The sequence below is a fragment of the Balaenoptera musculus genome, chromosome X (genome assembly GCF_009873245.2).
Source record: "Balaenoptera musculus isolate JJ_BM4_2016_0621 chromosome X, mBalMus1.pri.v3, whole genome shotgun sequence".
Taxonomy (NCBI): Eukaryota; Metazoa; Chordata; class Mammalia; order Artiodactyla; family Balaenopteridae; genus Balaenoptera; species Balaenoptera musculus.
The window spans coordinates 103,500,889-103,789,246 of record NC_045806.1 but is presented as its reverse complement, the minus strand read 5'-3'; the positions used below and the strand labels follow the sequence as shown (position 1 = coordinate 103,789,246).

Here is a 288,358-nt window from a genome sequence, read left to right as displayed (position 1 = left end):
CAGATTGGAAAGGGTTAGACAGTCTGAGAGGTGATGGGACTTGGACTAAATAAGCAGTGGCAGTGAAGATGTAGTCAGGATTTAGATAGGGTATATGTGCTTTTTAGCTTGAAATAAGATGATAATTACAGTGAACATCTTTGTTTTGTCTTTATTTGATAATCCATTCGATTTTCCTCTTTTTTCTTTTCTTTCTTTCTTTTCTCTTTTTTCTTTTCTTTTCTTTTCCTTTTCGCATACAGAGACACAGCCTTCACTGAATGGCCAGATCTCCATGGAAGCAAAATCGAAACCTGGTATGACTATCTGGAAATTTCAAGGAAAAAACTACTTTCTGCTTAAATCATTTGAGAAACGGTAGCCAAAATAACTCACTCCTATCAGCAGCTAATACTTTCATCACTTAATGCTGCCACTGATCCTAGCTATTTGTATTAAGTAGTGAAACATATCATAGGATTTGTTTACGTAGACAAATGACATTTGCCTTATTTTTTGAGCGCCAACATTTAATAAACAACAACAAAAAAGACATCATGGCACAGGCAGACCTATCAACTCAAACTTATGGATTACTTTAAGGGTCCTATTGTGATGCAGGATTTTTCAATATGTTCAAGAGACATTTATCATTTCAAATCCATATGCATTTAATGGTTACATTATTTTTCATTTTGTTTGTTGCCGTTGTGGAACTGTTGCTGGGTATTCACTTTTATAGAAATAGCAATTTTTGGAAGCAGTAGCATTGTTGTTAGCAGAACAACACACCAACACACCCACCCCAAATAAACATTTTTAGCTATTTCCCTATATTGCGGAAAGTGATTTGGTTAAATTTAGCATTGCCCAGGGACTTCCCTGGTGGTCCAGTGGCTAAGACCCCGTGCTCCCAATGCAGGGGGCCCGAGGTTGATCCCTGGTCAGGGAACTAGATCCCACATGCCGCAACTAAAGATCCCTAAAGATCCCACGAGCCACAACTAAGACCCAGCACAGCCAAATAAATAAATAAATATTTAAAATAAATAAATAAATGAATAAATTTAGCATTGCCCAGAACCTCCAATAAGACTCTCTTTTATTGGCATGCATGCAAATTTATAAAGCCAAGGTCATATTAGTAGCTAAGAGGGACACTAACTTTAATAGCAACAAAGGCGACTCCTTGAATTTAAGTGCAGTATTTCTTACTAGTAACTACCAATATTAAGTAAAATTCAAATTCTAGAACCACTGTCAACATTTGATGTCTATCATTGGTAGCAAGTTTACTGTTATATGCTGATAGCACTTCTAATGTTAGACTCTAGAAATTAATGCTAGAATTGCTTGTGGAAAGATTAAGAGGTGTGAAGAAAGGATGAAGGGAAATTTGCAAAGTGGAAGAGAGCTAGAGATAGAAACTTGGGAGAAAATACATTTTATCCCCAAAATATAGACAATACTGGATTAGATTCTGGACCAAACCTTTTTTTTTTTCTTTTTAAGCTATAAAGGGCATTATCGGGGCAATTGGCAACATTGAATACAGTCTAGTAGAGTATATAATAATTCTGTATCAGTGTTAATTTCCTAATTTTGATAATTGTATTGTAGTTACTTAAGTGGATGTCTTTATTCTTAAGAGATACATACACACTGGAGTACTTAAGGATAAAAGGGGCATTACGTCTGCAACTTATACTCAAATGGTTCAGAAAGAAAGGTAAATACATTCTTTATATACACGTTATATATTATGGTAGCATGCTAGAACCTGCCAGCACCAGCTCCCTAGAGCTGATTGTATACATGTCTTCCCAGCTCCATTTAGTGACCTCACAGTGAGAGCTTGAAATCAGCCATGGTGAGAGCATTTACACCATGAAAATCAGCAAATGCTATAGATCAGGGCTGTTTTTTCCCCTGGAGAGCCAATTGTTAAAACATATTTGCCATGGATCAAAATCAAAGATAACGTCTAGATTCGTGAAATTTTTCTGTTATTATAATTTGCTTTTAACCTGAGTTGATACATTCAAAAAGATCTAGTGCTGCTAAATACTCAATAATAATAATAATAATAATAATATTTCTAATATGTCATCCTCTAATCACCTGAAAATATCTTTCAAACTTATCTTCCAAAAAAAGTAGGTAAATATATACATTATCTTAGTTTTGTAGTTATTTATTGTATACTGTAAACTAAAAACGATCACATATCTAACAGTAGAAATCAATTTAGTTATGCCCAAACACTGCTTGCCTCCCAAGCATCTGAATTCTTCCTGGCACTTTGTGAAGCCTCATGTCTTCCATAAGGTCTCTCTTGAATACCACATTCCACATTGGTCCCTTCCTTACAGTTCATAGAACTGTGTGGAAGGTACATAGAAGAGCATCCAGACTACCCCTCTCGTTTTTCAGAGGAGAAACTGAAGACCAAGAGACTCACATCCCCAGTATAACACAATGTCCGGTGACAGAGTGAGGAGCACACCGTCCTCCTCTCTTCCCCAAACCCTGAGCTATTTCTCTCCGCCACTAGAGCACACACTTGCCAGACCAGACTTAAATATTAGATCATAGTCTTCTGCTTCCTGGCCAAACTTAGTATGCTTACTCCCTCCGAGAGTAGGAACATCTATCTAGCACAGTAGATGCTCAATGAATAAAATTTGGCGCTCAATAAGCACTTGATATATCCATTAGTTTGGAATGCCTTTCGCGTACTCTTTTTTTTTTTCAAAGATGCCTTTTGATTTATTTACGAAGCTATAAAACCTGACATGTATTTTCTTAGAGCTGTAAATGAAGAGCTGGCTACCAACAATGAAAGTAGATGACTTGTTTCCCAGAGGGTGGGACATCCAAATGTCTAGGTGCCGAATTATAAAATGAGATCAGCCTTGGAATCTTTATTGAGATTTTATTATTTGAGATTTAAATATGGTTTATAGAACACTTTGAGAATCAATTTAAAGTCACTTTACAGGGCAAAACATTATAGCCATTTAGGTATTCTTAAAGGAGAAGTGTATTAATTAGTAGCACAAGAAAATGCAAAAACTAATGGCTATCAGAAGTTGTCTGTCCCTATTTATAAAACATAACACTTTCTTACAATCTTCAGAAATAGAGAATGATAAAATTTGAATACATTTTCAAAAGGACTACCAGATGAAACTTAATGAGGTTAGTAGTCTAAGATCCCAATCATCGGAGACTTTTAACTGGGGTATTTATTCCTTTATGAGTTGTTGAAACATTCTTAAGGTTTACAGCCTACCATTCAGTAAGTTAAGACCAATAAAACAGCCACTTGACCAATTCAGTCGTTTCCCAGGAAGAAATAACAAAACAGAGTTTGAAAAGACATTCATTAGTTACAACTGTTGTGACATAGACCTCAAAACCTTTGAAGTACAGTGATCAGATTTTTTATACATAGTAGAAAAATTGTGTGCTGTTTGATTTGAGGTCAGGTTCTATCCTTCAATTTGCAGATAACAGTATGTTAAAAATAAAAGGCAATCAAAAATTAATTAATGAGGGACTTCCCTGGTGGTCCAGTGGTAAAGAATCCGCCCTCCAATGCAGGGGACGTGGGTTCAATCCCTGGTTGGGGAACTTAAGATCCCACATGCCGCGGGGCAACTAGGCCCACGTACCTCGACAAGAGGGCCTGCGTGCCGCAAGCTACGGAGCCCACGCGCCCTGGAGCCCTCATGCCACAACTAGAGAAGACAAAACCCGCACACCACAACTAGACAGAAGCCTGCACCACAACAAAGAGCCTGTGCCACAACGAAAGATCCCACATGCTGCAACTAAGACCCAACGCACCCAAAAAAATAAAGAAAATTTTAAAAATTAATTAATGAGACCAGTATTTGCTGTCGTGCCATCATTATTTCAACCAAATTGTGATTTTGATGCTCAAGAGGATAGCTGCAAATGTTTAGAAAGTCACAAGCACTGTTGATTTTGAAGACACTGGAATGGATAAAACACATACGTAGTTCCTTTGCCTGTGAAAAAGAAATCAGAGCCATATTTCCTAAAAATGTATCTTTCTAGAAATAGTTAATTAAAAATTGAGAAATCTAGAGAAATTCTCTCATATATGTACACAAGAAGACACGTACAGGCTTCCCTGGTGGTGCAGTGGTTAAGAATCCGCCTGCCAATGCAGGGGACATGGGTTCGTGCCCTGGTCCGGAGGATCCCCTGTGCCACGGAGCAACTAAGCCCGTGCGCCACAACTACTGAGCCTGCGCTCTAGAGCCCGTGAGCCAAAACTACTGAGCCCGTGTGCCACAACTACTGAAGCCCGCGTGCCTAGAGCCCGTGCTCCACAACAAGAGAGGCCACCGTGCTGAGAAGCCCGTGCACCGCAACGAAGAGTGGCCCCCATTTGCTGCAACTAGAGAAGGCCCGCGTGCAGCAACAAAGACCCGACACAGCCAAAAATATAAATAAATAAATAAATAATTTTTAAAAAAAAAAAAAGACACGTACAAGGATGTTCATTGCCGCACTTTTTATAATGGAAACAACCTAAATGTCCATCACAAAAGAGTAGATGTATTGCAGTATATTCATATGATAGAATACTATGCAGTGGTGAAAATGAACTAATGCTACATGTATCAACATGGATAAATCTCAAAAATGTTATGTTAAAAAAAGCAAGGTGCAGAATAATACTAACACATCATGCTTAGTTTATTATGTTCTAAGTGCTTTGTATGGTATCAACTCATTTAGTCTTTAAAACAACCTTACATTGTAGGTATTATTATGAATTTCCATTTTATAGATGAGAAAAATGAGGCACAGAGAGATTAAGTAATTTGTCCAAGGTCGCACAGCTGGTAACATGTACAGCAGATATTCTAGACCACCTTTGGCTCCAATGTTTGTGCTCTTATTCACTGCACTATACTACCTCTACTACTGATTGTATGATACCATTTAATAAAGCTTAAAATATGCAAAACGATGTTCTATACAGTTTATGGATAGACACATATGTGGTAAAAATATGAAAATATGCATGGAAATGAAAGGCATCAAATCCACAAATGTGGCTCCTTCTGAGAAAGGGAGACGGTAAATGAATGGAGGCAGGAAACTTCAGCTATATCCATAAAGTCTTATTTCTTTAAAAAAAAAGATCTTCAGTAAATATGGGAAACATTTAAGATTTGGCAATGCTGGGTAGTGAGTACAATGAAGCTTATATTATTCTCTATGAAGCTTATTATATTATTCTGTCTTTATATCTTTATTTGTAAAACATTTCATAATTTTTAAAACAGAAGTTTTAAGCAGAAGAAATGAAAAGGTATATTATAAAGCCAGAGTATGTGTCTTGGATCTCCAATGTACTAAACAATTCTGATTGTAGTTTTAAATATTTATACAAATAATGCAAAATAAAGATTCTGTGAAATTCAGAAACCCTTTTTCATTTCAGTTGAAATGCACTTGGATATTTAATAAAAGCTCAGTGATACAATCTAAAAAAATTAGTTTCTACAGATAAAAGTAATGTAACTTCACAATAAAATATTATTAGCATACATTCATAAGCACAACATATACAGTATCTTGAGAGACCATGTCCAAATTCAAACCAGAAGTCCACATAACCATTTTGGAATACAATACTGTTGTTTATACATTTAAATTACATTGTTTAAAGAAAGTTGTACTTAATCAAGGAAAAGGAAGGATTCTGAAAACAGCTTTCAGAAGTATCCTGATAAAAGATCAGGTTTGAAAAGATGCATAATTCTGTTTGAATAATAGGACATTTTATTTGTGTAACAACTAATCCCACGTTTTAATTTAAAGGTCAAGTCATTGATTTGGAGCGAGGCAGAGGAGAAGAGAGACTGTTCTATCTCCCTGTTTATAGACATTCAGGTAGTTACAGGAGACCTCCTAAAATCTAAGATGAGGTAACTTTCTCTTAATTTGGTGGAAAGGGGGTTTCTGGTTTTGTTGACAACAGAAAGAAACACTTTTATTCTTATTTTCCCCTCTTTAGTAAAACAGAAAATCCCACAGATTTCATGTCAATATCTCTTCCCCTAGAAACACAGACAACAAAGTCAAGAGAGCGGATATTTTATAAATATTCGTGTAGTTTTTTCCCCCTTTTAATTTTTTTTCTGCCTTCCTCTTACTTACACATTTCAAAGCACATTTTTCCTGTCCAGAAGAATTATCCCCATCCTTTAACCTGGGAGTGAGAGGAATTTTCCACTGCAAATGTTGTTGTCTAGCTACTGTGCCCATGAATTATGTTTCTGAAGCATTGATTGTCAATGATTTCCAAAGCAGTATTCACTCCACACTCTGGGGGTCAGACAACTTTTAGCACATCCTCAAAACTTGAAAGGAACATGGGGTTAATTACCATGTTTATGAGACATTTGTTGCCTCCTCTTTCTTCCTGTATGTGTGTGAGCTCACCCCTTTGGTGTGGAAGATCTGAGAAAAGAAGGTGAGAAGGAAAAATCAAGAAATGATAATACCTTTCATTTCTAACAAGGAGCTCCAAATACTGTTATTTTATAATGTTGCATTTGTCCTTGCAAGTGCGAACTGTGATGGGGGAGCTAAGGGGAAGGACTGTGCCCATCATTTAACCTTTCAGTTTCATTATCTGTTAACTGGGAATAATAATACAGGCTTGACATACTTTGGTTCTTTGAAGATACATTTAATAATAAATGTAATAAATGAATATTCTCCTTTTTAAAAATCAGGACATTAAAAAGATAAAGGTGGGAATTCCCTGGTGGTGCAGTGGATAAGACTCTGCGCTCCCAATGCAGGGAGCCAGGGTTTGATCCCTGGTCAGGGAACTAGATCCCACATGCATGCCACAACTAAGGAGCCTGCCTGCCACAACTAAGGAGCCCGCCTGCTGCAACTAAGACCCCACACAACCAAATAAATAAATAAATAAATATTTAAAAAGAAAAAAGATAAAGGTACAATCCTTGCATTAATAAGTATTCTCCAGAGAAACAGAACCTACAGGATCCATATCTGTATCCATAGCTATATCTATAATCTATATCTATATCTATATCTATATCTGTGTGTGTGGAGAGAGAGAGAGAGAGATTGATTATAAGGAATTGGCTCAACACAATTATGGAGGCTGAGAAATCCCAAGATCTGCTGTTGGAAAGCTAGAAACTCAGGAGAGCCAACAGTCTAGTTCCAATTCGAGAGCGAACAGGCTTGGAGACCCAAGAAGAGCTGATGTTTCAGTTTGAGCAGCTCAAACAATCAGGCAGCAGGGAGGGTCAGCCTTTTTATTCTATTCAGGCCTTCAACTGATTGGATGAGGACCGCCCATGTTAGAGAGGGCAATCTGCTTGACTCAGTCTACCAATTCAAATGTTAATCTCACCCCAAAACATCCTCACAGACACACCCAGAATAACCTTAGATCAAATAACTAGCAACCCCATGGCCTGCTCAAGTTGACACGTAAAACTGATTATCACAGTCCCCTTGGCCACCTCCCCAACTTGCTCCCCTCCCTTCTTCCCATAGATAACTATTTTTGAGTTTGATGCTCATTCTTCCAGATAAATCTTTTAAATACTTCTACCTAAATAGGTAGAGAAAAATACATAGTATTGTATTGTAGTATTTGACATAAATGGTATCAGATCATACATATCCTTTTGTGGCTTGTGGTTGTCATTCACGTATGTTTTTTGTTTTTGTTTTTTTTTTAATTTATTTTTGGCTGCGTTGGGTCTTCGTTGCTGCGCACGGGCTTTCTCTAGTTGCGGCGAGCGGGGGCTACTTTTTGTTGCAGTGCATGGCTTCCCATTGCAGTGGCTTCTCTTGTTGCAGAGCACAGGCTCTAAGTGCGCAGGCTTCAGTAGTTGTGGCACACAGGCTCAGTAGTTGTGGCACACTGGCTTAGTTGCTCCATGGCATGTGGGATCTTCCCGGACCAGGGCTTGAACCCGTGTCCCCTGCATTGGCAGGCGGATTCTTAACCACTGAGCCACCAGGGAAGTCCAGTAATTCTTTTGATGGGAGAGAACTAAACTAGCTTAATGAAAACTGATTGTAAAGTTTTAAGCTAGTCTTTTTGGTTTGTGTGTAATCTTATGAATTGATGCTTTTTGATAAAGATTCTTGAGGTAGAGATGGTATGGCAAGAGGCCAGCTCTCCACCCAAACAGGGCTTTTCAGAGTGGCTGTACTTTAGAAAGAATCAACTTAATTCTGGATCCAGAACTCATTTCTGCATATCCAGGACCTAATTTTTTCAGTGAACCCATCGTGATACCGTGTTTCCAATATCCAAGTACTGTTGAAGCCACCTCAGGTATAAGTAGGTAGATTCTTCTTATTTTACATTTTCCAGAGTACTTCATGTTCTTTTTACAAAAATTTCTTCTCAAAGTCTTTGGGATCACACCAGATTATTTGAGCCTTTTGATGGCTGTGACTCCTAAATTAGGTTGTCGTTCATAAATATGAGCTTTGTTTTTTCAGAGCTCACAAACCAAAATACTAATTTTTAAATTGGTTTTTAGACCTGGGTATAAGTGAACAAACCCCCTCATTCTATAAGTAGGTACTATTATCCCTGTTTTACAGATATGGAAACTGAGGCTCAGAGAGGTTAAGGGAATTTCCCCCGGGTCACAAAGCTCTGAAATGGTCGAGCCAGGATTCAGCCCCAGGTCTGGTTGACTTCAAGTCCAGTGCTTTTTCCACAGTATACTGCAGGTTTTCATGACATATTTTCTTTCTCTATCCCCAACTCACTTTGCAACAATATGTATGTATATATTTGAGGCATATAAAAGGTCAAGTAGATAACAAGTAAAACTACCATTTATTGTCCACCCATTCTATGTCAAGCACTGGGCTAGGCATGGTACCTTATCTGTAAAACCTCATAACATCCTTCTAAGGTAGATATTATGATCTCCATATTACAGTTGAGAAAACTGAGGTTCAGAGTTTAAATGACTTTCACAGAGAGTGCCACGGCAGGATTCAAACTCATATCTATTAGGGTGCAAAATGTATGTACTTTCTACTACAACCAAGACCTTTCAGTATATTATTGTATTATATTTCTATGTATTATTAATATCTTTATTCTGGTCAAGCTTATATCTTTCTTAGGCAGCCTTTGTGTCCCTCTCTAGCTTCCCTTAATAGTAGGTTTCATTTCATGTCTTACCTTAATGGGGAGGAGTTGAAGGAAGAATTAAACTCTTACTGTTATCTAGTGCCTTTTTTATTAGACTTGCATATTTTTTCTTAATAAAATTATTTTGATTGCATTTTTTAAACTGCTGACAGAACATCAGTAAACAGAAAATTTATCACCTGTGAACAATTCTCTGTTCTTTTCCTTAATATAATTTGGGTCTTTATCAAAGTATGTTTCTAGTTCTATAAGCATTTTTTTATCTTTAAAAAATGGCTAAAACAACAGAGCAAGAAGAATCACTCATAAATTTCAGGAGTCATTCATTCGTTCATTTGTCCACCCATCCATTCAACTCATATTTTTAGAGTGCCTATTATGTGGCAGGCACTATGTTAGTTTCTGAGGATAAAAAGATAAATGTGACATTATTTCTCTTCTCGAGAAACTCACAATCAGTGGGGGAGACCTATAGGTAAATTGACAGTTACAGTACAGAGTGATGAGTGCTGTGCCTGAGCGAGAAAATAGTATAGTGCTTTCAATAGTAGGTCCTTGGGCCACCTGGGTTCATATCCTGGCTCCCTCATTTACTAGCTGTCACTATAAGAATCTACTTCATACAGCTGATACAAGAATTGAGTTATTCACGTGAGTGATCAATAAATAGTATTATTCTGATAGCCATAAGCACTGGGTGATATTGCAACACAGAAAAGGGGCACCTAACCCAGATTGAGAGGGGGGTCTGGGCAGCAGTCCTAGAGATTGAGTCTTGAAAGAAAACTGGGAGTTACCCAAGCAGAGAAGGGGACAATGGTTTTTGACACAGAGTCTAGCATGGGCAAAGGCACCAAGACATAAGGGGATACGGCATGAGTCGAGGAACGACAAGAAGTATAGTATTGCTGAAATATAAAGGACAAGGGCAGGGGGGCAGTAGAGTGAGATTAGACAGGGACCAAATTGTGGAGGGACCTTGTAATCAGTGCCAAAGAGTTTGAACTTAATCTTCAGAGTGATAGAAATCCATGAAGGCTTATAATGAGGGGGCTAACATCAGCAGATGATTCTGGTGGAATCATGGACGATGGACAAGGGGGCAAGACTAGTATCAGGGAAACTTGTTAATAGGCTGTGACAATAGGTCAAAGGAGAAATGATGAGGGAGGCCCTGGACTAAAGCTATGGCAGTGTAGATGGGAGCATGGGACAGAGTCAAGAGATATTTAGGAATTGTAAGAAGTAGCAGCACTTAGAGGCCATTTGGATAAGGTAGGTAGAATATGTGAATCCTTATTTCTACCATTCACCCAGATAGGAAATATAGGAGAAACAGTTTGGGGAGAGATTTTCTTTTTCTTTTATTTTTTTTAAATAAATTTATTTATTTATTTATTTATTTATTTTTGGCTGTGTTGGGTCTTCATTGCTGCACGTGGGCTTGTTGCGGTGCACAGGCTTCTCATTGTGGTGGCTTCTCTTGTTGTGGAGCATGGGCTCTAGGCGCACGGGCTTCAGTAGTTGTGGCACACGGGCTCAGTAGCTGTGGCTTGCGGACTCTAGAGCAAAGACTCGGTAGTTGTGGCACACGGGCGTAGGTGCTCCGCGGCATGTGGGATCTTCCCCGACCAGGGCTCAAACCCATGTCCCCTGCATTGGCAGGCGGATTCTTAACCACTGCGCCACCAGGGAAGTCCGGGAGAGATTTTCTTGACTTCAGTTCTGAATGCTTGCAAAATAAAATCTAAATTTCTTAGTACGGCATTCAAGGTCCCCCACGATCTGGCCCCAAATTATATTTTCAACTGTATCTCATGAGTATAGCTTTCCCCAGTCAGATTACAGAAAGTGGTCCTTTCAGGCTGTTTTCCTAAACCCCTGCCTACTTCAAACAGACATAGACACAGGTAATGAGATAATGTCAATAAGATAATGTGATTTCTCTCTCTCTCTCTCTCTCTCTCTCTCTATCTTTCTATCTATCTATCTATCTATATATATAACACAAATGATGAATAAAGAGGTGACATTTCAGCTGTATGATTGTTAAAAATGACATCCAGCGAATTATACCTCCCTGTGCTCATGTCCCTTCACAATGTGATGCTACGACTCCTCCTATCAAGAGGTGAAGTCTATTTCCTCTCCCCCTTGAATCTGGGCTGACCGTGTAACTTGCGTTGACCAGTAAAATGCAGCAAAAGTGACATTCTGGGATTTCTGAGCCTAGGCAGGCCTTAAGAGAACTAGCAGTTTCTGCTTTTGCTCTTGGAACCCAGTTGCCATGGAAAAAAAGCCCAGGCTACTCTGCTGGAAAGAGGCTATGTGGAGAGAGGCCATGGGGGAAGAGAGACCACGTGGAGAGAGAGGACCAGGTGTGAGAGTGTCCCAGCTGAGCCCAGCCCCCAGATGACCCACCTGCTGACTGCAGCCACACAAGTGAGCCCGAGAGGACCAACAGAACTGCCCAGCCAACCCGAAGAATCTTGGGAAATAATAAATCAGGTTGCTTTAAGCCACTCAGTTTAGGGGGAGTTTGTTATGCAGCAATAGGTAAGTGAGACAAACTGGCAATGGAAAGGTGAATAAGGAATCCTCCAGGAAGATAATGGAAGCAAGAGCTTTCCAGGCAAAGTGAATATAATGAACCAAGGCACAGAGGAGTCAAAGTGCACGACCTATCTCAGGAAGGGCAAGTGGTATTGTGTGGTTAAAGGAAAACAGGAGGTACACTGCAGGGAGGAGCTGATGAAAGGGGAAGCTGGATGTAAGTCTGGAAGGGAAAAGTCTTGTTACCAGTTGCAGTTTAATGTTATCGTATCTTAGAACATCACACAGGAATTGTGCTTCTCTTGTATTGTTCCTTTCCTTTGTGAACTCTTTTCTCCCAAACCTCCTCAAAGAAATTGTTCGGTCGTTATCTAGTTTCTTCAATGTCATCATGTAGAGATTACTAAGAAACACTTTCAGAATTTAGCTGCCTGCCCAGTGGGTAAGTTAACATTGCCTTTCATTTTTGCTAAATTTTCTTTGCTGTTCATTTATTAAAGAAGCAAACATTTATTGATTTCCTAGCATATGCCAGGCACTTGGGATTCAGAAAAAGTAAGCCACCGTTCTTACCTTCTAGAAGTCTATAGTCTATTGGGTGAAATTGACAGGCAGTAGATTACAATACAGCATACTTAGCCCCAGAAAAGAAGGAGAGGTTTTCATATAATTATTATTATCTAAGACAATACTGTATTTACAGAAAGAATTGCCATCAAGATCCTTCATATGTTTCTGAAATAATAGACTCTAGGTTTTTAAGTGGCCATGAAACTGTGATTGGCTTAATGCCACCAGATTTGGTAAGAGACCACCTGGAATACTTGAATGTCAAAGTAAACTTTGCGCCAAAAAAGCCAAATTACATATGGCCAGACTCCCTTTTCAGTTACTATGTAATACTTTTCTGAAATCCTCATTTTTAAGTTCTTATTATTTTTCTTTCACTTTCTTCTTACAGCCTAGGACCGGTTCATTCATGTATAATTTCCCAGGCATTTGGAGGTCTTGGAATCAGTTCTGTGCTAATATTCACAGCCTCTGGATCTGGAGCTCTTCATTGCTTCTTTCCCCCTTTTTGCTTTCAAGAATACTGTTTTTCAATTCCCTCCACCCAGTTTCTTTTCTGGCTCATTAGAAATCACTGTATAGCCCTTTAATTCTTTTATAGTGTACCTAGCTGACAGTTCCATTTTGCCGTGTCTTTGCAAACCTCTAGGAGAGCAGCCCTTCCCTTTCTCCCATGTTTTCCCCAATGTGGTAATCTTGATCTTGTGTCTGCTAAGTTATGAGCTCTCTCCTATTCCACGCTGGTGCTGAGATCCCTAACTCAGCCTCCAGGAAATTATTTTCCTTTTTGCTTGGATGATATCCTTCGTCTTTGTGGGGATGGAAAATATCATCCTGTTGAGCCTTCAGGATGTTGTTTGAAAGAATGCTGTTATTTGCCAGGAATATCCGTACAGTAGTTGGACTTCCAGCATATACATTATTCATTATTGTTCAGCCACACCTAGTCTTGCATATTATACCAATAGGATACTAGGCAGAGATTTGACTTTGACCCGGAATTCTTTTCAGTTCTATATCAAGGTGTTTATTAGTTTGATTCTATCTGAATTACCTCATTATTGACTCACACAGGATAATTTAATTGGAGAATCTTTTAATACTTAAACAGATGGGCTAAGCTGGTTTTTCCCCTTTTATTCCCTCAGGATAATAATTATCTAACTGAGAATATCAGTGGCTACAACTAGAGTCTTTTGCATCTCACTTTGGTCTTATCTACTGCTACCTTTTTGGTTCAAATATATATTCAAAACCTAGACTTAATATTTTTCTTCATTTCCAAAAAAAAATCTGTATCTACATTTGCTGACACTTGATACTCTTAGTGTGAAGATTTAACCTTTATAAGATTTATTCATTTCTCCAAACAAATCTGAAGCAGTCATTTCACAGTGATGGCACCTGGGTTAAGACAAATTTCTGCCCAGACAGCAGCATGATTTCCTCACCCTTATTCATAAAAATAGAATTCTATAATAAAATAATTAAATAGGCATTAGGAGGTACAGTTATTTGTTTTTTTTACTTGAAGTATAGTTGATTTACAGTGTTTCAGGTGTATAGCAAAGTGATTCAGTTATACATATATATATAAAATATGTTCTTTTTCAGATTCTTTTCCGTTATGGGTTATTACAAGATATTGAATATAGTCCCCTGTGCTATACAGTAAGTCCTTGTCTACAGTTGTTGTTTCTTTTAACATCTTTATTGGAGTATAATTGCTTTACATTGTTGTGTTAGTTTCTGCTGTATAACAAAGTGAATCAGCTATATGTATACATATATCCCCATATCCCCTCCCTCTTGAGCCTCCCTCCCACCCTCCCTATCACATCCCTCTAGGTGGTCACAAAGCACCAAGCTGATCTCCCTCACAGTTGTATTTTTTTTTAATTTATATTTTTTATTGAAGTATAATGGACAAATTATATTAGTATCAGGTGTACAACATAGCGATTCATTATTTTTATAGATTATACTCCATTTATAGTTATTATAAAATTTTGGCTATATTCCCTGTGCTGTACATTACATCTTTTTATCTTACTTATTTTTTTTTAAACATCTTTATTGGAGGATAGTTGCTTTACAATGGTGTGTTACTTTCTGCTTTATAACAAAGTGAATCAGCTATACATATACATATATATATATCCCCATTGCAGTTGTATTTTAGAGTTCATATCTTAGACCAACTTTGTCTTTTTCTTCTTTAATAAATTTTACCATTTCTTTTTTTTAATTTTTAAAAAAATTTATTTATTTAATTTATTTATTTTTGGGTGTGTTGGGTCTGTGTTGCTGCGTGCAGGCTTTCTCCATTTGTGGCGAGCGGGGGCTACTCTTCGTTGCGGTGCACAGGCTTCTCATTGCAGTGGCTTCTCTTTGTTGCGGAGCACAGGCTGTAGGCGCGCAGCCTTCAGTAGTTGTGGCACATGGGTTCAGTAGTTGTGGCTCGCAGGCTCTAGAGCACAGGCTCAGTAGTTGTGGCATACGGGCTTAGTTGCTCCGCGGCATGTGGGATCTTCCCGGACCAGGGCTCGAACCCGTGTCCCCAGCATTGGCAGGTGGATTCTTAACCACTGTGCCACCAGGGAAGCCCTAGACCAACTTTAAAGAGAAATAAATATTGTACAATTCAGCATCTTTTTTACTAATTTGTAAACTAAATCCTTTACATGGAATGTTAAGTTGTAACCAAAAACCTTTTTTTCTTCTTTTCTGATTTATCAAACTCTGGTTCTGGGTCAGTCAGTCTTCAGGGTCCAGCTTTCTTCTCTTTATCTCAGCCATGGGTAGTTTGTCTCTTTGCCTATGCTATTTGAGTGGGGCCTAGAAAAGACCTGGTTAACTATTTTAAAATTGAAAATTTTATTGCGATAATTGTAGACTTGCCTACAATTATAAGAAATAATACAGAGAGATCCCTTGTACACTTTGCCCAGGTCTTCCCAGTGTTAACATCTTGTAAAACTGTAGTATTATATCCCAACGGAATATTGACATTGATGCAATCCACTGGTCTTATTCTGATTTCCCCAGTTTTAATTGTACTAATTTGTGTACGTGTGTTTGTGTGTGCATGCATGCATGTTTGTATTAATTTATATACAATTTTATCACCCGTGTAGATTCATGTATCTACCACCACAGTCAAGATACAGAACAGTTCCACACCACAAGGATTCCTCAAGTTGCCTTTTTATAACCACACCCACCTCCCTCTGATCTCTCCTTCTCATTATATAAAAAAAGTCTGTATTTTGTATCTTTTCAAAACGTACAATGGCAGAGCTACTAATAAAATCTATTTCTTTTGATTTTTAGTTCAGTGACCTTTACATCTTGTTTCTTACATGTCCCTTTTTTGGAAAAGCACTGGCTAGGCGGTCAGATTAGTGGCAACCACTAATCCGTCCTCCATTTCTTACATTTCGTCATTTCCAAAATGTTATATAAATAGATAACTTTTCAAAAGTTTTCTGCACTTAGAGTGAGAAGCATATGCAGTGCTACAGTATTTCAAGAACGGTAAAAGCCCTCTTTGTGTTTTTTACTCCGTTTGAAGGAAAATATTTCCTACCAGCAAAGTAAAAGAGTAAAATTGACCCAGTCTCTGGATATTTTACTCTGGTAAAGTTCTAATTTAGTGACGGCAACTGAAGCCCTTCAGCATGGGCACTGCTTCAGGCAGTGGTTTCTATTAAAGGAAACTCTGCCCCCTGCCCCCACCAGGCAGTGCAGACAGAACATTGGGGTTGGGGGGAATGAAGAAGGAAAGCTTTTGCCCGAGATTCAGATGTTGAAATTGTAACACATATTGATAAATGACAGAATTCAAAAGGCGCTTAAGAAAAGTTTGATTTATACTCATAGTCTCAGATTCCATTTCATATTCCATCTTGGAACCAAACGTTCAGAAGAAGTGTGCTTTCCTTTGAACATAAAGATGTCACTGTGAATCCAAGGGCATTACGAAATCTACGCTTGACGTTGTTTTTCCTGTGATGCGGAGCAATACCACGTTCTCTTGCTTCCTTCTCTCAAATGGCAAAATGGCAAAAGGAGTTTGTGGGAAGGCTGCCCAGGTTAGGGGTCAATGGTTCTTTTCTCATGTGTTCTCAGTTGGTTTTGTTGTTCTAGGTTTCCCCTTACTACCCAGATAGACTTGGATGTTGTCACAACATCTTGCTCCCATCTCCCCTCTTGTTTTCTGCTTGGCCAATCCTAGCCTCTTTCCTCCCCCCACCCAACAACTCAACATTTGGATTTCAGCATCTCTTTTCCTCTCCTGCTGTGGAGTCATCTAAAGAATTTCACCTGCTGGGTGTTTCCAACAGGCCAATTAAAATGGGGGAGAGGGGAGGAGGGAAAGAAGAGGAATAAGAACAGCAAAGATGAAATTATCAAGTATTAAGCAAAGCGAAGAGGGACCTCCTGTTTGGTTTCAGTGAAGCCACTGAGCTGATCTTTTACAATCTGTTGGGACTGGCGTCAGAGAGGAGATAAGTGAGCCAACTGAAGTGGAAAGATTGAGAATGAAGGTAGAGAGTGATCTGGAAAACTAAACTCCCCCAAAGAAAAGACTTTAAAAATCCTAAAGCCAAAGGATTAGTGGTCTTTACTACTACTGTGGGTTGTATTCTAAACATTTTAGAGGCGACTGGTATCAGTGGCTAAAAAATGTAGTAGCAACTTGAGAACAAGGAAAACCTACCTGAACTGGGTCATTTTAAATACCTGTGAAAGACTGAGTAGAGGAAACCAGCCTGAGAGACTCACTGTGGTGTGTAATTATGCACTTTGAAAGCGCAGTTCATCCATGGATCTCAAAGCACATTACCAACTTTAACTATTTTTCATAACACCTCTGTGAGACCATTATTTCCTACAGACAGATGAAGAAACTGTCATAGAAAGGGTACCAGGCCCTTTCAATCACACCATGAATCACCTGCTGAGTTGCTCCCGTTCCTGATGTGTTATTTGAATTAATTGACCATTTCCCAATGAGGAGGGAATGCTTGAGCAGGACTTTGAGGGAATTTTGGCTTCTAATTTTTCCTTAGAAGCAATGGAGGCTGAATTCCTTTTAAGATAAAATGCTGTTCAAAGAGTCATTATTTAATGGAATGTGTATGGAAATATATTAAAATATTATTCAAGACACATGCCAGAACACACACAGAAGCCTATAGCATAACAGCCCAAGTGGGTACTTTTGTCCTCCATTAACCTTGCATAGAAAACAAAACAAAACAACACAACAACAACAACAAATATATCACATACAATCATAAAATTTTAGTATCTGAACAGCCTTCAACAATCTCAGGTCCTGTAGCTTTGGTCGCACCACTCTGATGAAACCTGCTCCAATTATTGGGCCACACCCTCATTTGTCCTTCTTTGTTCCTGTAATAATGTTAGTCTATACCACACAATCTAGCTCTGTATCACACTATATTTACACTCTTTTGTTCCTTTGATTTGTTTTGAGTTAAACAACACCGTGGTTACCAATGGTCGCTGCATTATGTTTGGAATGGGGGAATACCTTGTGAATGATGAATGTAAATCTCTTTCTGCTACCAAGACTATAAACTGCAGGAGGACCCAGCCTGGGTGTTACTTTCTTCTATCACTTATCTCCCAGAACTTCTGTGTACACCCGCAAGCAATTAATACACACTGTTGGTATGATTGAATAGGATTAAGAGACACTGGTGGAGGTCAACGATGAAGTGAAACAAGGTTTCATTAAACGTATTAAACAAGGTGGCTTAATTTGAATATATATTTCAAATAAAAAGAAACTTGTGTGAGCCTTGTATATACCGTCCAGCCTCAGCAAAGGCTTAGAAAAGGTGATGGTTGCCTGGTGAGTGAATATCCTTTCCTTTATACCCCAACATACCTCACAAAACCTGCTTTAGAAAAAACTTACCGGCTTCGTGCTCAGAAATTCAAAACCCATCATACCATCTTGAACTTCTCTAATCTGTAGGGGGAAAGAAAACCAAACTGATCCAAAATTTATACCCAAGGAGACCTAGCACACACAAAATGGCCTTGAGGATTCCCAGCAAATGCCTTTAGACCTCTCATTCAAAACCTCCATTTTTAGTCTTCAGATATGTCAGACTTTCTTGATTCTGAGCTCTGCACATTCTTCTCTCCTAGGCAGAAATCCCTTCCGCCACCTCCTTGACTACTGCAAGGGCCCCGTACTCCAGAATACTGCCCCCCAACACCCTCCCCAAAGTTTGAATTAGATACAGTTCCTATTGCCCTTCAGTGATAGGATGGACTCCCTAGCATCTAGCACAGAGCCTGGTACGTAGTAGGTGTTTAATGTTGGTGCATTAAAAAAACAAAAATGAAATTTGTAGAAAGTCAGTATTGATTCCAAATTGTATTATATTTGTCAATGCACAACTTTTAGATGAGGCTTTCCCACTCCGTTCATTTACTAATTTGTTCTTTCATTCCTTCAGTCATACATCTATGTATTGAAAAAATTAACTCTGCTTATTAATGGACTAGACAGCATGCTAGTCATTGGGAACATAGTGATTAGGAAGACATGGTTCCTGACCTCCAAGGTTTGCCTTGGCAACATAGTGAAACATTCTCGTCCTCATTTCCAAATTCTTAAGATCAGAAACATAGTTAATCAATTTTGTTTTTTAGAATTACTTTAATTTTTCAATTCTAGTTGAGTAGACATGCTAAGGACCACATATACCTATTTATTACTTCTATTTGGCTTTGTGGTTTGGTATCATATGGCCAGCCAGGTCTTGCTGTACAAAAAAAACCCTGGATTTGGACGTATACACTCAAAGTTCAGACAGTGAGGCTGCCAATTTAGCTAATTCATGCCAAAAATTAGCCAGAAACATATTCACTGCCTATAAGAACAGCTCGACTCGTGATTCACCATATGATTTAGGTGAGTCAGGTAACCTCTATGTCTGGGGTTCTTCAGCTGTAAATTATAGAGGTGCTGTGACTATAATGAATGAGAGACACAACGGCATAGTGCAAGAGTACCAGACCAATTATTTTATCCTCCCTGAATTTATCTGTTTTATATAGTCTTATTTTCATATGTTAGAAAACAGAGCTGGCCTGACTGACCAAGTAAATCTATTTAAGGGCCACTTGAATGGCAGAGTTTATGAACACAATTTCCACAATTGTACAGCAACAATTTCTCCAATTATCTCTGTGCCATTACCCATACACTTCTGATTTAAACACAGGAGTAACCATGTAGAGAGTGGAAGGCAAAGAGATAATGTATGTAAAGGATTTTGAGAGCCACGGAAATGGTCAAGAAACTGTATAAGTGAATTTCATCACTATACATCCTTGATTAATCAGATACTGGTCCACAACTGTTTCATTTTGTATGAAACTAACCCATAATTAGTAAACTCTAATTAGAGGAATGATTCCTTGGGCTTATATAGTTTATACTTTTTGAAGCTCTTTCATGTACATTTACTCATATGATCCTTGCAACAATCCTCTGAGGTAGGTGGAGCAGGGATACTTATCCCCATGTATTAATATTTTTGTTACATTTCGTTACATATAAATGACCATATATTGATTTATAACTCATACTAAGTATAGGTCTTTTTACTTAATTCTTTTTTTAAAATTTATTTATTTTATTAAAAAAAATTTTTTTTTGGCTGCATTGGGTCTTCGTTGCTGTGTGCGGGCTTTCTCTAGTTGCGGCAAGTGGGGGCTACTCTTCGTTGCGGTGCACAGGCTTCTCATTGAGGTGGCTTCTCTTGTTGCGGAGCACGGGCTCTAGGCACGCGGGCTTCAGTAGTTGTGGCACGCAGGCTCAGTAGTTATGGCTCGTGGGCTCTAGAGCGCAGGCTCAGTAGTTGTGGTGCACGGGCTTAGTTGCTCCGCAGCATGTGGGATCTTCCCAGGCCAGGGATCAAACCCGTGTCCCCTGCATTGGCAGGCAGATTCTTAACCACTATGCCACCAAGGAAGTCCTTTACTTCTTATATGAGCTATAAGAACATAATGTATCTGAAATATTTACAGTAGAAAACCAAGAAAGGCATAAGTACAGTACATTCTTTTTAGTAGTCAAATAACAAACAAAAATCTAGGTGAAAGAAAAACAAGTTTTTCCAGGTGAGTCAGGTCATTCTCTTAATGATTAACACAGGCCTTTGTTAAATTTCTGCTAGGAAATCCCTGCATAATGTTTATTTAATGAAAAATAAAATAATTTTTAGCAAGTTTTTCTCCACTTCAGATTAATTTTACGGGGGAAATTTGGGGTCTTTGTTTTCAACTTAAGTTCCTCTGAAACATCAGTAATTGTTCATGAACATACTCGTGTGTTCTTTTTTCCTTCCTCAATCCAATTGTCAGTAATCTGGCAGAAGGAGAGCCTAATCACTGCCAAACAAAATTCCAATATTTAATGAGAAAATACATTTTTGATGCTTTAGCCAAAAATGCAAAGTCCCTTATTTAAGCTAATGGAATTCAAAAGGAATCCCTAGTACCTAGTAACGAAATAAAGTTAAAACACAACACAGACTTAAAAAAAAAGCTCAAAAGTTTTTGTAACAAATGGACATTTATAATTTTGCATGTAAAAAATTTTTGAAACATAAAATTCTCTGAAACATTAGATTTTGAAGCAAGATCATTTTTTAAGTACTATTACCTCAATTAATTATACCCTAGTCTTTTTTTGAATATTTAAATTCTTCTGGGAAAATAAAAGGGGGAAATAAAGTTTGGTTTCTCTTGGGTTCTTATTCCTTATTTGTTTTGAACCAGTATTCTTCTACTATTTACTCATAAGCCTAAAGTTAACAAGCATAGGCCCGTGCAAAAGATTTCTTATGCTGTAGTCACTAGTTATGGTGCATATAGGGTCTTGGAAATATCAAATTAAACAGAATAAGGTTGGGAAAAAAAACTCTAAACAGACCAAATCTATACAAAGCCAAATGGCTAGGTTATGGAAGTGTTTGTTATAAGCAAATTAGTAGTTTGCAGGAAAAGAAAAGAAAACTAAGTCTGACTTTCATCTAGCCTTTATCTACCTTAAGATTTTTATTTTGGATACAGTTAGAGACCAATATTGACCTTAGTGTGGATTTATGCAACTCTGAAGACCTTTAGAGACCTAAAACCACCACAAGAATTTTCTTTTGTGCCACACTTTAAAAATTTCAGACCTAAAAAAAGAATTCAGAACTGCTACTTATTATGAATTAGAGAGGCTGACCACTTCCAACTCTATCATTTGTAGATTAACTGCTCACATTTCACTGAAGCTTTGGCTCTTTCTAGAAGTGCAGGTCTGTTCTGTACAATTTCAACTAATTGCTGTCACACTAGTGCTTATAAGTGAGACTTCAAATACTTAACCCTTTCACTGCTTGATTGGAGGACAGTTTAATGGCAATGAGCGATGTGAGGCTATTCTGAACTTGGCAGTGTAGGGGCTGAAGAATGATTTTCATTATCAAATTCAAAGAGTACTGTATGCAAGAAAATTTTGTTGAAAAGTGGAATCATAAGTGATTTTCAGGATGTTGCATTTTAAGTCTTCGCATTTTGGTAGCAGGAGAAAATACAGGACTGGATCAACAATGAGTTACAAGGAGAAGAAAGGTTAAGGATGACAGTCATCTGCAGAGAGCTACATCAATTTAACTTACAGGTTTCAGCCATTTAGTTATCTCTGGATTCGGACCCCATACCATATGCCAGTGGTTTTCAAACTTTAGCCTGTATCAGAACCACCTAGAGGGTTTGTTAAAACACCGACTGCTGTGTTATATACCCCAGAGTTTCTGATTCACTAGGTTTAGGTTGGGGCCCAACAATTTGTATTTCTAACAAGTTCCCAGGTGATGCAGGTGCTGCTGGTCCCCAGACCACACTTTGAGAACCACTAGGTATCCATACACCATGCAGTTAGCCTACCTTTATTTTTTTTAATTTTAAAAATTTTAAATAGAAGTTTAGTGGATTTACAATATTTTATTAGTTTCAGGTGTACAACACCATGATTCAATATTTTTAGATTATACTCCATTTAAAGTTATTACAAAATAATGGCTATATTTCCCTGTGCTGTATGATATATCCTTGTTGCTTATTTTAAACATAGTAGTTTGTTTCTCTTAATCCCATACCCCTATCTTGTCCCTTACCTGCTCCCTCACCCCTAGTTTGTTCTCTGTATTTGTGAATCTGTTTGTTATATATTAGTTTTATTTTTTGGATTCCACAAATAAGTGATATCATACAGTATTTGTCTGACTTATTTCACTAAGTATAATACTCTCTAGGTCCATCCATGTTGTTGCAAGTTAGCCTATCAACTTTTAATAGGCACCACATTTACTCTACAATCTATAAGCAAACTACAAATGAAATAGTGAGACGATCATTTAAATTTTTTTTTTTCTTTTTGGCTGCGCCACGTGGCTTGTGGGATCTTTAGCTCCCCGACCAGGGACTGAACCCGGGCCACGGCAGTGAAAGCGGAGTCTTAACCACTGGATGCCCAGGGAACTCCCTAGAAGTATTTTTTAAATGATAATATCAGTTTTGCGGGGGTTTATTTACCTTAATCTTCAAATAGGGTGAAAGGGGGAATAAAGTTGCCTTTAATTCTTATTTAGATGTCCATTAAAATTTAGCAGTAATAGCGGTGCTAAAAATTCACAATTTAAAAAATGTTCTAATCTGGTATAGGTATGTAACAAGGTAATTACAGGAGAAATAATATAATGTCTAGGATTTATTCTAGAATGTATCAGCAATAAATAAATAAATTAAATCTAAAAATAAATAAAGGGAGGGAGAGTCCTAGATGAAAGAAGGCTGGCAAAATGTTATTTGTTGAAGCTGAATGATGATTACCATGGGGCTCATTATATTTCCCTTTCTACTTTTATGTAAGTTTGAAAATTTCTGTAACAGAAAGCTTTGAAAATTCACATCTTCATCAATATTCATTGAAAGCGTAGTTGACATGTACAAAATGTGGACTGCATTTAAAACAAAGTCTTAATGGTATATCTCAGGTAAGAGTGATAACATAGTCAAGGATTCAATAATCAGTCACTATACAGACTAGGCCTGAAATACAAATCTCAATTTAGGAACTTCCATTGTGGGCAGGCAGGGGTAGGGGAAATAGCCCTCTTCTAAATTTCTCTCTCCCTTTAAAGATCCTTTATTCCCTCACTTTTTATTCCACCAGATTTGCTTGTAGCTTCTGAAACTCTCTGGGCAGCTGCCTCTACAGACTCACAAAAATCCTTCTCTGCTGCCTGCCTCAAAGGGGCAGTGGCTTCTTAGGTCTCTTGATTGTTCAAGCCTTGTTATGGTGACTATACTATATCTTGAGTCAACCAGGCCAATCTTTGTGGGGAGGGGGGGTTGATATTTTTACACATGTTAAAAATTAACTTTTCATGCACTTATAGAATTCTATAAATTAATGTGAAAGCAGATGTCTTTTTTTTTTTAAAATATGATCTGACTTGATGTGTACCTTATTGCCTGGCCCAATGGCATAGGATATATTTAGGAGGTTACATTTTAGTATTTTTAAGTATTTTATTTTCTTCTGAGAAAATGAAACTAAGTAATAAGATATCATTTTAAAGAATACGGCTTTATTGAATAAGTTTTATTCACAGAAAAATAAGCTTTAATCTATGATGACTGCCAGATTTTACAGTAGAAAGCAATTTTCTTAGTTTTCCATACTGATGGAAAGGTTTCTACTAAATGAAAACAGCCATAAAATTATATTCACAAATATAGTACTCTCTCACACACATTTCACATGATTATTCACAACACTAATACAATGACATAAGAATCAGTCATGTTGTCAGGTTAGATAAAGTATAACAGTAATGAAAAAAATGCAAACTCTTCTAACAAAAATTACATTAAAGCCTTTGTTACATCAAATAAAAAATGCAAATTTGTTGCTAAGTATAGACAGAATGACAAAATATATAGTAATTTTAAATGTTGCATCAATGATACACAAGAATGTAATAAATGCCAAAAAATCTATATGCATTTCTGCAAACTTTAGACTTCAAAATAGAATCTTACCGCCCAAACATTAATGCAGTATTGTACAATTTGAAGCTATATGTATTTAAGATTGTCCTATTGTATTAGTTATAAAGTATCATTTAATATGCAGTGAAGGTTATGGTATACAAGAAAAAATAAACATTTGAGACCTCCCTGGAGAGGTAGCTTGAAGTTTTTCACCTTCAAACTATGTCCCAGTCTGGGCTATCACTAATTAGCTATATAGCTTTGAACAAATCATTTCACCTTTCAGCCTCAGTTGCCTTATCTGTAAAACAAGAGGGATGAATTTAGATACTCTCTAAGGTCTCTTCTAGCTCTGACACCCTATGATTCTATTATGCTGCAAATGAAATTCACGTTGTGCTAAGTGTACAAGAGTCAAACTGAAACTGATTATCAAAGTGGGAATAAGCCAACTGTTTCTATTAGGAAAGCTCAACTAAATTTGGTAAGAATATTTTTTTCAAGTTATTAAAACAGGAATTTAAAGATTTTTAAGGACTTGACCTACTTGTTCATTGTAATTTGCATCTTGACTATGACAAACAACAGAAAAGATGAGTAACAGTCACTGAAAGAGTTATCACCTAAGTTTTAGCCCATATTTCCAGAGTCAAGGCATATCCACGGAAGGTAAAAGAGTGTTAGGTAGGGAATTAACATTTATAACAGGTATTTTACACATATGGCCTCCTTGAACTCATAACTTTGTAAGACATGTACTATTCTCATTTCACAGATGAAGAAATGGTTACCTCTTTGTTTCTTTTTTAAAGCAGATTTGGCTAAAAATAACCATGTTTGTCAAATTTTCCCTCCTGTTTTCTTATTTTTCTAATGGAAATGATACACAACCTATCCTACTTCTCCCACCCCTCCACCCCTTTTCCCCATATTCAACAACTGGGTGAGCAGGAAATAAAACAATGATTTTGGTCTAAAGGGTACGATATGTGGAACTAATGCTGTGGTGGTAGTCTCCATTCAGAGTTCAAAATACCAATTTTATCCACTAAAATGAAAACAGGAAAAAAACTACCAACATTTAAATAATATAACAACAAAAGATCATAATACACAGGGCCAAATCACATCGTATACATTCACTACACCCATCCTACCCCATCTTAGCCCCAAACCAAAGGGAAAAAAAAATAAAAACAAACAAAAAATCTAGTAGGAAAGGCAATACAAAGCTACTAATTAATAAACTGGAATTTATTTTATAAACACTAAACCCATTTCTCAAAAATTAAGACAAGGCTTTTGATCAGCACACCAGATTATTACGAATAAAGATAATTATTTATTACAAAACAACTTGACTCTTCGCATGACTAAAATGTAGTAAAATAGGTGGTGCCTTTTGAAATCTTAGAGTGAACTTTATACAGAAAAGGAATGTCTACATGTAGATACTGAGAACTATTTTGGGAAGGGGAGGCAGAGATTTGGATCTGGCTATATTTTTGACCTTGCAAGTGATCATTCTTTGCACAATTAGATGGGAAGGATCCAGGGCTTTTCATAGTGCAAACACAGACAAACACTGGTAAGTCTTTAAAAATTTGATTAGAAGTTGGAGTGCTGAGTGATTTAAGAACCTGAAGCAACAGCATTTCTAAACAATTCTTAAAATAAACTTGTTAGCCACATCAGCTTCATGCATTAAATTTCACAACTCATGGGGAGAAAAAAGGTCTTGCTTAACTCTAAACATACAAGTTTTAAAAGAGTTTTAATGAACTGAGGCTTCCAGAACTGGAAAAGCCTTATGTTAAAACAATTCAGTCCTTGGCCAACAACTAGATTGAACTAACTACCTGACTTGGAGCTGACATGTCCTGGAAAACACATTTTTAAAACTTTAACACTTTTCTCCCCTTGTAATTTAAGTTTAAATTTAAAGCTTAGACTATACATGTAAAATTTAACTTAATGAATATATAACTAAACCTAAGTAGAAGAAAGTGCAAAGGTAAAGAACTGAGGATTTACATAGTAAAACAAAAACAGGGCAGTCATTATTTGATTTTAAAAATTCTCATTTAAATTTGCAGTGCTTTAAATGAATATCAAAGTAGTAATCAACAGAGGTTAAGAGACCATAATACTCTTTCTCTTAGAAAATACAACAAAAATATAACTTTTAACAGTTCCACTCTCAAACTTTTCTCTACAGTAAAATGCCTCACTCACCTCTACAACAGGTTGTTGTGAGAATCTCTGCCTGGGTGTTCTATGAAGCATTTTTAAACTTTCATTTTCTTTTTTAATATATACTGGTTCTTATTCAAGTTTTATTTTCTCTTTAATATTCAAACAACTATTCTTCTTTTCATGTCAATATTTTATAATTTCCAAGAGGTTTTTAAGTATCTTGAGAGAACATTTATTTCAGAAGTATCTACTACTATTACTAGACAAGAAAACAAAAAACTTAGGTAAAGACTTGACATTTTGTCCTATATACATCTTAATCATCCTAAAGGTAAAAACGCACATGAAACTTTAAGATACAAGATGATATGAGAATCTCAACATGGAAAGCTGTCACTATAACTACGAGCAGTGTACAAACATGCTTCTACTTTTACCTACATAAGCTGACAGATGTTTAAAATACTGGGTTAACGAAGATCTTTTAGTAAAGTGACTTAGGCAGGCTTAAACTAGCAAGGATTAAGGATGAATCCTTACTAATTAATTGGAAGATCTGAGACATATTTTATATTTCATTTTACAAAATCAGGAATATTTATTTTGAAACAAGAGAAGAAGACATGGTCTACCTGTCAGAAAACTACCACTCAGAAATATTTTTCATCCACAAAGCAGGAAAAACATATAAACATTTAAATTTCACATTGGCACCAAAAAGGTTAACTGCCCTGCCTTCTTGGATTAGAAAAACTGATGCTGAGCAGTAAGTAGTTTTGCAGGCGTTTGAACATGCCTAAGCCTTTAAATCAGTAAAATACTTTCTAAAAATTCTGATTACAAAAGTAATACAGACTTATAAAAAATTCAAACAGAACAAAATAAAAAAAGTGAAAGGTCCCTCCCTGTAAAGCCCCTCTGGGACCCATCCCCCCCCCAAAGAAACCACATTTAACAGTTTGGTGCCTGTCTTTCCAAATCTTCTGTTCTATACGTATATAAAACACACACACCTCACTTGGCTCATTCTATACAGTGTTTTGCCACTTGATTTTACACTTAATATACCTTTGACATCTTTCCATGTCAGTACATGTAGGCTAGATGGTATTCAATCATTAAATACCCTTTTAACAATGGCAAAACCATTTTTAAAAATCATCCACCCAAGTACATGTGTATAATTTTAAAAGAAAATGGACAAAATCCTAAAACACAAACATCTAAAAATAATCTCTATCTTTCTACCAGTGTAGAATAGTTCATTCCTTTTTCACACAAAACAAATTATGTGATTGGGGAGATTAACTCTAATCTGTACGTTTACAAAGAAGGCTCCATTTGTTAAGCCTATCTAAAAAGGATGAAAAAGTCAGTTGATTAATTCACTTACATTTAGAAATCTAAGTCAGTATACTACAAATACACATTGTGATCAGTTATAATAATATGATGCTTCTTAGTCTAGGGTTTCAATTAAATAACAGTGAAAAAATAGGACAGATAATACAGCTAAAATCCTGAAAAATCCAGAAATTCAAATTTTAGATTGCTAACTATAACATCACAGTTTACATTTTTTTCCTACTTGGTAGCAAATGCTAATGGAAGTCAATGTTGATTTCTTAAAGTTGGTTCACATCACACATTCAATCAGGGTAATAAGAATATAACACGCCTACTGTAGTTAGATTAAGACATAAAAATTTTTTGCTTGAAAGTAATGACTGTGTAGCACATGGGACATTTGTCCACTGCTTCAGCACACTGTTTACAAGTGACCAGATGTCCACAAGGAATAAAAACTACAGCAATATTTCTATCCATACAGATTTTGCAAAGCTTCTCCTCTTGCAGGAGCCTTAGCTGCTCTTCAGTACTAATCTCTGTACAAAGAGAAAAAAAAAGTGTTAATTTTAGACTTTCTTAGTTGTTTAAATTCACTGAAATAATGTGAACCCCTACTATGTGCCAGACACTAATCAAGTGTTGGGAGATAGGATGACTCACATATGGCATCTGCTCTTAAGTAGTTCGCATGCTAGTGGGAGAGAAAGACGTGAGCTGAGGCTACGGAGGTAAGCACAAAGTGATAAGTGCTATAATAAAGTTACATACAAAGTGCTCTGGGACAAGACCACAGAACAAGTTCTTCTGTTCAGACTAGCTGGGGAAGGCTTCACGGGTTGGCGGCTGTTGGATGGGGGAGGGGGAAGTGGAAGAGTGACATTTAAAAATAGCAATTCGCTAAGCAGAGAAACAAGGCTTAGGTAAAAGGAGTAGCATATAGAAAAGGCATGGCTTATTCCAGAAATGGAGGGATGGATTCGAGGGCCACTTCTGAAGTGGGACAAGTAGGATTTGGTGACTGGATGCGAGGGATGAGGAAGAAAGGAAATAAAGTCGATTTCAAGATTTCTAGCATGGCTGACAAGGGGATGGTGATGCCAATAGGAAATATAAAAGGAGGTACAGGTTTGGGATTTTCAAGATTTTTTGAGGTGTTTGCACAGCATCCATATAAAAATGTTCAACAGGCAATCGGAGAGTCAAGTCTTGAGATCAGAAGAAGTCAGGGCTAAAGATAGAGATTTGGGTGTCATCAATACACAGGTGGCACTGAAGTTCTTGCTTAATTCAGCCTTTGTCAAACTAAGTTTTGTGAAATGTTAACTAATATGCCATAGAAATGTGTTTCACTGTCATATATAACTATAATGACAACAACATCAACAACAGCAGCAATTAACAGTAATATAGCACTTCTACTATGTGCTAGGCACTATTCCAAATGCATTACATATTATAACAACCTTTGTAATCACTGTATACCAGTGTATACCAAATTTAGCCTCACATGAGAATCACTTGGGGCATTTTTTTAACAATAGATTCCTTGGCCCCATTCACTGAATCTAAAATTTATGGGGTTGAGCACGCTGGCATTTGGGAACCATGACTATCAAGTTCAGGGCAGTGTAACAAAGCATATATGCCCTCTTAGAAATTCAAAATGCATTTCCCTATTTAACTACAGAGTTAATTTTTCATGGCATCTCTTTTAACATTCTGGGAACACTATTCTGAAAACAAGTTTGGGAAACAGTGGTCTAATTTTATTCAACAAATACTTACTGAACACTTAGCTAGGTTCTAGGCATTAGAGATAGAACAATTAACAAATATATAGACCCTGGGCTCCCAATCATTCATAGACAAGTAAGGAACACAAGCAGACAGGAAATTATAATACAGTGTGATGATAAAAAGTAATTATAATGTGTTATGAAGAACACAGGAAGGGTGTCCGTGCACACACACATAAAGGGGAGGCCTCCCAGAAAAAATTATACCTAAACTGGGTCCTAAAGGATGAGTAGGAGTAAAGTAGGAGAGGGAGATGGCCTTGGGGGACAGGAGCAATGGGAGAAGAGGGTTCTGGGCAGAGGAAATGACATAAGCAGGCGCCAAGGAGAGAGACAGAACCAGGCCTGCAAGTGCACAGGTAAGGCTTGGGAAGAGAATCTGAGGGGGAAATAGCATGACATGAGGCTACAGAAGGTTAGCAGGAGCCTGATCATGAAGGATTTGGCAACCCATGTAAAGGAGTTTGGACTTGACACCGAGGACCCCAGGAGCCAGTGAAGAGTTTTAACCTGGAAAAAGATATCAGAATTGCTTCAGAAAGGTTTTCTTGATTAGCGGTGGAGAAAAGGATTATATAATATCTTTTTTCTTAAAAGGCAACTTCCTGGGCATAATCAAAACTCAAACATGGAACGCAGAGATAAGAAGATAAACTGCCTGCCCCCAAGAAGCTTGTCTAATGGGCAGGAGAGAAAAGAAAACAGTTCCAAAATGATGTTACAATTGCTTTAACAGCAGAGAGAGTAGAGGGAGCTGCAAACTCTGCTATGGGTATTGGAGAAAACTTCAAAGAAGTGACCTTTGAGCTGAGCCTTGAAGGATGAGTTCAAGAAATGGATTTAAGGAACTGGGGGTGGAGTGGGGCATCAGATGAGGTATACAAACAGGAAAAAGGCATTCGGGGCATAGGAAACAACAGAAGTAAAGGGATGGCATTATAAACTGATTTATATTATATGGAAGCATCTGACCAAAAAAGTCGGAATAAAGTATATATTCATGCCATCACCAAGACTGTGGTAACCAGTGCAAGCTAGCCTGCCAGAGGAATATGGAAAAGCAGAGTGACTTGGTTAAGGGAAAGCACTTGAGATAACAGGCTTTCTGCTGCCGTCCATAAGCAGAGGGACTCGGCGATCATGCAGCAGAAGCAGAAAAAGGCAAATGAGAATGAAGAACCCAAGTAACTTCATGTCCAATCCTCTTGCACTTCTCCTGTATGCCTGGAGCCAGTCCCACCATGCTAGAGTTTCCTCCTGTAGTGCTCACAGGTCCCAGCACAGCATTCCCTTTGCCCTGAGTCTACAGCAGGTCTCTTTTGTGCTTCCTTCCCTTCAGGTAGTCTCTCTATACCTGGGCCAGTCCTGGGGGTAAGGGGACTACCCCTTCCCAGTGTTTTTTAAAAGTAGCTTTGTAATTCCAAGAAAAATCAAAAAAAGGAAGACAATTAAGTAATTTACACATTACTTTTGGATGTAATGCCACAATGAATAAAAAAGAACACTGGATCAGATACCTCTAGTAGTCGAATTTACAGAGACAGAAAGCAGAATGGTGGTTGCCAGGGGAGGGGGAAATGGGAGTTGTTGTTTAATAGGTAAAGAGTTTCAGTTTTGTAGATAAAAAGAGTTCTGGAGATTGATTGCACTACAGTGTGAATGTACTTAAAACTACTGAACTGTACACTTAAAAATGGTTCAGAAGGTAAATTTTATGTGTATTTACCACAATTGTTTTGTTTTTGGCTGCGCTGCGTGGCTTGCTGGATCTTAGTTCCCTGACCAGGGCTGGAACCCAGGCCCTCAGCAGTGAAAGCACCAAGTCCTAACCACTGGACCACCAGGGAATTCCCCACAATTTTTTAAAAAGTAAAAAAAAAAAAAAACAAGAAAAAACAGGAACACTGGACCAGAAGTCAGGAAACCTGAATTTTACTCCCAACTATCTGAGTGACCTTGAGTAACAGCATATCTGCACTTCAGTTTTCTCTGAAGTAATGAAAATTTTATATGATCTTTAAGGTTCCTTTCATTCCGATTGTTTGTGATTCCATGTTTGCAGACCACAATGGATGAAATGTCATGCCTACCAAACACAGATATCATCAACTCCACTTTTCCTACCTTATTTCAGGCTTGCATACAGACACTTACTTGAGATGGTGATGGTCTGGGCATTCTTTCCAGACTAATAGTTTACCTTTGGCAATTACTTCCCTCTAGCCTTTAGAGTAACTATTGGGTTCTTTCCTTTCCTGAGGTACCTTTCCCCTTCTACTTCCTACACGGCCCCCTTCTAGGTCGGGAGGTTCTGGCACATAGCAATAAAGGCAACAGCTAGATAATCTTTGATGCTATTTGCTAATATTTTTACTACATTATTTTAAACCACTTCTAGAATAAACTGATGTTATTAATGTTCCTATCAGAGCAGATTCATGTGGAAAGACAGACTGATAAGAAATGTGTATGGGTTATTTGATTTTTACATTATGTTCTGTAATATACACATAAGGATTAAAGCAAGTGCCTTAGCACACACATGAAGTAAAGGGCTTTATATCATACTATGTTGTTTTTAAAAAGAAAGAAAAAAAGATACTAATTTGGTACTATCTTTAGAAGACGGGGGTATTCTCTGTCACAGAGCCAATGGGATAAAAACTAGTATTGAATCTAGGATTTCTCAATGAGTAACAATAACATTGTACTTTTTTCTAATAACTTCCATCTGCTTTACTTCAATTAGGCCCACCCTCTATTTTGTATAGAATTAGAAGATTCTTAGTGCCAGTCTTTCCTCATCAGCTTTTGGGAAGAGAAACAGACAGCAGTCCTCCATGAGAAGATAGCCTGTAACAATTACTTGCCTCTCAATTTTGTGAGACTAAGGAGCGATCAACTGATGAATTCTAACCTGTGCCCCTGAGAGCTGGCATTTGTTTAGGCTCTCCTTCCCACACTACCCTGGCTTGTAGTCTCAGTAATAAGAACCCCCCACCAACTCCTGTTGGATAGAGGACAAACATGCCCCAATGCACTCTGTCCCTTGTTCTCCTCCTGCTGCAACCCACTAATTCTTTCTGTTGTAAACACCTTCAGGTATAAAAACTAACACCTTATTGTCAAACTTAATTAAGCTTCAGTTGTAGTTACGGGGAGAATGGCACAATCATTTGTATCACAAGTAAATGGTTTGTTTCACCATCACCAAGACACATGGAGCTATTATAGGTTTTAAATACATGCATCTTTAAGGAAAATATGCTTTCTGCTGAATCTTTTACATCAACTAATGTAATTTAAAACATCATTAATGTTATACTGTTTTATGACTTATGTAATTATCTGAATAATGTTTCAAAAGCATCTGAAATAACCTAAAGATCAAAAGGGTCTTTAAGGTAAAAAAAAAGAAAAAAAGTGAACTTTTAGGTTCATTAGCCCTTGGAGAATTCTCATCTTTTGATACAGGTGGTCAAAAGCTTAGAGTTATAATAAAGTACCCCAAGAATGTATTCAGTTTGAAACCTTTTCTTTAACCTCCAATGTTGTTGGCAAGCTCTAGAGTAGCTGTCATCCTTAAAGGAGAAACTTGTATTTTTTATCTTTTTTTTTCCTAAAAGGAGGTTATATACTTCTCTTCTACATTATTTAATACACTTTCTATATATGATTCATAGTATTAAGATGCCATTAATTCAAGTTCTATTTAGCAATATGACCCCTTTATATATTTACATCATATGAAAAGTTGCAGAACACTCTAAATCCAAAGAGTTTCAACTACAAAACTTATAGTCTACACACAATGATAAAAGTTAGTCTTTGTTGTTCTTTATCTAAAATAGAGCATAAACTCACACTTTTAAAATGAATGGATCACTGGATCTTACTTGGACCCTGAGTAGAACAAATGAACTGTAAAAACAGTTTAAGACAATGAGGAAAATTAAAACCAACTGAATTTCAGATGATATGGAATTACTGTTAATTTTGTTAAGTGTGACAATAGTATGTTATGGGCTAAATGTCTGTCTCTCCAAAATTCATACGTTGAACCCCTGACCCACTGTGTGATGGTACTTGGACGTGGGGCCTTTGGGAGGTAATTAGGTTTAGATGAGGTAATGAGGATGGGACTCCATGATGGGATCAAGGTCCTTATAAGAAGAGGAATAGAAAGCGGAGTGCTCTCTCTCTTGGCCATGTGAGGACTTAGAGAAGGCAGCCATCTGCAAGCCTGGAAGAGAGTCTTCACCAGGAACCAAATCTGCCTGCACCTTGGTGTTGCACTTCCCAGCCTCCAGAACTATGAGAAACAAATGTCTGTTGTTTAAGCCACCCAGTTTACAGTACTGTTATAACAGTCTGAGCAGATTAACACACAGTATTAAGGTGACGTTAAAAGAAGTCCCTATCTGTTAGATATTTATTGAAGCATTTATAGGTAAATGATATATAGGATGTCTGGGATTTACTTTGAAATACTACAGCAAAGAAAAAAAGGTGGGGGAAGAAGTGAAACAAGATTGGAAAAGTGTTGACAATTATTGAAGATGGTCAATGCGTACGTGAGGGTTCATTATACTACTCTCTCCACTTTTTGAGTATGTTTGACATTTTTCATAATAAAAAGTTTTAAAAAACATTTATCCTAAGGGGAATATGAGAGGAGGGAAATGAATGGGCCACAAAGTCATGTAAGATACTATCCATAATGAAGTGATGTTAGGTGTGTTTTGCTTTTTAAAAACAGGCATGCGTACCTTTCTGTAATGAAGTCTGACCTGATTCATCTTGTGTATTGTCTTTCTGAGCACTCACTAGATCTGCAACCAGAACCTCAAGTGATTTATAGTTGCTCCCAGATGTCTGAATTTTTTCCTCCATTATTTTCTTAATGTCCTTGAAACTGAATCCCATTCGTATAGCTTCTTGTACCATAGGATTTTGGAATATGGTATCATCTGAAATGAAAATTGGTGAGGAAAAAGATCATAGAGTTTAATTATTTTCATTAACACAACTCAACAGCAAAGTATAATTAAAAAGAAAAATTTAAGCAACAAGCAAAAAATCAAAACCAGGGACTCCCCTGGTGGTCTAGCAGCTAAGACTCTGTGCTCCCAATGCAGGGGGCCCAGGTTTGATCCCTGGTCAGGGAACTAGATCCCACATGTTGCAAGTAAAAAAAAAAAAAAAAAAAATCCCGAGTGCCGCAACTAAGACCCAACGCAGCCAAATAAATAAACAACAACAACAATAAAAAATCAAAACCAAACCACCAAACCAAAGCTGCTTTGGGAAGAGGATTTAGAAATACTTGGGGCATTGAAGAATCACTTTCAGAATCTTAAAACAGTTGAAAATACAATGAGTATGTATTTTGTAGCATTATGAATTGAGATTAGGTGCTTTAAAGACTACATGAACAGTACAAGATAAGGTAAAACAGATAAGACAAGGGTTAAGTGCTTCAAAAATCTGAAAAGTGTGGATGTCTTTAGTGAATCACCAGCAATTATTTTGAAAAAATCATGGGAAATAGAGGAAGACCCAGTCTTTGACCTTGAATGTATCAGTTTCCTATCTCTCTGACTTAGTTTCTGCAGCTGGGGGTGGGGGGTGGACTAGATAAGGCAAGAAAGCAAATAGAAAGTCACTTTAATGACACTCAAAGTAGGAATACAGATTGTGTAGTGATATGCTAAAAGAGGAGACTTCTCCTCTTACTCATCAATTCTACTCTTTGGTACTTTTTTTTTTCTTTTCCATGCCGCACAGCTTGCAGGATCTTAGTTCCCCAACCAGGGACTGAACCTGGGCCCCGGCAGTGAAAGCGCCGAGTCCTGACCACTGGACCGCCAGGGACTTCCCCACTCTTGGGTATTAAAAATGAGTACATATATCCACCAAAGACATACACAAGAATATTCACAGCACTGTTATTTGTAACAGGCCCAAACTGGAAACAACTCAAATGCCCATCATCAGGTGAATGGATAAGTAAATTCTGGTATATTCAAATATTACACAGCAAGAAAGAAAAATGAACTACTGCCACAGACAACATGGATCAATCACATAGATATGATAAACAAAACATCATCATAATGATGAACCAGAGACAAAAGAGTGCATACTGTATGATTACATTTTTAAGATGTTCAAATCTAATCTATGGTAACAGAAGTCAGAATATAACTTGAGGGTGTATATTGATTGGGAAGGGGCCTGAAGGAGCTTTCCAGGGTGGTGGAAATGTTCTATATCTTGATGTGGGTGATGGTTAGATGGACCTCTACCTCATACCATATACAAAAATTAACTCAAAATGGATGAAAGACCTGAATGTAAGAGCTAAAACCATAAAACTCTTAGAAGAAAACACAGGTGACCTTGGATTAGGCAATGATTTCTTAGATATGACACCAAAAGTATAAGCAACAAAAAACAGACAAATTGAACTTCATCAAAATTAAAAAGTAATATGCTTCAAAGGACACCAACAAGAAAGCGAAAAGACAACCCACAGAATGGGAGGAAATATTTGCAAATCATATACTTGACAAGGGACTTATATGTATAATGTATAAAGAACTAAAATATAAAGAACTATTACAACTCCATAATAAAAAAAAAGTAACCCAACTAAAAAAAGGGCAAAGGAGATGAACAGACATTTCTCCAAAGAAGACATACAAATGGCCCATAAGCACATAAAAAAATGCCCAACAGCATTAGCTATCAGGGAAATGCAAATCAAAACCACAATGAGATACGCTTCACACACCACTAGGAGAGCTGTAATAAGGAGACAGACAACAAGTGTTAACAAGGATGTGGAAAAACTAACTGAAACCCTCATACACTGCTGGTGGGAATATAAAATGGTGCAGCCACTTTGGAAAACCGTCTGGCAGTTTATCAAAAGTTTAAACATAGAGTTACCACATGACCCAGCAACTCCATCCCCAAACATATACCCAAGAGAATTAAAAACATATGCCCACACAAAAACTTGAACACAAACGTTCATAGCAGCATCAGCATCATTCATAATAGCCAAAGAGTGGAAACACCCCAAATGTCCACTGACTAATGAATGGATAAACAAAATGTGGTATTATCCATATAAAGGAATATTTTCCACCATAAAAAATAATGAAGTACTCATATATGATAAGGGTTGAACTTATATGACTGGATGAACCTTGAAACCACACATTATTATTCCATTTATATGATACGTCCAGAATAGGCAAATCCATAGAAACAGAAGTAGATAAGTGGTTGTTTGTGCTTGGGGGTCGAGGGGCTGCAATGGTGAATGACTGCTAAGGAGTATGGGGTTTCTTTCTGGGGTTATGATAATGTTTTGCAATTAAATAGTAGTTATGGTTGTACAACCCTGTGAATATACCAAAACCCACTAAAGTGTATACTTTATATGGGTGAAATTTTTGCTGTATGAATTATATCTTCATTTAAAAACACTAATCCTAAACCAGAGCAAGAGTCTTACTAGTCATAAAAGGAATAGTATGCAGTATAAGGATGATTATTATCAAGAAGTGTTATAGAATCTCTGTTTCTGGATAATTTCAAAAATACAGGCTGGAAAAAATGATTTCTTAAACTACCATTTATGCACATTACAAAACCTTAATCAAATAGTATCAAAGTGGCTCTCCTTCTCTAGCATACGTATGAATATATATAGTATTCCCTTGCCTTCTAATCCTTAAGATACTAAATAGATGATGTTATGAGTATAGGGAGTCACCTATCATCAGACACCAGACATATTCTAAATTAAACTTTACTATTTTTGAAACATGATGCCTAGGTTGAGAATGAGATCTGTAGTGTGATGTAGAATTCAGAAGACCTTCTTTACAGTCCTAGTTCCACTAATGCTTTGTAATGTAACCGTGGGCAGGTCACTTAACCTCTCTGTTTCTTCATCCGAAAAGTGGGATAACAATATCTTCTTTGTTTCACATATCTTTCTCTGAACACTTTAGTTTTTAAAGATGTCTATGATGAGTAAATAATCTTTGTGATAAAAATCCTCTACCTCTCTAAAAGGTAATAGGAGGTAAACAAACCAAACCATACTCCTTTGTGAAGAAGCTGGGGAAGGCAAAAAGATGGCATGGAATAAGGAAGCAGGAAGGTTAGGGCTGATCATTGTGATGGCACATTAGTAGAGCACTGGATTCACAATCCTGGCTAACTAAAGAAACCCCATTGACAAAAATACACTTAACGCTTTTTGTGATTTTAACAGAAATAACAATGGACAGCCTACAGCTGTTCCTCTCAAACTTGGAAAAACTGTCCAACCTCTGAACCAATGTTCCCAGTATATAAATATCCAACTTAAATTTACAGGCACTTCATTAATTCTTAAGTCTATAGCAATCTCATCTCAAAGAAATATACCTTGAAAGAATCAGTTTACCCTTCCACCTTATAAATAACAAGTATAATAAATTGGCAATGAAATTAAAGTATTTATTTTAATAAGAATATTTACCAATTCTTTTAGTTAATGATGGTGTTTTTTCAGCAGTTCTCGTCTAAAATAGAAATATGAATTATAAGTTAGAATTCCTTTTGGTAGAAGACAATTACTTCAATTTGAGAAGTTATGTTAATCATGAGTTTATAAATTAGCTTTATTCCAGTTCAACATATGAATATTCACAAGAGGCATATAGCCTGATGAAGCTAGAAGTTAAAAGATCATCTAACCCAATCCATTCACTTTACAGACAAGAAGCTGAGGCTCAGGGAGATTAAACAACTTGATTGAGGCAATACAGTTCATGGCAGGGCCATAATGGCAACTCTTGTGTCTCATTCTAGTCCAGGGCTCTTTCCACAGAGTACTGATGCCTTGGCCACCCCAGGCCACACTATCAATATAGATACCTTTTTGATATTTTAAATACTGTCTGTGAAAAGTTAAAGACTAGTAGCACAAAACACATTATACAAGTCTAATTTCAGAAGGCTGAGGGATTTAAGTGTTTTAGTTCTTCAAGCCCATTTTCGCCTACAGTGATACTTAAATCAGTTCATCCTGATTCCCTTTTCACAAATTTGCTTTCGCTTAAGAAAAACAAGCACTCTTCAAGATCTCCCCTTTAAGCTCACCATACATTACTGTTTTACTTTAAAATTTTTATTTTATATTGGAGTATAGTTGATTTACAATGTTGTGTTAGTTTCAGGTGTACAGCAAGGTGATTCAGTTTCACATATACATATATCTATTCTTTTTCAAATTCTTTTCCCATTTAGCTTATTACAGAATATTGAGCAGAGTTCCCTGTGCTATACAGTAGGTCCTTGTTGGTTATCTATTTATTTATTTTAATAAATTTATTTATTTTTGGCTGTGTTGGGTCTTCATTGCTGCGCGCGGGCTTGCTCTAGTTGGCAGCGAGCTGGGGCTACTCTTCATTGGGGTGCATGGGCTTCTCAGTGCAGTGGCTTCTCTTTGTTGTGGAGCACAGGCTCTAGGGGCGCGGGTTTCAGTAGTTGTGGCACAAGGGCTCAGTAGTTGTGGTACAAGGGCTCAGTAGTTGTGGCCTGCGTGCTCTAGAGCACAGGCTAAGTAGTTGTGGTGCATGGGCTTAGTTGCTCCGCGGCATGTGGGATCTTCCCGGACCAGGGCTCGAACCCATGTCCCCTGCATTGGCAGGCGGATTCTTAACCAGTGTACCACCAGGGAAGTCCCAGTTATCTATTTTAAATATAGTAGTTTGTATATGTTAAACCCAAACTCCTAATTTAGCCCCCTCCCCACCTTTTCCCTTTGGTAACCATAAGTTTGTTTTCTAAGTCTGTGAGTCTGTTTCTGTTTTGTTAAATAAGTTCATTTGTATCATTTTTGCTCACTGACTTCCTTTTGGTCACACATACCTTCTTTTGGTGTCTTAACACCTCTATCAAGCCTTCTGCCCTGGGAGCGATTCTGTTTCTTCAGGTGATTTTGCATAACTCTCTTCTGAACCATTATATTTTGTTTAGCGATGTAACAGAGTTAATATTTTTTAACAACTACTTTTTAAAGACTGTTTAGGTACACAGTAAAATTGAGGAGAAGATACAGAGATTTCCCATGTACCCCTTGCCCCAGCACATGTGTTCCCTCCCTCATTATCAACATCCTTCCCAGCGTGGCACACTTGTTAAAATCAGTGAACCTACACTGATACGTCATAATCACCCAAAGTCTATAGTTTACATTAGGGTTCACCCTTGTTGTTTTACATTCTATCACCATACATTATTAATCTAAAATACTATACTGTGAACTTTATACCAAGAAATCATTGCAAAACAAATTATGTAATATTTGAAACTATATATTCTACAATACGTGACTTACCAGAGACTCCTCAACTGAATGGGTTAAATGAATATTGTTTATGTATTCTTGTCCCTTCTCTTCTAACAGATATCTACACCTAAACAAATAAAAGGTTAAACTTTAGTAGCTCATAAATTAGTAAAGTATAATTAAAGATATAACCTCCATCATGTTAATTCCATTAACTTGCTTTTTGATATTTCTAAGGAGCCACAAAATAAAATGTTACTCAATTCCCTATCAAACTATCATTTTAAGGTTAAAAAAATGTTCCCTTTGTTATCCTAATATGCTAATGTCAGTAGAGCAAAAATATCAACTTGAGAACTTTCAGCTTTTACGCAAGTTATTAAATTAGCACCTTGACATTTAAAAACAAGTTTTAAGTAATCTTAATGAGATTTAGAGATTAACCAATTGTACATTTTAAAGGAATTCTTTAGGCTTTCAGCCTTTCCTTTTAAGGCTGTTTAAGGTTAAGATTTATTTTCAAATGATCATTCTGAAGTTTTAAGTTGTACTATTTTGTAGGCCAAAAATTCACATCACTGTACACTGTACACATCTGTGTACTTTAAAGAGGCAAGATGGCAAAGAGACGTTTAGAATATGTCATCCTTCTAAGATGCCACTGAGTGTAAGCAGCATGATTATATTATATACTACCACTGCCAATTAAATTATGACCCACCACCAGATGTGTCCTGATTTCAGAGATCTGAAAATGTGACCAACTGTGTGCCTTAGAATCAGTGAGATTCAGTAATATTTGTTAGAGGGCGTGATGGATTCTTAAGGAATCTCCTTGGGAACATGGGCTCTCATGCCCAATAGAGCCTACTTCCCGCAGTGGATAAGAATCCGCCTGCCAATGCAGGGGACACGGGTTCGACCCCTGGTCCAGGAAGATCCCACATGCCGCAGAGCAACTAAGCCCATGCGCCACAACTGAGCCCGCGTGCTGCAACTACCACAATGAGAAGCCCACGCACCGCAATGAAGAGTAGCCCCCGCTCACCACAACTAGAGAAAGCCACACAGCAACAAAGACCCAACGCGGTCAAAAAAATTTTTAAAAATAAAAAAAATAAAGAGCCTACTTCCAACAACAACAAAAGCATACATTCCTTTTTTTTTAAAAAAGTAATTAATTAATTTGGCTGCATTGGGTCATTGTTACTGCACAGGGGCTTTCTCTAGTTGCGGTGAGCAGGCGCTATTCTTCGTTGTGGTGCACGGGCTTCTCATTGCGGTGGCTTCTCTTGTTACGGAGCATGGGCTCTAGGTGCATGGGCTTCAGTAGTTGTGGCACACGGGCTCAGTAGTTGTGGCTCACAGGCTCAGTAGTTGTGGCTGGCAGGCTCCAGAGCGCAGGCTCAGTAGTTGTGGCACCCGGGCTTAGTTGCTCCGCGGCATGTGGGATCTTCCCGGACCAGGGCTCAAACCTGTGTCCCCTGCTTTGGTAGGCGGATTCTTAACCACTGCGCCACCAGGGAAGTCCCATACATTCCTAATTTGGTGTTTAGAAATAGAATCATCTGAACATCATAGATATGATACATAAGTAATGAATGGTCACTGGAGAAGGCTTAGGTGTTTTTTTTTAATGTATATAAAGCAGGTGACCCCATTTTTATAAACCTGGTGCGAATTTCAAATGTCAATTGGTGAAGGCAAAAATAGCTGACGTGAAAAGTTATTCAAGTCTTCCCACTGCTTATGTACTGTCCAACTTGCCTGTCACTGAAGGAACATTTAAATACCTTACCCTGGATACCACCTAGCATGTTGTTCCCAAGGGTCTTCACTGGGCTTCCAATCAGTTAGCCCTCCTCCACAGTGAAAGCACTTTACTTTATCACCTTCACCTAAGAAACACACAAGTAAAAATACATGTATTTGTGCAATTACAAGCTTACCCCAAAATATCCTTTTAAATACTATAAAATTAAGCATTTCTAAATTACATGAAAGTCTCATAGCTTAAAAGAAGATATCTGAATTTACATCTAAGTAACAGATAAGATCATTTGAGGAGGAAATACATACTAAATTCACTGATTCAATTTGAGGTATTTTACAGAAGACAAAAATAGAATTTCCCAATTTTTATGTGAAAAATCACAATTTCTTTAACATATGTCATTTGGGGCCATCAATGCTACATTTACTTTTTCAAACTGTGAAACTTTAACAATAAAGTTCAGCATAATGAAATTACAGGATAAGTTTCTCTAAGGTTATAGCTATATGACACTAAACAAACTTTTAAGATTGTTATATGATACTAAGTAAATAAAATACTGAAATAACTTATATTTTGTATTTTGGCACTATTCAATCTTAAAGTAACTGGGTCAGATACATAACGGTATAATTTTTCTGAATATTCCTGGAAGCCATCACACTAATGGCCCTTCCTTCCCTACTGACATGTCTACAGCAGTCCATTTGAAAAGTGCTCATTTTAAGCAATAAGGCACCTTTCGAATATACAGGGCAGCTTTCAAATATATAGTCTATGTACAAAAGGCAGGTATCAATTTTAACATCAGCCAAAGTAAACTCCCTAATGTTAACTCTTCTTACAGGGTTGTTGTGAGGCATAGGGAAAATGCATGTAATATACGTATTGAGCACATATAGTAGGTGTGCAATAAATTATAGTTAGTATTACTCTCAGACCTATTCTTCTATCAGGGATATCTATCATCTTTTGCATGTCATTCTTCTCCAAAACACAATTACATAAAGATAAATATGACTCATAATATGGTAATCTTTTCCATGTAAATTCAGTGGTTATATTACAGAGTCAACATAAGGGTTCACAGAATAATACTAATATAAATAATGATGTCAGCCTACACCTAAATATTTACCAGTTCAGGGGGCAAATAGCATCTATTTACTTTTTAGGAGCCCTGGGATAGTTGGAAAGTTATTTATTAGCCTAATTTTATAATAAAGTTTACCTAAAGCATAAAATCCAGCTCTTGCAAGCTGCTCCTTGTTAACTGAGTATATCCACGTCCCAAATGTAATGATCCGTGCTTCGTAATCTGCCATGGCTGGATTTCTTGGAGGATTTGTTGAATTTGGGAAATTCCTATCAGAACTCACGACATCAGATTCACTTTGAATATTAAAATTCCGGCCCAATACAAAGAAGCAATTAGGAAAGTGTCGCCTGTGTTCTGACCATGCACGATCACAAGGTTCCCAATTTTTCAGTTTCCCGCCACAACAAAAGCATTGTACTTGATCATCAATACCCGTGTAGTAGAGTCCAGCACTAGCTAACTCTCTTGGGGTTAAGTGGGCATAGTCTGGCCAGTTCTGAAATGACTTTAATCTAGCTTCTTCACTACACATGGCAGGGTTCCTTGGGTATATGGTGTCTGATAAATCTACAACCTGTCCAGTTCTCAAAAGATAGTCTGCATGAGTCTCAGATGGCCTTTCTAAAACAAAATGATTTCTGTTTCCCAGATAGTTTTCAGCTTTGTACTGACCATTTTGGACATCAGGATTTGTAGGCTGTGCAGCATTATTTTCGAAATAAAAGCCATTGATAAATCTGCAATTTGGGGATACTTTCCTGTGTCTTCCAACTGCTGAGTCTCCATACTGCCATCTATCTACTGCTGCATGACAACTAAAGCACCGCACGGTGTCTCCTTCACCAGTGTATAGAAAACCAGCTCGTGCTAGTGTTGATGCTGAAACAGGACTACTACTTGGAAAATTAGCAAAAGTTTTTAATCTATTAAACTCTTCTACAAATTCTTCATCCTTACTGATGTCTGCAGGTACACAAGTTTTAGATCCTTCAAAACTGTTAAAAGTCATCTTCTCTTGAAAATAGGACTTGTCCACCTTTTCTAAAAAGAGAACATTACATTAGGAAATCCAAAAATGTCAAACACAAGCAATATACTTTTGATATTAGGAGTTAACAAATTACCCACTGATGACACAATCTTTAAGAAACATTCTAATTCTAAATACTAGAATTCTACATTACCACATGATTCAGGTTATAAAGTAAAAACTAGCATTTTTGTTTTCTCTTTTAGAGGAAAGTAATATTTAAGCAGGTAGATCAGAACTATTCATTTTTAAGTGCTTATTTTACATAAATATGAAAACTATGTGATGCAGAATATATTAAAATTATTAACCATGTAAAATCATTAATTAGGAAAAACACGAAAGAAGCATAAAATATGCAGATTCCTAAAGTCTATGCATAATTGTTATAATGGATCATTGTATATTCAAGGCATCTAAGTTGTTTTTACAATTAAAAAAAAGAATGTTCAGAATATTCTTTATTGATTAGCAAAAGATAAGTTTTATTCACAATGTTGGTTCCAATGTATTCTTTAAGAGCATCAAACGTTTATGATTTTCACGTATAAACAGAGTCCATTTTTGTTAGAATTGGATCATTTCAAATGTATATAATACTGCCCTCTAGAGGGTGGCTCAGGAAAAATACTAAGTACTTGTAGACCTTAACTGCAGTTACTTTTGCTATCAACTGCCCACGGTCAAGAAACAATCTGTTCAAATGGAAGAGAAGTACTATTGCAGCCTCATTAGAGCTGCCAAATTACAGCTGTGTAATATTTAACCAAGATAAAATACTAAAAGGAACTGGTTGGATTATGAGAAGAGTGGCCAAGATAATTTATCCTCCAAACCTGAACTCTTTTGAAAGTGAAAAATGATGCTACTAATAATTACATTGGGACAAGAGGCACAAATCAGGGTTGCCCCAGGCAAACCTGGTTCTCTAGAACCTCACATTGTTCCTGACACTGTGTTCAGTACATGCTTGCCAAATGCAAAATGAAAGAATGGTCACAATGACTCTGTCTCTACTTCATATGTATAGTAACTGATTTCTTGGGAAGAATTAGCAGCTCCTTTGGCCTTATGTTGGCACAATATGTCTTGGAACATCATCTCTCTTGGAGTGAATGTTCAACAAAAGGCTTCTGTCTTGCAGGCTGGCAATGGACTTCAGTCTTTCCTGGACCCAATTTACAATGGTATGAATTCATATACACCTCAAGAGCTGAGTTATATCTGCATACAACAATTTTTGGAAGACAGTCTCCATGATTTTTGATTATTGTTTCCCAGATGTCTGAAAACATTCCAACACTAGCTTCAAGACTCTTTGTTGAATCAGCATAAGCTAGATGACAAAAACCATGGTTCAAAGAAACCAAGGCTGGCTGATAGGCTAATGAGATAAAATAGGGATATGTGTAAAGTCTTATATTCTGACTTAAAAAATCTGTGGTACAACTAAAGGAAGATGGAATCTTGGTTTGGAAAGAAGTCATGTGAAGGGAAACCTCCAGATTAAAGTCTTGGGATTTGAGTTAATTACAAACTCATCATGAGCCAACATTACATGGCAGCTAAAAAACTTGAAGTAACTTCAGTCTGCATTAACGTCCAGGTGTGCAACATCCAGATTCAATTCTGCTACATACTGAGTATTATTTTTAATTCTGAACACATTTTAGAAGGGACATTAACAAAGTATAACATCCATAGAGAGCAATCAGGATGATGAAAATGGTATCCTATGAAGAACAGTTGGAAGAGTCAAGTATTTATCTCAAAGGGAAAAGAAAATTGTAGGGAGAGGGGTGTAGAGGATAGAATAACTATCTAAAAGGCAGTCATGTAGAAAAGGGATCCAAATTCTGTTTAGCTTGAGGGCAGAATTAAAGTTAATGAATATAATTAAAGCCAGTAGATTTTAACCCAATACAAGGATGAACAGCTACAACAATCAATATCAGTATAAAATGGATTGGGTTGTCTTGTAGCTTATGAATTCCTCTCATCACTGGAAGGGACTTTGGCATGGACTAGGAGACAGGATTAAACATTTCTAAGTCTATAATTATCCTGAAGAATAAATGCTGAATATAATCTAAAACATATGAAAGTTACCTTCTCTGAGGTGGTTAAGTTTTGTTTCTCAGGTCAACCAAAATAGAAGTGTAAAATCAATGATCTATTCTCATTTCATAATAGTGAATATTTTGCATGGTTCAAGTAGTCATCCCATTTCAGATAATATTAGATAAAGCTCCATCATTCAACACTAGCAGGAGAATCTCTATTTGAAGCTTTCAAGTGGAGACCTCATCTTCCCAGGGGTTATTTCCATGCTAACAGTTTAGATTTCACTGTTTTGAAAAGCAGATATTTATTCAGAAGCACTCAACTGAAAACTACATATACATTATCAGAGTGTGAGCTTTTGGAGAAGGGTGAGAAAACAGAACTACCAGAAAGGTTAAGAGTAAAAGAGAGAAAACCGATTGACAAAAGACAGAAACCTTGGGACTGGAGGAAAGCGCCAAAAGAAAGGGATGGGAGATGATTTAAAAAAAAAGTATTTAAGTGAAATGCAGGTGGGGAAGATGATATTTAGAAAATAAGTATATGAGGGGCACAGGAATTGTGAATACAGAAGAAAATGAGGTATGAATACTAGAGAAGGTTTTGGATGTGAAAAGGTCTGAGTGGAATAAAGTATGCTGAGGTAACTTAAGGCCTCTTTGTGAAAGCACATTCAGGCTTTGTACCAGGTAAGGAGAAAAGTAAGAAGGCACACAGAGAGAAAGATGTCCAAGAAAGCTTTGACATAAAGGGGCCAGGCAGTCAGAAATCTTGAGGGAACAGTGGTTGGGAAAAATGGCACTCTGAAAGCCAACACTGGCATAAAAAGAATCAGCAAGCGGTGGTACCTGTTTATATGAGGGGTATGGAAGATTTCAAGATGGTGAGATGTTGTGTTTAAAACATAATTATAATGATGACCCAAAACCTATGGGATGCAGCAAAAGCAGTTCTAAGAGGGAAGTTTATAGCAATACAAGCCTACCTCAAGAAACAAGAAACATCTCAAATAAACAACCTAACCTTACACCTAAAGCAATTAGAGAAAGATGAACAAAAACCCCGCAAAGTTAGCAGAAGGAAAGAAATCATAAAGATCAGATCACAAATAAATGAAAAAGAAATGAAGGAAATAATAGCAAAGATCAATAAAAACGAAAAGCTGGTTCTTTGAGAAGATAAACAAAATTGATAAACCATTAATTAGCCAGACTCATCAAGAAAAAAGGGAGAAGTCTCAAATCAACAGAATTAGAAATGAAAAAGGAGAAGTAACAACTGACACTGCAGAAATACAAAGGATCATGAGAGACTACTACAAGCAACTATATGCCAATAAAATGGACAACCTGGAAGAAATGGACAAATTCTTAGAAAAGTACAACCTTCCAAGACTGAACCAGGAAGAAACAGAAAATATGAACAGACCAATCACAAGCACTGAAATTGAAACTGTGGTTAAAAATCTTCCAACAAACAAAAGCCCAGGACCAGACGGCTTCACAGGTGAATTCTATCAAATATTTAGAGAAGAGCTAACACTTATCCTTCTCAAACTCTTCCAAACTATAGCAGAGGGAGGAACACTCCCAAACTCATTCTATGAGGCCACCATCACCCTGATACCAAAACCAGAAAAAGATGCCACAAAAAAGAAAACTACGGGCCAATATCACTCATGAACACAGATGCAAAAATCCTCAACAAAATACTAGCAAACAGAATCCAACAGCACATTAAAAGGATCATACACTATGATCAAGTGGGGTTTATCCCAGGAATGCAAGGATTCTTCAATATACGAAAATCAATCAATGTGATACACCATATTAACAAGCTGAAGGATAAAAACCGTATGATCATCTCAATAGATGCAGAAAAACTTTCGACAAAGTTCAACACCCATTTATGATAAAAACACTCCAGAAAGTGGACATACAGGGAACCTACCTCAACATAATAAAGACCATATATGACAAACCCACAGCCAACATCATTCTCAATGGTGAAAAACTGAAACCATTTCCTCTAAGATCAGGAACAAGACAAGGTTGCCCACTCTCACCGCTACTATTCAACATAGTTTTGGAAGTTTTAGCCACAGCAATCAGAGAAGAAAAAGAAATAAAAGGAATCCAAATCAGAAAAGAAGAAGTAAAACTGTCACTGTTTGCAGATGACATGACACTATGCATAGAGAATCCTAAAGATGCTACCAGAAAACTACTAGAGGTAATCAATGAATTTGGTAAAGTAGCAGGATACAAAATGCAGAGAAATCTCTTGCATTCCTATACACTAACAATAAAAAAACCTGAAAGAGAAAATAAGACACTGATGAAAGAAATTAAAGATGATACAAACAGATGGAGGGATATACCATCATGTTCTTGGACTGGAAGAATCAACACTGTGAAAATGACTATACTAACCAAAGCAATCTACAGATTCAATGCAATCCCTATCGAACTACCAATGGCAGTTTTCACAGAACTAGAACAAAAATTTCACAATTTGTATGGAAACACAAAAGACCCCGAAAAGCCAAAGCAATCTTGAGAAAGAAAAACAGAGCTGGAGGAATCAGGCTCCCTGACTTCAGACAATACCACAAAGCTACAGTAATCAAAACAGCATGGTACTGGCACAAAACCAGAAATATAGATCACTGGAACAGGATACAAAGCCCAGAGACAAACCCACGCACATTTGGCCACCTTATCTTTGACAAAGGAGGCAAGAATATACAATGGCGAAGAGACAGCGTCTTCAATAAGTGGTGCTGGGAAAACTGCACAGCTACATGTAAAAGAATGAAATTAGAACACTTCCTAACACCATAAACAAAAATAAACTCAAAATGGATTAAAGACCTAAATGTAAGGCCAGACACTATAAATCTCTTAGAGGAAACCATAGGCAGAACACTCCATGACATAAATCACAGCAAGATCCTTTTTGACCCACTTCCTAGAGCAATGGAAATAAAAACAAAAAATAAACAAATGGGGGCTTCCCTGGTGGCACAGTGATTAAGAATCCACCTGCCAATGCAGGGGACATGGGTTCGATCCCTGGTCCAGGAAGATCCCACATGCCGCGGAGCAATTAAGCCCATGCAGCACAACTACTGAGCCTGCGCTCTAGAGCCCGCGAGCCACAACTACTGGAGCCCACGTGCCACAACTACTGAAGCCTGCGTGCCTAGAGCCCGTGCTCTGTCACAAGAGAAGCCACTGCAATGAGAAGTCTGTGCACCACAATGAAGAGTAGCCCCCACTCGCCGCAACTAGAGAAAGCCCATGCACAGCAACAAAGACACAACGCAGCCAAAAATAAATAAATTTGTTTAAAAATAAATAAATAAACAAATGGGACCTAATGAAACTTAAAACCTTTTGCACAGCAAAGGAAACCATAAACAAGACAAAAAGACAACCCTCAGAATGGGAGAAAATATTTGCAAATGAAGCAACTGACAAAGGATTAATCTCCAAAATATACAACAGCTCATGCGGCTCAATATCAAAAAAAACAAACAACCCAATCCAAAAATGGGCAGAAGACCTAAATAGACATTTCTCCAAAGATATACAGATTGCCAACAAACACATGAAAGGATGCTCAACATCACTAATCATTAGAGAAATGCAAATCAAAACCACAAAGAGGTACCACCTCACACTGGTCAGAATGGCCATCATCAAAAAATCTACAAACAATAAATCATGGAAAGGGTGTGGAGAAAAGAGAACCCTCTTGCACTGTTGGTGGGAATGTAAAGTGATACAGCCACTATGGAGAACAGTATGGAGGTTCCTTAAAAAGCAAAAAATAGAACTGCCATATGACCCAGCAATCCCACTACTGGGCATATACCCTGAGAAAACCGTAATTCAAAAAGAGTCATGTACCACAATGTTCACTGCAGCACTATTTACAATAGCCAGGACATGGAAGCAACCTACGTGTCCATCGACAGATGAATGGATAAAGAAGATGTGGCACATATATACAACGGAATATTACTCAGCCATAAAAAGAAACGAAATTGAGTTATTTGTAGTGAGGTGGATGGACCTAGAGTCTGTCATACAGAGTGATGTCAGAAAGAGAAAAACAAATACCGTATGCTAACACATACATATGGAATCTAAAAGAAAATGGTTCTGATGAACCTAGGGGCAGGACAGGAATAAAGACCCAGAGGTAGAGATTGGACCTGAGGACACGGGGAGGGGGAAGGGTAAGCTGGGACGAAGTGAAAGAGTAGCACTGACATATATACACTACCAAATGTAAAACAGATAGCTAGTGGGAAGCAGCTGCATAGTACAGGGAGATCAGCTCGTGCTTTGTGACCACCTAGAGGGGTGGGATAGGGAAGGTGGGAGGGATACGCAAGAGGGAGGGGATATGGGGATATATGTATACATATAACCGATTCACTCTGTTATACAGCAGAAACTAATACAACATTGTAAAGCAATTATACTCCAATAAAGATGTTAACAAAAAAAAAGCAAAACACTCAGTTACAGGTAACTTGTTACAGCAGCTATAGGAAACTAACTCACGTTGTTTCTATTTCTTTTTGGTTAGACGCTGCCTAAATGTTGAGGATTTCTTTTAATTTCTCTAGTTACGTTCCTCTTTGGACAACTGAGTATAATTTAACCAACTGGATTTCATCTAACATCTACATCTGTCAAGCAACTGGGACTGCTAACATTACCAGTGCATGTTAGCCAAGTGACACCTATTTAAAATAGGACTCAAATTACTTTTATAGCATAACAAGTTGATTTTAAAATTTACGACTGTTTTAAAGCACAGAAAACCTTTTATTCTAAGAGGGAAAGATTTAAAAATTCCTGGGGAGGGGCTTCTCTGGTGGCGCAGTGGTTAAGAATCCGCCTGCCAATGCAGGGGACACGGGTTCAAGTCCTGGTCCGGGAAGATCCCACATGCCGCGGAGCAACTAAGCCCATGCGCCACAACTACTGAGCCTGCGCTCTAGAGCCTGTGAGCCACAACTACCGAAGCCCACGCACCTAGAGCCTGTGCTCCGCAACAAGAGAAGCCACCGCAATGAGAAGCCCATGCACTGCAACGAAGAGTAGCCCCTCCTCGCCACAACTAGAGAAAGCCCGCACGCAGCAACGAAGACCCAATGCAGCCAAAAATAAAATAAATTTTTTTAAAATGTTAAAAAAAAATGAAGGCTTAATAAGCTTCAAAGAAAAAAATAATACATACATATACCTGTACATATACATACACACAGTATACGTGTGTGTGTGTGTGTGTGTGTGTGTGTGTGTGTGTATTTATTTAGCCTAGTCAGCTGGGTAAAGATAGCCATGGGCATGTGCCAAGGAGAGGAGACTGACTGCTTCTCTAGCAATAATGCGGGAATATGGGGAGTTGGAGGGGAGAAAAAAACACACAGAAAACCCACTTACCTGGTATTTGCACACAATACAAAAGTTTCTATTTCCCTCAGGTTTTTATTATTAAAGTTGTCAAATATATAGAACAAAGGTTATTTTAAATGTGAAAAGGATATAAAGTAGGATGTACATCTGACTGCAACTGTGTGAAAATATATACTCATGGACAAACCTGGAGGTAATTTTTAATATACGGGTAAAATATGTTAGTTAAGGTGACAGGATTATAGGTGACCTTTTTCTCCAAAATGTCTTTAATAATATTTTTACTTAAAGTCTCTCCGGTTAGCACCACTGGCCTGGGTCAGGAGCCTGGTCATGGGGAAGGCAGCCGAGAGCAAAGAGGTGGATGGGCTAGTTGCCCCCTCATCCTCCTCCGCCAGGGTTCTGCAGTCACCAAAGCAGAGGGAGATAGGATGGAGTTGTGTCTCCACTTGCACCACAGACAGGCTGCCCCAGCCACCCTGTGGAGCTCAGCATTGAGACCCAAGCCACCTCTGCAGGTGCGTTTGGTGAGTTGCAGGCTCCTGGGCTGCAGCCCCTGCGCTCAGCATGACTGCGGCTGCCAGGGCATCCTAGAGAAGAGCAGGTTTGGCACAGAATTTCATCAGTTTTTGATAGAAAGAGCAAAACTTGGACATTTTGAGGAGTTTTATGGATTACTGCAACATGTTCATAAGATACCTAATGTTGACATTTTATTAGGCTATACAGACATCCAGGGATACTTACTATCTATAAATAAAGATGATAATTATCACATAACTGCTTCAACAACCAACCTGCTGCTTAGGATTTTTACACAGAAAAAAAGGAAGAAGCAAACAGTGCCTTTGGTACAGACATGCTAATGAAGAAGGAAAATGTTTTAACCAATGTTCTGTCAACCACAGAAAAAAGCCAGATCTAGTAATTGGTATGCACCAAGACTTCAGATGTGTGTCTTCTATTACAGATGTTGACATTACCCCAGAAACACACCATAGGATTAGTTCATCTTTACAAACACAACACTGAACATTCCCTACGTACTCTATAGCTGGGATGGTTTCATTCTAAGGGAGACACTACATGGCTTAGAGAAGGTCCCAGGGATCTTTTGTGTGTGTGTGTGTGCTATTTTTGTTTTTTAAATTTTTGACCATGCTGTGTGGCATGTGGGATCATAGTTCCCCGACCAGGGATTGAACCTGCACTGGAAGCACAGAGTCTTCACCGCCGGACCGTCAAGGAAGTCCCTTCCTCCCCCCACCCACCCCCCCGCCAGGGATCTTTATATCCTGGCTTATTCCAGGAGGTCTGGCTCGCAGCACAGGACTATATTGGCTGCTAATGATGAAGTGTGAGAAGTTAATGGTATAGAAGTTTCAGGGAAGAGCTTTGGTCAAGTAATAGGATGACTGCAAACAGCTACAACCTCACCATAATAGAAGGCAAGTAAACAGGAGAATAACGTTAGGAACAGTAGGACTTCTGGCAGCTCTAGCCAATCTACTGATAATAGCTTTCTTGGCTATCCACAGCAGATTGAACCAAACATTGAGCCAAAGGATGAAGATGACATTATTACTGAAGACAGCGGTGTGCCACACTAGATTCCTAAAGCTGTTCCTACTATCAAAAGACTGGAATGGTTAACCCAAATAGAACAAACTCAGTTTTGAGTCTGGACAGAATAGTTTTATTCCGTCTAATTAAATGAGTTTAGCACCCCTAGCAAATGGTACAAATAGAATTTGAAACACATGTTCCAGATCAAAAACTCTTAGAAGACGGAACAATCATAACATCATGAAACCATCGTTTGAATGTTTTCTGAGTGAGGATGTCACAGGACTTGTAAATTTGGCTAGTTTAAGAACTTTTAAACCTCCGAGCCAATGACCTGGAATAGGCATGAGAACAATAATGTTGTAAGTTTAAAATGTTCTTAAAATAAATAGAAACAGAAAATAGATTAGTGGTTGCTTACAGCTGGGAGAGGAGGGGAATGGGGAATAACTGCAAATGGTTACTGACTGGGTTTCTTTTCGGAGTAATGAAAATATTCTAAATTAGATTGTAATGGTGGTTGTGCAACTCTGAATATACTAAAATCACTGAACTGTACACCTTAAAATTAATTTTATGGTATGTGAATTATATCTCAATAAAGCTGTTTAAATGCTTTTCAAATAGTAGTTTGGTAATTGTTAGTACAAATTTTGGTGGATCAGAGTTGATTTTAAGTCTAAAACAAAGGGAGCTCTGCTAATCAAATTATATGCTTTTGATATGGAAAACTAGATGCTACAGTACATTTTCAGAACTATGTGAGAGGACTAAATTATTTCTGTTTGAAGTGGTTAAATATTTAACCTGTTACAAAGATTCCAGTTAGTTTTTCCTTTAACCACATTCTTTACATTTTAATGTGAAGTCTGATTCTCTTTTGGTACTCTGAGGACCTCAGTTCTTGTGTACCCCGTATTTTATTTCTTAATGTTGTTCTTTTGTTGCTAATTGTTACAAATCATTTTCTGAAATGCATTATTTTCTAACTTCTAAGAAATCAAACCAATTGGCTGTTCTTAGGAGTTTCATTCCACATTATGAAGCACTGAAGCTATGCTCCTAAATTATGAAATTCTGTGACAGTTTTTCACATTGATGTTTGTCCATCCTATAGATTCTATATTTATAAAATAATTCCAAATAGGTATAATTTATGTTTTAAAATGTAGTTAATTTCATTGACTCTGGTAATATAGGAGACACTCTCCTTTAATTCTTATCCTCATTCCTAATCTCATTGGAAAGCATTCCTTTTGTTTTGGGTGTGTGTATCTGTATATATGTTGGTAGGCTTTTGAACTTTTTTAATGTACATATGGTCCCCAACTTACAGTGGTTTGACTTATGATTTTTCCAGTTTATAACGGTGCGAAAGTGATACGCATTCAGTAGAAACCTTACTTCGAATTCTGATCTTTTCCTGGGCTAGCATAGTCTGATACTCTGTAGTGATGCTGGGCAGCACGGCGAGCCACAGCTACCAGTCAGCCCAGGAGATCACGAGGGTCAATAACTGATATACTCATAAATTTTCTGTACCTTACAACCATTCCAGTTTTCACTTTCAGTATTTGATAAATTACATGAGACATTCCACACATTATAAAATAGGCTTTGCGTTACATGATTTTGCCCAACTGTAAGCTAATGTAAGTGTTCTGAGCACACTTAAAGTAGGCTAGGCTAAGCTATGATGTTTGGTAGGTTAGGTGTATTAAATGATTCTTCAGCTTATGATACTTTCAACTTAGGATGGTTTTATTGGGATGTAACCTCATTGTAAGTTGAGGAAGATCTGTATTCAAGTAGTGCAAATTGTTCTGGATATGAAGTGCACTTAGATTAAAAGGTTTTTACACACAGGACAAGCCTGTGCACTTTTTTGTGCAAAGATTTTGGATTTTCTTCAGTGGGATTATTCTGGGAACACTGCCTACACTTTAAGAGAAAGCTGTGGTATTTACCACTGACAAGTAAAGTTTATCTATATTATTTTCATTAGGCTATTTATTTCCCACACATCCACTTAGAACAAGTAAGTGTGAGGCTGCGAACTTTCATTCTTTACCTGATTTCTTTGGTATTTATCATTGTACAATGTGCATAAGCACTACAGTATGCATGTACATAGAAATTAAGAATATTATGAAGTTCCCTGTGGTTTATAGATAATTCCTCCCAAAATTATTAATTCATCTTATAATAGGGCTAGTATGGATGCCTTTGTAACAGTTGTGTGCTATTAAAACAATGAGGGATCAAATGATTCCCTTTTAAAGAATAGCTTCTCTAAATGGTTAAAAAAATATGAAGAAATAAATTCTTGATTAATTGAAAAAAAAAACCTCTAATGTTAAAGCAATAGAAAAAAAAATCCCATGCAGGGAAACATTTTTGTGAGATTTAATATCAGAACACTACTCAGAAATGTATTTAAGTATTAAGCTTTCTAATAAAAATCTTACTTGAAATGAAAATTAACAGTAATTTCTTAAAGTGACTACTATTTGGTAGTCAATTATTACAGTGTAAGTAATTTTTTTTTAAGAAGTTGAATATTATTAAACTGTTTCTTATTCTCCTGCAAGGCTGTTGCTTCACTGTATAAAAATAGCACCAGCAAACACAGTATATTGCAAAATTAAGATAGTAATGTTCTTCACTGGACGCTATACAACTAACAAACTTTTCTCCACTGTCATTTATTTCCAGTGGCAAGTTCATTGAGTATTTTGACCCAAATCCAGGGATGGCTGTAAGCAAGTTACAATATTATATAAGGTTAAGATAACAATGTTATCCTTGAATTACATAATTTTTATAACTAGTTTTACCACAGATAATTTCAGGAATTCTGAGTATTATAACTGGACACTAGCCTAAAAATCACAGGGTGTTGTGAAAAAGATGCATAGTGTTTATCTGAAATCATTAGGAAGTTAAGGGGTATTTTCTTCAGGCAACATTGTTTCAAGTAGTTTCTTTTGCTAAAAGTTGCTTTTTAAAAATCTATCCACCACTAATTTAAGACAACTATGCTAGATTAAGTTGTTTCAAACTAGTTTATTTAGGGGTTCCATTTTCACTCCTCAATAGATTTTATGTATTTCTCATATGCTTCTTCACTCATTAGTTCATCTAGTTCTGAAGGGTTAGTGAGTGTCATCTTGATCAGCCAACCATCTTCATAACAAGATTCGTTGACAAGTCCTGGATTTTCTGCTAGCGCTTCATTAATTTTAGTTACTTCTCCTGATAGAGGAGAATAGAGTTCACTAGCAGCTTTCACACTTTCCAAAGCACCAAATTCCTCTTGTTTGTTCAATTTTGTCCCAACTTCAGGCAGACTACAGTAAACAACATCTCCCAAAGCTTCCTGTGCAAAATTGCTGATTCCCACTGTTCCAACACCGTTTTCTGTTGTTACCCATTCATGTTTGTCTGTGAATTTACGACCCGACAGCAGAGCGGGGCCGGTGCGCAGCGCCCGGACGGCGCCCGCCCGCAGTCCCCAGGGCCGCGGCGGGCAGGGCGCGTTGGGCGCAGAGATGGCGCGCAGGCTGCAGATCGCGGCCCGCACGCTCCGCGCCACTCGCAGCGCCATGTGCGCAGGGGTGCAAAGGGTCTCCGCGCAGCATCTAGAGCCCAGTGTAAGTAATTTAAAAAAACAATCTATCCCATAATATCATAAGTTTCAGTTATCACAGCATCTTAGAACAAAATAAGCAGGCAGTTTTATATGTGTACAAGACACTGAAGAAAGTAATTTTGAAGATTAATATAAATTTAATTATTTAAGATGGTATACTAGGGAACTATCTCTGGTGACTGAAAGTTAACAATTACAAATACTTATTATATCTTTTTAAGACAAAGTAGCACCTGAATAACAAATCACTGTTCTTAACAAATAAGCAGCAAAACCTTTAGTCTTTTTCTATTGAGCTCATAGATCTCTACAACCTGTCTGTGTTTCACCCTTATGGTCTCTGGAAGAAATTCATTCAGTCACTGTAGACTCATTTAATGAACTAAAAATACTTATCATCCCTGCAACCAAGGGCTTTGCTAATCTCTCATCATGAAAAAGCATTTCTTAAGTAACTATATTGACGTGGCACATTAAAAGGGAATTAAATGATTGTTATGGGTTGAATTGTGCCCCTTCAAAACTATGTTGAAGTCCTAACCACTGGTTAGGAATGTGACCTTATTTGGATATACGGTCCTTGCAGATATAATCAAGTTCAGACAAGGTCATTAGGATGCCCTCATCCAATATGACTGATATTCTTGTAGGAAAAGGAGAAGAAACACAGGGAAGATGGCCATGTGAAGATAGAGGCAGAGATGGAGTGATGATGTATTGACGAACCAAGGAACACCAAGGATCAATGGCAACACCAGAAGCTAAGAGAAAGCCATGGAACAGGTTCTCCCCAGCACCTTCAGAGACAGCATGGCCCTGCCAACACCTTGATTTTGGATGTCTAGCTACCAGAACTGTGAGAAAATTAATTTCTTATTTTTTTCTTTTTTTGGCTGTGCCACGCGGCATGTGGGATCTTAGTTCCCTGACCAGGCATCAAACCCGGGCCTCCTGCAGTGGAAGCGTGGTTTTAACCACTGGACCACCAGGGAAGTCCCTGAATTTCTGTTGTTTTAAGTCACTCAGTTTGTGGTACTTTATTATGGCAGCCCTAAGAAACTAATATTGGGTTGGCCAAAAAGTTCATTTGGGTTTTTCCATAAGAGCATACGGAAAAACCTGAAAGAACTTTTTGGCCAACCGAATACAATGATGTTAAAAATATGACAAAAATTAAGCAAACAATATAACCCTATTAGCTCCCACTGCAGTACTACCATGCTAACTGAAACACATTATGTAATTAAATAAGGGCATCTGTTAAAAACTCAGAAAACATGTTTTTAGAATCTCATCTATGACATCTTTCCTGATTCCTCCATTCAGAACCCTAGTAGAATGACTACTCTTTGTGCCCTCACTATATCCTCTAAATAATCTGCTGAGGGGGCTTCCCTGGTGGTCCAGTGGTTAAGACTCCATGCTTCCACTGCAGGGGGCACAGGTTCAATCCCTGGTTGGGGAACTAAGATCCCGCATGCTGCGCAGTGCGGAAAGAGAGAGAGAGAGGGTAAAAGAAAGAAAGAGAGAAAGAAAGAAAGAAAGAAAAAGACAGACAGAAAGAAAAAGACAGAAAGAAAGAAAAAGAAAAAGACAGAAAGAGAGAGAGAGAAAGAAAGAAAAAGGAAGAAAGAAAGGAAGAAAAATAGCTGAGGAGCCAAGTTGTACTAGAACAAGACTGAATAATTTCTGCATGTGTGTATGTTTGTAGGTATACCTATATGTACGTTGTTTGAAGGAAGGTCCTTTATAGCAAGGGCTCTGTCTTATCACATTTGTATTCCCAATGCCTAAAGCAATGCGTGACACACAGTAGTGCTTCACCAACGTTGGGCAAAAGAATGAATGTTGGAGCACCTCTATTAGGTCACTGCTGTCACTATCCCACATCCCACCCACCACCTCCACTGGACTCTTTAGATCACTGTGAGGACTAAAAATTGGTAATGTGCCATTGTGCCTAGGAAATGTGACCGAACTAGGAAATATATGCATACCAAGCAAACAGTACAACTCAGTGATAAAAACCTATACTAAAATCACATTTCAAAAATATAAGATTTGTAAAACTTTTCATAGTAACATCATAAAAATCTTATATGTGCTAACCCAAAACACCATCATAATTTAAAATTTATCTTAACATTCTCTCTTTGCTCATTATACGTAGAAATATTGTAAGATTTTTCTCATCAGTTGCTTTTTTCCCCTATAGAGGATCCAGCAGAGAGATCTTGTCAAACAAGCAACATTCTCCTTAACCCAGTGGAGGTCAATCCCTTTTTTTTTTTAAGATTATTATTTTTTAGATTTATTTTTGGCTGTGTTGGGTCTTAGTTGTGGCATGTGGGATCTTTCATTGCGGCGCACGGGCTCTTTGTTGCGGTGCATGTCTTTCTCTAGTTGTGCCGTGCGGGTTTTCTTTTCTCTAGTTGTGGTGCACAGGCTCCAGGGCGCATGGGCTCTGTAGTTGTAGCGTGGGGGTTCCAGAGCGCATGGGCTCTGTAGTTTGCGGCACGCAGGCTCTCTAGTTGAGGTGTGCAAGCTCAGTAGTTGTGGCGTGGTGGGCTTAGTTGCCCCGTGGCATGTGGGATCTTAGTTCCCTGACTAGGGATCGAACCCGCGTCCCATGCATTGGAGGGCAGATTCTTTACCATTGGACCACCAGGGAAGTCCCTCAATCCCTCTTTTAATGATCTTAAAGTGTTAGTTCCCTGCTTAGAAATAGCATTTTGATTTACAAAGCTGTAGTATCTAAGAAATGTATCTACGTAAAAATGTGACATAGTATAAAAAAGCTGTATTTTAAAAATGACATGCCCTAAACAAAAAGGGTATATATATATATATATATATACACATATATATGTGTATATATATATATATATACACACATATATATGTGTATATATGTATATATACACACATATATATGTGTATATATATATATATATACACATATATATGTGTGTATATATATGATTTTTAAAATTCAGCTTTTATACTATGATACATTTACATAAAAATTCAACTTTTAGGACTTCCCTGGTGGTGCAGTGGTTAAGAATCCGCCTGCCAATGCAGGGGACACGGGTTCGATCCCTGGTCCGGGAAGATCCCACATGCCGCGGAGCAACTAAGCCCGTGTGCCACAACTCCTGAGCCTGAGTTCTAGAGCCCGCGAGCCACAACTACTGAAGCACGTGCGCCTAGAGCCTGTGCTCCACAACAAGAGAAGCCACCGCAATAAGAAGCCCACGCACAGCAACAAAGACCCAATGCAGCCAAAATAAATAAATAAATAAAATTAAAAATTCAACTTTTAGCCAAATCGTTGATTTATACTACTAGGTTCTTCAAACTATGAGGCATATTTTCATTTAACTTTAAGTTAAATGGTCAATAAAACATTTTTGAGGTTAATTACATTCAGTCAAATCAAAAGTTCTCTCCCTAAAATTAAGCACTAGAGCCATTCAAATAACTGAATGGCATTAATGAGCACTTAGCCCATAAGCTCAGTCAATAACATCAACTTATTAATACTGCTGCCTACAATATATGCTCGATCACGAAGTCTACTTCTGTAAACACCTGAAAGGCCATACTGATAATCCACAAAGGGAGTATCAATTACATGTTCTATACTTAATTTAGAAAGTCATAGTAATACTTAAATTTGAGCCCAGACCTCCAATGTTTGCCAAATTATTTATAATAATTAACTCCACAGGTACAGTTCTCTCAGAATGGACCCACAGTAAGGTATTCCCTCATCTTTTTCTTTGTTTTTTTTTTTACTCTCATCTTTTTCAACAAATTGCAGGAATGTGTTCCCCAAAAGAATGTTTTGCATGAAGAATACACGGGTTTGGGCTCAAGAATTCACTCAAGATAATAAAAAGGCTAAAGATCACTAGTATCCCCTCCTCCATTTTACTGAAAACTGTTCAGAACTTAAAGACAATTTATAGTGCTCGTTAATCAAGTCTTTGATTCAAAAACAAACCATCTATATAACCCAAACTGTAGATCCATAACACAGATTAATACTATTTATGCCTATTCAGAGTCTAGATTAAAACCTTTGCTAAAATCAGAACAGGCAGAAAAACAAAATCTCATGATGGATATCAACCCAATATTTAATACAAACAACTGTTTTCCTTTTTAAAAGAGAGGGGAAAAAAGAATCCTACTATCCAGGCTGTGAATACTTTAATATGTTTATCCTTTAAGAACCTTTTCTGTGTGCATGTAACACATGCACGTTATAAATATTTCTAAAGGGGATTTATAGTATATGGTATTTTTATAATTTGCTTTTTTCTATTTAATAATATATCATAAGCATCTCTCCACATCAATTTTTATCTAGATTAGAATATTATTTTAAATGGATGACTAGTACCTGACTGTATGAATGTATTTATCATAACCTCACCAATTCCATATTGCTGAACATTAATTTCAGATGTATATTTTTAAAAAGAGAAAATACACACATGACCAAATAATTCAAGAGGTACAAAAGCTGCATCCATTCCACCCCTTATACCTTATACCTCTGGTTCCCTTCCTAGAAGCAGTCACTCTTACCAGTTTCTTCTGCATTCCTCCAGAGATAGGTTTTAAAAAACACAAATGTCGGACTTCCCTGGTGGCACAGTGGTTAAGAATAAGCCTGCCAATGCAGGGGACACGGGTTCTAGCCCTGGTCCAGGAAGATTCCGCATGCCGCGGAGCAACTAAGCCCGTGCGCCACAACTACTGAGCCTGCGCTGTAGAGCCTGCGAGCCACAACTACTGAAGCCCACGTGCCTAGAGCCTGTGCTCCGCAACAAGAGAAGCCACTGCAATGAGAAGCTCGCACACCACAATGAGGAGTAGCCCCCCTCTAGCCACAACTAGAGAAAGCCCGCGCATAGCAATGAAGACCCAACGCAGCCAAAAATAAATAAATAAATTTATATAATAATAATAATAATAAATTAATTTGGGGGACTGGTAAGAAAGGAGTCTCCCCTGATCCTTGGTCAAAAAAAATTTCCCTAAAATAATTTTTACAAAAGGGCAGCTCAGAATCAAGTACACTGAAAAGTAAAATCATTATATTTTGTAGACATCCACAAGCAAAACTTGTTCAACATAATTTACTTATATTTATAATGAACAGGATAATAGAAATCACTCTTTCATTTTAAGATAAGGAAACTAAAGCATAAGGAAGTTAAATGAATTGACTAAGGCCATAGAATCTGGAACTTATTCTGTTTGATACTCATCCAGATAACTTATTCTGACAGAGTGATTAGGATGCAGTACTGAAAAAAATCAGATGGTTCCACAAGTGCTATTCTGAAGTTCTTTTGATGGATGATTTGGTGAATGGGTGCTACCTACCGTAGATCTTTCTCAGAATTAAGTATTCTCTTCCATGATCATGTTGGGATCTCAAGCAAGTGCTGAAACAAGTGCTTGATAAAAGCCAACATCTTTTCTTTTTCCCCAGTAAAAATATTTTGTCCTATCTAAAAGACTCTGTTGTCTATAAGCAAACATTTAGTAGGTTTGTCTTCCATTGGGCTTGAGTTAAAAAATGACAACAAAGTAAAGGAAACTGCCACAAGTGACTATAAGGCAAATTAAAAAAGTACAACATACTTAATGAATGCTCACGTGTTCTAAACACTATCTATAAACTAATTTTCATTTCCTTTCACCCCATCATTTTAGCTACATGTATTTTTTCTAATCTACTAAAACATGCTGAATTGAAACTAAGTTTCTAATCCTATTTGTTTTAACAAGGTCAAAATTTAAACATGAGCTTGTGTGATTCCACAGCCCATCCTCTTTTACCATGTTACCTCTGATAATAACTAAAATATGTAATGTGCTTCACGATTTAGAATTTTTTCATATATGGTAGCTAATTTAACCTACACAGCACATCATACCGCCTTTTGAAATATGAGGAAACTGGTTTTCTGACTGGTTGTTACTCATCAAAGATCATGTGGCCTGTAAATGACAGTAAAAAAAGCAAACCCAGTGATTATGACCAATATAAGTACAGGAAATTACTATAAGGATTACTGGCAGAAAGGGTAGTCCAGTGAGGTAGAAAATGTTAGGCTCTGTACCCTTTCAAGGCTTAAAAAATTAGGTGGAGCCATACAAAGGTATATCACATAGCAATATATGCTGAGAAGCCTGTGTTTTGAGGTCAACAAAATTATTACAGGAATAAGCATAAAAGTTCAAACCATATATAAGTATTTATAGATATGCCAGGGAATACACAGCGGCACCACCTTTGCCCAGTTTAGGAAATCAGCCTTAACTTACTCAGTTCAACTTCTGTCTGACCATCTGAGTTCAAGCTACTCATAGTCTATGCAGGTAAACCTCACTTTTCACCAAATCCCATATCCTTGAGAATACATTATAGAAGCAGATCATAATAGTGAATCACATGTATCCATAACAAAGACTGGGTACCAATCACACCAAATCAAATCTCAAAATGTATTAAATAGCAGAGCTACAACTGTACCATAATTAAAAATAATAAAAGTCCACACCAAGTCCTACAAAATGGACATAAATATGCTTTTATCACACAAAGGACAATCTATTAAGTATACACAAAGTAGATAAAACATATAACTCTTAAGTTTGGCCTCAAATTCTTATGGTAGATACATTTCTTTTATAATATATAATATTTCAAATGCTCTTTTCATGTTTTGAATTAAGTGGAATAAATATACTTAAAAATTTATGAGAAAGAAAAAAGAAACATGGAGGCAACAAGGTTGAGTGATTTGCTCACAATCCCACAGCTAATTGGAAACAAAGCCAACACAAGAACTCAGGCTTTCAATCTAGTGTTCTTTCCACTGTACCACATGACCTCTAAGACATGAAAATAATATTTGTTCAATTCAATGTCAACTTATGTTACCACTACTGTTTTTATCTCCTCAAATCTACTCACACAATGACCTTAAACAGTGCTACAGATTACATTCTGTAATATGTAATACTATTACCAGATTAGACCACAGAGACAAACCTTGAGAATTGACAGCTCATGATAATCTCCCATCCTCAAAAAAACAAGGGCATCTATTTTGCCATATTCATCTTTTGAATTCTACCACATAGTACAATACCTGGCAGATATAGTAGGTGCTCAGTAAGTTGTTTCTTATTTTTTAAATAAATCATAGCACTTTTTTTTTTCTGTAAGCACCAGCTACCAGGCTTAAATATGAGACCAAACAAAAACAGTGAAATATCATTAGTTCATATTTGGAGTCTCTAAGCATTTATAATATAAACAAATGATTTACTAAACAAGTTAATGTTTACAACCAAATATAAGGGGAACATTTACATTACTAAAATATTTCAAGCACTATACAAGTTAACTGAGACATTAATTACAATAATTCTTATCTATTGAAATGGGCCTAACTAACCTTTAGTCAGCATTACTTTGTCCCCCTCGTTGGAGTCATCGAATGCACCAGAAAACAATAAAATTACAGGTGTAGTACAATGGGCACCGGACTAGGACCTAGACTCTAGTACAAGCTCTGTTAATAATCAGATATATAACCTTGGGCAATTCACTTTTTGTGTCTTAACCTGTTCATAAAAACAAAAGAGCTGAACTACTAATCACCAGGGAACTTTACAGTCTTAAATTTTTTTTAAATGATTCCTACCCACAAAGATTCTACGTTCAGAATTTTTTCATTGTGCCAAATTCGATATCCTGAATGTTATAATTTGCTACATAATTCAATAATTAAAAGCTTAGCACATTTTCTAAAAATATATAAAGACTAATATAATATTGTTACCTTCTCACATTCGGGGCAATAGGAGCAAACCAAAGAGGAAATATGAGCATCCAATAATCAGGCCTGCTTTGCCAGTTGGGCTGACATGAACCACTCTGGATTTTACAATACAAATCACTGATACATAAATACATATATGTATATAAATATATATACACATACCATTGATACTTGCTTATACTGATATACATATGTGTGCAAACTTTAAAACTTGTTTTTAGTTATAAAATCAATACTTGTTTATGGTAAGAAATTCAAACAGTACATTAGGTCGCATTTGAGGTGCAAAGTAAAAAGCTTCCCACGCCCCTCCACCCTCCATAAGTAACCACTGTTAACATTTTTCTTGTGCATCCTTCAAGAAGTTATCTGAGCATATACAAGTAGATGTGTGTGCACATGTAAATCTTTTTAACCTAAACTACTGCCACTTTCTTCTGGCTTCATAAGCATGTTAAATATATTGAAAGAAGGTAGAACAGTTGTATGGCACAAAGTTGTACATGCTTCACAAATGTGCACTGAATACATTTAATTTTCTTGCTTGGAGGCTATGTGGAGCAGTTGTGCAGAAAGAGCAGTGAGCAAGGAGCCAGACAACCTGGGTTCTAGACTAAGTAATGGAGTAGCCTTAGGCAAGCCATGAAATATTCCTGTGCCTTAGTTTCTGCTTTTGTAAAATATCATGCTTGGACTAAGATCCCTTCCAACTCTATAATGTTGTAATTCTAAAATGGCCGTCTGTAACAGTGTTCTCTTGAACTGGATATAACAAATGTTAAGTAAAAAAAGAGAAGAAAGAAACACTAATAGCAACCTCCAATCTTAAAAGAGTAAATTTCTATGTGTCATTAACTATCAAGGTAGTACATTTGTGACATAAGTAGTGACGTAGTTATATTTGAAAGCAAAGTAGTAGATTATTAAAATCTGATGCGTTTTTACAAAGTTTTGATTGACGTTTTTCTTTTTTTGGAGGTGGAGAGGGCTGTTGCTTAGTGTCAGCAATAACCACTCCCCCTCCTCCCGATTAGAAAACAAGGGTATTATGGAGTTAAAATAATGAAACTGAAAGTTAGACTGAATTTTGTTTTACTCACAGAATATGCTGGGGAGGTGACAAGGGCAGCAAAGGTTGGAAAGAATTACTAGCTAATTTCCTCTTCCGGAAGGTCTTTGGCTCCTATTCTTTCGGTTCACACGCCCTCCCCAGACACACTCCACCCAGCTCCTTACCTGCCACAGGCGTCAGAATGGGGTGGGGGGGGAGTCCCCTTTGATCATTAAAAAAAGAAAAAAGTTCTTTGACTCGATTTACCTTAGGGGTCACGGGGTTTACGGAGGCACCCGGGCGGCCTGAAGTCACCCACGCCTTTCTTCCGCAGTCCCGGGAACCTGGGCACCGGGCTCCGGGCTGGTCACCTGCGCAGGGCAGGGGCTGCCTTCCCGCCCTCCCCCGCAGCGCGGGGCCCGAGGGGAGGGAGGGGAGAGGAGAGAAGGAAAGGGGAGGGAGGGGAGAGGAGAGAAGGAAAGGGGAGGGAGGAGGAAGCCCGTACGGGCAGTACCCACCGCGCCAGGAGAGCCGGCCTGGATCGCCCGCGGCGCCCGGAGCAGTGCTGAGGGGAGGGTCCTGGAGGAGGGGCGGCCCGAGCCCCAATATGGAAATGCCAACCCCTCTCGGCGGTCAGGCCCCAGCCTGGAAGGAAACGGAAGTCCCTTCGTCTCCCTCACTCGCACCCACCAGCCCGCCCACTCCCCGGAGAAACCCCGAGTCGGGGAATCCAAAGTGCGTCCACGCCAAGGCCTCAAAGAGACAAGGCACGCGGGGCGGCCCGTCCGTTTCCGGCCCCCGCCGCGCCGCTGGGCCCCCCACGGTCTCCTGGCCTCAGCCCCGCCGCTAGGCCAGCCTCCCGCCCAGTAAAACCCCTCCTTCTTCCCCCTCCGCCATTTTCGAAGTTACACCTCCAGCCCTCGCTTAGCGCTGAGCCCGCCCGGGACTTCGCCGAGGTCCTGCCACTTCCCCGGGCCGGAAAAGGGTAACCGGGACAAACGAAGCCCTGTTTGCCCCTACACCCCACCCCCCTACCTGGAAACCAGAACCTGACGGAGCGGGTGCGCATGCGCAATAGGCACCGCGCAGTCCCCGCCCCCAGCTCGAATGTTTCCGCTTTTAGTCTTGAGGTGATTTTTCCCACGGCTTTTACCCGCTGAGCTCCGGGGTGGAGGAGTCGGGGAATAGAGATAAAAGGATGAAAAGACAGAGAAGAGAGCGAACATGTTGAGTTCTTGCTACAGACCAGGCACTGTGGTCGACGTGTTCTTTGTTGTAATTTTGACAACCCTCTAAGGTAGGCACTCTCATATGAAACCCATTTTAACAGAGGAAATTTGAGGCCCAGAGAGCCTAACTGCCCCAATAGCACGCAGCTAATAAACGAGAGAACTGAGATTAGAATATGACCTGTATCCAAGGAGGGAAGGTGAAAGGAAAAAGGAAGACAGTCAGTGGGAGCGGGAAACGGATTGGGAGATGAAGGGAAAATGAATAGGGAAGAAAGAAAGAAGGAAGGAAAACAAAGGAAATCTGTACATAAAATGCTGATCATATCCTGGATTTATTTCAAATATGCTGTAGGAACCGACAGATGAATTAGACTGACAGATGAATTGTGTTTCAGAAACTTGGGCTCCCTTACAGGCTAGTGTAGTGAGTTGAGAGGTTCTGAATGAAAATGTTTCATGTCAAGGGGAAGATCATTAAGTATCACCTGGATCCTCAAATGATGCTGACCTTCATGAAATTATTATCCTGATAAGTCAGATCATTGTCATTTCTCTGCTCAAATCCCCTCAAAGTAAAAGCCACAGACTTATAATGGCTTACAAAGGCTGTGGTAGCCAGCCACCAAGATGATTTCCAACGATCCTTATCTCTTGCTCTTCACACCCTTGGGTACTTCTCTCATACAATGAACCAGGGCTGATCTGTTTAACCAAGAGAATATGGTGGGAGTGACAGTGTGTCATAAAGGCTAGGTCATAAAAGGCATTGTGGTTTCTGCCTTGCTGTCTCTTGGATTGGTTGCTCTGGAGGAAGCCAGCTGTCATGTCATAAGGATACTCAAACAGCATTTGGAGAGCACGTGGCAAAAGACTGAGTCCTCCCCTTCTTCTCATCTCCTCCTCCCCCACCCAAAACAAACACCAACTTGCCAACAATGTGAGTGAGCCACCTTGTAAGAGGATTCTTCAGGATAAGACTTCAGAGCCACAACCTCCCAGCCAAGCCACCCTTGAATTCCTGTGTATTGTTTATTACTTATTTAATAAATTTACTTATTTATTTTTGGCTGCGTTGGGTCTTCATTGCTGCGTGCGGGTTTTCTCTAGCTGCGGTGAGCGGGGGCTACTCTTCGTTGCGGTGTGCAGGCTTCTTGTTGCGGAGCATGGGCTCTAGGCAGGTGGGCTTCAGTAGTTGTGGCACGCGGGCTCAGCAGTTGTGGCACGTGGGCTCTAGAATGCAGGCTCGGTAGTTGTGGCGCGTGGGCTTAGTTGCTTTGCAGCATGTGGGATCTTCCCAGACCAGGGCTCAAACCCATGTCCCCTGCATTGGCAGGTGGATTCTTAACCACTACACCATGAGGGAAGCCCCTGTGTATCGTTTTAAAAAGCTAAATTTTAGGGCAATTTGTTATCAGACAGTAGATAACAAATACAAAAGCCCTACGCAATCAGGATCCTTCTTACCTTTATGTCCTCATATCCTATTACTCTATTCCCTTGTCCTTTTAGCTTTCCTGCCTCAAGGTCTTTGTACTTGCTCTTTATTCTGCCTGAAACACTTCCCCCAGATGTTTCCATGGCTGTCCTTCACCCCCTTCAAGTCTTTGTTTAGTTGTCACTTTCTCAGTAAGACCTACCATAACCACCACATTTAAAATTATAATTTCTCAGGACCTCCCTGGTGGTCCAGTGTTTAAGAATCTGCCTTCCATTGCAGGGGACGTGGGTTCGATCCTCAGTCAGGGAACCAAGGATCCCACATGTTGAAGGGCAACTAAGCCGCGCGCCACAACTACTGAGCATACAAACCACAACTAGAGAGCCTGCCACAACTACAGAGCCCACACACTCTGGAGCCCACACACCGCAACGAAGATCCTGCATGCTGCAATGAAGACCCAATGCAGCCAAGAATAAAATAAATAAATAAATATTAAAAAAAAATTTTAAAGGGACTTCTCTGGTGGTGCAGTGGTTAAGGATCTGCCTGCCAATGCAGAGGACACGGGTTCGTGCCCTGGTCCAGGAAGATTCCCACATGCTGTGGAGCAAGTAAGCCTGTGTGCCACAACTACTGAGCCTGTGCTCTAGAGCCCACGTGCCACAACAACTGAAGCCCGCACACCTAGAGCCTGTGCTCTGCAACAAAGAGAAGCCACCACAATGAGAAGCCCGCGCACCGTAAGGAAGAGTAGCCTCCACTCGCCACAACTAGAGAAAGCCCACGCACAGCAATGAAGATCCAACTCAGCCATAAATAAATAAATTTATTTATTTAAGAAAAATTTATTTATTTATTTATTTATTTATTTATTTATTTATTTATTTATTTATTTTTGGCTGTGTTGGGTCTTGGTTTCTGTGCGAGGGCTTTCTCTAGTTGTGGCAAGCAGGGGCCACTCTTCATCGCGGTGCGCGGGCCTCTCACTGTCGTGGCCTCTCTTGTTGCAGAGCACAGGCTCCAGACGCGCAGGCTTGGTAGTTGTGGCTCACGGGCCTAGTTGCTCCACGGCATGTGGGATCTTCCCAGACCAGGGCTCGAACCCGTGTCCCCTGCATTGGCAGGCAGATTCTCAACCACTGCGCCACCAGGGAAGCCCTGGAACAGTTCTTTGCTCAAAAAAATAAAAAGTTTTGGGAAAATGGAATTATGAAGTTCCCTGAAAAATGGCAGAGGTAGTGGAACAAAAGGGTGAATACATTGTTCAGTAAAGTTCTTGGTGAAAATGAAAAATGTGTTTTTACTTAAAAACCAAAGGTGGGACTTCCCTGGTGGCGCAGTGGTTAAGAATCCGCCTGCCAATGCAGGGGACACGGGTTTGAGCCCTGGTCTGGGAAGATCCCACATGCTGCGAAGCAACTAAGCCCGTGCGCCACCACTACTGAAGACCGTGCACCTAGAGCCCATGCTCCGCAACAAGAGAAACCACCGCAATGAGAAGCCTGCGCACTGCGACAAAGAGTAGCCCCCGCTCGCTGCAACTAGAGAAAGCCCGCGTGCAGCAACGAAGACCCAGTGCAGCCAAAAATAAATAAATAAAATAGACGCTCTTGGCTGGGACTAATGGAGGACTCCTGGAGGGCTCATGCCAAGGAGTACTTCCCAGAACTTCTGCTGCCAGTGTCCTTTTCCCCACGGTGAGCCACAGCCACCTCCTGCCTCTGCAGGAGACCCTCCAACACTAGCAGATCTTTAGTGCTTCCACAGTGGAAAAGCTATGAACCTCTACTGGACTGGGAAATTACATTACTTAGAGAATGCAGAGTGCAAGAGTGCTGGAGACCTAGATAACGTGATCTTCTCTAAGGTGAAATAGAGGAGGAGCTTCAAGATGGCGGAGGGGTGAGACGTGGAGATCGCCTTCCTCCCCACAAATACATCAGAAATACATCTACAAATGGAACAACTCCTACAGAACACCTACTGAACGCTGGTAGAAGACCTCAGACCTCCCAAAAGCCGTGTGGCTGACAGGGTCTTGGTGCTCCGGCCGGGTATCAGGCCTGTGCCTCTGAGGTGGGAGAGCCGAGTTCAGGACATTGGTCCACCAGAGACCTCCTGGCTCCACATAATATCAAACGGCGAAAGCTCTCCCAGAGATCTCCATCTCAACGCTAAGACCCAGCTCCACTCAACGACCAGCAAGCTACAGTGCTGGACACCCTATGCCAAACAACTAGCAAGACAGGAACACAACCCCACCCATTAGCGGAGAGGCTACCTAAAATCATAATAAGGTCACAGACACCCCAAAACACAGCACCGGACGTGGTCCTGCCCACCAGAAAGGCAAGATCCAGCCTCATCCACCAGAACACAGGCACTAGTCCCCTCCACCAGGAAGCCTACACAACCCACTGAACCAACCTTAGCCATTGGGGACAGACACCAAAAACAACGGGAACTACGAACCTGCAGCCTGCGAAAAGGAGACCCCAAACACAGTAAGTTAAGCAAAATGAGAAGACAGAGAAACACACAGCAGATGAAGGAGCAAGGCAAAAACCAATCAGACCAAACAAATGAAGAGGAAATAGGCAGTCTACCTGAAAAAGAATTCAGAGTAATGACAGTAAAGATGATCCAAAATCTTGGAAATAGAATGGAGAAAATACAAGAAACATTTAACAAGGACCTAGAAGAACTAAAGAGCAAACAAACAATGATGAACAACACAATAAATGAAATTAAAAATTCTCTAGAAGGAATCAATGGCAGGATAACTGAGGCAGAAGAACAGATACGTGACCTGGAAGATAAAATAGTGGAAATAACTACTGCAGAGCAGAATAAAGAAAAAAGAATGAAAAGAATTGAGGACAGTCTCAGAGACCTCTGAGACAACATTAAACACACCAACATTCGAATTATAGGGGTCCCAGAAGAAGAAGGGAAAAAGAAAGGGGCTGAGAAAATATTTGAAGAGATTATAGTTGAAAACTTCTCTAATAGGGGAAAGGAAATAGTCAATCAAGTCCAGGAAGCGCAGAGAGTCCCTTACAGGATAAATCCAAGGAGAAACACGCCAAGACACATACTAATCAAACTATCAAAAATTAAATACACAGAAAAAATATTAAAAGCAGCAAGGGAAAAACAACAAATAACATACAAGGGAATCCCCATAAGGTTAACAGCTGATCTTTCAACAGAAACTCTGCAAGCCGGAAGGGAGTGGCAGGACATATTTAAAGTGATGAAAGGGAAAAACCTACAACCAAGATTACTGTACCTCGATGGAAATAAATAAATAAATAAAATAAATTTTTAAAAAAACTGAAGGCACTTTTTGGCCATCCCAATACAATAGCCAAGACATGGAAGCAACCCAAATGCCCATCAACAGATAATTGGATTAAGAAGATGTGGTATACATACAATGGAATATTACTCAGCCATAAAAAAGATTGAAATATTGCCATTTGCAGCAACATGGATGGACCTACAAAATACTCTGCTCAGTGAAATAAGTCAGAGAAAGACAAATACTATGTGATAGGACTTACCTGTGGAATCTAAAAAATAATACAAATGAATCTATATACAAAGCAGAAACAGACTCACAAACTTATGGTTACCAAAGGGGAGAGGGAGGGGAGGAGGAACAAGTTAGGGGCAAGGGATTAACAGATACAAACTACTATACATAAAATAGATAAGCAACAAGGATTTACTATATAGCACAGGGAATTTTTGACCCAATATCTTGTAATAACCCATAATGGAATATAATCTGCAAAAAACAAAACAATGAATCACTATGCTGTACACCTGAAACTAACACAATATTATAAATCAACTATACTTTAATAAAGTAAATTAAATTAAATTACAGCTTCTCCTCTTAGCACACCCTGTCTCCCTTCCCTGCTCTACTTTGTCTTTTTCCCATGGTATCTTTCACTTTCTAACATGCTATATGGTTATCTTATTTATTATGTTTATTGTATGTCTCCTTCCTCCCACCCCTGCTAGAGTATAGGCTCCAAGAGGATGGAGATCTTTGTTTTGTTCACTGATATTCCAAGTGCTTAGAACAGTGTCTGGCACAGTGTAGGTACTCAGAAGATATTTGTTGAATGAGTGAACAAGAATTTCATAAACATGCCAGACCCTTGGTAAATACCTGTTGGGTGAATTGTCATTTGGGAGATATGAACACCAAAGGCAGATATATCTGGGGTATGGTGCCTAGATTTTATATTTAGGGACACATAGAGCTCTGAGGTTAGAAAAAACCCAATCTATGGAGAGGTTACTCTAACCTGTTGAAGGATTTTTTTTGTAATTGTTTTTGGTTGAGGAGAAGGCACATTTGCAGAGGGAAAGAACAAAGCTATATTAGTCTGAACCGTATGAAACTGCCAATGTTCCACCATTGCTAAATGTCCCAAACAGCAATTTAATATGGTTCAACCTAGTAGGAGAAAGGAAATTTGATGGCATAAAGACTCAGAGGAAATGAGAAAGAGATGGGATCAAGCATGAGTAGTGGCATTAGCCTTGAACAGGATAAAGGACACATACTCAGAGGCTCAAGGGCATGAGATGTAGGTAAGGAGAGAGGAATGTTGAGAATGGTTACCATACCTCAGTGGTGGCTGGCTTCTATGGAAAGTAAAATATGTAGTTATCTGCTGAGGGAAACAGCAAAGGTTTAGCACTGTAACACTTTTTGCAAAAGAAGTTATAAGTGAAAGTCCAAATAAATAAATGTAGAAGAGAATTGCCTTGAGTGAACGGAGGTGGGGTGAGCCCTGACTTCCAGGCCTTACCCTTGGAGCCATCAGTTTTATGTACCTTCTTCTGGCAGGAAGGGGTGTACATCTGCGTAGGATTACTCTTGACTCATCCTCAGGAAACAGCTTTTGTGAAGGTCATTCATGTTGAACAGCACCTATCGGCAGCACCTGCCCCTCAGTCTCCTGACTCTTGCTCGGGTGTCTTGACTGCTAACCTCTCGTTCCCTCCTTGTTTCCACTAAGACTGTGACTGTAATTTCCTCTCTTTGAGCAGTCATAAAGGTGACTGCCCTTATCTTGTGCCAGCAAAACTAGCATCTCCAACCAGTCCTCCCTTTCCCTTCTCTGCCTTTATCTGCCAGGGACCCAGTCATAGAGAAGAGACCTGTTGCTTGTCTGGGGTGGGGACAGAGGAGCACAGTCTTGTCTCAAGCTAATGGAAAATTCCACCTGGGCTTTCTATTTATGAATCTAGTCGTATGTTTGTCTATTCAGTCTGCAGAAATCCAACAATCCAACAACAAAGTCAAGGTCAGGATGTTGTCACAGTGTGTCTGGAGTAGGGTAGAAGTGAAAGCTACCGGAGTTGAGATCCAGGAGAGAGGCTAGCATGTTGGAGGGGTCATCCCCCAGAGCGGTTGTGGGATTTGTGTTTAGAGTGGAAGACTGAGCAAGAGGCCAAAGACGTCAGTGGATGTGAGGTAGTGTACTGAATATAGATAGATAATAATAGCATTTGCTGAGTGTTTGCCATATGCCAGGCACTGTCTTAAGTGCTTGGCACACTTTATCTCTCGTAATACTCTCAGTAACCCTATGAGCTAAGTGTTTTTTTTATTCTCATTTTGACTCAGACCCTAGAATGGTGCTTGGCATATAAAGGGTACTTAAGCCAGATCAGGTCGGTCCTCCACCTGAAACCCTGCAATGGCTTCTCACTTGGTAGAGGCAAGCACAGGGTGCTGTGGGAGCCCAGGGTGGGGCTCTGGACTGGGGGAAGAGAGGGCTGCACCAGGAATTCAGTCTTGAAGGGCAACCAAGAGATAGCTAGGTGAAGCAGTGAGAGAAAGGCATTCTAAGCAAACATATGAGCATGTGCTAAGTCACGGAAGTGAAACCAGACAGCATGCATTTAGAGAATGGCAGTTAATGCCTTTTGGCTGGAGTGTAGCTGCTAACATTTATTGAATGTTTTATACGTTCACACTGTGTTAAATGCATTACAGAGATGATCATTTTACAGATAAGAAAACTGGGTACAGAGAGGTTAGGTTGCTCAAGGTCTCAAAACTAGTAAGTGGTGGAGGTGTGGGTGGGTGATGATGGGGGGATGGCTGGAGCCTGACAGAGAACTGAGGCTCCAGAGAGGTAGCCAGGGCCTGGATTCAATCCTTGTGTATTTGGTTGCTTGGGCTGCCGTAACAAAATACCACAGACTGGGTGGCTTACACACTAGAACTGCATTTTCTCACAGTTCTGGAGGCTGGAAGTCTGAGATCAACGTGTTGGCAGGTTCACTTTCTTTTGAGGTCTCTCCTCTTGGCTTGCAGATGGCCGTCTTCTCCCTGTATCTCTACATGGTCTTCCCTCTTGGTCTGTCTGTATCCTAATCTCCTCTTATACAGATGTCAGTCATATTTGATTAGGGCCCACCCTGACCACCTCATTTTAACTTAATTACCTCTTCAAAGGCCCTGTCTCCAAATACAGTCACATTCTGAGGTACTGGGGGTTAGGACTTCAGCATATGAATTTTGGAGGAATAGAATTCAGTCTGTAACACCTTGCACAGCACATTAAATAATTTGGCTTCTATCATATAAGTCAGTGGTTCCCAAATGGGGTGATGAATTGGAATCACCTGAAGAGCTTTTTGAAACCACTGATTTGGGGACACTCCCTCCTCCTGTGATTCAGAGTCAGTGAATGTGGGCTATGTTTGGGGAAGATGTAAAGCTTCCCCATGCTTTCCAGTTGATTTTGGTGCTTTCCAAACCTGCTTTCCAGCCAGGTTTGAAAACCACTTCTGGAAGCAACAGAACCATCAAAAGGTTTTAAGTAGGGTAGTGAAATGATGAGAGTTGGGTTTTAGAAAAATCACCCTGGTGTAGTAACGTAGAGAATGGATTGGAGGGAAGTGGTGGTGAGATGACTTAGGAGGCAAGTGAGTGCAGTAACCAGGAAATGAGGAAGGTCCCAGCAGAGGCAGTGGCAGTATGAACGGAGTGTAAAGGCATGATTTCAAGAGCTGTGAAAAGGGGATATTTGTGAGAGGAAGAAGGGGGAAGCTGAGTATGAGTCATGTCTTCCCATCTAAGACAGGTCCCTTTAAAGACCCTTCACAGAAGCCTTATGGAGCTTGCACCTACACCTCGTTGACTATTCCTGGCTGCAAGGGAGAGCGAACAGTGTATTCTTTTTTTGTAAAATTTATTTATTTATTTGTTTTTATATTTGGCTGTGTTGGGTCTTTATTGCTGTGCGTGGGCTTTCTCTAGTTGCAGCGAGCGGGGGCTACTCTTCGTTGCCGTGCGCGGGCTTCTCATTGTCCTGGCGTCTCTTGTTGCGGAGCACAGGCTCTAGGCGCACGGGCTGCAGTAGTTGTGGCTCGTGGGCTCAGTAGTTATGGCTCGCAAGCTCTAGAGCGCAGGCTCAGTAGTTGTGGCACCCGGGCTTAGTTGCTCCGGGGCATGTGGAATCTTCCCAGACCAGGGCTTGAACCCATGTCCCCTGCAATGGCAGGCAGATTCCCAACCACTGCACCACCAGGGAAGCCCAAACAGTGTATTCTTTTATCTGGGTACATTTCCACCCAAAGTAAATCAGGGTTCTGTTAGGAAGGAAAAGAGAGTGAATACTGAGTAGACAACTAGCTGTCTTTGCCTCCACAATATTCATGGATTGGAAAACTCAGTATCATAAAGTTATTTTCCCCAAATGAATCTAAACTTAGATCCTGTGCATTTCCAATAAAAATCCCAAGAGAAATTTTAATGGAATATGGCAAACTAATTCTGAAATTCATATGGAAGACCAAGCAAGCAAGAATAGCCAAGACAATTTTGAGGAAGAGGAACAAGGTGTGGGGACTTGCCCTTCTAGATATCAAGACTTATTGTAAAGGCTATAGTGATTTAGACAATGTGATGGTCCACACAAAGGCAAAGAGGTCAATGAAATAGAAAGGAATGCCCAAAATAAACCCACATGTTTCCATATGGAAACTCGATGTATGACCAAGGTGGCATTACAAATTGGTGAGGAAAGAACGGATGGGCCAGTCAAGAAATGATGCTGGGCTTCCCTGGTGGCGCAGTGGTTAAGAATCCACCTGCCAATGCAGGGGACACGGGTTCGAGCCCTGGTCCGGGAAGATCCCACATGCCACAGAGCAACTGAGCCCGTGCGCCACAACTACGGAGCCTGTGCTCTAGAGCCTGCGAGCCACAACTACGGAAGGCCGTGCGCCTAGAGCCTGTGCTCGGCAACAAGAGAAGCCACCGCAATGAGAAGCCCGCGCACCACAACGAAAAGTAGCCCCCGCTCGCCGCAACTAGAGAAAGCCCACGCGCAGCAACGAAGACCCAACGCAGCCAAAAATAAATGTAAAGAAAATGAATAAATTTACAAAAAAAGAAATGATGCTGTGTCAGGGACTACCCTGTGGCTAAGACTCTGCACTCCCAATGCAGTGAGCCCAGATTCGATCCCTGGTAGGAGAACTAGATCCCACATGCCACAACTAAGAGATCACATACTGCAACTAAAGACCCCGCATGCTGCAACTAAAGATGCCGCATGCCACAAAGAAGATCCCGCATGTGGCAATGAAGATCCCGCATGCCACAACTAAGACTCTGCGCAGCAAAATAAATTAAAAAAAGAAAAAAAAAAAGAAACGATGATATGGTTTCTGGGCTATGTTTTGGGGAAAAATATATTTCTCTACTTCACATTCTATAAAAAAAAATCAATTCCAGGTTGATTAGAGACATAAATGTAAGAAGCAAAACTTTTACATTTTTAAAGAAAATTTAAGAGAATATAATTTCATCATAGGGTAGAAAAAGATTTCTTAGGCTAGTAGTTTTCATGTTTTTTGCTCTCATATCTCTAAAAGAATTTTGAAAAATTGTGCATCCTCTTTCACGTGTTTAATATGACATAAAAATGTTTTCATTATACATTAAAATAATTACAAAGGATATAATTTCCAATATATTGTAAATGTTGGCATAAAAACCAAATCCATGGTTATTTTATTTATTTATTTTTTAAAATGTATTTATTTTATTTATTTATTTTTGGCTGCGTTGGGTCTTCATTGCTGCACGTGGGCTTTCTCTAGTTGCAGTGAGTGGGGGCTACTCTTCTTGGCGGTGCACGGGCTTCTCATTGCGGTGGCTTCTCTTGTTGTGGAGCACAGCCTCTAGGCACACGGGCTTCAGTAGTTGTGGCTCACGGGTTCTAGAGCTCAGGCTCAGTAGTTGTGGTGCACGGACTTAGTTGCTCCGTGGCATGTGGGATCTTCCCAGACCAGGACTTGAACCCGTGTCCCCTGCATTGGCAGGTGGATTCTTAACCACTGCGCCACCAGGGAAGCCCTCCATGGTTATTTCTTTTTTTTTTTTTTTCCTCCATGGTTATTTTAAATGAAATCAAAATACTATAGTGATTTGATACTCATGTCACCCACTTGAAAATTAAAGGAATAAGCTCTTCTTTAACAGCCAGAATATTTATATCTAGTTTTGTCTTTACTTCATTTTTCCATTCCACTTCCCTCATAGAATTTTATCTTAATGTGATATATTTTATTCTTTTTTAAAAATTAATTAATTAATTTTTATTTTATTTTTGGCTGCATTGGGTCTTCACTGCTGCCAGTGGGCTTTCTCTAGTTGCAGTGAGCGGGGGCTACTCTTCGTTGTGGTGCATGGGCTTCTCATTGCAGTGGCTTCTCTTGTTGCAGAGCACGGGCTCTAGGCACACGGGCCTCAGTAGTTGTGGCATGCAGGCTCAGTTGCTCTGCGGCATGTGGGATCTTCCCGGACCAGGGCTCGAACCCGTGTCCCCTGCATTGGCAGGTGGATTCTTAACCATTGCACCACCAGGGAGGCCCCATGATATGTTTTTTTCTTAAAAGTCTTTTATTTATCACCTTTTCATAGTTCTTTGCAACAAAAATGTGAATATAAAATAAAATTTTAGCAAATGTCCTGTAAATATAAGTTTTCAGCTATTAAAAATTTCTCTGAGGGACTTCCCTGGTGGTCCAGTGCCTAGGACTCTGCACTTCCACTGCAGGGGCCACTGGGTTCAATCCCTGGTCGTGGAACTAAAATGCTGCAAGCCACGTGGTGTGGCCAAAAAAAAAAAATTTCTCTGGATTGAGTTATTGTAACAATTATTATTGGTATAAAATTGCTCAAAACATAATTTTTTTATAAATTTTGATAAATGAATTGAAAGCATAAAAAGTCCAATTTTATTGGAAATGCACTCTTGAATGAGCTGGATTTTTTTTCCTCCCATGTCGCTATGGATGAATACTACTTGTTGCTAGAATGAGAACTCAGTTTCAATTCTATTTCTGTTTTGATTTTTATAGATATACACACTGAGAAACTTGTTCAAACATATAAGAATATAGGAATATAAATAGTAGTGTAATAGCCATGTAATTTGATTATTTGAACACTTTCTGAGTTGTTTGCCAAAATCACATAGTGATCTATCAGAAATGTCTTTTTTTAGGGACTTCCGTGGTGGTCCCATGGTTAAGACTCCGAGCTTCCACTGCACGGGGCACAGGTTGGATTCCTGGTGAGGGAACTAAGATCCTGCATGCTGCGCGGCACAGCTAAAAAAAAAAGAAATGTCTTTTTGTGATCTTTTGTCTGACTACCTGATTAGATTTTCCTTCAAATTGGTTGAAAGCAAAGGATTGGCAACCACCTGAATTGCAAAAAGATTTGTTACTCTTTCTCTAGAGCCATTTACTTTCTCAGTTTCTAGGAACTATACCAAAAAGGCTTTTTAGATGACTAGTAACTATACCTATTTACTTTTTCTCTTAGAGGTAACTTATTTAACCTGATATGTTCAGAAAGGGTTGGAAAAATAAAAATGTTAATTTGAATGAATTTTTGCTAATACAGTATTTTAAAATAAAATGCTTCTGTTTTATCTTGTGTTTTAAATATATTATCTTCAAAACTTTGGGGAGGGCTTCCCTGGTGGCACAGTGGTTGAGAATCTGCCTGCCAATGCAGGGGACACGGGTTCGAGCCCTGGTGTGGGAAGATCCCACATGCCATGGAGCAACTAGGCCCATGAGCCACAACTACTGAGCCTGTGCGTCTGGAGCCTGTACTCCGCAACAAGAGAGGCCGTGATAGTGAGAGGCCAGCGCACTGTGATGAAGAGTGGCCCCCGCTTGCCGCAACTAGAGAAAGCCCTCGCACAGAAATGAAGACCCAAGACAGACATAAATAAATAAATAAATAAAAATTAAAAAAAAACAACAACAAAACTTTGGGGAGCTGCTGATTTAAGTTTAGTCAGTTTATGTAAAATGCCCACCATATATTCTAATTGGCAGTGTCAGTTCTATTCATTAAAAAAAAAGTCAAATGAGACTTACTTCGTTTTAAAAAGTCTGAGTTTGAAACTCAAATAAAAATGTGTTGATGCATCCCTTGTAACGAGCTATCTCATTTCTGAATTCTAAGATAGATGTTGCCTAGATGAAATAACGCATTGCCATCTTCAGTATTTCTTACCCAGGCTCTTATTGCTTTGTTCTCATGGACCTCTCAGGAGCAGAGAAAGACACAAGAGTTTGATTAGAGGAGACTTCCTCAGCATCAGTAGTTTTCTACATGTTATTCCTTTCCCCTAACATGTTATTGTGGAAATTTAAAAACAAATAGAGAAGTTGATCGGCACCTAGATTCTGTAATTAGCATGTTGCTATGTTTACTTTATTACCTGTCTTTCCATCTACCCAGCCTTCTATCCATCCATTAACCCATCTTATGTTTTTAATGCATTTCAAAGTAAGTTTCAGGCATTAGTACACTTCACTCCTAAATACTTCAACATGCATATTATTTGCTCTTGTGGGGTTTTTTTGTTTGTTTGTTTGAGGCAGTCAATCTTCATTCCCACCCCAGAAGCAACCACTGTTCTGATTTTCACTATGAATTCATCTTCCCTGTTCTATAATTTCATATATACACAGAATGTACACTTTTAACACCAATATTTTGATTTGCCCCTTTGTTTGTCTCACCAGAGGTTTTATACTTGGGACAATGAACAATACTAAGATTCAGGTTGGGGAAAAAGGATACAGGCATTTGTGAAAAGAAAGATGGAAAAAGAGACCCAGAATGAGGCCACCACACAGGCATTCTGAAATATTTCATTTTAAGAAAGAATAGCTATGGAAGTTGAGGATCTAAAAATCGATTCCTTCAAAGCCATCCATACTCTTAAATACCTTAGAAAGTTTTCACATACCCCTAGGGAATGTGTACCTTAGACCAAAGATCACTACCATAGACAAGATGGATAAAGTACAAAATGTAAAGGAAGGATACAAAATTAATGCACAGAAATCTCTTGCATTCCTATACATTAACAACAAAAAATCAGAAAGAGAAATTAAGGAAACACTCCCATTTATCATTGCAACAAAAAGAATAAAATACCTAGGAATAAACCTACCTAAGGAGACAAAAGACCTGTATGCAGAAAACTATAAGACACTGATGAAAGAAATCAAAGATGATACGAACAAATGGAGACACATACCATGTTCTTGGATTGGAAGAATCAATATTGTGAAAATGAGTATACTACCCAAAGCAATCTACAGATTCAATGCAATCCCTATCAAATTACCAATGGCATTTTTCACAGAACTAGAACAAAAAATTTTACAATTTGTATGGAAACCCCGAATAGCCAAAGCAATCTTGAGAAAGAAAAACGGAGCTGGAGGAATCAGGTACCCTGACTTCAGACAATACCACAAAGCTACAGTAATCAAGACAGTATGGTACTGGCACAAAAACAGAAATATAGATCAATGGAACAGGATAGAAAGCCCAGAGACAAACCCACGCACATATGGCCACCTTATCTTTGACAAAGGAGGCAAGAATATACAATGGAGAAAAGACAGCCTCTTCAATAAGTGGTGCTGGGAAAACTGGACAGCTACATGTGAAAGAATGAAATTAGAACACTTCCTAACACCATACACAAAAATAAACTCAAAATGGATTAAAGACCTAAATGTAAGGCCAGACACTATAAAACTCTTAGAGGAAACCATAGGCAGAACACTCCATGACATAAATCACAGCAAGATCCTTTTTGACCCACCTCCTAGAGAAATGGAAATAAAAACAAAAACAAACAAATGAGACTTAATGAAACTTAAAAGCTTTTGCACAGCAAAGGAAACCATAAACAAGATGAAAAGACAACCCTCAGAATGGGAGAAAATATTTGCAAACAAAGCAACTGACAAAGGATTAATCTCCAAAATTTACATGCAGCTCATGCAGCTCAATATCAAAAAAACAAACAACCCAATCCAAAAATGGGCACAAGACCTAAATAGACATTTCTCCCAAGAAGATATACAGATTGTCAACAAACACATGAAAAGATGCTTAACATCACTAATCATTAGAGAAATGCAAATCAAAACCACAATGAGATATCACCTCACACCAGTCAGAATGGCCATCATCAAAAAATCTACAAACAATAAATGATGAAAAAGGTGTGGTGAAAAGGGAACCCTCCTACACTGTTGGTGGGAATGTAAATTGATACAACCACTATAGAGAACAGTATGGAGGTTCCTTAAAAAACTAAAAATAGAACTACCATATGACCCAGCAATCCCACTACTGGGCATATACCCTGAGAAAACCATAATTCAAAAAGAGTCATGTACCACAATGTTCATTGCAGCACTATTTACAATAGCCAGGACATGGAAGCAACCTAAGTGTCCATCATCAGATGAATAGATAAAGAAGATGTGGCACATATATACAATGGAATATTACTCAGCCATAAAAAGAAATGAAATGGAGGTATTTGTAATGAGATGGATGGAGTTAGAGTCTGTCATACAGAGTGAAGTAAGTCAGAAAGAGTAAAACAACTACTGTATGCTAATGCATATATATGGAATCTAAAAAAAACAGTACAGATGAACCTAGGGGCAGTGCAGGAATAAAGATGCAGACGTAGAAAACAGACTTGAGGACACAGGGGGAAGGGGAAGCTGGGACGAAATGAGAGAGTAGCATTGACATATATACACTACCAAATGTAAAATAGATAGCTAGTGGGAAGCTACTGCATAACACAGGGAGATCAACTCGATGCTTTGTGACGACCTAGAGGGGTGGGATAGGGAGGGTGGGAGGGAGGCTCAAGAGGGAGGGGACATGGGGATATATGTATACATATTGCTGATTCCCTCTGTTGTACAGCAGAAACTAACACAACATTGCAAAGCAATTATACGCCAATAAAGATGTGAAAAAATATGTAAAGGAAAAATGATTAAATTTGACTGTATTAAAATTTAAAACTTCTGCATAAGAATACATCCCATAAACAAAATGGAAAGACAAGTTATTTGCAACATGTAAGAGATACATGATTAGCATCCAAATAAAGAGCTTCTTAAGAAAAGTAAAGACAGGGACTTCCCTCGTGGCACAGTGGTCAAGAAGCCTCCTGCCAGTGCAGGGGACACAGGTTCAAGCCCTGGTCTGGGAAGATCCCACATGCCGTGGAGCAACTAAGCCCTTGTGCCACAACTACTGATCTTGCACTCTAGAGCCCATGAGCCACAAATACTGAGCCTGCATGCCACAACTACTGAAGCCTGCGCACCTAGGGCCTGTGCTCTGCAACAAGAGAAGCTCCCACTCGCTGCAACTAGAGATAGCCCGCAAGCAACAACGAAGACCCAATGCAGCCAAAAATAAATAAATAAATTTATTAAAAAAAATTAAAGACAAACAGCTCAACAGAAAAATGAACAAAAGATACAAGTAGACAATATATAAAATGAAATATGGTTAATATGAAAATATGTTCAATTTCATTAGTAATCAGAGACATGCAGATTAAACAATAAGAACCCAAGAGGGATGAAAAGATATGTCTACAAAAGACTTGGCAAGAATGTTCTTAGCAGCCTCATTTATAAAGCCAAACACAGAAAAGACACAGTGTCCATCACCAGAAAAATGGATAAACAAGCTGTGGCATACAATGGAATTCTACTCAGCAATAAAAAGAAACAAACCAGTGGTAGATGCAGCAACCTGAATGAATCTCACAAACATGCTGAGTGAAGGAGATTTTCCACAAAAGAGTACATATTATATCTAGAACAGATAAAAACTAATCTGTCATGAAAGCAAAAACCAAAACAGAATAGTGTTACCTGGTGGGAGTGGGACCAGGGATTGACTTGGAGGGGAATTAGGGAACTTTCTATGGGCAATGGTAATGTTCTATATTTGATGGAGGTTTGGGTTACACAGGTGTATATGCATTTGTTAGAACTCAGTGAGTATATAATTATGGTTTGAACATTCCACTGTAAATAAATTTTACCTTAAAAATCTGTAAGCAAATGTCGAACTCTTATTAATAATATGCATGCTGAAGTGTTTAGGAGTAAAGTATACTGATGGATTCAATTTACTTTTAAATACATTACAAAATATGATGGATTGAATTATGGCTAGAGGGATGGACAGATATATGATAAAGCAAATAGGACAATATGCTCATATAGCCACCACCTGAATTCACTACATACTTAAAAAAACTTTACTATGTGTTTAAATTTTTTTCATGATAAAATGTTGGGGAAAAAGCAATAATGTGACACTTACACCCATCAGATTGGCATAAATGAGAACTGACAGTGTTGTGTGAAGTTGTGGTGAAATGTAGTGGAAGTATAAACTGATACAACCACTTCAGAGAGTAATTTAGCAAAATTTAGTAAAGCTACAGATGCTCATCTTTATGACTCAGAAATCCTACTTCTGAGTATATAACCTAGAGTTTCATGTGCCCAAGAAGATATGTGCAAAAATGTTCTTTGCAACATGATTATCATGTTTTGAAACATTTAAAATACTAAGCTGCAAGAACAGTGCAATGGATATCCGCACACCCCTTATCAATTGTAAGCATGTTGCCACATTTGCTTTATCTATGTGTAAATATACATTTTTTTTCCTGAATCATTTGAGAGCAAATTGCACTTAATTCCTAAATACTTCAGCATGTATTTCCTAAAGCAAAGGCATTCTTCTACATAACCACAATACATTGATCACATTCAGGGCATTTTAATGTTTATCATTATACTATTACCTAATTTACAATCCATATTCACATTTCTCCAATTATTGTAGTAATCTGCTTTAGTGTTGTTTTTTTTTTAATTTTTTTTTTTAGATTTATTGATTGATTGATTGATTGCTATGTTGGGTCTTCGTTTCTGTGCTAGGGCTTTCTCTAGTTGCGGCAAGCGGGGGCCACTCTTCATTGCGGTGCGCGGGCCTCTCACTACCGTGGCCTCTCTTGTTGCAGAGCACAGGCTCCAGACGCGCAGGCTCAGTAGTTGTGGCTCACGGGCCTAGTTGCTCCGCGGCATGTGGGATCTTCCCAGACCAGGGTTCGAACCCGTGTCCCTTGCATTAGCAGGCAGATTCTCAACCACTGCGCCACCAGGGAAGCCCTGCTTTAGTGTTGTTTTAAACGCCATCTAGAATCCACTCAAACATCACACATTGTATTTAGTTGTCATTTCATTTAGTCTCTAATCTAGTAAAGTTCCACTGCCTTTTTTGTGCCTTTCATGACATTGACTTTTTTGAAGAGTCTAGGCAAATTGGGGTTTCTCTGTTTGTTTTTAGATTTTAGAGATTTCATTTATTTATTTATCTATTTATTTGTATTGAAGTATAGTTGATTTACAATATTATATTAGTTTCAGGTGTACAACATAGTGACTCAATATTTTTATAGATTATACTCCATTTAAAGTTACTATAAAATATTGGCTATATTCCCTGTGCTGTACAATAGGCAAATTGTTTTTGAAGAATATTCCTACATTTGGATTTGCAACATTTTTAAAGAGTAAACATTTTATTTCAGAATTGCTTTAGATTTAAAGAAAAATTGCAAGCATAATACAGAGAGGTAACATATACCAGTACACAGTTTTCCCTATTATTAAGTTCTTGTAAGTAGGATGGTACATTTGTCACAATTAATGAATCAATACTGGTACATTATTATTAACTAAAGTACATATCTCGTTCAGATTTCCTTAGTTTTTACCTAATGTCCTTTTACTATTCCAGGAACCCATCCAGGTTACCACATTACATTTAGTTGTCATGTCTCCTTACACTCTTCTTGGCTGTGATATTTTCCTGAACTTTCCTTACTTTTGAGGAGTACTGGTACAGTACTGTTTTGAGGAGTACTGGTCAGGTACTTTGTAGAATGTTCCTCAATTGAGATTTGTCTGATATTTTTTCTCATGATTAAACTGGGGTTATGTGTTTTAGGGAGGAAGGACATAGAGGTAAAATCTCATTCTCATCACACCATATGAAAGGTACATGTTAGCAACATGACTTATCATGTTGATGTTGATCTTGATCACCTGGCTGAGGTAGTATTTTTCAGATTTCTCCACTGTAAAGTTACTTGTTTGTGACCCTTTCCATACTATACTGTTTGGAAGGCTGTCACTATGCTTAGCCCACACTAAGGAGTGGGTAGTCATGCTCTACCACCGTGAGGGTGGAATATATACATAAATTATTTGGAATTCTTCTGCATGGGATATTTATCCCTTCTCTTCCATTTATTTATTCAATCATTTATTTATATCAGTACAGACTAATGGATAAATACTTCTTTATTTGGTTGCTCAAATTGTTCTAGATTTGGCTAAAGGGAGTTCGTTCAGCTGCCTCCTGTGTCCCTTTGATATACCTCCATCATCATTGCATTGGTTTTTTATTTCTTTGTTTTTTAGCACTTCCTTACTTTCTGTCAATACAAGATGGTCCAGGTTCATCTTGCATATTTCTTGGCCCATTCCTAGAATTAGCCATTTCTCCAAGGAGCCCTCGTTCCTTCTGTTGGTATTAGAAACCAAGGTCTGGCTGCTAGGTGTGCTTGTTGCTACTGGATTGTCATTGCTACTAGGCTCTCTCAACTGACAGATCAAGGAGATATATGTATGTATACTAACCCATGTATATGCACATATTTATAAATATTTCTGTGTATAACCATCAGTATCTGTATTAAGCTAAAGATAAGTTCATACTGATGTCTCCAACTCTAATCCATCACCACATGGACCATTCTAGCCTCTTCCTCTTGCTTATCTGTAATCTCACTCCAACAGCAAGAAACATGTCTCCTACTATCCACTTTCCATTTACTTATTGTTCAATCCCAGTATACATGTACAACGGTTTCAGAATTGTTAATCCATATCCCCATGGGAAACAACTTTGCCAACCAGAGTTCAGTGCTTATGAACAGTTCATTTTGCCTTTAGTCTTACAGACTTCATTCATTTCCCAAGGTACTTAGGTTAGCACCTTTCCTTCATCCTCTTTAGCGAGGTTATGTCATACATTTGAAATACAGCTATATTTTTTTTTTGTCATAGTCTGCACCCCATTCTGGGATTCCCCTGATCTCCTAAATGATTTTTTTCTTAATTTGCATACATCGTTTCACTCTTTGTGCTCTAAGATTCTAGGGGTTTTGACAAATAATAGCCCAAAGCTGGAAGCAGCCAAGATACCCTTCAATAGGTGAATAGATAAACCGTGGTACACGCTTACAATGGAATCTTCTTTTGCAATAAAAAGGAATATACTATCAATCCACACAACAGTATGGATGAATCTTAAAGGCATATAGTTAAGCAAAAGAAGCCAATCTGAAAAGGCTACATACTGTGTGATTCCAACTATATGACAGGAAGGCAAAACTATGGAGACAATAAAAAAGGTCAGTGGTCCAGGAGTTGGGGGGAGAGAGGGATGAATAGGCAGATGTTGGTTTGAAAATTGGCCCTCGTACATGGAGAGCAAGGAGAGACCAAAGCAAGAGGCAGACCACCCCAGATTGGTACGTGGTGGTTTTAATAAGCAAGGGAACTTAAACATGAGGCTTGTCTTGGGTGGCTACAAGATGAGTAGATCTCCGCACCCTCTGGCCAGAACGTTAAAAGTTTACATAGAGGTCTTAACTGGGTTCAGTCATGTATACTGTCCAGATGGTCTCAGCAACACATTACTCTCTCAAGGGTATGTCTTTGAAAATGGCTCCCACTGTGGGAATGGTGGGCAGAATGTACATTCCAAGGACAGGGGAGGGGTGAGGAGCATCTGATTGCCTGGGTCCAGCTTGTGGGGTCAACTGGCAGTCACATCCCCTCAATGACCTCCAACAGCAGAGAACAAAGGATTTTTAGGGCAGCAAAATTACTCTGTATACTATAGTGGTGGATATATGTCATTATACATTTGTTCAAACCTATACAATGTATAACACCAGGAGTGAACGAACCCTAACGTAAACTATGGACTTTGGGTGATTATGCTATGTCAATGTAGATTCATCAGTTGTGACAAATGTACAGTGCTGGTGAGAGATGTTGATAATAGGGGAGGCTATGTATCCGTGGGGCAAGGGATATATGAGAACTCTGTACTTTCTGCTTCGTTTTGTTGGGAACCTACAACTGCTCTAAAAAATAAAGTCTATATAAAAGGGAAAAAAATGAATGGAGGGTTATACAGGTATTTTATTATTCTCTATACTTGTTTGTATGTTTGAAGTATTCTATAATAAAAGGAAAAGAAGATGCTTGCATACAGGCATTTCTTCAGGATTCAAAACAATGTTGAATTATATGCAAATGTTCATAGCAGTTTTATTAATAAACTATAAACAAGTTGTCCTGAGGAGCTGAGCTGCCACTACAGATTTTACGTTCTGCAGCTCTGTTCTGAAGGAGTACGTTGGAAAGCTCCACACCTAATCAGAACCAGGGAGGGAATGAAAAACTATCTCATGACAGCCTCCCAGCGTGGGTAGGGAGGCCAGTGGGAGATGGCCTCGTAATAGCTCCTTACAGGCCTCCTGTCCTCGTGTGTTCCAGGCGGATGAAAGGCATTCTGCCAAAACTCGGATAGTCCAAGCCTTTGCCTCTGTGGTTATGAGCAACGTTGCCATGGCAGAGCCATCTCCCTAATAAGTCTATTTCTCTATTGACAATGGATTGAAACAGTAGCAGCTGGATGAGTGGAAGGGCTCAGGCCTCTTTTGAGGAATCTGGCATTGACCTGGATTGATCATGATTTGGAGGAAATCCAAGTTCAGATTTTTCAGGTAACTGGATATGTTAGTTCCTAGAATCCTTGTGTTGCCCTAGAATATGAATCACTTCCCTTTGCCAATACTTTGCTAAGGGAGAGAAGGAATTAGTGGCAGTTCACAAGTTTAGCCTTTGTATTAATTGCAATATGCTTTGCATTCTATTGTATTGTTCTTTCTTTCTTTTTTACACAGAGTGTAGGTTCCTTTTTCTCAATTCATTCTTTAGGTGTTTTTTTTGTTTTTTGTTTGTTTTTTTTTAGAAATTCCTGAGCAAAGATCTCTTTCTGTGTGAAGGAAAGAGCTCTTAACTGGTGGTTGAGCCTGAAAAACAGTTGCAGGCCGGTTTCTGTCCACAGAGAGCACACTAAGTCAACAGTTCTTCAGGCTGGTGTCTGAACAAGGCCTATTCCTGTTTGGGTATGCCACATGTTACAGGACATTAGGAAAATTAAGACTAACATTCTAAAAGTCAATAAGCTGCAGGAAGCCTGTGGACTATTTAAAAAATACCTTATTGGAAGCCTGAGAAAATGTATGCCAACGGTCAAAAATACTAGGCGCCTGGGAAATGAAATATGCAACTTGGTTAACTGGCAAAGTCAAAGAGGCTATTGTAAGGGGGAAAAAGGGGTCTTTCAAAAAATGGAAATATAGTTTCTAATGAGGAGAACCAGGAAGTCTAGAAAATATGGCAGCTCAGATACAAAGTAGAAATTACATGGCCTCAAAAAGAATGGTGAGTTCTTTGCCAGGGACTCTAAAGCTCCTCTCTGAAATACATCCAGGAGAAAGCCAGCTAGAGAATCAGTGGGATTACAAGGATTTAAAAGGGATTTGACGTGTGGTAGGAGCCTGGGAGGTGGAGGTTTCAGGTTGCTGGTGGCTTAAATGAGAGGGCTTTGGGTGAGGCCCTGGAGAGGTGATTGAATAAGAAAAGTTTTACCTTTCCCTCTCTCTCAGTCTCTCCTTTCCTCCTCCTATTTCATTCTCTCCCCAGCCTTTTCCAGAATTGGCTTTGCTTTGCCCCTCTTTGCTTTTTTTTAAATTAAATTAAATTAAATTTATTTTTTATACAGCAGGTTCTTATTAGTTATCCATTTTATACACATCAGTGTATACATGTCAATCCCAATCTCCCAATCCATCCCACCACCACCACCACCACCCTTGCCACTTTCCCCCCTTGGTGTCCATACGTTTGTTCTCTACATCTGTGTCTCAATTTCTGCCCTGCAAACTGGTTTATCTGTACTATTTTTCTAGGTTCCACATATATGCGTTAATATACGATATTTGTTTTTCTCTTTCTGACTTACTTCACTCTGTATGACAGTCTCTAGGTCCATCCACGTCTCTACAAATGACCCAATTTCGTTCCTTTTTATGGCTGAGTAATATTCCATTGTATATATGTGCCACGTCTTCTTTATCCATTCATCTGTTGATGAACACTTAGGTTGCTTCCATGACCTGGCTATTGTAAATAGTGCTGCAATGAACACTGGGGTGCATGTGTCTTTTTGAATTATGGTTTTCTCTGGGTATATGCCCAGTAGTGGGATTGCGGGGTCATATGCTAATTCTATTTTTAGTTTTTTAAGGAACATCCATACTGTTCTCCATAGTGGCTGTATCAATTTACATTCCCACCTGCCCCTCTTTGCCTTTAATGTCCTTTTTCTGTTTCTCCTTGACCAGATCTTGGTCATTTCCACATTGTGGTGCCTAGGGAGACTGCAAAACACTTCCAACTGGGCTTACCCTGTAGGCACACAAGTTCTCACCTGAAATCGGTGCTAAGAAATTTCTGCACCTAAGTAGCTCTGATCAGGAATAGGTGAGGAGCAAATAGTTGCGAAGTCCTTTGCTTCTTCCTCTCCTGTTGGAGAGGTTAGACGACTGGTCACCCTTGGCCTGGTAGGGTTTAGCTAGGGGAGGCTGACACCTGGTGGTCACACATGGGAGGTGCAGAAGAGTTCATAATAGCCCCACGCCTTTACCATTTACTTACCATTTATTGAGCTATTTGCTTTATATGAATTATCTTATTTAAAACTCACAAAAAAAAAAAAAAAAAAAAAAAAAAAAAAAAAAAAAATAAAACTCACAACAGGGCTTCCCTGGTGGCGCAGTGGTTGGGAGTCTGCCTGCCGATGCGGGGGACACGGGTTCGGGCCCTGGTCTGGGAAGATCCCGCGTGCCGCGGAGCGACTGGGCCCGTGAGCCACAGTTGCTGAGCCTGCGCGTCTGGAGCCTGTGCTCCGCAACAAGAGAGGCCGCGATGGTGACAGGCCCGCGCACCGCGGTGAAGAGTGGCCCCCACTTGCCGCAGCTGGAGAGGGCCCTCTCACAGAAGCGAAGACCCAACACAGCCATAAATAAAAAATAAAAAACCAAAAAAACAAAACAAAAAACAAAAAAAAACTCACAACAAACCTGTGAAGTGAGTATCATGATTTCAGCTTGACACATGAATGATTTATCTAAGCATTTATGAACTGATTTAAGCAATGGGGTCAGGGTTTTTTTTTCCATTTTTCTTTTCTTAGCTCCTGGGACAGTACCTGGCTCATAGTAGATTCTCAGGAAATATTTATTGAAATAATATTTTTTACTTATCAACATCATGAAACATTAATTCAGAGGGCAGTCTCTTCGTAATAGAGTTGATCTGAATATTGTGCCACCCACCAGATAAGCCTAATCTCAGTCTGCTGCAACTCTTGCTTAAATACCTTTCCCCAGAAATCTCGCCACCTCAGATACTTGGAGACCAAGTCTGCTGCGAGAAATATTCAAATCTATTGAAACTCTACTCAACTACAATCATCCTACACCCTCTGTCCTGGACACCACGAGGCTGGGTCTCTGTCCAAACGAAGACATTTCAAGTTGAGAAACCACCAAGAAACCACAAGGTTTAGTCAGCTGAGACTGTTCAAATGCTGCATTCTTAGAATCCCCGTGAAACATTAGGTGCCCAGGATGGATGCTTGCTGATAAGAACACTGAAGTTGCCCAGGATAGCGGCCAATGTATTAGAGAGGAAGACTGTGAGTCAAGTGACAACATATTCAACCAATGAGAAAGAGAGAGAAAGAGAGAGAGATTGGCCAGGAGGCTATTAGACTATCACAATGAAGAAGAGAAAATAGATGGAATAACTTCAAGGAAGCAATATTGAAAGAGTTATGGCTTGGAAGTAGTGATGAGGTAGGAGGAGAATGCCAACTGTAATATGTGGAGAATGAACGAGCAGCCTCCACTGGAGGGAGATGCAGGGGGAGTGGTATCTTGAGGAGAGAACCATGTTTCATTTAAGGTCAGAAAGTGAGAGAGTTTCCATGGAAGAGAGTCTATCTTTTTTAAAAATATTTATTTATTTACGTATTTATTTACTTATTTTGGCTGTGCTGGGTCTTAGTTGAGGCATGTGGGATCTCTTAGTTGTGGCATGTGGACTCTTAGTTGCAGCATGCGTGCAGGATCTAGTTCCCCGACCAGGAATCGAACCCGGGCCCCCTGCATTGGGAGTGCAGAGTCTTACCCACTGGACCACCAGGGAAGTCCCAGTCTGTCTATCTTTGAATGGGAATTCCCTAGGGCCAAGTGGAAAGGTCTGGGAGGGAGAGGTAAAGTGGGAATTTGGGTAGGTGAGGAAGCACAGAACAGGGTGGAGATGAAAGGAAGAGATGATCAAGGGGCTTTATCTTGGATGGTGGCAAAATATGATAGGATGTAAAGAAGGGTGGTATTAACTTTCCTCAAAGCTAAAGCAGGCTGAGGCCCTTGGCTATGGTGGGGAACTGGGACATTTGGAGTCATTATTGTGAAACTTATCAGGGAGGGGTCGGGAGCTATCAAGGTAGAAGTGGTGGTTGCAGAGATAAAAGCAAAACCATCTGAGTGATTAAGTTGGCAAGTAGAAAAGGCAGGGATAGGAAAGTGAGTATTGCCTTGAAAAGGCTGAAGAGTGAAAGCTCTACACATTGGCTGACCCCAAGTGAAAAAGAAGGGTATTTTCAGAAATCAGTAGGTGCCCCACAAGAAATGCTATGCTCTTAATCCCCCAAACCTTATTGGGCTCTTTCCTTGTCTTCTGATTTCAGCATCTACTTAGATGACAGCTTTCTAAACTTTCTTGGAAGGCTCTTGGTGCTTCCTTTTAGACATCTCTTGTTGATCCTCATGGACTCCATTAAGGTCTGTGCCCCTTGAGACCACAGATCGACCATGTCTATCTCTCGAATGCCCCTCTGTTTCTGTCTCTGCCCATTTGGCATGTTTTCATCATGAAAGTAAAGGAACGGGAGCAGTTGAAGATCCAGAGAGACTCTGAGGTGAAGAAGGAAATTGAGGAAGCTTATGTTGAAGTCCTCATCCTTTTCTGTACAATGGAAGGCATGGTTGTTGGCTGAAGGTGAGGAGGGTAATTCATACCTCATTCGGTTGTTGTGAGCATTAAACAAGATAGTGGATGTGAGGCATTTAGCACAGTGTGTAGCTCAATAAATTGGAGTTTTAAAAAGCTCCCTGTGGAGAAGTCAAAGTCCTGGCTGGGAATGGCAGTAGTCAAGGCAATTGATGAGTGTTGGGCAAGGTTCAGCACTCAGCAATGGATTAGTGAACAGATAGGAGCTGGGATCCAGATAAGGAGAGACCAGCAAGCTACTAAAGCTCAAGGAATAAAGTGAGGATTCATCACATTGTATAACCTTAAGCAGTGAGTTTTAAGTGAAGCACAGATCCTGGCAAACCATCTGCTAGGCAGGGGGCTGCCTTAGACCCAAAGGTTATACCTTTCCTGGGTTGAATTTCAAGGACCATTCATTATGACCCATTAGGGTGTCTTGAGAGCCTGACTTTGTACAGAATCCAGAGAGTATGATTCAGAGAGTTTCTTTAATAACACTTAGTAGGTAGGAAGAGGGAGTAGAGAAATTGGGACAGGGCAGGGAACTGGCAAAAGGAAATGTGAATGGGGGAATTTAGGGTAGCAGAAGGCATATTGTTGGAGTGTTTGATAGTGGGATGAAGCAAAAAGAGAGAGAGTGTTTTGTAGGAAACAGAAGAACTACAAAAAAGAAGGGAAGGAGATAGAAAAAAAAGTTATATATCTGTTTTCTCTCCATCAAATATAGTACCTAGAACCCAAGTAAATAATTGCTAGAAATGTAATTCTAAATGAGAACACAGTAACTCTTTAAAATATGAAGTGAATTTATTCATAGAAAATGGATTAAAACTATACTATTAAAATTAAAAAGATGAAAAAACAGAGCAAGCAGGATTGATACAAGACATTACCCCAGGAATTTTTTTTTAAATAAATTTATTTATTTACTTACTTATTTTTGGCTGCATTGGGTCTTCATTGCTGCGCGTGGGCTTTCTCTACTTGCGGCGAGCGGGGGCTACTCTTCCTTGTAGTGCGCAGGCTTCTCATTACAGTGGCTTCTCTTTATTGTGGAGCACAGGCTCTAGGCGTGCGGGCTTCAGTAGTTGTGGAACATGGGCTCAGTAGTTGTGGCGCACAGGCTTAGTTGCTCCGCAGCATGTGGGATCTTCCTGGACCAGGGATCGAATCCGTGTCCCCTGCATTGGCAGGCGGATTCTTAACCACTGTGCCACTACGGAAGTCCCTCCCCAGGAATTTATTTATTTATTTATTTAATTTATTTATTTTTGCCTGCATTGAGTCTTCGTTCCTGCACGCAGGCTTTCTCTAGTTGCAGAGAGCAGGGGCTACTCTTCCTTGTGGTGCGCGGGCTTCTCATTGCGGTGGCTTCTCTTGTTGTGGAGCACGGGCTCTAGAGCGCAGGCTCAGTAGTTGTGGCGCATGGGCTTAGTTGCTCCGCGGCAAATGGGATCTTCCCGGACCAGGGCTCAAACCCGTGTCCCCTGCATTGGCAGGCGGATTCTTAACCACTGTGCGACCAGGGAAGCCCCTCCCCAGGCATTTAAAAAATTCTTTCCCTCTTAGAATAAAAGGTTTTCTGTGCTTTAAAACAGTCGTAAATTTTAAAATTAACTTGTTATGCTATGAAAGTAATCTCAGTCCTATTTTAAATAGGTACTACTTGGCTAACATGCACTGATAATATATTAGCAGTCCCAGTTGCTTGACAGATGTAGATGTTAGATGAAATCCGGTTGGTTAAATTATACTCAGTTGTCCAAAGAGGAACGTAACTAGAGAAATTAAAAGAAATCCTCAACGTTTAGGCAGCGTCTAACCAAAAAGAAATAGAAACAACGTGAGTTAGTTTCCTATAGCTCCTGTAACAAGTTACCTGTAACTGAGTGTTTTGTGTTTTTTTTTAACATCTTTATTGGAGTATAATTGCTTTACAATGGTGTGTTACTTTCTGCTGTATAACAGAGTGAATCGGTTATATGTATACATATATCCCCATATCCCTTCCCTCTTGCGTCTCCCTCCCACCTTCCCTATCCCACCCCTCTAGGTGGACACAAAGCACCGAGCTGATCTCCCTGTGCTATGCAGCTGCTTCCCACTAGCTATTTATTTTACATTTGGTAGTGTATATATGTCCATTCCACTCTCTCACTTCGTCCCAGCTTACCCTTCCCACTCCTCGTGTCCTCAAGTCCATTCTCTATGTCTGTGTCTTTATTCCTGTCCTGGCCCTAGGTTCTTCAGAACCTTTTTTTTTTTTTTTAAATTCCATATATATGTGTTAGCATATCTGTTATCTTGCAGCCCTGGGTCAAAACCTCACTTAACCCACGACTTGACAACATCTTGGAAAAACTGGACCCTAAGTTTCATTTTAGCCTCCTGCCAGCAGCATTGCTGAAAGGGCATGGAGAACACTCTCTAGCCCGCCTCACAAGTATCTGACAGACAGGGTGAGATAGCAAACCAAGAGCTTTGCCCACGAGAGGAAAGTGATGGGTATTTGCCCCCCAAATCCATTCTCCACCTTTTCCTACCTTGCCCTATGCCCCAGGAGGCTACCCCTTTCATGGTCTGTATCATATGAGCCCCCTTGCCCTCTGGCTTCTGGTTAGGTTTGGTCAGTGGCGAGCACTGACATGAGATTAGAGGGTGAGAAGAAAGAGAAGTCAGGGTGTTTATTCTCTCTGTCCCCTTCCTGCCCAGCGCTGGTTCTGGAAAGGGAAGCATTCCTCACTGGCCACAACTGCTACTGGGCAGCCCTCTTGCCCCACTCCATTTCTCACCAGGTTCTAGTATTACTTCCCTCTCCTTGCCTCTTCTGGTCGAGGGGTGATAATGACTTCCCTCTGTTGCTTCTCCCTGAACACAGTAGCATCCCTTATTGCTTCCCTTATTCTTGCCCACATTTTCATGCAATTCACCTCAGATAAATTCTTTGAGTGTGCCATCTGTTCTTTTGCCAGGACAAGAAATTCCTTGCAGGGCAAGGAGCTGCCCTAGAACTGGGACCAGGACAGTGCCATCTGCATTGAGCCTGGGGCTCTCCTCCCCATCAAGTGACAGTACTTGTCAGAGCCATGGGCTTGGGTCCTAGAAAAATAGGCAAATACACATCTGAAGTAGGGGTGCAAAAGACATTTATTCTTTCTTACAAGGCTCTTGGGATTTTTGTGAAAAAGTGAGGTAAAAAGGCCAGGCTTTACTAGGATTACCAGGCCTTAAACAAAGAGGATGGTACAGAATCACTATCTACTCCTGCTTACCCTGACACACTGGCTTGTCTCCGGGGGTGGGGAGGGTGCTCAGGTGCTCTCAAACACAGTCTTCATGGCAATAAACAATCATATCTGAATCAGAGAGAGTGATGAATCAAGATGTCATTTTAGTCCTTAGTAGGGCAGGGTGAGTACTGGGTGTTTCCTTTGCCTGCATTGTTCCCAAGCCAGCTATATGGCATCCTTCATGACCTCCTGGAATGACAGTAATCATCTAAGAAGATGACTATTGTGGGTCTCCTGGCCTGTGTTAATTGTTCCCATGGCCAGAATTCAACCATGTCTGGGCATGTCTCATAACCTGGAGGGGCAAGCAATACAAAGATATTTTTTGCATCAGTATCAAATTGCACAGGGCACCTGTGTAAAGGAGGTTTGCATGGGCACCTGGGGAGACATGAAAATAAAGAAGATGGTACCATATTTTGCTTAGGTGTTGATTCCCCTGCCCAGCCTCAGAGACACATGTTTGAGCCCTATAGAGAGAGAGGCTAATGGCATAAGCTGATGGATCTGGTTCCCAGCAGAGGTGTAATAGCATGGGAGGGGAGCACTCCCCTGACACCTCAATCATTTGCAATTTCAGCAATATAAAGAGCCTATACTCTTGACACAGATGTTCTTATGTGGTGAAAAATTATGCAAAACTTGGAAATAAGGCCAAAGGATGTTCTTTCCATGTCACATTGGAGCATTGTCTAAGAGGCCTGCCTAAAGATTAATTCTCTACAGAAATGTGTTTTGTTTGACTTACTATTTACTATTGATTATAGCCAAGTCTCTGTGAAGTCTCTGTTAACTTGCAAACGTCTGTTTGTAGAGATGCAAATGCTTCTGTCAAGTAGAAAAGATGGCTTCAAAGGTAACAGTTGTATTTCCCTGTAGGACATTAACCAGTACTGTATCTAAATCTAACTTAGTAGTCTTATTTTAGAATTGTTTCTTTGAGTGCCTATATGCACTTTCTTTCAAATTCTCCTTTGAACCAACTTACCATACTGCTGTTTCCTCATTAATGAGTTAAATAAAATATTTATAGGGGCTTATTTTATGTTTTGTACAGGTCATATTTTTAACTTTCTAAAAATTATACTTTGCCAGTGAACACTGGTAGCTATGACAAAAGTGAGACACTCTTTATGTGTTTAATTGAGCAATGGATATCAATGAGAGGGCTGAGGCAAATGAGGAGAACGGCAGGTGCCATAGAGTAACTATAGCTGAAAGATAGGTTCACGAGGACGTTAGAAATACCTCTTGGGAACTCCCAGACATGACTTGGTGAAACAAATACTTTACCTAAATTTCCTGGTTTCATCTTGATTGTGACGGCAAAAGGAAATCAGAAGAGGGAAGCTGCCCAAGTTCCACTGCGCCGTTATTTCAAGACCTTTCCATGAAAACTTCTAATTGGATATCTTTTTGCCAACTCGAACTCAACAGGTCTAAAACTGAACTTATTTTTCCTCTCAAACTTACTTCTACCATTTTCCCTACTTCTTGAATGGCACCTCTGCTCACCCAGTCCTTCAAGCCAGAAACTGAAAAGTCATCCTGGGCTTCTCCAGATTCTACATATAATCAGTATGGCCAACCTAAATAAAGAGGTAAACTGAGGCAGGCTTGAATTACCAGATATTGAGTTTATTCGGGAATAACAGAGAAATCGCAATTCAAGAAATGCAGGGCTTCCCTGGTGGTGCAGTGGTTGAGAGTCTGCCTGCCAATGCAGGGGACACGGGTTCGAGCTCTGGTCTGGGAAGATCCCACATGCCGTGGAGCGACTAGGCCCATGAGCCACAACTACTGAGCCTGCGCGTCTGGAGCCTGTGCTCCGCAACAAGAGAGGCCGCGATAGTGAGAGGCCCGCGCACCGCGATGAAGAGTGGCCCCCGCTTGTCGCAACTAGAGAAAGCCCTCGCACAGAAACGAAGACCCAACACAGCCATAAATAAATAAATAAACAAATAAATAAATAAATAAATAATAAAAAAAAGAAATGCAAACTGTAGCAAGCTACAGGTGAGTCCCTTGAGGGTTTGGGGTGGGCTGCATTCATGAGCAAGGAGTGCAAAGGGGGGGATGTCTAGCCAGAGACCAAGCAGCAAGTTCACTGGCTTGAGGATGGGGATAGATATTCACTGGTCAGGAGATAAGTCTCGGTCTTCTGTAAGTCAGGCACTTATGAGAAATCAGTCTCTTGGTTAAGTTTCGTTCTTCTGAGGGCGCATGCGAGATTCTCCATTTCCTATCCTCCGGTTCCATTTTACGTTGAAATCCTTTCACAGTACCCAAGTCTTAACTAATTCTATCTCATAAACATTTTCCCCTTCCTTTTCTATCTTCCTGTTACTGTTTTCTCAATTCAGTTCTTTATCACCTCTCTTGCTTGATGAGCCTCCTCACTTGACTCAGCTTCCACCTTTCTTATCACTCATCCTGCCAGTCTAGTTTATACAATGTTGCAAGTTTTGTCTCATTAAAAAAAAATTATAATCATGTTACTCCTGTGATTAAAACCCTTAAAGGGAAGCAGTGTAGAAGTAGAGTTGATGCAACTTGATGACCGAGTGAGTTAAACAATCCAGGGTGTGAAAAAAATCTTCAACATTTTTTACTGCCTATGGGGTAAAGTCCAGATCAGGCTCTTAGCACTAAGGCAATTTATATCCTGGTCTCAACCTACTTCATCAGCCTCATCTCCAGACCATCCCTAACAAATACCCTATACTGTGACTACATTGCATTTCTCACCATGCTCTTCATGCTTCCTTGCCTTTGTGCTCGCTGTTTCCTTTGTCCTAAATGACCTCATCTCTCTTCTCTGCTAGGTATATTCCTATTCACTTGTCAAACTCCTCCAGGTGGAACTCAGTGTTTCCTTAAATTTTGTACCGTAGATGCCTTAATCCTGATGCTGGTAGCCCATGACCAGCTTGCCTGTCAACTGGCAGTCACGTCTTCTCAATGACCTCCTCCACCATGTAACAACTAAAGGCAATATCTGACCCTAGACAGGATCCTGTACTGGTGGGGTGGGGATGGGGGGGAATACTGTAAAAGACATTATTAGGTCAACTGCTAAAACTGGAATATGGGATGATAGATTAAAGTATTTTATCATGGGACTTCCCTGGCGGTCCAGTGGTTAGGACTCCGCGCTTCCAGGGCAGGGGGCACAGGTTCGATCCCTGGTTGGTCAGGGAGCTAAAATCCCGCAACCCGCACGGAGTAGCCAAAAATAATAATAACAATAATCAAGTATTGTATCAATGTAAATTTCTGAAGTTCATAACTGGAGTATGGTTAAAGTAAGAGAATATTACCATATTCTTCAGAAATATGCACTGAAGTATTTAGGGGTGAAGGCCAATGATATATAATTCTCTCAGATAGTTCAGGAGAAAAGATAGACAGATAGATAGGTGGAGCATGCACATGATAAAGCACATGGGGTTAAAAGTTAACAATAAGTGAAGCTGGGGTAAAGGTGTTGGAGGAGGTCATCAAGAGGATGTGACTGCCAGTTGACCTTAGGGCTGGACCCAGCAATGGGAGGCTCCTCACCCCCTCCCCTGTCCTTGCTTGGAATGTACATTCCGCCCACCGCTCCCATAGCCAGAGGTGATTCAAGGCCAGAGCCCTGAGAGAGCGAGGTGTTGAGACTACCTGGACTGAATAAGTGACTGAACCCAATTTAGGCCTCTATGTAAACTTTTAAGATGCTGGCAAGCGAGTGTGGAGATGGACTTGTCTTGCGACCACCCAAGACAACCCTCCTATGTAAGTTCCCTTGCTTATTAAACTTCCACCAACCAGTCTGGGGTGGTCTGCCTCTTCTTTGGTCTCTCCTTGCCCTCTGAGTACAGGGGGCCGGTTTCAGATTTCACCTGGGGAACTCCTGAGGTTTCGAATCAGCAAAAGGGTTTATAGGTGTTCTTTACACTATTCTTTTTTTTTTTTTAAATTTATTTATTTATGGTTGTGTTGGGTCCTCGTCTCCGTGCGAGGGCTCTCTCCAGTTGCGGCAAGCGGGGGCCACTCTTCATCGCAGTGCACGGGCCTCCCACCATCGCGGCCTCTCCTGCTGCGGAGCACAGGCTCCAGACGCGCAGGCTCAGCAATTATGGCTCACGGGCCCAGTTGCTCCGCGGCACGCGGGATCCTCCCAGACCAGGGCTCGAACCCGTGTACCCTGCATTGGCAGGCAGACTCTCAACCACTGTGCCACCAGGGAAGCCCTACGCTATTCTTATTCTAGCACTCTTGCTGTAAGTTTGAAATTATCTCCAAATAAAAAGTTTAAAAAAAACAAACAATAATACCTTTATCAGAGTACTTATATTATTATATTGTGACTGTGGCTCCACTAGTCTGTGAGCAATCACAGATATGAACTATGATTCATCATTGCCAGGGAGGACAAATAGTAGGTATGCTATGCATGTTTGTTGATTGACCATAAGCGTTAGCAAATGAATGCCCCGCAAATGGTGTACTGATGAGGGTTATCTCCTGGGTGATGTGTTCGATAGAGGTTCAAGCAAGTTAAGAAATCTCTGCTGGTGCTCATATCAAAAGCATTTATAGGTTTCTTGATGTTATCGCCTCTTGCCTTCAGGGGTTGGTTTGATATTACAGGCATACTTCTGCAAAGGATATATATGGATTCCTCAGTTCTGAATATGTTAAGCCTTTCCTAAAGTAAAGCCCAAACAATGTTGTGCAGGCTGTGTTGAAATTTACCATTTCCTGTTATTTCTATAATTGATCAGACACCCTGAAAAATTGGTGAACATTCCCATACCACCTTCACAAAAAGGTATGATTGTAAGCCCCAAAGAGGTCACATCATTCACAGAGGTAACTGTCCAATGCCTGCTCCATTACATCTGCCTCTAATTAGAAGAATGACTCATCAGTATTCCATGATGGTTAATTGTTTTTAGTACTGCTTTTGACTATCAAGGAACCATAATTCAACCATTCATTAAATAAAAAAAACATTTGTTGAGTATCTACTATTTGAGGGGTATTGTCCTGGTCACTGAGGATATAGCAGTGAACAAAAGAGTGTCCTGGTGTCATGGACTTTACAGTCCAGTAGGGAAGACAGGCATTAGGCAAGTAAGCACATCAGAGATTACCTTTGTAAAACTCAACATTTCAAAAAATATATAATACATTCCTGGGCATAAGGCTCAATGTTCCTGGAAATGATTTCTTTAGAAGTTTGAGTGTATACATTTAGTGGTTTCACAAAATTATCAGTTAGAGAGTCTATATATCTCCTCCTTGAATTGAAAATTAGTGCTGTTAACATTAATAGAAGTAATGGAATTAATTCTTCAGGAATTTTCTCAGTAGTATATGAATGAGCCTGTGTCAGTTAACATCCACTGGGAATAGATGGCACACTTAAATTTTTTGAAAGAATCATTTAATAAAGCAACTATTTACTAAATTTAGGTAGGGTATAGAGAATCCACAAGTGATATTCCAGAACCCAAGGCTAGTAAGGCTGTTAACACTCTTAAACCTGAAGCAGCAAAGGGAGGGAGTGGTTTCTTGAACTTGGGTGGGGGGAGAGCAAGAGCTAGGTGGCTAGGGTTACCTGACAGGAAAAGCTACAACTTTCAGGTGAGGGAAACAGCCAGCCCGCCTCCAGAAACCTCTCAGGGAAAAAGTCATAGAAATAAGTATCCCAACTTCATTCTTCTCCATCCTTGCCATTTCTTGCGTCCTTTCCATTGGCCAAGCCCAACTGGAAGTTAGAGGCAATGGAGCTTACCGATGTATATATATGGGTCGGTACAGAGCAGAGCGGAGAGCTCATCTAGAGGAGCAAATCATTAAAGGGAATGCAGCACAGGTCCCTATTACTCTTTTCTCATCACAGCCCAGGCCTTGAACTGTTTGCCTCAATCTACATTACATTTTATTTTCTGATGGGTTTCTGACCTTACCATCTCATAACCCCCTTTTCTTATGTAAAACTGAAGATCATCTTTGGAAGCTGAGGCTTGTCACTGCTTCCTTTTTTTCTAAATTTACTTATTTATTTATTTTTGGCTGTGTTGGGTCTTCGTTGCTGCACACGGGCTTTCTCTAGTTGAGGCGAGCGGGGGCTACTCTTCGTTGCAATGCATGGGTCTCTCACTGCAGTGGCTTCTCTTGTTGCAGAGCACGGGGTCTCGAGCACAGGCTCAGTAGCTGTGGCACACGGGCTTAGTTGCTCCGCGGCATGTGGGATCGAACCTGTGTCCCCTGCATTGGCAGGCGGACTCTTAACCACTGCACCACCAGGGAAGTCCCTGTCACTGCTTCTTACTTGTGACTTCTGGCTTCCCTTCCTCCCTCATCCCTTTGACCAAGATGTTTTCCTCTGCTCTGGGTAAACTTGCCCAGTTCATTCTGGAACACTATTTGAACAAAGGCCCTCAGAGCAAGTGCCCCTGCTATATTTGCTTCAGCCCTGTGAGTGGTGACTGGATGTGACAGCTGAGATGGGAAGCACTTATTTGTGTCAGACTAATAACTCAGTCATCACTCCAGTTCTGTTTACCTCCATCCCCCTCTCTTGCCTGACAGCCACACCTCTGAGTGGATTAGTAGATTAGGACTCCAAACAAAGGAGTTCAAAGATACCTCATTAGAGGTGAGATGAGGAGTGACTGGGGAGACTATATGAACTTGAAGAACTGGTATTTCTTGCCCATGTTGGATGATGAAATTTTTTTAAAAGGCAGGCTAGTAAAGAGTTCTGGCATGCCTGGGAAAGATAAACTCCAATTTCCATCTCGTGGCTACTTTTGGAGCGGGAAGGCAAGAGATCCAGAAGTACAGAAGGAGCTCCAACTGGGGCTATATTTTATTTCTTAATAACTGAAATTCTGAAGCATGTATAAGAAACTGCTAGAATTTCATAGTGAATGGTGGGGTGCTAATTATGAAATTCTTTGTACTTTTCTCTATGTGGAGATTACAGTTGAGTAGAGGAGAATGGGGGTGGCTGCACCCCAGACATGACCAAGGAAAGCAGACAGGATGGAAAGAACAGTGCAGTTGCCTGTCTCCTGGTGTCTCGGTGGTATTCTGAGAGTGTGCTACTTCAGTGCAGCCACAGGCAGAGGCTTCATGGGGGCTCTGGAATCATGGTGACACTAGTAGTTTGGAGACCTGATGATTTTTTTGTTCCTAGCTCTGCTCTACAAAGGAGGTAGTTCCGTGTAGTAGTTAGGGGCCAGTCTGATAAAGCCAGCCTGCCCGGGTTCAGATCTTGGTTTGGGCACTTCCTGGCTGTGTCACTTTACCCCTCTGTATTTGTTTCCTCACCCGTAAAACGTGATGAGAATGTCAACCCATATCAAGAGGTTGTTGAGAGGAGTATGGCCACAGACTGAATTTTATGCTATTTTTATGCTATTATTCTCCCAGACAAGCTGAACTAATGGGAACAATCCTCTAGCACAGGGATTGGCACACTTTTTCTGTAAAGGGCCAGATAGTAAACATTTGAGGCTTCATGGGCCATCTTCTCTCTGTCCCAATTACTCAGCTCTGGTGTTGTAGTGAGAAAGCAGCCATGGACAATATATAAACAAATGGGTGTGGCTGTGTTCCAATAAAACTTTACTCATAAAACAGGCAGTGGAAAAACAAAACAAAACAAAACAAAAACATGCAGTGGGCTCGTGAGCTGTAGTATGTCAACTCTTTCTGTAGCGTATTTTATTTTATTTTTTCGTATTCTTTTCCATTATGGTTTATTACAGGATACTGAATATAGTTCCCTGTGCTATACAGTAAGACCTTGTTGTTTATCCATCCTATATATACTAGTTTGTATCTGCTAATCCCAAACTCCCAATCCATCCCTTCCCCCACCCCTCTTCCCCCTTGGCAACCACTAGTTTGTTCTCTGTATCTGTGAGTCTGTTTCCTTTTTGTTATGTTTACTAGTTTGTTGTATTTTTTAGATTCCACATACAAGTGATATCATACAGTATTTGTCTTTCTCTGTCTGACTTATTTCACTTAGCATAAAGCCCTCCAAGTACATCCATGTTGCTGCAAATGGCAAAATTTCATTCTTTTTTTATGGCTGAGTAGTATTCCATTGTATATATATACCACATCTTCTTTATCCATTCCTCTGTTGATGGACATTTAGGTTGCTTCCATGTCTGTGGCATGTTTTAAATGCTTGGATGCTCCACTTATCTCTCAAAATGATGGATGCCCTAGGCTATTTGGGAAGAGTGGCACACATTCCTACGCCCTGGTTGGACCCTTGCAAAACCTGTACTGTGCCTCCCTTCAAAAAAGGAAAAAGTATGTTTCCTTAACACAAGTTGGGACCACATCTCCACCTTCCTAAGTAGAGCCTGCCTGTGACCCTCCAGTTTAATTACCCCAAGACTCAGGACTTATTCCCTACCAAGAAGCTTAAAGCAGTCTCACTTCAGCCACACCACTGCTACTTGAGAAAATTCTCCATCCTTACTGAGGAAATATGGAAAATCTCTGACTAGGACACTTAAAACCTGCCCAGAATTCAGGGTGCACAGTCCACAAGAATTCTATCATAAATAATAGAATGAGTCAGCCATTAGTTACATAGGGACCAGACACACACTAAGAAGGACACTGTCTAAAAAAGGGCCAGTTTGAAAACTACCACTTCCCAGTGTGCCAGGGGACAGCCATAGTCCATACCATTATCTCTAGCACATACCCCAGGAAACATCGTCAGTCAGGATGACATAATGGCACAACATCACTGTCAAGGACAGGACCCACTTACATACCCACAGGCAGCACTTCCCAAACTGGTTTGTGCCCAGACCAGGGTTTATGGCCAACCGTCATCTAGACATACTGTGAGACAGCTGCCTCTCAGATACATGATCAGATACCCCTGAGGGGGGTTGGCCTTGCTGAGACCAAGATATAGACACCTCCCCACTCAGCACACCCTTGCCTAACCCAGTCCATAGTGCAAGATTAGGAATTATCCAAGACAGACTCGGGCCATACCCAGATACACAGACCCCAGCTCAAGACCATGCAGAGTCGTCTCAGCTTACTCCCAAGGACTTTATGTGTTCACTTGTTGGACACAAGGTCCCCAAAACAGAGATCAGACCCAACTCAGTTCCAAGCCCCTTTGAATACATATACCAAGCACAGGGACCCCAAACCAGAGCTGAGACCCAACTCCTCTAAGATAAGCCCTCCAGAAGAGGGCCCAACCCATGCCACCTCCAGGCAGCCCTCACCACCACCCCTGCAGGCCAGATGCAGATGCACAGTCCCACTGCGTACGTCCTGGTGGGGCTGCGACTCTGACCAAAGCCCCCTTAATGTCCTCTGCTCCCAACAGCAGAAGGGAAGGGAGCCCTGCTTGAGACTGACACTCCTTCCAATGCCACCGAGGGTGACCACCTGTCCCGGTTTGCCCAGGGCTCTGTCCCGCTTTGAAAATGGAAAGTCTGGCTGCTGGGGAAACCCCCCAGTCGCGGGGAAGGGGACGAGGCCGCCCCTGACCCCCGTGATGGAATGTGGACCGCCCGCTCCTGTGGAGAGGGCCCGGGCTCTGCCTGCAGGGAGGGGCCCGGCTCCCCTCAGTGGCCAGAAGTCATCGGAGCCCTGCACTTGACCTGAGACTGCAGGGCCACTCCTGCTCATTCTACTGCAGTTGGGCGCTCCTGCCTCCAAGCCGCTGATGCAGCCTTGGCTCTTCTGCCTGCCAAATTGTCTCTACTAACAGCGGGAATTCAAGGGCCCTTCAGGCCTCTCCTGATGGCTAAGTCTGCACCGACGCCTCTCAGCTGACTCAACAAACATCACGGAGCCCTCACCGGGGTTACCGTCGCTGGCGCTGGCGGCGCCTCCCCTCCTGCTGCTCCTGGGAGCGCAGGGATCCTGCGCAGGGCCCCGCTGCTCCCTGTGCTTCCAAACACGCAGGCCTCCAGCTCCAGAGGTGCCCGGTTTTATCGAGCCCTGGCTCAGAGCCAGGCACCAAGCCCTGTCGTGAGGACCCGGAGGTGAGAAACAGGGTGCTCCTGCCCGCGAGGACCTAAGGTCTAGAGGCGGAGAGATGTTCGCCCCGAATGCCGGTCACACTGTGCTGGAGAGGCGAGTCCAGGTGCTGGGGGCTGGGTCTGCCAGAGCTTCTTGGGGAGGGACACCTGAGAGTTGTGCAAAGAAGGGGGGAGGTCCTCAGGGGCCCAGAGGACAGCATCCATGGGGGCACGGGATGGCACAAGGGGTGTGCAGAGAAGTGGCGAGGGGCAGGAGCAGTACCCAGGGACCTGAGGGAAGAGAGAGTTTCACGGAGGAAGCTGGGATGCAGTGCCCGATCCCCCAACCAGGTACAATGGGTGAAGGCTGGAAAAGCAACCTTTGGTGCTGAATAGTGGGCGCTACAGAAACCCTGATGTGAGTGCGGATTTCTTGTTGTATGATCAATGATGATATGATGATTCTGTCTGCCTGGGGGTTATCACATTCTGTTCTGATTCTTGGCCTGTGCATGGTTCTTCTGTGGAATAGCAGCTTGGTTTGCATGTGCTGTGCAGTGGACGTGCATGGGCTCTGTTCTCAGCAGTGGCCGCCATGTTGTTTGTCATGTTACAGCAAGGGTGAGTGTTTGGGCCTCAGGCCTGGCTTTCCTATGGCACTCTTGGCATATATATATAGAAGGCACAGGCCCAGTCTTAGTGAGAGACTGTCTCCTGGTGGTGCCTGTGTTGGCCCTGATGCAGACCATGTAGACTATGGCTCCCTCCTATTTGCTGAGCCATGGGATAAGGATAGGAGTTGGCCTGGTCATGTGGTGTCTCCTTGTGTTCTGAGCCATTCTGTGGGCATGGGCTCAGGTGTGAGTGTGGTCTGTCTCCTGGCTCACAGGCTGATGTATGTATGTGCGTGAATCCTATTATAGGCAGAAGCTGCATAGGAGTTTGCTACTATAAATATATCTGCTTATACATATAAACCCTCATTTGAGAGATCCTCTCTTAGCGTGCTGAAGGCTGCTCTGCTCCAAGGCTCGCTGTGAAGCAGGAGAGAGTTGCCTGTGATTTTAGGTTTTTTTTTTTTCCTTTGGCCGCACCACACGGCTTGTGGGATCTTAGTTCCCCGACCAGGGATTGAATCTGCGCCCTCGGCAGTGAAAGCACAGAGTCCTAACCACTGGACTCCCAGGGAATTCCCGATTTTAGGCACTTTTAAGGAAAAAAGAAACAGCTTTAAAACCGGGTAGAAGCACACAATATTTTTTCCTATGTTCATCAGTGGGACAAAACTCACCCCTCCCAGCCTGCATTGCCAAGAGAAACCAGGAGATATTCATTGATAACCAGTGGAAGCCAGAATGGCTGGTTTTGCAGGATTCAAGCAACTGGGGGAGTGGGGACTCCATTTTCCTGTGGGGAGAGGACATACATCCTAAGGACAGGGGTTGGGGTAGGTTTGCGGGAAAGACTCCCGAATGGGGAATAGCTTAAAAGGGGAGAACTATGAGCTAGGGAGGGCAAAGAAGGGAAGAGTTAGGAAAGTTTCCTAAATTATGTGCCACTGCACACAGGCGTGCCCCTTCTGGGTTCTATGGGTCCTGAGGTATTGCCCTCCTTAGTCCTCAGGACGGCCATGCAAAGACTAGTGCAGCAGAGCCTCGAGACAAATTGTCTTTGGCCGTGAACCGCCTATCCATTTATGACAGTGTGCCCTAAATTCAGTTTTTATGAGTACCATGAAAAGAAAAAGATTGGGAAGCACCAAATTAGGAAATACGGAGTGTCCAAGGCACCACTCCTGATTTGCCCACTAGCCTGACTGAGCTCTGAAACATGCACCTGAAACCTAAAGTCAAGAACTGCTTGAGGGGGGCTTCCCTGGTGGCGCAGTGGTTAGGAATCCACTTGCCAATGCAGGGGACAAGGGTTCGAGTCCCGGTCCCGGAAGATCCCACATGCTGTGGTGCAGCTAAGCTCGTGCACCACAACTACTGAGCCTGCACTCTAGAGCCTGCGAGCCACAACTACTGAGCCCGCGCACCACAACTACTGAAGCCCGCGCGCCTAGAGCCCGTGCTCTGCAACAAGAGAAGCCACCGCGATGAGAAGCACGCGCACCGCAATGAAGAGTAGCCCCTGCTCGCCGCAACTAGAGAAAGCCCGCACGCAGCAATAAAGACCCAATGCAACCAAAAATAAAATTAATTAATTAATTAATTTAAAAAAAGACACGTGAAGCTCTAACCATAAAAGAAAGTATTGATGAGTTTGAATGCTTTAAAATTAAGACGTTCTCTTCATCAGAAAATACCATAAGATGAAAAGTTAAGTCACAGAGTGGGAGTAGATATCTGCAATAAATCTACTAGAAAAAGGGCTGTTTTCCAAAATGAATAAATAACTTCTACAAATCAGTAAGAAAAAAGATAGAAAATACAATAGAAAAGGCTAGAAACTTGAATAGTTACTCCACAAAATTGTACATCCAAATAGATAAAAAACATACAAAAGTTGTTTAACCTCATTAGTAGTCAGTAATTAGTAATTAGGAAATGCAAATTAAACCCACAATGCAATACTATTACATACTCAATTGGTGAAAATTAAAAGCCTGACACTAATAATGGCTGACAAGAACATGGAGCAATAGTGGGTCTTTTAAATCATTGCAGCCACTTTAGAAAATTGAATGTTACTATTTACTGAATTTGAAGATATACATATTTTTATGATTGAGCAGTTCCACACAGGTATATATCCAGCATAAATACATTCTTATGTACCCCAGGGTGTGTGTGTGTGTGTGTGTGTGTGTGTATGTGTGTGTGTATGTGTGTGTGTGTGTATAGAAGCTGTCCCTCAAGAGTAGAATAGTTAAAGAAAACATACCATATTCATCCAGTGGAATACTATATATCAATAAAAATGAATAAACTATAGATATAAGCAAAAATGGTGTGGAGAGTTGAGTTGTTGGTTCTTGCTTGGGCACTTATATGAGTGAGATTTGTATCATGGCTTACATGGGCAGAGATAAAGTTAAGGCCACGGTCTGAGAGGTCTTTCCAACTGTGCTTAATGGTGGTATGTGGCTAAGCTGTGTTTTGTATTGACATACTTATAAGCCAAGTACTTAGGCTGAATAGTGGTAAAGCTTTAGGCTTTGCTTTGGCCTAGGGCTGGTGTGCTAAGCCCTGATATGTACATGGGTATGGACCCTACCCCATCCTTGGTGAAAGCTGCCTCCTCTCATGCAATCATAGTGTGGATTTAGGCTCTTTGCTGAGAAGGTACTTATAGACACTTAAAGTATGTTGAGAGGTTGTATGGCTATGGGCTTGGTCTAAGATGGGGCTGACTCTTGGGTTGGTAGATCTGGTTACCAGTACTGTTAGGGGCAATAACCTCTCTGAGTGCTGTGGCGGTTACTATAGCACTGTGCCTGACACATGGTGGATGTTCAATAAATATTGATTTAATGAATGAAAGAATGAGTGAATGATTGAGTGAAGTGCTGTATACTTACACGAACCCTGTTCCTGGCCTGTTCTGTACCTTGGTTTGACAAATGGTGGTGTGGTCATGGTTTAGTTTAGACTTGAATTCTAGTGTGCTTAACTGTGGTTTTGGAATGACTGTGGTCTAGTGGGAATCACGGCATACATTTAGACTTGTATATTTTGAGCCCTGTTATGGGTAGGGACTATCCTTTGATGAATCATGGTATGGATATAGAACTTAATCTGGACAGGAGAAATCCTACTGATCTGGTATGTGTTGGAAGATTTTCTGCTCAATGATGTGGGGAGTGGAGATCTGCATAAGGGTCCTGAACTAGGCAGAGGGCCATCCCCTAGGTCACTGGCTATTGTGGTTAAGGAATGTGAGCTGTATGAGGGCTCTTTTGTGTTGGGTTCAGACACGGTGGTATATAAAGGAATCCTGGACTGAGCAGGGACCATGCATGGTTGCTGGGTTGTGGTATGCATATAAGCTCTGCTCTTGATAGAAAGAGATGATTTGGTAGGAAAAAAATCAGTCAAGAAAAAGGGATTGTTCAAAATAAATGTGATGCAATATCACTTAAAAATACTGCTGCAAAAACTCTAATAAGATACTAACAAAGAGAACACCATCATGCATTAATCACGACCCAGTGGAATTCATTCTAGAAATGTGAAGATGCTTCAGTATGATGAAATATATTAATGTTATAACATTTATTTTATTAAGAGGTGAAAGGTAGAAAACATATGATCCTCTTGATAATATGCCCAAAAAGGCACCTGAGAGAATTCAATGTTTCTTTATGGTAATATTTGGTAAAAACTCAGTGAAACAGGAATAGATGGATATTGCCTTAATATTATAAAAAATGTTTTGACCTCAAAATAAGAGCCAGCATCATCTTTCATATTTTTTTTTCTGAACTACCTCCTGTCTGCTCTTTTATGGTTTTAGTAGCAAGCAACTGAGTAAGCCCTAAAGCAAACTGTTACAGCTTAGAATTAAAAAACCTTTAAATTTCAACAACCCCCTGGAATAGAGAATAACCTTTCAATATCTGGCTCTGACTGGGAGGCAGGGATGAGGTCGCTACAGACAAATGTGTTGTGTAAAACTGTGTAAATAAAGCTGCCCTGGAAGCTCTTTGGCAGGCTGAATTGGAGCTGGATTCCCTGGCTAGAAGTGGGGCAGCTGGCAGAGCAGGAAGGTAAAGTGTTCCTTTTTGTGTGGGCTGAGAATGTGAGAGAGAGTGTCACCGTAAGATTACAAAACATAGAATAGAGAAGTGTTATTTAATGAATGGTCTGTGCTGGTGGCAGTGTGTGTGTGTGTGTGTGTGTGTGTGAGAGAGAGAGAGAGAGAGAGAGAGAGAGAGAGGTGAGCACAGAGCCTATCTAATACTTGAAATATTGAAAAGATACCACAAGAGTCAGAGCATGAGGAAGCTATACTGGAATAGCTAAGGATCTCAGCTCTTAGTCACCGTTTTTCTTACCGCCTGGGTTTCTAATATTAATAGGGTTTGCTAGTTTCAATGATATTCTTTGACTCCCACCTATGACCTATGTAGCAATCATTGAGCTTATTCTACATTTCTCCTTTGCTCACATTTTGAGTTGTATTTCTACTTTGTCAGAGAATGTTCTTCAATTCTTATCCTCATATTTGTCTTAGATTTATAATTAAACCTATCCAATTCTCCTTATTTGTTCTTCTGCCAAACTTTTCCAATCATCTCTTGGATGGAATATGACCCCTAGTAGAATCCTCAGAAAGAGTTCCTGCATAAAAATTTTCTTGAGTTCTTAAAAGTTTAAAACTGATCCTTGGGACTTCCCTGGTGGCTCAGTGGTTAAGACTCTGTGCTCCCAATGCAGGGGGCCCGGGTTCGATCCCTGGTCAGAGAACTAGATCCCACATGCATGCCACAACTAAGAGTTCACATGCCACAACTAAGGAGTCCACGAGCCGCAACTAAGGAGCCTGCCTGCTGCAACTAAGACCCAGTGCAACCAAATAAATAAATAAATATTTAAAAAAAAACCTGATCCTTGGCTCACACTTTTTTTACCTGAATTTCTTTAAAATGTTTCTTTACTCTTGACTTCCTTTCTATAATCCTGGCAAGTAGTTTGCTGCCATCTGATTTTCTTTTTTTGTAGGTCACTCATTTTTTTGTTTTTTGTTTTGCCTGTAGACCCAAAGGATTTTTTTTCTTTATCATTAATGTCTGTTTTACTAGACTATGTCTCAGAGTTGATGGTCAATTTTCTCAGTTACACAGTGGGCTCTAGAAATATGTAGAATCAGGTGTTCTTTTATTTCCATAAAGTTTTAAGATTATAATGTTAAATATTAGTTCTGTTCCATTATTTGATTTTTCTTTTTAAGAGATTCCAGATACATCTATCAGTTTCCTCTTTATCTCTTTATTTTGTTTTGGTTCGTTTGACTCTTTTTCATTCTCATTGTTTCTTTCCTTTATTGTATTTTCCAATCATATCTTTTCTCCCTTGGATATTTTGTAATTTAGTCTTCTGAGATGATTCTTTTTCTTCAACTTCTTTCCTGAGTTCAGTCAGCACTCCACATTTTCTTGTTTGTTTGTTTCTGAGTTTTAAAATTTCTGATTCATAATATTCTTTCATATCAGTAATTGCTTGTTTAATGTATTTAATTCATGTTTTCTCTGCTTTACCATTGTTTTTATTGGGGAGTGATTATTTTTATCAGCTGAAAAGTTTTTTGTTTTTTTTCAGCCATGCCATCGGCTTATGAGATCTTAGTTCCCCGACCAGGGATTGAACCCGGGCCATGGCAGTGAAAGGGCTGGGTCATAACCACTGGACTGCCAGGGAATTCCCTCAGCTGAAAAGTTTTTATTCTCACTTTTATTTTTAGAGTAGCTTTGTGCAGATGTTGGGCTCCTTTTGCTAATCATTATAAACTGTACTGGCAGTTCCTGGTTCAGCAATAACAGCGGATGCTATATGGAAAAAAGCGTTTGGATACCTTATTTGATTTATTGGTTCAAGAGCACCCTCTTCTGTTGATACAAGAAAGTACAATTTCTTTAATAAATGGTGCTGTGGGGGAGGGGTCATTTGAATTTCTGATTCTGTAATGCTCTTCCTCTAGTGGATACTTCTCCATTCTCAGTTACTGCCTTCTTCCTTCTCAAGCCTTTTGTCCTGTGCAATTTTCAGGCCCTTTCCTTTTGCCTCTTAGTGCTCTGATCACCAGGTCTCAACCTGTTCTCAGTATTTACTTAGGGTGGGACTTTCTCCAGAGTGTGAACTCTAAGTGATGTTAATCATGTTTTACCACTGCTGGTACCCTGCAGCAGCCCTCTCTCTTCCTCACAATTCATGTGAGTGCCTGACATTTCATATTAATGGAATAATATAATATGTGGTCCTTTGTGACTGACTTTTCTCATTTGGCAGAACGTCTTCAAGTTTCATCCATGTTGTAGCAGGTATCAGTAATTAATTGCTTTTCACAGTGCATAATATCCCATTTTATGGATATACCATAATTCGTTTTTCCATTATTCAGTTGATGGACATGTGAGTTGTTTCTACTTTTTGGCTATCATGAATAATGTTGCTATGAACATTCATGTACAAGTTTGGTTCTTTTCCTTTTAATAAATTTATTTATTTATTTAGTTAGTTAGTTAGTTAGTTAGTTTTGGCTGTGTTGGGTCTTCGTTGCTGCACGCAGGCTTTCCCTAGTTGCGGCGAGCGGGGGCTACTCTTTGTTGCAGTGCGTGGGCTTCTCATTGTGGTGGCTTCTCTTATTGTGGAGCACAGGCTCTAGGCGCATGGGCTTCAGTAGTTGTGGCACGTGGGCTCAGTAGTTGTGGCATACTGGCTTAGTTGCTCCGTGGCATGTGGGATCTTCCTGGACCAGGGATCGAACCCATGTCACCTGCACTGGCAGGCAGATTCTTAACCACTGTGCCACCAGGGATGTCCCTCATGTACAAGTTTTTGTGTGAACATGATTTCATTCCTCTTGGGTATATACCTAGGAGTGAAATTACTGGAGCTTATGGGAACTCTGTTTAGCATTTTGAGAAATGGTCAAATTGTTTTCCAAACTAGCTGTACCATTTTACATTCCCAACAGCAATGTATGAGAGTTCCCATTTCTGCACATCCTTGCTAAAGCTTGTTATTGTCTGTCTTTTTTTTATTATGGTCATCCTAGTGGATGTACAGTGATATCTCATCGTGGTTGTAGTTTGCATTTCCCTAATGATGAGTGAGTGATGTTGAAAATCTTTTCATGTCCTTATTGGCCATTTGTATACCGTCTTTGCAGAAATGTGTATTCAGGCCCTTTGCTTTATTGTTGAGCTTTAAGATTCTTTATGTATTCTGGATATAAGCCCCTCGTTAGATATATGATTTGCAAATATTTCCACCCATTCTGTGGGTTGTCTTTTCACTTTCTTGGTGGTGACTTATGTTGTACAAAATTTTAAAATTTTGATGAAGTCCAACTTATCTATTTTTTCTGTCATTTGTGCTTTTGATGTGATATCTATGAAACCATGGCCTAACTCAAGGTCACAAAGACTTACTCCTATAATACTTCTATAATTTGTTTTTGAATACTCATTTTGTATCCAGCAACCTTGCTAATTATAGTAATTTACTGTATTTTCCTTTTGATCTTCTATGTACGTGAACATATCATTTGAAAATAATGGCAATTTTAATTTTTTTGTTCCAGTCTTTTATTTCTTATTGTTGCTTTCTGCCCAGCATAATATTGAATAGAAATAGTGATAATGGATATCATTGTCTGATTCCTGATATATAAAGCGAAAGCTTTCAATATTTCTCTTTTAAGTTCGATGCTTGTTGTAGGGGTTTTCTTGGGGTTTTTTGGGTTTTTTTTTTTGCCACACTGCATGGCATGCAGGATCTTAGTTCCCCAACCACCAGGGATAGAACCTGTGCCCCCTGCATTGGAAGCCTGGTCTTAACCACTGGACCCCCAGGGAAGTCCATTTCTGGAAGTAGGTATTTCTTTTAAGATTAAGGAAGTTCCATTCTATTACTCATAAGATTAAAGTTCCATTCTATTACTATTTGCTTACAGTTTTTCTTTACCATTTTGTCAAATGCTTTTTCTGCATCTACTGATATGATCATATAATTATTCTTTCATCAGATAATGTGGCAGATTACACTGACTGATTTTTAATGTTAAATCAAGGTAACATTCTTGGGATAAACCCAATGTACTCATTACTCCTTTTTTATATTACAGGATTCAATTTGCTAATATTTTGTCCAGGATTTTGCTACAGTGCTCATGATACAAATTAACCTGAACCTTGTCTTTTTTAAACTGTCTTTTTTTGGATTTGGTATCAAGGTTAGCTAGAATCAAAATTAAATGGAGAAGGCACCCTCCCTCTGTTAACTACTCTCTGGAAGACTTTGCATAAATTGCAATGTTTTCTTCATTGAATACGTGGTAGAAATTACTTATGATGCCATCTGGGCCTGAAATTTACAAGACGCTTTTTTAAATTACTGATTTTATTTCTTTCATACTTATAGGTCCACTTACTTATCTATTTTTTTCTTGAATTAGTTTTGGCAAGTTATTTTTTCTAGGAAATTATCAATTTCATGCAAAACTTCAAAGTCATTGGTAAAAAGTTCCTCATAATATTTTCTTATCTTTTTAATATGTGCACACCCATAGTTATGTCTTCTCTTACATTCTTAATATCAGTCACTTGGGCTTTTTGTCCTTTTTTTAAGATCAATCTCACCAACAGTGAGATTTTCATATGTTTATTAGTATTTCAAAAAAAACCAACTTGGGAATTCCCTGGTGGTCCACTGGTTAAGACTCCATGCTTCCACTGCAGGGGGCACAGGTTCGATCCTTGGCTGGGGAACTAAGATCCCGCATACTGCGCAGTGTGGCCAATAAATAAATAAATAAATATTGATAAATAAAATTTTAAAAACCCAACTTTTGGCTTTGGCTTTGTTGATTTTCTCTATGTATATTTGTTTTCTACTTCATTAATTTCTACTTTTAACTTTATGACTCTCTTTTTACTCTATCTGGGTATGTTTTCCTGTTCTTAAAATTTCATGACATGGATACTTACCTCAATAAATTTCAGCCTTTGTTCCCTTCTAATATATACATTTAAAACAAATTTTCCAGGACTTCCTTGGTGGTTCAGTAGTTAAGAATCCACCTTCCAGTGCAGGGGACACAGTTGGATCCCTGGTCAGGGAACTAAGATCCCACATGCCACAGGGCAGCTAAGCCCGCACGCTGCAACTACTGGGCATGCGAGCCACAACTACAGAGCCCATGTGCCCTGGAGCCCATGCGCCACAACTAGAGAAGAGAAAACCTGCAAGCCACAACTAGAGAGAAGCCCATGTGCTGCAATGAAGGGCCCATGCACCACAACTAAGACCTGATGCAGCCAAAATAAATAAATAAATAAATATTAAAACCCACAACTTTTCCTGTAATTATTGTATCCCACAAGTGTTGATATTCAGTGCTTTTGATATCAGTCAGTTTGAAATATTTTCTAATTTCCATTACAATTTCTTCTTTGTCCCATAGCTTTTTAGAAGAATGTTTCTAAATTTATGGACATTTCCTAGCAATATTTTTGTTATTGATTTCTAGCACAATTTCACTGAGATCTGAGAACATGATCTGTAGAATATAATCTATACCATTTCAATCCTTTGAAATTTGTTGAGATTTGTTTATGATATTTGTAAATGTTCCATGAATGCTAGAAAAATATATATATATTCTGTAGTTGTCTGGTACAGTGTTGTATACATGCTTAATAGGTCAAGTTTCTTAACTGTGTTGTTCAAATATTTTATATCCTTACTAAATTGTTTTTGTCTACTTGTTTAATCAGTTACTGAGATAGGTATGTTAAAATTGTCCTGTATAATTAGTTAGTCTATTTCTCCTTGTAGTTCTGTCTATTTTTTCTTTATGTATTTTGAGTTCATATTACTGAGTGCAAATATTTAGAAATGTTATATCTTCCTGGTGAATGGGGTGACTACATCTTTAATATTTTTTAAATGTAAAGTCTATTCTGTCTGATATTAATATAGCTTATATTAGCTTTCTTTTGGATAGTGTTTGAATGGCATCTTTCCCCATATTTTTAAACTTTCAACCTTTCTGTATCCTTTTCTAATAGATGTGTCTGTTGTTTAAGCATGTAGTATACGTATGTGTGTGTGTGAATTCAGTCTAACAATCTTCATTTTTAACTGAGGAATTTAGTCAATTTGCATTTAATATAATTTAATGTGCATGCATTAATCTTTTTAATGTACTGTCTCTTAATACCACTTCTTCTGTGTTCCTTTTTATTGTTTTTCCTCTTTTGGATTAGTTACATTAAAAAATCATTTACTTCTCACTCCCACTAGTTTCGAAGTTACACTATTAAAAAAATATTCTTTTGGTGGTTACCTTAGAAATTGTAACATGCACCTTGACCTATCAAAGTCTAATATCAATCTTTACCTTTCTCCTTCTCCCAGACAATGCAAATACCTTAGGACAGTTAAATCCATTTAACTCCCTCCCAACTTATGTGGTATCATTGTGATTAATTTTTTTTATTGTGGTAAAAAAAACACATAACATTACTTTACCATCTTAACCATTTTTAAGTGTACAGTTCAGTAGTGTTAATTATATTTACATTGTTGTGCAACAGATCTCTAGAACTTTTTCTCTTACAAAATTGAAACTCTATGTTGTCATTTATTTTAGTACTATATATGTATAAATTTCACGAGACTTTATTATTGTTATTTTATCCAGTGTTTATTTAGTACCCATATATTTACTGCTTTTTTTGTTCTTCATTCCTTGCTATATTTCTGAGGTTCTATCTGAGATCTCTTTCTTTTTGCCTGAAGAACAGTGTTTAAAATTTCCTTTAGTAGGTGTGTGCTGGTAGTATACTCTCTCAGGTTTTGTTGGTCTGAAAATGTCTTCATTTTACTTTCTTTATTGAAATACATTTTTACTGGTATAGAATTCTAGAACTCTAAGTTGACGGTTACTTCCTTTTAGCATCTTGTAGATCTCTTTTCACTGTCTACTGGCTCCCAAAGTTGCATGTGAGAATTCAGCTATCATTCTAATTATTGTTTCTTTTAGGGTAAAAGATCTTGCTTTTCTGGCTACTTTTAAGATTTTTCTCTTTGCTTTTGACTTTTGGAAGTTTTCCTCTAATATGTCAGGCATGAATTTATTTTTATTTTTCCTGCATGAACCTCATTCAGCTTTTTTTTTTTTTTTTTTAATTAATTTATGGCTGTGTTGGGTCTTCGTTTCTGTGCGAGGGCTTTCTCCAGTTGCGGCAAGCGGGGGCCACTCTTCATCGCGGTGCGCGGGCCTCTCACTATCGCGGCCTCTCTTGTTGCGGAGCACAGGCTCCAGACGCGCAGGCTCAGCAATTGTGGCTCACGGGCCTAGTTGCTCCACGGCATGTGGGATCTTCCCAGACCGGGGCTCGAACCCGTGTCCCCTGCACCGGGAGGCAGACTCTCAACCACTGCGCCACCAGGGAAGCCCTCATTCAGCTTTTTAAATTAGTAGATTGATTTCTTTAATCAGTTCTGAGAAATTCTCAGTCTTTATCTCTTCAAATATTCCCTCGTCCTTTCTTTTTCTGTTTTCCTTCTGAATTCCCATTAAGTGTGTATTAGCCCTTCTCACAAAATCCTGTATGTATCTCACTCTTTTTTTTTTAATAGACTCTATTTTTTAGAGCAGTTTTAGGTCCACAGCAAAATCAAGCAGAAAACACATTAAGTTCCCATATACCCCTTCCCCCGACACACACACAGCCTCCCCCACTATCAACATCCCACACCAGAGGGGTACATTTGTTACAAACAATGAACCTACACTGACACATCATTTATCATCCAAAGTCCATAATTTATGTTAGGGATCACTCTTTGCGTTGTGCATTTGATGGGTTTTGACAAATGTATCCACCATTTAAGAAAATTGTAAAAAAAAAAAAAAGAAAATTGTATTTGTTTTATTTTACCAATATGTTTTCTTTTAATTAAAAATTTTTTTTTCATTTATTTAAACATTTTTTTGGCCATGCCACACAGCATGCAGTATCTTAGCTCCCCGACCAGGGATAGAGCCCATGTCCCCTGCAGCAGAAGCACAGAGCCTTAACCACTGGACCTGCAGGGAAGTCCCTATGTGCACCATTATAGTATCATACAGAATAGTTCACTGCCCTAAAAATCCTCTGTATTTCACCTATTGATCCCGCCCTCCCCCAAATCCCTGGAAACTACTGATCTTTTTATTGTCTCCATAGCTTTAGTCTTTTAGTTGGATTCATACAGTACATAGGCTTTTCAGATTGGTTTCTTTCACTTAGTAATATGCATTTAAGATTTCCCCATGTCTTTTTTTATGGCTTGATAGCTCATTTCGTTTTAGCACTAAATAATATTCCATAGTCTGGGTGTGCCACAGTTTATCTATTCACTTCTTGAAGAATATCTTCATTGCTTCCAAATTTTAACAATTATGAATAAAGCTGCCATCCTCTTTTTCTGTGTTTCTCGTATTTTGATTCAGTTTTGAAAGATGTTTTCACCTGTATAGAATTGGCATAACTTAGTTGGGAATTACTCTTTTTGTACCTTTTGGATCTCTTTCCATTATCTTCTGGCTCCTTTGTCTACAGTCGAGAAAAAAGATTTATTTGAACAATTTTCTTTTGGTTTCTTTTCTGGTTAATTGATTCTGTCTTTAGCTGTGTTTAATCTGCTCTGAAACCTACCTATGGAGATCTTAATTTTGGTTATATTTTTCACTTCTATAATTTCTAGTTGGTTTGTTTTCAAATCTGTACTATCACTTTTATAATTTCTAGTTCCTTGAGAAACAGTTAAATAAGGCTTTTATCAGTATCTGGCACCTTGTAGTCTGTTTCTATTGCCTGTTGTTTCTGATGATTCGTGCTCATTCTGTGTTGTTCCTCACTGTGTACCTGGTTATTTTTAATTGTGTTTTAATATTTGAAGAATTATTTATAGAAATAATTTGAGGTCTGGAATAATATTTTTTCCCAGAAGAGACTTGTTTGTTCCTTTCCAGGTGCCTGGGGGCACTAAGAATATGAGATTATCTTAATCCAAGTTTAAACCTTGATGTTTTCTTTTTTTTAAATTAAAAAAATTATTTATTTACTTGGTTGCACGGGATCTTTAGTTGCGGCATGCAAACTCTTAGTTGCGGCACATGGGATCTAGTTCCCTGACCAGGTATCGAACCTGGGCCCCCCTGCATTGGGAGCATGGAGTCTTAGCCACTGGACCACCAGGGAAGTCCCTAAACCTTGATGTTTTCTGAGCCATTCAAATGACAAAGTCAAAATGTATACTTCATGAAGACTGATTTACTTCTGGTTCATCCTTACACCTAGAATATAGTCCTCTAGTTTCCAAGCCCAAAGCAAGGAATAGTTTACCTCAGATTCCAACTTTTGTACCCCTAGCTCCATGAGGCCACCAAAAGAGCAACTCAGCTCCTCAGGTACCTCTTTGGAATAGGCAAACACCCTTCAGATAAAAGCATCCCTGTGTGCTTTGCTAACCTCTCTGGGTTTCTTGCCTCTCTCAAATCTCACCTCAGTCATGGCTCACCTGAAGGCATTAGCAGTCTGGAACCAAAGCTTGAGGACTTTTTGTTTCCCCCTTTCCAGCGTGCAGTCCTCTGAGTTCCTGCTCCGGAACAGGGTGTATGTTGCACTAGGAGTCCCCCTTTGGCTGGTACTCAGCTCCAATTCAGCTTCAGCAGAGCTCCAAGTCTTCGGTTCCCAGTGTCCACCCATAAGCATTGTTTATCTATCAAGTGTTTCCTGGGTTGGGCAAATGAGCCCTGGAGGAAAGACTACAGTGGGATCCTAGTGGTGTGGTATGCGTGTGTGTGAGAGAGAAGTGTGTGTGGGGGGCAGTTATCCAGAGTCTGGGGTCTATCTTCCTGGTGGCTTCAGGTCACTAACTCATTGTCTCATCTGCCCCCTCAGTTAAGGAACACCTCTACGGGAATTCCCTGGTGGTCCAGTGGTTAGGACTCTGAGCTTTCACCGCTGAGGGCCTGGGTTCGATCCCTGGTTGGGGAACTAAGATCCCATAAGCCGCGCGGCCACAAAAAACGCAAAAACACACCTCTACTACATTGGCAAATGCCTATGAATAGAAGAGGCCCTGGTTCACTTCTTGTGTTCTGACCACACAATGCCCTCACCACTACCTCCCCACCTCGGGCTCAAGCTACCATCGTCCATCTAGACTTAACTGGTCTCCCTGCTTCCACCTTTGTCCCCTCATAGAAATGACGGTGATCCTTTAAAGGAATAAATCAGACATGACACTTCTTTATTTAAAACTTCCCAGTGGCTTTGAAACCCACTCAGAATAAAATTCAAAGTCCTTCCCATGACCTACAAGGACTTACATAATCTGGCCCCTGGTTACCACTCAGATCTTATCTCCTGCACTTCAGTCACACTAGCTTCCTTGCTGCTCCTTAGGCAAGCCAATCATGCTTGAGCCTTAGGGCTTTGTACTTACTGCCTGTAAAGCTCTTTACCTTGATATTCACATGGCTGGTCCATTCACCTTCTTTACGGTTCTGCTCAAGTTTCATCTATCAGAAAGGCCCTCCCTGACCACTCTATATAAAACAGCTTTCCTCTCCCTTCAGTCTCTATCTTCCTATCCAGCTTTATTTTCTTTTAGCACTTGTTATATGTTTATTTGTTTTTTAAAACATTGTTTTCTTCTCCCACTAGATTGTAAGCTCCATGAAAACAGGAACTTTTTAAATTTTATTTTAAGTTTTTGGCTGCCCCATGTGGCATGCGGGATCTTAGTTCCCTGACCAGGGATTGAACCCATGCCCCCTGCATTGGAAGCACAGAGTCTTAACCACCTGACCGCCAGGGAAGTCCTGGGACTTTTTAAATTTATTTTCTATGTCCAACATCTTAGACAATGCCTTGCACATTATAGGTGCCCAATAAATACTATGCTAATGAAGATATTGTGTAAAACCTATATAAAGGAAACTAAATTGTTTCCAGAGAGACATCAAAGGACTGAATTTTGCAAAGGTATTAACTACTCCTAAGTTGATTTGAGAATTTATAGCAATTCTGATTTTTAAATCCCACAGTACTTTTTGGATAGTTGAAAAAAATGATCTTAAAGTTTCATGTAAGTAAAAACATGTAAGATTATTTAGGAAGTTTATAAAAAATTTAACAGAGGGAAGTCTAGATCTACTAGACATTAAAAAAATTGTAAGGTGACAGGGGCTTCCCTGGTGGCACAGTGGTTAAGAATCTGCCTGCCAGGACAGGGGACCCAGGTTCGATCCCTGGTCCGGGAAGATCCCACAGGCCACGGAGCAACTAAGCCCCTGCGCCACAACTACTGAGCCTGCGCTCTAGAGCCTGCAAGCCACAACTACTGAGTCCATGTGCTGCAACTACTGAAGCCCGCGTGCCTAGAGCCTGTGCTCTGCAACGAAGAGTAGCCCTGGCTCGCCGCAACTAGAAAAAGCCCGCACGCAGCAACAAAGACCAAACACAGCCAAAAATAAAAAAATTAAAATAAATAAATTAAAAGAATTCTAAGGTGACAATAATTTAAAAAGCATGATATGGTAATTAAAATAGTAAGAAACAATAGAAGGTTTGGAAATAAACTAAGTGCATATGACAATTTAGATTTTGGTAAAGGTAGCATTTTGATATCACTAGAGAAAAGATAATATTGTCCAATAAAGGTGTCTGGAAAACTAGCTAGCCAGCTGGAAAAATAAAGATGATGTACTACCTCATTCCTTATTCCAAAATACATTAAAATGTATCCGAGATATAATAGAACCATAAAAGTAGTATAAGAAAAAAAGTGGGTGAGGCTTTTGTAAGCATGGCACAAAACCTGCAAAGCATAAGCACCATAAATAAAGATAAACAACAAATTGAGAGAAATATTTGCAACGCATGTGACGGACAAGACTTTATTTATTTAATACCAAAAAAAGAATTCTTACAAATCACTAAGACCAACAACACATTAGAAGAATGGGAAAAGGGTATGAAAATAAAGAAATGGTTAATAAACATATGCAAGATACTCAGCCTCATTAATAACCAAAGAAATCCAAATCAAATATTTCATTTGACCTACCAGATTGGTAAAGATTTAAAATATTGACAGTTCTCGGAGTTGGCAAGGGTGTGGAGAAAGAGCCATTCTTTTAACACTGTGGTGGGATCATATATTGGGTCAATATTATTGGTGGGCATTTTGTATATCTATAAACACTATATATTTATAAGTTTCTTTTAAAGGTGCAGACTCTTTGACCTAGCAACTGCAATTTGGTGAATCTATCATGTAGAAATACTTACAGATAGTTATATAGTAATGATCATTGTAGAATTATTTGTGAAGATGAAAAATTGATGAAAAAACCCTAAGTATAGGGGGCTGGTTAAATAAGTCATAGTAGGGCTTCCCTGGTGGCGCAGTGGTTGAGAATCTGCCTGCCGATGCAGGGGACACGGGTTCGAGCCCTGGTCTGGGAAGATCCCATGTGCCGCGGAGCAACTAGGCCCGTGAGCCACAACTACTGAGCCTGCGTGTCTGGAGCCTGTGCTCCGCAACAAGAGAGGCCGCGACAGTGAGAGGCCCGCGCACTGCGATGAAGAGTGGCCCCCGCTTGCCGCAACTAGAGAAAGCCCTCGCACAGCAACGAAGACCCAACACAGCCAAAAATAAATAAATTAATTAATTAATAAAAATTACATTGGCCCCAATACCCAGGTGCATAGCCACTCATTATTCCTATCCTCTACATCTATAAAAAAAAAATAAGTCATAGTAATCCATGCACTAGAATTCTACATAACTATTAAAATAATTAGGAAACTCACCATTGTAAAGTTGTTTACCTTTTAAAAATTAATAGATTTTATTTTTTAGAGCAGTTTTAGATTCACAGCAAAACTGAGCAGAAAGCACAGAGCATTCCCATATATCCCTTGTCCCCTCCCCACTCAAGCTCGACCTCCCCCATGATTGACATCCTGTACCACAGTGATACATTTGTTACAATTGATGAACCTACACTGACACATCATTATCACCCAAAGCCCATAGCTTACATTAGGGTTCACTCTTAGTGTTGGACATTCTATGTATTGTAAGGTTTTTAAAAAGCAATTGCGGAAGTAAAACAAACAGCATGATTTCATTTTTGTAAACAACATTATATATAAATATATCTGTGTACATATATAATGCGTGTGTAAAATTTGAATCAGAATTTCCCTGTTTTGGAAATTTGCCTAAAGCTCAAAGCTGAGGACAATAGGCAACATATACCTCCACTTTCTAAAGGGTGGACCAAGGACCTGTCAGGCACCCCCTCCAGCACACACTAAAATATAGAATTGATTCTTCAACTATCATCGTTACCACCTCACCAAGTCCATATGAAGAGAAGATCAGAAATCTGAGGCAAATTCATTGAAATACAAACCAGATGCCAGATTCAAGAATTGATAGCCTAAGGTGATGAGTGCTCTGGTTTTCCCCTTCAAATGTGGGGAATCCAAGAGAACTCTTCAAAAACTAGAGTGGCTGCTGAGCTGTAGAAATTTGGAGACTGTTAGTTTGGGTCCCCTGGGGAGCAGATGCTGAGAGTGAGTTAGGAGCGTTAGAAGCTTATTAGGTGGGTACCTCCTGTGAAAGATAAGGGGAGGGGAAGAACTGGGCAGGAAAAGCTTCAGATGATGATACAGATCTGACACCTGTGAAAAGAAATGGGGGGGATAGAATTGAGCAGGGAGAGTCTGCAGATCATGATGCAGATGTGACACCTGTGAAAAGAAAGGGGGAAGAAAGTAGGATTGGGTAGAAAGAGCCTGAGACCACAGTACAGATCTGACAAAGTTTCAGCCAACCCAATGGTGAGCTCCAGAGGAAAGACTGCCTGTTAGAAGAATCACATGTTGGGCATAAAATGGACAGGTCCTAGTACCCCTGCCATGCTCAGTCATTGGCTAGAGGATGCCCAGAAAGAGCATCTCAGTTTAAACTGCAGCGGATCCTGAAGGTGCTGCAGCTTGAGGCTGTCAGCTACCTTCGCTCCTCGCAGTTAAATGGCAACTTCGTTCTTGACGAGAGGTCCTAGCGGTGCTCCTCCATGCCTGCCACAGAAGATTTCCCTGGGAGTGCCGCCAGAGTTGAGGGTGGTGAACAAATTTTTGAATTTGGGGGCATTCATGAACATAGAGAATGATTCCCACTTCTCCCCCCAAGAGAATGCTGCAGGTGGGAGTGCTGGCTTGAGGAGTCTATGACAGCAGGATGAGGAGAGAAGGCAGAAGTGGGGTAGATGGTACTCCCATTGTTAGGTGTGGTGTGGATGCACGAGTTTCCCAAGAAACAAGCAGGTACCTTAGCATGTAACTAGACTCAAGCTGTTGTGAATGTATCCTGCTTTCTTTCTTCATTCATTCATTCATTTATTTATTTATGGCTGCTTTCTTCACTCATTCATCCATTCATTTATTCATTCATCCATTCATTTATTCATTCATCCATTCATTTATTCATCCATCCATCCATTTATTCATCAATCCATCCATCCATCCATCCATCCATCCATTTATTTATTTATTTATTTACTTATTTACTTATTTATTTATTTATTTATTTATGGCTGTGTTGATGTAGAGAGCCACCTGGCAAGGACCTGAGACCCTCAGTCCAACAGCCAACAAGGAACTGAATCCTGCCAACAACCATGTGAGTGAGCTTGGAGTGGATCCTGTCCCAGCTGAGCCTTGAGATGAGACTGCAGCTCCTCCTGACACTTTGACTGCAGCCTGTCAGAGATTCTGAGTGGACACCTTGATTGCAATCTCACAAGAGATTCTGAAGCAGATGACCCTGTTAGGCCATGCCCGTATCCTGACCCACAGAGACTGTGAGATCATAAATGTGTGTTGCCACTAAATTTTATTCTTAAAAAAGAAGAATTCAAGATTAAAAGCAATAAACAAGACAAAAAGGGGCATAAATTGTCCAATCCTTGATAAAGAGATGAGCCATAAATCTTTACGTACTAAATTATTATAGCAGCTTAAGATTTAAAGCAAAAACTCTTAGAGACACAAGAGGATTTTGATAAAAAACACAGCCATAATTGGAAATTATGATATACTTCTTTCAGAATTTAAGTGATCAAGTAGACAAAAAATAAACTAGAGAATGCATGATTTGATTAATATAACCAACAAGCTTAATGTATAATCTTATATATATCCCTATGCATCTAAAAATGTAAATTATTTTCTAATGTCCATCGATTGTGTGCTTCATCACAGAGGAAAAACTTCATAAATTTAAGAGATTTTTAGGGGCTACACTTTCTCATTATAACCCAGTAAAATTAGAAATAAATAATAAAGGAAGGTCAAAATATCTTTAGTACTTGGAAATAGAGAAACATTCATTTAGTCCTAGATTAAAGAGAAAAGCAAAGTGGAAATTATCAATTTTTTAGGAAGTAACAAAAAGGCGAATACTTTATACCAAATGCTATGGGATCACCTAAAGCTTTATTCAGAAGAAGAAAATTTATAGCTTTAAATCAAGAATCACAAATGTGTTCAAGGCCTAGGTAGGTGACGTAGATGTAGGAAGTGGCTAGGTGTAAAAATAGAGGTTGGGCCTTGTGGAGAATTAGAAGGTACATGACTGCCCTAAAAGCACTGAAGTCCACCATTTTATATGCTTTAGTATTTATTTATTTATTATTATTATTATTTTTTTGGTTGTGTTGGGTCTTCGTTGCTGTGTGCGGGCTTTCTCTAGTTGCGGTGAGCGGGGGCTACTCTTCATTGTGGTGCGTGGGCTTCTCATTACAGTGGTTTTTCTTGTTGCAGAGCATGGGCTCTAGGCATGCGGGCTTCAGTAGCTGTGGCTCTCGGGCTCTAGAGCGCAGGCTCAGGAATTGTGGCACACGGGCTTAGTTGCTCCGCGGCATATGGGATCTTCCCGGACCAGGGCTCGAACCCGTGTCCCCTGCATTGGCAGGCAGATTCTTAACCACTGCGCCACCAGGAAAGTCCCTGCTTTAATATTAAAAAAGAAAAAAAAAAGGAAAATATGTAAACTAAGTAACCCACTAAGAACACAGTTTCTAAGCTGCAAAATTATCTAAAAGAAAACAGATAGGGAATTAACAAGGATAAAGCTCAAATTAGTGAAACGGAAAATTGTCACAGGTTGCGTTCTCTGGGAAACAGATGCTGAGGAATTAAGGGTCCAAAAGCTTTATTGAGGAGCAACATCTGTGAAGAAGAAGGGGCAGGGACTGTTGTCAGACTGTAATGCAGACTTGACAATGTCCCTGCCAGTTAATTGGGGAGCTCTAGAGCAAAGACTACCCATTAGAAAAGTTCTGCTTTGGGCAGAAGAGGCTCTGCCCCAAAGCCTGCCAGGTCATTAGCTGTGGGCATCTGGAGAGGAGTGTGACCCTCAGCTCAAAATCTGAGGTGGACTCTGAAGGTACTAACAGCTGGTGGCAATCCTTGCAGCTGGACAGTCAGTCCTTTCTTGAAGTGGGGTCTGAGCAGCACCTCTCTCTGTCTGCCACAAAAACAAACAAAAACGGTATTTAAAAAACCCTCAGACTTCCCTGGTGGCGCAGTGGTTAAGAATCCGTCTGCCAATGCAGGGGACACGGGTTCGATCCCTGGTCTGGGAGGATCCCACATGCTGCAGAGCAACTAAGCCCATGAGCCACAACTACTGAGCCTGCGCTCTAGAGCCCGCGAGCCACAACTACTGAACCACGTGCCACAACTACTGAAGCCTGCACGCCTAGAGCCCATGCTCTGCAACAAGAGGAGCCACCGCAATGAGAAGCCTGTGCACCACAATGAAGAGTAGCCCCCGCTCGCTGCAACTAGAGAAAGCCCTCGCGCAGCAACGAAGACCCAACACAGCCAAAAAACAAATGAAAACAAAACAAACTTCATAAAATCCAAAACCAAAAGTTGGCTTTAAAAAAATTAATTCAGTTAATTAAAGCTTCCACCTTTTTCTCTGTGTGTGCAATTTGCAAAATTGTTCTGCAGTGGAATACACACGCACAAATCTGGCAAGAGTAGACTTTTAGGATTTGTTAAATGATATGTCAGGCAAAACCAAGTAGCATTCAAAGAACTGTCTTCCATGGGGGGGCCTTTAAATCCCATGTCTTTAAAAGTCACACTTTTTTTTAAATTTAATTTTTATTTTATATTGGAGTATAGTTGATTTACAATATTGTGTTAGTTTCAGGTGTACAGCAAAGTGATTCAGTTATACATACACATATATCCATTCTTTTTCTCATTCTTTTCCCATATAGGTTATTACAAAATATTGAGTAGAGTTCCCTGTGCTCTACAGTAGGGCCTTGTTGATTATCTATTTTATATATAGTAGTGTGTATATGTTAATCCCAAACTCCTAATTTATCCCTCGCCACTAAAGTCAAACTTTAGATGCCAGCCTTCCTTCCACTGCCCTGTAAACGAGGAAGCACTTTTTAATGACTTGGAATGAAGAGAGGGCTATTCCTACAGAAAATAAGAGAGGAATATTCTGTTAGTTCGAGGTTTCAGCGTCCCCTAAGATCAGGAACAGTATTTTGGGGAGGGCTGGGCTGGGTATGTGGACGTGCAGTGGCACCCCTGAAGATCCAGAGCTTTGGTGGACCCAGAATGCTCCAACTGCCGAACTCACTGAGATTTCCTGCCAGTTTCTACACTGGCTTGACTGGGCATAATTCAAACAGGAAAAGCTCGCAGTCGTTCCAATCTTCTGGAGCTCCGTGATAACATTTAATAACAGCCAATGAGATTTATTCCATACATTGTATTAAGGAATTTCTTCAAGGAATTGTTAAAATATGGGGTCCAATTGTTCTGTTAGTACTCCTACATGTTTTAACTAAATTAGATTCTAGATAGTCAATGGATCCATAAATTGCACTTGGAGATTCAGCAGGGTAACTGTTCAGAACGTTTGACCTAATGGCAGAAACAGAAGAAACTGCGTCGTCCAGTATGGTGACCACTAGCCTCATGTGGCTTTTGAGCACCTGGAATGTAGCTAATCTGATTGGAAATATGCTGGAAGTGTAAACGCACGCAAGATGTCAAAGACTTGGTGTGAAAAAGAAGAAAGAATGTGAAATACCTCATAATTTTCATACTGATAAATATTGATAAATTTTGGATATATTGGAGCAAAGATATTGAGATTTATTTGACCTGTTTCTTTTAACTTTTTAAATGTGGCTACTGGAGCATTTAAAATGCACACTTAGCTTACACTTGTGGCTCACGTTATATTTCTATTGGACAATGCTGTGCTAGATATTTACTGTAGTTTCCTGAATTCCTTTTTTTTTTTTTAATTTATGGCTGTGTTGGGTCTTCGTTTCTGTGTGAGGGCTTTCTCTAGTTGTGGCAAGCGGGGGCCACTCTTCATCGCGGTGCGCGGGCCTCTCACTATCGCGGCCTCTCTTGTTGCGGAGCACAGGCTCCAGACGCGCAGGCTCAGTAGTTGTGGCTCATGGGCCCAGTTGCTCCGCGGCATGTGGGATCTTCCCAGGCCAGGGCTCGAACCCGTGTTCCCTGCATTGGCAGGCAGATTCTCAACCACTGCGCCACCAGGGAAGCCCCCCTATTTTTTTGACTCATTCTGAGTTCCAAGCAGCACAGGAATAATGGCAAACCCATCCTTATTGCTTGCTATGGCTTTAACAGTATAAGACCAATGTATGTCAATACTGTGTTCATCTTCAGTTCTACAGAAATCTTCTGATTAATAGGGAGGTCATACAGAGGTGTCCTGTATCTATCCACACTGAGAAGTGCAGAGACAGAGGGGCATGTGATGGGAAAGCCATAAGCCCGGGCAGCAACAAAACCCGCAGTAAGTTATCCTAAGCAGGGTGTGATAATGGCTCCAGCGTGTCTTTTTTTGTTTGTTTTGTTTTCAATCTGCACTATTTTATTTATTTATTTATTTACATCTTTATTGGAGTATAATTGCTTTACAATGGTGTGCTAGTTTCTGCTTTAGAACAAAGTGAATCAGTTATACATATACATATGTCCCCATATCTCTTCCCTCTTGCGTCTCCCTCCCTCCCACCCTCCCTATCCCACCCCTCTAGGTGGTCACAAAGCACCGAGCTGATCTCCCTGTGCTATGCGGCTGCTTCCCACTAGCTATCTCTTTTACATTTGGTAGTGTATATATGTCCATGCCACTCTCTCACTTCGTCCCAGCTTACCCTTCCCCCTCCCCGTGTCCTCAGGTCCATTCTCTACGTCTGCGTCTTTTTGTTGACCGACCCTGTGAAAGCCAACCTTCTAGCTGTGCATTCAGCTGAGGTCCTACGGCTGGCTGCGTACCACTCTGTACCGCCGCATCACTTGGTGGGACATATGGTGCAGGAGGAGGAACCCAGAGGCGGCGGCGGCGGCAGGAGCGGCATCAGGAGGGACCAGGCACCGCGAGCCCGGCCGGGGAGGAGGAGGAGGAGGAGGCGGCGACAAAGGAGGAGGAGATAGCATCCGGGGTGGCGACGCCGGAAGATGGGGCTTGCCGCGGCTTCACCAAACCCGGAAAACCCTAGTTCGGGTCCCGGAGTTACCGCCTCTCCTTGGCCGGGCTAATTCCACCGAACCGCCCCCGCCGCCCCCTTCCCTCAGCTCCGAGTGACCCTGTCCCCGGGCTCCGCGCCCGCCCAGCGCCGGCTCCCCAAAGCCGGTATTTTTTTTTGGAAAGAAACAATAAAATAAACTCCTGGCTAGCCAGACTAAGGTACGAAGGAAGAAAAGGAGGACGGGGGTAAAATATTAGTAATGATAAAGTAGACAAAAAAAGCACACAGATATATAGGATATTAAAAGATTTTAAAGAGAATATCGAATGTGAATATATCAAAGGAATGGTTGATTTCTTGGCAAAGCATAAACTACCAAATTTAACGCAAGAAATAGAAAACACGAAGAAAGCAATGACTATAGAAGAGAATAGAAAGTCAGCAGGTTCAGTCGGCTTTACAGCTAAGTTCTAGCTAACCTTTAAAAAATAAATAATTTTCATGTTATTTCGTCCATTCTAGACCAGTGTTTTTCAAAATATCTGAATGAAATACCAGTTTTTTAAAAGTTACAATTATTGTGGATATATACTTTTGTAAAATTCAATAACGATAACTAGAAAAACGAAATAATAAGCAAGGCAAGCCCAACTTTTAAATTTTAAGATTCCTCAAAAATAAATTACATTTTACATTTCGATAAATATAATCAAAACAAATTTAACATAGGGACAAAAAATAATTACAAAAACTGAATGCATTATTCATTGATGAGTCCACTGATCACTGCTTGGATGTCACAGCGATGTCAAATTTCTATAAAGGTTTTTTTTTTTTTTTTTTTTTTAAACATCTTTATTGAAGTATAATTGCCTTACAATGGTGTGTTAGCTTCTGCTTTATAACAAAGTTAATCAGTTATACATATACAATATGTTCCCATATCTCTTCCCTCTTGCATCTCCCTCCCTCCCACCCTCCCCATCCCACCCCTCTAGGTGGTCACAAAGCACCGAGCTGATCTCCCTGTGCTATGCAGCTGCTTCCACTAGCTATCTATTTTACATTTGGTAGTGTATATATGTCCATGCCACTCTCTCACCCTGTCACATCTCACCCCACCCCCTCCCCATATCCTCAAGTCCATTCTCTAGTAGGTCTGTGTCTTTATTCCCGTCTTGCCACTAGGTTCTTCATGGCTTTTTTTTTTTCCTTAGATTCCGTATATATGTGTTAGCATACTGTATTTGTTTTTCTCTTTCTGACTTACTTCACTCTGTATGACAGACTCTAACTCCATCCACCTCATTACAAATACCTCCATTTCATTCCTTTTTATGGCTGAGTAATATTCCACTGTATATATGTGCCACATCTTCTTTATCCATTCATCCGAGATGGACACTTAGGTTGCTTCCATGACCTGGCTATTGTAAATAGTGCTGCAATGAACATTGGGGTGCATGTGTCTTTTTGAATTATGGTTTTCTCTGGGTATATGCCCAGTAGTGGGATTGCTGGATCGTATGGTAGTTCTATTTTTCATTTTTTAAAGAACCTCCATACTGTTCTCCATAGTGGCTGTATCAATTTACATTCCCAACAACAGTGCAAGAGTGTTCCCTTTCCTCCACACCCTCTCCAGCATTTACTGTTTGTAGATTTTTTGATGATGGCCATTCTGACTGGTGTGAGGTGATACTTCATTGTAGTTTTGATTTGCATTTCTCTAATGATTAATCATGTTGAGCATCCTTTCATGTGTCTGTAGGCCATCTGTATATCTTCTTGGGAGAAATGTCTATTTAGGTCTTCTGCCCATTTTTGTCTATAAAGGTTTTCAAACCCTCTCAAGTTTCTGGACTTACCTCATTATGGATTGGTAACAAACAGTTCAGGGGCTGGCAGCAGCCCTCGGATCACAGAAAAGGTGGAAAGGTCCCAAATTCATTTTGTAAAGCCAGCATAGCCTTACATACGGTAATATGATATTAAAATATGGTAATATTTGTACAAAATATACACTTAGAAATTCCAAATAAAATAATAAACAGAATCTAGCAGTGTGGCAAAAGAATAACACACCGTGACCAAGTAGGGTTTATTTCACAAATGCAAAAATGATTCAACAATGATTCAACAATAATTCATGACATGAAACAATTAAAAAAGAAAACCCATAGTATTGTGTCAATAGAAACTGAAAAGGCATTTAAAAATCCAGCAGCCATTCCTAATAAATATTCAAAGTAAAATAGAAATTAAAAAGAAACTACTTAGGGACTTCCCTCGTGGCACAGTGTTTAAGAATCCACCTGCCAGTGCAGGGGACACAGGTTCGAGCCCTGGTCTGGGAAGATCCCACATGTCGTGGAGCAACTAAGCCCGTGCGCCACAACTACTGAGCCTGCGCTCTAGAGCCCGCGAGCCACAACTACTGAAGCTCGCACGCCTAGAGCCCGTGCTCCGCAACAAGAGAAGCCATGACAATGAGAAACCCGCGCACCACACCGAAGAGCAGCCCCTGCTCGCCGCAACTAGAGAAAGCCCGCGCGCAGCAACGAAGACCCAGTGCAGCCAAAAATAAATAAATTAATTAATTTTTAAAAACTTTAAAAAAGAAACTACTTAAATATGATAAAGATTGCTTACCAAAACTCAACAGCAAACATTATACTAAATGATCAATAAATGACGAAATAATAAAGTCATTTTTATTAAAATCACGAATGATAGAAGGATGCTATCATCGCCATTATTCAACATTGTTTTGGATGTTATAACTAATCTAATAAAATAAGAAAATGAAATAATATGTGTAGCAGACTGTTAGTTATCTTCAAAAATCCGTTCTCTTCTTTCTTAGAAATACAGTTTTAGCTAAGGACATGGCTGAGATAGTACGTTTCCCAGTTTCTCTTGAAGCTAAGTGCAGCCATATGACTGTGTTTGCACCAGTGGAATATGTGCAGATGTGATGAACTCAGTGTACCGCTCAACTGCTTAAAAGGAACTTGGTAACCCTAGACTTTTCTTCCACGCTGTTCCCCACAGGCTGGAATATAGAAATAGCTGTAACTCTGCTTCAACCGTGCAGATGAGTACAACACCCTGGTAGATGGCAGGGCAATAAGATGAAAGGAACATGGGTCACTAATAACCTGGAGGAGCAAGGGTGTTCCCCCAGCCTGGACTAGTCAACAACTGTGTAAGGAAAAAAATTAACTTCGATCTTATTTGTACGACTATATTTCTCTCTCTCTCTTTCTCTCACAGGTGTGTTTAGCTTATACCACAACTAAAACAACAGAAATTCACATTAGAAGAAAAATGGTTGGGAATTCCCTGGCGGTCCAGTGGTTAGGACTCTGTGCTTTCACTGCTGAAGGCTCGGGTTCAATCCCTGGTCGGGGAACTAACATCCTACAAGCCACATGGTGTGGCCAAAAAAAAGAAAGAAAGAAAAAAAATGGGACTTCCCTGGTGGCACAGTGGTTAAGAATCCGCCTGCCAATGCAGGGGACACGGGTTTGATCCCTGGTCCGGGAAGATCCCACATGCCACGGAGCAACTAAGCCCGTGTGCCACAACTACTGAGCCTGCACTCTAGAGCTTGTGAGCCACAACTACTGAAGCCCACGTGCCACAACTACTGAAGCCCAAGCACCTAGAGCCCGTGCTCCGCAACAAGAGAAGCCACCGCAATAAGAAGCCCACGCACCACAACGAAGAGTAGCCCCCACTCGCCGCAACTAGAGAAAAGCACGCATGCAGCAACGAAGACCCACCACAGCCAAAAATATAATAAATAAACAAATAAATAAATTTATTAAAAAAGAGAAGAAAGGCAAATTATGCTATTTAAAAAATTATATTCATAGAAAACTTAATTGTTTTACAAAAACTATCAGAAGTAATACAGGTTTTTGGCAAGGTGGTCAGCTATATGAAAATAAGCAGCAACCAATAGTATTTCTTTATGTTGTCAATAACCAGCTAGAAATAATAATGGGTAACTATTTCATTCACAACACTGACAAAAATTTGAAGTACCTAGGAATGAAGGGAAGAGGAAATAACAGGACTTATATGAAAAACATTATAACTTCTTATTGAACAACATAAAATAAGATCTGAACAAATGGAAAGGCACAATATCATAAGAACATTAATCATCCCCAAATGATAAATATAATACAATTCAAATATGAATCCCTATAAAGTCTCATTGAAATGGATACAATAATTATATATAATATATATAGTAATTATATAATAATTAAAATAAATTATTATAAAAGTCGATATTTTATTTATTCTTTTAAATGAGTTAAATATTCATATGGTTCAAATTCAATAGTTACCAAGAGGCATGCAGTGATAAAGCTCCCTTCCACCCCTCCCCTCAGCCACAGAGGCAATTTAGGTCACCAGTTTCTCCCATATATTTTCAGAGATATTTGAATCAGTTTTTTACACATTTTATACACATTGTTCTTCATATTACTTCGTCTTAACAATGTAACTTCGAGATGTACGCAAAGAGCTTGCTTCTTGCTCCTTTGTGTATACAGAATTTCACTTTATGGCTATAGCATTGTTTAACTAGTCCCCTATTACTACCATATTTCAATGAATAACAAACACTGTATATACAATTTGTATATTTCCAAGTATATGTAAGATATGTTTCTGCACATAGAATTTCTGAGTCAAACAACATGTACATTTTAAATTCTTATAGATATTGCCAAACTATAAACTTGTATCAATTTATACTCCCACCAACAATGCATGAAAGTGTTTCCCTGAACTCTCACAAAAATAGCATTTTATTAAACTTTTTGGTCTTTGTTATCTGTGAGGTGAAAAGGGTATTTCACTGTGGTTTCATTTTGTACTTTTCTAATTATGACTGAGTTTGAACATGCTTTCACAGGTTTAAGGGTCATTTGTATTTATGGTTTTATGAACTGTATGCTCATATTGTTTACTCATTATTCTACTGGGTTATTCATTTTCTTATTGATTTTATTGTAACTCTTTATATACTACGGAAATTTGTCCTTTGTGATATTAGTTGCAAGTATATTTTACCAGATATTAAAAGTACCGTAAAATCTCCATATCAAAAGAGTACAGCATCAGTACAGGAATAAAAAATAGATCAGAAAAGTATAATTGTCCAGAAACAAAATCCAAATATGCATAGTAAACTGACAGATAAGAAAGCAGCACTTTAATTCAATGATTTGATAAATAGATGTTGGCACAATTGGCTATCCACATGAAAGAAAATAGAGCCATGCCCCTATATCATACCATATAAAAATATAATTCACATGAACAGTTTTTTAAAAAATAAACTTATTTTTAAAACAATTTTAGGTTTATAAAACAATTGCAAAGGTAGTATAGTTTCCATATACCTCGCACCCAGTTTATTTTCTTAACATCTTACAGTAGTATAGATGGTATATTTGCCATAACTTGTTCACAATTAATAAAGGAATATCATATATTTTTATTAACTAAAGTTCACTTTATTCAGATTTCCTTGGTTTTACCCTAACATCCTTTTTCTCTTCCAGGATCCCATCCAGGATACCATATTATATTTAGTAGTCATATGCCATTGGGCTCCTGTTTTTTTTTTTTTTTTAAAGGCTGCCCTCTTTTATGTATGTATGTTCTTATGTATTTATGTATTTATTTATTTTTGGCTGCGTTGGTTCTTCGTTGCTGCGTGCAGGCTTTCTCTAGTTGCGGCGAGCGGGGGCTACTCTTCGTTGCGGTTTGTGAGCTTCTCATTGTGGTGGCCTCTCTTGTTGCGGAGCACAGGCTCTAGGCGCATGGGCTTCAGTAGTTGTGGCTTGTGGTCTCTAGAGCGCAGGCTCCGTAGCTGTGGCGCATGGGCTTAGTTGCTCCGTGGCATGTGGGATCTTCCTGGACCAGGGCTCAAACCCGTGTCCCCTGCATTGGCAGGCGGATTCTTAAACACTGCGCCACCAGGGAAGTCCCTGGGCTCCTGTTGATTGTGACAGTTTCTCAGACTTTCCTTGTTTTTTATTACCTTGACAGTTTTAAGGAGTACTGGTCAGGTATTTTGTAGAATGTTCTTCAATTCGGGTTTGTTTTCTCATCATTGGACTAGTGTTATGGGTTTGGAGGAAGAAGACCAGAAGCAACATGCCATTTCATCACATATCAAGAGGACATACTATCGGGACTTCCCTGGTGGTCCAGGGCAATTGACAGAGCAAGGAGATATATGTGGGTACACTAATGAGAGTGTATACACATATTTATAAATATTTCATATGTAATAGTTCGTATCTGTATTAAGCTAAACATGAGTTCACACAGATGTCTCCAACTCTACTCCATTGCCACATGAATCGTTCTAGCTTCCTCCCACCTTACTGATCTACAATGTTGGATGAACAATTTTATCCCCCCAAATAAAAAATATCTGAAGAAAACTTGGAGAACATTTATTGGGGTCTAGAACATTTTGAGGGGTCAAGGAACCTTTCTAAATAAGACACAAAATCCAGAAGCCATTAAAGAAGATAGACATGATTGACTGTACAGTTTGTTTGTTTTTGGCTGCGTTGGGTCTTCATTGCTGCACGCGGGCTTTCTCTAGTTGAGGTGAGCAGGGGCTACTCTTTGTTGCGGAGCACCGGCTCTAGGTGTGCGGGCTTCAGTAGTTGTGGCTCGCGGGCTCTAGAGCACAGGCTCCGTAGCTGTGGCGCATGGGCTTAGTTGCTCCACGGCATGTGGGATCTTCCCAGACCAGGGCTTGAACCTGTGTTCCCTGCATTGGCAGGTGGATTCTTAACCACTGTGCCACCAGGCAAGCCCTGCATAGTTTTTTTTTTTTTTTTAAGTTTTTATGTTTCTAAACAACATAAAGTCAAATGACACATTTTAGACTTGGAAAAAGTATTTGCAACAAATATATGTAGGAGTGATATTCCTAATACACCAAGAGTTCTTATAAAAGCCTGATTGAAAAAAATGGGCAAAAGATATGAATAAACAATTCACGAAGAGAAAATCTAAACGGCCAACGAATGAAAAGATGTTTAGCCTCCCTAATGGTGATGGAAACAATTACAGTAACAATGAGATACTGTTTTCGTCCTTTAGATTTAAAAATGAAAGGAGTAACAACATTGTATGCCATCAAGGACTGGGGAAAAGGTCACTCTCAACTTTCCTGGTGGGAATTGTGTTACTGGAACCCTTTCAGAGAGAAATCTGGAGGTAGATTTTAGAAGCAAAAATATACATACGTTTTGACCTAGCAATCCTTAATTTTGGAGTCTATCGTATATAAATAGAAATACTGGTTCATTAAGTTAAAAGTCCAAGAATGCTCTTGGCAGCATGGTTTGTGGAGACAAATCTGGAAACTACCTGAATGTTTAGCAATAGGAGAATGGTATATCTATACTATGGGATATGACACAGCTATTAAAATATTAATTAGATATACAATTTATTGGCCTGGAAGAATTTCCATAAAGCAACATAAAATGAAAAAACATTATTGCAGAATAGTGCGTATGGCACGATCTTTTTTTGGGTAACAACCAGCAATAATGACAACAAAAACCCTCTATATGTATATTTTTTAGTATAAACAGAGTCCAGAAAGAAGATACATTCGGTTGGGTTTTCCGAGAATTAGACCTTGAGGTAAGGATTTGAGTGCAAATAGTCTATTTGGGAGGTGATCCTAGGAAGCATTGGTAGGGAAATAGAAAAGTGGGGCAGGGAAGGATGGAAACCAATGCAGGGTGCAGAGTGAGCAGGTATGGCTGTGGGCACCTGGCGTTCAGTCCGACTGGGGATTTCTAGGTGACTGTGGAGCACACCTCAGAGTTGTCTTACCTGGGCAGGAGATGAGGAACCTGGCACTACTCTCTTCCAGTTCAGTCAGGATGTGGCATCATTTCTTATTTTGGCTGGGTGAGGGAGTTTCAGAAGCTTCCACTTAGCCATTTGTATTATAATGGCTTTTACTTGTTATGTGAGGGAATAATTTGAGAGTTCTTCTAACTGCTGAATATGTCTCTTCCAATAACACACTCAGGGACCAGAGAAATGACCACAGAATGGGTGTGGATCCATTGGATTCACTGTGAGACTTGGGCCAGGACTGCACTTCCTACCAGGCCTCCGTACATTCTGCTCTAACAGGGGGTCCCATGATGGTACTTTGGGTTCCCTGATATCAGTATCCCCAAAGTATGGGTATTCCTCTTTCCCCACTATATAGTCACACTGATAAATGGCCTAGGTCTTGTTGAGGCAGAATTGCTGGAATCATAACTGTATATATTTGCTGTGGTATTGCAGGGTCTCTCCTCAGGGGGACCTGGTCTTTTCTTCAGTTGATCAGCTCTGGGTCTGACAACCCGCTTGGGGATGGAAATTAGACAAAGGAACATGATTTTTCCATTGTGGGTAACTGACATCAGTGTAGCGCAACTATTTTTGGTTTATTTTTATTTTTATTTTTATTTTTCAGTTTTATAGGCAATACCCTTGTTGAGTTCTGCTGGGGGCTGAATTGTAACCCTGCAAAATTCACATGTTGAAGTCCTAACCCCCAGTACCTCAGAAGGTGACATATTTGGAGATAGAGCCTTTAAAGAGGTAATTAAGGTAAAATGAGGTCATTTACCATTTGGGTAGGCTCAAATCCAATATAACTGGGGTCCTTATAAGAAGAAGAAATTAGGACACCGATAATACACAGACTGAGAGGGGACCATGTGAGGACACAGTGAGAAGGCAGTCATCTGCAAGCCAAGGAGAGAGGCCTCAGAAGAAACCGACCCTGCCAATAACTTGATCTTGGACTCTAGCCTCTAGAACTGTGAGAAAGTAAATGACCATTGTTTAGGTTACTATGTCTGTGATATTTTGTTATGGTAATCGTAGTGAAGTAATACAGCTTGCCATCTATATTGTTCCTAGGAATGCCACAGTTTATTAGTCATCTCTACAGACTGCTACAGGTTAAAGCCCCACCTTCGCCATTCCAGATTAGCTGTCCATTATGGTTATTACACTCACCTTGATTCTGATAGTTAACTGCTGCCACCTGGCCTCTGCTATTCTGGACTCCTATCATCCTCACTGACACCAAGGAGCCTAATTACATAGCAATCTACCCTATCATGAACCCTGACCCATAGAAGACAGCCACCATGGAGTTCTTCAACAATGCCAGTAACATATTTCTTACTGCCTTAACAAAAGAAGTGTCCTCTGGGACCTCCCGGGGGACATTGTCAACTGGTATGTTTTCTGGTCTTACATAATAAAGCCATTCTAGTTTGTCCACCTCTGAGCTTTTGGCCCTTCTCTCTGTACCCTGTCAAGGCAGTTCCAACAACTCCACTTCATTTACTATATAGGCTTTGTTGTTTCCAAGTTTCAAGGAGCCATTCCAGCAGCATACGAGGACTAGCTCCAGGTGTCCTTGCCCGGATGTTAATCCTGAGTTATGGGAGAGTGTTCCAATATCAATAAACTCTCCCATATCCAGCTTTAAATTCCTCCCTGGTCCAGTACCCTCCAGATCCATTCCCAGGTTTAGTCTCCTGATTCCTACAAATACATATTCACCAAGTGAATAGTCTCTTTTCTCTCATAGCAGAAACACTATTTCCCTGCTTCAGTCATGCTAAGAATTGTCCCTAGCTATTTGTCTATAGAAGAAATGTGCTAAGGTGAGAGCAGATCTTGAGGAAGACAAGCATCATCCTTCCGTGTAATTCTACCACCCTCACAATCAAATCTGGGCCTGATTTTTAGCCTAGACTGCCCTTTTCTGGAAGAGACGAGAAAAGATAAAAGTTCCTATGAAGGCCTTCGGCTCCCATACTGTTCCTCAATTTAATAGTTGGCTGACCAGACCTATCATTTGCTTCTTTTAGGGTTTCAAAGGCTATTAACAATAGCAAACCAACTCCCTGATTCTTAAAAAGTTTCCATCTTTCAAGTGCTAGAGCTATTGTACAAACCAGTGCATTTCCTTCCATTTGTACCCTATCACAATCCAGCATAGGTGACGGTCTCACCAATTGTGATTCTATTCAATACAATATGCCAGGTGTTGGGCTGCACCCCACAGGCCTACAAGGACTGTGCTTGCCCAGCTTCAAGACGGAAGAAAGAGCCTGGAGTCAGCAACAGAGACATCAATTGTTTAATGGGTGGGGGAGCTTACATGTCTGAAGCAAGGTCCTGGAGCGACACCCCACCGTCATGTATGGTGCATGGTGGGCAGGACATGGCAGCAGTCTTCGCTCCGGGGGAGGGGGAGATTGCCAGTTATAGGGGAATTGAAGTCAGGTGGGCTCATTAGTTACCAGGGGAAACAGCAGAGGGGCACACCCCTTACCTCCCCTTTGATAAGATCAATCACTAGCTGGGGCCTGGTGCAAGTACTTAGGAAGGTCAGTCACGTGAGTAGGGTGTAGGTGAAGCAGGCACTGGTCAGGCAGGGGATGTACAGAGAGCAAGAGGACAGCCATCTTGAGTGGCCTGACTATATACGAGGGATTACCAGCACCAGTAATGAGGTCTTTGTGTTCATCTGTTCTACAAGTGATCCAACTCCAGAATCCCATCCTGAAGGTCTACTTCAAAGGATTACTTCTGTACCAACTGTCTTACTTTGGGTGAAACAGAGCCTGAGAGAAGTATTTGAGAGCAAGATATTTGGAAGATAATCCCAGGAAGCTATGGAGGGGAGTGGGGAAGTGAGATAGGGAAGTCGTGAAAAACAATAGGAGGTCTGTTAATGAGCAGGTTAGTGCTGTGGGGAACTGGGACTGGATGCCATGGGGACCTCAGGAAGACTAAACAGAACATGCCTCAGAGTTTTCCACCCAGGGAACAAGAAGCTGGGATATTTTTTCTCCACTCATGTCCATCATGGGTTGAGGGTTGCTCCTATGGGCTTTAACTCCCTGCTACTTCTGGCCTGCTGTGTACACTGGCTAAGCACCCTCCCGTGACAAGAAAGTCCTCAGGCAGAGTCGCAGGTGCTTGCAGTAAGAAGGCATTGGCCTAGATGGAAACAATGAGTGCCCAGGGGATACTGGGAGGGGCATCAGCACGGGGTGGTAACCTTTTCTTTATATACACTTGCATCCTTTTTCTGGTTACGGCGAGCATGTTCCTCTGTGCGCTGGATGCCAAGGGGCAGGGAGACGGAAGATTCCCTCCTTTAGACTTTGAAGTGGGAGGTTTGGTACTGCAGTCCACCAATGTGGTACACACTGGGGATTTCCCCTCCATCCAATCAATTGGATGTTGAACAGAAAAAAAAATTCCACTGCACACACCTTTCATGCTCAAGTTAGGTCTCTGTGACATTTTCTCACAGCCCCTTCTATTTTTACCTGCTTGTCACTCAGGGATGCTTTTGTCCACATGTAACGGAACATCTAACTTTATTTTTCTCATAGAAAGAAGGCTGGAGGTCAGGGGCTGCTGGCATTTATTCAGCAGCCCAACAGTGTCAGGGCTGATCGCTTTGCAGTTCTCTTGGCCTTTCCCTCAATATCACTAGATGACTTTTACAGCTCCACGTTCAAGGCAAGTCTAAGGAAGAATAGGAAGGGACAAGGCCTGTATCAGGAAAGAAGCTGCGCGTTGGTTTCCTGTGATGGCTATAACACGTCTCTGCAAATTCAGTGGCTTAAAACAACACACGTTTGTTATCTTACAGTTCTGGATGTCAGAAGTCTGGAATGGGTCTCACTAGGCTAAAAAGCAGTGTTGGCAAGGTTGCATTCCTTCTGGAGGCTCTAGGGGGAGTGTCTGTTTTCTTGTCTTTTCCAGCTTCTAGAGGGTGCCCGTATTCCTGGGCTGGTGGGCCCCCTGCCATCTTCACAGCCAGCGATCACATCACTCTGACTTCTACTTTTGTCGTCATATCTCCTTCTCTGACCCTGGCCCTTGGTCTGCCGTATTTAAGGATCTTTGTGATTACATTGGGCCCACCTGGATAACCCAGCATAGGCTCCCTATTTTAAGGTCAACTGATTAGCAAGCTTAATTCCGTCTGCAAACTTAATTCCCCTTTGCCATGTAACCTAACATATTCACAGGTTCTGGGGATTAGGACGTGGTGTGCATGGGGGGACGGCCGTCGTTTGCTTACCATAGCCCACTTTGGCTCATTGGCCAAAATTCTGGCTGGAGTGGGAGTTGGGTTAGCTGAACAACAGCGTCTGCCCTACCTTGCTAACACTTCTCACAGTTTGTAATTACATATTTATTGTATGATTTTCTCCCCTAGTAGACCTTATATTCCATGAGAGCAAGAACCATGTGTTTTGTTCATCGTTATATTTTCAGCATATAACACAATACCTAACACATAGTACCAGCTCAGTAAATTTTTAGTGCATAAAGAAATGCATGAACAAGTACACAGACATGTAGACAAACACACACACACACATGAAAAAGCACACTACGGCATTTTTTGGTCATAGCCAAGAACTGGAAACAATCTATGTATTCATCTATAGAAAAATGGTTATACTACAAATCACTGATTTTTGAAAAGTAAATCCCTGGTGCATTTCTACAATGGAATATTCATCCTTTATAAACAATGAGGCTGATCTTAAACGTAGTGACATGAAAGAATGTTCATGATTTATCATTATGGGAAAACGTAAGTTGCAGAACAGCATGTACTTTATGACCCTGTTTGTGTGATAGAGACTAAACTGAAGCTTATTGCCCTGGGGAAGGAAGAACACAAAGAACCACAAAGAACAGAGTCAAATTCTTGGCTTTGAATTTTTCCAGGGACACACACCAAGCACATTTGTGCCTCATGGTCTTTGCACTGACTGTTCTTTCTGCCTGGAATACTCTTCCCTCACATATTAACATATTAATATGAATTAACATTAATATTTACATATTAATAGCTTGCTCTCTCCTTTCATTAAGGTTATCTTCTTAAAGAGGCTGGACTTGACCACCCTGTCTTAAATAGCATGCCCCATCACTCTCCATGCCTTTGCTCTGCTTTATTTTATATGACATTATCTGTTTGTTTATTATATCACTTCTCCACTCAAATGTAAGCCCCATGAAGCCAGAGGTCTAGGTGATTCTGAGGCGGGTTGCTGAAGTACGTCAGCTTAGTAACCACTTCTAACTCTTAGGGCAGTGATTCTCAAAGTGTGGTCTCCAGACCAGCAACATCACCATCACCTGGAACTTGCTAGAAATGCAAATTCTCAAACCTCACCCCAGACCTACTGAATCGGAAACCCTGGAGCAGGGCGCAGCAGTCTGTGTTTTTAACAAGCCCTCCAGGGAATTGTGATGGCTACTAAAGTTTGAGAAGCACTGACTTTGGTTTTGTTTTTCAGTCAGCATCCCCCCAGCTCTCGTCTAGATATCTTTTCCAGGTAGAAAGATATCGAAATGATGATGCTCTAAATGAGATAGGAAGGTTGAAATTCTGTGTTTAACTTACCTTAAATTTAACTCAAATTTTTCTTAAACTTTACTGTCTAGAAAAGGAGCTGACAGTAAGTATTTTTGGCTTCACAGGCCATACAGACTAAGGCAGCTACACAACTCTGCCATTGCAGTGTGAAATCAGCCATAGACAATATGTAAATGAATGAGCGTGGCTGTATCCCAATAAAAGGTCATGTACGGACGCTGAAATTTGAATTGTTGGTAATCTGGTGGCATAATGTATATATAATATCCCATTAGTTTGCATCTCTCTACATTCATCTTGCCACCTCTGTAAAATGCTTGCCCATTTCTCTTGCCCTTTTTCCTATCTGCTAAAGGGGAATCATTCCAGTGGGCAATAACGTGGTCGTTCACTTTGTATGGAGGAAGGTGAAGCCTGATATATGGACATGCAGTGAATCCTGAGAAGTGGCAGGTATCTTGGCTCATTGGCGGCATAGAAGGAACAATGCTGGAATACCAATGGCAAGGAAGTCTGCAAAAGAGATACATAGATGGACCCCTGGGAGTGGGCTCAAAGTGCACAAATATTTGTGTCTCACTTTCATATCTGCCAAAGAGCATTCGCTGCAGAAGATATTAAAAAATAGCCAGGTGGATACATCAACTATATTTCAATAAAAGAAAACAAAACAAAAAAAACCCGCAAACCCAAAGAACAAAAAACTCCCCAGCCAGGTAGATAAGCCAACCTTTCTCCTTAGCCACTCAGTACTCGTGCAATGGGCCCATTAATAGATGGTTATGCCACCACGGAGGGAGACTATGCCTGGGCCCAGCAGTGTGGGCTTCACCTCTCCAAGGCCAAGAAACTGGTCGATGTTTTAAACTTATTTTGAAAGCTTTAGAAACCAGTGTGGATTTGAGTACAACTGCGGACTTCATGTCCAGGTTTTGTTCCAACCTTTGTCTTCCTAAACAAGTACAGATGGCAGCTACACATATAGCCCGTAAAGCTGTGGAGTTGGACTTGGTTCCTGGAAGGAGCCCGATATCTGTGGCAGCAGCCGCCATTTACATGGCCTCACAGGCATCAGCTGAGAAAAGGACCCAAAAAGAAATTGGAGATATTGCTGGTGTTGCTGATATTACAGTCAGACAGTCCTACAGGCTAATCTATCCTCGGGCCCCAGATCTGTTTCCTACAGACTTCAAATTTGACACCCCTGTGGACAAACTATCACAGCTATAAATTGAGGCAGCTAATGTGAAACTCCTATGAACACTGAACTTTGCCTGTTGTACATAGCCTATACAAAGTGCTGGATTGAGCCTTTAATAAGGAAAAACGAAAGACATGGTATGCATTCCAGGGCTAAATATTAATTGCTTGGCATTCATATGTATATACTAGTGAAACATATTTAATGATTTAAATTTCTTATTGAATTTGCTTTCTTTTGTAGCAATCTAGGAAACTGTATTTTGGAAGATATTTGAAATTATGTAATTCTTGAATAAAACGTTTTTCAAAACTAAAAAAAAAAAAAAAAAAGTTAAACTGCCACTGCTGAGTGCCCAAGAAGCCAATGGCAGAGAACAACAGTGAGCTCTTTATATGGTACCAGTGACTGAGGGGACACTGGCCAGCCACCTTATGGCAAGTTAATTACATTGGACCCCTTCCACCTTGGAGGCGACAGTGAGTTGTCCTTAATGGACTCAACACATACTCTGCATTTGGGTTTGCCTTGCCTGCCTGTACTGCCTCTGCCTAATTCTACTGCCTCCTCATTTCCTTTACAGGTTTCACTCTCCAGTAAACCGTTTGCACGCCTAACTCGGTTTCAGCTTCTGCCTCCTAAAGAATGCAATCTGTGACAACTTCTTTTCTAGAGGGAAATAGGACACTTGTAATGCGTGGCATGCACTGAATGATGATTACTCAAATTATCACCCACGGTGGCTTGAAATGAAATACAAGTGGAGGGCAAAGCTTTCGGAAATCAAGTGGCTAGAGCACTTAGTCCCCATGGTGACAGTGATGATTGCAATGGATGTGGCTAGGGCTAACTGCTTCTGATGCTCATAGAGAGCTTACACAGAAAAGAGCACAAATGAAAAGCCTTGAATGCACAACTCAGATCATAGTGGAAAATCAAAGAGCCCAATGCCACCATTAAAGTAGTCTTTATTCTCCTGGAGCTGCAGGACGGATATGAAGATCATGCACAGGGACTGATTATAAATGTTGGAGAGCTATAGCATCAATTAAAGTTACAGCCTTGCTAGGACTCCGAGGCTAAGTTACTGGCACTCCTGGGGAAAGAACAGGAGCCTAACATATTGGATGGAAATGTTTGGGTATAAACAGATGAAGCTGAGAAGAATGCAGACTCCAAGTCCCCTTGAACTTTCCTTGCCAGTGGAAGCGGTCCTCTCTTCCTTGTCTAACAGTACCAGCCTTCCTCTGCATAAAAACCTTTTTGTGATTTCCACTGGGGTGTTTGCCTCACAAGGAACGCTGATTCTCCTTAGGACCAACTCGCACAACACTTCATTGCCTGCACTCCCATTAAGAATCGTTAGATTTTAGTATGGCCTGTAATGCCCAAGGAGAAGGGAATGTTGAAGCGTATCTATTATGGACGGCCTGATCAGTGCCTACCTCCGACTACACTCATAGGAGGACTGTGTAGTAGAGTTTTCTGGGTTGTAGGATTTTCAGGGGTTTTTTTTTGGCTGTGCCACATGGCATGTGGGATCTTAGTTCTCCGACCAGGGATCGAACCTGTGTCCCCTGCATTGGAAGCGCGGAATCTTAACCACTGGACCACCGGGAAAGTCCTGGATTTTCAGTTTTAAAACCGTGACAGTCCCAGGAAAATTGGGACAAGTTGGTTACCCTACTGGGAGGACACTGTACACTAAGCCTCAAGATATACATTGATGAGAGGAGCACTAGCATTGTTGAAAAGCTCCGTGGAATATCCTCTGTAGGTCAGAGATGATGGCGAGAGATGCTTCAGTGGAACTGGGCTCCCTGATTTCTGTATTAATAATAGGGTCTAAGTGGTAGAGTGCAAGTCATGGCACTTAACAGGCAGAACTAAGGTGGGTGCAATTAACATAATAAAGCACAAGGATAGAATGTTGTCATTGAATGAATGAATGTTTTGACATTCATCCCTTGGAGTGGATGATTGTTTATGGAATTCTCTAGGGATGAAATAGATGTGACCTATAGAAGCAAAAAAAAATTCTAGTTTTTAAAAAAAAAATAAATTTATTTATTTTTGGCTGTGTTGGGTCTTCATTGCTGCTCGCGGGCTTTCTCTAGTTGCGGCGAACAGGGGCTACTACTCTTCGTTGCAGTGTGCGGGCTTCTCATTGCGGTGGCTTCTCTTGTTGCGGAGCATGGGCTCTAGTCGCATGGGCTTCAGTAGTTGTGGCATGGAGGCTCAGTAGTTGTGGCTCTCGGGCTCTAGAGTGCAGGCTCAGTAGTTGTGGTGCACGGGCTTAGTTGCTCCGCGGCATGTGGGATCTTCCCAGACCAGGGCTCAAACCCATGTCCCCTGCCTTGGCAGGTGGATTCTTAACCCTTGCTCCACCAGGGAAGTCCAAAAAGTTCTAGTTCTGATGGGCAGAAATTTTGCAGACTCCTTAACTCTTACTCTGTTCCCAGATCTACTAAGCCAGTTCACAGATCTGGAGCCCCTTGATTAAGGGGGAGGCCAGATCTCTTTGAGAAAGGACCCTGCTGCTATGCTGTCACAGATGTAGTCTGCACATCTTCCAAGTCCTTCCTCAGACTGGGACCATGACCAGAGAAAAGGAAATATCTAGAATCTTCTGACGGTTATCAGATTCTGGCTCTGATTTCATGCTAATTCTTGGAGGCCCAGTATGCTACTGTGGTCCATCTCCAGAGTGGGGACATATGGAGTTGGGTGATAAATTAAGTCTTGGTCTGAGTTCATTTCAGTGGGAATCTCAGCAGAATTACCACACATTTTTTCTGACCTGCTGATCCATGGAGGGAGGGCTTTATGATAGGAAGGGTCAAGTAGCATCCCCTGGAAGTGTACTTTCCCCTCCTTTCACCCCTACTGCCAAGAAAGTAAACCAAAGCAATACTGAATTCCTGGTACAACTGAAAAGACTAGAGCCACCACCAAGACTTGAAAATTGGAAGTGTGATGATACCAACCACATGCCCCTGTATAACTTGCCTGTTTGGCCTGTGGGGAAAGCCATATAAGTTTTGTGGGATGCTGGGTTATTGTTAATTTAATCAGGTAGCGACACCAATCACAACTGTGGTTCCCACTATGGTATTTTTACTGGAGCACATCAACACAGCTTCTGGCACTTATTGCCTTAGCAAATATTATCAGTAGAGATAATCAGACATAGTTTGCTCTCACTCTTACCTCAGGGCTATCTCAAACTATGCTGTTTTCTGTCATAATCTACTCCAGAAGGAAGTTGGTTGTCTTTTTATCCCACAGACATAATGTTGGTCCATTACATTGATGGCATTATGCTAATGAATCTGAGGGGCAGGAAGAATCAAGCCCCCTAGATGCCTTATGGCCAGAGGATAGGAGATAAACCCCATGAAATTTCATGGGCCTGCTACATGGATGACATTTTTAGGGGTCCAGTGATCCAGGCAATGTCAGGCTCTCTCTTCTAAGGAGATAAGTTGGTTTTTCCTTGTACAACCCACTACAAAGAAGGAAACCAATACTTGGTGGACCTCTTTGGACTTCGGAGGCAACGTATACCATATTTGGGCATGCTGCTCTGACCCATTTACTGAGCGACCTGTAAGGTTGCCAATTTCGAGTGGGATCTGAAGCAAGAAAAGCTACTGCAACAGATCCAGGTTTCAGTGCATGCTGTCCTGTTACCTGGGCCTTAGGACTCTGCAGACCCAACGGTTTTGGAGGAGTTTGTGGCAGAGATGTTCTAGAAGCTCTCTGTTCTAGAAGCGGCACAGCATAGACCCTTAGGGTGTCTAAGTAAGGCCATGCTTTCCCTACTTGACAATTACTCTCCATTTGAAAGGTAATGTCTAGATTGCTACTAAGCCCTGGTAGTCATTGAATTCCTGACCATGGGACACCAAGAGACTATGTGACTTGAACTGCCCATTATGAACTGTGTGTTTTCTAATTCACTCAATCATGCACATAGTCATGTGCAGCAGCATTCCATTGTTAAATGGAAATTGTGTATGAAATCAGATCCTAGCAGGTAAAAGTAAAGTGAATGAGGAAGTGGCTCAGACGCTCATGGTGCTTGCTCCTACTGCATAGTTGCCTCTCCATCAGCCCCCACATACGGCCTCAAGGAGAGTTCTCTACGATCATTTAGCAGAACAAGAAAATGTAGGCCCAAAGGTTTATACATGGGTCTCCATGGTAGGTTGGCACCTGGCAGAGGTGGGACACAGTTGTCTGACAGCACTACTCAGAGATGGCCCCTAAAGACAGAGGTAAAGGAAAATCCTCCCAAGTACTACATCTGATTGTCTATTTGGTGGAGAGAGAAATGCCCTAATAAACTGATGCGGATTGATTCAAGGGCAGAGGCTAACGAATTGGCTGGATGGTGAAGCGTGTGGAAAGAAAAAGATAGAAATTTGGTGATAGGTAGGCTTAGTAAAGAGGTAGGTGGATAAGATGAACTATTCTGTTGATGTTAGCCTCTTCCTTCAGCTGCCCTAGTGCTGGCTTAGTAGGCCCATGTACAAAATGGCCATGGCAGCTGGGATGCGGGATATGTAGAGGGTCTTCCCTCACCAATGCTGATGTGTCTAACACCACTTTGAATTGGCAACCTGCTTATCAGCAGACCAAACACTGAGGCACCAACCTGGCACCATTCCCCAGGAGGACCAGATAGTCATCTGTTGGCAGATTGGTTACACTGAACCCCTTCCATCACTGAGGAAAAAGCCAGTGTCTTCACAGGAATAGAGGCATATTCTGAATATGGATTTACTTTTCATGCTTGCAATGCTTCTGCCAGCACCACCATGTGGACTCACAGGATGCCTGATTCATCACCATGGTATCCCACCTAAAGTTGCTTCCAACAAAGGAACTCAGTTTAGCATAAAGGAAGTGTGGCGATAGGCTCATCTCTATGGAATTCATTGGTCTTATCACGTGTCCCATCACCCAGAAACCACTGGCTTGATAGAATGATGAAATTTCCTGCTGAAGGCTCAGTTATGGCACCACAGCTTGCAAGTTCGGGGTAGTGTCCTAAAGAACCTAGTATATGCTTCAAACCAGTGGCCAATATATCACATCATCTCCCTTGTAGCCAGAAGGTATGGGTCCAGGATTCAAGAGGTAGAGGTGGGAATGACCCCTCTCACTGGAGAAATATTTGCTTCCCATCCCTACATCTTGGACTCAGTGGGTTAAGAGGTTCTAATGCCCAAGGGAGAATTGCTTCCACCAGGATTCCTATGTTTTAGAAGCTGATACTGCTCTCTGGCCATTTTGTGCTCCTCATGTTTTTGAACTAACAGGCAGACAGGGGGTCACTTTATAGACCAGGGTGGTCTATCCTGATTACCAAAGGCAAATTAGGTCGCTGCTACACAACGGAGGCAAGGATGACTATGTCTAGAACCTAGGGGCTTCACTGGAGTGCCTCTTATCACTCCCTTGGCCAATGAAAACTGGTAACCCAGTCAAGCTAAGATTATAAGAATTCAGATCCTGTGGAGATGAAGGTTTAGGTCACTCCACCAGGTAATGTATCCTGTCCTACTGAGATGCTGACAGAGGGCAAGGGAGTGGGTGGCAGAAAAAGGAGGCTATGATTATCAACTTAGAGCTTGCTTCCAGCCACAGAAGCAGGCACTATAGCAGCTATGTTTTCTCTTCTACTTTATATGAAAAGCACTGGTGGTGGCTAATATTTTAGATTTCACGTAGGAATATGAATGAATCGACATCACCCTGCACTGATACAGTAGCTGATGGCGCTTTGTACGTTTCATTTGAGGGCATGGGTTTTTCATCTGGACAAAGGGCAAGAGTGGTGTGGAGGGGCAAAAGAAATGGTCAGTGCTGGAAATTCTATTTTCCCTTTCAAAATCCACTTTCTATCCTTCTCCATCCTGCTCTGTCCCCTGACCCATACTAACTGCATTTTCCAGGCTCCCTTGAATTATGGCTTGCAGTAGTCATCAGCCAATGGGAGGTATCAGCAGGAGATAAAATGGTAAAAGGAGAGAAAGGTCAGGGTATTTATTCCCCAGACTCCTCCCTGCTGGGATGTGAGTTGGCAGTTATTCTTCTACAGAAGGCCACAGTTCCTGTTGAATGTTCCTTTCCTTATTATTTCATTTTTCCTTATTTCCTTAGTTTTTGGGAACCACTCCCTCCCCTTGCCCCTTCAGGCTTAGGGTTGCTAATGTCTCCCAGTATTGCTGGCCCTGAGGTGCTTCACTATCCATTTTTGGTTTTCCTTAATCCTGCCCACACTCCTGTGCATGGTTCCTTTATTAAACTCTCTTTAATTATCCCCTATGAGTATGTCATCTGTCTCCTGTCATGAACCCAACTGATACAATCCCTAATATTTGTTTATATGTACCTCTCTCTCTTTTTTTTATAATCAGTCTTGCCAGAGGTTTGTCAGTCTTATTAGACTTTTCAACCAAACAATTTTGGGTTCTATTGATTTTTTTTTTTGGATAGTTTCTTTTTATTAATATTTTCTATTTAAAAATGTCCTTATTTCTGCTTTCTTTCATTTATTCTGTATTGTTTTTTGTAACTTCTTAAATTAGATGCTTAGCTTTTTAATTTCCAGCCTTGTTTCTTTAATAATACAAAGGTTGAAGAGCATAAATTTCTTTCTAAATACCACTTTAGCTGCAATGCATCATTTTTTCATTACTTTTGATATGTAATATTTTCATTATTGCTCTGTTCTAAGTATTTTCTAATTTTTAGTATGACTTTTTTCCTTGACCTGTGATTTACTTCAAAGTATGTTTTTACATTTTCAAACATAGGGGTTTTCTTTATCTTTTTGTTATTGATTTCCAATTTAGTTGCACTGTGGTCAGTAAATGTGAACTATATGAGACGGATTCTTTAAGATTTGTTGTCATTTGCTTTTTAAAATCTAGTATATGTTTAACTTTCATAAATGTTCTGTGTGCTGGACCACCACTCGATGACACATTGCCTTTATGTGAATTAGGAAAATGTGCCCTTTCTTCCAGGTGGATACAGCAGCACACCTGAGCATGTGGTCTGGCAAGTGGAGCGTGGGATAATTTTTTTTTTTTAATTTCTATTTATTTATTTATTTATGGCTGCGTTGGGTCTTCGTTTCTGTGCGAGGGCTTTCTCCGGTTGTGGCAAGCGGGGGCCGCTCCTCATCGCGGTGCGCGGGCCTCTCACCATCGCGGCCTCTCTTGTTGCGGAGCACAGGCTCCAGACGTGCAGGCTCAGCAATTGTGGCTCACGGGCCCAGCTGCTCCGCGGCATGTGGGATCTTCCCAGACCAGGGCTCGAACCCGTGTCCCCTGCACCGGCAGGCAGATTCCCAACCACTGCGCCACCGGGAAACCCAAGGGATAAATTTTTGATCCCCACTTGTCCCTTTGGCTAGGTGCTTTTGATCAGTGTGCAATCTGTACATGGTGCCCCATCCATGTGTTATTATAAAGGATGTTTATTTTCCAGTTGCTAGGTACAGCGTTCTATGTATATCTACTAGATCAAACTTGTTCATTTGATGTTCAAATTTTCTACATTTTTACAGATTCTTTTTTGTCTGTTTCATCTATCAATATCTAGGAGAGATGAATTAAAGACTCACTGTGGTAGTGGATTTGTCTATTTCTCTTTGTAGTTCTGTTATATGCTTCATAAATTTCAAAGTGGTTGATTACATTCAAGATTAGAATGGTTACATTTTCTTGGTGAATTGAAATTTTTATCAATATATCATAACTGTCTTTAAATTTGGTAATTTTTTTCCCTTAAAGTCTGTTTTGCCTGATATTAATCTAGCTATAACAGCTTAATTTTTGTTGATCTTAGTATTTGCCTGGTGTATTTTCCCCATTGTTTTTACTTTCAAACTTTCTGTGTCCCTGTGTTTTAGAGATGTCTCTTAAAAATAGCTAGCCTTCTTTAAACCCAGACTGATAATCTTTACTTTTAACTGGAGCATTTAGTTCATTTACATTTTATGCAATTTTTGATATATTTAATTTTAAATTGGTAGGTTTAAACTTCTTCCTCTATTCTCTCTGTTCCACTTTTCCAAAAAATTTCCCTACCTTTCTTGCCTTTTTGGGATTGATTGATTCTTTTTCTCTTTCTCTCTCAATTTTTTTCCCCCTCAGATAGTTTGGAAGATATGCAATATCCTTATGTGTTTGTAGTGGTTATCCTAGAAATTTAATATGTATACTTAACATAACTAAGTCTTTAAAAACCCATTACCAATACTCAGCATTCACGGGACAGTCCCACAAAGTGTACGGCTTTTGCATTCATTATTTATTTTATTTATTTTGTCTTGTTTTGCTTTTATGTGCTTCCTTCTTGGTCCCATTATCTGTTGTCACTGAGATAATAAAAAGATTGCTTGACCTTACAATTACCTAGAATCAACCAATCACTCCATGCATCAGGCTGTCAATATTGAAACTACCCAATCCCTAGCCTTCACCACAGACCTCAGTCCCTGCCTAGTCCTCTGGTACCCGTGAGCCAGTGAAATCATCAGGGAACAGTACTCCCAGCTGCTGAGACAATACCAGATGCTGATAGCAAAGAAAAGGCAAGCCAACAAGGATGCGAAAGATATGATAGCTTTGCAATCTTATGGAGCAAAAAGCAATTAGCTGTGAGCAATTCCTAAAGGAGTTATCATACCATGTAAAAATAGTTCTGCAGGCTCTGGGAGAGGGGAAGAGCAAGGCCTCAAAGGGCATCACTGCAGTCAGGTCATACCACATTTGTGGCGTACTGAGTAGTATGCATACTGCACACAGTTCAGTGTTTGGAAGAAGAAATCACTGTGATACAGTGGCAAGGTAAGCCACAATACAGCAGAATATTATAGCTCAGTGGCTCTCAACAGGGGGCTATTTTACACTCCAGGAGACATTTAGCAATATCTGGAGATACTGTTGTAACAACTGGCGTGGGAGGTGCTACCGACATCTAGTGGGTCCAGGCTAGGGATGTTGCTAAACATCCTACAGTGCACTGGATTCCCCCTGCCTTCTGCAAAGAATTATCTGATCCCAAATGTGGATAGTGCCCACTGCTGTAGATTATACAGTGAAGTATACATAAGCAGCAGGATAGTTCTTCTTGTATCACAGAGGCCATCCTGTAACAATGATTTCCAACTCTTTAGGGAGGATGATGGTACGATGAAGATTCGCTATACCATTCTGTTCACTTTAAAAATATTTCATAATAAGAAAAATGAAAAGATCAGAGGGAACTCATATCTCTGAACCTCCTTGAAGTGGCAAAAGATTTTTTCGGAGATGTCACTGAAGCTGAACGGTGTATATTTTCTAATGGGTGGCTTTAGAATTTCAGAATCAGACAGGACATTAGGAGACTAGATATAGCTGATGAAAAACAATCATAAACAATGTAGCATTTTCCCCAACTTATTCTAAATACAGCCTATCCCCTGAACAGTTTTTCAATGCAAATAAACCTGGTCCATTTGGTAAAACTTGCCAAATTTAGATATTAGTTCTAAAGTTCATACATTAATATATGTGTGATAGGATTTCTTCATTTCATTTGTCTGTATTTTCTAAGTTTTCAGCCAAACATGTATTTTTAAAACCTCTTTATTTTGAAAAGTTGCACAAATAGAACAGAGAATCTGTCAGTCCTTCACCCAGATTCCTAAAATGTTAATATTTTACATTTGCCTCATCATCCTATCGTTTTTTTCTGAAATATTTTAAAGTTGCAACATGGTTCCCCATTATCTCTAAATACTTCATATTTTCTTAAATAAGGACTTTCACATAACCACAAAGCGAGCATTAAACTCAAGAACTTAACATTGATACAATATTATTACTTAATCTACAGATATTCAAATTTGGTCAACTGTCCCAAGGATGCCCTTTTTAGCAAAATAAAAAAAAAATTTTTTTTCTGGCTGGGGATCAGTTGTTCTGTTGTTTTCATTAATCTGGAAGAGTTCCTCAATCTGTCTTTGTCTTTAGTGACCTTGATGATTTTGAAGAGTGCAAGCCAGTAATTTTGTAGACTGTCCCTTAATATGGGCTTGTCTGATGTTCCCTCGTGATTAAATTCAGGTTATGCGAATTTTGGCATGATGAATACTACAAAATTGGTTAGTGTTTTTCTTAGCACCTCATCAGGAGGCATATGACGCCCATTTGTTTAATACATAAGGATGCTTATATTCATCAGAGTTAGGAGGGTGTCGGCCATGTTTTCCGACCGTAAAGTTTCTATTTCGCTCTTTGAAATATTAAGTATCTCGTCAGGAGATACTTTGAGACTATGTAATGTAAACAACTCGTTTCTCTTCGTACTTGCGCCCCCTAGTTTTGCCTAAGGTTACAATGACAGCCGCAGACACGGTAGCTGTCAGCCCTGATGGTTGCAAGTGTTTCCCAGGGCCGATTTATCTTTCTCCTAAGACTGTATCCTTCGGATTGGCAGAATGCCTGGCACACAGTAATCGGCTGCCTCTTCCCCAATTAATTTCTTTGATCTCAGCTGTTAGCGGGGTGTATTGTAATTGATCTGCTTATATGTTTGTCTTCCCCACGGACTGAGCTCGTTGAGGGTAGGCATTATGGCTTATTATTTCTCTGTCCCCAGTGTCTAGCACATATTAGGTGCTTTAAAAAACACAGTTTTGAATTAGTGGTCTGGAGTAGATGCTACGGAAGAAGATAAAGGCTACGAGTTGGCCTGGGGATGGCATTTTTCCTGTTCTAAAGGGAGGGGGGGGGCAAGGTTTGCAGAGGGGTCGGGCGGCGTAGTCACTCTGCGACGGGACCCACGGGTCCCAGCCACTTGGTTGGCGACAGGGCCTCGGGCTTCCGCAGGGTGGGGTGGAAAGTGGGGCGGGAAATCGAAAACCGAACTCGCGACTCCCGGCATTCCCCGTGGGCGGTGCTCCCCTTTGACCCCTCGCTCGCGTGCTACACATCCGGGCTTCTGCTACTAGTGTGGGGAAGATGGCGGACGCAGCTGTCGTGGTTCCCGTAGAGTGGATAAAGAACTGGGAGAAATCAGGGAGAGGCGAATTGTGAGTGTCCGGGCTGGAGGCGGGCGCACGGCCGAGCTGGGCTCGGGCGTCAGCCTTGCTCTCATGTCTGAGGGGAGATGGTGGGGGGGAAGAGGTATCCCCTCCCCCATCCCGGTGGCGGGTGTGGATGGTTGGCTAGGAGTTTTGAACTCGGGGAGGAGAGGTGCTGGTAATCGCCGCCAACCTCCTGCCTTCCCCGACTTCCCAGAAAGCCCCGCTGCCCGCCGGAGCTTGTCTTTCTTTAGCCTCTTAGCAGAACTCCCGTTTTGTTCCTACGGGTCCCTGCGCTTTCGTTCCTTGTCTTTTTGTCCCCCTCTTCGCTTGAGCTCACTTGGCTCCTTTCTCTTTACGGGGCCGCGCCGGGAGGGTTCGGACTTTCAGTCTGTCCCATTTCTTTACTCTGCACCCGTTCGACTCCGCAGTTTGGAGCCCGGCGCCTCCTCTGCCCGAAGTCCGAACCGTCCCGGACTCCCTCCCCTCCTCTCCGCCCGCCGCCGCGAAGCCCGGGGCGTCGGGAAGAACCCCGCTTGGCACCTCTCGTCCTCCCCGGGAGCGGTCTCTCGGACTGTCCCGGCCTCGCGCGGCGCCGCTGCCCGTGGGCGAAGTGTAGCAAGGATTGCCGCTTTCCCCGAAGACCTACCGGCATTTCTTTGCTCCGTCTTTTCACCTTAGAGAGCCTTTTTGGGTTGGAATCAACTTTCGTCATTAAATGTTTCCTAAACCCCATTTTGTCCTGAGACTGTAACTAATTTTGGCAACTCTCCAAGGTTCTCGTGTACCTAGAATAACGCGTTTCCTGTAGTCCCAAAACTTGGGTGTTTTTTTTTTTTTTCTTTCAGTAATACAGAAAACAGTAATTTGCCATAACCGCGGTTTCCTTGCCCCGAATTTCAGCTCTCCCTGTCTCGGGGGGAAAATTCGTTTAAGCGGCGGAACAAACCCCAGATTTTAAAACAAATAACTTATTGCGAATTTCTTTCTCTGAATCGCTTTATTAGTTAAAGCTCAGCCCTGTATGAGATTAACTCCTGTTAGCCGTTTTTGCCGTGGTCGCGCGCCGACCCCCGTAGTCAGTTTACGGTTGCTGGTGCGAAAGATACGGATCTTTGAAACTTCGTTACTTGGAACGGCACGCGGGGAATGCGTTGCCCGATCTTGCGCGTGCAATAGCGCCAGCCTATATGGCCCTCCCCACCCCCCTGCCGCGCTCGCACTGCTTTATGAAGTCTTAGTGTGAGCGCTAGCATTGGATTGCCTGGGTAAGCGGCAGTTTTAGCCACTTAACTAGCCGAGTGACCTTGGGTAAGTTCCTTAACCACTTTGACCGTTTCCCCTTGAGTAAATTGGGAATAATAAGTACTCAAAGCATTGTTGTGAAGACTAAATAACGCCTGTAAAGCACTTGCCTTATAGTAAGTACTCAAGTGATAGCTATTAAAAGTAATATTATTATTCCAATCTTTAGATATTTAAACTTCTTTGGACAGCTCTTGCACTTAAAGTCTGTACCACTCAGGTTAGCAATTAATTCGTCTGACTCTTTCATGTATACTCTTGTACTCTAACGAATTGAGAGACCCTTGAAGAGTGGGGACTGTCTCACGTTTCTTTTGGTTCAACCCTCCCGTCCCCGTCCTCCCCCCACCCCCCATAGCCTTTCTAGCATATGCTTAGAGAGCTTATTTTGTTAACTGACAGAGAAGTCTGTTTGATAAGCATTCATTTTTAACTGTTAGGAACATTTTCCAAATCCTTGTACGTGCTAGTTAACAAATAGCTATTCAGTCTCTTGTGTGCAGGGAAGGCAGGATGGGAAGTTACCAAAGCAAACCATCATTTTCATCTATATTAGATTAGGATAACCCCCCAAAACGGATAAATCAGTTCACTGTTGTTTTGTTTACTTTTAAAGCCAACTTAGTTATTTAGAGATTGTCATCTGTAGATTGCTCAGCTTCTTCCTTCCAGCTAACTGTTTTTGACAGTTTTACTATGACTCCCACCTTAGAATGAGTGGTATTCGGGCTAGGAAATTCTGCTTGGCTTCTGACTGGCAGGGGTTGGAGAAAAAGTCATGTAGGAGGTCGAAATACCTAGTCAAAATGGAATTTTGGATTCACTTTATGTGTATTTACATGATCCATGCTACCCATCATAATTCCTGTGTTTGAAGAGCTGCTTCAAAACTGCTATTAGGACTTATGTTTATGTAGTTATTGCATGGCTTGTGGAATGTAGTTTGAACTATAGTAGATCCAGATCAGTTTAGTCAGTTTTATAACTCTGTTCTGTTACATGAAGAGAGTTGTGTGACAATAATGAAATAGTTTAAATAGTTGTTAGTTGTATGAAATAGTCAAACAAATCACCATCCAGTGCTTAGTCTTCATTTATTGGACCTCTTTTCCCTCTTTGAAAACTTTGTTGCATATAGTCTAACTTTGGAATTTTTGTATCTTGCTAAAGATAGAGTTAGCATTTTCATTTTATTAGAAAAAAATGGTATTATAAATATATTACAAAAAATCCTTTCTTTTGTCTGAAAAACAGCTTCTTAAAATACAAGCCAGCAACTGGAAATGTTAAAAAAAATAATGTGCCACCAAATTATTAATGAATCCATTTATATATTTGGCTTTTAAGATATGACCAGTATTTAAAATTATATCTTGGGTGGATTTTTCCTTTTTAATGAGATAAATTAGCAGATGAGCTTTAACTTGACTGAAAGTTACCTTTTTAAAAAAATGCATGATATGTTTCATGAGGTATTAGTTCATTTCTTGTCTGTCTCTTCTTAGCAGTGCAAGTCTGTATTCTGGGAGTTGTAGTCAACTTCAGCAGCATAGTGAACATATGCAACGTATGGGATACTTTGTACCTTTGAGAGGGCAAATTCTTAATTGTGCCTCATGAAAAGCAACTGTCTATCAAGATGGAAAGTCTTGGCTTTGAAGAATAAATTTTGTTAAGTAACTAGGGAGAAAAGAAAAACTATATTTTGCCTATCTGAATGGTCCATCACATACTTAGCTAACCTATTGTTTCCAGAGATACTGATTACGTTTTTAATGGTAAGTTACAGAACTCTTAAAATGATCTTTTCCAAGAGATAGCAAAAGGACAGAGGAGGACTACCAAAACATAATTGTCCTTTCCAGTAACACTTAGATCTGCTCTTCAGAGTTTCACATCTTAATGCAAACTCTTAGAAATTCTGCGGCATATGCAAGATAAGGATTTAATCACTTTAATTTTGGAATTAGAGCTTTAGTTTCTTGATGATTTCATATTAGCATAGGGTTTGCCATGATTAAGCTAATAAACTTGCATGTACTGGTAGATCCAGGGGAGAATTTTGGTTTTAGTAGACATGATTAACACAGTGAGCTCAGCATTTCTTTGTGTCACAAGCAACCTTAATGGAGGATTTATATTCCAAGCTCTTAATCGGAAGATGTTAGCCTCATGTCAATACTTAGTTTAATTTTGAAATACTTATATTTGTTGAATATCATCTATTTGTCTGTTTGAAGAACTTAATTCTTTCTTTAAAAAAATTATACATCAATTAGAAATTTTTGTTGGGTGTTACCTTATTAATTATTGGTAGTTATAATAAAGTTTTAAAATTTAATCGCCAAATGTTTTGGTTGCCATTCTTTTTCTTCTTCTGCTACTAGATGACTTGACATATTCCAGAACTTATGGAAGTACATTTGGATGTTCATTAAATGTTGTCTGTCCTGAATTTTTTGGAGGGAAGTTGGAGGAGGGAGTTTATAGCAAATAATCATTCTAAGAAACTTTAGTGTTAGTATTTAAGTCTTTTTTTTTTCTTCAAAAGGTGCTCTAAGTTCAGCTGAAGCTTTATCTGAAACCATTTCTTTATGTCTTACTTTTCATTTGGCATTTGTTTTCTTATTTGACCTGTGTTCATGAGTCTTGGTCTTATTTCCCTGGTAAGAGAAATTCATTCTTCAGAAAATGTTGTAGCAGTATCAGGACATTTTTCCAGGCTACTGCTTTCTTTGTTTGTTAGAAAAATTAAATTATTTTTTAATTAAGGTAGAGTGAGTGCTATTAATGTACTTGTGTGCAGGAACTTCTGTTGTCTTTTTTAAGATTTCTTGTTCCCTTTCCTCCTCATAAGTGCATATTTTCATTTTCTTAAATGCATCTTTCAAGATAAAACTACATGTCCCAATATTCATTTTTGTGGGTTATGTCTCTCTTCTATCAATGATAACAGAGGTAGCACTTGCTTAACAAAATTTAGCCTTTTCTGTTGTTTTGTTTTTAAGAATTAATTGAAGCACATATTGACATCAATTTTTTATATGTAGAGCCAACTTTGAGATGTTGAACATAATCAAGTAGTGCAGGCTTGTGTTGTGTTTCTTTTTTTTACTGGAAAATAGGACCAAGTAAGATGGAAAGCCAAATACTCATGTTAAAGAGTATTTGCAAAATAACATTAAGTTCTTGGAAGAACTTAAGACATTTCATTCAGTTTAAGTTTCACAGATATTTGACAGAAAGTATATTCTTTGTTCTCAGGGGCCTGAGATAGCATCTCCACAGTAGCACCAAACTGTTATAAAAGTGGAAAAAATGGTAAACTCAATTATTTGGAGGTTATTAAAGGACTAAAATAATCATTTGAATTTGTACCGAGGCAGAATATTTGATTATTTTAAAAACCACATTAAAATGGGCAACTGTTGGAGGTAGTTTTGTTTTCCTCCCTTTAAAATTTAGGATAGAGAACTAAAACTGTGTAAGAGGTGTAGTAAGACATGCAACATTCAGAAACAGGTACTTAGGATACTTAAGGATACTTCTGTTAGTGAATTACTTAGGGGAAGAGCCGGGACAAATCTACCGATTGGGGGAAAATTCTTAGTGATTGTTTTTAGTTTCCTCCAACAACTAAGGCAGAAGTGTTTTATACTAGGGAAATAAAAGTATCTGCTATACAAGCCTTATCATAATAACCCATCAGTGATTCCTTACACAATTTGAGCAAATCTTTGAGATGCTTATTAATAGTTCATGATGACATTATCATCTGCATCCTTTAATGAATATGTTTGTGGCCTTGTGACTGACAAGATGAAATTACATTTCAGTGATTTTTAAAAATTATGTAACAATGAGTGTACCATTAGATTAAGTGGGATTTGGAACACTGACATTCCCCCCTCCCCACTGGAAGGATTATAACAAAAGACATTTGCATTAAGCTTATTAAAACAAATAGAAAATGAAGCTATTGAAAATGTGAACAAGCAAACACATTCACTGTAAGAAGGAATATTTGACCTTGCTTTTTAGTAGCCTGGGTACAAAGGGAAAGATGAGTTACTTGATTTCCCTTGCATTCTTCTGTCAAAGATGCAGTATTTCCTGCTACTACATTCTAAAGGGAAACGAACCTCTGGGGACAGTGAGAACCACAAGGGGGAATTGTTTCAGTACTTTATAGCAAATATTGAAGCAGCCTTGATGCACCTTCTTATATATTTACTCTTAACAAAAAAGGAGCTAGGTGTCAGACATTTTTAGGTTATATTCTCTGATGATAGTCTTGAAGCAGATATTTTTGTATTGCCTAATGTAATGAAGATTGATTTTTTTATTTGAGATAAGTTTGTGGTAGGTTTAACTTATTTTGAGAAATTAAAAGCTTACCCACTGTCTTAACACATTGGAAGGCCTATCTGGTTCTCAGGAGAAGTAGATGAAAGTGCTTGGGGTCAAGCTTAAATCAGCTTATTTAACCATTTCTGAGGTGCTCTCTGAAAATTTTTTTTTGTTCTTTTAATAGGAATTGGTTAAAAACTAATAACTAAATGAGATTTTCAAACTATGCAGATTTAATTTAGTAATTGTTCTCCAGTGGCAAGGTATTTTTATTCTTTGGTTTTGAAAATAATTTTGTGAGACCTACAAATGAATTGTTGACTGGGAAAAGTTTATTGAACCGTACCCTGCTCATTCTGATGGTGAAGTATTGAAATAATCAAAAGACACAGAGAGGTGAACTGCAAGGGCATGCATAATCGGCAAAGTAGATAATCTCTCTGCGGATGATTGTAATGTGGCATCATATTTCACCTTAGATGTGATATATAAGCATATTCTGTAAGTTTTAAAGTTACTTTTTTTATTGACTATGGAAAGAGCATTGCTAGACATAAAAGAGTGAGAAACATATGCATTCATTGGTTCTCTTCTTTTTTGTTAGAGCTTTGTACAGCTTGTAATAAGAGTATTTCTTTTTCTGAAATGTGAAATTAAAAAAATACAGAAAAGTGCATAAAATCTAAATGTAGAGCTTAAAGAATCACTGTAAGATGCACACCCATGTAACTCGTATCCAGCTCTAGTCAACACAGTCCCCCTTCCTGATTGCACCCTCTTTGTCTCCCCTGTGGTAACTGACATTTATGGCTTTCTCTAGTTTTTATTTACAGTTTTGCTACCCAAATAAGTTTAAGTTTGTTCTTCTTGGATTTCATATAAATGGAATCATAGAGGGTGTATTCTATTGTATCTGGCTGCTTTTGCTCAACATTATGTCTTTAGGATTCATTCATATTTTTGCAAGTATTTGCAGTTCTTTGATTTTCATAGTTAAAAGATACTCCATTGTATAACTATACCACAATTTATCTCTTAGGCTACCGATGAACAATTTTATTGTTTTGAGTTTTTGGCTGCTGCCAACAGTGCCAATAGAACCATTCTTATACAGGTATCTTGGTGTACACAGCATGTGTTCTTGTGGGATATATACTGAACTGTAGAATACATACATTGTATGTGTGGCTAGGTTCTAGGTTGTGATTAACTTTAGCTCTGCTAGATACTGCCGAACTACTTCAAAATATACTCCCACCAGCAGTGTATGAGAGTTCACCTTCACATCCTGGCTAACATTTAATATTGTCAGACTGTAAAATTTTGGTCAATATAATATGTATCTAATGTTATTTTCTTGGGGCTCATATTTTCATAGGCATTTTTTCCCAATTTTTAAAATTGAAGTGTAGTTTATTTACAATATTATATTAGTTTTGGGTGTACAGCATAGTGATTCAGTATTTTTGCAGATTATACTCCTTTATAGGTTATTATGAGGCAATGGCTATAATTCCCTGTGTTATACAGTATATCATTGTTGCTTATCTATTTTATATGTATTAGTTTGTATCTGTTAATCCCATACTCCTAAGTTGTCTCCCCCTCCCCTTGCCCCCTGTCCCTCTCCCCTTTGGTAACTACACGTTTGTTTTCTATATCTGTGAGTCTGTTTTGCATATGCGTTCATTTGTAGCATAGGAGTCTTTTTCTGTGTTATTGGTCATTTGGATTTCTGGTTTATTGTGAAAGGCCTCTTTATATCTTTTCCTCATTTTTCTGTTGGATTGTTTGCATTTCTTTCATTGATTTGTAGGAGTTCTTTCTATAGTCTGTATTTGTCCCCTTTGCGGGTTACATTGTATGTGTGGCAAGTATCTTTTGTTATTCTTAGGCTTGTACTTCCACTCTTATGGTGGTGACTTTTGATGAGCAGAAGTTCATTTTAATGTAGTTAAATTTACTAATCTTTTACTTTCTGATCAGTACTTTTTTGCGTTTACTAGTTTCTCTCCATTTTCAGGTTAATGAACTTATCCTATGATTTTCTGGAAACATTATTTTGCTCTCCCTTTTTAAGTCTTACCTAACTGGAGTTGATTTTTATGTGTGCTGTGAAGTAGGGGTTGCAATATATTGTTGTGGTTGATGTATATGAAGAAAGTTCAGCCTCACACATAAATAGTTGGCAAAAGGAGGAGAATTTTAGTAGCCTTTTCAGATAATTGTAGATATTCTTTGATATCATGTCAAAATTTGTCAGGTGGTAGTTTCTTAATGGTTTGTTGCAATGCCAAATCCAAAACCATATCAGTGTACTTTTTGTACTTTGTTAAATTGAAATCCAATTTTCTCTCTTTTACTTGGAATCTGTCTTTTACCCATGCATTATTTTGCAACATCATGCATTGGTCAGTTGGAAAATATTGGTTCACTGAATGATGCAGCACTTCCAAATATTGACACAATACATTGTATAATATAAAAAAAAAAACCACATTCTTTAGTATCATCACTGAACTTATCAGGAAAGTTTTTATGAATTGGGAACTAGCCAAGTCCGTGGTGCCAGATAAACGTTTTCCAAAATTCTAATTTTTGTTTGAAACCTTACATTTTATCATTGGCAACAAATACTCTCAGTTGTTTTCCTTGAAGTGACTGGCTCTCTTGGTTCGTTTTTGAGAAAATGCCTGCCGAAGACCCAAATCCGAATAACCATAGTTTGTCAGTTCTTTCAAGTAAAAATGGTGTTCTGTGAAAAAGCAGCTAGTTCAACTCAGAATACAAACAGTCGTATAGGTGATTTTCCTGGAGACAACCATGATATTTTGGTGTGTGACAGAAATGTTTTATGTATACTTTCCAATTTGTCACATAGAATATTAAAAATACGTATTTTTAAAAAAGGCATGTTCTCAGGGCTAGGATTTATTAAAATTAATAATTTTCACTACTTCATTAAGGGCATTTTCTTTACTGTAGATACAAACACATAACATCAGATAAATCTTAACACATTTTTAAGTGTACAGTACAGTATTGTTAACGATAAGCACAGTGTAGTACAACAGATCTTTAGATCTTTTTCATCTTGCATGACTGAAGTTTTATACCCATTGAACAGCAAGTTCCCATTTCTCTTTCCCCCTAGCCCCTGGCAACCACCGAAATTCTACTTTTTGCTTCTATGAGCTTGATTACTTTAGATATCTCATATTAAGTGGAATCATGCCATATTTATCCTTCTGTGACTGACTTACTTAGCATACTATCTTCAGGACTCATCCATGTTGTAGTACATGACAGGATTTCTTTGTGCCTGAGTAATGTTCCATTGTATGTATACACCATGTTTTCTTTATGTATTCATCTGTTGATGGACATTTAGGTTGTTTCTATCTCTTGGCTATTGTGAATAATGCTGCAGTGAACATGGGAGTGCAAATACCTCTTTGATATCCTCTTTTCAACTCTTATGAGTAAATACCTGGAAGTGGGATTGCTAGATTGTATGGTAGTTCTATTTTTAATTTTTTGAGGAACTTCCATACTGTTTACCATTTTACATTCCCACCAGCAGTGCACAGGGTTTCCAGTTTCTTCATATCCTCCCTAACGCTTATTTTCTGTTGGTTTTTAAAGAATTAATTTTTTTAAACAGGTGTTTTAAGGTTCACAGAAAAATTGAGAGGAAGGTACAGAAATTTCCCTTACCCCCTGCCCCCGCACATGCACAGCCTCCCCAATATCAACATCCCCCACCAGAGTGTTAAATTTGTTAACAACTGATGAACCTACATTGATACATCATAATTGCCCCAAATTCAAAGTTTACCTCTGTGTTCACTCTCGGTGTTGTACATTCTATGCATTTGGACAAAGGTATAATGATGTGTATCCAGCATTATAGTATCAGAGTATTTTCACTGCCCTAAAAATCCTCTGTGCTCTGCCTATTCATGCTTCCCCCTAACCCCTGGCAACCATTGAACTTTTTACTGTCTCCATAGTTTTGCCTTTTCCAGAATGACATTTAGTTGGAAACATATACTATGTAGTTTTTTCAGATTGGCTTCTTTGACTTATTAGTGTTCATTTAAGGTTTCTCCATGTCTTTTCATGTCTTGATAGCTCATTTCTGTTTAGTGCTGAATAATATTCCATGGGGTCAGTGTACCAGTTTATGTATCCATTCACCTACTGAAGGATATCCTGGTTGCTTCCAAGTTTTGGCAGTCATGAATAAAGCTGCTATAAATCCATGTGCAGGTTTTTGTGTGGACATAAGTTTTCACCTCCTTTGGTAAATATCAAGGAGAGTGGGATTGCTGGATTGTAAGGTAAGAGTATGTTTAATTTTGTAAGAAACCACCAAACTGCTCCAGTGTGGCTGTACCATTTTTCATTCCCACCAGTGATGATTGAGAGTTACGTTGCACCACATCCTCACCAGCATCTGTCGTTGGCAGTGTTCCAGATTTTGGCCATTCTGATGGGTGTGTAGTGGTATCTCATTGTTTAAATTTCCATGTCCCTGATGATATATGATGTGGAACATCTTTTCATATGCTTATTTGCCATCTGTGTATCTTCTTTTATGAGGTGTCAGTTAAGGTCTTTGCTCATTTTTAAATTGGGTTGTTTGTTTTCTTATCGTTGGGTTTTAAGAGTTATTCGTATATTTTGGATAATAGTCCTTTATCAGATGTCATTTCTGGTTTTTTTGTTGTTGTTGTTTGTTTGTTTGGGGTTTTTTAATTATGACCACCCTTACAAGTGTGAGGTGATGCCTTATTGTGGTTTTGATTTGCATTTCTCTGATGATAAGTGATGTTGAGCATCTTTTCATACACCTATTGGCCATTGGTATGTCTTCTTTGGAAAAATGTCTATTCAAATTCTTTGCTCATTTTTAAATCAGATTTTTTTTTTTGCTATTGAGATGTAGACGTTTCTTAAATATTTTGGATATTAGCCCCTTATCAGATACATGGCTGGTTTGCAAACATTTTTTTTTCCATTTCGTAGGTTGCCTTTTCATTCTTTTTTTTTTTGGCCGTACCGTGCGGCACGCAGGGTCCTAGTTCCTTGACCAGGGATGGAACCTGTGCCCCCTGCAGTGGAAGCACGGAGTCTTAACCACTGGCCCACCAGGGTAGTCCCCTGCCTTTTCATTCTGTTCATTGTTTCTTTGCACACAATTTTTAGTTTGATGTCCCACTTGTCTGTTTTTGCTTTCATTGTGCTTTTGGTGTCATATCCAAGAAATCATTGCCAAGACCAATGTCGTGAGGCTTTCCCCCTGTGTTTTTTCTCTAGGAGTTTTACAGTTTCAGGTCTTATTTTTATGTATTTGATCTATTTTGAGTTGATTTTTGTGTATGATGTAAGAAGTGTCCAATTTCATTCTTTTGTATATGACTATCCATAATGCTCTTGAATTATCCATAATGCTCTCTAGTGACTTTTTCAGTTTAGTTGTTACATTCTTTAGCTCTAAAATTTGGTTCTTTTAAAATTTTCTGTCCTTCTGTTAAAATTCTCATTTTGTTCATGCATCATTTTCCTGAGCTCATTGAGCATTTTTATGATGGTTATTTTAAATTCTTTGTCAGATAATTCATATGACTCCAATTCTTTAGGATCAGTTTCTGGAGACTAATTTTGTTCCTTGTTTTGGGCCATTTTACCTGTTTCTTTATATTCTTTGTAATTTTGTGTTGGTATCCTTGCATTTGAAAAAACACTCTTATCCCAGTCCTTATGGACTGCTTTAGTACAGGGAAAGGCCTTTACCAATCAGCTTGGCTATAGATTCTGGGGGCCTCTCAAATTTTTTCTCTGGATATGTCTTCTCTGGACTCATGTGTAGATTGCAGATGAGAGGGATTTTCCAGTTTCTCTTTTTCCAGAAACCGGCACTCTCTTGCATTCTCTGGTGTCCATCTGTTGTACCATGGGTCCTGTGAAGCAGCAGCACACCACCCAGCTCTTTTTGTTCTTAGTGGCTCCCAGGCAGCTAGAGTATGCTGGGTGCCATCAGTGCCCTAAGTCAGGCTAGACAGAAACCAGTCTCTCAGGCAGTCCCCCCTCCCCAAAGGCTGGGCTGTTGGACACTCTTCTTTCTCCCTTGAGGGAGAGATTGCCAAGCTGTTGCCCACTCCCCCCCCCACCCCCCACCCCCCCCCCCCCCGTCAGAATGTTAGATGTATACATAGTCCAGTCTTCTCTTTCCCTCCTCAGGGAGAATTTGGGAATTGGGAGTTTCCTCCCAGTTGTGTGGTGTTGTGCCAGAAGGAGGGACTATGGTGAAAGAGTGTCTTGTGTTTTCCTGCGAGCTTTGATGCAGCTGGTTTAGTCCTCGCCTGGGGTGCAGGAGCCTCTTAACTGGTTTCTGAATTTCTCGTAAAGGGAATTGGGTATGTGTATTGTTGAGTTGTGTTTCTATGGGAGGAAGGAAGGCCTGGGGCTTCCTATTTTGCCATCTTGCTGAGGTCACTCCTATCAAGGACATTCTTAAGTGAAACTGGCTTTTGTTTGTGAATGGTCATGAAAGATATAATGAAACAGTTTGGTGACATCTTACATGAGACTGGCTATATTCTTTCCTTTGATTTCTTGATCATGAAGAATTCAATGAGACAGTTTGGTGCTACTGCCTTGATAAATGTTAAGGTGCTAACCGTCTTACCTTCCTTTGCTTTTGAATTATTAGGGCAAATGTCATTACAGCAAAAAAAGGGAAATGAAATCTTAGTATTACTATGAATATAGTTTTGACCTTGCAGAACTCCAGAAAGTGTCTTGGGGATCAGGGGTTTGTGAACCACACTATCAGAACTGCTACTTTATCAAATTATAAGTTTTTTTCTATTCCTGATTTTCTAAAAGTCTTTTTAAAAAATAATGAATGGATGTTGAATTTTGTCAAATGTCTTTTATGCATAAAAGGACTTTTAGAAAATTAGGAATAGAACCTATTCCTGAATTATTGTGTGATTTTAAAAGTCAGTTTAATGTGGTGAGTTAATTTGAACCAACTTTGTGTATTTGGGATAAACCCACGTTAGCCTTGATGTATTTCAGTGTTTTTCCATTTATATATCTATCTCTATATATTTAATAGTACACATGTTTAAATACTATAAGTCACTATTATTATTATTCATTTAATATTAAATTAGAATTACCTATATACTTAGCACTTTTTCCCCTCATTTCTTGCTGCAACTCTAAGGTTCTATCTGGGATCATTTTTATCCCGCCTGAAGAATGTCCTCAAGCATTTCTTTTAGTATGTGAACTCAATTTTTATTAGTCTGAAGTTCAGTCCTTATTTTGTCTTTTCTTGGAACTGTGTTTTTTGGGTATAGAATTTTAGGTTGACAGGTACTTTGTTTTAGCACCTTGAATGTATCTTCCAGCTATCAAGTGTTCTTGTTGAGAAGTCACGAAGATACTGATTGCCTTTTTTTCCTCAGGTGCTTAAATGATTTTGTCTTTGGTTTTCTGTAGTTTTACTATGATATGCCCAGCTATGGATTTCACTTCAGTTCTGGAAAACTGAATTCTTGGCTATTGTTTCTTCAAATACTGCTTTTGCCCTGTTCTCTCTTCTTTCTGGAATTCCAATTAAACATACCTCTTTTCACTGTATACTGTATATCTATCCTTTGCTGTATTTAAATTAGTGAAGAAATATTTACAAGTATCTTTTTTGAATTTTGAATTTTATGAAAAAAATGTCAACTTTTTGTTTTTAAACTTTGTTATTGGAAAAAAGTCTCAGATGAGAAAGTAGATATAATAGCTCCCCAGTGAAATCATCAACCAACTTCAATATTTATCAGCTGCTGGCCAGTCTTGTTTCATCTATAACCCTACCCATTTCCCCATACTTTTGAAGTAAATATTTCATCGGTAGATATTTCAGCATCTATCTTTTAAAAAGTTATAAAATATTCTAGTTGGCTCATAAATGTTAATTTTTAAAGTATTTGAAACAGGATCCAAGTAAGGAGCCATACACTGTGATCGATATATCTCTTAAGCCTTTTTCACCCTGAGGATCCCACACCATCTTTTATTTTCCCTTGTAATATATTTGTTGAAGAGACTGGGCCATTGTCCTGTAGAGTTTCCCACAGTTTGAATTTAAGTTATTGCCCCCCCCCCTTTAAAGACAACTTCATAGATGGTGGTGTATTCTTGTATATCAGGATCAGGAGGCACATAATATCTGATGGTCTCTTGTGATGTGAACAGCCATTAATAGATGCTTAGATCCTTTAATTTATTAGGGACCTTAAAATGATGATGTTCTAATTCTACCATTCCTTCGTTTGTTAGCTGAAATACTAACAGAGGCATTTCTTATCAACTATTCGTTCATATACAAAAGGCAGAATAAGTGCTTGATTTTCATTCTTTATTTACCAGTTTTCAAAATAATGACTTGATTCACTAGCATCTTCCAGTTCTGACCAATTAGGGTTTATAGGTTTGTTTTATTTAAATTATAAACTAATGGATTTAAAAATATCGGATACATTTCCAGATATTTTTAGTTGATATAATTTGCTCTATAAGGATTATCTATGTTAGGATTAGAAATTAATACAGATTATTTGTTTTATTCTAGTTTGCATTTATGCCGGATCCTCAGTGAAAATAAAAGCCATGATAGTTCGACTTATAGAGGTAAGACTTTTAAAAGTATCATAGGACTTCCCTGGTGGCGCAGTGGTTAAGAATCCTCCTGCCAATGCAGGGGGCATTGGTTTGATCCCTGGTCCGAGAAGATCCCACGTGCCATGGAGCAACTAAGCCCGTGCGCCACAACTACTGAGCCTGCGCTCTAGAGCCCGTGAGCCACAACTACTGAAGCCCGCGCACCCTACCACCCGTGCACCACAACTACTGAGCCCACGTGCCACAACTACTGAAGCCTGCACAGTCTAGGGCCCGCGTGCTGCAACTACTGAGCCTGCGTGCTGTAGCTACTGAAGCCTGCGTGCCTAGAGCCCATGCTCTGCAACAAGAGAAGCCACCACAATGAGAAGCCCGTGCACCCCCATGAAGAGTAGCCCCCTCTTGCCACAGCTAGAGAAAGCCCGTGCGCTGCAACAAAGACCCAACGCAGCCCCAAAAATAAATAAATAAAAGTATCATAGCTATTATTTTTGGCTTGGTCAAAATTAATAAATATCCTGTTTTCTGTTAAATTTTATGAATAAAAGCAAAAGGTCTAAGATATTCACATTATATAAAGCTTTTATATGAATATATTAGAATTGAGATTAAAACTATAGTTATAGTAAGACTATATATCTCTGTGTATGGTTGTCTTTTGACCTGCATAATAGTCATATAATATTGCTTGGCTTTTATAATTGTAACATGGTATATTTACCTACATTTCAGCAGTTGCTAGCTGTAGTAAAACTTATACAGGCTAGGTATCAATCATAAACAGAAGAGAAGAGCTAGCATGGAAAAAAAAAACTATTCTGATCTTTTTTGCACTAGGAAGCTTCCAGAAACTGAGGTTCAGTGTTTTTACTAAAGCTGGTTATGTTTAGGTGGTATCTGGGGATCTTGTTAAAGGTAGTGTCATGGAAAACATTAAAAGGAACGGAGTTGTTTACTACTGCATATCACAAATATGGTTTATTAAGTAAAATGTTATTAAACAGGGTGTAAATTTTTAGTTATGTTAATTTTAAAGGATTTGCTATTTAACTTTCATTAATTTAAAATTAGGTATATGGATTTAGAAAAGGAGGGGCAAAAACAAAAGCAGTAATGCCCAGTAAGTTTAAAGCATTTTCATATGTAGCTTTCATTGGGGATAGAACCCATAACATTTTTTTTTCAAATCTGGAAAAATAATTTATAGTCAATATTCTATTTTAAATAAAAAATTATTAGATAATTTTCTGTAGATAAATTTACTTTTATCAAAAATTAAATATTACCTTAATATGAGAATATATACTTTTTGAAGAACGTTTGGGTTTCTGAATAGAAAGCATTTTTAAACAAATGAGTAAGCCATTTTTCTTTCTGTCATTTGGGTAAGACTTGTTAACATTCCTAGTCCAATCCCCAAAGTTATTTTCCAATCATCCTGCTTTTAAAATTGCATGATCATTCATAAAGATTTCTGAGGTTGATATAATGCCTTCTTTTTTGAATAAGTCAGTTGACTGTCAGAAATGTAAGAGAGTAAAAAAAGATTCCTTTTTAAAAGCATTTGGATAGTTATTTTTTTCACGTTATGTTTAAAACAAGTTTCTAACTTCTCAGTTAACTTGGATCTTGTTTGCGATTGAAACCTTAAGTAGATAAAATAAGAAAAAGAATTCTCAGAAAAACTATAAATAGCGTAACAGGGTGATTACTCTTCCAGTTTTAAATGGGACTGTGTGGATGTTTAATAACTATCAGATTATTGTTAATTTGCATGGTTGTTCTGATTCACGTATGAAACCCCAAATAGTAGGAGTGTGGCCTCATTGGCTCAATTGCAGGTGTTCTCTCTTGCTTGCCCTTGCCTACTTCCTCAACGCATAACACTCTTTGGCTGATATCTGCCAACAATCAAGCTTTGGTCTGAGGGCCCCAGTGGGTAGTCCATGCAGGGAATTGAATGTTGTTTCTTCAGAATTTCCTTCGTCTATCTCAGGAGGATTGAGTTTGGGTGGTGTTCCTTGTGCCCTTTCCCTTTCTGCCTCTCCCTCAAATTGATTTCATTTCAGGCGGGCAGTTTCCCTTGCACACGCTGTTTCTCCTTGTTCTTTTTATAAGTCTCTTCCCCACCTCCCGTAAAATAACATCGTAAGGATGGCTGATAAACATGAGTAGTCTTAGTGATATTCGACATAACCAAGAACTAGTGTCTAAAATGTTCAAATTCCACAAAGAATGTCTAGAAGTCCCTTTTACTTGTGGCTGTTCTTAAAGCTGCTTTTTCTGAAACGTTAGCATTTATTCTTTTCTGTGTAATTATAAGGGTTTTAAGTTTTCCTCCCCACTGTAAATGTAAAGTTTTTCAACTTTAGTGTAGATTTTGCAGGGCTTTGTGGGACTAGCCTTGGTGGTCTTTAAGACACCACTTACTATTTCTGTGGATAAAATACGACAGGACTTCCTAGCCACTTAAATGGGCATTTAAATAACATGTGAATTGGGGACTATCTTTGCTACTTTGTGGATTACATTGTGATTGTTTTTATGTCACTTAGTGTCAGCAAGATGACCTGGGCCATTTGTTCTCTACTTTAATCTCCTTTGATTAAGATTAGAATTCCCTCAGCCCCTGTGAGTCCATATTCTTATGGGAATTTAGTTTATGATGCTCAGCTGTTTTGTGTTTCTAAGAGTGATTGCTTTTTAAAAAATCTTAGTTATCTGGATAACTTCAAATGGCTATTATTTGTTATAAAAGCATTTTATTAATGGAAATTGAAAGCATGAAATTGACCTCATATTCCTACCATACTAACAGAAATTTTTCCTTTGAATTTTAGTTTTTATATAGTTTACTATAAGCATAATGAAGGCATATTTGTGAAAAAGGTAGGATATATTTAATGGATTCTTCATAAGGAATTGGGATAATCTGGCTATATTTCTTTTGTGAATAATTTAATGGACAAATTTATTTCATTGTAAAATACTATTTTCATTGTTTAAAGGGGGATTGATAAAAGTTTTGATTTCTGTTAATGTTCCTTTTTTGTGGCTAGTAGTAGACCAAAGGAGAAGATTTTTAAATATTTGATTTCTCGTTTAAATTTTTATTTTTTGGCCGCGCTGCACAGCTTGTAGGATCTCAGTTTCCCGACCAGGGATTGAACCCCGGCCACAGCAGTGAAAGCACCGAATCCTAACCACTAGAACACCAGGGAACTCCCAAATATTTGATTTCTTAACTTGTTATATTGCCCTGAAAGATTTTTTGATTTATTTCAAAAGTGGATTATAAATTGACTTTATTTTACATTAATGTTTTTAGAGCTACTTGTTTTCCTACTTTTAATGAGAGGAAGGAGATAAAGATTTTAGTGTATGGGACTAAAGAAAAAGGTGGCTGGAAGGAGGTGTTCACCTGACCATTAACTCCTCCCCCCTCCCCAAATTCCTTCTCCAGGAAAGGGGGGCTATGCTAATTAATAGTGAATGAGACTACCGTACATGTGGTTGACAGTTCTCATAGGAGTGATGTTTTATGTGTGTATGTACATATGTAATTATGATCATCCCTTAGTATCTGCAGGGGATTGGTTCCAGGAGCCCCCTCTGATACCAAAATCCAAGGATCCTCAAGTCCCTTATATAAAATGGCATTGTACAGTGACTAAAGTCAGCCCTCCATATCTGTGGATGCAGAACCTATGGATACAGAGGGCTGAATGTATTTTAGTTTGAATTCTGTTGGAAATAGAGGAGAAAATGAGATTTTGGGGAGAAATTTCTCTGACAGTAGGATATGGGTAAAATTAAATTTTATATTTACTGCTATTCTTTATCTGTTGTCAGTGTAGCCCTGCGATTAAATTGACTATAATCTGAATATAGTTAGAAAAATCTGTGAATCTCCTGGCGAGAAGAATGGTTAGTTTATATTCACTTGCTAGAGTTCTATGCAGTCATTAAAAATAATTTCGTAGACTTTGGTAGCACGAGAAAATGCTTTTAAAAGTGTTTGTCAGGTAATCAGAATACCAAATGATGTAAACTATGAATGCAAGTATGTAAAATATGTAGACATATAGAAAAAGATTGGAAGTGCTCAAGCAGTAGTTATGTTATAGTAGTGGAGTCAAGGTTAACTTTTTTCTACTCTTTAAGTATTGTGTTTTTGTGAAAATAAAAGGAAAAAATCTGCTAGAGAAAAGCATTAGAAGTATAGTTTTCTTAATCATTATTGATGTTTATAATAATTCCGAGAAGTAGGAAATACGTAGATCTTCCCCTAGAGAGTCTACCTTTCATGTTCAAGAGACTGTGTCATTATACTCTTTCTTTTATGTTTGACAGATTTCCATCAAGCTCTTTATGAGTTATCATACCATGTCATTAAAGGAAATCTAAAGCATGAACAGGCATCTAATGTTCTTAATGACATTAGTGTAAGTATATATATGTTTTTTAAATTTGATAATTGTTACATATTTCTTTCTGCCTTTGATGCAAGGATTCCTGAAGTGTATAACTTGTGTTTCATTTTATTCAAAATTATAATAGTGAATGTTTTAAGATAATATTGGTAAGCCATTGTTGCTAGACAGAAATATAGGTATTTTAATCTTTTTCTCTGGTTGTGAGTAGAGCAGGAAATATTATGTAAGCTGGGAGGGCAAAAAAAAAAAAAGCTCCTATAAAAAAATAATTTGGTTAGACTGTTCTCCCAGTATAGCATAACAAAGCATTTTCTTTTGTTTGTGGTTATGTTTAGAAATTAAATGTATTTTAAAAATTGAGGATTAAATTATCTTAAATTGAGGTTGTATGATTCTAATGTTCACTTGATGCTAATTTTCATGTTGTTTGTTGTTTGCTTTAGAAAATAATAACTAGATTTTCCCCTAACCTTTAAGTGGTTATTCTGTTTCACTCTTTTATTTATTAGAGAATTTAAGTTAGATTCAGACCAGATACTTTCCATGGTTGTTTGGTATTTGAATTGAAAGATGAACTCTCAAATTGTAAGGGTGTTTATTGTAAAGCAGGAGTTAAGTTTCATTTTATTACAAGTGGTGTATTATTCTATTATTATTAGGCTGGGTTTTATTACACTTGTATAAATAAAATTATCTGCCCAGTTGAGAACAGCTTTCATAATAAGTATTATTGAGGTGGTACCTGGAGTTTCTTGATGTCAGTATGAATTTCCCCTGTGCTGCTTTAAGCTTCTGTGGCCTTTTTCTTTGTATGATTTTTGTGCTTTCCTGAGGATGGTCTTAAGGACTTTCTATGTTTAGTAGTTGTGATTTTTTCCCCCATCATGTTGAGATGTATTTGAGCAGTAGAGGTTCAATATGAGTTTCTCTTTTACCTCTAAACTGTCTCTATCTGATTAGCTTGTGTTGGAGTAGTCTGTTTCTTCAACAACTAATATTCCATGTTTGAAAACTCTTGTCTTGCTCTATTGTTTTGGAGCACTTGCATTCAAGTAGACATAGCCAAATTTCATAGCCCTTAAGAAGAGACTAATGTCTGATCGGCAATTAAGGTTATTTCATTCTGTAAATTGGGCATCAGTATAGGGTTTAGTGTGTTAATGGAATTTGATTCTAATACTTTTCCCATTTATTGAAAATGAATAGTCCAAATGAACTTAATGTGTGTTTTGTTCTTACTTAGCTTCCCTTTCTTTGAGTCCTTAGTGATATATATACTTCTGCAGCTGGATTCTTTGTCGTGGCTAGATTCTCATAGTCCTATATTGCACTGTCCCATATCTTAGCCACAGAAACATATCTTGTCTGTCTCTTACAGCTACCAGTTTTTCCTTTAGAATTATATTTCTTTCCTTTACTCTCTGAAAATAGGCTAATTTTAGGGTTGCTATAGTGCCAGCAAACTAATTGCAATAATTGAACTATGATCCTTACTAATGGAAAATGGCTCTAAAATTGGGTGTGGGAGTGGGAAGTCAGGAGACAAATCTAGGATAAATGCTGAAGTATTCATCCAGAAATGAGGGGAGAGTTTCGGGTCAGTTTCTCCAAAGGCTGCAAACATCAGTGCATAAAGAAAATAAAGATAGATTTTTTGGTAATTATTTTCATCTTCATATTGCATTTTTTAGATTTTTGTTCTGATAATACTATGATTTTTGCATAGATCAGTGTTGACTCAGGCATGAGCACAACATTTAAAGTTTTAGATGAAAAATGTACCATATTTAACAGTCTTGCTTTAGGTAGGTGTAAGGTACTCCAAATTCCAGTGGTTTCTGACATGAAACTTCACTGGAAAAATGTTAACTCATTTGTGTTCTTTATTATTTCCTGAGGTGCTTGTTTTAAGTTTCTTTTTTTTTTTTTAACACAAGTTATTTCATGGTAGACATTTAAACATTTTTTCCAACCATTATCTCCCTCTTAATTTTCTCTATATTATGAAACTTGAAAACTTTTACTATTTGTCAACATAGTGGTATTAGGGTTTTGTTTTTAAGTTTTACTGAAGAGTGTTATTCTGAAACCATAATAATTGCTAGTGTGCTATTCTAGTATTTACTATGAATAATTGTATTTTTTAAAATTAGGAATTTCGTGAGGATATGCCCTCCATTCTTGCTGACGTATTCTGCATATTAGGTAGGTATTAATAAGCCTTTATTTCACCTGTAAAAAGTGTTGTTTGGCAAATTAATGTACTGTGTTAAATAAAATGCTTTCTTTCAAACTAAGGATTTTACAAATGTTTCTACAAATCTAGAATATATTGGTTTTTTTTTACTTTATAGGGAATATATATTATAAGTCAAATGTGAGTACAGTTACTATTTATAAGCTAGCTTTAAATAGTTTTAGTTTATAATTCAAATAGTTTGAGTTTTTCAGAATGTATCTTTATATAAAATTGAGCTAAATTAAGTCATTTCAGGTAAAAAAACCCAGGTTTTCTGAGGTTAAGTTAGTCTGAATTATTCAGATTTTAGTAACCACATAATATTATTCAATGCAGATTATCAATGAATGTCAGAATCTCAAACTCAGGATACTCAAGAGGTATTTACTTTACTATTGTACTCTTCTGATTCTTCTTAATTTTAGAGAGAGCAAGAAGAGCCAAAGTAATCAAAAGTACTTTTGTTTTGAGGATGAGAAGCCAGCTTTGGAAATAGCAACTTCTCTATTTGTCCAGAATAAATAAGAATTCATGCAAGATAAGAAAGGAATATTTCTTTGACTTAGAACAAAAGGTAGTGTCCCTCCATGGGAGGCATGGATTTAAAAAATAATGTATATTACAAATATATTTCTCTGATTTTAAATCTGAATTAAAGTATCTTTGAGCACAGTTTTCCTCATCAGTCTTATGCATTCTGTAACTTTGATCTGTTAGAAAACATTACCAAACATTATAATATTTGCTTTAAAATATGACTTCTCCTCTGAGAGTTTGTCAAGCTGGAATGAATTATTTTAGCTCGTTAATCTTAACTCTTAGAATTAGATAGGTTACTTAAATGTCTTACTGAGAATCCCAAATTTGATTGCAACAAATCTAAATGTCTGGTCCTTGATCCTTCAGGACGTTTAAGATTTTATAACAACAGTAAGGTTGGGAACAAGTCAAAATGTGTGTGGACCGTGAGTGATAAATGAAAAGACCATTGATTGGTGACCGTTATGTCCCCTTTTTGTTTTGTTTTCCTGGCGTAATTATTAATTGTGCCTTCTTTCAATCTTCAAACTATCCTGGTTTAGATGATAAAGTATTTGTTCATGCTATCTATTGGATTGATTGATTTATGCCAACAACAAAAACCTTTTAAGCTTAATTTTTAGAGCAGGCACTAAAGATGTTATATTATGTTACTAATAAATATAACACGAGACAGGTTTCAATTTAGAAAATTGTTTGTTTTTACTATAAATTTTTAAGACTTAAAGAGTGATTTGTAGGTACCATTGTGTGGAAGCTGTTGTTCATTGATAGTGTCAGGAGTACATTTTATATCTTTCTTTGGGTAATCATCAATTATCAGCTTACTAGTAAGTTCTAGTAATTTCTTTTTTTTAATTGACTTATTAGGATATATTTTCCCTTCATAGTTATTTAGTTATATAATATGAATTATTATTACAAGTCATGGCTTTTTACTAGTAACATGAATTCATGAAGATGATGTTTGGTTGCTCTTGGGAAATTTCTTTTAGCCTATCCAGTCCATTTTTACAAGCAAGATTAGGACGGCAAACTTGGAAAGAGAATTTCCCTCACCTGCCCCCTCACTCACGTACCCCCACCCTTGGCAGAAAAAAAATGATCCAAGGGTGACCCCAGACCAAGGTAGGGGAATAGGAGTAAGAACGCGAGCTACCTCTAATAATAATGATGATGATAATTATAATGATGATCACAGTAATAATAATGTAGGTGCCATTTTGGAGCACCTTCTGTATGTTAAGCATTTAATTTCATTTTAATCCTCACAGCAATTTCTGTAAGGTAGAGATATGGATCAGAAAATCAAAGCTCAGAAAAGTGATTTTTCAAGGCCACACAACTAGTATAAGGCAGGGTTTGAACCTGGGTCCTTTTGGTTCTAGAGTCCATGATCTTTCTAGTATATCATGTTCTCTTTCTAATATTTTAACAGTTATAAGAGAAATCAGTGCTGTACTTTCCTGGTTAAGATAACAGTATCCTTTAAAAGATTAATCATGTAAGGGTGAGGGGGCCTGAGAGCTATATTAACCCAAAAGGAGAGTCTGATGTGACTTGATGCACTGATGGGACCTCTGAGCTGGGTTAGGTGGTTGGTGATACTGGGCCTAGAGTTGGAAATGGCTGAGGGCTTTTTAGGAAAATCAGAGGGAAATTAAAGAAAACTTATTAGGTGCTGATTTGGGGTTGAGGAGTCAGAAATAATGAATGAATAATGAATAATGAATGGTTTCATAAGTTAGAACAAAAAGAATAAAGAAAACAGGGAAAGCATAATTGGGATAATAGAGTCCTATATTGATTATTGAGATAGTTTAGCCAAGAAATTTACTGAGGTCCCATTAAGCATTTGCTAACATGGTCAGAACCCAGAGAGTTGTATCTTAATCAGGTCCGATGGCTAAGAGGAGAGTAGACTTTACTTGAAGAGGATGAACCTGCTACCCAAATGCTCTCATCCTGGGGACTTTGGAGGTAGATCTTAGGGACTGTAGGGCCTTTGAGGGTAGATAGATATTGGTTAAAAGAATAGGCCCACTTTAGTCCTGACCCCTCAAGATCAGTATCCTTGAAGTTCTAGGCTGAGGAGGGACCAGAAAACTAGATAATGAGGAGACAACTAGGAGTCCCTGGAAGGGATTGTTGAGATACACGCGGATTAAAAGTCTTATTGATAGATTGAGATTGTACTGCAATTTACATTGTATAAATTACACCCCGAAATTCCCTTAATACGCTTGAGCTGACTGTGTGCTTAGCTGTAGTGGCCAGAATACTGGGAGATGGCACTGTCCGAGAAGGAAAAGTGGAGAAGGGCCAGGAAAATGTGGATGTGTTTAATGGTAGGTCCTCTTCTCTTTTGATTCTTAGTGATGGCAGTAGAAAGTAAACTGAAGCAAAGCAGTTGTAGGATGTCTGTCTGGGGGAGCCCTGGAACTCTTAGAGGGCAATTTTTATTACATCACTAAAATCGGTGCCTTTTTCTATAGCACATTCTAAATATGAATTGACTTTAAAAATAAGGTAATGGTGTGTAATCAGTTAAAACAATAATCCTGAGACCAATTTTGTAATCCTGCTAATCCTGGTTGAAGTTTTTGATGCTTAGCATTTAGAGCTAATTGTTTATTTCCTCTATACTTTAGATCAGAAAATTGACAAATTTTTTGAATAATGTACTGAAACTCAAGGAGGTCTCAGTTTTTAAAAAAAATATTTCAGTAGGAAGAAAATGAAAATCTTGAGTGAAGTTTTGTTTGCTGACTAGAATTGTAATTCAAAATAGGATGTTAAAAATATCTTTTAATACAGTTTTCATAGAGTTGGTGACCAAGTAGCTTGGTTAGAACATGGTACCAAGGTGGCCAAAGTCAAGGGTTTGATCTTCATGAGTAATAGGATCTTTAGTATTAGAAGAGATCTTTGTTGTCACCCAGTTCAGCTTTTTACCTTAGCATCTCTGACATGTGGTTGTTTAAACTTTGCTTGAATGTTTCCCTTTTTTTTTTTTTTGGCCGTGCTGCGTGCTGCGTGGCTTGTGGGATCTTAGTTCCCCAACTAGGGATTGAACCCTGGCCCTTGGCAGTGAAAGCGCCAAGTCCTAACCACTGGACCGCCAGGGAATTCCCAAATGTTTCCATTTTTGAAAACAGTATTTTTTTGAAGCTTTGTTGCTTGCAGTGCCTTAGCACATAGCTCCATAATCAACTTACCATTTTATGGCTATGCCATTGGTCACAAGGTCAGTTTTTCAGCATCAGGAGAAATTATAAATATTTATAAATTATAAGTATTTATAAATCTTTAAGTATTCATATGCACATGAAGGACTGCTTATGCTTACCACAGTTTAAATTTTTTCCCCAAATTCAGAATGAGGCATTTTAAATTTAGCTAGTTTTAAAGAAAACAGGTATCGTATTATAGTTCTGGAGCCTAGAAAAATCAAACTTTCATCTTTCTTTTTCTTTGTCATTATAGATATTGAGACAAATTGTTTAGAAGAAAAAAGCAAGAGAGACTATTTTACACAATTGGTATTAGCATGTTTGGTAAGTTTTAAAAAATACTTTCCATTTCTAAATTTTATGTGGAATGATTGTAATCACAGATAATCATGTTAATGGAGGAGGATATTGACATTCAGTTGACTATTCATTATAAGGTGAGATTTGGGTTTTGAAATGGAATGCTTTGTAAAATTAGACATGCTAATTTTTTTCTACGAAATAGGCATGCTACCATATCACTTAAACTATCTATGCATAGAAAACCTTTGGTGATATTCCTGACCTAGTAAGTTCCTAACTAAGGAACAGGTAAGCATCTATCAAGTGAGTAGAAATGATATGGACAGCTTTTAAACTGAACAATTTTTCATAAACTATTAGGCAAGGAGAAAAAGAATGGAGGTAGTTTAAAAATAATTAATTCTAGAGCTCATCATAATCATTGTCTAGCAAACCATTTTATGTTCATAAATTTAAAACCAAGGCAGAATGCCATTACTCAGACCTGGAAGAATGTCCTTGTCTTTGCTGCAAGGACAGACAATAGAATTTGACTTAAACAGTAGAAACCAAAGAAGGCTGAAATGCTGCATTATCTTAAAGAAAATTCAGTTGACAAACTCAATTTTAATCAGAATTACATCTGTAGTTCTTGTCATTTGTAGGTTGTGTACAGCATGACATATAATTTTTAGTGAATTTTTTAAAAGCTGTATGTTTCAGTACTTGGAGAGTCATCATTTTTGTTAGATTGAAGTTCCAAGCCTTTTAATAAAGTTGTTGATGTATATATATAAGGTGATTTTAATATTCTTATTTGGGGAAATTATTTTGAATATGTTTTAAGGTTGTGAATGCATAGTTGGAATGCTGAGGAGTAAATGGCCTTTAATATTTTTTAATACAGTATTTAGTTTCAGACACAGTTCTAAAGGAACGCTTGGATCCAGAAACATTGGAATCGTTAGGACTTATCAAACAATCACAGCAATTCAATCAAAAGTCAGTTAAAATCAAGACAAAACTCTTGTAAGTACAAGTATTTTTATGTTGCAGATCAAGTACCTGAGCATGTTTTTTAGTTCTCATGTTGAATACTAGAAGTTTCTAAAGGCGTTTTGAAGATTTTTGTTGTTGTTGCTGTTAGCATGTGTCTTGTGTTTTTTCCTTTTAAGAGTAGCCTACGGTTATTGAGTCAGCAGTGAACTTTACCTGTGTGAAACCAATGTTAATTTTTTTCCATGTTAGAAGTTAAAATAATATTCAATGCTTTTATTACTACCAATAAAATAATTTACAACTGTGGCTTTAAGGTATATTCTTGTCAGTGATGGAAATAGTGTTATGTTATTAGCGATATCCTTTCCTTGTGTAATTAACATTGGGGTGTCCCTTAAGAATCACTGTTATTTTCTATCCTAAAAGATAGACAAAGAGGTAAACTTTCAACAACTGTTCTTATGATTGTTTTATATAAGAGAGTAAGAAAATTCATTGAGAAGAATACAATACTCTTATGCAAGCTTGTTAATTGAAATTAATTTTATCTGCTTTATGATGTTTAATTTCAGTTATAAGCAGCAAAAATTTAATTTGTTAAGAGAAGAAAATGAAGGTTATGCCAAGCTGATTGCTGAATTGGGGCAAGATTTATCTGGAAATATTACCAGTGATTTAATCTTAGAAAATATCAAATCTTTAATAGGTAAGACGTATATCTATATATACTATGTGTTGCTAAGATAAATTTTTTTAACTGTTGAAGAATATCCATAAAGACAAAACTAGTGCATTCCCTATAGTTTTTTGTTTTTAAATTAAGAAACGAGAGAAGTGTCTAGCTTGTACTTTTAAGATTATTATCAATAATAAAAAAATTTGGGATGATATTTATAAGAAATCTTTTTGTTACTCTTACCTTCGTGTTTGTATTAGTTTCTGCTCTCTAGTATTTCTATCTTTAATTTTTAAGTATTTTCCAATAATTTTATGGAGGGCAGAAAATAAGTAAGCAAATATGAAACTTTAATAAAATCTTCGGTGAACTCTTGAAATGTGGAGATGTTTAGTTCTTTTGAACTTGATTTTAAAAATACCGAGCAACTTTGATACACATTTTATTTTATCTTTACAACAGTCTGTTAAAGTAAGTGCAGATGTTGTAAAAGTGTAACAAATAGGAAAGTGTTACTTTCCCTACCTTTTAAATAGAATTTCTTTAGCATTGTTCTTTTTATTTGCATTGAGCATTTGGAGGAAATAGTTGGCTTCTATAGAAAGGAGGAATGAATGATAGAAAAATAGGGTACTCCTGATTTTTCAAGAATGGAAAGAATTTTTGCTATTTGTTAGGTGTTGTGCTATCTCAGGGAAGATTTTGCAACACCTAGATGTCTTACGTTTTGAGACCTGTTGGAAAAGTCATATTTCCTGCTTCACTGGTTATATTTTAGAGGATGCTTATGCTCAATTCTCAGTTCTTTCTCTGTTTTTGAAATTTATGGATGAGAAAGAGAGAGGAGGTGTCCCAGTCCTTATCCCCTTTCTCCAGTGGGGACCCAGATAAAACCAGATTTACTACAGTAATTTTTGTTTTTAGCTTAAGCTTTTGGTGGCCAACAGGTATAGAGGTAAGGAGCTTTTAGTTTAAATTTACCCTTTTCTTTGAAGTGAGTCTAGTTCTGGCAGCTGATTTAGTTAGTCTCTTTGCTACTTTCTTCCATTGTCAAATTAACACCAAGACTGGCAGCCCTCTAAGGCTGCAGGTCTCTTGCTTACCTGTGTAGCAGTGACCCATTAAAAAAAAATCCTCCTGTAGGGTTTCCTTTCTGCTCTTTCCAGGGTAGGCTCTACATTTTTCCTGCAGAATTTTGATCTAGTTTGAGATGTTTGTCAGTACTGCCTTGCTATAAGTTTGTCTTTCCTTAATATACTGCCATGTACTCTCTTAAGATGGTATTCCCCACAAAAAAATTCTCTGCTGTATAAGGTTCTCACTTTTTTTTTTTTTTTTTTTTTACTTTATCTGCTTATTTGTTGATATCTCTTATCTGTCCTTGTTTCTTCTATTTTTTTGTCCTTGTGAGTTTATACTTTTTTAGTCCTTTGTTATTTTGGGAACATTTCAAAGAGGGATTTTCTTGAAAGTGTGCTTTTATCTAACTGGGAAAAATGTATGCTGTGTACTTTCTTTTCTTGAACTATGTCCCCACAGAGAACAGGTTATGTTACTGTCTCTGAAGAACAGTGTGACAGTCACAACTGCAAGCTCATAACTCACATGGATATTCCATGAGTATAAACAATTTGATTTCTTGGGCCAAACCTCTGTTCTAGTCCGTCAGGTGTACTGCAAAGCACGCTAGCCCAGAAACACTCAAATGCCACCTCCTCAGTGTAGCCTTATATGGCCACCCCCCACCCCGACACTCCCTGTGGTTCACTGTCTTTCTTCTGAGCACTTAACACCATATAATGTGCACCGTATTTTATGCCACACCCCCACTGGAATGTAAGTAAGTTCCCTGAGGACAAGGGTTTTTGTCTGTTTTGTTTAGTACCTCTAACCTCAGTGCCTGGTACGTAGGTGTTGGATAAATACTCATCAAAAAACGAATGAATGTTTCCCCCTTTCTAGTAGAGTTTATAGTGATTCTTAGCCTCTTTTCCCTGACATGGAGGATTTGAGAAAGTTCATCTTCCTGGCTTAGTGTTTGTTTCTCTTTGGCTAGCTGATTCCCTCCTCCCCCATTGTCTGAGAAAGGAATTTTTCATTGACATTAAAGTTGAGGTTAAGACTTCAATTCCAGTGAGTACTCACTCTTCAAGAGGTAGAATTTATCGGATTCCCCCTCAATGCAGACTTCAGGTAGGCCTTGTCTCATCTGTCCAGAGCAGTTCACTAACATAGCATCCTGCTTTTCATGGCATCTTTGGATGAGTTTCCTCTTGTTTATTCCCATTGCTTTCTCTTTAGGAGCAACCTAGACAGATAATACCTTATACAAAGCTATCTCAGGTCTGATCTCCTTCACCAGCCATTGGCAGAACTAATATCTGGTTTGGGAGGCATGCATTTTTAAAAAAATAAATTTATTTATTTATTTGGCTGCGTTGGGTCTTCGTTGCTGCACGTGGCCTTTCTCTAGTTGTGTCGAGCAGGGGCTACTCTTCGTTGCAGTGCACGGGCTTCTCATTGCGGTGGCTTCTCTTGTTGTGGAGCAAGGGCTCTAGGCTCGCAGGCTTCAGTAGTTGTGGCACGTGGGCTCAGTAGTTGTGGCTTGTGGGCTCTCTAGAGCTCAGGCTCAGTAGTTGTGGCGCGCGGGCTTAGTTGTTCCGTGGCATGTGGGATCTTCCTGGAACAGGACTGGAACCCGTGTTCCCTGCATTGTCAGGCGGATTCTTAACCACTGCGCCACCAGGGAAGTCCCGAGGCATGCATTTTAGATACACTTATATTTCAGGGTACTTGGTCTGATCAGGAGAAATCCTTATTTATCATTCTATAGTTAAAAGGTGGTCATTTGCTCCCTAAAAGATTCTGGCACATCGAAGTGTTTATGTCCTAAATATAATAAACAGTATATCCTATCAGATAGCCTTGGGCTGTTTACTGCAAGAAAGCAAGGAATAGGAACCATTATGAGTCTGCCTGGTGTTTGTCTGACAGTAAGCTTGAAAAACTTAATAGGAATGGATAGTGATTATTAGTCCCTTGAGCTGCCATATCATAGATGCCTCTCAAATGATCCCTGCATCAAGATGGCAAAAAGCATCTTTTAGAAATTAGAGGAAAGGATATCAGAGATGGACTCTTTGGCCGTGCCACGTGGCTTGGGGGATCTTAGTTCCCTGACCAGGGATTGAACCTGGGCCCTCGGCAGTGAAGGCACGGAGTCCTAACCACTGGACTGCCAGGGAATTCCCAAAGATGGACTCCTTTGATTGCTGAACTAAACTGTAAGCACTCTACTCTTCTGAATGCCCTTCAAAAAAGTAATAGCTAGGTATTCTTTTATTTCTTCTAAATTAGTGGTCAGCAAACCTTTTCTGTAAAGGATGAGATAGTAAATATTTTTTTCCTTTGTGGGTCATATGGTTTTTGTTGCAGCTACTCACTTTTGCCATTGTAGTGTGAGAGCAGCCATGGACAACATGTAAATAAATGAGTGTGTCTGTGTTCCAGCACAACTTTATTTACAAACATCGAATGGATTTGACCCATAGGCCATGGTATGCTGATCGCTGCTCTAAATCAGAAGTTCTGGCTAAAAATTAGTCATGGAGCTAGCTTACTTGAGTTTGTTTGTTTGTTTATTTATTTATTTATTTATTTAGCTGGCTGTGCTGGGTCTTAGTTGCGACACGTGGGATCGTTGCCATGTGCAGGATCTTTGTTGTTGTGTGTGGGATCTTTAGTTACGGCATGCGGGCTCTTAGTTGCGGCATGTGGGATCTAGTTCCCTGACCAGGGATCGAACCCAGGCCCCCTGCATTGGGACCGTGGAGTCTTATCCACTGGACCGTCAGGGAAGTTCCGAGTTTGTTTTTGGAGACTGAAAATGGTTCTTCCTGGTTTTGGGTTTAGTGGTCCAGGATCTTTTTGGCCTTGGCTCTCTGATCCTTTCCTTCTCACCCAGAATCAGAGCCCTCTTCACCAAACCTCAGGACCTTCATTTGTCGCCTGGTGTCCAAGATTGTAGATTTGGCTGGAGATGGGGAAGGGTGGGGTGAGAGTCTCTCCTCCTTCAGTCTCACAGGTCCTCTTGGTTGCTTGTTAAGTGACCAGAGAAACATTAAAAACAAAATAAAATCCCAAGTCAAATGATTTTATTCTTTGGTAGATTATGGGACATTTAATCACTTTGACTACATTATCTTGAGTGTACTTAGTATTTTGTCTTTGGATCAGTATGGATATAAGAGCCATTAAGCCTTGAAGCTTCTTATCTTTTTGTCAACTCTCTCCTATCCCTTGGAAAGGGAAACCAGTTGACTGCTTCCTTTCCCTAAGGTTTTGCTTTACTGGAGTTTCTTTACTATACACTAGTTATGAAGAAGTTGTTTATCTCTACTATGAAAAAGAAGACAGCGATTGGTGTTCTCAAGCATAGTTGTTTTTACAATTATACTTTTATTTTGTTGGGTGCATTTCTCTGCATCTTGGCTCTCTGGTTCTTGCCTTGAGATGTGCAGTGTTTTGCAAATACTATTTCTTAGAAATGGTCTAGCATAAGTTATTAGCCTGTTTTAGTCCATTCAGGCTTCTGTAACAAAATACCACAGACTGGGGGGCTTATAGACAACAGAAATGTACTTCTCACGGTTTTGGGGGCTGGAAGTCCAAGATCAGGGTGCCAGAATGGTTGGGTTCTCATGAGGGCCCTCTTCCGGGTTGCAGACTGCTAACTTGTTGTATCCTCACATGGTAGAAGGGGCAACAGAGCTCTCTTTTTAAAGGGCATTAATCTGATTCATGAGGCTATGCTCTTATGACCTATTCACCTTCCAAAAGCCCCACCTCCTAATACCATCACATTGGGCATTAGAATTTCAACATATGAATTTTGGGGGCACAAAAAACATTGAGACCATGGTATAGCCTGTTTCTAAAGTAATTCTACATGCCAGAGCCAGATCATGTCCTTTTGTTCAAAACATGGTTTTTCTTTGTCTTGTAAGGTTTATTCTGTCAGGAACATGATGGTTGACGCTATCATTCTGTTTTCTTGTCTGAAATGTACAGGCTGGACATCTCTTCCAGTCATGTTTACAATATTACCTTGGCCTTTTTGTTTCTGTTAAGAATCTCAATTTGACCTATTCTTAAAAGAACCATTGTCACTTTTATCATATTTTTGGCCTCTAGTTGCAATTACTTGCTCTAATATACTGGCCATCTTGTCCATCTTTGGGGAGCCTTCAGTTACTTTTCAGTGCATTTTTTCAAAGATGTATCATCCAAAAGGTGTGAACTCTCCTCAAGGGTAGGGAAGGCATTTTATTAATCTCTGTATCACAAGCACCTGGCACATAGTGGGTAGTTATTTAATGTTTATTTAAATGAAGGAATGAATCCATGGCCATTACAGGTCCACCATTTAAAAATGTTTCCGCTTCCGATATGATTCCCTGTTTGTTCCTCAAAAGGCATGTGTGTGTGTATATTCCTTAATGTAGCTGGTGGTAGAGGTAGGGAGCTAGGCTTATGATCTATCTCAAGATCACATGACTGTTGATGCTTGGGCTGGATAAAAGCCTTTTTTAAGATGTTTGAGCACAAGAGTGTCTGTTCTACCACAGCTGCCATTAGAAAAAAATTATTTTGGACATTTCAGGCTTACTTATTGTTCCTAAAATCTTGTATGTGAAATAGCTTAACTGTTATTTAGCAAATCTCTAAGGTTTTAAAAATGGTTTTCTAAGTCCTTGGTTTGGCTACTTTTTCCATATTATGTAGCATAGGTCATTCCAGCTGATTGGACTAACTTATGGCACCTGAGACATATAATAGAAAATTCCTAAGCCAGTTTTTCTTTTGTGAAAGATACAAAGGTTGTTATCTATTATAAATAAAAGTTGCATCCCTTTTGTGTAGGTTACTACCTTAAATTGCCTCTAGAAAGAAACTGGTAGTTAGTTGACTGTACAGATCACTGTTAAAATAGCCTTCATGGAATAATACTGTTTAAACAAAACATAATGTCAACGGTTCATATTGTAGCACATTGAAAATATAAACTTTAAAGCAATGTAAATGAAACACATTTCCATGTAACATGTTGCTGTTCTAGTCCTTATTCACAAGTTTTGTGGATGTAGCATAATGGGTAATTATAAGCCAGCCATTTTTTCAAAAGTATATTCAATGTATCTTTTGTCCTCTCTGACAGAGTAGAGCATTATTCATTTTTATTTAGTTGATTGAACTTTTATATTTAATAAATATAGGAGCAGTTATAAGGTTGGAGAATTTGCTAGATCTTCCATAATCTGTTGTCAGTGCCTTTTTTTTTTCCAGCTTTATCTAGGCATAATTGATATACAATAAAATGTGCATGTTTGAAGTGTACAGTTTGAGTTTTAACACATGTATACACCTGTGAAAACATCACCACAATCTAGATAATGCACATTTCTATCACTCCCCACCCCCGACCCAGTTTCCTCTTGCCCCTTTGTATTTCATTCCCCCCCCGTACTTCCTCTTTTCTCCTCCCCAGGTAATCAGTGATCTGCGTTCTAAACTATAGATTAGTTTGCATTTTCTATAATTCTTTTATAAATGGAATCATATAGTGAGTTTTTTTTTTTTTTGGTCTGGCTCATTTCATTCAGCATAATTATTTTGTAATTCATCCATGTTGTTGCTTGTATTGGTAGTTCTTTCCTTGTTATTGTTGAGTAGTATTCCACTGTATATTCTACAATTATACTGTACTACAGTTTGTTTATCCATTCACATGTTGATGGATATTTCAGAGTGTCCTATTATAAATAAAGCTGCTGTGAATATTTGTGTACAAGTCTTTGTATGGACATAGACATTTTTTCTCTTGGGGTAAATACCTAGGAATGAAATGGCTGGGTCATATGGTAGGTGTTAAGTTTAACTTTTAAGGAAACTGCCAATTTTACAAAGCAGTCGTACTGTTTTACATTTTATATTTCCACCAGCAGCATTTAAAAATTCCAGTTGCTATTTTGGAGTCACTTGTACATTCATAAGCCATACTTTTTGGGGGTGCAAGGACAGGCAAAAATATTTAGAAGTTTTCTTCCCAGAACTTTAGATAAACATCTCTTTGGAGAATTTATGAAAGTCTGGAGCTCTTTTCAGTAAGAGATGATCACTGTGTTGGTCCTTTCTTTCCTTAGTATGAGAGAAATGGAAGAAAATGTATTCTTAACTTTGCGTTTCATAAAAAGAGGAAAGAAATACTTCTTGTATTTGGAGAGTTTGGTTTTCTAAGTGATTGCTAAGATACTGCAAATTAGACATTAGTTTTATAGCATTTAATATACTTAAGTGTGGAGATAATAGAAGTAACTCTGGAAATCATTAATAGGATATATAAGAATTTTCTTTGAAAAATCCTCTAAGTCATCCATAAGGTATAGTGTTTAGACCTAACATCTCTCCCTAAGTTAACACAGTTGTTCTTTTTCCTCCAGCGTTAGAAGAAATCAGTGTTTATTTGCTTGCCCCAGATGAAGTGGTTAGCTTGCATTTAGGGACTATGCCTAATGAAAAATACGTAATTAAAAATACTAGAATTCCATTCAGCTTGATGCACAAGGCATGAGGGAACTGATATAAACTGAGGGAACAGCCGATTGATATGCTCACTCTGGGTCATAAGCATACATTATATTGAGAGGAATGGTGGGTGGAATTGACTATATCATTTAAATTCTCTCTTGTTTATTTTGCTATGTGTAAATGGTTGCATTCTCAAATTAAATGCACATGTGATGTGACTGTGCTATAATATAATTATGGTAACAGCTGAAGCTGAATGCAAATAGAGGTAATAATGTATTAAGAGTAGGGTGGCTGATAGGAATGTTTATTAAATTCATGTCTATTGGCCCTTTTTAGCTTACCCTAGGAGATTAGCAAGGATAAGTAGCCATCGGTACCTATTAAGTGCTTCTTTCCCTTCCCTTTCCTGCTATACGTAGATTGTTTTCTTCCTTCTCTGTTTGCTTGTGTTTTGTCCCCAACTCCTTGTATTCTCATCTCTTTAGTATTAGCAGTATACCTGTTTTCCTTTAGAGTGCTGCCCAAAACTATGAATGTACAATTACATTTTGTAGTTTTGTTGTATATGTAAGATAAACTAAAAAATGATTATAAAAATCATGCTCTACTTTCATGAACCTGAACTTTTAACTCATTTGTCAACATTCCAAACACTTCTGCATAAAACATAAAAAAACCTTTAGTTGCCTAACTTGTAAGATGTATTGTTTGATTTTCATATTTTGCTAAGAATTAAAAATGTGAATCTCTTTCACTAGCGTGAGTAATCAAGAACTGATGAGATGATGTGGCATAGAAGAAATTTCACTTGACTTAGTGTCACAGGTCCTGGGCTCCAGCCTAAGCCCTGTCATTAACCCACTTTGCAATCCTGGGCAAGTCATATTTCTCATCTGTAACATGTGGGGAGTAGCCGTGATGACCTTGAAAATTATGAAGATTTCCCTCTGGGGCAGGGGAAGCAAACTTGTAAAAGAAGTTGTTTTTAAAAACATTTTTATTTTATGTATGTTGTCCCTGAAGGTTAATGGCTTTTCTAGAAATTATGTATAATCACTTTTGAATTTGTGTATATCTCATCTGTTGCAGGATGCTTTAATCTGGATCCCAATAGAGTTCTGGATGTCATTTTAGAAGTGTTTGAATGCAGGCCAGAACACGATGACTTCTTTATATCTTTATTAGAATCTTACATGAGTATGTGTGAACCGCAAACACTGTGTCATATTCTTGGGTTCAAATTCAAGTTTTACCAGGTAAAGAAAAATATGTGTGTGTGTGTGTGTGTGTGTGTGTTTATGTGTGTATGTATGTTAATTTTGTGATTTTATATGTAAAATTTAATTTGAATTTTATTTCTTAATGACTGGTTTCAGCTCAGCCATTCTAGCAGAGGGGATAGAAAAAACTACATTAGTGGTATGAATGATGTGATGTGAAAGCCTAGAAGAAAGCATAATACATTTTTGCCTTGAGAGAGATGGAGTCAGGGAAGACTTCACAGATAGAACCTTTTTTAAACCTGGTCCTTGAAGGATGAGTAGGTGTTTGTTGAGAGTTGTCTGTGCAGAAGTAACAAATAGTGTGTCAGTGAAGACGTGGCAGTATGAATGTACGTAACATATTGAAGAAATGGTACATAGTCTCATGTGGCTGGATAGTAAGATGTGGGGAAAAGAAGGGACAGGAAGTGAAGTTGGAAAGGTTGGCACAACTTTAGATTGTCAAGGGCCTTGAACACTGTGTTGAGTTAGAATTTTATTGTACAGGTAGTTACCATTGGAATTTTTTATGGATGTGAATAAATTCTTGAGGCATATCTTACATCATTTTTCACTTAAACCACTACAGTAGTTATCTTGCAGATCTATGCCTCTGATTATTTCTCTTTCAATCCACCTTTCATATTATTACTACTGTTACATTCTGAAAGAGATCTAATTGACTCACTGCTTAAAAACCTTTGCCTGCAGGATGAAATTCAGACTTCTAAATGTGGCAGAAAAGGCTCTTCACCATCTAGCCCCATTCTTTCTTTCTAGCCTCATCTTTAATGATTTTTTCCCTCAAACCTCATATTCTAGTCATATTCAATTACTAGCCATTTCCTGAACTTAGGTAGGGGCATTGCTATGTTTGGACCTCTGTTTACATACAGTTCTTTATAACTAGAAAACTGTTCTTACCCACCCCCTCTCGCCTATCTTTTCTTCATCTTGTAAACTCTTATTTATTCTTTAAGATCAAGTGCTACTTGCGCTATAAAGTTTTGGTGGGCACTTCACCCATGCATAATTAGTCACTTCTTAAACTCTGTTCTCATAAAACTTGACACAGGCTTCTAGCACTTATCAGGTTATATTAGAATAAACCATGTCTGTCTCCTTTGCTAGGTTGTTAGTCATTTAGGATGGTCTATATTTTACTAATTTCTCTGGATTAATTTATTGCTTAGCCTATAGTAAATGTTCACTAATTACTACAAATGAGTGATCTATGTTTTAGGAAGATAACTCTCTGGATAGCATGGAGGATTTTAACGTAATAAGGCCTCTGTTGCCTTTTTGGTATAGCTTTCCTAATTTGTCTACCTGCCTGGGATATTCAACTAGTCAAGAAATACTCATTTATTGAGTTTTTAGGGTATGTTGTTGCTTTGCTAAGCACTGAGGATACTCTGGTAAAGAGTGTCTATTCCTGTCCTCTGGAGCTCAAGTTCAGCATAGTAAGACAGTTTTCTTTTAGGATTCTCAAATATATACCACCTACTGCCTTTGCTTATCTTCAGTTTTCCATTTCTCTGGAATGCTCCAGAAGAGAAATTAGATTAGAACTAAAAGCATGTAGCTTTTTGATACCAAACAAGATGAATGGCAAGGTTTTGGGGCAAGAGCATTTCACCTTTGTTCAAAAATTAGTGATGGCAGACGTTCCTATTCCTACCAGTAGCCAGGGAGTCCACTCTTAGTACAGAGAAAGAGAAGTTCAAGTGTTTCATCACATTTTAAGAGGCACCTTGATTGCTTTGGGTTTGAGAACATGAAGCCAACTGCTGAAGTGACAGGGTAGCTGAAATTTAACTTGGGCATGATTAATTAGAATATAGGTTAGGGCTTTGGAGACTGAGGGTTTCAGAGCATATTGCAGTGAATATGGATGACCTACTGCTTCATATCAAGTATTGTTGAATGTGAGTTTCAGAATTAAAAATTTTTATATGAAAATATTCCTCATAATGGTAACACTTTTTGAGCTGAATTAAAATACCCATGGGGGTTGACCAATGTTAGGATGATCGTTTTTTTAGTAGATCATGGGGCCTTTGTCTTATATGAGAAATACCCAACCAAGAAACATTTGATTTAGAAATCACCTATTATTGGAAAGAGTAACCCTTGTATTGCTCTGTATAGCACCATTCCCTTATTTCTATTGCCTGAGCTATCTTGTTTTGAGAATCTGCAGTCTTAAGGACCACTGCGGGCAGGGGAAGAAATGTCAGGGATTTTAGATAATTTGTGGTCTTGGGAGGTAAAGTAGGAAAAGCCATGAAAATAAAAAACTGCTTAGGGCATGTAACCTGGGAAATTGGCTCCTAGGCGTGTATGCTTACCCTGTGTATTGGTCCCTTGCCTAACTCCACTCCCCCCTCCCCCCTCCCCATCACTACCTGAAAATGTTTACTCCCACTGACCATAACCCATGTTTTCACCAGTTGGAAATTATTTGGATTAACAGGCTTCTTTTAATTTTTTTCCTTAATGCTTAGGACTTCTAGGCAAAGGTAATTATTTCTGCTATGAAGTCAGTGAGAGTGATTTTAATTCTGGTTTCAACCTGGGGTCAGCTATACTGGATGTTTTGACTTGGAAGGGTGGTACGGATGTAAACAGTTTTAGGGCACATGACCAATTTGGAAAATTGGGCTGGTACGTCTGTTTGATTCTCCTAACAGGGATTGCTACAATAGAGGGTTTAGGGATAGCATGAAGGTCAGCACAAAGGGCAGGAAGAAAGGAGTACTAGAAAGTATGAGGGTATTGAAAGACAAACTTGGCTGGAGTTGTCTTGCCACAGGAAAGAGGAAGGAGATGATGACTCTCACCCTTGATTTCTGGATTCAAAACACAGTAATAGTAGTAATAGTACCATGGTCAGGCACCGTTATAACCCAAAATTTATTCATTTAAGAAATATTGACTGAGTACCTCTTATGTGCCAGGTAGAGTGTTGTGGGTAGGAATCAGGAATTCAGTTTTGGGCATGTTAAGTTTGAGATACCTGTTAAAGATTTAGATATCCAAGTGGAGATGTTGAGTAAATAACTGGATATTTGTTTTTTTTTTTTTTGTAAACTTATTTATTTGTTTATTTTAGTTTTGGCTGCATTGGGTCTTCGTTGCTGCGTGCTGGCTTTCTCTAGTTGCGGTGAGCGGGGGCTACTCTTCACTGCGGTGCGTGGGCTTCTCATTACGGTGGCTTCTCTTGTTGCGGAGCATGGACTCTAGGCACGCGGGCTTCAGTAGTTGTGGCTCGCGGGCTCTAGAGCACAGGCTCAGTAGTTGTGGTGCACAGGCTTAGTTGCTCCGCGGCATGTGGGATCTTCCCGGACCAGGGCTCGAACCCGTGTCCCCTGCATTGCAGGCAGATTCTTAACCACTGTGCCACCAGGGAAGTCCCAATAACTGGATATTTGGATCTGGTGTTCTAGAGAAAGGACTGGGCTAGAAATAGAAATGTGGGTGCCAAAAGCACATAGATGATATTTAAAGTTGTGATACTGGATGAAATCATCAAGTTGGATATAGAGACATAAGAGAACCAAGGGCTGAGCCTTGGGGCACTCTGATGTTAAAGGGCCTGGGAGAAGAGGAGGAACCAGCAAAGGAGGTATAGAAGGAACACATACATATAAGGAAAGAGGAAAACAAAAAGAATATAGCATCTTGGAAGCTAAATGGAAGAAGGAATGATCAATTCTGTTAAATATCTCTGATAGGTCATTTAAGATGAGGACTGAAAAATGGTCATTGGATTTATCAGCAGGGAGCTCAGAACTAGCCATATTTGTAGAGTTTGGGTGGTGTTAAGAGAGAACGGGGAGAGTGGTATTGGAGACGATGAGAACAGACAACTCTGTAAAAGAGTTGCTACAAAGAGGCACAGACAAATGGGGTGATAGCTGGTAGAGGAAGTGAACTCGAGATTTTTTTTTTGAAGATGGGAGAGAGAATACATTTATATGCTGACGGGAATGATTGAATGGAAAGGAAAACTGGTGATGTAGGAGAAAGAGGAGAGAATTATTGGATCAGTGTTCTTGAGTAGGATAGAGAGAATGCAGTTTATGGCATAAGTGATGGATGGAGTTTAAATAGGAGCATAGAGAATTCATCTGTAATAACAGGTGGAAAGGCAGCATATGTGGGTACAGTTGTTGGTATGTGGGTAGATCTGATGGTGAGAATTTATAGAAGTCCTATTGATTGCTCCAGTTTTCGTGCTGAAATAGAAAGCAGGGTCATCAACTGAGAGAGGATGAGAAAGGAGGTATTGGAGCTTAGGAGAGAAAGTAGGAAATAGTTGTGTAAGAGAGTGGGAGAGTGAATGGACAAGAGAAATAGAGTATGATTGGCCAGCAGTATTAAGGACCCACTTAAGGGTGGATGTGTGAAATTAGCACTTTGAGGAGTTGTAGCTATTGGTAATATTAAAGTTCAGGATATGGAGTGAATGGCTGACATAGGGTACAGGAGATCTTTGGAAGAGTGGAATTCAAGGAACTGAGAGACCAAGATGATGGAAGAATCACTAACGTGTATTTGAAAATCTCCAAAAATTAAGAAAGGAATAGAGTTGGAGAAGGTGACAGTGAATCAGAAGCTAAGATCATTCATTGCTAAGTGAAGGGCAGTGACCCAGGAGTCCACAGATGACAACAATAGGACATAACTAAAAGTGGCAGAGTAGAGAACTCCAGAGCTCTGTCCCTTCATGAAAACAACTAATGAACTGGCAAAAAAACTGAATCGACTTTTACAGAACTCTGGAATTTAGTAAAAACTTAAAACAACTAAGGAAAGGTTTGGTGAAGAAAGAAGCTGCTGTTTGGGGTAAGAGAGCACTGTGATATTTTAAATTGCCTGCCTACTATCCCTCACACCCAGATTGATGGTGGCTGTGAAGATAGAAGTCTGCACTCCTAGTACAGATTGCTAATGCCAGAGGATATAAAGAATTGTTTTCAAAGAATTCAGCCTGTCTGGCTGCTACCTGAAGGACTGGTGCAAGGGCCTGTCTTTCTTTCGCCTGATTGGGAGCATCCCTAGGGCTGGGGTGGCTTTTGCCAAAAACATTTGAAGACACAACTATTGGCTTTAGCAGTCTGGAGTAAGAGACAACAGTCAGACAAGCAATAGAGAGACTGAAAGCCTGGGAAGGAAGAAGTTGGATAAGGAGATACACAGGGGAATAAGGGCTTTAGAAAAATTCCTGTATGTACCACGGAATCAGAAAAAAAAAAGGCCAAGCACATGCCCAGAACTGGATGCATGCTCAGAAAAGGGCTGAGAAGACCCTAAGCTTTTTCCTCTGGCTGGCCTTTAGGCTCTACACAAGCAGGAAGTGAAGACTAAGGCAGAATTGTAAATGGCCCGGCTAAGTGTTGAGGAGTGCCCTAACATAGAGCCAATGTGCAAAGACTGGAAGAGTATTTTTTTCTTTTTTCTCTTCAGGCCTTTAAGAAATGCAAAACACTAGCTGACCACTAAGCTAAAAAGAAACAGATTTCAGTGGCCACACACAATAATAGTATAGACTTTACAAAATGAGTTTAGAGAAGTCACTAAACAAACAACAATAAACCACAGTAAGCAGCATCAACAAATCCCATAGAGGGGGCAGAATCTGATTTTCAGAGTTGCCACACAGTATTCAGTATTCAAAATGTTCAGTTTTCTGCAAGAAATAATGAGTTATGCAAAGAAACAAAGTAAGGGTCATTCATAAGAAAAAGGAAATTAATAGAAACTATCCCTGAGGAAGCCCAGGCAATGGACATCCTAGATAAATAATTTAAATCAACAGTCCTAAATATGCTTATTATCTATAGGAAACCATGGGGAAAGAACTAAAGAAAACCAGGAAAGCACTGTCTCACCAGACAGAGAATATCAATAAAAAATACAGAAATTATAAAAAAAAAAGGAACCAAACAAATTCTGGAGCCAAAAAGTGTGATAACTGAAATGAAAATTCGCTAGATGGGTACAACAGCAGATTTGAGAAGGCTGAAGAAACAATTAGACAACTTGATAAGTTAATTGAGGTTGAAAGGAGCAGAAACAGAAAAGAATGAAGAAAAATGAACAGAGACCTATAGGACACCATCAAGTGTACCAATATGTGGGGAGTTCCCTGGCGGTCCAGTGGTTAGGACTTGGCGCTTTCACTGCCGTGGTCCTGGGTTCAATCCCTGATTGGGGAACTGAGATCCTGCAAGCCATGCAGGCGACCAAAAAAAAAAAAATACACGTGTACCAATATGTACTTTATGGAGTCCCAGAGGCAGAGGAGAGAGAGAAAAGGACAGAAAGTGTATTTGAGAAAATAATGGTCGAAACCTTCCCAAATTTGATGAAAAATATAAATCTACACATCTAAGAAACTCTAGGAACACCAAGAGGGATAAACTCAGAGAGATCCACACTGAGACACATTATAGTCAAATTGTTGAAAGACAAAGAGAATCTTGAAAGCAGCAAAACAGATGTGACCCATTGCATACAAGAGATCCTCAATGAGATTGACAGCTGATTTCTCTTCAGAAGGCAGTGGGATGGCATATATAAAATGCTGAAAGAATGAAACCAAGAATTCTATATCCAACAAAACTATCCCTCAAAACTGAGAGATTATGATATTCCAAGGTAAACAAAAGCTGGGGGAGTTCGTTGCTGGTAGACCTGCCCTACAAGAAATGCTAAAGGGAGTCCTTTGGGCTGAAATGAAAGGACACTAAACAGTAACTAGAAGTCATATGAAGAAATAAAGAACACCGGTAAAGGTAACTACATAGGTAAATATAAAAGCCAGTATTACTGTATTTTTTGGTTGGTAGCTCCTCCTTTTTACTTATATGATTTAAAAGGCAAAGGAATAAAACAACAATTATAAATCTAATTGGCACACAATGTATAACAGTATAAAAGGGGGAGGGATAGAGATTTATAGGTGCAGAGTTTTTGTATAATATTGAAGCTAAGTTGGGACTTCCCTGGTGGTCCAGTAGTTAAGACGCTGTGCTTCCAGTGCCGGGGACGCGAGTTCGATCCTTGGTCAGGGAACTCAGATCCCACATACCATGCTATATGGCCAAAAAAAAAAAAATGAAGCTAAATTGATATTAATTCAAAATAGGTTATTATAAGTTTAAAATGTTAATTGTAAGACTCAAGATAACCACTAAGAAAATACTTTAAAAAATAAATAGAAGAGGAAAGGAGAAGGGAATCAAAATAGCACACTACAAAAAAAATCAAACACACAAAAAAGACAGTAATGGAGGAAATGAGAAACAAAAAATAATATAAGACATACAGAAAACAAATAACAAAATGGTGGAAGTCCTTCTTTGTCGCTAACTATTTAAATGTAAATGGGTAAAACTTCGTAATTAAAAAGCAGAGTTTGGCAGAATGTATAAAAAAGCATGATCCAGACCCACCAAGGTCATGCGACTTTTCTGTACTGTTAAAACTCATTGAAATGAGAGGGAAAAAAAAGCATGATTCAACTATATGTTATCTATAAGAGACTTACTTTAAGATCCAAAGATATAAATATGTTGAAAGTGAAAGTATGGAAATAGATACCCCATGCAAATAGTATCCAGGAGAGAGCTGGGGTGGCTGTTAAGACAAAATTTTTTATAATAGATAACAAAAGGCATTATATATTGATAAAAGGGTCAACCTATCAAGAATGTAACACACAACAGTTAATAAATGTATATGCACCAAACAGAGCCTTAAAATATATGAAGCAAAGATTAACAGAATTGAAAGGAGAAATAGACAGTTCTACAATAACTGTTGGATATTTCCATACCTCACTCTCATTAATGGATAGAACAACTAGACAGAAGATCAGTAAGGAAATAGAGGACTTGAACAACACTGTAAACCAGTTAGATTTAACAGACATATATAGAACACTCCACTCAACAACAATAGATTACACATTCTTCCTGAGTACACATGGAACATTCTCCAGGATAGACCTTATATTAGACCACAAAACAAGTCTCAATACATTTGTAACATTGAAATCATACAAAATATCTTCTTTGACCACAGCAGAATGAAACTAGATCACAGGTGAAACTAGATCCCAGCAATAGTGAGGGATAGTGAGTGATAGGAAATTCAGAGCTGGGTGGGCTTTAGGGAGCATGGAGGGAGAATAGTCTGAAAACAACTATAAAAAGCAAAGATGATTCATACCCCATCTCCAGGCCTAGTAGTGTGAGGGGTCTGGGGAAAATAGCCACCACTTGACTGGGTTACGGTGGGAGTGGTGTTCCTAGTGAGTCTAGTCTTTGTTCAAGTGTCAAGGTGAAGGGGGGAGGAGAGGTTTAGAGGATGTATTTAGAGGAGAGGTTCAGGATATAGGGGGTTTTGCTGAGGATGGATCATGAATTCCAGAGGATTCCATGGAAGTTTTTTAAGAATGCTATGGATAGGTAGGATAGGACAGAACAGGGATTGTGCAGAGCAATATGAAGATCAGTTTACGGGAGTTGACATTTGTCCTGAGAGTCGGGGGCTTCTTGTGACTCATTTAAACAGAGATAATGGGAAAAATGAGAATATTCCTGGTGGATTCAAGTCAGGTAGCGAGCTTTTGTGGGTTTGCTCCGAAAGTGTGACCACCATTTGTTTTTAATGGGAAAATGTTTTGGTACTAAATAACCATTTAAAAAACATTTAGAATCAAACTATTGCTAAGTTGAAGACTTATCTGCCTTAAAAATTACAGTGAAACCATGCCTTTTTTATATGATATCTATTAGTTTCGTTAGCTTCATATATTATGTACATAACACCTATCACAATTGTGGGGGGGGCTTACTTACAAAGATCTCATTTTCAGTGTTGAGTAGAAGCAGAACATAATGTATTGTCACTGTTTGCTTTTTATTTGCATTTTGCCATTTAGTAATTGCTAGTTGTCCTCACGTCATTCTTCTATTCATCTGACCCCAAGCAGTTTAAAAATTAGGGAAAAGTCTTCTTGATAGCATTCAGAGATCCTTCTGTTTCTCTGTAGGGTCCATAGGGCTGACCTGGAATTGGCCGTTCCTTGTTTACAATGTTGAATTATTCATGTGTATTAAGTATAGACACCTGTTTTGAAGGGGAAATCAGCTGACAAGCAGATATACTTAGCATAAACCCCAAGGAATAAAAGAATAGGAAGAAAAGTATAAAGCAGACACAGATGGTTCCGTACTTCCAAATTTGTCAGTCTTGTCTATCTGCATCTCCACTGAGAAGTACTTGAAAAACCAAGTTAAGAAAACACACATATAAACAGAAACCCAAACTACATATTATGCAGTATAAAATCTCATTCTGTTCAAGTTTCAGATTTTATTCAAATATCAGCATGTATTGTAAAATGTGTCCATTTTTGAAACTGCTTTCCTTGTGTTCATCAGATGTGCCAGTGTGAAAAGGGACATTCACATAATTATCTTTGTCCTGAATTTGGATGTTATTTATGATCAGGAAGAGCAATGAAGCTTATTGTTGACGTAGAGTTATTTGATCTAATTGTTCTTAATTATTGGTAGATAAATGGATATGATTTTAGTTGTACTTTAGGCACTAAATAGAAACTTTTCTTTTGTTTTTCAAGGAACCAAATGGAGAGACTCCTTCATCTTTGTACAGAGTTGCAGCAGTACTTCTACAGTTTAATCTTATTGATTTAGATGATCTTTATGTACATGTAAGTCCAGTGGGCTGCTAAGAATATTTGGTTGTTCATCCCAGGGGTGGGGAAGATGAGTAGGCAGCCATATATATAGCACTCCAGGATTGGTTCTAGGCTCTCAAGTCTTAATTTTTGAAGCCCTATTGCATTACTGCTTTGTGTTTACTTTATAAAGCGAATGAATTTAGTTCATTGGAACCATGGAAATGAAATACCTTTTGTCACCGTTACAGAATTCAAGGTTGGCTATGAAGTTAAAGTTCTTAATTGTCGTCAAGGCATATCTCATGGAGAGCGAGGCCAAGTTCTAGTCAATGTGGTTTTAGACTTCTGTATTATACACAAATTAGGGGAAATATGAGATTACCTACATAGTTCTTCCTTCTCACCCAAATGTTAATTTTAGGCATTCAGTATGAATGGGGAACTTTTCGTATACTTTTAAAAAAATGGCTTCTTTTGTGTTTTTACTAGATAATAAATGACTGGTGTTGTGCTTTTATTGCTGGATCTAGGATTTAGAGGAGTGTGTATGTGATTATGATTTATGATCTCTAGCAACAGCTTAGCCTGTCAGTTTGAAAACACTAGGTTTGTAGCATAGAAATTCCTGTTTTATTAAGTTGTGCATTAGGATATCTATGAACTGTCCAAAGCTGACATCATCTTCACCGCCTTTGAAATCACTTTCTTGCCTGTCATTGCATATTGTGGTTACAGAGTTGAATGAAACTTGATCACTACCTTGGAAGCAGTCATAGTCTAGCAAGGGAGAAAACATTTTGCATTATACAATAAGTACTTTATTGGAAGTATTCACAAAGTGCTGTGAGGGCCCAGAATAGATAGTGACCATCTCTGTCTTGGGGGGATTTTGGAAGGCTTTTCCAAACTACTGATGTTGAACTGGGAACTTGATAGATGAGTAGGTGTTGGCCAGGCTTAAAAGGTGGGAAGCTTTGTAGGTAGAATTAACCTAATATAAAGGCAGGAGGTTTGAAAAGGCTTCACCAGCACCTTAGGGGAACAGCAGGAAGCTCAGAGTGGTTGGAGCCTAGGGTGGTATGTAGGGGAAATGAGGAGGGAGAAAGAATTAGGTTGGGGGCCAAACTGTGAAGGGCTGTTAAGTGCCATGGTAAGGAGTTTGGATTTTTTTTTCTTGTTGATAGTAGAGAGCCATTGAAGATTTAGAGTAGAGAAGGGATGTACAAACTGAGAACATGGAAAATTGGTCAGAAAAAGGAGAATCTGAAGATGTAGGTATGAGTTTATAGGCAAGTGTAGACTGGCAGGACAAATGGAAAGTACAAAAATGATGATAGATTTATTACTGATATTTTGCAGTTTAACTTTAAATATAAGCAGACTAAGTGTTCCTTTTAAGGTGACAGAGATTTTCACATGGGATTAAAAACCAGTTTATTGTTTACATGAGACATCTAAAACCTAAGGACAAAGAAAGGTTGAAAGTAAAATGGTGGGAAAAATATACTAGGGAAATTATTATTGTCAGATAAAATAGAGATAGTCACTTTATAATAATAAAGTTCTGTTTACTGGGAAGATATAATCATTGTAACTTTATATACACCTAATAACATATTCTCAAAATACAGAAGACTAGAAATTGAGAGAACTATAATTAAAAACTTAGATTTAACCCATTGTAATGGGAGATTTTAGAGGCAATTGCAGTAGACTAGGTAAAAGATGAGGACCTGTGGTAGATATGTGATAGATATATAAGTAAAGCAATAAAAATGGGTTTGATTGCCAGTGGAGAGAATAAAGAATGAGAAAAAGTCTCATTTACCTCCTTGTACCAGTCCATAATGCATTTTCTCCCACTCCCCTTTTTTGATTAATGGGATAAAGTCTGTAGTATGTAGCTTAATAATTTCACTGTCTCCTTTTATTATTTACTGATTGTTTACTTTGCATTAGACTTAGCTACTGAAATAGATTATGCATTTCTAGGGACAGGAATGCTTCTTTTATAGCTCACCATAGTGCCTAGCAAAAGCTACTAAGTAATAGTTTGTTGGTTAGTGTCTAGGTTATTTTATGAAATGTCCACATTAGCCATCTTCCACTCATACAAGATGGCTGAACTTGAGATACTTGATCCTTTGTTCATAATGGAGGGTCAACTATCCACATATTACCTTTTCTTTTGTAATAAACTAGAAACTAGTTTGTGACTTAAGTCAAATAGGTATCTAGAAAATGAAAAGTGAGATGTCAAGCTGTTCATAATTTTTCGACTTGAGATTTTTCATTTATTTTTTTACTTTTTTTTTATAGATATGGAAAGTTTATTTCTAGATCCCATGGAAATTTAATGGAGTTTGTAGAGTTTTTTTTTTTATAACTAGAAGAAAATGTGTGTATTTTCTAAGCATGACAACAGAAGCAAGCAATAATAAAGGAAACCCGTATAAATTATCAGGGCTGCTCTGAGAGCTATACCCATAAATATAATCGTTTTCTTTTTTGCAGGTTCTTATTATCTATTTTATACATATTAGTGTATATATGTCAGTCCCAAGAGATTTTTCATTTAGAGGAATCAACTTTGCCCCTTTATGTCAATCAGTAGTTTACCTCTCCCAAATTGGATCCGTATGTAGCACTTTATTTAATTTGGAGTTTGGCCTTTAAAGGGGAAATCTGTGATATTTTTAATGGAACAGGTACACATTTTCTTGGGTAAACTAATAAATTCAATGGTAAGCATCACTGTTGTAGTATTATATTAATTTAGGACCTCTGACAGACAGAAGAGATGAAGCTTTGAATTGCTACCTGAGTTTAAAAGGTGTACAAAATTCAGGTACTTAATCCTGTCAGGTTATATGAAAATAATGGAGAGAGACCTATTTAGAAGGGAAATTATGGTCATAAATAGGCCAGACTTCTTATTTAGTTTTATCAATAGAGAGTAGATAGTGTTTGCATTTTGTATGTGCAAATAGTATTAGCTGTTTTATGAAATTTTAATGAACCATTTTTAGCTTCTTCCAGCTGATAATTGCATTATGGATGAACACAAACGAGAAATTGTAGAAGCTAAGCAGATTGTTAGAAAACTTACAATGGTTGTACTGTCTTCCGATAAAATTGACGAACGAGAGAAAGAAAAGGAAAAAGAAGAGGAGAAAGTGGAGAAGGTATATAGTTTATTCTGATAAAATTAACATTGTCTTCTGGATTTAGAATTATGAAATTTAACTTGTGATGGTTAATCAACTTATGGAAGGATAATTTCTTAGTTTTGATTGTGGTGAAACCTGGTTTTTGGAATACTAATTTGCAAAGGTGGTTTTGTTTTTAATCTGATTGGCACCTTCCCAAAAGAGGCTGCAATGTTTTTTCTTATATAAATTTCAGAGTGTATTCTAAATAAGGTAACACACGTATTGACTATATTTGTGTTCTGTGTATTAATGTCTCAAGTCCTAAAGGAATTCTCAAAGATTAATGAATTCTAGTTCCCTGTGGCACAATAAAACATTAAGTAGGACCTAATTTAATTCCAAGTCTATAAACTGTCATGCTTTGGCTGCTAAATGAAAAAGCAGATCCTGTTGGTTTTTTCCAATCACTAAAAAACCTGATTGTACTTTCAGGAATATACTGTTGCAGTTCCCATGAATGGCAGCTGTTGACATACATTGTTGTATTGTTTGGCTTAATTTTTAAAATGAAAAATATATAAAGATTTATTGGTGTCTGTATTCTGAGTATCTTTGCTGTAATTATTCCTTTTTAGCCACCTGACAACCAGAAACTTGGTTTGTTGGAAGCCTTGTTAAAGATTGGTGATTGGCAGCATGCACAGAACATTATGGATCAGATGCCTCCATACTATGCAGCTTCACATAAACTAATAGCCCTTGCTATTTGCAAGCTTATTCATATAACTATTGAGCCTCTCTACCGAAGGTATGTTACTGTATGCTTTACTAATTGAGGTAGAAATAGTTTAGGACTACAAAAAAAATTCTGCATATTTATCTTGTCTCCTCAAACCAAGCATATATTTTAGTATGTTTTACCAGAAGATAAGAACTATTCACAGAGCATATCAGTTTGGCAGGTATTAATCAGTGACTTGTGTCCTATCTTCTAGACCAGGTGTTGCAGAATTTGTGCTGCAGTGTTGTCTAAAAACTGTATGTTAGACTTCTAGGTTGGGTTTGCTCCGTTGAGAGTGCAAACTCCATTCTTCTGTTTTTGACTTTTCCTCCTCTCTTGGGGGGCAGAGAATTCCTAAGGTTTTTACCTAGTGTAATTTTCCTCTATCCTGGGTTGAGTGGCTCTGAGTGAGGACTTTGCCTCTCTGCTTGCCTTATCTCTCCTGGCATATAGGCTGCTGTCCTGGAAATTGCTAGTGCAGCCTCTCTCATCATCCCTAGTTACTGTGTCGACCAGTCTGCTAGCCCTCAGCCTACTTGCAGGATACTTAGGAGCAGTACTGGCAGCAGCTCTGGCTTCAGCCCCACAGATCAGAGCCTGCCTCAAAAGCCCCAGCCTTGTGACTCGTGCATAGCTGCTGGCTGCTGCCTTCAGTGCCACCTGGGCTGTGGACCATGAAGGCTTCTTCTCAGAGAGTGACCCCTGTGACTCCACAGCGGGACACCTGCTCAGCAGGTGAGAACTCTGGGCATGCTGTCCTTTTTAGTGTGACACACCCTCTTTCATTATGCTGCTCACCTTCCCTACCACCACCTACCTCATATTCAGTCTAGGTAGTGGAAGCCAGATTGAGAAATGTTTATTAACTTGAATCAGTGTTGTTATATCCATATTTTTCTGTTTCATCTTTGTGTCTCTGAGGTCCATCCCTTGTTCCCCATTCCCATATCCAGATTCCTGATATTGGCCAAAGTTAACTAAAAACAAATTCATATGATGTATGTTAAATGTTACTTGGAATCTGCATTTCTCTGATTTCCTTTTCTTATGCAGTTAATTTGAAACAGTCTCTTAAGCTCTGATTTTTTTTTTCAAATGAGTATTGTTTTTGTCTTTTTCTACCAGTTAAATTATTTGGTATAATGAAGTTAGGCACAGTTGAAATAGAGAAAGCAAATATAAGCAAGAAAAGTTTTACTTACTGATTAATATGACTGTGTTAACTTAAAATGGGGTATTGTATAGTTATATATATATAAATTTTCCTTCTTTTTGTAGAGTTGGCGTTCCTAAAGGTGCTAAAGGCTCACCTGTTAATGCTTTGCAAAATAAGAGAGCACCAAAACAAGCAGAGAGCTTTGAAGATTTGAGGAGAGACGTCTTCAATATGTTCTGTTACCTTGGTCCTCACCTTTCTCATGATCCCATTTTATTTGCAAAAGTGGTGCGGATAGGCAAGTCATTTATGAAAGAGGTTAGTAAGATTTTTTTTCTTCCAAGCAGAAAACTAAATTATGGAATGAAACTGTTCTGAGTATATTCTCTAGAAATAAAAAGAAAGTAAACTTAAGAAAACGTTATGTTGAGTAAGGTTTGGGGAAAGTCAGTTGTGTCCCAACCATTTATATATAAAAACTTAAATCCAGCCAGATTATTAGTCAAGTCCTCCAGATAGGAAAATATGCTTTGGACATGTGATTGCTTTTTGAATCCCCTTATAAATAGTGGTTAATTCAGCATTCTTTCCTCTTGCTTTTCTTCTGCTCAGTTGTTTTCTTGGCTGCAGTTTTGAATCATTGCCATTATTTGTGTGAAGTCCCTTCAACCTCAGACTGTTCAGGATCCATTCTTTTATTTTTTTTAGTAAACTTTTTATTGAAATAAAACATAATACAGAAAGCACACAAACCATAATTATACAGCTCAGTGACATTTTTCAAACTAAACACCCATGTGTCCACCATTTAGATCAAGAAATAGAACAGTACTAGCACCCCAGAGTTTTCCTTATATGCCCTTCTAATCACTACCCCAAGGGTAACTTTATGTTATTATTATTTTTTTTACTGATGTATAGTTGATTTACAATATTGTGTTAGTTTCAGATGTATATAGCAAAGTGATTTGGCTCTACATATATATGTATATATATATATTCTTTTTTTTGGATTCTTTTCCATTATAGTTTATTACAAGATATTGAATATAGTTCCCTGTGCTATACAGTAAATCCTTATTGTTTGTCTATTTTATATATGGTAGTGTGCATCTGTTAGTCCCATACTCCCAATTTATCCCTCCTCCCCCTTCCCCTTTGGTAACTATAAGTTTGTTTTCTATGCCTGTGAGTCTGTTTCTGTTTTGTAAATAAGTTCATTTGTATCATCTTTTTAGATTCCACATATAAGTGATATCATATAGTTGTCTTTCTCTGTCTGACTTACTTCGCTTAGTATGGTAATCTCTGGGTCCATCCATGTTGCTGCAAATGGCATTATTTCATTCTTTTTTATGGCTGAGTGATATATTCCATTGTGTGTGTATGTGTGTGTGTGTGTATATATATCTATATCTATATATCTAGATATAGATATATATACACACACACATATATATATCTATATAGATATATATATAGATATATACACATACACACACCACATCTTTTTTATCCATTCATCTGTTGATGGACACTTAGGTTGCTTCCATGTTTGGCTTGTTATTATTTTTTAATATTAGCTTCGAGTTATAATTTACATACAATAAACCTCACCAATTTTAAGTGTACAATTTGATGAGTTTTGACAGATGTATACAGTTGTGTGTCCACCACCACAATCATGATATAGGATATTTTCATCATCCCAGCAAGTTCCCTCTTGCCCCTTTGCCATCAATTCCCTCCCTTCATTGCTGGTTCCTGGCAACCACTGGTAGGCTTTCTGTCACTGTGGTTTTGCTTTTTCTAGAACTTCACATAAATGGGATAGTATAGAATGTACTCTTTTTTTTGTCTGGTTTCTTCCACTTAATGCTTTTGAGAGTCATTTCAGTTGTTGCACATGTCAGTAGTTCTTTATTGCTGCGTAATATTTCATTATATAGATATAACGGAGTTTAGCCATTCACCAGTTGATGGGCATTTGGGTTGTTTCTAGTTGGGGGCTCTTATAAATAAAGCTGCTGTGGATATTCTTCTACAAGTCTTTTTTTTGGGGGTGCATATGTTTTTGTTTCCCCAGGAATGGGATTGCTGGGCCATATGGGTAAGTGTATGTTTAACTTTTTGTCAAACTTTTCCAACATGTGTGTACCATTTTGCATTCCTGGGAGCAATGTGTATGACTTCCATTTGCTCTACATCCTCATCAACACTTGGTGTTGTCAGTCTTTTAAATTTTAGTCATTCTAATGGGTGTGTAGTGCTATCTTTTGTGCTTTTAATTTACATTTCCCTGATGATCAGTGTTGAGCATCTTTTCATGCCCTTATTTGCCATTTGTAATCATCTTTGTTGAAATGTCTATTCAAATCTCTTGCCCATTTTAAATTCAGTTGTCTTTTATTCTCAGTCTGATTTGCCTTGTCATTTTGTTTACTGTCTTTTGAAAAGCAAAAATTTAAAATTTTGATTGATTCCTATTTAACAGCACTTCTCTTTTATAGTTTGCTCTTTGTGTTCTCAGAGATCTTTGCCTAACCAAGGTCTTAAAGCTGAAAAGAATACACAATTTCTTTTCAATTGTAAAGCAACGTAAGCAAAAGAATCTAGAAATCCTTACAAGCACAAATGCAGTTTTCTCCAGTGTTTGGCGATTGCACCTAATTTTAATTTTTGACTACAGTAACTATATAGAAGATTTAACAACTGTTGTGTATTAATCACTTGAGACCTGAGATGTTTGATTTGGCTTTAAATATTTAGCTGGTAGATAAATTTTTTTAATGTTAACAAATTTATATTGTGTAAAGGTATGCTGAAGAGATCTGCTAAGCAGTTCATTACTATACATAATATTTATTATATAGCATATATCCATATAAAAAAAGAAGTATAACAGTGTTTCATTATCTTGATCCTTATCGTCTGAAAGGGATGTCATGTTAACTAGTACTTGTTTTTCCCATTGCATCATATTGGGAAGCATGTGAAGTCAATTTGTCCCATTACTGGTGATGTTAACATCGATCACTTGGTTAAGGTGATGGCTGCCAGGTTTCTCCAGTGTAGTTATTCTTTTTCCCTTTGTTGTTAATATGTATCCTGTGGGGAGATACTTTGAGACAATGTAAACAGCCTCTTTCTCATCTTACTCTTACCCACTAATGGTATTCTTTTTTTTTTTATGCTATTCTTTTTCATTGAAAATCTTAATGTTCAGATCTCTTGTTCTGAAATTCTTTCTTTGGCTACAAGTATCATAAACTTGTAAGCAGGAGACCAAACATCAAACTTGTAGAAGTCCCATATACAGACATATGTATGAGCATATACAGATACAATGTTGTTATCAAGATACACAGGTGCTAAAGCTGTTACTCTTCCACTCTGCCATCTCCATTGCAGCCCTCATTTATCTCTGTTCTATCACAGTTGTGTCTGGTGCCTGCCCCTAACTCTAGTCTCTATTTTTGCAGAGGTAGAAGGGCAGAAGGGAAGCAGAAAAAGTTTATTTTGATCCCAGTGTGGGAAGAAATCTGTCTTCTCTCATTGCCAAGGTTGTGGTAGGAAAAGTGAATCTTTCCAATAATCTGACTTAGAATTTTGGTTCATTTTTTTTACCCTAAAAACATTTCACTATAACAAATCATTATGTGTTTATAAGTTTAAAAGGCTTATGTTGCCTAGCTACGAATTTAACCCGAGTTTATAAGATTGCTTCTAAAGGGGGAATATGACCTTAGTTCCAAATAATGTATTTACAATTAACAAATCTTTAACAAATCTCTCATTCATAAGCTTGAGGTTGCTTGTATATTTAAATTATGCATATTTAAAAAAATAGCTTATGTTAGATATCACTTAACAGAATAGTCTTTTCAGCCTATAGTTATTTGAAATCATTTATGTCTCTGATTGTGTGTGTGTATGTGTATGTGGTTATGTATTTCTGAAATTTGAGGTATGTAGTATAGGACTATCTAGTACAGTGAATCTCAAACTTTACATGCATCAGGATCACCTGGGGGTCTTCTTAAAATACAGATTGTTGGGCTCCATCCTCAGTTTCTGATTCAGTAAGTCTGGGTGGGACCCGAGAATTTGCATTTCTAACATGTTTCCAGGTGCTGCTGATCCAAAGAGCAAACTTTGAGAACTGTTGTTCTAGTATATTAACCAATTTTGGTCCTTATTTCAGGCTTAAAAGAGGGAGGTGGCTCTGTAGAATATTTCTATATGAATGCACACGTTTTGCTATCTTTAAAATTTTCTTTAATTATAAAGCACAGCTTTAACACGCTCACCTGACATACTTAAATGTTTTTGATAGCACCTACACACATAAAGATGAATTCCTTGGTGCTTTTTTGCATCCAGCTGATGTTAGTGGATTAAGTTGTTTCTGATAGTGATTACTAATATTGAGCTCTTAACCTGTGTCAGGCCCTATTTTAGAACATTACATGCATCACCTCATTTAATCTTTACCAAGCCTTTTGTGCTCTAGGTTAAGTAACTCGTCCCAGGTCACACAGCTAGTATGGGACAGATATGCGAGTTCAATCCAGGCAGTCTGGCTTCAGAGGCCAAGCTCAAAATCACCATGCCCTACTGCCTATACAAATGTAGTGTGTCTAAAATTGAAGAAATGATTGGTTGTCTAAATTTTTCAATTCTTGAAATTCCTTGCTGTTTTAAATTATATCTGTATCAGTGGTGTTTTATTTTATCTCTGCAGTCTCTGTTTTCATCTCATTCTGTGTATCTCATATCCAAGCTTTTCTTGTCTTACTGAGTTCATAATATTTTTTTCTATGACAATATGCAGGTACTTTTGGAGAATCTGTGTCTGTCCTCTGTGTTCTACTTTCTTCCAGACTAAATTCATTTGTCTTTTATATGCTTTTTTTGGGCTATTTATGTTTCCATAGTAGCCACAGCATTTCTTGTCATCTTAATATGGACAACTTCTTTCTGATATAGTGTGAGTGAATCCTCACACCCTTCCTACCTTATTTATGACCGGATCCTTCTCCCCTCAAGCTACAGTTTGAGTATTGGGTTCTCTTTTCAATCTTTTCTGTAGTCTGGAATAGGGGAGTGAATAAGCTCAGTGAGGCTGAGTATAGTCCTCATTTAGGGAACCTCTGCTTTGTCTTCTGAGATCCTGTTACCCATCCTATGCTAGGCATGCCCAGCCAAGTGGGTATCCAACTCCCTTGGGGTTTGATTCTCTCATCCATCCGAGCACAGTTCCTTTGAGAGACAGCAAGCCTTAGCAGCCAGAATCCTGCTGGGCTTCTACTCACAAGGGTTTTTCCTCAGGCTGCTTATTTACCTTGCAGGCCACATTGCCTAAAGGATTTTGTTGACTTACCTTCCTTGCTCGATACTTCTGGGGATTGGGTTAAGGGCAGGCGCCATACCACACTGTCTGTAGTTCAGAATCTTATGTGTGTTTGTGTGTGCATCGCCTTGAAGTTAATAGCATAATTTCCTCTTTTTTTGCTTGGTTGGTGGTGAATTTGGGACATTAATAAAAACAAACAAATAGGAAGACGTACTTTGTTCATTGCATTAGGGATTGGGGGAGAGAAGTTCTGTGTTTATGCTTCACTCTGTCATCTTAATTCAGTTATCTCACTGTCTCTTTATATGGCTATTTCTTATGTTGGCTTTTGGTAAAGAGCCAAAGTGCTCTAAATTGATTCACAGATAAAGCTTAGAGAAACCTAGAGTCAAAGGGTCAGGATATACCTTAGATTGGGTACTAGATGATATTCGGAATAGTTGTGATTATGATAATTGTGGTAATATGGAAGAATGTCCTTATTCTTTTTTTTTTAATTAATTTATTTTTACTTTTGGTTGTGTTGGGTCTTTGCTGCTGCGCGCGGGCTTTCTCTAGTTGTGGCAAGCAGGGGCTACTCTTGGTTGTGGTGTGCGGGCTTCTCATTGCGGTGGCTTCTCCTGTTGCGGAGCACGGGCTCTAGGCGCACGGGCTTCAGTACTTGTGGCTCGAGGGCTCTAGAGTGCAGGCTCAGTAGTTGTGGCACACGGGCTTAGTTGCTCCATGGCATGTGGGATCTTCCTGGACCAGGGCTCGAACCCCTGCGTTGGCAGGCAGACTCTTAACCACTGTGCCACCAGGGAAGTCCCTGTCCTTATTCTTAGGAGATGCACACTGAATTTTTTTGAGATAAAGTATCATGTCTGCAAATTTTTGGGTCAAGAAAAAAAGGCAAAATGTTAATTGTTGAATCTACATGGTAGATATATAGGTGTTTATGGATAAGTATACTATCCATTCAACTTTTATGTAAACTTGAAATTTTTCATAATAAAAATTTGGGTTCCTAGGGAGAGAATGTACCTTAATACCATTGATCCTGAAACTCTAGTTTATGAACCAGCTACTTTAGAATTTTGACTTGATGGTTATTGTTTTTTGTTAGCTATTAGGGGAGGGAGTGTCTGTGATCCTGCTTCAGTCCATTTATTTCTTTTCATAATTGAAGATCTAACCTGGTTGTGTGGGTTAGAGCTCAAAATTAATATTCCTTTTGGATGAAGGTATGGGATTCAATCAAGTACAGTGGAATTACACCATACCTGTGCTTAGTTTATGTGAATGTGGCCAGACTTGTTCCATCAAAATACTCAGTGTGTATGTCTAGGAGTAAGGGTGAAATTGGAGAAATTTTTTTCTTTCATCTTGGTTCAGTTTCTCAGGTGTCTTAGAGAGTATCTCACCACATTCAGTTAGTCTAGTTTTTAAACTGTGTTTTCGTGTGACATGGCCCCCTAAATGCAAGCCAGTCACTTTATTTCATGTTCACATCTCATGGTCACTTAGTGATTTCTCCTAATATTAGAGGGGAAAAACAGAGTCTTGAGTTGGACTGAAATGAAAGATAATGTGTCTGTATACTTTATAGATGATGTAAGGGATTTTTTTAGGGTAATTGTGAGTATATGTAATTTTCACTTTATGTGTTGACTTTGGAACCTACCTTGCCCACAGATTCTTCATTTAAGGCTGTCCCCCTAACAGAGTAATTAAAGCATTAGAAATTGATAATTAGGTGAACTAGTTTCATCAGGATGAGCTGCTAGCTACTTGCTAGTAATGTGACCTTAAGCTGGTCACTTTTCTAAGCCAGAGATTCGTGGTAATAATATTTGGCTTATCTAGCTCCTGGGGTTGCAATATGGATCAAATGAGATATGTCTAAACATGAATTAGATACTAATAATTAGGTATTCAATTTTAGAGAGTTAAAAAAATAGTTGTCATGAATTTTTTAGATCATAATAAGTTATCACTTATGTAAGCTATCACTACACTAGCTTTTGATAATTTTTTAAAAAGCGTTAATAATATACTTTAATCTATTTCTGTCTTTAAATATAAGGTGCCACTTTAAAGTAGCAGTTTCATTTCCCTCAAGAGTAGATTTGATTTTATGTAGGAATGCCTTTAGCTTCTTTACGTTGTAGTGATAGATGTTTTTTCCCCTCTCATTTTTGAAATTTGTTATAAATTAGTAACAAATCAAAGAATTTTTATCAAATAAAGGAAATTTTTGTTGCTGGGGTTTCATGAGTGAACTAGTCAAGGGTAGTATGGACACATATCTCCCTTTTTTTAAAAAAATACATCTTTTTTGGAGTATAATTGCTTCACAATGCTGTGTTAGTTTCTGTTGTACAACAAAGTGAATCAGCCATATGCATACATATATCCCCATATCTCCTCCCTCTTGTGTCTCCCTCCCACCCTCCCTATCCCACCCCTCTAGGTCGTCGAAAAGCACCGAGCTGATCTCCTTGTGCTATGCTGCTGCTTCCCACTAGCTATCTATCTTACATTTGGTAGTGTATATATGTCGATGCTACTCTCACTTCGCCCCAGCTTTCCCCTCCCCGCTGTGTCAAGTCCATTCTCTATGTGTATGTCTTTATTCCTGCCCTGCCACTAGGTTCATCAGTACCATTTTGTTTTTTTGGTTTTTTTTTAGATTTCATATATATGCGTTAGCATACAGTATTTGTTTTTCTCTTCCTGACTTAACCTCACTGCGTATGACAGACTCTGGGTCCAACCACCTCACTACTAATAACTCAATTTCGTTTCTTTTTATGGCTGAGTAATATTCCATTGTATATATGTGCCACATCTTCTTTATCCATTCATCTGTTGATGGACATTTAGGTTGCTTCCATGTCCTGGCTATTGTAAATAGGGCTGCAATGAACGTTGTGGTACATGTCTCTTTTTGAATTATGGTTTTCTAAGGGTATATGCCCAGTAGTGGGATTGCTGGGTCATATGGTAGTTCTATTTTTAGTTTTTTAAGGAACCTCCGTACTGTTCTCCATAGTGACTGTATCAGTTTACATTCCCACCAACAGTGCAGGAGGGTTCCCTTTTCACCACACCCTTTCCAGCATTTATTGTTTCTAGATTTTGTGGGATAATGGCCATTCTGACTGGGGTGAGGTGATACCTCATTGTAGTTTTGATTTGCATTTCTCTAATAATTAGTGATGTTGAGCATCTTTTCATGTGCTTCTTGGCCATCTGTATGTCTTCTTTGGTGAAATGTCTATTTAGGTATTCTGCCCATTTTAAAAAATATTTTAGATCCTGCATGCTGCAACTAAGAGCCCGCATGCCACAACTAAAGATCCCGCATGCCGCAACAAAGATAGCGCACGCGGTGACAAAGATCCCATGTGCTGCAACTAAGACCTGGCACAACCAAATAATAAATAAATATTAAAAAACCAAAAACAATCAGAACCTTGATTATAATTCTTATTGTCCAAATGGAGACAGACACTGCTATCATTGGTACTCTAGAGTTGGAGCCCAAGTTTAATCTATAACACCCTTGCTATTTAATGAGTCTGAGCAGGGAAAAACTGTTAGGATGTTTATATTAGTACTTGTATTATCCCCTATAATGATTGGTTTGAACTCAGGTCACTTTAGCTATTACTGAATATCTTCATGTGACAATTCTAATCAAGGTGTAGAATCATAGTTAAGGTAATAAATTACAAATAGGATCTTAATTTTTCCCGTTAGCTATGCTTTTTACCTAAGAGAGGTATATAAACATACAAGGATAGGCAGATATTAAGTCTATTAGTAGGCAACTGTAGACTCGATGTACAAACAGTGTAGTTTTAAAAAAGTACATTTTTTACAAGAAAGGAAAGCAGAATTTTTAGTGTGGACCACATACTTGCTGTAAACAATTGATTCAACTGCTGTACCTCTTCTCCAAGGCTGTTTCCTGAAATTCAACCTCAGTGTTCAGTTTCAGAAAAAAAAATTCATAGGGTGTGAAAGAGAGGTAACATTTAAAAGTTACCCTGGGATAAGAACTGAGAGCCAGCACATATGGTCATCCTGTGTGTGGGTGACCATATTATTCATTCTGTGGCATCTTAGTAGAGATTTGTATTGACTAAAAAAGAAAGGTGGTGGCAGATAGTACTTTTCATTTAGTATCCCTTCCTGTGTTTTCATAAATGATGTATCAGAGTTAAGGGGTTATTTCTAAGTGTTTTGTAAAGTTTTTAAGAGTTTCTGATTGAAAGTTCAAAAGGCTTTGAACCAAAACATTGAAAGGTGATTCTGTTATCTCTTCTCCAGGCTTGGTAAACTCAGGTTCCCATAACTTTTCTTTTTTAAAAAATATTAATTTATTTTGAATTTTTAAATTTAATTTATTTTTTATACAGCAGGTTCTTATTAGTTATCTATTTTATACATATTAGTGTGTATATGTCGATCCCAATCTCCCAATTCATCCCACTACCCCTTTCCCCCCTTGGTGTCCATATGTTTGTTCTCTATGTCTGTGTCTCTATTTCTGCCTTGCAAACAGGTTCATCTGTACCATTTTTCTAGATTCCACATATATGCGTTAATATACGATATTTGTTTCTCTCTTTCTGACTCACTTCACTCTGTATGACAGTCTCTAGATCCATCCACGTCTCTACAAATGACCCAATTTCATTCCTTTTTATGGCTGCGTAATATTCCATTGCATATATGTACCACATCTTCTTTATCCATTCATCTGTCGAGGGGCATTTAGGTTGCTTCCATGACCTGGCTATTGTAAATAGTGCTGCAGTGAACACTGGGGTGCATGTGTCTTTTTGAATTATGGTTTTCAATGGGTATATGCCCAGTAGTGGGATTGCTGGGTCATATGGTAGTTCTATTTTTAGGTTTTAAGGAACCTCCATACTGTTCTCCATAGTGGCTGTATCAATTTACATTCCCACCAACAGTGCAAGAGGGTTCCCTTTTCTCCACACCCTCTCCAGCATTTATTGTTTGTAGATTTTTTGATGATGGCCATTCTGACTGGGGTGAGGTGATACCTCATTGTAGTTTTGATTTGCATTTCTCTAATGATTAGTGAAGTTAAGCATTCTTTCATGTGTTTGTTGGCAATCTGTATATCTTCTTTGGAGGAATGTCTATTTAGGTCTTCTGCTCATTTTTGGATTGGGTTGTTTGCTTTTTGATATTGAGCTAAATGAGCTGCTTGTAAATCTTGGAGATTAATCCTTTGTCAGTTGCTTCATTTGCAACTATTTTCTCCCATTCTGAGGGTTGTCTTTTCGTCTTGTTTATGGTTTCCTTTGCTGTGCAAAAGCTTTTAAGTTTCATTAGGTCGCATTTGTTTATTTTTGTTTTTATTTCCATTTCTCTACGAGGTGGGTCAAAAAGGATCTTGCTGTGATTTATGTCATAGAGTGTTCTGCCTATGTTTTCCTCTAAGAGTTTGATAGTGTCTGGCCTTACATTTAGGTCTTTAATCCATTTTGAGTTTATTTTTGTGTATGGTGTTAGGGATTGTTCTAATTTCATACTTTACATGTAGCTGTCCAGTTTTCCCAGCACCACTTATTGAAGAGACTGTCTTTTCTCCATTGTATATCCTTGCCTCCTTTGTCATAGATGAGTTGACCATAGGTGCGTGGGTTTATCTCTGGGCTTTCTATCCTGTTCCATTGATCTATATTTCTGTTTTTGTGTCAGTACCAGAGTGTCTTGATTACTGTAGCTTTGTAGTATAGTCTGAAGTCAGGGAGTCTGATTCCTCCAGCTCCGTTTTTTTCCCTCAAGGCTGCTTTGGCTAGGTTCCCATAACTTTTAACTTATAGGTTATATTTTCCTATTTCTAAGTTATTTTGATGGGTCTTATTTAGACCCTAACAAAAAGATTCTTCTATTAGAGTAGTTTTAAGACATAAATGTGTAGTTCTTAGCCTATTACATGGCATGTAGTACTCAATGAATGATAGTTAATAAGGACGGTGACAATAATGCCATAATTTACTTAGATGTAGTCTAAGTCACAAATTTAAATATTTTTCATTTTTTTCCCTTTTCAGTTTTTCCATGGATGTGGCGGGGGGATGGTTCAGGTGGTAATGCGAGTGATGGGGAGCAGCAGCTGAGGCTTCACTCGCTCGCCTGCTGCTCACCTCCTGCTGTGCGGCCCGGTTCCTAACAGGCCACGGACTGGTACTGGTCCTCGGCCTGGTGGTTGGGGACCCCTGCTCTAAAGTAGCATTTGAAACATTCATGGGTTAGAAGTACTAAAAATAGGACATTAGTAATAAAAAAGTAATTTATCTAGTTATATCTACGACTTACCCCAGCCTTTATTTCTGAACTCTCCAAAAGCCCCTTCTTGTTGAACCTGCTGTTTTTTGGGGGGGACGGTGCTCAGTAGTGTTATGCAGCTCCGTTAGCTGCTCTGTTGTTACAGGGCAAGATTGGAAGCTGCTTGGGGTCATTTATAGCTGATGGTCTGTGTAGACATAAATGTGAGTGCTCAATTTTATTCAAACTTAAAAATTCAGTTCCTAACAGTACATTGATAAGTGTAGTCTTGATCTTAAAGAGATCCTGAAGGATAGTAACTTTGTCAGTTCCTCAAAGATAGGAACTCCCTCCTGTTCATCTTTGAATTCCCAGTGCCTGGCACATAGTAAACAAATGAATGAATGAATGAATGTCTTTTGTCCCTCCCCATCCTTTCTTTCTTCAACTTCTGCCTGGCCATTCAGTAAAACTTTTAGTATTCTATTGTGGGAATGGAGAGTTTTGTATGTGCTCTGAATTAAAAAGCAAATTAAGTTAAACTAAATGGAAAAGAAAGCATCAGGGGAGTGGAATGTGTGAAGAAAATCACTTTTACATGCATGTACATCTTGTTTTTTTTGTTTGTTTTTTTTTTGTTCATCTTGGTTATAATTAGCCTTTGATAGAAACCTTTTCTTACTGCTCTTCTAGATAGTTTCCTTGTGCTTTTCATATTTCTTTCTCTCTTTCAAATTTTCCTGCTTGTGAAATCTAGAGAATTGACAAATAGACATTAGAAACTAATATAAGTATCTAGTAAGAGGAATTAGGACAGCTTAGTAACTAAGAAAATGTTTTATTTGTATGGAGAAAACTATGTATAGCTTTATTAGGTTCATGTGAATCATAGTATACTAGCAAAGGAGTAGCTTAACTGCCTTTATCCCCAACACAATACCCTATAAACCGGATTCTTCCAATTACGACATACCGTTATTTCTGCCTCCCAGTGTACACGCAGTATGCCACCAGAATTACCATCCCCCTCCAACAAAATAAAAGCAACTATATAGTTTGTTTTCTGCCAGGCCACTCCTTCATAACCTGACTCCTTATTTGCTGACCAGGATGTATGTTGACTTAATAATCGTTTCTGTGAAAGGGAACCATATCTTTTTAACCTGCCAATTAAAAAAGTGTGATTCTGTATGTTTTCCCATCAAGGTAACCTGGCCGTCCCTGAATTAGTCTTATGTGAAAATGTTGCACGGAAGTTAGACTTCCCTGTAGTAACACCCATTAAATTACTCAAGCATGAAAACATACACGCACAAAATATCCTTATCTACCAATAAGGTATGTTAGCTGCATATTAGCTTTTCCCTTTCTCATACTTGGTATTGAGCTAAATACATTCCAGAAATCTAGATTGTCCTTGAGTATCAGTGCTTCACCTGTCCTTTTGGCCTTTGCACACTCCCCCAACACTCCACCTGCCTATACACACACAAATGTTACAGTTTCATTTTGAATGTATACACAGCGTTGTCAAACATGGCACTTCAGCAGCCCATCTGCAAATCACTGATAAAATAATGACCCAGGCTTTTTCATTCAGTCTGTCCAAGTTAGGAAGTGGTTTGGTCTTTGTCAGCAATGGTATTAATATTTTGGGCCTATTTCTTAGGGCGTAAGTAGTGGTGAATTAAAACATAGCTTTGGATTTCTTTGGGTTTAATTTTTGTTGTCGTTGCTTTAGTGTTAGATTTTACCAATTCTGAGGGGGAAAACTAGAACGTCTGGAAGGAGAAATGCAAATGCATTATAACTAAATTGTGCTGGCTACAATTTTATAATAAATACTCAGATCAGTTTTAGGATGCTTTGGTTTGTGGTAATGAGGTTGAGAAAAGAATTGGCTTATAAAACTGGCATTTAAAATTCATGAATGTCACAAATTTTTTGGAGGTTAGAAATGTAGATGAGAATTTAAAATGTTAATTGGTAATACTGACTGTATGTAAAATCTACCTGTGTGTAACAAGTAACGAAATAATTCACAACTACATGCAAGTTAATTGTTTTTCAAATTAGAAACGAAATTGTGACAGCATAATCTTAACCTTTTTGCATTTTATTTATAGTTTTTTTTAATTTTAGTTTCAGTCTGATGGAAGCAAACAAGAAGATAAAGAGAAGACGGTAAGAGACTAGAAAATCCAATGTGTCTAATGTTTGTCTAGGTACAGCATACTGTAAATTTTACTGTGAACAAGCTTTAATCACCTATGTGAATAACTATTTTATACTTTACATGTTGAATGTAGCTTTTGGCATATCGTACAAAGTATCTTTGAAGATTGACAGCCTCCTGTTTTTGAGTATTACCATGTTGAGAAAGGAAAAGGGATAAAAAGTCCCTCATTCTTGCTACCCCTTTCCTTCCCTCACCTCATTTGCTTTCTTAGATGGAGAAACACAGATAACCATTGTGAAGAGTACAGTGATAGTGTGGGGAATTAGATATGGTGTGTTATTAAATCAAGGAATGGCAATATTTCCAAGGCTTACATAAATTTGTCTGGGGGGGGGATTAATATGCACCTCTTAACTGAAATAATTTTTCCTCCATTTTTCGTAGGAAGTTATCCTTAGCTGCTTGCTTAGCATTACTGACCAGGTATTACTTCCATCTCTTTCTTTGATGGACTGCAATGCTTGTATGTCTGAGGAACTGTGGGGAATGTTTAAAACATTTCCATATCAGCATAGGTAAATACATAGTATTTTTGTATTTTTAGCTACTATTCTAGTGCACTAACCTCTAAGTGTTTAACTTTTCCTAATTCTTCATCTCATCATTTTCAAGATATCGTCTGTATGGCCAGTGGAAGAATGAAACTTACAACAGTCATCCACTTTTAGTAAAAGTTAAAGCTCAAACAATAGACAGAGCCAAATATATCATGAAGTAAGTTTTAATTTATTTTTCTTCTTAATATCTGGATCTGATTTACTTTTTTTCAGCCAGCTCATGTCTGAGCCTCAGTTTTGAGGAAGCCCAGGAGTATTTGCTAATGGTGTAGCTAATTATATACTATACATAGAGTGACTATCACTTTTTGTGGTTTTTAGCTCATTTTGACTACCATGTTAGTTTTTGTAGTTGTCATGTTTGCACAGCTATAAAATCTAATAAAAATCCTCTTTAGGATGCATTATATTATAGGATGAGGTTTTTTTTTTTTTTTAAAGGAGAGCATACTGTGTAGCCTTTGCTCAATTTGCATAATACATTCAGTGGCTTGTACAAGGTAGTCAAAGTTCTAGGAATTTCTGTTGAAAGTTATAATAAAGATTTCTTTTTTCTTTTTGGAAGATCTAGTAGAATCATGCAGAACTATCTCCTTAGGGAGTCAACTTTTGAAAAATTTATAGTTTTTTCATTTGTGTGCTTTATTTTCATGTCATTAAAAACATAAGAGTGATGTTAATCTATTGATACTTCCTGATAAACTGTTTGAAGTTTAATTATGAAAATTGTATACTTCAGATCAGTATTGGTTTAGATACTAATTACACTGCTGTATTGCAAGGGTTTTCAGCCAGGCTGTTTATTGTTATTTCTTTTACATTTGTGCAGTCGTACGGTTATTCTAATTAGAAGTAGTGCATTCACTAGTTTAACTAGATTTAACAGTATGCAGTGACTCTTTCTTTTTTTTAAATAAATTTATTCATTTATTTATTTTTGGCTGTGTTGGGTCTTTGTTGCCGTGTGCGGGCTTTCTCTAGTTGCAGCGAGTGGGGGCTACTCTTCGTTGTGGTGCACGGGCTTCTCATTGTGGTGGCTTCTCTTGTTGTGGAGCACAGCCTCTAGGCATGCGGGGTTCAGTAGTTGTGGTTCACAGACTCTAGAGCGCAGGGTCAGCAGTTGTGGTGCACAGGCTTAGTTGTTCCGTGGCATGTGGAATCTTCCCAGACCAGGGCTCGAACCCATGTCCCCTGAATTGTCAGGCAGATTCTTAACCACTGTGCCACCAGGGAAGCCCCCAGTGATACTTTCTTTGCTGAATGATATTGTTGTAGGTCACAGTCTACCAGGGAAACAGCTGTGTGCACAATCACAGTCTGGTTTAATAGATGCTTTTATACAATATGTATAAAGTTCTATGGGATGATAGAGAGGAGAATGAATATTTCACCCCATGGAAGTTGGGGAAGGCATGGAAAGAGATGATATTTATTAGAACTGGTCCTTCCGAAAGAGTTCCAGGCTTAAAAATTCCCCAAGTAGAGTTTCTAGCTTAACAACAACTAATATTTTTGAAGCCATTACTATGTGTGGTGGGCGCTGAACTAAGTGCTTTATATGGATTATTTAATGATACATTAATTTTTTTTTTGATAAATTTATTTTATTTATTTATTTTTGGCTGTGTTGGGTCTTCGTTGCTGCACGCGGGCTATCTCTAGTTGCGGTGAGCAGAGGCTATTCTTCGTTGCAGTGCGTGGGCTTCTCTTGTCGTGGAGCACGGGCTCTAGGTGTGCGGGCTCAGTAGTTGTGGCTCACGGGCTCTAGAGCACAGGCTCAGTAGTTGTGGCGCACGGGCTTAGTTGCTCCGCGGCATGTGGGATCTTCCTGGACCAGGGATTGAACCCGTGTCCCCTGCAATGACAGGCATATTCTCAACCACTGTGCCACCAGGGGAGTCCCGATACATTAAATATTGAATCTGTCTCTTCCACTCTCTACCACCACTAACTTAGTTCTTTTATCTGGAGTGTTATAGTGCCTTGTATTACTCTCTTTCTTCAAAATCCTTTGGTGACTAAGCATTGCCTGCAGGTTATATGTCAGACTTTATGGCTTGGTGATATAAGAGAACCTTCATGATCTGTCTCTCCCTATTTCCATCCTCATTTCCCGCCAATTCTACCTCTAACTGTACTGAGCCCACTTATGTTTCCCTAAATGTGCTATGGTCTCCTTTTCCTTTGCATATATTTTTTGTTTCTTTTGTTTGTACAGGTTTTCCCTTACCTCTTTTTCCTCTCTCCATCTGGTGACCTCATCATTGGACAGTGGGCTCCAGTGTCACCTCTGTGAAGCCTTCCATTGCACATACCACCAAGCACAATTGATTGTTCTTTATTTGTGCTACCACTATCTCATATGCATATAAATACTATCATACCGCTTATGTATATTGCTATGATTATTTTTCTTTTTAAAATTATCTAATATTTTGACTAGTTTATATATTCACATGGTTTAAATTGTAGTAGATATGAAAAGGTAGACAGTAAAAAGTCTCTCACCCTGTCCACTCAGTTCTCCCAAGGAAAAAAAAAAGTGGTCACTGTTTAGTTTCTTATTTATCATTCCGGCTATTTTTATGTATATGCAAGTGAATACAAATATATTATTCCCTCCCTTTTTATACTACTGATAGCATATAATAAGTACTGTTCTATAAGTTGCTCTATTTGTTTAAGAATATAAAAATTTTAAAAGTGGTTTTAAATCTACCTCCCCAGCTGGACTGAGCTTGAGAGCAGGAGCTGCTACTCATCCTTGTATTCCTAGTGCTTAGCACTTTGCCTGTCACAGAAGACATTAATATGAATTAATGAATAAGTAAATTAATACAAATGTTTATCACAGAATATGTGCAGAATTTTTAATGTACTTGGATTTTTGTTCTATTTGTAAGCTCAACTGTTTCACCAGCCTTGAATAATATGATTTTGATATTGATTGAACTTTTTAAGTTGAGAATGGAATGTATTAATTTATTGCTTGGGAATTTCACAAGTTTTGATTACTGTTTAAAACATGAATTTGCTATAGGACATCCAGTAATTCATGCCACAAATGTTCATTGACTGTGTTCCATATGCCAAGCACCATGGTTGCTTGAGAGGAGGACGTAATAAAGATAATATTCCTTTTATTTATTTATTTTTTTTGGTGTTGGGGGAGAGGAAGCAGAAGGGAGTGGGATAAAAAATATGGAAAGGAAGGGTTGGCTTTGGCAGGTAGGAGGGCTTGCCTGAAATAGTAGGGTTAGAAGTAAGGGCAGGTGGTGGTAGAACTTTATTTGTGCTTCAAATAAAGCTTCAAAGTAGAACAGAGTATAGCCAAAGTTTAAAACTGATGGGTCTCTCTTTTCCATGGGAAAAAAAGAAACTGGGCCATGCAGAATGGGAAAGGGAAGCAGTTGTTGATGAAATAATTTTGATTGATGGATCAGTTTTGTCAAAAGAAGTTTCTTAAGATAATTATATCAAGTTTGTCACTTCCAGAATGGTCACATTCCTTGAATTGTCAACTAAATTCATTATTTGCTTCATTATATTTTCACTCTAGAAAGCTTCCTGTCACTTGTTAGTTTTTCAGGTTTCTAGATTTATTATGTAGTAATTTCATCAGAAGAGTTAAAGATCCTGTGTAATAATTGTTTTGAATTTGTAAGCATTTCGTAGATATAAATTTCCAAAAGGTTAGTAAAAGAATACTGAGTAGAGGGAGAATTAAAGAGGAAGGACAAGAGTAGAATTGATTTTTCAAGAATTGTTTACTTTGAATATGAAAACCAGAGAACTTCTTGTATCAAGGAGTGCAGCATTAGCTATCACTCTGTTAGGGTCACTGAGACAGATGGCATGAGGCATTTCAATGTATTACACCAAATTTGATATCTTAATCCCTAAACTGATAATGAGCCCTTCTAAATCTAAAATAATTATTCTCTGTAAGAAGAGTTTTATGTACTTGTAGAGTACGTTAAGAGTTTTAATGCTTGTTAGACTATTACTATAAAATGAACCACGTGTATATTGTAAATGTTACGCAGTAATACAAAATTTTAATACCCTCTTAGAGAATGCCTAATCAAAATAGCCCAAGTCCTGTAGTAAAGCATATGATGAGGGTGGTTGTTTACATGGATCCATTTTGGATATTTGGGAAATAAATTTTTTTTCGTGATGTAACAAAGCTACCAACATTAAAAGGGAAATTACTTAAGATGATCCCTGCCACCTTTTTCTCCCCTTGTAGGCGTCTAACCAAGGAAAATGTGAAGCCTTCTGGAAGACAAATTGGGAAGTTGAGCCACAGCAATCCAACCATTTTGTTTGATTATGTATGTTTTGAGGTTAATACTATTTTCAGGGATTTTTCTTTTTGTAGTCTTTAAATCAGCACAAGTGGAAATAGAATGATGTAGTTTAAAAATGTTTGATAGTTTTAGGGGACAAAAACTTTAGCAAATGAAACATTGTATGGTTATTCTAAAAACAAAATTTAGTATGTAATATATTTAACACATTGATCTACTTTTCTAATAATAAGTGACAGTGCTGCTGTTTTTAAACAGACTAACATTGTCTTGTGTACCACATTTTGAGTTATAAAAACATTAATAAAGTGATGCATTATTTGTTGTTTTTAGTTTTTAGAAACATTTGAACAGCATTTCATTGTGATTCAGATGTAACACTTTCATGTTTAGAAAGATATTTCTAAAGCACATTATAATTCCAAAATTCAAGTTTGGATGCACTGGAATTATTTCCTAATTGGAAATTGTAGCCTAAGAAAATATTTTCTAAGGAAATGATAGAATAGTAGGTTTTATATAAATACACAATGGAAGGAAACTAATTTTAAGCATTATTTCTTTTAAAAAAAAAGTGTAGCCATTATTTAGTTAGCACAGTAAAAGTTCTCTTTTGATTAGTCAATGCCTTTTATTCTTTGTTGCTGTCTTCCAGATCTTGTCACAAATACAGAAGTATGATAACTTAATAACACCTGTAGTAGATTCATTGAAATACCTCACTTCGTTGAATTATGACGTCTTGGCCTGTATCCTTTCAGGTGAAGTAATAACATAGGTTTCACGTTTCATAGACCTTAGTGGTGAATGTTTTATTTTCATTCTAAGTTCCTTTAGCAACCGTCTGAGGTTGATTCAGTTGGCTGATTGAAAGGTTGACCAGTTGGGAGTTTGTGTGTGTGTCTGTGTTGTATATTGGGAAAGACAATGTTAAGATTACTAAATATCTTTTATATAGTTAGAATCTGCTCGCTGAAAGCTGGAAAAGAGGCTAAAAAAGAAAAGTTGGTACTACAGTGAGTGTATTTTTCCATAATTGGTAATAAATCGGAGCTAACAATTTACTTTATTTTCCAAGGGGTGGCTTTTTGTTGTTGTTGTTTTAGCGGTCTTTGTTAGGGATGTGTTGACAAAATTTTTTCTTAATATATGAAAGATTGTATCATTGAAGCTTTAGCTAATCCAGAAAAGGAGAGAATGAAACATGACGACACAACCATCTCAAGCTGGCTTCAGAGTAAGTATTTTTATTTTTCCAAGGATGAAATTTCCATCTGTTGTCATTGCTATGCTATGTATTCTGTTACCTATGCTAAGAGCCTATTTGTCAAGTGCTCTTGAGAATATCTAGCCACTCAGCTTGTTCTACAGAGGGTTCATGTCCTTGGCTGTGTAAGGAGGTTCATATGGTACTTAATTCATTTTCTAACTCAAGAAGCCAGTATTGGCTGTGATAGCATTTGGGCAAGCATTACTGGGGAGATGAAAGTTCCCATCCATTCTATTATTTTAGAAGAATTAATCTTTTTTTTTAAGATTTTTTTCTTGATGTGGACCGATTTTAAAGTCTTTATTGAATTTGTTACAATATTGCTTCTGTTTTATGTTTTGGTTTTTTGGCTGTGAGGCATGTGGGCTCTTAGCTCTCCAACAGGGATCGAACCTGCACCCCCTGCATCTGAAGGTGAAGTCTTAACCAGTGGACTGCCAGGGAAGTCCCTAGAAGAATTAATCTTAAGGGAACTATTCTCCCTTCTCTCCTTTCTATCCTGAGGTTCCAGTCACCTTAAAAGAACAAAAACTTGGTTGTTTAACAAAAAGCCCTAGCCTTGTTTTTTTTCCTTGTACCTTTGATTTCTAGCAGCCAGTCACATTTTCTTTCAACCTGTTGTGTCTCTGATAGCTGAATCTTGCAGTAGCTCCCCATTGCTCTTTGAAGTCTGCAATCTGTAATAAATCATACGAGTAAGTTCTTTTGGAATCAGGTCCTTTCTGTACTAGCCTCATCTTTTGCCCCTCCCTAATATTCTAGGTTCTGTTAATGCTGAACTTCTTGCACTTTCCATGGCCTTTTGCACATGTTATTCCCTCTTCTTGGGGTACCCTTCTATGCCCACTCATCTCTTCCAACACATTTTCTACTTATTCATTAGATTTCAGCTTAGAGGTCACTTTCTTTGGAAAGCTTTCCCTGTTAACAACCCAAAAGTCAGAATAAGGTGCCCCTCTTCTGTACTTCTATGGAACTTTTTATTCATCATAGTTATTTTAGTTTACTTTTCTATATCTCTCTGGACTGTAAGCTCCTTGAGGGCAGGACCTGTGTTTTGTCCATTGTCCTTTAGGTGCTCAGCAAATAATTGTTGAAAAGGCTGCAGGTCACTTGACTTTACTGGGGTCTCCTCCTTTTTTTTTTTTTTTTTTTTTTTTAAATGCCACGCCGTGCTGCATGCGGGATCTTGGTTTCCCGACCAGGGATTGAACCCATGCCCCCTGCATTGGGCGTGCCAAGTCTTAACCGTTGGATGGCCAGGGAAGTCCCTCCTCCTCTTGTCTTGAGTGGGGTTTTCTCCCTACTAATGTGATAAGGACTCTTGGCTAAAATTGGTCTTTTGATTGCTTCTTGGTCTGGCAATGTTTCCTTGCCCCTCCACAACTAGTGGCATGTTCCTAGATAAAATGAGATTTTTTTGTGTGACTCAAACATTTGAGGGGCAGGTGTTTTGTTGATCATTCAAGTTTACTGAGTCATCTGCAGGATTTTGTTGTGGCCTAATTAACGTCACAGGTTATGGAATCAGGCCGTATAAGTTTGAATCACTGTTCTACCTCATACCAACTGTGTGTCCGTGAGCAAGTTACATGACCTGTCTGTTCGGAATTTCCCTCATCGATAGGTTTATACCAACCTGAGATGATTACTGCAAAGGTTAAATGAGATAATTACATAAAGAGCTTAATAGACTGCTTGGCATATGTATGGTCAATAAATATTAGCTATTATTAATTATAAAATTCTGTTCAGTGGCATCAGCAATACAATTTTTCCCACCTCATTTTGTTTTGGAAATTTCATTGAAATGACACTTAATATTGTGCTTTTTGTTTTATGAACTGTTTTTTAAAAAGCCCTATTCTTTTTTTATCTCATATAGGTCTGGCTAGTTTCTGTGGTGCAGTTTTTCGTAAATATCCAATTGATCTTGCTGGTCTTCTTCAATATGTGGCTAATCAGCTAAAGGCAGGCAAAAGGTATTCATAGCAAATTATATGTAAATGAAATTCAATAATTAGAGTACTTCTGCTGGTATTGAGATACTGACATTGCTATTATGTTGAAAAACTGTTTGTTGGTTGTAGGCTTAAGAACAGTAATTGCTCACTTATTTATATGGAATTCTTTAATTAAAAGAAATAACTTAAAATATACAGAAAGAAATGTAATATTTGGCTATATGTGTAACTCATTAAAGAAACTAACTCATTTTGACTACCTGTTAGGCTTTTGAATAAATGGTTGATATGGTATATTGTAAATCCTCTTATGGCAAAACACATTGCACTATTGATTATGCTACTGGACAGTAATTGGCCTTTACATTGAACATTTGGTAGGAATGTGTTTATTTTGAGGGTATATATAGTATCTTTAAAACACAACTATTTTTTTAATTTAAACTTCAGAGATAGGTAACACTAATGCACCTTTTGGACATTGTCTTCTTTTCTTTATAAATACTGAGTTTTATTATTTTATTCTGGACCAATATCAGTGCTTAGAGTTTGAATTAGAATGTATATTAAACCCCATCAGCAATACACTGACTAGACTCAAAGAACTGGAAATGGTTTTCAAAAGCTTTCTGGTAGAAAGCAAACAGAAATCTGTAAAGCTATCTGGTGCTCCAAACAAGTATTACCTAAGTAATTCTTAACAGATTATTTTGGGTTAGGGAAAACTTAAAAAAAAAAAATTAGGTTCGGGATTTAATCCGCATATATCACTTGCTTTATACTCATTTATTGGCCATTCGTATACATTTTACTCTTCTGTGTCTATATAGGCCAGGAAAACATCACATTACTTTTAAATCTCTAGTTCAGTTTTCTGTACTGTGATATAGTTTTTGTGACCATCTAATGAAAAGATTGTTTAAAGGAAAAGCAAAATATTTCATTGGTACTTGTTGCATACTTATTTGCATGAGGGCCCTCTTGTTTTCAAAAACTATGTTTAGAGAAGCAAGGCAAGTTGAGAGAGTAAGCACTTAATAATAATCTTAGAAAACTGTTCCTTTGTCTATTAACTTGTGTCTTGGGTATACCTAGCTTTACCTTTCTTTGGAAAAACATCTGTATTTGTTCTGTAGGAAAGAATGTTTTTCCTTATCTTCATTACTTAACAAATTAAGGAAGATCTTGGAAGTCATAAGGTGTTATTTCCATTGACAGTCCTAAACTTTGAGAATTCAAATGAGTAACTGTTGGCACAGTAATAAATATGCGTAAGGCAGGCCACTAAACTGTCATCTTAGGCTCAAATATCACAACTTGGAATTTGCATTTCCTTCCTTTTTTCCTTTCTCCTCTCCCTCCCTCCATTCCTCCCAAGTGTGTGTGATTGTTTAAAGAGATGGCTCTATACTATCAAAAAATATATATTGAGCATCCTGTACTGGAGGATAAAAAAAAATGCTATGAAGGGCATTATTGGGTTGGCTGCTAAAAATGAAATATGACCTGTATATTAGATAAAAGTATTGTATCAGTGTTAGGTTTACTAAAATTGATAACTATTGCTGTGGTTATGTAAGAGAATAGCGATAGTCTTAGGAAACACATTAGCAATTTTAGGGGTAATTAGGAATTTTAGGTACCTCTAAAATGATGTTACTTACTAGATAAGTTACTCTCAAATAGTTCAAGAAAATTGTGAGAGAGTATGTGTGTGTGTGCGTGAGAGAGAGAGAGAGAGAGAGAGAAGATGGGGGAGAGAGAGAGAAAACAGAAATGATAAAGTGAACGGGATGTTCGCAATGTTAATAACAGGTGAAGTAGGGATAAAGGCTATGTGGGTGTGCTTTGTACTATTCTTATCTTTGTATCCTATCTGTAAGTTTGAAATTACTTCCAAGTAAAAAGTTAAACATATTACATGGCCCAAATATTTATATACAAATAATTTAGGGATTCTTAGTATATTAATTACAATTCATTTTTACTTTTATGTTTGAAGTTTCAACTATAGACTATTTCTTGTTTTTCCTAAATAGTTTTGACCTGCTTATATTGAAAGAAGTGGTACAAAAAATGGCAGGAATAGAAATTACAGAAGAAATGACAATGGAGCAACTAGAGGCCATGACTGGTGGAGAGCAACTAAAAGCTGAGGTGAGAATTGCTCTTTTTGTTTAGTGACTCAAAATTCAAAATGTATGCATGCTCCCTTTTAAAATCGCATCAAAAAAAATAAAATACTTGGGAATAAACATCACCAAGGAGGTGAAAGACTTATATGCTGAAAACTACAAAACATTAATAAAGGAAATTGAAGATGATTCAAAGAAATGGAAAGATATCCCATGCTCTTAGATTGGAAGAGTTAACATTGTTAAAATGGCCATGCTACCCAAAGCAATCTACAGATTGAATGCAATACCTATCAAATTACCCATGACATTTTTTACAGAACTAGAACAAATAATCCTAAAATTTATATGGAACCATAAAAGACCCAGAATTGCCAAACCAATCCTGAGGAAAAAGAACAAAGCAGTAGGCATAACCATCCCAGACTTCAGACAGTGTTACAAAGCTACAGTAATCAAAATGTACGCATGTTCATAATAAAGAATTTAAACAGCACATAAGTACATAAAGCTAAGTGTCAAAGCCATACATACCCTCCTCTTACAATCGCCCCCACCTCCCTTTTAAAAATTGCGATATACTAGTTATTTTAACCTTTTTAAAAAGCTGAAACAAAGTATAAAAGACAGTAAGTAATACATCTGGAGGGAAATAAATATCAAATCTTCTGTGGTCCTTGATACCCCAACGGGCATAAATCTGAGCATAGTTACTCTGTTGTTGACTCTGCTCCACACTAACTGAAGGATAATCCTTTATAAGGGACTGCATGGTAGAAAGTGGAAAATATGTAGAAGTTTAAAGACAGTTGACAGTTATCTTTAAGCCAGTGACTAAAGCCAGTGGCAGTAATAGTGTCAGTAAAATAAATTTGTAAAGAGAGGGAAGGAATGTAGAGTGTGTGGGTTTGTTATCTTCAGGATTGTAACCAAACCCTTTCTGTGTTTTTTCTTCAAATCAGATGGCATGTGTTATGTACTGGTACACTGGTAAAGTTATGTCTTCTCTTTTGCAGGGTGGTTACTTTGGCCAGATAAGAAACACTAAAAAATCCTCCCAGAGATTAAAGGATGCACTATTAGACCATGATCTTGCTCTTCCTCTCTGTTTGCTTATGGCTCAGCAGAGGAATGGGGTAATCTTTCAGGAAGGTGGAGAGAAACATTTGAAACTTGTGGGAAAGCTCTATGATCAGGCAAGTTAAAGTGGCCTTTGTGTTTCTGTGGGTTTTTAAATCTTGATAGTGGAAAATATAGAATGTGATACAATTGAAAAAATGTCATTTTGCACATCATATATATATCATATATATTATATACAATATATAATCTGTAATTATATAATTATATATATAATAGACATTCTGGAAATTGGGACTCTTTCTGTGCAAATTATGATATTTAAGAGATGGATCTAGGGGATATAATAATATGTATAAGGTTTTCAGTTAAGTAGATAACTTTAAGTTGTTTGCTCTCATCTTTTCTGATCTCTGGAAATCTGGAATTTCAGCCACAACAAAGTAGATATGATCTTCATTTATAAAATATATTTTAAAATATTAAGCACCAAAACCTATGGTTAGCCTACAAAATGTGTTTAACTATCACCAACTATATTACAAGGAAATAAAAAACATCACGCATATTTTATAAAGTTTTCGACTTTTAAGGGCCAAGAAAATTGACTTGCATATACATAAAATTGTTCTATGTGATTTAGATAAATATATTCTGCTACTAAAGGTGGTGAACAATAGCTTGGAACTTGAGACCTTTGTTGACTATTAAAGTCTTAGATTAGTCAACTTTTCAGGACTTGGGTATCTTTTTTGTAATATGATTATATGATTAAGTTTGTAGATTGTCTCCAAAGTTCTTTCAAGTAGTAAAATTTGAATTCTTAATTGTTAATCAAAATATTGTTAAAATATATCTTAGTCATTTTGGAAAATGTTATGTTGGTTTAGTAAAATGGTAGCACATTTGTGTTTTTTGTCTTATTTTTTAAATTTAGTGTCATGATACCCTGGTACAGTTTGGTGGGTTTTTAGCGTCTAATCTAAGCACAGAAGATTATATAAAGCGAGTGCCTTCAATTGATGTGCTCTGTAATGAATTTCACACACCCCATGATGCAGCATTTTTCCTGTCTAGGCCAATGTATGCACACCATATTTCGGTAAGTATAAGTATCTTTGCTGCCATTCAGGAATGATTCCACATTACTACTTAACTTTTATTTGTAAATGCATTTTAATTTGACATAGATATAGATTATGAGAGAATTGCTCTTTTGTTAATACTCAGCTCTGCACAGTGGGCAATGAAAATATCCCCTTTAAAAAGTAAGTCTTACTAGTTCTATAATTTTACTGTTACTACACCACCAGTTGTCCAAGTTGATGTCTTATGGGCCCTCTAGAACTATAGTTCTCCAACATTAGTGCAGCTCATCAGGGAATTATTAGAGAATCACCAAGGAAGGATCTTAAAAAAAAAACTCAACCCCATGTCCATAAATTCTAATTTAGTAATTTGAATGGTACCTGGGGATTTTTGTTTTGTTTTTGTTTTTTTAACAAGCACTAGATGATTCTGATGCAGGCGAATGTGGTACGTCATTCTGAGAAACACTCCTCTTGAATACAGAGAATCCTGTTTCCTCAGTGACAGTATCACTGTCAGATAGTTGACTTGCTATTACACATACTGCCTTCAAAGAAATAAAGACTGACAGACTTAACCACCCCCAAACATTCCAAATACTCTTGCACTCTCTGTTGTGTAACTTCTAGGAAAGGTATATTCATGGCTCTTGTTTTATTTCTCTCCACCTAAATGAAACAACTGAAAACAAACAACAACAAAAAGCAAACTAGAGCCCTCCCAAGCAGGGTATCCCGTTAGTGACTGTATTGAAATTCAAGTAAGGATGTGGGGGAAGAGGACACAACCCTCCCTCCTTTTCTCTATCTGCCACCTGGACTCTTCCCTTTAAAGCAGTTACCTCTAATAGGAATTTACTTTTCCTTTTCCCTCAGGGCCATGGTCAGTACTCTGTTTGGAAACTGTGGTACTTCCCCACTCTGACTGGAGCCCAAGCATATTCTTCATTTTTCTGTAGGCTTAGATTCTGGCCCTTCTGTTTATCTGTTGTTGTTTTTTAAGTCTGTACTATGCAAGGCTTTCACTACAGATTTTGGGGAAGATCTTGTTCCCTTATCTTTAAGTAGGCTCCCTTCTTGTTCCCAGTGGGGATACAGGGCTGTGTAGTAGAGTGGGGGAAAAGGTGCTGAGAAATTTGGGATCTAATTGATCATTTAATCAACCATCAGCTGTTAGTGTTTACATATCAACTGCTACAGTCTCACACTTAACCTCTAACAACTAGCTAAATGTTAATTGATTCAGTTATCACTTGTAATACTGTGCTGTACTCTCTAGAGGGAAAAAGGGAATAAGGGAGTAGGATTGGGCTTCTTCTTCTCCTTTAGACTCTCTCAATCCAGAAAATTGTTATGCTCTCTTTGTGTAGTTATGTTTTGTGTTGTCGCCCCACCCCACAGTAGATCAGTCTCAGCTATACAACAGGGGACCTGATTTCTTGAAGGACTGAGGTGGGAGAATTGCTTCATCTCAGAAATTCTGACCTGCCCTGTGCTATACTGAGAAGTGACACACTAATCAGCGCTATTGAACCCTAGCAAACAGGAACACCTGGTTGCCTGAGGTTGGCTGAACTTTTCCAGGTCAGAAAATGGAGCAGGTCATTCATACCAACAGCTACTTTTTCCGTAGCCTGTGTAAAATATTGTGTCTTTGTCATTTAAGAGATAAAAACATCTAAACAAAGAAATGTCATTTTCCTTTCAAGTTTGAGGAGAAAAACAGAGAACTATACAGAGGTGGCTATACAACCAGATCAGGGGTAGGCCACATGCCACCCCCTGGAAAGGGAATTCCTCGGCAACCTTGGTTACACTGGATTGGGCATCCAGGCTTTCCTAGGGATCCTTACTTTTGCCTCTTGGGTGAAAGCCCCTCTTGAAGAACCTTTGATGAGAGAGTATGAGTATTAGAGGGCTGCTAGGTCCCTTCCATAAATTGACTATTGGCAGGCTCTCATGGGAATGATTTAGCCAACCAAACACTGCTCACATTGTTAGGCCAAAAGCTTTTTGAACAGTAATTAGAAGTACAGCAGGGAATTCCCTGGTGGTCCAGTGGTTAGGACTCTGCACTTCCACTGCAGGGGGCATGGGTTCGATCCCTGGTTGGGGAACTAAGATACCGCATGCTGCGTGGCACGGCCAAAAACAAAAAAAAGTACAATAACAGTGGATATCATTTCTATTCCGTAGGTCTAGTTCCCCAGGTGACTTTGTAGAGCTGTTATACTTATCCATTTGACTGAAGATGTGAGCTTGAAGAAGGGTTAAACTGACTTTAGGCAAGGAAATATTTGTCCTAGGCAAATATGCAGTATAGCCGTCTTTTCTGATCAAGCCTATTTTTCTTTTTCAACTAGATAGGAATGAGGGGGGTGCCTGGAAATAGAAGTCACAGATTCAGAACCAAAGGATTAGGGAGACTGGGGCTATCATATAACACTGTCATACCTATAACCTAATTTTCAGTTTTAATTGCTGAGAGCCACCTTGCAACACTGGTCTGAAAGAAAGGCTTTTCCCCTAGTTCATATTCTAAATATGACCAAATCAGGTAGATAAGCTATCTTATGCAGGTAGTTTCATCGCTGTTTTATTCTGTGTTTTGTTAGAACCTCAACAGATGTCTTTCCGTTCACATAGATTCATATTAGTTGCCTTCAGTAGGACCCACCCTCAAAAATTTAAAAGCCTTTTCTTATCCCAGCTGCTATTCTCTCAGGTCTCTGGTGTAATTGGGACCTCTCTCCTAAGTAATGTTCTTTATACTTATAGCTTTGCCACCTATGTGGCCTCAGTAGTTACCAGCATGCTCTCTAAAATGGGGAAAACAGGAGATAATTTTTCCCACTTCTAAAATAATTGTATGATTCTCAGAGCCTGCTTGAGATACCTTGTAGAACAAAGAGTACTTGGTGTGCCTTCAATCCAGTGAGCCTGGGGTATGGAGCACTCAGGAGGGACGGCAGCTGGACTGTAAGGAGCCAAGACTCTTCTCGCCTATCACGATGCAGAACTGGAAGTGGAACCTTTGACTTCAGACCTTCTAGTTCTGGGTTCCATGTTTAGCACAAACTGTAAATGATTTAAGTGCTTTCTAGCATAAAGAAGAAGCTAGTTTTAGATCTCCTCTTAGGTTCATCTTCAGGGATGATGCCTAACCCAGACAGTTTTCTGGGTGAGAGCCCTTTCGTCTCACAGAGACTGAAGGACATGAGATAATAGCAACAACTCCACTTTGTATTGTTTTCTTTTTTGTTTGACACACATTCTATGAACTAATATGTAGTCCCTCCCATTGTACTAACAGATTCTTTTTTTCATACAGTTAAGGGTATGGCCTTCCTCTGACTCTCCCCCAAATTAGGATAAACCAATCAGGCCAAAAAAAGCTGTGTTTCAGTCAGTTCCCACATGCTTTAAACTCCAGTATGCCATAGCCATTCAGAGAAAATCATAATTTAGCTTAGCAATAGGGTTACCAGTTGGTCCTGGTTTGCCTGAGACTTTCCCAGTTTTAGCACTACAGTCTTGCATCCTGGGAAACCCCTCAATCACTGGAAAACCTGGACAGTTGGTCCCCCTACTTAGCGGTCTTATGGTAACGTTCTCATAACCATTCTTTGTGTTGATCCAGCTTCTTAATTGACAAATTGTAACAGATGATAGGGGCTACATGTAGCGATAAAACATTCTGTTTTGGTTGGCTGTTACTAGTTCCATTCTGCCTCTTTACTAGTGTTAAGACCCTCTACTTGGTTCCCTTGAATATCTCAAAAGCAGGAGTGGAAACCCTGCATGTTCAATCCTTGATGCAACAGCAAGAGAGAGTAGGGTGGGGGAAATGGACAGGGGGCCCACATACCCTATTCACTTACTCAACAGGTCAGATGCAATAAGAATCTTCAGAAAAGCTCATAGTAAGCACATAGGGCTAAATATTGAAACAGCTTCCAGGGATGATTTATCTTAAAAGAAATGTTGTTGGTAAGAAATTAGAATTCCTACAACAGTTTTGATTGGTCATCTTCTGATTCTTGAAAAGGGAACCTAGGTTTTTATACTATGAAAATCAGTGCTATAAATTATATTGTATGTGTGTGTTTTTACTTTTTATCTCCAGTCAAAGTATGATGAACTTAAAAAATCAGAGAAGGGAAGTAAACAGCAACATAAAGTTCACAAGTACATTACATCATGTGAAATGGTGATGGCTCCTGTCCATGAAGCAGTGGTTTCCTTACATGTTTCCAAAGTCTGGGACGACATCAGCCCTCAATTCTATGCCACATTCTGGTCATTGACAATGTATGACCTTGCAGTTCCACATACCAGCTATGAACGGGAAGTCAATAAACTTAAAGTCCAGATGAAAGCAATTGATGACAATCAGGAAATGGTAGGTTTTTGTTCTAGTAGCTCAAGTACAGTAACTTCATGGTATTGATTCAACATTATCCATACTTTGGAATTGTATTAGCTCAAATTCCTATCCTGTTGTTACATAATGTTTTTCTAAGTGGGTTTAGAGGTTATCTCTCCATGGGTGGGGCAGGGGCTTGGTGAGTACATGCAGGTTATGACCAATCAAAAGGTATTTGAGGGCTGTGTTAGCAACTTAAAATGATCTACTTAACTCCAATTGCAAGAGCAATAGGATTTCCCAAAGGAGAATTCTTTAGGAGAAAGCTTTATTGAAGAGGTGAGTCTTGAACTGGATAGGCCTTGAAGATAGGTTAAGTTTGGAAATATGGAGGCAAATTGGCGACTGTAAAGCTTCAGCAAAGGTATGAAGTAGTCTAAGGTTTAAAGAGACCACTTTTACTGTGGCGATTGGGCTTAGTGATAAATTTGAAAGGTTAGGTTGGGGCCAGGTGATGTAGAGCAATGAAAGTTAGAAAGGAAGGCTTGAGGGACTTCCCTGGGGGTCCAGTGGTTAAGACTCCGTGCTCCAAATATAGGAGGCCGGGGTTTGATCCCTGGTCGGGGAACTGGATCCTGCACGCATGCTGCAACTAAGAGTCCCCACGCAGCAACTAAAAGATCCCGCGTGCTGCAACGAAGATCCCACGTGCCTCAACTAAGACCCGGCGCAGCCAAATAAATAATTATTTTTTAAAAATGCACTTAAAAAAAAAAAGGAAGGCTTGATAAAATTGAGAACTATTTTAGATTCCTCAGTGGGGAAGCGATAATCGTAAAAATGGTACTTTAGACAGATTGCTCGTGACAGTGATATGAAGGATACGTTTGATAGGGCAAGGGACTGGCATTAGGCGGGAGACCAACTAGGTGGCTTTTTGGGTAATTCATTATGAAATACTGAGAGCATAGACTATGGTGGAGGTAGTGGGAATGCAAAAGACTTGTAAGCAGTTAGAATATTGGAACAGAGAAGGAAGGATCAAAGATGACTCCGTGCCTCAGAGTAAAAGTACCAGTGTTGAGAAGGTATCCTGTTTTGATAGTGTACGAAGACTGACTTTGTCTCGGATTTGTTGAATGGAGGTCAAAGCACATCCAAGTGGACTCCTGAACATCCCTGTTGAAGTAATTAGTATAAGATATCAGCATTTATCTCTTCAGATTTTTTAATTAAAAGAAGGAGAGGTGATGTGCCTGTAGTTAGAAAAGTATCTAACTTGTACTTTGTAGCCTCCAAATAAAAAGAAAAAAGAGAAGGAGCGATGTACTGCCCTTCAGGACAAACTTCTTGAAGAAGAAAAGAAACAGATGGAACATGTACAGCGAGTGCTACAGAGACTGAAACTGGAAAAGGACAATTGGCTTTTAGCAAGTAAGTTGTTGGAATTGTTACATTTCTGCCACTGCTACATTAAAAAAGCAAACTTTTATAACTTTGGAGGTATTGAAGTGTATTATGTTTGTATTTCAACTCAGTGTTCACTATCCCATTCTTTGGTTATTCATTAACGCAGAGTCGACTTCACATGTTCACTGAAGGAACAGATTTAATTTGCTGGTGAAATTAATTAACTTAAAACTACAATATTGGCAGCTTATCATTCAACTTTTCTGTATAAAATCTTATCTCTGGAGAAATTATAGGTAGAAAAATGTCCACAGAGTGAAAATGAAAGTCTTATCCCAGGCATGACCTTTTGGTTACAAACTATAAATAGTTTGTGGTTTTATATCATTCTCTACACTAAAGTTTATGTTGTCATGTTTAGTGGCCTTGAGGCACTTGAGGAAGAAGTTTACCACTTAATATATTCTTCCCTTATTTTTAGAATCTACCAAAAATGAGACCATCACAAAATTTCTACAGCTGTGTATATTTCCTCGATGTATTTTTTCAGCAATTGATGCTGTTTACTGTGCTCGTTTTGTTGAATTGGTACATCAACAGAAAACTCCAAATTTTTCCACACTTCTTTGCTATGATCGAGTAAGTTCTTTTTATTGCAACCTTTAAAACAAAGTCTCACACAAAGATAGCTAAACATTATATATAATCTGTAGAGGTATTATTGTGTGTTTGGTTAAAAGCATGAACTCAAGAGCCAAGTGCCTGAACTTGAATCCTAGCTCTGCTACTTTCTAGCTATATGATCTTTGGCAAGTTTTTTTTAACCTCTCTGTGCCTCAGTTTTCTATCTGTAAAACGGGATAATAGTACCTGCTTCAGAAGATTGTTGTGAGGAATAAATGAGTCACTATACACAAAAGCACTTTGAGTAGTGCCTGATATATAATAAGCACCCCTAGTTAATCCATTAACTCAACATTTGGGTTTATATGTTTGTCATAATAGGTAGAACTCTCTTCTCCATTTTTAACCTTCACCCCCTCAGGAAACAACGAAAAAGCTTACACTTTTGCACATATATAAAAGCAGGGATGCTTTTCAATATGGTCACATTCACAGATTTTTGCATCTGGCTTTTTTCATAATAATAAATAGCTGCATTTTGTGGTTTAAAAACATGATGTATGTTACAGCCTCTCAGCTGCCTATTTCTAGTTTCTATCAGCCTCGCCTCTGCTTACTGTCCCCTTAACCCCAGTAATATCTATGGCTAAGTCTTTGTTAAAGAAGTTATGTTGTAATAATAATGATAGTGTTTTTCTTCCCTCATTGTAAATCAGCTTTCTTTATAAAAGTGGTTTTTTTGTTGTTGTTGTTATTGTTGCTTTATGAATGCGCTATTTCCTCACAAAAGCCAGAATCTTTAAAGGTCTCTGGAATTGTGAATATAAAAGGGAAAGATGCATTTTGACTAAACTTACCTGTTTAGTTTATTATGATTTGCTATTACATGATCTTTTAATATTTTGAACTAATTTTGACCTTGATTTGTTTTTATTTTTCACACATTGTTTTCTGTAGGTTTTCTCTGATATAATTTACACAGTTGCAAGCTGTACTGAAAATGAAGCTAGTCGATATGGGAGATTCCTTTGCTGTATGTTAGAGACTGTGACCAGGTGGCACAGTGATAGAGCCACATATGAAAAGGTATGACAAATACTCTTACCTTTTACCCATTTACCATGTATATAATGACCGCTTCCAGTAAGCTCTGGGTTCAGTTTTAAAAGGGAAGCTGAGGCCTTCCCTGGTGGCGCAGTGGTTACGAATCCGCCTGCCAATGCAGGGGACGCGGGTTTGAGCCCTGGTCCAGGAAGATCCCACATGCCGCGGAGCAACTAAGCCCATGCGCCACAACTACTGAGCCTGCGCTCTAGAGCCCGCGAGCCACAACTACTGAGCCCGCGTGCCACAACTACTGAAGCCCGCACACCCTAGAGCCCGTGCTCCGCAATAAGAGAAGCCACCGCAATGAGAAGCCTGCGCACCGCAACGAAGAGTAGCCCCCGCTCACCGCAACTAGAGAAAGCCCGCGCGCAGCAATGAAGACCCAACGCAGCCAAAAATAAAAAAATAAAATAAAAAATAAAATAAAATAAATTAAAAAAAAAAGGGGAAGCTGAGTTTAAGATTCAGTTGTAAAACAACGTATAAAATTTAAGCACAATTCATTCATTATTTAAAAAAAGCTATATTTTTATCCTATCTCAAACTGACATTTCAAATTAATGTCATTGAATAAGGTGAATCTTTCTGTGAAAAATACCTATCATTCAAAATACACATTATGTTTTCACATGGAATCATTAATCTAGTCTACTTAAGTTTCAGCTTCCGCTATTTTGGAGGACAGAATTTTTCTTTAAAAGTGACAGCCTATTTTTTGCCCTTAGGAATGTGGAAATTATCCAGGATTTCTTACTATATTACGGGCAACTGGTTTTGATGGTGGAAATAAAGCTGATCAATTAGACTATGAAAATTTTCGACACGTTGTACATAAATGGCATTACAAACTAACCAAGGTAAGAAAAAATTGTATTTCTCAAAGGTGGTTTTTTCTCTTCATACTTATACTTTTTTAATAACAGATCTTAAAATGTTTGTTGTAGGCATCGGTACATTGCCTTGAAACAGGCGAATATTCTCACATCAGGAATATCTTGATTGTGCTAACAAAAATACTTCCATGGTACCCAAAAGTTTTGAATCTGGGTCAGGCTTTGGAAAGAAGAGTGCATAAAATCTGCCAAGAGGAAAAAGAGAAGAGGCCAGATCTATATGCATTGGCTATGGGGTAACACAATTATACTTTAATGTGATTTATGAGACTAGATTACAGAAGGATTCTGAAGACTTTAAAATGTCTTACAGTGTTGAAGTTTATCTTCTGCCTTACTTCAGGAGATTATGGGAGATTATGCGATCTTGTTCCCACAGGCTGGTGAGAGTTGTCACTTCTGATTATCAGCTTCCGGTCTATACTGGATGATAGTTTCAAAAATCATATATAGTATATCCTGGTTTGGAGGAAATGTAATTTTATCATCAGTTGAGTTATCAAATCTTCAATAGTGGAAAAAAGGCATTTTAGTTGAAGGATTAGCTTATATTGAAATTTTTAAGAAAGCATCTAGGTTCTCTTATAAAGACATTCAAGAACTTACTGAAAATTAATATTTTTTATTCTCTGGAATCAAGTAGCAGAGTGAATAACTTGCTAATTTTATTCTTTTAAACCCCATGTTTGTGCCTTTTGATTTGTATTTGTATATTTAAACACTTTGTGCGACTTTCAGCTACTCTGGGCAGTTGAAAAGTAGAAAGTCATACATGATACCTGAAAATGAGTTTCATCACAAAGACCCCCCTCCGAGGAATGCAGTTGCCAGTATACAAAATGGGCCTGGCGGTGGGCCTTCTTCATCGTCAGTAGGAAGTGCATCTAAATCGGATGAAAGCAGTACCGAGGAGACTGGTATGCTTATTTGTAGAAATTTATAAGTAATACATTTTGTTTCAGCAAACTGAAATGTTTTGTATCACATGACAAGTAAAGTGCTGGCTTAGTGTTACTTTATTATTCCCTAAGTAGGAGTATGTGTCAAGAAGTGATCAGCCCTTTGTTTCTTTCTGTCTAGTCTCTATAATCATTTTGCTGTGCAATTGTAGCTTATTTACATCTAGGGGCTTGTCAAATAAAACCTTACCTTTATTTCAGATAAATCAAGGGAGAGATCTCAGTGTGGTGTGAAAGCAGTTAATAAAGCTTCTAATGCCACACCAAAAGGGAATTCAAGCAATGGAAATAGTGGCTCTAACAGGTAGGAACACTGTGCTGTATGTCAAAATTCTGAATTCTTATATGATTAAGCAACCTCATTAGACATGAATGACAGAGGGTGATAGATGAATACTATGGAAGTCATTTTTGTTGGACTTAGAAATTTTGTCTATACTGCTACTTTGATGATGTGCTTACCATTCTCATGTTTCGTATAATGCTGAGACTGACTTTGTTTCCTCTGCTGGGATGTGCAGGGGAATGTATGTGGTGAAGTTAAAAAAAATTTTAGGATTGAGTGTTTGCTGTGTACAATCTGGGTAAGAGTAATTAACATGAGAGAAGCCTACTTATTTAGACCAGTGATCCATCCAGCCAAGTAATCCAGTTCCTGATGGTAGCACCCTTGATTGGCTTATGGGATAGTTTTTGGTTGTTACTTTGTAATCCTCAAAGGTTATGAACATGTACAATAAAAGGGCCTAACATCACTTTAATTATTCTTTTTTAACCTGCTATTTGTGAATTTGGTTATTATTTACTGGATAAAGAAGTACTTCCTTTTTACTTGTCTTAAAGTTGTCCTTTAGTTTTTAAAGGGCTACTCATAGTTCTAGAATTTTTGAAGTCAGTAAGAAATGCTTTATGATTTATAACATTGAATATATTTTATGACCATTTGTCTTAAAATGTCATGTTTTTATTCTTAAGCAGCAAAGCTGTTAAAGAAAATGACAAAGAAAAAGGGAAAGAGAAAGAAAAAGAGAAAAAAGAAAAGACTCCAGCTACTACTCCAGAGGCCCGAGTACTTGGTAAAGATGGTAAAGAAAAACCGAAGGAAGAACGGCCAAGTAAAGATGAAAAAGCAAGAGAGACGAAGGAAAGAACACCTAAGTCTGACAAAGAGAAAGAAAAATTCAAGAAGGAAGAAAAAGCTAAAGATGAGAAATTCAAGACCACTGTCCCCAATGTAGAATCAAAGTCAACTCAAGAAAAGGAAAGAGAGAAGGAGCCATCCAGAGAAAGAGATATAGCAAAGGAAATGAAATCAAAGGAAAATGTTAAAGGAGGAGAGAAAACACCAGTTTCTGGGTCCTTGAAGTCACCTGTTCCCCGATCAGATATTGCAGAGCCTGAAAGGGGCAAGTTTGATTTATATTTGTTTACCTTTGGTTGTTGTAATATAAAGTTGGTTCTTGTCTTGTTATTATGGCAAGTTATCTAGGGACTTTAGTAGGGGGAACTAATACCTGATAACCTTAGAAGTTGGTGATTTTTTTTTTTAAGTGTGTGGAAAAAAGTGGAAGCATACCTTATTGTGACTATTTCTTTTCATCCCAACAGAACAAAAACGTCGCAAAATTGATACCCACCCTTCTCCATCACATTCCTCAACAGTAAAGGTTAGTATAGCCTGAGGAAGGCAGCGTCCATGTTAGGCTCACCTGTTTGGAATACGTGTCCTGACTTCCTTCAAGTCTTGTGCCAAGTATTCACTGGAGCCACTGGAGGTTTTATATTGCATTAGAAAATGAATTTTTTACATATTGGTGGACTGATATTTTTTTCCTATTGAGTATTTTTCTTATAAAAATATTAAAACTTCAAGGACCTAGCACTAATTTTGTAGTGTTTCAAAGTGCAAGAGAAATTTTACCCAGAAGTGCCTCACTGCTTTAAGCAGTCTTTTTTGGAGTGCAATGGTAGCTACAAGCAAATGAATCTTTTCAGCAGAATGAAGCCTATTTTTCAGCATAAATATTGAAGAATATATAGCACTGAAGACTTCCTGGATGATACAGGATAAACAAGATACCTCTGAATTCATCAAGCTTCTTGATGAGCATCATACCGATGTGTGCCTTCTAAGAAGGAGTCTTGAAAGGAGTTCCATTTTAAAGTCTCCTTGGTGATCAGTTCTCCTGTAGTTGTGTGTATTCAGTGAGCATGCAGCTTCTGTTGTATCTTCCCTTGGAGGTTTGTTTATACCCATTGGGTTCCCAACAAGTTGAACCTTGCGTTACGATAAAAGCAGATGTGGCATCCAATCCTACCACCCAGCAAAGAGAAACCCCAGGCATTCAACTGCAGCACAAAATCGTGGGTGTAGCCTTCTTGAAGACTCAGGGTAGCCATTCCTTGCTCCATATTTAATTTTAATTCTAAACTCATCTAATTTCATGGAATCTTTGAATTTGCAGTACGTTGAACTTTTAAACCTGTGAGTTAACTAATTCTTCATCAAGAGCACTGTGGTTGAATACTGTAATTGATTTCATTTTCTTTCTTTTTTTAAATGCTTTTTTTTTTTGTGGGAGGTATGAGATTCATCGTTAGAGGCACTTTGCAAAAAAAAAAAGTGATTACTCTTTTATAAATACATTTTGTTTTCTTGTTAATGTAATGCCACTGAGTTTTCTGGCTAGGATAAAATGTGTATATATTTATGGTGGAGTCACAAGTAAAGGAAAATTTGAAACCTCCCTATTAAAGAAAAGCTATGAAAATATAAGGCAATATTGTTCTTCCACAGTGATCTCCACTATTTTAAACTTTTTGTGGAGAAAAAATATTTTGCTTTCTTAAGCCTCTTACCATTATCTGTAGTTTAAATACAGTGTTATGAAAAATGTGGCATTGACATTTATTTTAAAATTCTGAGCAGAGAAAGATTTTTGTTTGTTACAATGAGTACATATAATTTAGTTTTTTTTAAACATTACAATTCCATTACATAGTTTTGCTTTTGTTTTTTACTGTTGATACTCATATAACAATGACATCACGAGATTTATCCTCACAAGAAGTAGCTGGTTTATTTCCAGGTTACAGCCATACTTCCCAAAGTTCCTCTGGGTTCTGAGAACTATGCCAGCTCACCTGTCATCTCCATTCATTTTCTACAGGACAGTCTCATCGAACTCAAGGAGTCTTCAGCAAAGGTTTGAGTCTTTTAAAATCATCATGCCTAAGTAAAACACAGAAAAATTCTTTACTTCATTTGTTTAGTAGGTACCCTCACCCTAGTAAATTCAGTAAGCTAGTGGAATAAACTTTAAAAATACCTATCACAAACTGAAACAATGGATGACAATGGTCCCTTTTAATGAAATTGTTATAAAATGTGTGTAATGTGGCAACCTTTCTATAATCTCTCCTTGCTGTTACGCATTATCCTTTTATGCTTCAAAATCTGAAAGTAAGTTTAAGATTTGAGGAAGGAGTTGTTGGTTTCTTTTGAGGAGTAGGCTTATTTAATTTCTCAAAACAAATCTGTCAGGCTGTTTTCTAACTTTTTTAGATAACCCAAAAAGCCAAAAAATATATCTGATGCATTCACATAACTGTTCTAAAAACTGAGCCCATCTCAACCCATAAAAGTCTATATCACCTCTGCTGAGCTACCTTTTTGGTAGTTGTAGCATATTATCAAGAAATATGGTTAATGTAAACTAATCATTCTCCTGGAGGGGAATACTCAACTTGATGGTTGTGTTTACATGTCAGTATTAATTCTTGCCTATTACTCTACTTTCTTGAGTATTCTGCTACTAAAAATAATGTGCAGTTTGTGTATCTTATTACAGAGTTCATTCATTTCATGGTTGTAGTTGAATTGTCCAATGTTCATGTTATTTTGTCTTTATTATTATAAAATTTGTACCCTGTTTCACTTTGATTTTCTACTTTGCCTCCTCTTATATCTGCTAAGTATGATTCCTTACTGGTGGACCAGTAAAAAATGATATTTTGAAACAAAGCCAGTTGACAGTACTAACTGCTTTTAGAACTATTAGCTTTATAATGAAATGTCTGTGGCTATTGGGCAAGTAAGCACTAATTTTTAACAGCTTAGATTAGCTAATGTGCCTGTGTCCTAAAATTGTAGCATTGTTTTTAGAATATACTGTATTAATCAAAAGAGAATCAGTTGTACTGTGAATGCTTTCTTTTAAGGGAAAACTTTTTATTTGCTAAATTGAATATGTATTCCAGTATAGTAGGTTTTCATAACCAGAGTGGGATTGTGTATGTATGTCAGTCTTAACCATCAGTGGCTTGTGTGGACTATTTTAAATTCATGGGTTAACAATGTTACCTTGTGAATATTTATTTCCTGAAACATATTTTGAAGCAGTTGAAAACCTGCTGTTATAGTTAACTGGATTTTCTAAGCGATGATGAAGATTATGATTCCTTACATTTGTGAAAGCCTTTTGAAAATAAAACATATGAGGTAAACATATCTTATCTCATTTCATACTCATCACAGTGCTGTGAGGTCGGTAGGGCAGGTGGCAGTGTCTTTTTTTAACAAATAAGAGACTAAAGTTCTTGATCTTTTCCCAGTGGCATATAACTTGTTAGTACCAAAACTTGGACTAAAATTAAGGTTCCTCAAGTGTTCTTACCACAATGAAAACAAAAACTGCAAAAAAAAAATATGGTTCCTTGATTGTTAGCACCCATTTCAGTAGTAGTTGAACGGATTCTTAACTTCTTTCGTGTGTTTGTCTTATTTTTTAAATTATAGTGATCCCCCCGCCCCGCTTAAAAAGATGGTGATTTTGTGGGCATTTAAAATTCAATAGATTTATTCCACATTCAACCAGAAAATTTTGAAAATGGCATATGAATACCCTTGTAAAAATTGCAACTCATACCACTTTTCAGATCCTTAGTGCTTAGTATGGTACCTGGTAATATGATTAGGTATTCAGTAAATATTTGAAATGAACTCTTATGCCTTTGGACTTGGTAAAGCATCCAAAGTTTACTGGTCTGCATAGTAGTTGATGTTGATTTTTTGTGTGTCTAAGAAAGTTTAATAGCATATGAATGTCTTAGAAAAAAAATTTCACTGGACTTTGAGTGCTCTCTAAAATTAATGTTCTATAATTTAAACTTTCTGTGGTAGCTTTTGCTTTTTAGAGGATTTGAAAGGTATGTGTCTGTTTTTTCAGGTTACTTTGTCATCGTACATATACAAATGTTTCCCTGCTCTAGTTTGACCTTTTAGTTATACTTTGCCCCTAGGATCCTCTTTTTTTACTAAACTAGTTACTATTTTCACTTTGTAATACACATGGACTTGGCTTTTCAAGTGGGATTCTAGTTTAGTATCCAAATCTTTTCTGTCAGTTCACCTTCTACCCCCAGTTTTGAGTTGGCGTATTTATAGTTTTGGTTAGTTGTGTTTTCACCTGGCAGTCTTAGCAGTTACATTTGATAAAGTATGAAAAGCATGCTCCTTTAAACCAAGCTTCTCTGTAATTTCAGAGGGCAGCAATAACCACCTCAAAATAAAATTCAGCTTTTAATTCTGTTCATCATCTTAAAACAAGGATTTACAACCAACCAAACGTGAGCCTACATGTGAGGCCATCTTTATATATTGTAGCCTTAAAAGGGTCAGTGTGGCAGTGGTCTCTTAAACAGATTTTGAAGATCAGTCAAATTGTTTTTTTGGATCTAATGATCTCAATGTCAAGGATAAAAGCCAATAAAAAACAGGATCCAGTAGTATCAGGAATAAAAGCAAATTAAAAAAACCCCAAATCCAACAACGCTACATGCAGATCAGTTTAACAAATCATTAATTTTATTCATCAAACATGTATTGAGTACTCACTATGTGTACAAGACACTAGGAAGTGTGTAAAAGTAGAAAAGGCACATTAGCTCCCCTACCATCCTATAAACTATGTTATGGACAAAAATAAATGACATGAAATTAATTGGGAATTCCTGCCACAAAGAAAGGTTAATATAAAATAATATAAGAGTTCACTGGACAGTGATTTGTGGAGTTGAGGGAATGTTGAACTGCTGATGGCTTTCGAGCTGTCTTTGAAGGCAAAGTAGGAGTTTAAGAGATTAAGATAAAAATGAGCAACCGTTCTGGTGAAGAGAACTGCTGGGAAGTAGAGGGTGTTAGGGAGCAGCGGTAGCCACAGCCTAGAGTACATTGGGTTACTCCATGGTAGGGTAGAATTGTGCAAAGATTGTGAAGAGCTTGGAATACCCAAGCTAAGGAATATGCATTTTATTCCATAGGCAATGAGAGACTGTATGTTTTTGTGGAAAAGAGTATTGTGATCAGAACTATTCTTAGAAGGGTAGAAAGAAGGAATAGAATTGGTACATTTCTAAACTAAGAATTTCTAGGATTCCCAATTCCTTGCAATACAGAATTCAAGTTAGGTACACTTAAAAACTTCATTCTTGTGGAGGGGTGTGTGTGTGTGTGTATGTGTATGCACGTGCTTATTTGTAATCACAAACAAAAAAATTTTTTTACTGGAAGAATTAAGCAATACTTCCCTAAGATAAGTCTTCTTTGAGTATTGTAATAACATATTACTTTCTTTGTCTTGTTAGTTTCATAAATAGTATTGACTTAAGATGTGAATAAACCTCACAATTAGAAAATATTAAAGTGTCATTTAGGGCATATACCCGGCAAGAGTACCTTTTGGACAAGCACTTTATGATTGTTTCTCATTCTCTTGCTCTTTGTTATTAATAAACATTTTGTCTATTTCAGTTGATCATCAACTTTTAAACACTGAAATTTTAAAGAATCTACTTATGCATTGCTATGGCAGTATTTCTGAGCAAACTGAATTGAAAATATTTGGTGGTGTTAAAAAAACAAGTGTTAATTTAATTCTCAAACTGATGGCTGTCTTTTTTCATGTATTCCTTTGAATACCAAAGGATTTCTTTGTGTAAAAATATTTGACTTTTGACTCACTGTTCTTTTCATTCCCAAGTTACATCTAGAATTGTGTAGTTATATAATGAGTTATATTCAGTATTCTGCTGCCTAATATTTTTAATGTCTTAAGTTAAACGTAAGCTTGTAGCACAGTTATAAATGCCATAAGGTTAGGTGTCTGATTATTTCCTTAATACTTTGTTTTAGAATGGATTTCCATATTTACAACTTGCATAAGTAAGGTTACCTCTTAATTATTTAGAATTAGCATATCCTTGATCTTTGGCTGTTTTATTGTCTATGGGCCTTTCATTGGAGAAAGAATAGGCAAAAGAGAATATTGGTTCATCATTTTTCAGTCTGAGTTGTTTTATCAACCTCAACTGACAATATGGCTTTCTGAGCTACTTAGAACCAGTAAGACAAATCTTACAATCAGTTGTGATTATTTGACAGAAATTGGAGCGCTTTCAGAAGTAGAGAATATGCAGCCTTTACTATAATAGTAATTTAGGATAATCTATGCATGGTATACACTGAGGCAGAAAAGACTTATTAGTAAAGTCAAGGCTAGGTTTTATTTTATACTTTTGCTCACTGTCATCGATTGCTTATCAGTGAATGGTAAAACTATTTTAAATTTCCATGATTGTGTAGAGGTTTGTATTTTTTTGTTTGTTTGCAGTAGAGAAAGTCCAGTCACTATTTTTCACATATGGACTCTTGTAATAATGGTGGTTATGGGTCTTCACAATAGAGCTATATAAGGAACTGTAGCTTGTGAATTTACTAGTAAAGATCTCAGTTGAGGCAGGAATGAACTGGTTGAGTTTAAATGATAATTTTTATAAGGTCAGGAATTGAATTCTTTGCATAATTTGTGCCATGCTCTTTTATTTTACCTCTCATAATCCAGACAGCTGACCAGTTTTGACTTTGGGTCTACTACCAAATGTCTTTCATTAAATAAACAATCAAGCAAATGATGCCAATACTGGAAAACTAATAATCTTTAGTAATATTGCCTTAATTTAACAGCTCTACATTAATCATACTCCTCCACCACTGTCCAAGAGTAAGGAGAGAGAAATGGACAAGAAAGATTTGGACAAGTCGAGGGAAAGATCCAGAGAAAGAGAAAAAAAAGATGAAAAGGACAGGAAAGAGCGGAAAAGGGTTTGTAATTTTTTAAAAACTAGTTTGGAAAGCTCATTATCATGTACGGTAGTGTGTTTGTTGCCTTTTTTAAAGTACTAGTTTGTTGCATGACAGTCTATTATTTAGTGTTTTAACTGGTATTTTTACCCTAAAGTGTGTTTGAATCTTCTACAGTAATAAGGATCTTCAGCCTAATAATCTCTACCAGCTCTGCTTGTCTTTCATGTCATTTTACCAAGTATGTGAAAGCACCGCAGATATTCTCCAATGCTAGTTACTAGCTATTCTCTTCTTGTATAAAAGTAATACTTTAAAACAAAAACAAAAACTCTTGATCAATGTAGTTCACAATTCTTGGTTCTAGGATCACTCAAACAATGACCGAGAAGTGCCACCGGACTTAACCAAGAGGCGGAAAGAGGAAAATGGAACAAGTAGGTAGACTTATTAATACTTCCCAAGCAGTCATCAAACTGAATTGGAAAAGGCTTTCATGATTTTCTTTTATAATTTTAGTGGGGGTTTCAAAACACAAAAGTGAGAGTCCGTGTGAGTCTCCTTATCCAAATGAGAAAGACAAGGAAAAAAATAAGTCAAAATCTTCAGGCAAAGAAAAAGGCGGTGACTCATTTAAATCTGAAAAAATGGATAAAATCTCCTCTGGTGGCAAAAAGGTAAATTACAAGAACAAAAAGAACAATATACTTTTTCTTAGAAAATCACCCATTAGAAAATTTAGCAAATACTGAGGTTTTTTTGTAGTCAAGTAGTCTTTTGTTTATTATTTGGGGGCAGGAAGAGGAGGCTTTGGGGGAGGGCAGGTTATCTTGGAAAACTTGAGCCAGTTCAGTCCCAAATTACTGGGAGGGTGGAATTAGTTTACCTCAGAAATTCCTTTCCTCCCCATTCCACTCCCAGCTACTTCTTTTCATTGAGTTTCAGCCTTTCTTTTCGTGTTTTCTTTTTTCTCTGACAACAGTTCTTTTAGTTTCTCTTCATTCATGAGGTTAAAATATGGTCACATGTATTCTCCCTGATCATCACACCGTTGTAAAGTCTTTATTAATTATGATTTTTAAACACATTTTTATAGCATTTTCTCCTAATAAACTTATGTGGTCACAACTTGTATTTGGTTTTAAAATTAAGTATAGTGTGCATTCTCTTAGATACTAATGGATGATACTAAGAATACATGCGATGCATCTGCCATAAAGTAAGCAAGCCGTTACTAAAGTGTAAAGTGTTTACAGAGCATCATTATGATATGTATTCAACATATATGCCATATATTCATAGTTCCTAAAAGCAGTTTTGGAAAATTATAAGGTGATAGTTTTAAAAGGGAGGCTGCTCCTTTTAAATAAGTATTTTTTAAATTGAGGTAAAATTCACATAAAATTAACCATTTTAAAATGTACCATTCAGTGGCATTTAGTATATTTGCAGTGTCTGCACTCATCATCTCTGTCTAGTTCGAGAACATTTTCATCACCCCAAAGGGAAACCACATACTCATTAAGCAGTCATTCTCCATCCCCGCCCCGCCCGCCCCCCCCCCCCCCCCCCGGCAACTACGAATCTGCTTTCTGTCTCTACGGACTTATCAAAAACTTTGGCTATTTCATATAAGTGGAACTGTATTACAATGTGGCCTTTTGTGTCTGACTTCTTTCACTTAGCATAATGTTTTTGAGATTCTTCACGGTGTTACATGTATCAGTACTTCATTTCTTTTCATGGCTAAGTAATATTCCATTGTACGAATATACCACACTTGTTCATCCATTCGTCACTTGATGGACTTTTGTCTTGTTTTCCACCTTTTGGCTATTGTGAATTGTGCTGCTATGAACATTGGTGTGCTGCTATGAAGTATTTGTTTGAATACCTGTTTTCAATGATCTTGTGTATATACCCAGGAGTGGAATATCTGGGTTATATGGTAATGCTATGTTTAGCTTTTTGAGGAACCGCCAAACTGTTTTCCACAGTGGCTGCACAGTTTACATTTCTACCAGCAATGTATGAGGGTGCCAATTTCCCTACATCCTTGCCAACACTTGTTATTTTCTGTTTCTGTTTTGTTTTATTTTTATTTATTTAGTTTTTATTGTAGCCATCCTAGTGGGTGTAAAGTAGTATCTCACTGTTGTTTTGATTTTGTATTTTCTTAATGACTAATGATGTCGAGCATCTTTTCATGTACTTGTTGGCCATTTGTATATCTTCTTTGGAGAAATCTATTCCGATGCTTTGGCCATTTTTTAATTGGATTGTTTGTCTTTTTGTTGCTCAGTTGTAAGAATTCTTTACGTAGTCTTGATATTAGACACTTATGAGATATATGATATGCAAATATTTTCTCCTGTTCTGTAGGTTGTGTTTTCACTTTCTTGATAGTGTTCTTTGATGCATGAAAGTTTTTACTTTTGATGAAGTCCAGTTTTGTTCTTTTGTTGCTTGTGCTTTTGGTGTCATATTAAATAAGTTTGAAGAAAAATTTATGACTGGTGAGTGATGAAAAGAGATTTTGAGCTGATTTTTATATTTGGTTTTCCCTTCCCCAACTAATTCCACCATTCGTTATAGGAGTCCAGGCATGATAAAGAAAAGATAGAAAAGAAAGAGAAACGGGACAGTTCAGGAGGAAAGGAAGAGAAGAAACAATATCCTTTTCATCTTATTGATGTTTTTAATCAGTATAATGGAAAGCTTTGATACTGGTCTTATTTAGAATTGTACCCTTGTAGTGTGTGGTCTAAATGCCCAAGGACTTACTACCTTTTAAATGGTCTCTCCAGTTAACCCTCTCAAATGTACAAAACGTGGAAATAGGAGACTTGATTGTTTTTTAAACTTCTTTGGTGACTGAGATTGTTTTATGCCACCAAGGGATTTAAAGTCCCTCTGGCTCTACCACCGAGAGGAAGAAAGGGAACAGAGAGTCCCTTGGGCTGGGGGCATGGGGAGTAGCAGGGCAAGATGATGTGGCAGATGAGAAGAGCTGGTAGAGTTTGAGGCTACCAGGCTGGTAAGAGCCAATTAGGCCTGCAAGCTGAGGGATTATACTAAAAGATGAGACAGCATTCTTTTTTTCCCCCCAAAAGTTGTTTTCCCTTAATTTGTCATCTACTCATAAGTCCTCGGACAAGCACAGATAATGAAGACTTTCAATCAAGGTGAGTGTTCTCTCACCTCTTTTCATTTAAAGATAGAAATACAAAATGAGGTCTGATAATGTTGAAGAAACTAGATCCATTTTGCAAGATACAACTAGAGTTTTTCACCTAAGTATAATGGTCAGGTCTTTGGGTAAAGATGCGAGACAAGATTCCCGGTTATTTTTAAGCTGTTTTCATTTTAAGCTTGCTGTTAGCTACACCTTTTTTTTTTTTTTTTTTTTTTTAAGCACCAAGATGTGTTTAAAAACATCTGGCCTTCTCTTCACCACTCATTCCCATCTTCTCTGGATAGTTACTTTTTTAAAGTACCTTGTAGGTGGTGGTGGTATCTGCGTTTTACAGGTGAGGAAACTGAGACTCTAAGAGGTTAAGTGGAAGAGGGTGACAGAGATATTAGCTGACACAGCCAATATGCAAACATAGGTCTTCTTGCCCTCCAGTGTTCTCTGATCTTCTTTTTGCCTTTCATGCAGACACGTTATCCAGAGATTTTTTGTTTTAAGTTTCCTGCCTCTCTTTCTACCACTGCCCATGTTTTGCAAAGCCAAAAATATGGTCTGTGCTTTTAGTTCTGGAATTTAAAATATGCAACTTTGTTTTCAAAGTAGTTATGCCTTATGTGAGATTTTAAAAGTGTTTTATCCATCTTAAATAAATTGTATGTGGACAGAGTGTTCAGAACCTTAATATAATCTTTTTTGAGCGCTCAGATCATCATTTGAATAGTTATTGTTTGGTGTGATGCCTTAGGATTATTGAGGTGTGTAGGATGATTTGCCCTCTACATTTAATGGTTCGAGATGGCTGTATTTGAAGTTGTTGATTCTTTTATAGCCAATTTTCTTGTTTCTATATTAGCTGTCACTTTTTAATGATATCAAGTATACTTGCTTTCTCTACCCTCCTGCTAATATTATTTGCTGCTTCTAATCTTCTATGAAACCGGATAGATAGCCAAGGCTGTTTACAGTTGTTTAAGAGTGAGAAATATCTGAGAGCCTGTTTTGTATAAAGGTGTGAACTTTAGAGTATGGATTTTGTCCTATTTATTTTGGCTGCAAAGCAGGGATTTGAGGTTGCCAGGTAGGTAACTTCTTGACAAATAGTGTGCTTTTTCTGTTTTGTTATTTTGTGCTTGTTATCTAAGTATTAGAGTAGGGTGGATGAGAGTTATGAGAGAGCATTTAGAATTCAGTAGATTTTTTAAAATTAGAAAGATTATAAAAGAAATATTATTACCTATTCTTAAATTCTAGCCGTCACCCACCCTAACCACTAGCTGTCTTCCCTAGTGAACCATAACTCTTAATCTTCTTTTTTTATTCTTCACCATAACCTTCGTTTCAGTTTGGCATTTTGCTTTTTACTTCTTGCTTTCACCTGGTCCCCTTATTAAAGAAAACAAAAAAACTCTGCCTCTTATATCTTCATTAGCAGTGGGCCAATCATTGTCGCTGACAATTTCATTGTGATTTTGTACATCTCTCTTTACTCTCTTCTTGGGTAGACTCTTTGTGAGGCACTGGTTGATTTTTCCTTTGTTTTGGCTGTTCTGTGGCTGTCTTCTGTTGGATACCTTCTAGGGTTGGTCAAGTCTTTATGTGGTTCTTCCTTTTCATTTAGAGGTCTCATCATTTCTTATTGGCACCATTTACCTTTAGGCTACTTCAAATCTGCTGCTCCCTGCTCCCTTTTTAATTTATTTTATATTCTACAGAAAGGAGAACTGCTACACATGTCACATTTCCATGAGTCAGAGATGTCATTAATTGTAAGATTCATTGTTGGTTTCTAGAACTGTTTTTTTTTTGAGAAAAGTGGATAGAGAAATGACATTGATTTGTATGTATCACCCTGATTTCAAAAACATTAAAATGATCATGTTAGAGTTAAGAAAATACAATATATAAATGTGACCCAGATTAAATTCCTTCCAGAGTCTTCTTTTCCTGTTTCATAATGTTTCATTGCAGAATCCTTTTTGCTTGTTCTCTGTATCTCCTGTTACTCGTTTTTGCTAATGTCTTCGTCCAAATTCATCTACTCTTTCCTTGATTTAGTCTCTTGAACACTACTAGCTGCTTTGCCTTTAACCGTTTCCCCTAGTTTAATCTTCAGAAATTCCTGTCTATGAAAAATTTCCACTTAGAAGCATTCTTTAGCTTTGCAGTTGTAAATTGATATGTGTGGTCCTCAATTCATTGAGTTCAGCTAACTTTTGAGAGTCCTTTTGTGAACCAGGCACTGCTAAACTGAGACTTGCTTCTAGGTTTTGAGAAGCTCAGTCTTCTTGCACTTTGATTCTGGATTCTTGGTTCTTGATTTCAAAGAATATTAGCAATTAACTCTATCCTATCCATCTGTATTTGTAATATACTACATTCCTATTCTAATACTCCAGTGAAGCCTAATATATTTTACAGGTCCATCTCTCACCTCTGGTCTCTTACGTGTAACCTAACTCTTATCGTTTAAACCCAAGGTTGCAAATTCTCAGCCCTTAGGCAGAATGTGGCTTATTAGACATACCTTCTTGGCCTTGCGCAATATTTAACATTAAAGAAAAGGTTGCCTTTAAAAATCAGAAGAGTTGACAAAATCCAAATTTCATTTTATTTTGAAGAACTGGAACATCTGGCAACATTGTGTCGTGATTTCTGTATGGCGACAGTCAGCTAGACCTGCCTAGGTGCTTGTCCCCCTTAAATAGAGTGGGTCTTTTTTTGTAGTTTACCTCATTCAGGCCCCACCCAGCTCACTTCCATTTGTTTCCATTTTATACTAGCCCCTGTAAGCAATCGATTTTGTAATTCCTGTTCTGAGTCTTTCTTCTTCAGTCCATACTTGGAAACTGACCTCCTAACTGCTCAAAGTTTGCTTATTTTAGGAATGTGTTACCATGTTGAGGCACAGTCCTAGATGCTGGTAATAATATGTGTTGCAGTAGGAAGTGTTTAATTAAGTTTCTTTCTCAGTAGTTTCCCATTGCTTACATGTGTGTGTCAGCTTGCCTATATAGAGTCCTAGTCACTGATTCCTATGTATATATGAATGTGTTACATATCCCTCTCCTTAGATTGTGGTCTTGTTGAAGGCAGTAACTTCATCTCTTCCTTCTAATCAAACAATCAAGTATTTTTCTTTATTACCTGCTATGTTTCAGATACTCTTAACTTTACATGGAGAGCTTTGTACAGAAGTATTAACTATATCTCTTTGGAATTGAGGAGAAACATCACTGACTTTTTTTGCCCCCAAAAGAAGGTTCAGTGTATTTATAGCATTTGATAGTATACTGTTTAAGAAGTTGCTTCGTGTGCTACAACATATTTTTTGAGGGCAGGTTTATTATGCTTTCATCTGGGTCTGTATGTAGCAATCATTAAATGTGTAAAAAAGTCTTGTTAGGAGATTGAAATGATAGACCCAAACTATTTTTCTCTTCATTATCATCCTTTAAAGTATCAGTGAGTTCTGTACACTGATATTCATAGGCACCAAACAGTTGGAGAGAACAGGAGGGATTTTCTATTTCCTTTCTTCCACTTAAGGCAGACCAAATTTTCACTCAGGTGCTGTGCTGTTCTTTATCTGGACGTAGGCATGAGCACTTCCTAAAGGCTCCCGTGCCACATTTACCCTTGAGTGTGACACATATTCCTCACACACACATTTATCTTGAGAGGCACCCCTGGGTATGCTGAGATTCAGTTCAACAGAATCCTAGTTTTAACTGTTCCATTTTATCCACTTGGAATACCTCAAGAAGTGTGTTTGCTATGATAAGAATTGCTAGGCAGCAGTTTAAGGGTAAATGAAGGGGTAAAGTGGAATTAGGATGGCTGTCCCTATGTCTTTCTCCTGTAACTTCTTTCTTCCTTGTAAATGTTCATTGGACTCTTCTAACTGTCAACTTCATCCATGTGTGCCTTTGTACTTGGCATGTGCGTGCCTGTGTGTGTATGTGTACACGTACTAGGATTAACCAGGAATAATTTATTAATTCACTGGGCTTGTATTTTATAGTTTCTCTAAATAAATTTTGTTGCCATCCAGAGGGTTCTTTTATGAGGAGTCTGTGAACTATTGAAACATTTCTTAGGACCTTTTTGGTGAATTTGATCATAAAAATAGAAAGTGTGCGTGTGTTTATAAAGGCATAGCTCTGATAATAAGGCTGATTTTCTATTTGCCTTTCTTCTCTATTTTGATCACCAGTGTAGCTGCTCTTTCACCCAGACCTAACGTTTCAGACTTCGTTCTTGCTGTCACAGCTGTCTATAAAGTAACATCATTTAAAATCAGCTGCCTCAACTCTGAAAGGGTACTCTTTGAGGGCATTTTTTTTTTGAGAAAACTCATGCATAGTTTTCTGATGCCCTGACAAAGGAGGAGGGCATGGTGGAACAGAGGGAAATGACAACCTTACTAATACAGCAGGGCCTGTTTCTGGCAAAAAGCAAAGAAGGAAAAAACCCAGGTTGTCCAGATAATTCCCAATAGGAAGTGATGTTTACAAATGTAATCTTGTCTTAGCATAGTGGAAGGCCACCTTTTGTTGGAATGTATCCTGCACAGATGGTATTACCAATGCAGTTTATAGCACCGAGAGAGTAGAGGTGTCTAGGATGGAGGACAGTCAACTCTGAACTGAGCCTGAAGTAGAAACCCTTTGAGAAACATCAACAGTCCTAGGTGTGAAAAGATAGATGTGAGGGATCTCTTGCATTTAGAACCTGTGCTTTCTTATTACAGTGGTTAAAGTTGCACATATTTAACAAAATAGTTAATAAACAATAACCTTAGAAGAATATTCCAGGTAAGGTGATATAAACTTATTATTAATGAGAAGAAAATATTACTCTGCTGGAAGATAACAGTCCTGAAGTCTGAATTTGGTACTGTTTCATCACTATGTGACTTTCTTCTTGACGGCAGTTCTTTCTGAAGTTCACTGAACTTGGGGTGGTTTTCAAGTTTGTAATCCCAAGACTTCATTATTTTATAAATATGTTCTGGTTACTGCTGAGAGACTGACATCCAGTATCTTCTTTCCACTTGCTCTTGTGCTTGCTGATTTGTCATTCCAGGGTATGGACAGGCCCCTAAGCTGAAGGTCTCCTAGAGGAGGATGCCACAGCTCCATGCGTCACTCTCAGAACGATATCTCCTATAATTAAGAGCTTCTGGTGCTGTCCATTTAACGGGAATCTGCTTTAAATCAGAAGATGAATACACACCACCATCCTCTTGACGAGACATTCCAAAGTCACTGATTTTCAGAACATTATTTTCACCTCCAGGCAGTTTCTTGCAACAAGGTCCCTGTGTATACAATTTTTACTCGAGATTCGCCATCCAGAAGCAGCATCTAATGAAATTTCACTAACTGTTTTAGTTCATCCTTCTTTCTCAGAAAGGAGAGGAAATCACCTCCTGGAACCAGTTCCTTAATCATGTAGATAGGCTGTATTTGTGTGCGAACTTTGATAAGTTTGACAATATTGGGATGATTATATTGCTTGAGGATTTTGGCTTCTTGTAAAAATTTTAATTTCAGTTCCTGGGAAAGATCATCTTCACATGTTTTAACAGCAATAGCAGTTTTATCCTTTAATGTACCCTTAAATGTGTCATCAGAATTTCCCTTGCCCAGTAATTGTGACATCTTCATGATTGAGAATGCATTTTTTAGTCTAATTATGATCATGCTGATACCGTGATTCTCTTTATTGGAACATTGACTTTTTTTGCATTTAAAAAAATTGAAATGAAATTCTTATAAAATATGCCATTTAAAAGTGGTTTTTAGTATATCCCTGTGTTGTACCCATCACCAGTAATTCCAGAACATCTCCATCACCCTCAGAAGAGACCCTGCATCTGTTAGCAGTCACCCCCAATTCTCTCCTTCCTGCAGCCCCTGGAAACAACTAATGTATTTTCTGTCTCTATGGACTTGCCTGTTTTGGACATTTCATAAAAATGAAATCATGCAATATGTGGCCTTTTGTTATATGTGGCTTCTTTCACTTAGCATCATGTTTTCAAGGTTCATCCATGTTGTAGCATGTATCAGAACTTGATTTCTTTTTATAACTGAATACTATTCCATTGTATGGTTGTGTACCACATTTTGTTTATCCATTCATCAGTGATGAACAGGAACAATGATTTTTAAGTATTAAAACTGTAAGTTCAACATTAATGTATCTATAATTATAATTGGTAATGTCAAGATTATACATGGTGTGAACAGAATACTGTATAGAAACGATATGTAAATTATTTGTCAGCATATCATGCAAGTGTGATTATTTTTTAAGGCCCTTCTAGCTCTGGTTTTATGAAATATGTGAATGTAGTATTTTCATCAATAAAGTTTAATGCGTTAAGCATTAGATTAAAATTTGAATGAGAACAATGTTAGGCAGATATGAAGTTATTTGCCACATGTTGTAATGATCATGTTTTGAATTTATTTCAATATGCAGTATTTGAAAAATGTCAATACATAAAGGAAAGGAAATGAGTATAATTAAGTCAATATATTTTTAAAGCAATTTTTATAATTTAGCAGACATTGCATCTTAATATAAGTAACTATTAAAATCATGTCCTTGTGAAAAATGTGATGTCATTTTTCTCTTTTTTTGTTGATCATGTAAAATTGGTTCCTTTTCATGGTTATGTGTTCTGTTTACTTTTGACAAGCTATTGCTTGTCCCTGTGGAATTCTATTTCATTTTTTCCTCCCTCCCCTCCCCCCACTGCCCCTTTCCCTCCCTCACAGACAAAATGTTCTGTGGCTTGTTTTTTTTAAATTCATCATAATGTGCCTATCTTTAATGATTTCTGAGAATAGGCAATAAGAAATACACAAATATTTCATCCTTATTTAGGGACTTAATTCAAGCCTTTGTTATTGACAGAACTCATTGATTTTCTTAAATCTTCCTTCCTTCCTTCCTCCCTCCCTCCCTCCCTTCCTTCCTTCCTCCTCCTCCTCTCCTCCCTTCTTCCCTCCCTCCCTCCCTCCTCCTTTCATCTGTCCCTCCTTCCCCCTTCCATCCATCCCCTCTCCTTCCTCCCTGCCCCCCCCCACCACTGCCTTCCTTATCTATCAATATAATCACTTTGTTTCTTTCAGGTGAGATTGGAATGGAACTGTTCAGCTGTGACCAGAAATTTATTTGCCTGAGTAGATTGCCAAGAATTATGAATGAAGAGGGCCTATTTACATCTCCTTAAATTATTCAGTTATCTGCTTTATTGCTCCATGCCGAAAACTTAAAATTGTTGAGTTGTGCATTATCGTATTTAACTTGTTGCTTAGTTTCTACATGTTTATTTTCAGTAAATGGCTGAAAGTGTTAACTTCCATATTTTTAGCACAATGTGCTGCATACAGTTTCCAACAAGCAAATAAGGTTACATATGTACAGAATTTCACTTTAGGTTAACTAAATATCGCCTGAGTTTAGTTTTTTTTTTTTTTTTTTCAATTTGAAATGCTTCCTTTTTATTGTTTGAAATGGAAAATAAACAGTTATTGAACCATTTTGAATTTACCTCATTTAAAAACTCAGTTTTAATTTATTATTTGGCCTGTTTTTAATATTAGTAAAAAAAAAACAAAGTGGGAGCAGTGTCTTATGCAATGCCTAGGAGTCATTTTATATACTATGTGTATGACATTAAAACCTGTTTGAAAAAAAAAAGGTACCAAAAAAGAAAAAGAAAAAGAGGTACCAGCACTCACTTGTCCCTTGCCATTTTTTCTTGTAATTATGTTAGAAAAATCTGGGCGGGGGGATCGAAAGTTTATTGTGTTTTAATTCTACAGCTACAGGAGCTTTGTATTGCTTAACTTTCATCTGGAAAAGTTTCACAGTGACATTTTTAAAAGAAAGGTTTTTTATCTAATGAATTCTACCCATGTAACCCTTTTTCTAAATAAACAATAGTTTTCTCAAATGATTGTATATCATTGTGTATATTGTTGCTTATTCAAAATAACTTAGCAAAGATAAGATTCCTAGCTCTTTCTTCTTATTTGTGTCTTAGTCCATGGACTACAATGTTTCCAAATGACAGACATCTTATCCAATAATACGAGAAAATCCTATTTGCTTACCTCTGTACCTGGGGTAGACAGTGGGCTGAAATGATGCCTAGAATTATTCATTTATTCTTCAGTTCCTTGGAACCAATACCTTGGATACCTATGCAAATTAATTATTTTTTTAGAGAATGACAATAAAGGCTTTAATTTTTAAAAAGATTGAGACATTCTGAGTATATTTTAGAATTGGCAAAGGGATATAAATCTTGATGCCCCTTTTCAGGTAATTATAATTTGCAAAAATTGATGAGCACAGTGATTATTTATGGGAGAGTGATCTATTCAATGACTGTTGTGCACCCATAGTGTGCCTGGCATTAAAAAAATGATACATTGTTAGAATGATTTTTACAATGAGAAAATAATGATGGTTCACCTCAAAATCATTTGTTAGAAACATATCAGGGAATAGCTTTCCAGTTGTTATGTTGCATTCACATTTTAAAGATTTCATGATTGTGAAAATTTGCTGCTACTTAGCATCAGAATCTCTTCTCTCTCTCCCCCAAATTATTGAACACAGGTAACCTTTGCTTTTGGCCTTGCTAGAAATGCATTGAGGATGGAAAATGCTAACTTTGAATTTAACTGAGCAGAAATAATTTATGTCGGAAGAAGAAAATCTATTCAATAGCTATTTTAAAGATTTTCTGTTCTACATACACAGGAGTATTAAGACCTAACTCCTGTACATAGAGCACTTCCAGTTTAACTTGAGAAATAAAGGACAAGTGAGTGCTGTTCGGGGTCAGCAATCATTCTGTAAGGAGCCAGATAGTAAATATTTGAGACTTTGAATAAATATTTGAGACTTTGTGGGCTTACATGGACCCTTTCGGACCTCCTCAGCTCTGCATTATAGTGTGAAAGCAGCCATAGATGATATGTAAATGAATGAGCATGACTGAATTCCAGTAAAATTTTACTTACACAAAACCTGCTATAGAGAATCCTATGAAAGATTTAATCAAAAACTATTTGAGTGCCTCTTAAGCACCAGAGGTACAGCCTTGAGCAAAACAAACTTTCTGCTCTCATGGAAGTTCATTCTAGTCAATGGAGGCAAACAACAAACATGGGAGGGAGGGGAGAGACCTTCAGGATGGTGGAGGAGTAAGATGTGGAGATCACCTTTCTCCCCACAAATACATCAGAAATACATCTACACGTGGAACTGCTCCTACAGAACACGTACTGAACGCTGGCAGAAGACCTCAGACCTCCTAAAAGGCAAGAAACTCCCCACGTACCTGGGTAGGGCAAAAGAAAAAAGAAAAAAACAGAGACAAAAGAATAGGGACGGGGCCCGCACCAGTGGGAGGGAGCCGTGAAGGAGGAAAGGTTTCCACACACTAGGAAGCCCCTTCGCGGGCGGAGACTGCGGGTGGCGGAGGGGGGAAGCTTCGGAGCCACGGAGGAGAGCACAGCCACAGGGGTGCGGAGGGCAGAGCGGAGAGATTCCTGCACGGAGGCTCGGCGCCGAGGAGCACTCACCAGCCCGAGAGGCTTGTCTGCTCAGCCGCCGGGGCGGGCGGGGCTGGGAGCTGAGGCTCGGGCTTCGGAGGTCGGATTGCAGGGAGAGGACTGGGGTTGGTGCACCACAGCTAGCCGGGAGGGAGTCTGGGAAAGGGTCTGGAGCTGCCGAACAGGCAAGAGACTTTTTCTTGCCTCTTTGTTTCCTGGTGCGCGAGGAGAGGGGATCCAGAGCGCCGCTTAAAGGAGCTCCAGAGACGGGTGTGAGCCGGGGTTATCAGCGCGGGCCCCAGAGACGGGCATGAGACGCTAAGGCTGCTGCTGCCGCCACCAAGAAGCCTGTGTGCAAGCACAGGTCACTACCCACACCGTCCCTCCCGGGAGCCTGTGCAGCCCGCCACTGCCAGGGTCCCGTGATCCGGGGACAACTTCCCCGGGAGAACGCACGGCGCGCCTCGGGCTGCTGCAACGTCACGCCGGCCTCTGCCGCCGCAGGCTCGCCCCGCCTCCTCCGTACTGCTCCCTCCCCCCGCCTGAGTGAGCCAGAGCCCCCGAAGCAGCTGCTCCTTTAACCCCGTCCTGTCTGAGCGAAGAACAGACGCCCTCAGGCGACCTACACGCAGAGGCGGGTCCAAATCCAAAGCTGAACCCCAGGGGCTGTGCGAACAAAGAAGAGAAAGGGAAATCTCTCCGAGCAGCAGATTAAAGCTCCACAATCATCTTGATGCACACTGCATCTGTGGAGTACCTGAACAGACAGCAAATCATCCCAAAATTGAGGCAGTGGGCTTTGGGAGCAACTGTAGAACTGGGGTTTGCTTTCTGCATCTAATTTGTTTCTGGTCTTATGTTTACCTTAGTTTAGTATTTAGAGTTTATTATCATTGGTAGATTTGCTTATTGATTTGGTTGCTCTCTTCCTTTTTTTAATATATAGGTATATATATTTTTCCTCCTCTTTTTGTGAGTGTGTATGTGTATGCTTCTTTGTGTGATTTTGTCTGTATAGCTTTGCTTTTACAATTTGTCCTAGGGTTCTGTCTGTTTTTTTTCTCTTACTATAGTTTTTAGTGCTTGCTATCATTGGTGGATTTGTTTTTTGGTTTGGTTGCCCTCTTCTTTCTTTCTTTTTTTTCTTAAATTATGTTTTAATTTTTAATAATTTAAAATTTTTTTACTTTAATAACTTTCTTTTCTTTCTTCTTGCTTTCTTGCTTTCTTGCTTGCTTGCTTGCTTTTCTCCTCCCTTTTTTTCTGAGCCATGTGGCTGACATGGTCTTGGTTCTCTGGCTGGGTGTCAGGCCTGTGCCTCTGAGGTGGCAGATGAGTTCAGGACATTGGTCCACCAGAGACCACCCGGCTCCATGTAATATCAAATGGCGAAAGCTCTCCCAGAGATCTCCACCTCAACGCCAAGACCCAGCTCCACTCAAGGACCAGCAAGCTCCAGTGCTGGGCACCCTATGCCAAACATCTATCAAGACAGGAACACAACCCCACCCATTAGCAGATAGGCTGCCTAAAATCATAATAAGGTCACAGACACCCCAAGACACACCACCAGATGCAGTCCTGCCCCCCAGAAAGACAAGATCCAGCTTCATCCACCAGAACACAGGCACCAGTCCCCTCCACCAGGAAGCCTAACCAACCCACTGAACCAACCTTAGCCACTGGGGGCAGACACCAAAAACAATGGGAACAAAGAACCTGCAGCCTGTGAAAGGGAGACCCCAAACACAGTAAGTTAAGCAAAATGAGAAGACAGAGAAACACACAGCAGATGAAGGTAAAGAACCACCAGACCAAACAAGTGAAGAGGAAATAGGCATTCTACTTGAAAAAGAATCCAGAGTAATGAGAAAAGCCATAAAAGGGGAAATTGACAGTAACAGAATCATATTAGGGGATGTTAACACCCCAATTTCACCAATGGACAGATCATCCAAAATGAAAATAAATAAGGAAACACAAGCTTTAAGTGATACATTAAACAAGATGGACTTAATTGATATTTATAGGACATTCCACCCAAAAACAACAGAATACACATTTTTCTCAAGTGCTCATGGAACATTCTCCAGGATAGATCATATTTGGGTCACAAATCAAGCCTTGGTAAATTTAAGAAAATTGAAATCGTATCAAGTATCTTTTCCGACCACAACACTATGAGACTAGATATCAATTACAGGGAAAAATCTGTAAAAAATACAAACACATGCAGCTAAACAATATGCTACTAAATAACTAAATAACTAAGAGGTCACTGAAGAAATCAAAGAGGAAATCAAAAAATACCTAGAAACAAATGACAATGAAAACACGACAACCAAAAATCTATGGGAGGCAGCAAAAGCAGTTCTAAGAGGGAAGTTTATAGCAATACAAGCCTACCTCAAGAAACCAGAAACATCTCAAATAAACAACCTAACCTTACACCTAAAGCAATTAGAGAAAGAGGAACAAAAACCCCTAAAGTTAGCAGAAGGAAAGAAATCACAAAGATCAGATCAGAAATAAATGAAAAAGGAATGAAGGAAACAATAGCAAAAAACAGTGAAACTAAAAGCTGTTTTTTTGAGAAGATAAACAAGATTGAAAAACCATTAGCCAGACTCATCAAGAAGAAAAGGGAGAAGACTCAAATCATTAGAATTAGAAAAGAAAAAGGAGAAGTGACAACTGACACTGCAGAAATACAAAGGATCATGAAAGACTACTACAAGCAACTATATGCCAATAAAATGGACAACCTGGAAGAAATGGACAAATTCTTAGAAAAGTACAACCTACTGAGACTGAACCAGGAAGAAAAAAGAAAATATCAACAGACCAATCACAAGCACTGAAATTGAGACTGTGATTAAAAATCTTCCAACAAACAAAAGCCCAGGACCAGATGGCTTCACAGGCGAATTCTATCAAACATTTAGAGAAGAGCTAACACCTATCTTTCTCAAACTCTTCCAAAATATTGCAGAGGGAGGAACACTCCCAAACTCAGTCTATGAGGCCACCATCACCCTGATACCAAAACCAGACAAAGGTGTCACAAAGAAAGAAAACTACAGGCCAATATCACTGATGAACATAGATGCAAAAATCCTCAACAAAATACTCGCAAACAGAATCCAACAGCACATTAAAAGGATCATACACTATGATCAAGTGGGGTTTATCCCAGGAATGCAAGGATTCTTCAATATACGCAAATCAATCAATGTGATACACCATATTAACAAATTGAAGGATAAAAACCATATGATCATCTCAATAGATGCAGAAAAAGCTTTCAACAAAATTCAACACCCATTTATGATAAAAACCCTCCAGAAAGTAGGCATAGAGGGAACTTACCTCAACATAATAAAGGCCATATATGACAAACCCACAGCCAACATCATTCTCAATGGTGAAAAACTGAAACCATTTCCACTAAGATCAGGAACAAGACAAGGTTGCCCACTCTCACCACTATTGTTCAACATAGTTTTGGAAGTTTTAGCTATAGCAGTCAGAGAAGGAAAAGAAATAAAATGAATCCAAATCAGAAAAGAAGAAGAAAAGCTGTCACTGTTTGCAGATGCCATGATACTGTACATAGAGAATCCTAAAGACTCTACCAGAAAACTACTAGAGCTAATCAATGAATTTGGTAAAGTAGCAGGATACAAAATTAATGCACAGAAATCTCTTGCATTCCTATACACTAATGATGAAAAGTCTGAAAGAGAAATTAAGGAAACACTCCCATTTGCCATTGCAACATAAGGAATAAAATATCTTAGAATAAACCTACCTAAGGAGACAAAAGACCTGTATGCAGAAAACTATAAGACACTGATGAAAGAAATTAAAGATGATACAAACAGGTGGAGAGATATACCATGTTCTTGGATTGGAAGAATCAACATTGTGAAATGACTATACTACCCAAAGCAATCTACAGATTCAATGCAATCCCTACCAAACTACCAATGTCATTTTTCACAGAACTAGAACAAAAAATTTCACAATTTGTATGGAAACACAAAAGACCCCGAATAGCCAAAGAAATCTTGAGAAAGAAAAACAGAGCTGGAGGAATCAGGCTCCCTGACTTCAGACTATACTACAAAGCTACGGTAATCAAGACAGTATGGTACTGGCACAAAAACAGAGATGTAGATCAATGGAACAGGATAGAAAGCCCAGAGATACACCCACTCACATATGGTCACCTTATTTTTAATAAAGGAGGCAAGAATAAACAATGGAGAAAAGACAGCCTCTTCAATAAGTGGTGCTGGGAAAACTGGACAGCTACATGTTAAAGAATGAAATTAGAACACTCCCTAACAGCATACACAAAAATAAACTCAAAATGGATTAAAGACCTAAATGTAAGGCCAGACACTATCAAACTCTTAGAGGAAAACATAGGCAGAACACTCTATGACATAAATCACAGCAAGATCCTTTTTGACCCACCTCCTAGAGAAATGGAAATAAAAACAAACATAAACAAATGGGACCTAATGAAACTTAAAAGCCTTTGCACAGCAAGGGAAACCATAAACAAGATGAAAAGACAACCCTCAGAATGGGAGAACATATTTGCAAATGAAGCAACTGACAAAGGATTAATCTCCAAAATTTACAAGCAGCTCATGCAGCTCAATATCAAAAAAACAAACAACCCAATCCAAAAATGGGCAGAAGACCTAAACAGACAATTCTCCAAAGAAGATAGACAGATTGCCAAGAAACACATGAAAGGATGCTCAACATCACTAATCATTAGAGAAATGCAAATCAAAACTACAATGAGGTATCACCTCACACCAGTCAGAATGGCCATTATCAAACAGTCTACAAACAGTAAATGCTGGAGAGGGTGTGGAGAAAAGGGAACCCTCTTGCACTGTTGGTGGGAATGTAAATTGATACAGCCACTATGGAGAACAGTATGGAGTTTCCTTAAAATACTAAAAATAGTACTACCATACGACCCAGCAATCCCACTAATGGGCATATACCCTGAGAAAACCATAATTCAAAAAGAGTCATGTACCACAATGTTCATTGCAGCTCTATTTACAATAGCAAGGACATGGAAGCAACCTAAGTGTCCATCAACAGAGGAATGGATAAAGAAGATGTCGCACATACATACAATGGAATATTACTCAGCCATAAAAAGAAATGAAATTGATTTATTTGTAGTGAGGTGGATGGACCTAGAGTCTGTCATACACAGTGAAGTAAGTCAGAAAGAGAAAAACAAATACTGTATGGTAACACATATATATGGAATCTAAAAAAAAAAATCGTCTGAAGAACCTAGGGGCAGGACAGGAATAAAGATGCAGACATAGAGAATGGACTTGTGGACACGGGGAGGGGGAAGGGTAAGCCGGGACGAAGTGAGAGAGTGGCATGGACATATATACACTACCAAACGTAAAATAGATAGCTAGTGGGAAGCAGCCGCATAGCACAGGGATATCAGCTCGGTGCTTTATGACCACCAGAGGGGTGGGATAGGGAGGGTGGGAGGGAGACGCAAGAGGGAGGAGATATGGGGATATATGAATATGTATATCTGATTCACTTTGTTATAAATCAGAAGCTAACACACCGTTGTAAAGCAATTATACTGCAATAATGATGTTAAAAAATATAAAAATATACATGGGCCACACTCTTCAAAATGTTAAAGAAAAAAAAAGTAAACAAGAAAATTTGATTTCTGAGTGAAACTAATACCCCAAGTGAGGCCAATACCCCCAAATGTTGTGTACACTTTAGTCATGAATTGGCTCTGAAAACCTGTCAGGCCACACAGAGAAGGTAATGTGGTCAGTTACAGGAATTACACTGTCCGTAAATAAAAAGCCAGTCGTGATGGAGAATAACATTTTCTGGCAGTGAAGCCTAAAGAAACTTCTCCTTTGCATTCTCATGAAGAAGTGGTCCTGTCTTTTCAGTAAATAAAACAAAGGGATGTATCAATATCTTGTAATGGCCCTGAATGTTAGCTGATGGCCAACACCTCAGCTCATTCAAGTTAAGGATATCTCTACAATGACACCAAAATATGTATCTCAGGCACCCAGGTCTCTGATGCTTTGGTTTAGTCCAGGAAAACATTTTTGAATATTTGGGACCAGGTTCTTAAACTGGGATTTATGATGGCCTTACTTTTTATAAGCATGTTTGTAAAGATCAGAAAACTCATGTGATCATTGTTTGGTTTCCATGATCCCAGCAACATAAGATCTCGTTAGTTTAAAAGCTGTGCCTGGCCTTTGATTTTTTTTTTTTTTTACATTTTTGTGGATACTGATCTCTAAAGGTTGCCTCTTAGGTAGAATGAAGCTTATAATATTACAATATTATAATATTCTATCTTATCACATAATATATTCTATCATTACTTATCAGAAGCAAGTTTAAATGTTTAATTTTTTTAATTGAAATTTTTAATAACATTTCTAGGTATCCTGTCAGGGCCAAAGAGATTTTATTTGGTGTAAAGTTGAGAATAAAAGGACGACTTCTTTAAAAGATGCTAATTCATGCTAATTGAATACAGATTTTATTGTACTTATAAACACAAATTGACGTGATAATTGAGAATAACAATAGGAGAGGTATTGGAAATAGTGACTAAAGGAAGTGTGTGGCAACCTGAGAAGATACACATTAATGTAAGAAGAATTGCTCTTTGTTTCTGATTCTTAGGTTCTGTTTTAAGCTGTAATGACCATTTCTACATGGGTCAGGCTAACAAAGCTTAATTCCTTTGATGTGGTGTTAAATGGAGGTGTATAATGGAGGAAGAAGGAAAGGAGAAGGTTTTGATTGAGCACAGAGCACATAAACTTGAGAAATGCATCATTGCAAATGGGAAATAGCCTTCCTTTCAGGGATAGGAGCTAGAAAATGATCTGGTACTTAAACTCTAACTTAGACAATGTCTGGTTTTTGTCAGATGACAGATGTCCTTGGACTTGAGTATCAGACTGATAAAGAGCTATTCCCCTGTCCTCACAAAATTTTAACCAGAATGGTATTATTGTACTATATTCAAGGCTTTCAGGATCCTTATTTCAATGCAGTGTGTATCTTCTAGGGTTACATATATTATCATCAAAGAACATTTATGAATTGTAATTAGGTATACCACTGCCAGGTACTATTATGCAGGCAACCTTTTGTGCTTTCCAGGACAACTGATCCAAGACATCAATAATACAGACAAAAGATCATGCTTACAAGATATACAAGCAAGAAATGAGATGTAAAATGAGTAAGGTATTCATACCACATGCCATCTGAGGTCCAGTTACATTTTAAGATGATGGTGAGTACTCAGAGTAAGAATGACCTCAGACTATGTGTGATTTGGGAAGTTTTGTTCTCAACAGGTTGATCTGGGAAGACTTCATGAAGGATTTAGATGTTCAGGAAGCCAACCTATTTCTACTCAGATCTAGAGGGTGTAGGTCTTTTTGGATCTGGTTTAATCCTAATTTGGCACTGGAGGAGAGAGAATGTTGAACAGGTTGAGAATTCAGACCAATTTTGGTAGAGCGCAGAATCCTTGAAGCCAACCTGTTATCATACTAGCTCAGGATTGGATCATACCTCTGTATACTATTCCATGTTGCCTCAAGACTTTTTCAGTCTTTTTTCATGACTAAGCCTGACGTCACCAATCCTTCTATCACCTTAATCCGTGTTAATCATATTTTTTGTATATTTACAGATCATTGAAAAGTTACTGCCTCGAGGTCAAGATGATTTTCCTTGTCTGTTTCCTCTGAGTGGGGTGAGCTCCACTTACACTTCCTCACCTGGTCTTCACAATGCCCTTTTGTTCATGAATTAAATCTCACAATACATGCAAAGCGTGTAAAGAGGACCTAGTACATGGCAGGTACTCAGTAACTGTTAGCAATTGTTATTAGTGGTAATATTTATGCCAGTATGCAAACTGGGAATCATCAGAATCAGAATTAATCAAAAACATTAGGCTCCACCCCCCACTCCAAATATACTGAATCAGATTCTCTTGGGGATGCAGGCCTGGAGTAGTTTTTAAAAACAGTCCCTCAGGTGATTATAATATGGGGATGATATCTGGGAATTAACAGAGTTTAAAGAGCTTACAATCCCAGCAACTTTAATCTTCCCTCAATTAGGGACAGAACCCATCCAGAGGCTATTTCTGGGGGAGATAAGTGTATTAGGCCTCAGGGAAAACCCATCCTTAGCAAGAAATATTTTAAAATAAAGAGTAACAGCCTCTGTCCTGGGATCAGAGTTCAACTCTGCTAGCACATGCTGCTCTTGTTCACTCTGACTCCCCTGCCTTCTCCAGCCTACCTTCACTGACCTTGCTGGATCTAACCTCTTATTAGCCTAGATGTGAATCGTCAGCAAGCATCTACTACCAAGGTAAGCAGTTTGGAGTTCAGACCTACATTTGATACCACTTAAACCTTCTCCTTTGACTCTTATCTGCAGTGGTTCACTTTTCTATGATTGGAGTTGCATTCAGAGCTGGGTTTTGTCCTGTGTTCTTTACTTTTCCTTGCATAATATTCTGTTGGTGAGTGGGGGGTCATATAAACATTTAATAATTCAATGCTATAAATTTCTCTCTAACCCCTGCTCTAGCTGCATCTCACAAATTTGCTGTGTGGTATTTTCATTTTCATTCAGCTCAAAATATTTTCCAACTTCCCTTGTGATTTATTCTTTGACCCATGTGGTATTTAGAAGTTTGTTGCTTAATTTCCAAATATTTGCAGTATTTCCAGATATCCTTCTGTTATTGATATATAGTTTAGTTGTGCTGTGGTCAAAGAACTTACTTTGAATTATTTAAATCCTCTTAAATTTACTGAGACTTGTTTTATGACACAGCAGCTGGCCTACCATGGTGAATATTCCACATGCACTTGAAAAGAATGTGTATTCTGTTTTAGTCGGACGCAGTGTTCTATAAATGCCAATTAGGTCAGGTTGGTTGGTGGCGTTCCAAATCTTCTGTATCCTTGCTGATTTTCTGTCTGCTTGGTCTGTCGATTACTGAGAGAGGTGTTTTGAAATTTACAAATTTAATTGTGATAATTATTTCTTCTTTTAGTTTGTCAGTTTTTGCTTCAAGTATTTTGAACCTTTGTGATTAGGTGCATGCTCATTTAGGATTATATATTCTTGGTGAATTGACCCCTTTATCAAAACGAAGTATTCTTTACCCCTGATACTATTCCTCATTCTAAAATCTACTTTAATATTAATATAGCTTCTCAAGCTTTCTTTTGATTGCATTTGCATGGTATATTTTTCCCATCCTTTTCCTTTATATTTAAAATGGATTTTCTTGTTTTTAAATCCAATTTTACAATCTCTGCCTTTTAATTGGGGTGTCTAGACAATACATTTAATGTCGTTATTGAATGGCTAAATTTAAATCTGACATCTTGCTATTTGTCTTCTATTTGTCCCGTTGTCTCTTCCTTTTTTACTTTTTCCCTGCCTTTTTTTTTAGATGGATTGTGCCTCTTTTTCCTTATTGGTAAAGTGAGGCTAATAATGACAACCATTTCATAAGGTAGTCCTAAGGATTAAGTGAGATAATTTATACAGTGGTGCTTGGCCCATATTTATATAGAGCTCAATAAATGGTTGTTTTTAAAATCAGAGGATGGAGATTTCCTGGGGATATCAACTCTCCAGAGGTTTTTGGTTCTAGGCCTGGTATGTACATATATGGGTGAGGTAGGTAGTTGTCTATAGGTATAGTTTAAGTGGACACTGAAAGGCCCTGGTTCCAAAATATCCACCTTACTGGATAGCTGTGGTGTATGAAATTCTCACAGTTAAGCACTTTACAAGCACTTCTGGAGTTGTGCATATTCATTAAGCTAAGGCATTGTGGGAGGAGGCAATCAACTCTCTCACTAGCACTGAAGCACAAATGATTTCCGGTGGTAGCGCATCATGCTCCCATATTCCCTAGGAAAGCACTGAGAGATTCTACCTAGGCAAAAGTCAGAGAAAGGGACGTGGCCTGATCTTGGGAGAGTGCCACAGTAGGCAACTCAGATGGCTACTTGAAGGTGAAAGGAGAGGTGGGAAAGTTGCCAAAAAGGACCTGGCCCACTTGGTGGTTTTACCTTGGGCTGATTTGTGAAGTTAAGCTTCTGGGTTTTGTATTTGCTTGTTTCCTCCAGTTTCATTGTAGGGTTATGTCACAACTGATATTTAACTTTTTGATTCTTGCAATAGTTGACTAGCCATCTTGCCCCTTATGGCTAGTCCCACCTATGGACCCAGCATCCATGAACAGAGTCCTTTCTCTGTATCCCAGTTTTTCTAGAGTTGGTGTCCATATCTCACATACAAGAAATCATAGCTGAGTCCCTACTATCTGATGCTCAGCCTGCTGTCCTCTACCTCAACAAGCATGAAACTAGGGGTTGTGTTAGCCTTGAGGGGTTTAAGAGAGGTTAAAGACATTGGGCAGGATTATTAGGGGAACAGATGGTATTATACCTAAGTTTTCTTTAATTTGCTCTGCAACAGGAAGGGAAAAGGAGATCCTTTTATTCTTCCCTCCTGTACGGTGGCCTATTGTTATCAGGATCCAGCCTGCAGACTGATACCAGCAGTTCCATGGTTGAGGTAGATTTACAATCTGTAGGCTTTCGTGAGCTGGTCTGAGACCCTAACTACCCTTTGTTCTTATGAGAAAATATGTTCTGAGTTTCAAACTGTTGACTTACAGATAAATTTTGGAGCGCAACCCATTGATAAATTAGAGATGACTGGTAGGCTAATTCATCCATGCTTTTTTTCACCAGGGAGCCTGAGTAAATGAATTTCTAGATTGGTCTCTATATAACAGTGGGTGCCACTCCTTTTCTATACCTCTTAATAAATAGCAGTGTTTTTTCTTTTCAAGGTTGATATAATTATTTTTGACAGACAATGAGTTGGCTAAAGAAAATTCTCTTTCTGGTTATTTTTATTTTGGTGGAAGTGGCCATTATTTTGGGAAGGATATTAGTTTAGTTTAGAGCAACTTAAAAAAAAATATTGGAGTGCAAATTTTTTCAAACACATCTTTTTCTCTTTATAATTGAAATAATACCCATGGAGGCAATTTACATGGCACATTTTCCCAGGGTCTCTTTAATTGTTCATTTCTGTTGGCAGACATAAAAGGTAGATGTCTAATGTCCTAGGAACAAGAATAGGCTAACCTTTGAAGAAAGAACATTATGGGTGATAGAAGATATAAGCCAGAGGGACTTTTCATGCAGTCATACTCCCAGTCATTTTAGAGCTAGTATGTTGAGAGATGAAGTCATTAGGAATTTTTCAGGAGTCACATCTCACTGTTCCCTGTGGGATATGTCCAGGGAAATTCTGACTGCCTACCAGTCCAAATAGAGTGTAAACTCTTTCTCAAAGTAAGAAATATATGTCCAACATGCATTCTCTGCCTTGGTGAATCATTAAAGTTGCTGAGGTATGAAATAAGTGATTTGCTTTTATATTTAGTCAGAAAGCTTCCTTAGGACATTTTAAAACCACAGTTCAGTTAACAAAACTTTCACTTACCTACCGCATTTGGAGAACATACTGAATGGCTTAACAGAGACACATGCTAAACTTAAAGTGATAGGGACTTTCCTGGTGGTCCAGTGGGTAAGACTCTGTGCTGCCAATGCAGGGGGCCCAGGTTCGATCCCTGGTCAGGGAACTAGATCCCGCATGCGTGCCGCAACTAAGATTCCACATGCCACAACTAAGAAGCCCGCATGCCACAACTAAGAAGCCCACATGCCGCAGCTAAAAGACCCTGCATGCCACAACTAAGACCTGGCACAGCCAAAATAAATAAATATTAAAAAATTGAAGTGATAAACAAATTTCCATTAAAATTCTAATTAGTGTAGCTTAGTTAAATGTTAGCATTATTAACAATATGTCCTCTTTTGAGGAAGAATGGGAGGATACTTTGTTTTAGAAGGGGAGGGAGGGCTTCACCAGGGAGATAGTAAAGTAAGATGGCAAACATTAAAGGTGCTAAAATGAAGCATAAAAGCACATTCATTCACCCCCTCTTTTTTTTTATCCAAAGGCCTTTAGAGGTAGAGAGCTACTGGCCTGTAAACTAAACTTTTTCGTTATCCTGGGTACTCCTGGTTCACTTTACACAATAAATATGTTCCTGTAAAGTGCTCTAGAGCAAACACATGCATAAATCAAATAATTTTCTCATTGACTCACATTTTCACTTCTGATCTGCATTTGTCAACAGATTCTAAAGCTAACTCAGTCAGATAATTAATAAGAGGTACTTAAACACAGAAGGAGATCCTGTTGTTTCAGGGAACTGTAGTGAATTATTTAATGAAACAAAGAAGCTTTAGGAAAATGAATGTGTACTCTTGTATCCTAAATTTGAATTTCATACATTGGCCTTTCTGAAAATGAGGACCAGCTATATTTTCTCTCTTTAATTTTCTCCCATAGCTATTATGTCTATTGTGATGTCTTCCCCTGAATTCTAAAGACCAATTTTTCTTTTTGTTTTTTGATTTGAATTTTATTTTATTTATTTATTTTTTATACAGCAGGTTCTTATTAGTTATCTATTTTATACACATCAGTGTATACGTGTCAATCCCAATCATCTCGCAATTCATCACACACACACACCCCCCACCGCCGCTTTCCCCCCTTGGTGTCCATACGTTTGTTCTCTAGATCTGTGTCTCTATTTCTACCCTGCAAACCAGTTCATCTGTACCATTTTTCTAGGTTCCACATATATGAGTTAATATATGATATTTGTTTTTCTTTTTCTGACTTAACTTCATTCTGTATGACAGTCTCTAGGTCCATCCACGTCTCTACAAATGACCCAGTTTTGTTCCTTTTTATGGCTGAGTAATATTCCATTGTATATATGTACCACATCTTCTTTATCCATTCATCTGTCGGGGATTTAGGTTGCTTCCATGACCTGGCTATTGTAAATAGTGCTGCAATGAACACTGGGGTGCATGTGTCTTTTGGAATTATGAAGACCAATTTTTCTTGCTTCATTCATTCATTTTAATTATTTGTCATCAACTTGCTACAATCACAGACCAATCATTCATTCTACAAATGTTGATTGATGCTATGGGATGTGGGAGACACTGTACTTGGCCCTGGGGATCTGAGCAAGGCAAGATCTATGCCAAGGTGCTCACAGTCTGGGAAGGGAGGAAGATAAATCAATAGGCAATTCCTATGCAATGTGAATAGTGCTTTGATCGGAAAAGTACAGGGTGCTGTGGGAGCACAGAAGATAGGTGAGAGGTTGGAAGGAGAGAGGCTCAGGGGAAATTGCTTGGCCTAGGTGATATCTATAAAAGCACAAGTCTCAGACAAAGTAGTTTGGTAGCACATGTCAATGTTTTGTTCCAGCCAAGTAATGAGAGAATCAGCTGATATACAAGAATACTTGTTCAAAGAACATTTGAAAAACAGGGATTCATCTAGTCAGTTGGGAAAACAATGCCAAAATAAAATAAGTTAGATTCAAAATTGGCTAATGTTTTATAGTGCAATAAACTGAAAAATTTGAGTTTTTTCACTGAACCAAGCAGCCTCCAAAAAGTGAATCACTTCTTAGAAGTTTTCTGCAAGTTAACCTCTAACTTTATAAGACTAAAATTCTCTGGACTCTAATCAGTTGTAGATAGTTTAAGTTACAAACCTTGAGAGAGTCAGGTGACTAAAAGGCTTATTAGAAAATGTGCTGCCATGATATTTAACAGGTCATGCAATCATCATTTTTCCTTATTTTGAAGTTTTAGATAACTTTTCCTATATAGTATTCTCTGTGACCTTGGACAATTTCTAAAGAATGGTCTTGGTCACAAAAAATAGCTGGCCTCATTGTGTTTTTGTGTCAAGATATTAATTGAACTTATTGCTTAGTTAATCATTTTCGTAATTCTTAGAGATGATGAAAATTAAATATAGACTCAATAGGGTAGATGATATTACTGTTCACAGTTATTTACTCCCCACCTTTCCTGTAAGAGGACTGTGTATCCTTACCCTTTGCCAGGTGACTTGCCATGCCTCTTGTGGGAGGAGTATAGGTTTGACTTTGAGTTCCACTGACATGCTTTGGCAATAGAGTGTGAATGGATATGACACATGTCACATCCAAGTAGAGGTTTAAGGTGATTATGTGGTTTGGCTCAGCCTCTTGTTTTTGCCCTCTGCCAAGAGAATAGTATAGTCCAGGTAAGGCCTCAGGTTGGGTCCTAGAATGAGAAGACATCTATGTCTACAAAGTAAAGCTAAGAAGAACTGAGCACAGTTGCAATGACCCTCCAATAGCCCATAGCTTACATGTAACATGAGCAAAAAATAAAGGTTGTACGCCACTGAGATTTCCCCCCTGAGGTGAGGAAAAAGACGAGAATGTTTACTCTCACTACTTCTATTCAACATTTTACTGGAGTTCTAGCCAGGGCAAATAGACAAGACAATGAAATTAAAGGCATTTAAATTATAAAGGAAGGAGTAAAACTATCTAATTTGCAGATGACATGGTTTAGTATATAGAAAATCCTAAGGAATCCACTAAAAGCTATTAGAACTAATAAACAAGTGTGGCAAAGTTGGAGGATACAGAATTAATATGCAAAAATCAATTGTATTTCTATACAACAGCAATGAGCAAACTGAAAATGAAATTAGGAAAACAGTTTCATTTATAATAGCATAAAAAGATTAAAATATGTAGGAATAAATTTAACAAAAGGGATGCAAACTTTATATTCTTAAGACTACAAAACATTATTGAAAGAAATTAAACCAAGTGTAAATAAATAGAAAGACATCTTATATCCATGGACTGGAGGACTTAACTGTCATTAAGATGGCAGTACTTCCCCAACTGATCTATAGGTTCAATCCAATCTGTATCAGAATTCCAGCTGGCTTCTTTGTAGAAATTGACAAGGTAGTCCTAAAACTCATATGGAAGTTCAAGGGATCCAGAATAGCTAAAATAATGTTGAAAAAGAAGAACAAAGTTGGAGGCCTCACACTTTCTGATTTCAAAACTGTTGACAATGCAAAAATAATCAAGACAGTAAGGCACTGGCATAAGGATAAACAGATAGATAAATGGAATGGAACTGAGAATCCAGAGATAAACCCTCACATTTACAGTCCGTTGATTTTCAACAAGAATACCAAAACAACTCAATGAGGGAAAAATAGTCTCTTCAGCAAATGGTGTGGGACAACTGAATATCAACATGCAAAAGAATGAAGTCGGACCCCTGCCGCACCCGACATACAAGAATTAATTTGAAATGGATCAAAGACCTAAACGTAACAGCTAAAACTATAAAACTCTTAGAAGAAAACATAGGAGTAAATCTTCGTGATCTTGGATTTGTCACTGGTTTCTTAGATACCACACCACATGCATTAGCAAAAAAGGAAAAAAATAGATAAGTTGTACTTGATAAAAAGTAAAAGCTTTTATGCTTCAAAGGATACTATCAAAACAGCGAAAAGACACCCACAAGAATGGAAGAAAGGGACTTCCCTGGTGGCACAGTGGTTAAGAATCCGTCTGCCAATGCAGGGAACACAGGTTCAACCCCTGGTCTGGGAAGATCCCACATGCCGCGGAGCAACTAAGCCCGTGGGCCACAACTACTGAGCCCGTGCACCTAGAGCCCGTGCTCCACAACAAGAGAAGCCACTGCAATGAGAAGCCTGCGTACTGCAATGAAGAGTAGCCCCCGCTCGCCGCAACTAGAGAAAGCCTATGCGCGGCAATGAAGACACAACACGGCCAAAAACAAATAAAATAAATAAATTTAAAAAAAAAGAATGGAAGAAAATATTTGTGAATCACATATCTGATAAGGGACTTGTATCTGGACTATATAAAGAAATCTTACAGTTCAATAATAAAAAAAGACACACAACCCAATTAAAAAATTATGAATGAATGAACAAAATATGGTATATCCATACTATGGAATATTATTTGGCCATAAAAAGGAATGAAGCTACAATATGGATGAACTTTGAAAACATTATGCTCAGTGAAAGAATCTAGTCTTGAAAGAACATACGTTATATGATTCAACTGATACAAAATGTCCAGAATAGGCAGTAGATTTGTGGTTGCCTAGGTCTGTGGGGACTAGGGGGTAAAAGGGTCATAGCTAAAGGGTATAGGGACTTCTTCTTGAGGGTGATGAAAAAGTCCTAAAATTGATTATTATAATGATTGCAAAACTCTGTGTGTACACTAAAAATATTGAACAGTACAATTTACACGTGTGAATTATGTGGTATGTGGCCGTGATCGTACAGTGGTTACTACTTTGCATTGTGAATTATGTGGTATGTGAATTATATTTTAGTAAAGCTGGTACCTCCCAAAAGGTCAGTTTTTTTGACAGTACATATGAGCTTGATTATGCTTCTATCTATCCTGAGGAATACAGTGGCTAAGATATTCATATTAAGAACATTTGACAGAAAAAAATTGTGGTAGAGTTGGAGCTTCTCCTTTTTATTTGGAAACTTTTCTCATATGTGGGTTTCATGACAAGGAAGCTCTTATAATAATATTGATATAACTTAAAAATATAAAACAGAGGCTTCTGGTAATTGTGAAGGAGTGAAGTGGTCAAATGAATCTTATTGCAGGTAACAATTATAAAAATTGATTAAAAAAACTTGTTATAGACACTGGAAAGTGCACAAAATCAGAGAAGGAAAAACACTGCAACTGCAAGGGGTAAGAGTTAGTTTGTGACTTTCTGGTCTGAAGCCATTTCCTAACCCCCATGACTATGGCTTAAAGAAACAGGGGAGAAGCACAGCCTTATTGGCTCAAGGTACCTTTCAGGGCTGGAAAATCAACTGGAAGTTTAAAGAGGGAAATACTAGCAGCAAGAGAATTATAGAAGGAGTGAGACTCAAATTGTGGATATAAGTTCTGCCCAAATCCTTTTATCAGCTTAAGTATGCATGTGCAAGAGAGGACTCATGAGACCCAACACAAAACAGGTAAAGACCAGAGAGAAATCTATACTTGAAATAGGGAGCTACATAGAGAAAGATCTGAGCATTTGCTTTATTTGCTTTTTTTTTTTTTGGGGGGGGGGGTAGGTGGTTTGGTTTAACTTTTTTTACAGCTTGCGAGATCTTAGTTCCCTGACCAGGGATTGAACCTGGGCCCCAGTAGTGAGAGCGCTGAGTCCTAACCACTGGACCACCAGGAAATTCCCATGGTTTGGTTTAACTTTTAAAATTTATTTATTTATTTATTTATTTTTAATTAATTAATTAATTTATTTATTTTTGGCTGTGTTGGATCTTCGTTTCTGTGCAAGGGCTTTCTCTAGTTGCGGCGAGCGGGGGCCACTCTTCATCATGGTGCGCAGGCCTCTCATTGTCACGGCCTCTCTTGTTGCGGAGCACAGGCTCCAGACGCACAGGCTCAGTAATTGTGGCTCACGGGCCCAGTTGCTCCGTGGCATGTGGGATCTTCCCAGACCAGGGCTCGAACCCGTGTCCCCTGTATTGGCAGGCAGATTCTCAACCACTGTGCCACCAGGGAAGCCCTATTTTTATTTTTAAAATCAACTTTATTGAGGTATATTTTATTTATTTATTTATTTTTTACGTTTTAATTTGGAAACAATTATAGATTCACAGCAAGTATCAAAAATAGTACAGAGAGGCCCATGTACCCTTCTCCCAGTTTCCCCCAGTGGTTACATCTTACATAACTGTAGTACAATATCAAAACCAGGAAACTGACATTGATAGAATGTATGCGTAGTTCTACGTCATTTTGTCACCTGTGTAGATTTCGGAAGCCACCATCACAATCAAGATGAATAACAATCCTGTTACCACAAAGATCTTCCTTGTGCTACTCCTTTATAGTCATATTCACCCTTCCTCTCCTCACCATGTTTAACCCCTGATAACCACTAATCTATTTTCCATCACTGCAATTTTGTCACATTTAGAATGTTATATAAATGGAATCATACAGCAAGTGAATTTTTTGACCCTATGAAATTGGCTTTTTTTTTCACTTAGCATAAGGCCCCTGAGATCCATGTGTTTTCAATATTTCATGCCTTTTTATTTCTGATTAGTATTCCATAGAATGGATGTGCCATAGTTTATTTAACCATTCACCTACTGAGGGGCATTTCAGTTGTTTGCAGTTTTGGACTATTACAAATGAAGCTGCTGTGAAGATTCATGTACAGGTTTATTGTGTAGACATAAAATGTCACTTCTCTGGGATGAATGCCCAGGAATATGATTGCTATGTTGTATGCTAGTTGGATGTTTAGTTTTATAAGAAACTGGCAAACTATGATCATCCATTCTACATTCCCGCCAGTAATGTATGAGACATCCAGTTGTTCCATATCCTTGCCAGCATTTGGTATTGTTGCTATTTTTTATTTTAGCTGTTCTAATAAGTATGTATTTATATCTCTTTGTGGTCTTAAGTTACATTTCTTTAATGGCTAGTGATGTTGAAAAATAATTTAAAAAATAATTAATTGAAGTGAAATTCATACAACATAAATTAATCATTTGCAAGTGGCATTTAATATATATACAATGTTGTGAACCACCACCTATATCTAATTCCAAAACTTTGCCATCACTCTAAAGTAAAACTTCTTACCCACTAAGCAGTTTCTCCTCAGACCACCCTCCCCCCCAGCCCCTGGCAACCACCAATCTGTATTCTACTTCTATGGATTTATGTATTCCACTTCTATGGATTTATGTATTCCAATTATTTCATATAAATGGATTCCTATAATATGTGGCCTTCTTGTCTGGCTTCTTTCACTTAGCATAATGTTTCACTTACAGTCATCTGTGTTGTAGCAGATACCAGTATTTCATTCTTTTTTGTGGCCAAATAATATTCAATTGCCTGTGTATATAATTTGTTTTTCCATTCATCCATTGATGGACATTTGGGCTATTTCAACCTCTTCCCTATCGTGAACAGTACTGCTATGAACATGCATGCATATGTACTTATTTGAGCACCTGTTTTCAGTTGTTTCGGGTATATAGTTAGCAGTGCTTCTTTTTTTTTTTAACTGAATGTAGTCCCATCTGTGCTTCGATGGAGCAGCAGAAAGCTGAAGCCTAAGGACTTGAAGTGCCAATAGATAGAGCTCAAGGCCAGCAGGACAGCTGGTATTTAGGTGTCAAACCTTAGAGGCAAGGAAACCACAGAAAGGCTGAGCTTCATCTCTGTCCTAATTACATAGGGACATGGGAGACTGCACAGGGGGCCAGGCTAAAAATCTAAGTGGATAGCCGTAAGAACAAAGCAGATATATCAGTTGCTGCATACCACAAGGTACACAAAGTTTGCAGTTTCAGTTCAAGTAAGTTAACTGTCTACTAGAATAAAAACTCAGTAATCATAAGAACATATCAGAATTCAGAATCACTGCAACATATTTTCTAGAATGTCTAATTTTCAACCCCAAATAGTAACCATTGAAAGAAACAGAAAAGTGAGACCCAGAGTGCTCCACAGCTAGCCGGGAGGGAGTCTGGGAAAAAGTCTGGACCTGCCGAAGAGGCAAGAGACCATTGTTTTGGGGTGTGCGAGGAGAGGGGATTCCTTCCCTGTCTGCCCACAGAAGGCAGAGCACTGCCTAAATGAGCTCCAGAGATGGGTGCAAGCCACGGCTATCAGCTCAGACCCCAGGATGGGCGTGAAACGCTAACGCTGCTGCCGCTGCCACCAAGAATCCTGCGTGCAAGCACAGGTCACTATCCACAACCCCCCCACCCCCGGGGGCCTGTGCAGCCCACCACTGAATGGATAAGTGAGCTGGAATATAAAAAGGTGGAAATAACTGCCAGGGAGCAGAATAACGAAAAAAGAATGAAAAGAATTGAGGACAGTCTCAGAGACCTCTGGGACAACATTAAATGCCCCAAGATTCGAATTATAGGGGTCTCAGAAGAAGAAGAGAAAAAGAAAGGGACTGAGAAAATATTTGAAGAGGTTATAGTTGAAAACTACCCTAAAATGGGAAAGGAAATAGTCAATTGAGTCCAGGAAGCACAGAGAGTCCCATACAGGATAAATCCAAGGAGAAACATGCCAAGACACATATTAATCAAACTATCTAAAATTAAATACAAAGAAAAAATATTAAAAGCAGCAAGGGAAAAGCAACAAATAACATACAAGGGAATCCCCATAAGGTTAACAGCTGATCTTTCAGCAGAAACTCTGCAAACCAGAAGGGAGTGGCAGGACATATTTAAAGTGAGGAAAGGGAAAAACCTACAACCAGGATTACTCTACCCAGCAAGGATCTTATTCAGATTCGATGGAGAAATTAAAACCTTTACAGACAAGCGAAAGTTAAGAGAGTTCAGCAACACCAAACCAGCTTTACAGCAAATGCTAAAGGAACTTCTCTAGGCAGGAAACACAAGAGAAGGAAAAGACCTACAAAAACAAACCTAAAACAATTAAGAAAATGGTAATAGGAATATACATATCGATAATTACCTTAAATGTAAATGGATTAAATGCTCTAACCAAAAGACACAGACTGGCTGAATGGATACAAAAACATGACCCATATATATGATGTCTACAAGAGACCCACTTCAGACCTAGGGACACATATAGACTGAAAGTGAGGGGATGGAAAAAACTATTCCATGCAAATGGAAATCAAAAGAAAGCTGGAGTAGCAAAACTAATATCAGACAAAATAGACTTTAAAATAAAGGCTATTAACAAGACACAAAGATGGACACCACATAATGAAAAAGGGATCAATCCAAGAAGATATAACAACTGTAAATATTTATGCACCCAACATAAGAGCACCTCTATACATAAGGCAAATGCTAACAGCCATAAAAGGGGAAATGGACAGTAATACAGTAATACAGTAATAGTAGGGAACTTTAACACCCTACTTTCACCAATGGAAAGGTCATCCAATATGAAAATAAATAAGGAAACACAAACTTTAAAGGACACATTAGACTAGATAGACTTAATTGATATTTATAGGACATTCCATCCAAAAACAACAGAATACATTTTCTTCTCAAGTGCTCATGGAACATTCCCCAGGATAGATCATATCTTGGGTCACTAATCAAGCCCTGGTAAATTTAAGAAAAGTGAAATCATATCAAATATCTTTTCCGACCACAATGCTATGAGACTAGATATCAATTACAGGGAAAAAACTGTAAAAAATACAAACACATGAAGACTAAACAATACGCTACTAAATAACCAAGAGATCACTGAAGAAATCAAAGAGGAAATCAAAAAATACCTAGAAACAAATGACAATGAAAACACGACTACCCAAAACCTATGGAATGCAGCAAAAGCAGTTCTAAAGGGAAGTTTATAGCAATACAATCCTACTTCAAGAGACAAGAAACATCTCAAATAAACAACCTAAACTTACACCTAAAGCAATTAGACAAAGAAGAAGAAAAAAACACCCAAAGTTAGCAGAAGGAAAGAAATCATAAAGATCAGATCAGAAATAAATGAAAAAGAAATGAAGGAAACAATAGCAAAGATCAATAAAACTAAAAGCTGGTTCTTTGGGAAGATAAACAAAATTGATAAACCATTAGCCAGACTCATCAAGAAAAAAGGGAGAAGACTCAAATCAATAGAATTAGAAATGAAAAAGGAGAAGTAACAACTGACTCTGCAGAAATACAAACGATCATGAGAGATTACTACAAGCAACTCTATGCCAAGAAAATGGACAACCTGGAAGAAATGGACAAATTCGTAGAAATGCACAACCTGCCGAGACTGAACCAGGAAGAAATAGAAAATATGAACAGACCAATCACAAGCACTGAAATTGAGACTGTGATTAAATATCTTCCAACAAACAAAAGCCCAGGACCAGATGGCTTCACAGGTGAATTCTATCAAACATTTAGAGAAGAGCTAACACCTATCCTTCTCAAACTCTTCCAAAATATTGCAGAGGGAGGAACACTCCCCAACTCCTTCTATGAGGCCACCATCACCCTGATACCAAAACCAGACAAAGATGTCACAAAGAAAGAAAACTACAGGCCAATATCACTGATGAACACAGATGCAAAATTCCTCAACAAAATACAAGCAAACAGAATCCAGCAGCACATTAAAAGGATCATACACCATGATCAAGTGGGGTTTATTCCAGGAATGCAGGGATTCTTCAATATAAGCAAATCAATCAACGTGATACACCATATTAACAAATTGAAGGAGAAAAACCATATGATCATCTCAATAGATGCAGAAAAAGCTTTCAACAAAATTAAACACCCGTTTATGATAAAAACTCTCCAGTAGGTGGGCATAGAAGGAACCTACGTCAACATAGTAAAGGCCATATGTGACGAACTCACAGCCAACATCGTTCTCAATGGTGAAAACCTGAAACCATTTCCTCTAAGATCAGGAGCAAGACAAGGTTGTCCACTCTCACCACTGTTACTCAACATAGTTTTGGAAGTTTTAGCCACAGCAATCAGAGAAGAAAAAGAAGTAAAAGTAATCCAAATTGGAAAAGAAGAAGTAAAGCTGTCACTGTTTGCAGATGACATGATACTATACATAGAGAATCCTAAAGATGCTACCAGAAAACTACTAGAGCTAATCAATGAATTTGGAAAAGTAGCAGGATACAAAAGTAATGCACAGAAATCTCTTGCTTTCCTATACACTAATGACGAAAAATCTGAAGGAGAAATTAATGAAACACTCCCATTTACCACTGCAACAAAAAGAATAAAATACCTGGGAATAAACCTGCCTAAGGAGACAAAAGACCTGTATGCAGAAAATTATAAGACACTGATGAAAGAAATCAAAGATGATATAAACAGAGAGATATACCATGTTCTTGGATTGGAAGAATCAACATTGTGAAAATGACTGTATTATCCAAAGCAATCTACAGAATCATTTCAATCCATATCAAACTACCAATGGCATTTTTCATAGAACTAGAACAATAAATTTTACAATTTGTATGGAAACACAAAAGACCCCAAATAACCAGAGCAATCTCGTGAAAGAAAAATGGTGCTGGAGGAATCAGGTTCCCTGACTTCAGACTATACTACAAAGCTACAGTAATCAAGACAGTATGGGTCACAGCAAGATCCTTTTTGACCCAGCTCCTAGAGAAATGGAAATAAAAACAAAAATAAACAAATGGGACCTAATGAAACTTAAAAGCTTTTGCACAGCAAAGGAAACCATAAACAAGATGAAAAGACAACCCTCAGAATGGGAGAAAATATTTGCAAATGAAGCAACTGACAAAGGACTAATCTCCAAAATTTACAAGCAGCTCATGCAGCTCAAGATCAAAAAACAAACAACCCAATCCAAAAATGGTCAGAAGACCTAAATAGACATTGCTCCAAAGAAGATATACAGATTGCCAACAAACACATGAAAGAATGCTCAACAACATTAATCATTAGAGAAATGCAAATCAAAACTACAATGTGATATCATCTCACACTGGTCAGAATGGCCATCATCAAAAAATCTACAAACAATAAATGCTGGAGAGAGTGTGGGGAAAAGGGAACCCTCTTGCACTGTTGGTGGGAATGTAAATTGATACAGCCACTATGGAGAACAGTATGGAGGTTCCTTAAAAAAGTAAAAATAGAACTACCATACGACCCAGCAATCCCACTACTGGGCATATACTCCGAGAAAACCATGATTCAAAAAGAGTCACGTACCAAAATGTTCATTGCAGCTCTGTTTACAATAGCCAGGACATGGAAGCAACCTAAGTGTCCATCAACAGATGAATGGATAAAGAAGATATGGCACATATATACAATGGAATATTACTCAGCCGTAAAAAGAAACGAAATTGGTTTATTTGTAGTGAGCTGGATGGACCTAGAGCCTGTCATACAGAGTAAAGTAAGTCAGGAAGAGAGAAACAAATACAGTACTCTTGCACATATATATAGAATATAAAAAAAAATGGTTCTGAAGAACCTAGGGGCAGGACAGGAATAAAGACTCAGATGTAGAGAATGGACTTGAGGACACCAGGCCGGGGGAGGGGAAGCTGGGATGAAGTGAGAGATTAGCATTGACATATATACACTTCCAAATGTAAAATAGATAGCTAGTTGGGAAGTGGCTGCATAGCACAGGGAGATCAGCTTGGTGCTTTGTGACCACCTAGAGGGGTGGGATAGGGAGGGTGGGAGGGAGGTTCAAGAGGGAGCTGGTATGGGGATAAATGTATACATATAGCTGATTCACTTTGTTATACAGCAGAAACTAACAGAACATTGTAAAGCAATTATACTCCAAAAAAGATGTTATAAAGAAAAAAAGTGAGACCCTGGGATAGGGGAATAGCAGTCAATAGAAACTGACTCTGAGTGAGTCCAAATATCAGATTTAGCAGACAAAGACTTAAAAACATCTATTGTATATATGTTCCAAGAATTAAAGGAAAATTTTCAAAGAATTAAAGGAAAATGTGGTATCAATGAATGAGAACATTGCAACAGAGATGTGGACGCTATAATAACAACAACAACAACAAAAAACAAATAGAAATTGTAGAGCTGGAAAATACAACTGAAATAAATTTACTCAGTGGGCTCAACAGCAGATAGGAGATGGCAGAAGAATGAATTAGTGGACTCAATTTCAAGAATCAATTTGAAAAACAGAGAGAAAAACGACCAGAAATATGAAGAGAGACATGTGGGAGAATATCAAGC

At 38.5% G+C, this 288,358-nt stretch overlaps 3 protein-coding genes, 1 non-coding gene and 2 pseudogenes across 14 annotated transcripts; 3 read left to right on the top strand and 3 right to left on the bottom strand.

The window, feature by feature from the left end:
- Positions 1–24,004: 24,004 nt before the first annotated feature.
- Positions 24,005–66,736, bottom strand: LOC118888493 (X-linked inhibitor of apoptosis). 4 transcript variants are annotated; one of them, XM_036839553.1, is made up of 8 exons: positions 66,719–66,736; positions 66,202–66,328; positions 43,138–44,046; positions 41,931–42,030; positions 40,181–40,259; positions 38,318–38,360; positions 34,542–34,742; positions 24,005–28,512 (listed from the first exon to the last, which is right to left on the bottom strand). In XM_036839553.1, exons 3-8 carry the CDS (start codon positions 44,012–44,014, stop codon positions 28,319–28,321), a joined length of 1,494 nt encoding a protein of 497 aa, XP_036695448.1. In that variant the 5' UTR covers positions 44,015–44,046; positions 66,202–66,328; positions 66,719–66,736; the 3' UTR covers positions 24,005–28,318. The 4 variants fall into 4 exon arrangements, with proteins under 4 accessions (XP_036695448.1, XP_036695446.1, XP_036695447.1 ...); XM_036839551.1 differs by lacking the exon at positions 66,719–66,736 and adding an exon at positions 66,595–66,694; XM_036839552.1 differs by lacking the exon at positions 66,719–66,736 and having other exon boundaries at positions 66,202–66,543.
- LOC118888356 lies at positions 51,969–53,665 on the top strand (annotated as a pseudogene).
- On the bottom strand, positions 55,759–56,710 carry LOC118888495 (glycine cleavage system H protein, mitochondrial-like). The gene has a single exon (XM_036839555.1). The coding sequence runs from the start codon at positions 56,708–56,710 to the stop codon at positions 56,189–56,191; it is 522 nt and encodes a 173-aa protein (XP_036695450.1). The 3' UTR covers positions 55,759–56,188.
- An 89,649-nt stretch (positions 66,737–156,385) lies between the features above and the next one.
- THOC2 (THO complex 2) lies at positions 156,386–259,088 on the top strand. Of its 8 annotated transcripts, none has more exons than XM_036839251.1 (40): positions 156,406–156,476; positions 170,767–170,825; positions 175,170–175,261; positions 177,406–177,457; positions 180,296–180,379; positions 181,518–181,588; positions 182,454–182,575; positions 183,118–183,251; positions 191,901–192,067; positions 201,732–201,824; positions 204,824–204,979; positions 205,582–205,754; positions 207,006–207,201; positions 220,676–220,717; positions 221,157–221,287; positions 221,385–221,486; positions 225,582–225,666; positions 226,298–226,391; positions 226,799–226,879; positions 228,798–228,894; positions 230,916–231,033; positions 232,028–232,207; positions 233,029–233,193; positions 237,306–237,581; positions 238,838–238,979; positions 239,437–239,594; positions 240,537–240,665; positions 241,412–241,543; positions 241,631–241,815; positions 242,318–242,496; positions 242,740–242,842; positions 243,517–243,944; positions 244,147–244,205; positions 245,628–245,744; positions 250,562–250,699; positions 251,046–251,115; positions 251,198–251,355; positions 253,274–253,350; positions 253,818–253,863; positions 258,957–259,088. In XM_036839251.1, exons 1-39 carry the CDS (start codon positions 156,406–156,408, stop codon positions 253,843–253,845), a joined length of 4,944 nt encoding a protein of 1,647 aa, XP_036695146.1. In that variant the 3' UTR covers positions 253,846–253,863; positions 258,957–259,088. The 8 variants fall into 8 exon arrangements, with proteins under 8 accessions (XP_036695152.1, XP_036695151.1, XP_036695149.1 ...); XM_036839253.1 differs by having other exon boundaries at positions 243,514–243,944; positions 245,709–245,744; XM_036839252.1 differs by having other exon boundaries at positions 243,514–243,944; positions 253,824–253,863.
- LOC118888355 lies at positions 239,019–273,702 on the bottom strand (annotated as a pseudogene).
- A 1,456-nt stretch (positions 273,703–275,158) lies between these two features.
- TRNAG-GCC lies at positions 275,159–275,231 on the top strand. Its single transcript has one exon. It is a non-coding gene; the product is annotated as a tRNA-Gly (tRNA).
- Positions 275,232–288,358: the final 13,127 nt, after the last annotated feature.

Coding starts and splice junctions, on each gene's coding strand:
- LOC118888493 (XM_036839553.1), bottom strand. CDS start 44,014: ATGACTTTTAACAGTTTTGAAGGATCTAAAACTTGTGTACCTGCAGAC. Junction 42,031..43,137: donor AGCTGGATTTTATGCTTTAG/GTAAACTTTATT, acceptor TGTGTTTCTTAG/GTGAAGGTGATAAAGTAAAG. Junction 38,361..40,180: donor ATTCAGTTGAGGAGTCTCTG/GTAAGTCACGTA, acceptor TTTCTATTTTAG/ACGAGAACTGCTGAAAAAAC.
- LOC118888495 (XM_036839555.1), bottom strand. CDS start 56,710: ATGGCGCTGCGAGTGGCGCGGAGCGTGCGGGCCGCGATCTGCAGCCTG.
- THOC2 (XM_036839250.1), top strand. CDS start 156,406: ATGGCGGACGCAGCTGTCGTGGTTCCCGTAGAGTGGATAAAGAACTGG. Junction 183,252..191,900: donor AAATATCAAATCTTTAATAG/GTAAGACGTATA, acceptor CATCTGTTGCAG/GATGCTTTAATCTGGATCCC. Junction 221,288..221,384: donor ACATTTCCATATCAGCATAG/GTAAATACATAG, acceptor ATCATTTTCAAG/ATATCGTCTGTATGGCCAGT.